Here is a 288,358-nt window from a genome sequence, read left to right as displayed (position 1 = left end):
TTAATATAGAAAAGAGATGAATTAATGAAAGTTGATCAAAATAACTCTTAATAAATATGTTCTAATGTCAAGTAGTATTTTGATATGAAGGTTTCAGCTCTGCCCCCAGGGACTAGAGGTGAAGTACATATTGGCTGAACAGTATAAATGGAGATAATTGCACCATAACTCATGAATTGCATCTTTCACCAAGTTGAATGGTATATTTACCCTTTCTTAAAATGATATTTATTATATCTTAACTCCAGCATCTTAAGTGGCTACAGTGTTTCGGGATGTTTCCTGTCAGTAAGTCTTATGGATAGAAACATAGCCCGAGAACTATATTTAAAGGTCAATCAATGTTTCCATTACCAGTTTCTGATCGTTTTACTTTGTCATGTTAAATTACATGGTAATATAATGTGCTTTCTTTCCATTTAGATTTCAGCTTAGTAAAAATAAGACAATGGCAAGCTGATGATTTGACACATTGTAACATTCTCCAGGCACATTAAGTGTTTGTTACTGCTGTTTCTTTTGAAGGCAAGGAGTAATAAGAGAAAAGATAGAGAAATACATCAATTCCACTCTGTGCCAAGATTTTGGCAAATAGAGGTAGAGAAATTAATGAGCAATGGGCTAATGTAGATATATTCTTATTTTTCCCAGAAAATACGAAATGAAGAGACATAATCTTGAAACTCTCTTGAGGGTTATTATGAAAAAGTCCAGGGATATTTCATGGTGGAGAAAAATTAAACTTTGATTTGTTTGCATTTATCCCCATAAGCCTACAATGTTGGGAGTAATTGTAGACATTGCAAAATTTATTCTGTGTAGAATAACCTGAGAAGGAGCTAATAAGGCTACTCTCTTAAAAACATATCTCAAATCCCTTTGATGTTGGATAAAGCTTTTTAGTTCTCTATTCGAGAGCACAAAAAGCTTTGCAAGGGGCGCCTGGGTGGCACAGCAGTTAAGCGTCTGCCTTCAGCATAGGGCGTGATCCCAGCGTTCTGGGATCGAGCCCCACATCAGGATCCTCCGCTATGAGCCTGCTTCTTCCTCTCCCACTCCCCCTGCTTGTGTTCCCTCTCTCGCTGGCTGTCTCTATCTCTGTCAAATAAATAAATAAAATCTTAAAAAAAAAAAAAAAAGCTTTGCAAGACGTAGTGTTATTTTGTACACTCACCCTAATTAAAAACTATAGCTAGAAGGCCACTAAAATTAATTTTCTTTGTCTATCTTAACATTAGTTATTTAACCTAATGTAAAGAGGAACTAAATAAAGATAAATATTTACAAATATTTATCGGATTAATACGATTAAATTTTGGTTACTTATTCTTGTACTATGCACAGCATATCATACCAGATTCTCTATATAGAGAAATCAAATTTAAACTGAAAATAATCCAATCAAATCATTTTAAAATTGTATTAATCTTACATCCTAATACTACTGACGCATTCTTTTTTTAAAAAATCATGTATGTACACGCATGAACTCCCACATACAGGCACACACAAACACACACGGGGCATCAAATCTACCTCATTAAATTACTAGAATGGTAGCCAGTCTTGCTTCTGCCTTCCCAAGTCAAGTGAGCTCTTCCCAAATGGCACACAACAGATCGCATTAAAGTATTTTCAAATGCATGTTTCTGTGGGGTTTTTTTGTTACAGCTTCATTGATGCATAATTGATAAATAAAAATTGTGGCTATTTAAAGTATACAACATGGTGCTTTGATGTATGCTGTGATTTATTTCTTACAATCAAGTTAATTAAAGCATCTGTCACCTCACATAGTGACCTTTTATTAATTAATTAATTTTGTGGTGAGAACACTTAAGATCCTTTCCGTGGTAAATTAGCTACGCTTTCTTTTCCCAGTGTCCACTATGATATTTTTCTTCTATATTTTTCTTCTTCATATCCAATAACACTATTGATTTCATTAATTTTAAATTTTAATGGTGATCATGGACTTAGTCAATTCTATTATTTCTTATAGTTTGAGTGTTTGCTTGGGTTTTCTATGTGGACAATATTTTTTCCAAACACAATTTTCTTATGAAATCCCGTTTTAATTTGAAAACTCTAAAATCTTTAATTGCATTGATTATTGCTTTGGATATGATGGCAGGTATAGATAATTGGTGTGGGCAGATGATGTTTGCTCATGGATTTAAGAGGAATGATATGAAATATTCATCAAGATGGATGGCATTTGCTGAGGGTTGTACACAGAGAATGGGGATTGGATTAAGAGTCTTTCCTGTTTTCAAATTAAAACTTGAATAGGAGTTAATATTTACTCTCCACATTTCTTTACATGTAAAGTGAGACAAGAACGACAGTGTTTTTTCTTATTTAAACTATTTTTAGTAAACATTCTTGCATTTCTCACATAAAAATCTAGTTTGCAGTGATGAGTTCCTTTTAATTAGTAGACTTAAGTTTCAGAGAAGGTGTAGGGTTATAGAAATATTGCTCAGAAGAGTTCCTACACACAATTCTACCCCCACACAGTATCTCTGTGGTTAACACCTTGCATTAATGTGGTACATTTATTAAAACTGATGAACCAATATTTATGCATTACTAAAGTCCATAGTTTACATCTCACACTTTGTGTTGTACAGTTCTGTGGGTTTCAACAAAGTTTTCGAAAAGATAATGCCAAGTGTCCACCAATGCGGCATCTTAGGAAATCACTGCACTGCTTGTGCAAAAATGCCTTGTATTCCACGTTTTCATCCCACCCCATCCACCTGAAGCCATAACCACTGATCTTTTTACTATGGCTCTAGTTTTACCTTTTCCAAAATACCGTATAGTTGGAATTATACTGTATCTAGCTTTTTTAGACTTACTTCTTTCACTTAGCAATTGTATGGACTAAAGGTTATCTCCCAAAATACATATAAAGATTTTATTTACTTAGAGAGAGAGTTTGAGTGGGGGGAGGGGCAAAGAGAGAGGGAGAGAGAAAATCTCAAGCAGACTTCCTGCTGAGCGTGGAGTCCGCTGCAGCTCGATCTCAGGGCCCCGAGATCCTGACCTGAGCCAAAATCAAGAGTCGGACACTCATCCGACTGAGCCACCCAGGTGCCCCATGACTGGTGTCCTTTTAGAAGAGGAAAAGACACCAGAGGTGTGCAAGCAGAGAGGAAAGGTTAGGATTCAGAGAGAAGTAGTCATCTGCAAGCCAAGGAGAGCAGCATCAGGAGAAACCAAACCTGCTGACTTGATACCGGATTTCTGGCCTTCAGTATTGTGAAAAATAAATGTCTGCTGTTTAAACCATCCAGTCTGTGGTATTTTGTTATGCCATCCCTACAAATTAATATAGCAACATACATTGAAGGTTCTTCTGCAATGCCTTTGCATAGCTTGATAACACATTTCATTTTTTTAATCCATTCACTTATTAAAGAACATCTTGGTTGCTTCTAGGTTTTTACTATTATGAGTAAAGCTGCCATTAACTTTCATGTGCAGGTTTTTGTGTGGATATGTTTTCAAATCATTTGGGTCAATATCTAGGAAAATGATTGCAGGAATGTATGAAACCTGATTTAGCTTGGCAAGAAACTGGCTGTCATCCAAAGTGGCAAAGTGCAATGTGGGTACCATTTTGCACTCTCACCAGCAATGAATATAATTGTTCCTATTGCTCCATACCCTCACCAGCATTTAGTGTTGTAAGTGCTTTGGATTTTAGCCATTCTAATGGATGAGGAGCCTGAATAGACATATTTACAAAAAGATATTCAAATGGCCAACGGGTACATGAAAAAGTAGTCAACGTCATCAATCATTAGGGAAGTGCAAACCAAAACTACAAGGAGATATCAATTCATGCCTGTTAGGAACACTACCATTGATATACTCTTCAACCATAAAAAAAGGAGGAAATCCTACCATTTGTGACAATATGGATAGACCTTGAGGGCATTATGCTAAGTGAAGTAAGTCAGGCTGGGAAAAACATAAATTATATGATCTCACTTATATGCAGAACTAAAAAAAAACCAATTTCATAGAAAAAAAGAAATCAGACTCGTGGCTGGCAAAGGCTGGGATGGAGGATGGCAGAATTAGGTGAAGGTGGTCAAGAGGTACAAAATTCCAGGTATAAATAAATAAGCATTGGGGATACATTGGACGACATGATGACTATAGCTGACAATGCTACGTGGTATATTTGAAAGTTGCTAAGTTTTCGACTTCAGTGAGAGAGTTCAGTTGTTGCGAAAGTCATACATGAAATTAAATAAATAAAATAAATATAAGACAATGATGAAAAAAACACCAAAAATTATACAGTAAAAGAAATATAAATGTTCTACAATGTGTGGTTTACATGAAAACACTGCTTACATAATTCTAATACAAACATTAAATAATAATTTAGATAACTGTATCGCTATTATCATCTATCTATCTATATATCATCCAACTATTTATACAGAGAGAGAGGGGGAAGGAGATAGAGAGGGAATTACATAACACACAATTAGCTTAAGAAAAAGGAGCATCTGTAATGGAAATTTGGGTCTAAGATCTAAATCCCAACGTTGTTTAGTCCAGATACTGTGTAAATTTGAAAGCTAATATATAATATTGTTATAAACATCCTATTTGTATAATTTTACATATATATTATATTTACACATATATATATTCATAAATAAAACCACAGTCTCTGGTAATTTGGGAGGTGGGGGATAAGGAGTATTATTTTTAATGATAAGCTTGTCAGATGACTTGCTTCTTTTTTTTAAGATTTCATTTATTTATTTGTCAGAGAGCAATTGAGAGCACAAGCAGGGGCAGCAGCAGGCAGAGGGAGAAGCATGCTCCCCGCTGAGCAAGGAGCCCGAGGTGGGACTCATTCCCAGGACCCCAGGATCATGACCTGAGCTGAAGGCAGACGCTTAACTGACTGAGCCACCCAGGCGTCCCAGATGACTTGCATTTTACTATGTACAAAATAATTGCAATAAATTAAATGTTAAATAAGAGAATTATGTAAGCTCTACTTTAAAAGAAAGTTGCATGAATAATTAAAATGATAGTCATTTATATGAAACAATGCTTACTTTTTCAAAATTATCATTAAGACAATGATAATTTTGCCTCATATTTGCTTTTGCTCTTGATTCCTATAGTGACTTATAGTGTAATTTAGTGTTGTCTGTATAATAAAATTTGTTAATCATAAAAATAATGTAAAGCCAAAATTTGAAAAACCTGAAGGCTCAGACTCAGCTGTGGAAAAAGGATTTGAAAAACCTCTTTCAGGAAATGATTGTCTGCAGATATAGGAAGAGTAGCTACACAAAAGGGAAAAAAATGTACAAATTCCCTTAGAAAAGAAAACCCAACCACATTTAGGAGTAAAACCCAATGAGCCTGAGAACAAACAGGCAGAAGGCAGAACTCTATGGCAGCCAAGCCGGATGTGCAACCCATAGGGGAAATCACAAAGAGGCACACTAGCTCTGGAGAAATCCAAACTGAGGTCCAGAGCACAGACAGAACCTAAAGGCACAGCCCAGCTGTCAGAAACTACCGTGAGAGAGCAGCTGTGGGGGGGAACGGGTATTTAACTAACAAATACACACAGGAAGGAAAAAAAATCTAAATAGAGTGGTGAATTTGACACATACAAGTAAAAAGCCACAAAAAGCAGTAGGAACAGCAAATGCTAAAACAAAGAGAACATAAAAGTACAATACATTAAATTTGAATAGGAGAAAATTGCCTCAGAGAACAGAATGAAGCAGCCGCAGCAGGAAATCTACAGATTACAAAATAATAATGTTCTTCACCACATTTAGTAGAAAAGGATGAAACCCAATAAATGGACAAAGTTAAAAGTGCTTAGAGAAGATAAACAAATACCACTGGGCGAGCTGACTATTATTTTTTTAAGCGTGTGTAAAAAAATACTCTTAAATTTACCGTGAACAGGTGAACTATTGCATACATTCGTCTTCAGACTCATTTAAAGTTCAATGTTGACTATAGCACTATAATTTTTCAATTCTAAAGAATGGCATCAACCAAGGAGCCAGCAACACTGGATTGACACAGAACAAATTAAGCCCCCTATTTTTCCTATAGGATCATGTCTCTATCACCCCATGAATCTATGGCAAACAATGTGCTATATGGGTACAGATCACATGTATTTTATTTTATTTTATTTTATTTTATTTTATTTTATTTTATTCTTTTTTTAGATTATTTGTTTATTTATTTGTGAGAGCACAAGCAGGGGGAGCAGCAGGCAGAGGGAGATGCAGACTCCATGCTGAGCAGGGAGCCCGATGCGTGCCCCTGGGATCCCAGGACCCTGGGATTGTGACTTGAGCTGAAGGCAGACTTAACCGACTGAGCCACCCAGGCGTCCTAGATCACATGTATTTTAGAGCAGAGTCAAATAAGGATAAGAGAAAGACTACTTGGTGGTATATAAACGAATTACAAATCCTTAGTGCACAGCTACTCACACAAGCCGCATTCCAACCATTTGTTGTCCATGCGTCCCACGGCTGGTGGATAGAGGCAGTTTGTATTCTGTTAAACACATTCCATTACAACCCAGGTGTTGTAACTCAGCACAATTTCCAGACGCTTGGTCCACTGCATGAAAGGACAGAAATTTTGGTTGACTGTTGCACATATTCCTTTAAAACCTCACTCTTTCAAAATATGAAGTTACATGAATTTATGTTAATACTGAACAGAGAGAAAAAGAGAGACAGAAACACAGAGAGACTAAAGTCTCTACAACAAAAGTGGGAAATTATTAAGGTTAAGCATAAAATAACAAAAAGTAAATATCTGCTTATGAAAATTAAATATCTATATATTATGACAAAGTCATTCCATTTCTGAATCTGTATCTGTTTAGGGAAAGGCTCACACAGAGCTGCAGTCCCATGTACAAGGCTAATCACCTCCTGACTGATTGTGCTGTCAGTTGGCTTTAACACAGGGACCAATACAGGGGAGTAAATAAGTAAAACAGCTTCGATCACCATACACTAGGCACCATACACTAGGCACCAGACAGAAGCCAAAGTCTATATAACCCTGACTATATTTTAAAAACATACCATTCAGTGAAGAATGTGACATAGAAAAGCTTTGTGTAACAATACTTCTTCAGATTAAATTGTATACATGAAATACATACGTTTTTATATTGTTCATGTAGACATATATTTGCAAGGACATGTTCACCAAATATTAAGAATGAGTACTTTTTACTGAAATGGGAAGTAGGTGTCCAGAGCCCCTGTAGGAACTGGATTAACAACCCTGAAAATTTGATATATGAAATACTTTGTCAGATGGTCAAACCAAGGTGTCGAAGCTTATACCTATTTACTTGTTAGAAAATTTCACATTTTAAAAATATGAATTAGGTGTTTCTTCTCAGAAGGAAAGCAAAACAAAACAAAAAACCCAAAGAAATTTTAATCATGGTCTTAAAGATGGAGAATCTATAAATGGGAAATGAGGGTAACTAATCACAGTGCCCCATTTGGGGGCTATTCCTCTCCTGTCATTGAGGGAACATCTACATTTATGGGCTTCCTAACAAAGTTGGCATAACTTTGCTACTAAAGTAATTTATGATATTCCGCAGAAGAAAAAAACGTATTTTTCATTTTCCAAATATAAAGATCCCAGACATTTTGGAGATTTTTGTTTTGTTTTGTTTGTTTTAAAGATTACCCATCAGAGTAAGATTCCTTGGGATACATTTGGCAAATCATGATCTATAAAAATATATTTGAATGAATCTGGGTGGTTTAGACTTGGGAATTTTAAGTGAAGTGTTTATAATTTATGAGGAAAAAAATTAGCAACCTGGAAAGGATCTTATTTATCAAAATAGCCTACACACTGAAATGGAGATGATGCAGGTCGGGTCCGAGGGCCAGAAGAGTCCCGCGTGATCAGCCAAGAGGGTCATTGCCATCACACAGGATGGAAATCAAAGGTGAGCCAGCAAGAGGTGAAAGCAGTTTATTGATGAGAGAGAGAGTGAGCAGATACAGATGGGCCCGGCCCATCTGGGACACCCGGGAAAGAAAAGAGCATGAGTCTCAGCTTTCTTCAGGAACTAGAGGTTTCTACTGAGGTAGGTGGTCTGGTATACCTGTCTTCTCAGGCCTCCAGGAACAGATTAGAACAAAGACAAGGGCCCAGGTGTTATTCAGCGGAGTCGGGAGTCTTGGCATGGAGAGATCTAGCTCCAGCGGTCTGGAAAGCACACATGATAGCTCCCTCTGGTCACTCTCCCCTGGTCCTTCCTTACACGTTATCTCTTCTAGAGAATCATTAACTCCTTGTCCCTTACAGGGAGGACAATGCTATTTGCATTACAAGGCATTCGTAGGGTAGGGTGGGAGCACGGGTCCTAGCAGGAACGAAAGCCCGAAAAGAAGCAAAGGGAAAAAAGAGCTTTTTCTCTCATGGGGTCCCTTTCGTTTCCCTGTCTCAGAGTGACCATTGCTCCACTCCACATTCACTGGCTTTTTTCAGTGATTGTTTTTATAAGTCACTATTACACCAACTTTTCAGTTCACTCGCTGTCTTCTACTTCTGTGATCACTCAGATACATGCAGTTGTTTTTCGCTTTTATTGAGTATAAAATAGATCACAAAATCCCAGCATACCTCTCTTTTTTGATGTGAGAAACAAAGGCAAAAGAAACAAATTAAATTTCCTTACTGCCTATAGCCCACTGACAAGTCCTTGAAACAGGCAGAGTGACCTTCCTCTGGGGGCTCAGCTACCTCCATGCTGACACCTTGCTAAGGGCAAAAGGCAATCTTGGCCCGACATCCCCCCCGCCCCGCACCCCACCCTGCCCCCGCCGCCCCTGCCCAGGATCCTGGGAGTCTACTTTAAACATATAGAAATTCCTTTTGGAAACTTCCTTTATCTCTAACCTCCCCCCCAAGATGTATGTTAGCAGTCATCCTCCAAGCATATGACCCACTGATATTTATCCGAAGGGTCTCATGACTGTGTTTTTACTAAACAGTAATAAACGACTTTTCCCAACAATGGCTAGCTCCCTCAGGGTCCTGGAAACCAGGCTTCCAAAATTCCTTAGAGACTTACGCTCTCCCTAACCCCCTCCCAATGTGAAAGTATATAATGGGCCACTCCTCATGACCCCAGTTCAGCTCCTTCTGCCCATGGGTCCTGTCCCTGTGCTTTAATGAAACCACCTTTTTGCACTGACGATGTCTCCAGAATGATTTCTTGGCTGCCGGCTCCAAACCTCATCAGGGTCTACACCATGTATTACAGCATGAGCCATTATCATTCACTGCATTGCCTTACCTAATGTAATAGATTGTTAGTAAAATTAATAAACATTTTAATTTAAATCTAAATAAAATATAACAAAATAACATGTGAATGAATTCAAAATGTATTAAAAGAAGATACAAATAACTTTGTATGCTACACTATGTTTCACTTCATTGACATAGAATATTTATTTTTCTATCTACCTGCATTGTTCTTCCCTTGAATAAGTACTGAAAATCATTCTCTTTTTAATCACATTTTTGAATCTGCAACAATTTCTATTTTTCACTATGTGGAGCTGCTTTATAAAAATTGCTTATCTAGAAAGTTAATTTAATCTGTAATGGAAGTGATAAGATGACACTGTTTTTACATGATTACATTTGAATATTATTATATTTTAAACAATATTCTTACATAAATGATACTTGTAGATTCTTTCAAAGCCCTAAGAACACTTGAATATTCAGCAGTTACCATAAACAAAATTGGAGTCTTTGAAAGTGTTCTATGTTTTAACAAGCAACCAAATTACTTTTTTTTTCCATTTCAAAAGCTTGTTTTGTTTCTGCAGCAAAAAAAAAAAGAATATATTTAACAACATGATCCAAATCAGAGATTATTGTTTAATCATTACCATTTTACAGGGTGGTAAGTGATGTGGTGGGAAGCCAACAGGTTTCCCTACATGTATGCTAAGCTTGCCAGCTGATGGGCTGGGATACTGCGGCATGAATGAAAGCTTTGCCCCCTGTGAGCTCTAGTTGTATGAACAAATCAGTTAACCTTTGTGACTTAGCAGTAAAATGGTAAAATAGCAATGCATATGTCATAGTGTGGTATAAGGATTGAAACGACACAATGCAAAACAGTACTTTCCACTGAGATTGGCCTAATGAAAGTCTTTCATAGGTAGATGCTCTCACAAATAGTCATCTATTAACTTACACTTAATAAATCAAGATTATCTATGGATGATGTATAACCTTTATATTAGAAAATAATTTTATTGTATCTGGTAATTCTCTTTTCAATAAAGGGAAAATAGGAAAATAAAAAAGGGCATGGAAAATAAATATATCATTGTTTCTAATTTCCTTTTTGATTTCTTCTTTGATCCACTTGGTTTTTCTAAGTGTGGCATTTAATTTTCACATCTTTTGTGAGTTTTCCAACTTTCCTTCTGTTTGATTTCTAGTTTCCTTCCACTGTGATCAGAAAAGGTATTCAGTATGAGTTCCATCTCCTTGACTGTGTTGGGATTGGTTTTGTGTTAGGTCTATTTGGTGTATAGTGTCATCAAGTCTGTGTTCGCTTACTGATTTCCTGTCTGGATGTTCTGTTATTGAAAGTGGGGTGCTGAAGTCCCCCACTGCTATCGTATTACTGTTTATTCCTTCAGAAGACGTTGTTGTATCTTCCTGATCCTTTTATAATTATATAATGACCTTCTTTGTCTCTTGCGATCATTTTTTTACTTAAAATCTAGTTTGTCTGATATAAGGACAGGCACCCAAGTCTCTTGTGGTTACCATTTGCCTGGAATATCTTTGTCTATCCCTTCACTTTCAGCTTATAAATGCATGTTGAACATAGACATTTAAAAGTGTATCTTAGAACAATGCTAGTCAGTGTTTGAGGGGCTTGCATATTTCTGTCAGAAACAACCTAGCACCCATGTCCTCTGGGAGTCTGGCAGGAGACTGTCATATTCCATCACACATCTGGGAAGAGAGATAAGATTCAATAGGAGGGACACACCAACCAATGGCGTGTCAAAACCATCACCAAACACAATCACATCTGAAGGCAGTAGTTTATCTTTTTTGTCAACTGCTTTATAATATATTTAATGATAGATTTCATTCTTTTTGTTAAAAAAAAAATACTTGTTAAGCCTACCTGAGCTTTGGGAATATAAGGCTCAGTCAATAGGGCCCGGTGTCCATGTGGGGCCAACTGAGCAGAAGGCAGGACACCCCCAGGGAATTTAGGCAGTTTGGAAACCAGAATTAGGCCAACCCAGTTTTGGCTTCGTCAAAAATTCACGTAAAGCCTTGGATAGAGAAGACCGATGAATCAGAAGTTATCCAACAAATATCTATTGAGCTATGATTATGTTTAAGGCATGTGAGTGATAAAAATGTGAACAATTGGAGATAAACCTTTTATGAGATAAAATGGGGCAACAATACAGAAATTATCAAAGACCTGGGAACGGAGACAAAATTACCAGATGCTTTCACCTGCAACACAGTTTGATGGTCTTTTAAGGAAAAATTCCATATTCGATTTATTTTATTCTCAGTTTTTGTATTAATCTAAAATAATTTCATTTTGTATTTCCTTTCACTTATAGTTTCTTTCATTAATATTTACAGGTCTCTTGAGTCACTAAAGTAGGAACATTGCTTTGTTGAAAAACAAATATATTCCAAACTGTGGCTTTTATTTAATAAATAAAGTTATACCTTGAATGCCAAAGGAAGGACTTGTCACTTACTTGAAGCAAACACACACAGAGCTGAATTTATGGCTTCTTAAGTATGGAACAGCAGAGCTTGCAAAATTTAGACTTTTGGAAAAAAGCATGAGCTGTACTTATGGGATCTGGGGGAATATGGAATTCAAAAATCGGGGGACTTCACAAGTTGGAGTGTTTATAAATTGGTTGACTTTTAGCTGTGGAAGCATGTGACTGGGGTGTGACTCTGGCCGATTGACTTTGAGAAGCGAGTCACCAGCCTGAGGCTGAGAAGTTAGGCCCTCACTAACTGGCTGACGCAGAGACACTGAGATGAACCTTCTTCACTAATTGACTAGGACAAATTTAATACTAGGTTTGTAGCTACTTGTTCATGGATCAGGATGAGGACCAAGGAATATTTGATCTGTTTTTGTGTTTGGAGAGCACAAATATTTTATTCTCACATATTCAGGTTAATAAGTAAGAGATCATTTCCAGCCCATGAACTGGATAGTGAATTGAATAGGTTTGCGCTTCTCAAAATTATTCATGTTGGCTGCCAGCAGATTTCTTTTAAATTCCTAGATTAAAAGTGCTTAATAATGTTATATACCTTTATCTGACACAAATGAAAAGTTCTAAAGAGTGTAGAAATTGACTTGACATACTATAATTAATAGTTTTTGTGAGGAATCCATATGTTAAAACCAGACCAGGTTATTAGCCTTTTAAGAGAAAAAAATACATATTTTCAAACTTGAAATCCTAATATTCACTTACTATTTTAGTATGTATTCTTTTATAGAAAACTAAAATAATATATGTATAAAAAGGGAAGAAAAATAACAACTAATAAGACAATATGATTTATTAAATTATGAAACAAAGCTTTATTCACTACTTTCTTGTCTTTTCTATGACACACTATGGACTCTGGGAAACAAACTGAGGGCTTCAGAGGGGAGGGGGGTGGGGGGTTGGGATAGGCTGGTGATTAAGGAGGGCACGTATTGCATGGTGCACTGGGTGTTATACGCAAGTAATGAATCATGGAACATTACATCAAAAACTAGGGATGTACTGTATGGTGACTAACATAACATAATAAAAAATTATTATAAAAAAATTTAAAAATTTAAATAAAATAAATAAATTTAAAAAATAATGTACTGAAAAGAAACAAAGTGCATTTGAAATTATATTCGTATGAAACTGAGGACTACATATAATCATTGTGTACTTTAAATGAAATTGTAAATGCTCCTATCGTGTTATTTGCATTATACATTTATAATAATATGCCATGTTAGAAAACATTGTTAAATAGGTATTTTGCTTATCTGTAATTTGTCAACCCTATCTTGTGCTTATAGAATTCACAGTTTTGTGGGGCTCTATCTTAGCAACACCTGGTGGAACTGAATTACTATAGAATTTATCAAACTAATAGAAAGATTAATTGCTAACTCGATTTCCTGAAGCCAATCCTCTAAAATATAGTTTGTTGAGGAAAGTAGAATTAAATCAAGTGAGTTTTCTGATATAAATTGGCAGTTCCCTTGTAATGTAGGAACTGGGGGAGAGCTTTACCATGCACAATGTGTAATACATTCTGTACAAACATGGACAATATGACAGTTTCTCGGTCTTCTTTGGGCCTGGATAATTCTTTGGGAGATCTAATAGCATCTCTAGTCTCTACCCGCTAGGTCACAGTAGCAGCCCTCCCAAAAAGAAATGTGATCCAGATATTGCTAAATGTTTTTTGGGGGGAGTGGGGAACAGAAAACAGCCCGCAGTTGAGAAACTGGTCAACTATGAAGTACATATTTATTTTGTTTAATGTTTCATCCTGATGTGGCCTTGAACTCTGATTATATGAATATCTACATGGGAAAACCGCCAAAACTAAAAGGCAGTTTACCCATGTTTCAAGTTTTCCAAAGTCAAAAATAATGTAAAAAGAACATCTCACTGCTCTTGGACCCTCATAACCACTAGAAAAGACAACGTAAAAAAAAAAAAAAATTCCAATAGTGTTAAAAACTATAAAGCATATGGGAATTATTCTATACACAAAGCACTCACAGAGCAAGCATACAGGAGAAAATGTGAATCAATTGAGTAGGATACCACATACCTGGATGGGCTTATCTAATAGTAAAAATGAGACTGGTCTGTGGCTTTCTTTCCTTGTGTGGTCTCTATTAGGTTTAGGTATTAATGTTTTTCTTGTGTTGTGAAAAGAATTTGAGCCTTTTTCTCCATTTTATATGCTCTAGAACAACTTATTGAACAATGAGCCCGTGTGGTCTTTGAAGACAAAACTCTCTGGGATTGGTGCTTTTAAGAAGTGTAGTTTTTAAGTACCTATTTCTTTTTTATCTACAGAAATTGGCCTCTTTGAGCTTTTCTTCGTTACTGGGTCAAATTTAGTAAATTACATTGTAGTCTTTGGTTTTTGTTGTTAAATTCATCTCCATAAAGATTTCACATGTTCTTTTATTTTTAGTATATTTTATTTCAATAGTTAACCTCTCTAATTTATTTAGCTAGTGGACTGGTTATTTTATTATTTTTATCAAAAAGAAGACAGATTTATTAATTAGATTGGGTTTTCCTATCTCCTGTTTCATTACTTTCTGGCTGTATATTTATGATTTCCATCCTTGTATTTTGTTTCATGGTTGTTGAGACTGGATTTGAATTCATTTTTTAATCATTTCCTATTTTTGTTTATTTGTGCTTCAGACTTAAAATGTTTCCACTGCTCTAAATATATCCCATAAACAGTGATGTTTTGTTTTCACTGTTATTTATAACACTCTGTAATTTTAGATTATATATCCCATTTTGAGCATGAGATGTTTAATAAAGGATTATTCATTTCATTTCTAGTTAAAATGGGTTTTTTTTGCCTTATAATTCTAATTTTTAATGCAGTTGTATGTGACATTTAAGAATATTTCTACTCTATGGAATTTATTGACGGTCTCTTTATATTCTTATATATATAATCATTTTTTGTGATTGTTCAAAATGCAAATGAAGAGAAGGTATATTCTGTATTACTTGGGTGTGTAGTTTCACATACATAACTTTAATCTGCTTTACCAGTACATGATTAGGTCTTCTATTTTTTAAAAATTTTGTGAATTATATCTGCTTTATGCTGACACTGGTGGCTTAGTATCTTGTATTTCTAAAGTATTTTTATTAGTATATTTCATTTTGTAGCTTCTTGACTCTACTGCCATTTCTGATTTTTAAAGAAGTGGTGTTATCTAGTGGTTGTATATTCCTGTTTATGACTTTATTGTAAATTGTGGCTTCAACATTAGAACATATCTTTCCTTGGCTTCTTCAGTGATTTCGGCCCTGCATTTCATTTTGTGTGATATTAATATCACAAGCCCTGCTTTGCTTTGCTTTTGATTTATTTGGCATGGCTTTCTTTGATCATGCTTTATTTTTAGCCATTTGAATTATCTTGTGCTAAACGTGTTCGCCTCCTATGCAACGTACAACCAGGTCTTTCTTTGTAACTCAAACTGAAAATGCTTTTTAAACAAGTGGGTTAATATCATTTGCATTTATTGATAAGATAGCTTGATGTCTGCTCTCTTATCATTCTGTGGGTGTCATGTTTGCTGTGTTTCTCTATGTCATGTATTGTCTTTGTTCTTTATAAATTGTGTTAGAATTTAAAAATGTTCATAGTTCTTTTATACCAGATACCTGTGCGCTTGTACCTTTTTGGTGTCCTTACCACCCTGTTTCCTTATTTAATCTTTTATTACCACTGTGTCGGTGGTAAAAGTTTCTTTGACTCCCACCCACAGCCTATGCAATTACTAGGTTTATTCTTTCCCGTAACCCACTTTGGTCCCCTATGATTGTTTCAGTGGCATTATTTATCGTAAAAATATGTAAAACATTTAGATGTAATTTTCTGATGTTTATCCCTGCTTCATTTGAGTCTTAGATTGCATTTAAGTTTAAGTACACTTCATGTCTACCCTACAGGCTTTGCCCACATCTTGTCTTTCGAGATCGCGAACTTCTCTGTCTTGTTTCCTTGTCTTTCATCTTCCCCAAAATTCACCTGGAGCTTCCTCTATGCTTGCTTCTCTATCAGAAGCTTTGCCTCCCAAGACTGTCGCGTCGGTATCTGTGCACCCATTTACTCCCTGGTGCTTTCTCTCTTCCAAGCAGCTTTTTGTTTGTTTGTTTGCTTACTTGTCTGCTGATATTGCTTTTGTTTTGTTTTGTTTTGTTTTGATTCTCTAGTTCTCCATAAAGACTTGCAGCATGACCACAAGCGTTTTCTTGTTAGAGATAAATTTTATTTTTCGACTAAGTTTCCATTCCTTCCAGTTGTGATGAAGGCATGGCTTTTTGTATAATTCAATGTGATGTATACAGTACGTTAGAAGATTTAGTAGAGATTTATGGAGATCTTCATAATTAGAAGATCATAATGGCCACCACTAATTTATCCCAAAATAGCCATTTTATAAATTTTTGAAGTATTTGATACTAATGGCAATGAATAGCACTCTATTATAATTTAAGTGAACTGATTTTATTTAAAATCTTTTTCCAGTTTTATTGAAATATAATTGACATAGAACTATATATTAGTTTAAGGTATATAATATACTGATTTGATATATGGATATATTGCAAGATGATCACCACAATAAGTTTAGTTAATATCCATCATCTCATATAGTTACAACCTTTATTTCTTCTGATGAAAACTTTTAAGATCTACTTTCTAACAACTTTCAAATATGCAGCATTGTGAACTATAGTGACCATGCTATACTTTACATTTCCAGAACTTATTTATCTCATAACTGCAAGTTTGTATCTTCTTGACCACATTCACCCATTTTCCCCACCCACCCCCATCCCCACTTCTGACAACCACCGATCAGTTCTCTGTATCTATGAGTCAGGCTTTTTTTCAGTTCCACATTTAAGTGAGATCATACAGTATTTGTCTTTCTCCATTATAATATTTTATATTTAAATTTCCTATAATAATAGTAACTCGTAAGTGGAGCACATGGGTTGCTTGCATCAAATGCATTATTCTAACAAACTGACATTTTTGGTGTATACTCGTGTAAGTTGTTTTTTGCTTCCCCAAAATTAACTCTTTCCCTTCCCCCTTCTTCCCTGCAAATTAGGGCATTAGTAATGCGCTAATTGGCTGTTTTTAATATCTCTAGGCCTCAGTAACTGCATTATGAAGTGAGCACAAATGTGGCATCCAAATCAGTCACCTCTTGAACATAATAGTTCATGATGCAGTTGCAACAATAAGGGCTTGTAGATGTCAATATTTTGTATCACCCTTTCTGAGAAGAGTTAGTTTAGGTGACTTTTAATATTAGGTCATCACTTAAGCTTTCAAATAAAAATAGAGAAAGTTCCATTTTAGTTTCTATTGTACTTTCAAAATAATTCAGGATGGTGACACAAATACCGGGGTTTAATAAACACTATTTAACATCTCAGATCAGATGCAAACAGAACCTTGGTTTATCCAGATATCCACTCTTTTTCTATGTATCGCATGGGTTTTAAGATAACATGGCTTCAGGACCATGTCTAGGACTAAAGTGTGCTAAATTGCACCAGGATAGTTTCCTAACCCTTGTTTCAATATTTACTCAAAAAGACATGTGATCCACTTGGGCCAATGAGATGTGAAGAGAAGCACATTTTCATCTTCTGGGGAAAAAAAGTTTCCTTTTTTTTTTTTTTTTTTTCTGGGAGAACTTCAAGAAATATCATTACAATGTGTCAGGTCTTTCAGGAGGGAGCATGACATTCTGCATATCTTTGCAGCAATCCGATACCACAAAGACACCAACCACAGCACGAAAACAATACGGTGCTTGGAAAAGCAGAGTCAGAGAGGCCCTTGGATCACTCTGTAACCTTTCCGACACCTACTTCATATAAAAATTTAATCTATGAGCCAAGAATTACCCTAGCCTTTCATAAGAATATGAGTTAGATTTTTTTAATTGCTTAATTCCAAAATCACATTAACTAATCTGCTTATATTGTTTAGCTGTTTGTAAAATCATACTTTTTAAAGCATGATTATTTGTTAAATCCAAATTAAACATATAATCTATAGTGAAAAGTCATTGGTCTAGGCATAAAAACACAAAAGTATATTATTAAATGAGAGGTTAGGAATTTTCAAGACTTATTTCCACAACATCAAAAATAAATAGGAATTTGCCTAAGTACTTACAGGGATTATGAGTTTGCTAGTTTATAAGGTGTATCTTCCATTCTCGGAGAAGCCTATTTTTTTTTTTTTAAAGATTTTATTTATTTATTTGACAGAGATAGAGACAGCCAGTGAGAGAGGGAACACAAGCAGGGGGAGTGGGAGAGGAAGAAGCAGGCTCATAGCGGAGGAGCCTGATGTGGGGCTTGATCCCATAACGCCGGGATCACGCCCTGAGCCGCTGTGTTAAGTGTCCCGAGAAGCCTATTTTTTAACCAGTTACAATGTATCTGAAGGATATGGAACAATCCCAAACTTGTTGCACTTTACCCCCATTTTCAAATATAGGAAATTCACAGACACTACCTCATTCTTATGCAGAAAAACTGTATCTGTCAGATAAAAGTCATTGTTTTCATTATTGCATAATATATTTTCTTATCAAAGTGAAATTTTCATCTCCATTTTAGCACGGCATCTCCAGAATCACAATGATGTCATACATCACGTATAATACTTTTCAACATCCCGTACAAATAACAGAGGACTTTATAAGTTCTTGGGTTGCTTTTGTTGTTGCTGTTGAATTTAAACATTCCCTACAGATCTGCCTAATCCAATAACGGTATAATTATTCTAAATGCCTTGTAAGCCCTGAATCTGCTGTTTTAAAATTATTTTTACAAATATAGTTCATGCGTTTTTTTCATTTTACATTATTTAACAAGTTGAGCACACGTTGTTTTCAAAATTTGATTTCTTTTCTTTAATGTATCTTTCTTTGTCTATTTAAAAAATATCCTTTCAGTGGTGGCAAAATTCCACCCCTGCATCTCTGGATTATCTTTCTAAGTAAGTGAAATAAAAAGTTGGAATAATTTTAATGTCCTTTTGATCTGAGATGTTAAATAGTATATTTTGTGTCACCGTCCTGAATTATTTTGAAAGTACAATAGAAACTAAAATGGAACTTTCTCTATTTTTATTTGAAAGCTTAAGTGATGACCTAATATTAAAAGTCACCTAAACTAACTCTTCTCAGAAAGGGTGATACAAAATATTGACATCTACAAGCCCTTATTGTTGCAACTGCATCATGAACTATTATGTTCAAGAGGTGACTGATTTGGATGCCACATTTGTGCTCACTTCATAATGCAGTTACTGAGGCCTAGAGATATTAAAAACAGCCAATTAGCACATTATTAAGACCCGAATGTAGCTCTTAATTTGCTCCTCCAGTCCAGATTCTAAACCAATGTGATATTCTATCTCAAATAAAGGAGGATTTTCTAAAGATGTGTTCATTCTCTTTTATAAGCCAAATTAAAAAAAAACCAAGTTCTTTACATGAAAATGATTATTCCCCCTAAAGAAAATGGAAAGCCAAATAAATTATGTAATACAACATATTAATAGATAATGAAAATGTCAGGTGGATTTTATGGAATCTGGGATAAAAATATCACCAATAGCCAAACTGATTTTGAAAAAAAATGTGTCTATACTTGCCTGATGAGGTGTTACAATGTTTGAACATATATAAATGTGTACATATGGCATAAAAATAGAAAAATTATTGTATGCCATATGGATGGCTATAATAACTATTATTTTTAATATACAGCTCTGAACAGACTGACATTTTCCACTTCAGCTAACTGTTCCTAAGCATTACTAATCTTTCAACTTACTCTATTTTCCTTCTGAGATTCAAAAGCCACTATTGATAACGCTTCCACTGTGGGTCAATATTTCTTTGTCTGTTGTATTGAAACTTAAAGAAAGCCCTCTATATAATTCTTTTGTATATTTACCTCTATGAAATAAGTTCTGAATTTTTTTAAATCTCCTTGAAGGAGAAAAATAGACAATCTTTACATAGGCAAATAAAATTGCTGCTACGTTAGTCTTTTCCTATGATAAAGCAGATAAAAGTTAAAATATTTTGACGTGGGGAAGGGTAATATTGGAGTTAAGGCAGGATTTAGGAAAATGAGAGGTAAACATACAATAAATGGATCTTGAAAACTCTTGGAGGGACTTAGGTCAGAAGCCAAAAAGACAAATGATTCCTGCTCAAAATGAAGACACAATTTAAAAAACACCCACTCCTATTCATTACTGCTCAAAATGTGATAAATTATTGGAAATATTTTAACATAAATCAATGACAAAATATTGCCTTTGGGACTCTCAAGGTTTCTCTCTTCATGACCAGTTATTAGAGGCTGAGAACTCATTAAATAAATGAATTATTTTTATCTTTTTTATTTTTTTCATAATAATATTTTTATTATATTATGTTATTCACCATACAGTACATCCCTGGTTTTTTATGTAAAGTTCGATGATTCATTAGTTGCATAGAACACCCAGCGCACCATGCAATACGTGCCCTCCTTACTACCCATCACCAGCCTATCCCATTCCCCCACCCCCCTCCCCTCTGAAGCCCTCAGTTTGTTTCTCAGAGTCCATAGTCTCTCATGCTTCATTATTTTTTAAATAAATCTAAAGTAAAAATCTCAATCATCTGTAACTGAAAGAAAAGGAAATATTAGCTTTAACTAAAGAGGCATGTATTAAAATAGAGTAGGCTGTAAGTTTCAGCTATCTTCAATGCTGTGCACTTTGAAGAGATATCATGCCATGCAGCCTTTAAACAACAACCAAAACCTTATCCCTATGCTTTTGAAGCTCATGAAAGTTCACAAGCATCATGTTGCTAGATGTTTTAAGATTAAATCATAATTGCATTATTAAAAATCTACAAGTGATATTTTAAATCTGGCTTACTGAGATGAAATATTGGTCCTTTTGTCCTTTTGAATTTTGAACATATTTTAAACTTACTAAACATTAAATAAAAATATATGCTCGCTTTCTTACATATAGGAGTAGATTTTTCCAGACCATACTATTAAGGACACGTTTCAAAATGTCTAACTTTGGATAAATAGATCATCAATCACCAGGTATGTTTGCATTATTCATTGGAAACAGTGTGCATTAAATTGTGAACGTCTTTCCTCCAGTTCCATGCTACTGAGAAGAATCAATAGATGGCACTGAAATTAACTGTAAAAAAGGCTGTTGAATTTGTCTAAAATGATCTACTCATCAATCAAGTTAAAAATCATTTGGGTTCTGATGCAGCTTTGTGGATGTCCAAATGATAGCAGGATTATGCTAAAGAGGAATTAGTAACACTAGGTCAATCTGAGGTAGAAACTACAAATATAATACCTCTTTGGCATTTTTATCAATACCTTGATAATGAGATTGAAATTTTATTCAATAAGGAAATGGCTATCACTAGCTTTGGAGAGTTCCATAACATTGCAGGTCTCTGGGAAAATTATTGGAGGCATGCTCAGTAGCCCCTCAACTACCATAAGAGGTAGTGGGACTTTGCACAGGAAGAATGGCCTCCCGCCCACGTTCCAATTCTGATCCCAGGTGAGACATTGCAGTGGAGCAAGTGATCTCAGTAACTGGGCGGTATGGGGACATACCTGGCATTAAAGGCAATGTGGGATTGGCCACATCCCGTTTCTGTTCCCCTTTGCTGTGGGTAAATGGAAGTTTGACGAAAAGCCTGCAAAAGCCTGGGTCCCCGGTTGCCTACGGTGAGCAGCGCCCCCTCCTGCCCCATGTTCGAAAGGCAGCTTGAGCTTAAAAGCACCAGTTTGTTAAACCCTGAGATTGGAAAGTCACACCCTAGAGCGGTGTGATGCAGCCCGTCACAACTGGCACGAGACTCTTGGTCTTACACATACCCACAGCCCACAGGAAGCCACTGGAGAGGACGCACCACTAAAAAGAGGGAGCAAATCAAACGCAAGGAAAATTTGTGACCCAACAAACAGGATTCAGCTGAAGAGCGGGGTGGTGAACGCGCAGTCCAGAGAGCATGTCATATTAAAAAAGGTGACACCCGTGATGAGGGAGTGCTGTCCATGAGAAACAAAACAAAACAACACTGCCAGAGGATTTAAACTCGTTAAATATTTGGACAGTAATTTCTAGGTGATTGACAGTTATCTCAGAGTATTTTAGCAGCAGCTGTATGTTAAAGTAAGGGGAAAAAATCCAAGCAGTCATTGTTAATTAAAAGAAAAACAAACACTGCGCAATAAATGAAACAATCATTGGAGATCACTTGGCCCAGCACAGAACATGATATTGAAAATGATAATAAAGTAAAATGATACTAATGTAAAATCAAATAACGTGATAGACAGGAGATGAATTTTAAGTGGATGAGAAAAATAGAAGCGAAAATGGTTGTGGAGACAAGAGAAATCTTTTAACCAAGAGACCAAAGGCCAATAGATATACACTGTCTAAAATTGATAATGTAAGAAAAAGTCATAAGCATAGTCCTTAAAAAGAGGGGTCGAAGTAAAGAACTGAAAGTGATTAATTCTGCAGAACAATCTGGACCCTGGAAATGTGGTCACAAAAACCTGACCAGTGTCTTTGATGTCGTACTTTTAGTACTCTGTGATTTTTAAAAAAAAAATACAATGTATATATTACGATAGAATTCCAAGTTTGACATTTAAATTGTTAGTCATGTTTCTGCACCTTGCACAGCCTGTGAATATGTTCCCTGCAAAACTTTGGCATAACCAAAAACACATCTGAAACTTACATTTCTTGATAAGCTAAAAATAGGACATGGGGTTCACCTGAAGTTTCCTAGTTCTCTGAGCAGGATGGATTAAAGTGCTCCTAGGCACGACTGAAGTGTTTACAGTTCAAGCACCCAAGGCACCTCTTCATAAATCTGCCCTCCTGTCGCTCTGGAGAACCCCCAGGTCCTTGTGTGTCACCCAGATTGAGGATTATCCACTCACAGTTTCTAATGCGCACCGTGTGAAATGCCTTTGGAAGAACGCTAAAGTCATTTATGAGATATTCGAATATTTAGTAAAATGTCAGGGCAAAGACTTTTTACTGCCCGCCACATGTCACCGCAGTCTACCGTAGACAATGAAAATTATATCTTAAAGTCATTTATTTTCCTCCTCCAACACCATGTTTCTCATTGTTGAATTGTTTACAATGCCAGCTGTAGGACTGTCAATATTTAAAGGGTAAAAATATGTCTTATAAATGAGCCCGCTGAAACCATTTCTAAAGGCTGGCCAGGATTTACTCAGTTCCATAAATAAATTGCTGCGTTAATGCCATGCCATGTTTTCAGAAATTACTCACCGTTCTAAACACATGCAATGCTTTTATGGGTGTTGAAAATATACAAATAACAAGTTCCATAAAACCACTGTACTAGCATTGTTCAAGTAAAGGACTTTAGGACTCCAGAGGCGCGGGTGGTCAAGGGGAAATCTGAAGGTGAGAAATCTGAGGGGCAGACAACCATGAGAGACTATGGACCCCGAGAAACAAACTGAGGGTTTCAGAGGGGAGGGGGTTGGGGGATGAGGTAATAGGGTGATGGGTGTTAAGGAGGGCACGTGTTGTATGAACACTGGGTGTTATACCCAACTAATGAATTATTGAACATTACATTAAAAACGAATGATGTACTATACAGTGGCTAACTGAACATAATCAAAATAAATTAAAAAACTGGAAAAAAAATAAAAGGGCCAAGGGGGAACAAAAACACTTGAAGCAGAGGGAAAAGCATGGAGTGGTCCAACGGGATGCCTGGAATTACATTCAGATAATTGTAAGAGGCTCTCCATGGCTGGAATCCATGACACAGAAGGTGAAGTGTCAGGGGATACAGTTACTCAAGGGACTAATGTGTGTGGAACGCCTATTTTATGCAGATGATGCCCAAAGTGCTTTGCAGATGACAACTCATTGAACTAAACCGAGATTGTAATACTTTCTTAGGATATGGGAATCGACAAAACTTTTGAGGAAAGAAGTGATTTGATAAAATTTGTTTTGGCAGAAAAGTGCTGAGGACAATAGTAAGGAAAGACTAAGTGTGTGGGATATGGGGGATGTGGGATGTCTCGAAGGAAAAAAAAATTACGAATCACTGTTCATATAGTTTAATTATGAAACTTACAGCACAATCAGTAAAGGAAAGAATGCCTCTCAATATGGTAGAGATAAAGAAGTAGACAGAAATTACAAAGTTAAACATAGCTACGGATGTATTTTCTTGGTTAATTGAGTTACACTTCTGAGTAGTAACACATTTATCAAATATTTATGAAAATCATATTTAAAATTTTAACTTTCAGAATCATTTCAGAGTGTATATAGTGCTTATTACTGATGGCAACACAGATTAGTATTTTGACATTCCAATCTTTAAGCATCCTTATTTGTAAGGAAACATTTAAAGATAGCTTTAAAAAATTTCTATTTAAAGGGATTTTTTGCATTTACTTGCAAAGTATAATATTTACTTAATGATATTTTCATGTGAATAACAACTGTGCTAAGTTGTATTTCTGTAACTTAAAATTTGTAGGTCCTGCTTACCTAAGGCTGTAATGAATATGATTAGCAAATAAATAACACAAGCTATTGTTTTTGTTTAAAGAAAGAAGTTGACTTTTAAAGATATTAAATAACTGGAAATATTTAAAATATTAAATGTTAAAATGTATAAGTATATGTATCCATGTTGTTCCCTTTCCTGCACTCCCGGTTCTTTCTGAAAATCCATATTTATCTGGTGTCATTTTCCTTTTAGCAGAAGAACCTCCTTCAACAAGGACGAGTTTCCCTGCACTGCAGGTCTGCTGGTGGGGAATCCTTGAGGTTTGGTTAAGTCTGAGAAAGTCTTTATTTGTCCTTATTTGAAAAGATCTTTTTTTTTTTTTTTTTTTTTTTTTTTTTTTTTTTTTTTTTTGCTGGCTATGTAAATCTGGGATGAAAGATTTTTTTTTCTCTTTCAGTGAGTTAAAGATATTGCTAGATTTTCTTTTTCACTTGCATAGTTTTTGATGAATGAATAATCTGCTGACCTCTTCAGTTTTGTTTCTCAGGATATTATGTGCCTTTTATAATTGGCTTCTTTTAAGCTTTTGTTTTGAGCACTAGTTTTGAAAAATCTTATTATTATGCCACTTGGTGTAATTTTCTTCCTCCTCCTCGTCCTCCTCCCCCTCCTCCTCCTCCCTCTCTTCTTCCTCCTCTTCATCTTCCTTCCCCTCATATTTCATTGAACTGCTTGCATCTAAGGGTTTATAATTTTCATCAGATTTGGTAATTTTTCAGCTGTTATTTCTCCAAATATCTTTCTTTCCCTTCCCCATGGGTATATCCCATGGGTATACTTCCTTACATTTAATGAATTTTTCCCCCACACACTGATTCTCTGTTTTTTTTTTTATTTCTTGTTTTATGGGTTCTTGCTGCGTCTTCATATTCACGAATCTTTTCTTCTGCAATGTTAAATCTTCCATTGGTCCCATCCAGTTTATTTTTCATCTCCAACATTGTGATTTTAATTTCTAGAAGTTTGATTCTGGTTTATTTATAATGAACATATCTATATTTAACATTTGAGCATATGGAAAGCAGTTATAATAACTTTTTATTTTCCTCGTTTCCTGATTCTAACATCTGTGTTATTTTGGGGACTGTTTCAACAGATTGATTTTTTTCCCATCATCACGGGTCATATTTTTCTTTGCATGCCTTGTAAAGCTTGGCTGGTTGTCACATATTATTAATTTCATTTTGTTGAGTGCTAGTAGGTTTCTCTATAGAGAATATATATATATATATATATATATATATATATATATATATATTAATAGTATGCATATATATGATTTAGCTTTTCCCTGGGATTAATTTCAGTGATATGATCACATTTCACATTGCTTTTAAAATCTGTTGGGTGATATGTGAATAGTGTTTGGTTTAGGGCTTAGTTGATTACTAAGGTCAGGACCTTCTAAATACTCTACCAAATGGTCCACTATTAAACAAATTTCCCAGTCTGGATGGTAACAAGAAATATTCCAGACCCTGTGTATTCCTGGAGATGCTGTTCCCTTCCATTCTTTCAGGTACGTTCCTTACATGAATGTATCAATCAGTAATCGGTTGAATACCCATGGAGGAGGAGACTCTACATATCCAGAAGGTTCTCCGGTACTCCATCCTGTATCTAGCTGCCTTGATTTTCCTGGACTCTCAGCTCCATCTCCTCAACTCAGGAGTCTGCAGGGCTCCATCTCTGTTATCCCTCCCATGCTGCAGTTTGGAAACTCTCAAGGCAGTAAGCTGAGGCACTTTCCAATGACATCATCTGCTCGCCATCTCTCAGGGGTCATTGCCCTTCATTGACTGATATCTTGAGGACATAGAAAACTGTTCACATTTATTTTGTCCAGGCTTTTGCATTTGTTTGTTTGTTATTTCAATTGGAAAGGGAATTCTGGTCCTTGTTACTTCATTTTTGCCAGCCATGGGAGTCCCAAAATTCATTTGTGAATTTACTTATAAGACAACATAATGTATAAAATAACAACATTTTACTCTGGGTATTAAATCACACACACGTAACATTATAAGAAAATACTATCACAAATGATGAAGTTCTGGCAGATGAAATCATATGACTACAAGATTATTACATGTTGCATAAAGTGCTATCTATATATTAGCTCAAGTGGACAATGATAAGTTCAGGTGATTTTTTATATTCCCAGAGAAATCACTAAAATATAAACAAACAAGCAAACAAACCAAGAAAGTTTAGTTAAAAACTAGTAAAGAAAATTTAATGGAAGACTAAGAATATTAATCATTCCAAAATTAGACAAGACACTTATAACAAAGAGTTAAAAATAAGTTAGAAGGGGAGAAAAATAGCAAAATTGGGTATTAAGTCCCAAAATAACAGTAACTAAATTAAATATAGATCAAACATACCAATTACTAGGCAGAGACTATCATTAGATTTAAAACAGAACGAGACCAACTATAAGCTATCCACAGGAGATGTGTTTTAAAAATAAAGATGCAGGGGCGCCTGGGTGGCTTAGTTGGTTAAGTGTCTGCCTTCTGCTCAGGTCAGGATCTCAGGGTTGTGGGATTGAGCCTGTCATTGGGCTCCCTGCTCAGCGGGGAGTCTGCTTCTCCCTCTCCCTCTGCCCCTCCCCTGTGCTCGTGCTCGCTCTCTCTCTCAAAATACATAAATAAAATCTTTTGAAAAATAAATAAAATAAATAAAGATGCCATACGTTAAAACTAAAACAATGGACAAAAATTAAGCATAAGAAGGCATCAGTGGCTACCTTAAAATCAGTCAAAACAGATATTCAGAGATAAGAGACATTAGCATAAAGACAAATATTTCAAAATGACAAAAGGATCAACTCCTAAGACATAGCCATAAATATATTTCCTACCTCCCTCTTACTTATATTAAAACATTTCAAATTTATGCCCCAAATATAAAAGGATCCTTTTCTTTCTTTCTCCTTTTGTCCTTTCTCCAGCTCTTTTCAGAAAATTTAAAATTCCTTAAATAGAAGTATCTATCTATAATGAAACTAGTTAGGTAGGACAGGACGTAGGTAGGGTACAAAGTTACACTGACATTCAGACATCATCGGATAGAACTGTGTGTCACCCGTAAGAGAGATTGCTAGTTTGATGCTATAAATTGTACCACACGCCCACTGTAAAATAGTAAGTTAAATAACCGTATGTATTATTTGTATGTTGTATAAAGTGTTATACTTTCAACTCCTGATTACATGAGTTTGTTTTAATAGAAGAAAGTATCATTCTTCTGCATGTAGATGTCCAATTTTCCCCACACCATTTGTTGAGGAGACTGCCTTTTTTCCATTGGATATTCTTTCCTGCTTTGTTGAAGATGAGTTGACCATATAGTGTGGGTCCATTTCTGGGTTTTCTGTTCTGTTCCACTGATCTATGTGTCTGTTTTGTGCCGGTACCACACTGTTTTGATGATTATAGCTTTATAATAGAGCTTGAAGTCAAGAATTGTGATGCCTCCTCCTTTGGTTTTCTTTTTCAACATTCCTTCGACTACTTGGGGTCTTTTCTGGTTCCGTACAAATTTTAGAATTGTTTGTTCTAGCTCTGTGAAAAATGCTGGCATGATTTTGACAGGGATTGCATTGAATACGTAGATTGCCTTGGGTCGTAGACTTCCCTTTTGAATTTCACAAAGCACTGGGGGAGGGGAAACATTTTAGTGTCTTGTAATGTTTATAAGTGAACATAGACAGTTTTGAAAATCAACGGTCAATATGAAGAGTAAAAATTTTCAGATTTGAATGTAATATCTTCCAAAATTTGCAGGAAAATATATCAAAAACATTTTAAAAACTTTAACTACAAACTTCACCGAACTAAAAAATCCAAAAGTTGTGTGGATTGCCTGACATGAAGCTCTGGAGAACTAAATGTTATTTATATGAAATTTGGCTGGTTTTGCTGTTTAGATTGCGCCTGAACGAAAGCCAAGTGCTTTAGAATTTTACTTCGGGAAATGAAAGCTTCACACAACTCCACAGTCACAGGTGTGTACTGTTCTCTCTTTTTGCCAAATTTCCCTAGATTTGTGTATTTTAAACTACACTTGTTCCATTGTTCCATTTCAGTGAACAAGGTATTTTTTGGGGGGAGATTAATTCCCCAATTAATTCCCCCCTATTTTAGTGAAAACATTTGCCTAAAATGAACTGCATTGGATTTATATTATTTTTATTTGTTATATGAAGTAAAATAAAGCATAATTTTACTGAGTTAATAAATGTACTCAATTGAATTTGTCCAGTGCTAGAAATGATGTATATCTTGATATGTGTCCTGTATTTAAGAATATTTTCACCTTATGAATGTTGAACTTCAATAAAAACTTCCACAGTGTAAATGTAATCAATCGTATTTTATTTAGCTTTTCTTTTTTATGTTTAACACTTTTTACTTATAATAAATATATTCTGATATTTTGTTTCTGTGTCATCTTGTTGTCCTATTCATTACTACCTTTTCCCTACTTTGTTTCGTTTTGCAGATGGCTGATACTCTCCCCACCCCCACCAACCAATTTTCCGGCTTCTGGTCCAGCCTGATTTCTTCATAAAGAAGAAGTTTGGGCAATGGGTGGTGATGTCTCTGGTAGCTGCTTGCCCAATTCCCTCAGGTGGTGGTTCCCTCCTTGGACATAGTTCTTGATGTGGAAATGTTGGGGTTCAGAGCAAACTGTCAAGAAAGAATTCTTGAGATGTCTTGCATGCAAAAAGGTGGTTTTATTAAAGCCTGGGGACAGGACCCTAGGGCATAAAGATCTGCACTGGGGTTGTGAGGAATGACTGATTATATACTTTCAAGTTGGGAGGGGATTTGGGAAAGCACAAGCCCCCAGGGAATTTTAAAAGCAAGGTTTCCAGGACCCTGAGGGGGTAACTATTGTTGGGAAAGGTCATTTATTACTGTTCAGCAAAGACTCAGTCATGAGACCCTTCAGATGTATATCAGTGGGCCAAATGCTTGGGGGATGACTGCTAACATATATCTTGGGGAGGTAGAGATAAAGGGTGTTTCCAAAGGAATTACACGTTTTAAAGTCGACTCATAGGATCCTGGGGGGGTTGTTGGGCTAAGATTGCCTTTTGCCCTTAGCAGTGTCAATATCAAGGCAGCTGAGCTCCCCGAGGAAGGTCGCTCCGCCTGTTTCAAGGACCTGTCAAAGGGCTGTAAGTAGTAAGGAAATTTAATTTTTTCTTTTGTCCATATTTCCCACAATCACTTCCCACTCGGGAGACCCACTGTAGTGCCACATCCTCACATCTGGGATCACCAACTCCCCTGTTCTCTCTTCCAATCCTGTTTTGCTGTTACTCACTTCTGGGTTGTCTCATTCTCCCCTGAATGCCCTTTAAATTTTTCTATCAATGTTGTAACCAGTTGTTATATTAAATCCCACCGATTAAGCTACCTGGCATGGATTTTGTTTTCTTGAATGGACTCTGATTTGTATAAACTAAAAAAAAAAAAAATTAAAATTAAAATATAATTAAAAATTTAAACTTTCTATTTAGTGTATAGGATAAGGGAGGTGTTTTATGTCTTTTTTTCCTCCATATGATAAACAGTTGCCTGCACACATGTGTTTGGAAGTCCGTCTAGACACTGTGTCTCCTGATGTCATTGTAATAATGTATCGTGTTTCTATATAAGTCTCTTCAAGTTCTGTTTCTCTGATCTCCGTATTCTGGCCTATTTTTCTCTACTTTCACTAGCACTATATCCCTCTCTTAACATAGCATTATGTTTAATTTTATGCTTCTTTATAACAGATATCTCACAAAATACTTTCCTTAAAGTTGTATTGACATTTATTTATTCTTTACTTTTCTATGTGAATTTTAGTAACAGCATTATCAGGTTTTGTGTGAAATTCTCCCGGTATAGCAAAACATTACAGATTAATTTGGGGGCAATTGATATCCTTCTTCTACTTCATGTCCCTATACATGAATATCGTAATATATTTATTCAAGAATTCTATGTAATTTAAAATGTTTTATTTTTACTCAAGTAAACACACCACACATCTATTTACATGGTTTCACGTATCCCTTCTATATTTTCCGGTATTATGAGTAGATTGGATACTCAGTCATATTTCACATCTGTATTTAAGAATCATAGGTGTTTTCTATATTGATCTGGAATGGAATAACCATATTCAATATGAATTACTAGTTGACCCATACAGTCTCTATTTTTTCTTCAGTATACAATCCTATTATCTCTGAATAAAAATGATGATACTACTTTTCTCCAATCCTTATGATTTTATTTTATTTCTCTAAGTTATGGCACTAAAATTAATCCACATGTTTTGTGTGAACTGAAACAATTATAAAGGCGTACTTGTTTTGATCCTAACCTTATTGGGAAATTTCTACGTGGGGAAAAGGTGATTATAAGTTTAATAAATATATTTTGCAAGTTTACGCATGTTCAGCTCTCTTCTTAGCTTTCCGGAAAAGCATTTTTTTGTGGTTATTCATTCATGAATGCTGAATTTAATTATTTTTACTTGTTAATTTAGTCTTGATAAATATTTGCTAATTTAGTCTTGATAAATATTATGCTATAGTTTTTAATGATCATTTTGTTGGTTTTAAGGTCATGATTTTATGTTATTTTATATATTTATTGTAAAGGTTTAAAACTTTTTAACCATTTAAAACAATAAAATGAATTTCGAAACCTGTCGGTATCTGTGGTTATAATACATTTTATTGTCACCTAGAAATAAATTTAATTTCAGAAACTAAACACAAACTTAACATATCACTTTAAAATTAATAGGTACAATGAACTCACTTAAATCAATATGTAGATACATGTGTATAAACAAACATATTCACTCCTTAGACTGTAACTTTTTATCCAGCCTTTCCCAGTGTGCATGTGTGTGATTTTTGATTAAATAAAGCTATGGATAACATTTTAATGAGGATGGTAAGATTTTTAACTCTTAGTTTTTCTTGTACTAAAATACATCTGTGTTTACCTGTCAATATTAAATGATTGCTGGGGCACCTGGGTGGCTCAGTCAGTTAAGTGTCTGCCTTCCACTCAGGTCATGATCCTGGAGTCCTGAGATGGAGTCCCGCATCAGGCTCCCTGCTCAGTGGGAAGTCTGCTTCTTCCTCTGCCCCTCACTCTGCTCGCACTCTCTCTCTCAAATAAATAAATAAAATCTTTAAATGATTGCTTAGCTGAGCAGGAAAAGGGAGTGTGGCAGAGTTTCTCCTCAGCACTTTGGAGATAACCCTAACATTCATTCTGCCCTCAGTTCTCATTGTTACTCTTTTTGTTTGTTTTGACAATCTGGTATTTTTCTCTGGTATCTTTAACAAATGTCTTTATTCTTAATGTCCTGCAATTTTACTTCTTCAGCTAGATATGGAGGTTTGAAAGTTTTTCTTTGTATTCAGATATCATTTTTTTAGGATTCATGATTTTTCTGTACACCTGAATAATTCTGCATAATTATCCCTTCAAATTTTGCTGCTTCACTATTTTCCCTTGTCTCCTTCTAGGAATCCTATTAGATGTTTTCTCAAGCTGTTAAATGTGTCTTCCGTTCACTTAATATTTTTACATATTTCAAATTTTCTGATATCTGAGCCATGTTCTTTGAGAATTCTCAGAACAATTTTAATATTCTTTTTTGTTTTTTTCCAGATCAGAATTTATTTCATCTATTCATAAATTGTAATAAATGTGTTTTCATTTATGTGATTTATTTTAGCCTTTTTCTATCTACCTGCTTTTCAAAAACTTCTACCTATATGCCTTTATGTTTTCTTATTGTTTCAGCTAAAGACATCCCTTAATTTTCTTTTGATATATTTGAAACATGCACTAATTTTCTGTTTGATTTTCTTGACAATCTTTTTTTTTTTTTTTGTACTGAGAATTTTGTTTGCAGACTAATTAAATACGTGACTTTCTAGCTCCTGTGAGTGATTCAGGTTCCTAATCCTATAACTATATTAAGGGCATAAAAAATTCCATTTCTAGGGGCTTCTGGGTGGCACAGCGGTTAAGCATCTGCCTTCAGCTCAGGGCGTGATCCCGGCGTGATGGGATCGAGCCCCACATCAGGCTCCTCCGCTATGAGCCTGCTTCTTCCTCTCCCACTCCCCCTGCTTGTGTTCCCTCTCTCGCTGGCTGTCTCTATCTCTGTCAAATAAATAAATAAAATCTTTAAAAAGAAAAATTCAATTTCTAGGCCAACAGGCAGCCAAGCCCTAATTCCAAATAAAGTCATCTAGAAAGTAAACATGGGAGTGCTTTAAAAATATCATAGAAGGACTGTGGGTAGCTGAAGATAGTTTTTGAAGCCTGGGTCTGTGCCATCCTCAACATTAAAGACAAAATATATGACCAAAGTCTAGTATAATATTTCAAAATCTAAGAATGAGTGGAAGTGTGAAAACTAAATTTAATTTGTTATTTCTGATTATTTATTTCAGTAAAACGTTGTAACTATGTAATAGTGCCAAACATTTAGCTGTGTGCTCTTAATAGAGTGGTTTTAAGTCATTTCCTGTTTTGATTCATGTGTTTATTGTTTAAACATGTTGTGTTTGAGTGCCTGAAAGGATGCTATTATGTGTGATGGATGATGCCACTTTATGAAGGCTGGAAAAGTTATTGAGACTCTACATTTTACATTCTATTGGGTGGACTTAAACAGATGATCTATGCAAAGCCTGGTATATGGCTGTGGGGGAAAACAGACTAACAGCAAGAAATGTCTTGTGTCAGCAGAACATGGAAATCATAGGGTGGTAGTCAACTGCGTGAAAAGGGTAAAGCAACCTCAAATCTATCAGCAGTTCTTAGTCAGTCATCTAGAAAATTGTTAACAATAAACTGAATCCAGGGCAGACTATGTAAGCAGGAATGATGGAAAAATACAGAAATAACATGAAAGCAATAAATAGCTTTAGAAGAGGAATCCGGCTATTTAAACAAGATACAAATGGGTTCATTGAACATGTATCAATATAAAGGAGATGCTTATCACTGAATTTTAACTGGATTTAAACACTTGTCGGTAAAGTTAGTCTTTTTCTTCTTTGTTTTGTGTTTGTTTTTAAGCAGACACTATGACTAAATTTCAGTCGAACAAAATTGATACAATTAATAAGGGAAAATGACAATGTCAGTGTTATCGATAAAGATAAACCAAAGTGGAGTTTGGATGGGACTCAGTATTGTAAGAGAAAGGAGAAATTTGATGCCAGAAAATATGAAATCAAGTCCAAATTATGTGCAAAATAAAATGCTTAAATACATTATGTAGGGAAGTTTTATACCTGTGTAGGAGTAGTTAAGAGTCATGAAGTAATAAGGAGGATTAGATTGAAAGCACTGATAAAACTAAAGGTCTAGGAAATATAATGTAATCGTAATTAATTATTTATTCTGTAACTAACTAAAGATGGCATGTATTTAAAAGGATTTACTGTATAATGCAATACAATTTGGTCTGGACACAATTTCCCTAGAAATATTGATTTCCCTTGCTTATATGTAGAGGTAATCTAGATAAGTGATCTTTTTATCCTGGAAAAAATAAATCATTTAACCTCTCAGTCTAGGATCAAAAGAAAGCAGTATTGAGTCAAAGCCTTCTTTAGAAGTCCATTTTTTTTCCTTCTTTTAAGGAATGTGATCTCAGAGGCAGGAGTAAGGGATGGAGGAGAAGGGCAAGGAAGGATGTGGGTACCATAAAGGAAGCGTTATCAAATTGACAGCTGCTCTGGGAGACTACTGGCTAGGTTCAGCTCTGGGAGATAGAATTGGATAAGTATTTATCCATCAGCTCTTGCTCCTTATTGTCTAAGAGTTCACCCAATAAGGCATTAACTCTATTGATCTCTAGCTGCTGAATAGGCTTTGTCAGAAGTCCCCGCCACAGTGATAACACAGAAGTCCTGAGCATAGAAGCAAAGGCACAACACCATCCAGTATCGAAGTGCTGTCAGAATCCACTCCAGTGAAGGTGCAAGTGTGTGATTCTAATTAGTGCCCAGTGGCAGAGGGGTTCCTTTACCCCATTGCTGTCCTATTTGAGTCTCAGTTCTATCCCAGGAAAGGATTAGTGTTGTGAGGATGTGGAAAATAATTCTTTTGCTGGGAATGTGAAATGGCACAGCCACTACAGAAAACTGTTTAAAGATTCCTACCAAAATTGAAAATACAACTATAATCTGATCCAGCAGTCCCACTTTTGGATATATATTCAAAATAATTAAAATCATGATCTCGAAGAGATACGTACACTCCCACGTTCATTGTAGCATTATTCAAGTAGCCACCATATGGAAACAACCTAAATGCCCATCAATGGATGGATGGATTTTAAAAACGTGGTATGTACTTGTACCGGAATATTATTCAGTCTTAAGAAAGAAAGAAATCTTGTATATGTTGTAGCATAGAAGAATCTTCATGACATTATGCTAAGTTAAATAATCCAGTCACAGAAAGATAAGAACATGATTCTATGTAGATACTCAAAATAGTTAAGCTCATAGAAACAGAGAGTAGAATGGTGGGTTGCTAGGCACTGGGGAGAAGGAAAAGTAGGGGGTTGTTCAAGATAAATAAGTTCCATAGATTCCTTGCACAACATAGTGACTTATGCTTACTTCACCGACCTCAGTTACACTTGCTTCCTGTGCTGAAAGGTCTATGCTTATTACATTACAATCACACAATGTGTTGAAAACTTAATTACAGAAGAGCCTAGGACAAGGCGCCTCCCTCGCATCTGGGTATTTCTCCTACCAGGATTTCCCTGGCACCTCATAGAACTCTCCAGATCTGTAGGAAGGGGCTTCCTCTCAGAAGAGTGGGCAGGCCAGCAATGCCTGGGACCCAATTCCACATTCTGAGATGTCCGTGATGTTCAGCACATCCTTGTTCTGCCATCAGGACCTACCCTCATTCCCCACATGTGCCCCAAGCCACATAGCACAGTCTATGGGCTCCAACTGTGCCCTGTTTGCCTTCCTGGGAAACCCCACACTTCACCCACCCTGTCCAGGCCCTCAGGCATCACCCATGGTGTGCAAAAGAGGAAAACATTAAAAAAAAAAGAAAGAAAACTTTTGGGAAAATCAAAGTTTCTGCTATTTAGTCTAGAAGGTGTTTAATCCTTAAAAGCATGAATCCTTTTACCCACAAATTTTCATCATCTGGACAATGCTTTCATATCCCCCTTTTAGAGTGTGTTTTTAGACATATCATAAAATTTTCAGGTTCAGGTCTCCTAGTTTTTCCTGCTGGAATTCATATGTTTTATAATCTACTGACTGCAGAAAAATCATCAATGACTCTAACTTTTATGATAAGGATCTCTGAAAACAAAAAAAGCCACAGCACAAAGTATCATAATCTTAAAAGAAAAGAACACATGCCCTCTGACCAAAATGCAGAGTTTACTTAGCTGTTCATTAAACACTCTCTGACAGGTCTCCATGCTTTTATTGTGAACATGGACTGGTATTGCCTTAAGGGCTTTAAAAAGAGTTTTTGCTCAATCATAGATATTTGCTTTTCTTAAGAACTTTGGGGACCATTACATCTCCTAACTCACAAAGAACTGCCTAAGAAAAGATATTTTATTTCTATTGAACTCCTGTCATATCCTGTTGAGTAGGTTAACAGAGCTATCAGACTATGATTACTACATATCAAGGGAATCACTCCAGAAAGGATTCACTCCAGGTTACCATTAAAGTATTTTGTTCTATTTCCAAAGAAATTACTGTATCTATGGGTTTAAATAAACCAATCAGATCATTTCCTATGTCAAAGAAAAAAAAACCCTTAGTATTTAGAATCCCAGCCTATACATTAAGTATATTTGTTTATTTTCATAAAGAATCAATATAGAAAATGAATAAAAGCTAAGCCTTTTATATATGGATGAAATTCTTTATATTACATGACCTATTAAAGATATTTTCATGTTCATTGTAGAAAAATCATATAATTTTGGAAACATTCTTAGAGAAAGTTTGTTCCCAAAATGTCATGTTTGCCCCAAATGTAATTATTGCCATTATGGAGTGGCGATAAATGAATTTACTTCCCTTGTCCTCAAATGATTTATATGAATATGTAAAATCACTTCCATTACTTCAATATATCCTGCAAACCTATTGGAACTAACCTTAAAAATAAAACTGATGCCTCATCTTAAGGTAGGAATAGGAAGCTGTATTAGAGCTGTAGGAGATATTTAGTGATTCCATATGATTTGATTATTTTTTACCAATATTCGAAAAGAATAGAATTCAGGCTTGTGTCATTCAAGTTAAAACTTATGTTATGGGTTATGAAAAGTTTTTACTTCCTTTTTTTAAATTCAATAACTTGATTTTCTTTATTGTTGCCTATAAATCACTCCCTATAGCTACTAAAAATATGAACAAGAACTAATTATTTCAATTAAAATATTAACAGTTGATGAAAAATGAAACATAAATCATGGAATTTCCAGGCACCTCCATAAACACATTTTTATCCCCTCTCTACATATTCTCATGTTGCCACATCACAGATCTGTATTAAGAGTAAGATCATTATTTCAACTTGACCTAATGGTCAAGACTGAAGCAGTATATTGACTGCATTGGTTTTGATAATAAAAGTGGTGGAAATGATTTGGTTGTGTTGCCTTGGGGTCTGGTTAGATAGCAATGGATCAGTGCATCAAATCTGAGGATCTAACAAGGCAATTAGTGCACTGACCAGAGAGAGCAAAAGAAGGAGCGGAGGAAGGGAGATACACACACACACACACACACACACGCATGTGCAGAGAAAAGGAGAAATTTAATGAATCTATAACTTTTATATTATATTTTTTTTAAATTTAGGAACATAGCATGTTGGTCTTCTAAATGTACTGTACTGATGATAGTTTTTCTTCATTATGGGCATTTCCTATGGATCTTTTATACCAAGTTCTTTACACCAAGTCCTTTGAAGAATTAATGCACTCCTATTCATAGCTATCATTTATAGAAGTTGTGAATGAATGCTAATTATAATTTGATATAATTGATAAAAATGTTTCAAACAGATAGGTTTGAAGTTTAAAAAAAAAAGCAATGATGTGTCACTTACAAGATGGATACTTGGCAGATAGAAAGCTACACTAAGATGCCCCTTCTCCTTATTTCCTTCCCTGTATTTATTTCCAAGCCCAGCCTGGTACTTGTAGTAACAGGATTGTTGTTGTTTTTTTTTTTCTTAATTTGTTTCAGAGTTGCAGAGAGGGCTTAGTAGGTCATTTGGACCTACTTAGTTGGTCATTTGGACCCCACTTTCTCCCAAAGTGATATGAATTTAAAGTCCAAGCCTCAAAAGAATATCAGAGAAAACCTGATCACAAATTGCCTCAACATCTAGAAATTTGGGAAATTGTTTCTCATAAGACATCTAAGGGGAGGGTGACTTTTTTGAGGTATATTCTAACTTAGAAGCAAGAAATAATGAACTCAAAGCATAGTCATTGTGTGTCGGTCAGAATATATAGGCTAGGTTATATTGCACTAATACACTAAACCAACAACAAAATAGCTTAAAACAACTAAAGTTTATTACTCATTGATACCATATCCTTCAAAGACAGTTTGAGGGCTTGTCCCCCATGTTGTTGTTGACCTCACTCCAAGACCCAGGTTGATGGACTGGCCAATAATCTGGGACATTGTTATAAAATGGGGAAGAGGTAAAGAGCCCTCTAGAGGTCTTGCATCAGCACAAAATACAACAGCCCAGAGGTGACACGTTTCGCTTTCACTCCCAGCTCATCAGGCAGAACTAAAAACACAGCCCAACCCAACCACAAGGATAGCCAGAAAGGACAATCATATCATTTAACTGGGAAGAGATGGGAATATCAGAATATTGGCAAAATCCCTCACTGTATTTTGCCCTCTGTGCCATCCCTCCCCACCCTCACAGTAAAGAAAGAAAATATCTCATGAAATGATAATGATGTTAGAAAAGTAGAAGCACAGAATATTCCTCAACAGAATACATAAAGGCATATTGAGGAGATGAACTGTCTGTGGCCAGAAAAATCCACGGAGGATTGTTCTCTGTAGGTGACACCTCAATGATACCACTTTCAAATATTTCCTTGCAAAATGAATGGATAAACCAAACTGAATTTAGACATGTACATTTGGAACATATTCCCTCCCCTACTACTAACTGTATAAAAAGACAAAAAACTGGTAAAGGGCAAATAAGACATTAGTGTATTTTCAGACTCACATGCTTGAAAAATAAAGACGTCAGTAAATAATTCTCTGGCAAAATTGGAGGACATGCATTGGATCTCTGATAAAATACACACCTTGGCTCTCTCTTGTAGAGATTCATATCTTCAAAGCAAACCCTGAGAAATGTTTTCTGTATACAGCATGTAAGAATGCAGCCAGCCTCACTGACCTAGTTGTTGTAAGAAGGGGAAGCACAAAAGATGAAGGAGGGAAGGAAAGTCATCTCTGATAAATGTGGAGTCATGGCCATCGAGGTCATTTCCCAGAACGAGAAGCAGGTAAGGAAGTCGTGGGCAGTGGGGGAGGGGGGTAGGAAGTGGGAAGCAAGACTGGGAGTTTTCTGCAAAACATTTTGAGGGAAAAACAGCAAGGAAGCCACTCTATATAACATTCTTGCAAACTATTGTATGATACAGATGAACAATTAAGGTGTTTTTATTTTTTCTTTAGGGAAACGGTGTTGGGCATTCATCCCTGTGCAGACCACTTGTATTTACGTGCACATCTTTCTCTTTGGTATTTACCAAGAAGTGGAAGTACGAGGATATAAAGCACGCAGATTTCTGTTTTACTACAAACCCTCCATTTCTCTTCAACATGGCTATACGAAGTTGCACTCCAGTCAAAATGCATGAGTTTTCCTAATTTGTTCACACAAATGATACTTTGTTTAGATAAATCTGCAATTCTCCAATTAGTGAGTTAGAATATTTTTCCAGATATTCACTCATTGTCACTTTCATGTTAATATAGTTTTCAGTATTTTAAATTGGGTTGCTCGAATCTAATTAACTAGAAGGGCTTCTTCATGTGCTTTGATAACTGATCCTTTGCCATATCTATTTGAAAATATATTCTTTAGGATTCATATATAAAATTGTACCTTATGATGAGGATATTTTAATGTACTGAAGTTTGTTGTTGCTTGTGCCCTAATTTTTGTTCCAAGGGAGGCATGTGAAAATTGGAATTAACTAGCTGTCTATACTATTGATGTACGATCATATGAATATTGCTTTGCAACAGCAGTGGCACTGAAAATCAGTGGAGGAGAAGTGGGCTAGTCAACGTGTGGTTCTTAAATAAGTTCTCTCTATTGAGGAAAAGTGTGTGTGTGTGTGTGTGTGTGTGTGTGTGTGTGTGTGATATAGTTGAAAGAGTTATAATTATAAAGATGCTATTTCTATACACATCATGCCCAAAATGTATTTCAGATGGAAAGAAGGGCCAAAATACAAAGAACATAAATTTAGGATGAATAATCTAGTTATCATGTTGCAGTTGAATAATAACACAGTTAAAAACAACTCAAGCCACAAAAATGGAAAATCACAATAGATTTGAATAAAAAGTGTGCTTTCTAAAACTGTGTGTTATAAAACAATATTGTACAAGGTTAAAAGATAAGTTAGAGAAACTATATTTGCAAGCAATTAATGACCAAGGATTGGCATCCCTGTTATAGAAAAAACACTCTGAACCCATAAGTAAATTTACCCAAAACAGTAAAAGAGAAATGGACGGCTAACTCAAAGACAAGGAAACCGAAATATGCAGTAAACGTAAGAAAGATGTTCAATGTCACAATGTAAATGGAGCAAAAGAAAATTATAGAACAAACATACATATATGAGGGTATGTATACATTTAAAGGTTATGATTGCCTCCTTGGAGAGAAAGAGAGAATGGAAGAAAATAATGCTCCATTAAATCCATAAACTTTTCATTAAAAACGTTCAAACACAAAACATGTTAATATTTAGTCTGTGGTAAGAGAGATTTTTAAAAAATTTTATTCTCTGCCCTTTTCTGCTATTGAAAATATGCTGTCATTATTATTTTAACTCAGAATTAAATCAGTCCATTTACCATACTACTGCTTTTAAAATTTTTACAAAATTCCTAGATGGTTAATAAGAAGGTGAAAAAATCTATATATATTCACACAATTTTTTCTCAGTATGCCTGGAGGGCATCTGTATAGTACAGGTGATATCGTAATATCCTGGGTGTGTCAGAAAAAGAATTTTTTTTTTTTTTAAAGTCCAGATTCTGCACTTCTTTTTCTTTTTTTTTTTTTAAGATTTTATTCATTTATTCGACAGAGATAGCCAGCGAGAGAGGGAACATAAGCAGGGGGAGTGGGAGAGGAAGAAGCAGGCTCACAGCGGAGGAGCCTGATGTGGGGCTCGATCCCATAACGCCGGGATCACGCCCTGAGCCGAAGGCAGACGCTTAACTGCTGTGCCACCCAGGCGCCCCAGAAAAAGAATTTTTAAGCAATAATCTAACATGCGATGTCAGCATGTTGATGCTATCTGGGTTATAGCCTCCTATCTAGACCTGTTTATGTTAGGTTCACTGTCCTAGTCAGGCCATGATCATTGGTTCCTGAACCATATTATTAATCATAAACAGTTGAAAAAAAGACCAGGTGGAAGAGATTCACATTCCAGAAAAATATTTAATTCACTCCAAACCTAGTGGTGACTGATTCAAACAACTGAGAGCTCTACTTGGCCCAGCTAATGTATCTCGTGTTGTTCCTTAGTGAGCAGAGCAGAACATAGAGCCCAAATTATACTTTTTGAAAGAAGACATTTGGTACTTGCTTGGTGCAACAAGTTGTGCTCGATTTGTGAAGATCAGATTTTGATATTCCTAAAGAATTTATAAGACATGTAAAGGCTGATCTTTAACATCAATTTTTATTTATGCTTCAGCTCTACCTTAATGATGATATCTAATATCCTTCTGCACCTTCTGTGTGGAGCAAACTTAATGCTTTCAATTATCTGCCAGTGACAGTGTAATATGTGAGGTTTATTGTAAATAGTTACCATATATCTAGAATTTCATCTACACTTTTCTGAGTTTCTGCTAAACCCACACGTGATATCAACTAAATACCATTAAGTTCTTCCTTGTATAGTTTCATGCTAAAATATTCATATAGTCACAGATTTTCTGTTAAATATATTGGCTCATGATGTCTCAATAAATGGCTTAAAATATGTGGACCAGAAAAAGTTAAAACTATGAAAAAAATATGAGTAACCCACTGAACTAGAATAGATACACTTTACATAGAAAAAAGTGGCAGTCCACTCTTACTATGGACCTTCATTCATCAGAACATGAGAGGTAAATGGGAAGTTGGACCAACAGTAACTGGACTTAAAACCAGACACAAAATGTCCTAGGCATGTAACTTTGGACAAATTTCTGAGCTTCTCTGCATCTCATTATTTTTGTTTAAAAGATTGGGAATTTTAAAGATTACATCTGTGAACTGATTATAACAGTGACTGGAACATATTAAATATTATATAGTAATTGTCATTATCATCTCAGAGCTTTAAGACATGTGTTCTTATCAAAACAATTACAAGTAGCCGTCACATACGTATATCTGATAAGGTTCATTGATTTGTTCAAGACTTCTCAATGCTGTGATTTAATCACTTACTAGTGGTTCTCAGGCTTCTGATAAAGATGGTACTTGGTGCTTCTTTCCTCCCTAAAATACTCTTCTCAAACATTTTCCTAGGATGGGTTGTAAATGCAAAGACTGTAATATATATATATATATATATATATATTATATAAATATATATATTTATATTATATTATATAAATACATTATATAAATATAATATATTTATATAATATATATAATATATATTATAATATAAATATAATATATAAATATATTATATAAATATAAATATATAAATAAATATATATATAATATATATATATTTCACTCTCACAGAAGCAATATCATCAGCACAATTTCCAATTTGACCTTTCACGTAAATTCTCCCCTGTAAAACCTACAGTGCATTGTCATAAGATACAAGGAGATAATCACGAAATCAAAGTCAAATTGAAAAACCTCCACCTTGCACTTTTTTTTTTTTTGGTCTATTGGTTTAATTTTGTCAGAATGTATATTTCAATACTGAGTGCAACTCCAATCAAATGGTAATCCTTATAAAGGGTAGAGAGATGATATTCAAGATTCTGATTGAATTACATATTTAAAAATATAACTTAAACTTTCAAAGGTACCATCCCAATATACAGTTTCTTATTTTCACAAACACCCAGGGAATAAAATAAAAGTTCAAATTTAAAACATTGGTAAGATATTTAACTGCAAACTATACCTGCCTCAAAACTTCCCCACTGGGTCAAACTAACTCACATTCATTACTATGAAGTAAAATAGTATTTTTCAGAAGTTACTGCTTTCTCACTATTTCTAACTCTAAGTCCAACTAATGTTGAGGGGGGAAAAAAGGATTGAAAAGGGAATCATCAGGAGTAACATGTTAAGAACAGCACAATATATTACAGCAAAGATCTATTTTCATAATAATGATCATGATAGGTTTGTAGAAGATGAAAAGTCTACATCACAAGCAATATAAAACCTTGATTCCAGCTTGTTTCTAAGAAAAGCACATTTAAAAAATTTAAACCCCATGTTTACTGAACAGATAGATGTGTCATAATTCTGCTTATGTCCCTATTTCATACAGCTACATTTGTAAAGAGATTATTTGGTTCACGTTGTCCTCTGAAGTCATTTGAAGGTTAGCATGGCAGCCTGATAGCAAGGATATTAGCTGATACTCATAGATATTTACTATTGGGCATTTCATTTTTTTATCCTTTATTTTTCTACTTCTCTTTCTATTTATCGTCTTCCTATTTTTTTAAAAAAATTTTTATGTGAGTATACTTGACAAACAATGTTACATTATTTTCAGGTTTACAACTCCATGATTTGACAAATTTATACATTTTGCTATGTTCACCGCAAGTATAGCTACCATCTGTCCTATTATATAGTTATTACAATATCAGCGAATATTCTTTATGCTCTGCTTTTTATTCCCATGACTTACTCATTCCATAACTGGAGGACTGTATCTCCCTCTCCCCTTCATCCATGGTGCAGACAAGAAAAAGAAATAAGAGCCGTTCATACTGGTAAAGAAGTTAAATTGTCACTATTCACAGATAGCATGAAACTAAACATAGAAAATCCTGAAGATTTCACACACACACACACACACACACAAAACCCCTAGAAGTAATAAACAAATTCAGTAAAATAGAATGATATAAAATACCCAGAAATCAGTAGTGCATACCAGCAATGAAGTCACAGAAAGGTAAATTAAATTAAAAAAAAACACACACCATTTACAATTGCACCAAAAATGATACAATACCTAGGAATAAACTTAACCAAAGAAGTGAAAGACCTTGCACTCTGAAAACTATAAAACACAGATGGAAGAAATTGGAAACGATGTGAGCAAATGGAAAGATACGCCATGCTCATGGATTGGAAGAATGAATATCGTCAAATGTCCATACTACCCAACGTAATCTCCAAAGTCAATGCAATGCCTATCAAAATACCAGCAGCATTTTTCACAAGACTAGAACAAAGAATACTAAAATTTATGTGGAACCACAGAAGACTCCGAATAACCAAAGCAGTCTTGAGGAAGATCAGAGCTGGAGGTATCACAATGCCAGATTTCAAGACATACTACAAAGCTGTAGTAATCAAAACAGTATGATACACATCATTTGAGTAGACACATCATTCTCTTCTTCTTGACCTTCAACCCCAAGCCCATCATTTTTGTGTTACCTTGATTTCTCTGATATCTAATTATCTACTCTTTCATATCTGTCTTCTATGACCTGTAAGTGTAGGGGGGATGGTGTTCCAGATATAAGGGAAGGGATTGGATGGATGCAGTCCTAATGACTGATGCTAGTAGCACTGCCTTTATGGAAAGCCTCTTGCAATGATCAAACTGCCACAAGGTGATGTCCTCTGGCCAAAGTCTAAATATTGTGTACCCTTATAAGCCTGAAGAAATTTTTTAAGGTTTGAATGGTAACTGGGCAACTTAGAAAAAAAAAAAAAAAAGTAAGGCAACTTCGATAAGGTAAGAACTTCCTGACTTAGCGTAATTCTTTATAAACTACCAAAGTCTAAACCCTTGACTACACATCAAAGACCGAGACATATACATGTTGGCTCTGTGAAAAGATTCTCTATATGGTCATGCAGTGTGCAAATTCTACTTCCTATGTTATGGCTCAGTGTGAGCATAGCTGTCGCCACTGGTCTTCTGAACAAATTAAGAAATAAGACATAGAGGTGATAGATGGAAACCATATAATAATAATAATTAATAATAACAATAACTTTTATGAATGAGGAGGGTATAGCTGAGTGTGAAAACAAAATGCATATGATAATGGGCTGTGGATTAGTTAGGGTTCTCTGGAAAAACAGATATAAGAGAGATTTTTCCATAAACTGCCAGTAAATCATCCCAAAAGGTAGTGGGCAACATCCCTGAGACTGTCTTTCCCTAGATATTGCAGCCCTTCCCAGCTACTTGGCAGCTTCAAACTCCAACCTTTGTCTCCTTAGACCCATACAATTGCCAGCAAAGAATTGGCAAATGCGTCAAGGGGAGAAACAGAAGGCTGATGTGGGTACAACCACTGCTTGCTTCTCTTCTTTCTGAAATTTTGACATTTATTGATCTTTGATTTCCAATGCTTTCAAATGTTTTTTTTTTCTGTTTCATCAAGCTTTTAAATTGTATTTGGTAGAGAGAAGCAGACATTCCATAGCTCTCCATTAAAATCATACAATACCAATAACATTTGCATATTTTCAAAATTTTCTTAATTATTCACACACTTTACATATTTTCCAAATTAATACTTAATAAAATTAGTTAGCCTGTGTTTTCAGTTAAGCCTTAGTAAATATTTATTTTCTGGAAATGTGTGTCTACCTATCCATTTTCTTCTGTTAAGCTCAATCCATATAAAGATGTGTTCATAAACAATAAATGTATCTTTATTAATTTAGTGACAACAAAGAAATCTCTAGCTAGAAATTTTTTCCATGTATTTGAAAAAAAACTTCATGTCTTACAAACTCTTTTCACCAGAAGTTTACATTGACATTTTCTTTGTATTTCTGTACTACACCATTGTTATTTATTGGAGTTCAGCATGTTATTTTTTTTATATCTTGTAAATAAAACCACAGATAATTTTCCTCTCTTTCAGTTTCTCTTATGCCTAATTTGTTATATTCCCTCTTTCTGATGTTTCAAGTAAATGCTGTATTTCCCAGTTTCTGTCAATCATGAATGATTTCTCTTTGCTGTCATAGTATCAAATAAAACCAATTACAGCAAATGAGAAATGATGCCTTTATCTAATATGTGCCTAAATTCTCTACAATGACTATAACTTTGTACAAAGTTTAGACTATGAAATAGCTAGCCATATGTCACTATATTACTTAGAGTTAGTTTACCAGAATTGGGTCCCACTTATATGATACTTTGAATAAAAATATACAGAAAGTTTGAATTCTTATTTTCTGAGTTTTTTTTTAAGGAATAAAATCGAGGGGCTTCTAGGTGGCTTAGTCGGTTAAGTGTCTGCCTTCAGCTCAGATCATGATCTCAGGGTCCTGGGATCCAGCAGAGACCCGTGTCATGTCAGGCTCCCTGCTCAGTGGGGCGTCTGCTTCTTCCTCTGCCTCTGCACCCCCCCTTCGTGCTCTCTCCTTCTCTTTCAGATAAAGAAATAAAATCTTTAAAAAAGAAAAGGAAAAAAATCCAAATGTTAAACAACAACAGTAACTCCAAGCTCACCACTGCTAATATCATCTTACACTACAGTTAATTTTATTGGTATGTAAAAATACATAAAATTAATTATATATCTTATTTATAAGGAATACATGTCATAAAATATGTTACTCTTTTAGATATAAAATTAACATCTGCTATTTCTATATTATCCCTTATAATTTTAGTTGAACCCATACCCCATCTTTGACGGAAAACAACATTTTATAAAGTAGTACACCTCAATATCTGCTATGAATGTTTATTGCTGCAAATATTTTTTACAAAGCAATTAATAGCAACTTGAATAAGCGATAACTTGTTTTATGTAAATATATAAAGATAGGTAGTAAAAGCTGTTGACTCACCAATTTAACAATGTTCCATGTAGAACTGTTAAGTGGTCTTTCCCTCATACTTGTTAAAGGACAGAACTAACAGCTTTAAACAAGTCCACATGTGTGATATTTGTATTTATAATAAGAAATATATATTTGGTCTTCCTCCCCTTTCTGGCATAGAGTTCCTAAAACCCTTGGAATTTCCTAAGTGATGAGAGCGATAAAACTGCCTTTTGTTATGTTAATGGGGTAAATTTTGGACTCTGTCTAAGGATGGGGGCTGGATGCCAGGTGATCCAACCATAACCATATGATTAGAGAGTTGGAACTTTCAGTCAGCCACTTGGCACCCTGGGAGGAGTGAGGAACTGGAGGTTGAATCAATTGCAATGGCCAATGATTTAATTAATCATGTCTGTGTAATGGAGTCTCCATAAAAACCCAAAACGATGGGGTTCAGAGAGCTTCCAGGTTGGTGAACACACACAGAGATTCCGCAAGAGTGGTGCACTCAGAAAGGGCAGGAAATCACCAAGCTCTTTCGCTATACCTTGCTCCATGCATCTCTTCCATTTGGCTGTTCCTGAGTTATATCCTTTTATTAAAAAGAAAAAAAATAGTGATCTAGTAAGTAAAATGTTTCTCTGAATTCTATGAGCCCCTCTAACAAATTGATCAGACCTAAGGACAGGGTCATAGGAATCTTGAATTTATATAGCCAAGTGGTCAGAAACACAAGAGACAATCTGGACTTGCAACTGGCATCTGAGGGGTGGAGGTATGTTGGGCAGTCTTGCAGGACTGAGCCCTCAACCTATGGTATCTGACAATGTCAGAATTGAATTGAATTCTTGGACTGTCAGTTAGTGTCTGAGAATTGCTTGTTGTATGTGAGGGTACTCTCCACATATACACAGGAACTCACAAGAACATACAAGACCAGAAACAGATGGAAAATGGAAAAAGAGATGACCATACTTCTACATGTGTCTTATAGTCTAGAACTGCATTACCTGATCACCCAAAGATAGAAAGGAGACTAAGAATGTCAATGTCCATTTTGTACATCAACATCAGCAATGGGTATCTATAACGTTTTCTACACAGACAGTATTCAACTTTTTTTCCCATTTAGAGTATAAATAGAATTCAGTGAGTGGAGTGTTTTGAAGGATACCCAGTGAAAAAGAATGCACAATTCCTGACTCAAATGACTGACAAGATATAGTTGCATTCATACTTAAAACAAAATATTCAAATGAAAAACTACCATCCAAATAGGTAGTGGTTTGTAGCTATCACTTGAGGGGATATATGTGGTTCCAGACTCCAGGTAAAGTCATCAGTCACACTCCTGCCCTTCTATTCAATAGCTTTATACTTACAAGAATGGATTTATTACTTTTTAAATTTCTTTCAAAGCTTGAACATTACCCAAGTACAGCTCAACTAAACAATGAATGTTTTGATTCTCAATTACATGAAATAGACCACTAACTTTATTAATTTCTAAGAGCAAGAAGGAGCTAAAACACAAGGTATATGGTTGGGATTAAAGGGCAGTTCCCAAGACATAGAGTGGGCAGAAAAAATGCACACATTTTGTCCATTTAACAATTACAGCCAACATTTACGAAACTTTTTTCATCTCTAAACATCAGCTAAACAAAGTAGGAAGGCTATCTCCTTGGTAACTGTTTTAGACTGGATGTTTGTGTACTCCCCAAACTCATATGTTGAAACTTTATTCCCCAATGTGTAGTGGTAGGAATTAGGAGTAGGTAAAGTCACGAAGGTGGAGCCCTCATGAATGTAATTTTAGTGCCTTTATTAGTCATGAGAGCTTGTCTCCCCTCCCTGCTCTCTGCTCGGCGAGGATACAGTGAGAAGCTGGCAGTCTGAAATCCAGAAGACAGCCCTCAGGAGCGTGCAATCATGCCGGCAGTTCCAATCCTGAACTTCTATTTCCCGTATCTGTGAGAAATAACTTCCTGTTGTTCTTAAGCCAATCACTTCAAAGTAACAGGGATTATCACAAAAGAAATATGTTTAAGTCCATTCAAGTTTTTTAAAAAATACTGTTTTTTATAAATTTGTCACAGATCTTATAAATTGCCTCTAGGGTTTTCCAATATTCGTGATATCAAGCTTTCACAGAATTATGATCTTCTTTAACAACACAAAATCAGCATTTAATTTAGAAGTGAGTTTTGAGTTGTTTAATTTCAATTGGACAGAAAGTCCCATGTTGTGTCTTTAACTAAGGCTATTATTGTTAGCTAATTTATAGTATATTTCATTTTCATCTCTTAGCTCAGCAAGAATTTTAAATGTATACTTTAAAAACAATATGAGTAAATTTAATTCACGTATCTCATGTTCAAGATACTGAACATTTTCCAAATCACAGAGAAAAGACAACAACAAAAAACAGACTGTCTTGAGAATGAAAATCTTTTGTAGTCATTGTGCTTTTTTTTCTGAGTAAAAGGAATGAAGCTTATTTGTTCGAGCTGTTGGAAAATAATCATCACTGTAAGAGTCAAATTTTTATAGCTATTAGTAGATCATTACGTACATACACAAATGTACACACACAGAAAAACTAGGGTAAGAATGTTAAGAACACCAGAGAAAAGGAAAACCTAATTGCTCGTTTTCTCCATATGTACTCTATCATTTACATTCAGTATTATATTCAGAGTAAAATGAGTAATATATGTGAAAATAATTTGAACATAAATATTAATCAATGTTAATGTTAGAACATGACATCGGGTTTAACAGTTACTGACGACATATGAGTAAATAATTTCAGTAACTGGAGGGGATCAATTTCAGACTTTAACGAGTTAAGGAATAGATGGAATGAAAGAAATTTTATCGTGAAGAGAATAAGAAAGATCTTATGGTAGGATAAAAAATATACAATGCCAAGCAAAGAGAGTTTTAAGAACATAGAAAATGGACCAGTTCTGTATTTACTAATTTTTTTATTCCCCGTGTACTATGTATGAATATTTGTTCAAAAAAGAAAATAGCTTAGTCATGAATTGCAAAGATTACATCTATCCCACTGATCCCTCCAGAGAGTGCAGATCAGGGTTCAATTGCTAGTTTGAAGGAGAAACTATCAGGAAAGTTTCTTGTGGAAACACTGTTAGGTGTAAGGAAAATCTTAATAAAATGTTGGCACATTTAATGACATGCCAAAATGCAATAAATACTGATATATATATATTGATATATATATATATTTACCTAAAGACTGGCAAATTTTGAAATTTCACATGACCACACAGGGAAAAAAAAATGTAAAAGTGGACATTTGGTTAACCTCTTCTAGAGGATTGTTATCAACTTTCAGATGAATGAAGGAGTCCCAAGAATTCCTGAGGAACTGGAAAATTGGCAGACGTCTGAGAATATAAGTTATCAACTGACATCAAGCACAGAAGATATCAAGCATTGTAAAACAATTCTGGAAGGCTTTGGTGGTGGGGACTTAGAAATCTAAATGCACAAAAGCATCTGCCAATAATATGTTTCATGAAATTTCTTTGCAAGGGTAAAGAAAAGGGCAAGGGGCCTTTAGAAGGATAATGGAAGACGCAGGTGCAAGGTGATGAGGGCCCTACATTGGACTAGCCTCATAAAGGATGGAAGGACTCCATAGTAGAAATGTGAAAGTAAGAATAAGAAGTGGAAGGAGTCAAGAATGGCCAGAAAAATTTAAACTGGAGAGATGGGAAAATAATCACTTCAAAACTGAAAATTGAAAAGTCCAGAGGAATAGCAGATTTGGGGACAAAGATGGATTCAAATTGACAGAAGGGTATCCAAATGAAGACATCCCACAGACTGAGCTAATGGAACTCGGGAGAGAGGCCAGGTGTAGACATATACATCTGAAGTAGTAAGACAAAGCCATCAGAGTGAATGAGGTTTTGAATTACAGGATACAAAGAGTAGGACCTGGGTTCAGAACTAAAACTTTCTATAATATATTTTGGGTCAGAAAGAGAAAATTGGAATAGAAAAGAATGGTAAGGAAAAAAAGAAACAATGAGAACTCAGAGAGTGTAGGACCACAAAGAGCAAGAAATATTAGTAGTTTAAGAAGTGATCATTGAAACTTTCAATTAAAGAAGAATTAACGCCATCATCTATTATTATGCATATATCTTAAAATGAATACTTGAAACTTTGTGTTACATTACTATCATCTAACAAACTCATTTTAGGGAAATAATAGAGAAATGGGTGCACAGATGAGGCAAAATATCCTAAGGAGTATATTAGTATGCATATATTGGTATTTATATATATTGATGTTATATAAAATTATAAATAAATCATAAAATAGAGTCAATGTGTAAACATTCTAAATCTAATTTTGAGTTGATATGGATAAATTCACATATGCCATAATACTTACAACCAGATGTTATTTCAAAGGTGCAAATTCTAAAATGAGAAAGAAATATACCTAAAATCACATAACATGGAAATAGATAAAATGTCTATGTCATGTGCTGCATTTGGAACCCAGTCTTTATTACAGCCAGTGAGACACTGATGTAGAAACAGTAGTTGTTCTAAAGACTTTTCTCACGCGCAGAACCTCACAATCACTTGCTCCATTGAGATATTCAAATGGCATTTTGGACCTCAAACAGAATCTCTAAGATGATGAAAGATCACCTCCTCACGATGTCCCCACTCTGCTGAGGACTCCATGGTTTGATTCCAGCCATTTTATCCCTTAAGCATGCTCACCATGATTCCCTAGGGAGCAAGAACGTTTCAAAATCCAATGTAATTGTTTCGTACTTGAAAGAAAATGATACTGGCACTAAAATCAAATGAGGGATGAGGATGTTTTTTATTTGCTATGATGGAATAGGCTTTCCAAGTAAGACACTAATGAGCCCTTAAAAATGGGAATTAAAATGGCCTTGCTTTTGTTCTTTTTAAATTAGAAATCAACAATTTCAGATTAATTATCTGTTTTCTGAGACATATGCAAAAGTAGTAAAGAAACCCAGATTTTTCAGGTCCACCAGAGTCTGTTTTGAAAAAACTTTCTTTATGCTCTTTATATATTTTTTTCAACTTGAAATCTTTAGTATTTTTTGCCCCATTCACATATATGCTCAATCATAAAAGATCCCTCTCAGACTTGGCCACACAACAGCTACCTAATGCTTTATCAGTAGTCCATCAGGTTACTTAAAAGCAGTCTCACATGTGAAACGTTTCCTATTTCCAACTGTGAACAAGAAAGCAATACTGAAAAAATAAAAACAAATGAACAGAAAAACAAAAGGAGGCATGTCTGTGCAGTGATCCATTCCTAGGGTTGATTTATTCCATTTCATGTAATAATATATGCATTTGAAGATCATCAAGAGAATTTAAGATTTTCCTGTTTGAAATGTGTACATTTATTTAACCAGAAACTCTTACCTTTTGGCCTTTGCAGCATTTTTTAAAGGGACTTGACAACTACTTGGTAATTATTATTTTGGTAACCATTTGGTAACATTCCCCTCTCCTTTCAAGCAAGGTCCAACCATAGACGAAGGAAGTGGTAGATGTGATAGGAATCAAGGATTAAGTTCCATTAGGAGAAAATCTACACCTCATAAACTACACATCTCAGTTGTCCAGCCAGCCTGGAGAACACAGATAGATTAGATGCCAAAGCAATGGATTCAGAGGACAGCCTTTCCTGTACCCTCACTTCCAAACTCAACCTTAGAATTCCACTGGCCACATAGTATCTCATGGCCACCATGTAAACCCATCTGATATCTCAATAGAAACTAATAAGAAATAGCCCATGGCATTTGTATACTTTTCTTCTTTCTATGTGGTCTAAGTGGCAGAGCCATCCGTCAAGTGGAAATGTGTTTTGAGGTTGGAGAAAAGTTAGTGAAGTTTTAAAGTGAAAATTTCGGGTGGCTGTCAGAAGAGAAATAGTAAGACCGTTGGCAGTGTGCAATTTCCCACTCTGGTCCATGGCCATGAATCTATCAGACTGAGAGCAATTCTCAAACATAGAAAAGGCCAACGCAATTGTATCAAACCAGAGTTGATATTTCCAGTGTTGAGCAAGGCCATTAAGCTGAAAGTCTATAATGCATGATTGAGCCATTACTTGTAATGGTACCTCATGGGTTCTACAGTGTCCAGTTAAGGAACATAAAATACTCCTTAGAACCATGAAAAATGCACCGAAGTTGATATTTTTAACCTCAGAACGTAGTCATAAGATGAAAATACAGAGGTACTTGAAGAAATTTAATTACTTTATCTGCTAATCCAGAACATCTAACAAAAGGAACAAAATATAAAAGTCTTCTCACACTTGTTCCTTAAAACAAACAAAAATTGTTAAAAGTCTATATTTTCCATTGCCTTTGAAAGCCTTCAGTTTTTTATGAAGACATTGAATATCTTTTTAAAAAATAAGTGGTTTGGGTGACACAATATCGTGGTTGATGTCTAGTTGTGTGATGTGCCCATACTCTTTGCGGGGAAAATCAGGATGCTGTATGATTTTATTTTTGAGCAATCGCATCATTTTTAAGCCCAGCACACTCACATGCTGACCACTTAATGTTTAAAAAAGGACCAGTGGTGTTTAGTATATATTAAAGATGTACCCATAAACTGGATATAATCAGAAATGTAAGTGGATAAGTATACAGCACTAGTTGGTTCAAATAAATAGGGAAAAAATCCTATGTTTCTTTGATTCATTCTTTACTTATAGACTCATCACACAATTTAATATCTATCATGTGCCGGGCACTAGATGATCTTACATGGAGAATGAAAAGAATACAAATTTTCCACATAGAATGTAATACAGTCATTTTATTTCTTCTTCTAAACCTTGATCTTATAGACTTACATATGTTTGCAAGACTACTCAAAATAGAATCACAAGAAATGATTAGGAAATGAAAAACAGAGCAAGTATTGTTAGAGCCTCCCATGTTCTATTTAATATCTGCACTACCACAAACATTTGCAAACACAACACAAAGCAAAATTGTTTGTGTCTTCCTGATTCAATTTTGGCAATTTAGGAATAAAGACTAAGCAGCAGCTCAGTGGAATGCTCAATTATTGATACAGACAACAACATAGTGTATTGTTTTTAAAATAATTTTAAATTGCAGACAGATTTTGATGAGAATGAGTCAGACTGTGAATTGATCTTTTTCAAAATGTCACTGTTAATTTGCTTATCCCTTACTTTGAACAATATCCAACGGTATTTCACCTGATATTGTATTATAAAGTTAAGAGGCTGGTTAAAAACTAAAGATACAACAAATGAACTGTGTATATCCCGTTATATTCACATTCAATTCAATATTCACATTATGTGATACAGTATATTTTCTATAGAAGTAATTAATGTTTTATAATGAGGCAGCGGTTTCCTTAATATTCTATAGAAATTGATATTAAAAATCTGTTCTGATTAAAGAGCTTATAGACAAAGGATTCAAGTTAGAAAATTAGATTCCTGGATTGATCACGTCGTTTTTGATGGTCCAAAAATACCCTACTAAGTGATCTTCTCAGTGATAATGAGATATCTACCCAGAATCTCTTACCGTGCCTCTGCTGAAGGACAGAAACGAGATCTAGATCACCCGCTGGTTTATTTAAAGAATTTTCTTTACCCATAGCTTGGTCATTCCTTTGAAAACTCTCATTGTTCTTGAAAATGAATTGCTATTTAATTCAAGTTTGGTTTAGGCTTTAAGTAAACTGAGGTTCCACAAACTGAAAGAGCTACATAAATCATTTCCTTTTAAGTTAAAAATAACAAGCATATATAGCCACTACTTTACAATAGTTGAGAATTAAAGTGATCACATCAGGGTTATAACTTAAATTCTTTACCTTTGCAATATTAAGGAATACAGAGTCTTTAGCTAAACATTGGTTTCTAAGATTTTAATGAATATTGCAGAGATTAATAAGCAGCCCTTGGATAGTTAGGAACACACTCTAACTGTACAATGGGGAGACTAGGTTGTGTTATATATCAACATATTTTCAGATGTAAACATAAATATCATATACCTGGATTCAAATAAACATCGTATATATTCTAAGGAAGCTTGTAGTAAAGAGATCGGTTGAATTGGAGTCACTCACCAAATTAATAGACTTATTAAGTTAGAGAACACTAGAGACAACTCAAGGAATCCATGCTGTAAACAAGTTTTTTCTAAAATATCAATATTATAATAACAAAATATCGATTATAAAAGCAAACACTCATTTTGTGTTTCCTGCATGTTGGGAATGCAACATTACAGAAGCAAACTCATTTCATCTGTACCCTATGGTGTTTTCATTTTCCTTTATTTGGTCAATGAAAGAGTGTCCTCAATGCAACCACCAGACATATAGGCTTATTATTGAGATTCTATATTTGTGGGGTTTAAATTTTTTTTAACTTTTAATTTTTAGTTTTTTTAGAGAGGGAGGGTGGAGGGGCAGAGGCAGAGAGAGAATATTAAGCAGGCTCCATGCCCAGCACAGAGCCCCATGCGGAGCTCAGTCTCAGGACCCTGATCGTGACCTGAGCCAAAATCAAGGGTCAGACACTCAACCTATTGAGCCACCCAGGTGCCCCCATATTTGTGGGCTTTAAAGTGAAAAGTTTGCTAACATGAGGTGATGTTTCTTAGATTGGTAACTAATACAAAGTATTTATCTCACACCCATATATATTTTATATTATTTTCCCCTAGAGCATTTTAGAACATCTTGGGAAAAAAACAACTCATTTGTCAATGGTTATTTAATTCAAAGCCTCCCTAACATTCTAATGTAGAGTTTTTCTTTTTCAAAGTAAACAATTATGTAACATTGAAACCTAGAATCATTTAAGTATTTTTACATGAATAGATTCTTCTGTCAATTTGATGTAACTAACTGTGTTTCATATAATCTATAAATCTCAGAGTTTTTAAAAAAATCAACTGTATCTAATTCATTATTTACTATAAGACCATATAATTTCTTTCAGTCCCTGTGGTCCGCCTTCAGTTAGCACTATTACATATTAGTTTCATTAAAAGATTAAGCTGACTCTTAGTGTAGTAAGTGCATGTTCTTATGTCTTTAATGGGACTTTGAAAATTATTTCATAATTCTTATATCCCTGAGTTTCTTTATATTTCCTAATAAAGCTCTTTTGAAATATTTACATATGGCTTTTTTCTTTTTTCTTTTTTTCTCCTTTGTCCTACTTTTTGTTAATAATTTTGCTCTGCTTGACAGAACTTTCTCTTCAGACTTAGTAGCACTCTTTTCCTGGAGGAATTTAGATTAAAATACACACACATTATTACTGTCTAGTTCAGATATAAAGAAGCTGCAAATTCCTTGCAAAAACATTGTCCCAAAACATCCCTGTGGTTGTGAGTTGGAAATGAATATAAATGAAGATACTCTCTCCCATTCAGTAATTAAAACTTTGTTTTCCTGGAGGGAGCAGTTATTGATAGATCTTATTGTGACATGCTTTCTCACTTATACTTATGATCCTGGCAAGGTCTCCTATTTAATCATTCCATTTTCATAGCTCATTTTTTACTCACTAGACTTTTATCACTTCTGCTGTATATTGAAAACCATGGCATACTCAAGATATCCATTGTTTTATTTACATATTACTCAAAATAAATAAAATTGAAATTATGAGCATATGTCATTTTAAGCATTGGTTCAATCTCCAGATGAAGACGTTATGGATATTACCTCTTGAATTTTTCCCTTCAAGTTCTCCAGTGTATTTTACCAGAAAATCTCAATTATTGAATTGTTACACTGCCCGTCATGACCTGTATGGTTTTGTAGATAATGATACCTCACCTCACTTTCTACTTAATATCAGGAAAGTTACATTCTAGTGTCATTTTATCAACTCGAGTTGTCAATTGGAGAATGACTTTCTATGATTCTATGATTTCTTACTCCACTGTCCATAAAATGGGCTATCCATTATATTCAATTTGATATATGACCTCATCATTGTCCATTTTGTAAAAAAATTATACTTTTGTTATACATATTAAAGGTAAACTGCGTCACTTTAAAATATTTTAAGCATCTGAACTATAATGTAAGTTGAATCATAATTTTATTATGATATTTTGAAAGACATGGGGGAGCTGGTGATTCTTTTATTTGTGTGTGATAATCTGTACATAAATTTTGACATAGTATTCCAAGTCCCATAAGGAATTTATATTAATTTTTCTCTTATTGATTTTCGTGTCACAAACTACTATGTATGATATATTGCCCAGAGGAATTACTTTTTGGGGGGGGGGGCACCTCTTTAGTATGGAAGAGCTCTAGTTTACTTTTCATTGCTTCTTGAAGCTTCTTGTGAGGAACATTTTTTTCCTTTACCCAAAATAATTAAATTATTTCTATTCTAGTACTTTTACTTTCCAGACAATTCATCTTAAAATAGTTGCCCAATCTAACAATAATTGTAGTTTTCATATACATGTTACTCCTAGAAAAACTGACTGTAAGAGCAATGCTGAATTCTAGTTAGATTATCTGTATTCCAGTTAGTAAGAATCTGGCAAACATTTAATTTTTATACAGTGATTCTCAGTCTCTCTCTTTCTTGAGAGATAAAGAGAAAGAAAGAGCAATTGACAGAGAGAGAAGAAGGAGGAGGAGGAGAAGGAGGGAGGAAAGAAACAAAAGATGATATATGGTCTCTGGAAGATGACTTGACAAATTATATGAATTATAAAATAGTGCTCTAGCAATTCTCTATGAGTTTTTAAAAGGAAATAATAGGGAATATTTACACATGTCAAAATATAAGTGGTTGCCTATTGAAACATTATTCACAATATTGTAAAACTGAAAACACCTTAAAATAATCAATATTAGGAATTAATACTGAATATAATATGCTCACTACATACTTCATTGAAATTGAAAAAACTTCACGATATAATTTATAGTGAGAAAAGTGAATGCCAAATAAATTTGTGAATTAATATGGTATTTTACTAAATAAATAAATTTTCCATATTATTCATTTTGTATTTAGCATTAGAAAAGTTTCAATGATATTAATAGAAAAAAATCTAACATAATATAATGAAAATATTATTAAAAATAAATAAATAAAATTCCCAATCTACCAAAAAAAAATCAGTCATTAGTTTAACTTTTTTTTTTTTTAGAGGGACAGAGAGAGAGAGAGAACACAAGCAGAGAGAGTGGGAGAGGAAGAAGCAGACCCCCAGCTGAGGAGCCTGATGCGGGGCTCGATCCCACAATGCCGGGATCATGCCCTGAGCCGAAGGCAGACGCTTAAGGACTAAGCCACCCGGGCGCCCCTTAGTTTAACTTTTAAAACCCAAACCAAAATAAACACTCCCAAATGTTTGTCAGTGTCACAGATTATGAAAGTTATATTATTATTACTGTAACTATTGTAACTAACAGAACATTTATGATCAGCCACACAGTCTTCTAAGCACTTTTCATATATTAACTCATTAAACATCACAAGAACCCTATTAGACTATCATTATTATCAACCCCATTTAAAGATGAGAAAACTGGGGCACCTGGATGAAACAGTAGGCTAGGTATAAGACTCTTGGTGTTGGCTCAGGTCATGATCTCAGGGCCCTGATCTCAGGGCGGTGATCTCAGGGTCATGAGACTGAGCCCTGTGACAGGCTCCAATATGAGCATGGAGTCTGCTTGAGATTCTCTCTCCCTTTCCCTTGGGCCTCCTCACTGCTCTCTCTATATACAAAATACATAAATAAATCTTTAAAAAAATTAAAAAATGAGGATAAGAAAACTGTGATACAGAGAGGTTAGGTGATTCACCTAAAGTCACACAGGCAGTATATAGTAAAGTTTAGCTTTGAACTCAGCAGTCTAGCGCTATAAATCCCTACATTAGTATGCAGTTATTTTTAATATGGAAATAAGTAAAGTTAATAAATGTGTTTCTTATTATTCCCAATCTTCTTTAAGTAAGATTGGGGAGCCTGGGTGGAGAAGCCAGTTAACCAACCGGCTCTTGGTTTCGACTCAGATTGTGATCTCAGGGTAGTGAGATCGGCCCCTATGTCCGGCTCTGTGCTCAGTGCTGAGTCTGCTTAAGACTCTCTCTCCCTCTGCCTCTGCCCATACCTCCCAAATAAATAAATAAATCTTTTTTAAAAAATAAGATTATTGACACTAATTATTGCCCCTGGAAGCATTTTTGCAAGCTCCACACTTAAGAGTGGAAGAGCGATTAGCAATCGCAATTCCGATGTTGTTTCTCTTTATCCTTGTTTTAAAAGCTCTGTTTGGTTAAGCATTACTTAAATTTCTAGAAATTTTACACACTATTTGACAGGGTTGTTAAAGATCACGTAAAAAATAAAATACAAAACCAATTTTAAAAGCCAAGAATTTGGAATTGCTTTCTATTCCTCTGTAAATGGTTTTAATAATCCAAAAATATGTCTTAATTTAATAATGACTTATAAAGGGGGTGCCTGGGTGGCTCACTCGGTTAAGCGTCTGCCTTCAGCTCAGATCATGATCCTAGGGTCCTGGAACCCAGCCCGGAGTAGGATTCCCTGCTCAGCAGGGAGTCTGTTTCTCCCTCTCCCTCTGCCCCCCCCCATGTTCTCTCTCACTTTGCTCTCTCAAATAAATAAATAAATAATCTTTTAAAAAAATATCATTTAAAAGAAAAAAAATGTATAGTAGCCTCTTCCTTATTTAGAACTCTGTAGCACTTAAAGTCACATGTTATTTTGATAAGTTATATGTATAAACCGATAACATTACAGTTGTTGCCTCTGTAAAGACATACATTGTCTTTCTCTCTAGGAAGTGAGCACTTGAAGGAAGGGCTGAATGTTCTATTTTGAATCACTTACAGTTACAAGCGAAATAACATATGTTAAATAAATGTTGATTTATCAATATCATCTTTCAACTGAATACATTATCCTTACCCTTATTTTTAAATCAAACTATTGTTCTCTATAAATTCAGAAGCAAATATATTGCAAATATCATATATCCAAGCAAACATCTCTCAGTAATTTACTTGTTTAGACTCAGTATGTCTCTGTCCATTGCAAATGAAGACAAATGAGGATTAATAGGGACACAAATCAGGTCTAGAAGAAATCTCTGGTTGTCAATATAGATCATAGAGAGCTTAGGCAGACTTTTAGAAACTTAGAAGAAGATGTTGAACAGAATGGGAGACTGACAAAAGCTTGATTGGGAGAGCGTCAAGGGAGAGAAGTACTGAGATCGGGGGAGAATTGGAGTGTCGGGATTGAGGCAGAGAGAAATCCAAAATTTGTGTCTCTCGTCTGCACTTCAGCATATACTGCTTATCTTTGTAAGGGTTGTTTAAAGTTTGTCCTCATTAATTACAGATTTCTCTTGCAGCCACAAAGCAGGATGTCTACTAGACTGTCATTATCATTTAGGTAATCACAGTTGATTAATTTGTATTGAGTGACTCAAGAGTACTGAAAAGAATCTTCTCCAAGTTAAAATGTCTTAACAACCTCTGAATAAAATGGATTCAAGATAAAAAGTCACTAAGCATAGAGACATAACAATATATTTTTTGGAGGTGCTCATGTCGCTTTTACGTATTCACACAACACAGGCATTGGTGGACTATTTTTGGACCTAGACATACAAGCATAACATTACAAGGTAAAGACATTTACAATAATAGCATGGTTATTCCAAAGAAATATTTTATCCACAGCATGGTAATATTGTTTCTAAACTTAACAAAGTCTTTTTGGCAAACCGTTTGGCATTTTATGTTCATTTTTATGTTCAAAGACTTCATAAATTCATTGTGTTTATGATATTGACTACTCTTAAGAAATCAAATTTAGAAAAAAAGGAATTCAAGAGCACAAACAGCCTTATAACAATTAAAACTGGAAAAATTGATACAAATTAAATTTAAAGCAAAGACTTATACCATTAGAATAAGGGTGGAAATATCAATCATCAACTATTAAATTGTATTAACGTTGTCATGTTCTTGCTGGGGAAATAACTCTCCCAAGTAATGTTTATGAAAGAAGATGATTATTTAATTAAATATTTTTCCTAATTAACTTAACTCAACTTCTTAGAAAAACAGAAGAAAATGCAAAAAAATGGGATTTTTTTTTAGCCATAGGAAGATAACTGCAACTTTTCATTTCTTCTGCAATTTAAATTCTTTTTGCAATTTTTAATTTTTCTGTAATTTTTGATAAGGTGTTGGAAAACATAACTTTTTACAATGACAGAGATAAATGACAACATATGGTGACTGAGGATTTATTTTCATTTAATACAATATTTCCTTGAAAATTAAAATCTGATTTTTCTTTCACCTTGGTAAATGAAAATTAGATGTTTAAAACGTTATAACTATACCTAGAATGTGCTTTATTTAAAAGAAATGTATATATTCAATGGAGAAAATCTGAAAGAAAAGTATAAACTTCTCCCCCACTCAGCTTTATTAAGATATACTTGACATACAACATTGTGTAAGTCCACAGTATACGATGTGATGATTTGATACGTGCATATATTGTGAAATGATTCAAACAACAGAGTTAGTTAACACCTCCATCACCACACACAATTACCTTTGTGTGTGTATGTGGTGAAAACATTTACGACCCACAGTTTTAGTAACTTTCAAGCATTAATTATATAGGACTGTTAACTATGGTCACCATACTTTACATTAGATCCTCAGAATATGTTGATCTCCTAGTAGCAAGTTTCTTTTTTTTAAAGATTTTATTTATTTATTTGACAGAGATAGAGACAGCCAGCGAGAGAGGGAACACAAGCAGGGGGAGTGGGAGAGGAAGAAGCAGGCTCATAGCGGAGGAGCCTGATGTGGGGCTCGATCCCAGAACGCCGGGATCACGCCCTGAGCCGAAGGCAGACGCTTAACCGCTGTGCCACCCAGGCGCCCCCTAATAGCAAGTTTTTTAACCTTTAACCAACACCTTTACATTTCCCCCTTCTACCAGCCCCCAGTAACTGTCATTCTACTCTATTTCTATTAGTTCAACTTTCATTTTAGGTTCCACATCTAAGTGATATTATATAATATTTGTCTTTTTCTGTCTGACTCTCTTAACATAATGCTTTCAAGATTGTCACAAACATCACAATATTCTATATATAGAATATATATATTCTACTATATATATAAAATGCAGTATATATATATACCACATTGTGTATATATGCACACACACATTCATATATACACACGCATGCACCCTATGTACAATATATAAAATATATATATCACATTTTCTTTATTCATTCATCCCACAATGAACACTTAGATTGTTTCTATATTTAGTTACTATCAACAATGCTGCCATGAACATGGGAACACAAGTATTTCATTGAGACAGTGATTTTACTTCCTTTTGATATATATCCAGAAGTGGGATTGCTAGATCTTATGTTAGTTCTATTTTTAATTTTTTTGGAGAAACTCCATCCTTTTTTTCATAGTAGCTGTTTAAATTCCCACCAACAGTGCGTGAAGGTTCCCTTTTCTCTACATCTTCGCCAATGCCTGTTATCTCTTGTCTTTTTGATCATGGCCATTCTAACAGGTGTGAGATGATATCTCATTGTAGTTTTGATTTGCATTTCCCAGATGATTAGTGATGTTGAGCATCTTTTCATAGTTGTTGGTCATTGTATGTCCTCTTTTAAAACATGTGTATTCAGGTACTCTGTCCATTTTTAATTAGATTTTGGACTGTTTTTTTGTTGTTGCAAGGTTATATGAATGCCCTATATATTTTGGATTTTAACCCCTTATTAGATGGATGCTTTTCAAATATTTTCTTCCATTCCAAAGGTTGTTTTTTCATTTTATTCATTGTTTTCTTTTGCTGTGCAGAAACTTTTTAGTTTGATGAAATCTCACTTGTTAATTTTTGCCTTTTTTTCTTGTGCTTTTGGGGTCACATGCAAAAAATCTTTGCCAAGATCAATATCAAAGAGATTTTTCCCTATATTTCATTCCAGGAGTTTTATAGTTTAAGTTCTTACATTAAGCTTTTAATCCATTTAGAGTTAACTATTGTGAGTGGAATAAGAGAGAGGTCCAATTTCATTTTCTGCATATGGTTATCCAGTTTTCCCAGTATCATCATATACTTTCCACATTGGATGTTCTTGGCTATTACTTGACCATGTATGTGGGGGTTTACTTCTGGGTTCTTCATAGTTCTATGTGTCTATTTTTATGCCTGCACCATATTGTTATGATTACTGTAGTTTTGTCAATATAATTTGAAATCAGGATGTATGATACCTCCAATATGTCTTTTCTCAGGATTGTTTTGTTTTGTTTTGGAATTTATCCTGCTTTGTGTTGTCAATTTTGGATCATTGTTTTACTCTCTAGTTTTAATTTTGGATCAACTTCTTGTTCCATAATAACTAAAATATTTTTTATTGTATTACGTTAGTCACCATACAGTACATCATTAGTTTTCGATGTAGTGTTCCATGATTCATTGTTTGCATATAACACCCAGTGCTCCATGCAATACGTGCCCTCCTTAATACCCATCACTGGGCTAACCCATCCCCCCACCCCATCCCCTCTGAAACCCTCAGTTTGTTTCCCATAATCGATAGTTGCTCAAGGTTTAACTAAAATATTTTTAATGCCCTGTTCTCTTTCTCTCTTCTCCTTCTTGAATTTAAATTACCATATGTATACATTAGAGTGCTTAAAATTGTTGCACAACTCTTGGATGTTTTTTTTTTTTTTCTTTCAATTTTCACTCTCTTTTTGCTTCATGTTACATTTGGATAATTTCTAAGCTTATCTTCAAGTTCATATATTCACTATAGTTGTGTCAAATCTAATAATGAGCAGGCAGAAGGTATTTATTTCTGTTCTTTTGCTCTATGTTTCTAGCATTTCCATTAGATACTTTCTTATAGTTTGCATTGCTATTACAATGTTAAACCATTTTTAATTACTTTTATTAAAACTAAGACTATGCTATCCCATACTTATAACCTGCACACCACTTTCTCAAGTAAATGACACCACCAATCATCCAATTATCTAAACCAGAAATCTGGAAGTTCCTTGGATTTACATGCTTTTCTATTCATCTTGTAGCTAATCACTAGGTCTTGTCACATTTTTCTCTGGAATACCCTTAGTATCTCCTGATCTTTTTAAATCTGTACCCAAGTTCCATGGGAAAAATATGAGACTTGGAGTCCTGTGGCAGCTTTCTAACTTGTTTAACTTGTCTCTTCATTCATACCATACTCTGGTTTCATAACTATAGCTCTAAAGATATGCATAACTAATTATTTTAAGAAAATTTAACATCACCTATGTCTCACTCATATTTCTCATAAGAAAAATTTGCATAATAGTGACTAAAACTATTCACATAGATTTTTTAAATATAAAAAATATGCTTGTAGTATATTAAAAGCAAATGTTTTGTAGTGTATTATGTTACTATTGCTCTACATATTCAGTGCATTGTTATTTAGTATAGACTTTCATTTTAATACAGACTTTGATTAGGATTTTGCTTTAAATACTAAATAAAATCAAACATTGAAAGTTTAGTTCTACTTGGTGCTTCTTTAAGAGAAAATATTCCATAATCTCTCAATTTAATCTTCCCTGTAAGAGACATTTACTAGAAGAAATAATTCCTTTCCAGTAGGTCTTAGGACCAACACAGAATAGGTACAGTACCATTTTTGTGTTTTTTTCTTAAGAAATCCTGTTTCAATATCTTAATTAGCTGGTATTTACAGTGTTCTGTCAAATTAATAAAATTTGGAAAATACTACTATCACAGGCAAAGGTAATGTATTAATTCTTTTTTGTTATTTGCTTATTTTTTTATTTGTTCTCTATTTTCAAGTCATTTAAGGGTTGGCAGACATTCTTACATTTTCAAGTTGCAAAAAAAGATCAGCATAATTGCTGCCCTAATTAGCTGAAATCATCAGATTACATTAAATTATTAAAATTTTCAATATATATAAAATATCTATTGAAATATATATAATATATATTTATTGTATTTTATATATATATATATATATAAAATATATATAAATCATCATTATAGCATTCCCCATATCTGGCTCCAATATTTTATCTTATTTTTGGTGGGGGGGCTTCAATATTTTAAAATTATGTCAAGATAATATTCAATAATTACAAAACAATCTATAGATCTACTGTCCAGTTCATTGCCTCTATATACCAAAAAGATAAATGTATGAAGACATAACCAAATACAGAAATTATCTATTTCATAGGAGAGTGGAATACAAAGTTATATTTGATTTACATTTTTTATTTTAAAATATTTACTAAATATTTTTAAAGTAACTATCAGAAACCTATTTCATGCTAACATACATAACATTTTTAATGGAAGAACAAAAAGCAGTGAAAAGGTTAGCAATGATTTTCATTTCTGCAAGTCTTCTTAATGTCTGGCTTAATAAAAGATAACTGGGATTTCATATCTGTTTTTGAAATCTATCTGTTGTGATATGTTCTTTTGATTGAAGCATATAAAGAAGAGCTAGCTTTTATATTGACCTATAGTTGGAAGAGGAAGAGGTTTTTTTTGGGGGGGGGCAGTTAGAGAGAGAGCATGTGCACAAGTGACTGTGCATGTGATGGGAGGGCAGAAGGGAGGGGCAGAGGGAGAGGAAGAATCTCATGCCCAGCATGAAGCCCAGCACTGGGCTCTGATCTCCTGACCCTGAGATCACAACCTGAGCCAAAATCAAGCCTTGGGAGCTTAACCCACTGAGGTACCCCAGGTGTTTTAATAGAATAGTGGATATTCTTCTTTGACATTACACTAAAATTCAACAAACGGTAGTTTTTAACAGAGTAATTGAAAGTAGACTCTTATATCATATTAGTAAACTCTGTTACATTAAAGTTATTTCTTATATCTTGTAGGTTGAATGGATGTTTTAGCCATGCACGATTTTATAAAAATCATTCATTGGCCATTTGTAAAATGTTAGCTTACTAAATTATGTAGATCTTCCAAATGTTGACATGATTTTTTAAAAAATATGATGTATTTTATTATATTTGAAGGTCACAAAATAAATACCTTCAGGAAAAAAGAGTGAAGCCTGTGAACAATCTTAGAACATTGTGTTTAAAATATTCTCATATTCCTCAGCCATCAGAAAGGATGAATACCCACCGTTTGCATCAACATGGACGGCACTGGAGGAGCTTATGCTAAGTGAAATAAGTCAAGCAGAGAAAAACAATTATCATATGGTTTCACTTACATGTGGAACATAAGGAAAACGATGGAGGACATTAGGAGAAGGAAGGGAAAAATGAAGTGGGGGAAATCAGGCGCAGCGGCAAAGCATGAGAGATTATGGACTCTGGGAAACAAACTGGAGGGTTTCAAAGGGGAAGGGGATGGGAGGATGGGTTAGCCCGGTGATGGGTATTAAGGAGGGCATGTATTGCAAGGAGCACTGGGTGTTATATGCAAACAATGAGTCATGGAACACTACATCAAAAACTAATGATGAACTGTATGGTGGCTAACATAACATAATTTTTTAAAAAAGGAAAAAATAATTTAAAATATTTTTTAAAAATAAGATATTCTCATAAATTTGATCTTGTAGAAGATAGCAGAATTTTTTCAGCTATTCTGGTGGCTAACACCTCCAACACAACTGACCCTCCGGTTGTTATCACTTGTTGCCACTTGCCTCGTCATGTAAATTTTTACTATGCAACTTACTAGAAATCTCCTTAAAACTTTATTTATACTTGCTTGCTCTCTGCCACATAACATTGCTAAATGATAACATAAATTGGTAATTTTTGTATTAAACCATTCATATTTGACTTGCATGCATAGTCAATGACATAACCATGAAGTGCTTGTAAAACAGATAGTGTTAAAAAGGTAATTTGGACATAATTACTTTTAAAATGCACTAACATATCAGGTTAAAGAAGTAATTGATGTGTGATAACTCCACATTTATTTTCTTTATGATTAAAAATGCACATAACATTAACATATTTCTTTAAAAGGTATCTTAAATGCACTTTTCTCAAAATTTAGGCAACTGAGACTCATTTTATAAAAGGTATTTAGTGATATTTAAATTTCTTAAAAATCAGCTTTAGTTGAATATATTTTAATATCAATTAAAATATTTATGTGAACACTGCCTTTTATGAAAACACATATAAAATAATTTTAATTTTTGATGTTTTTTTCAATTTCTATTTTGGAGAAAAATAAATTATGTACACCTTTATAAAATTATATCTTTAATCACTTAGATTAATGCTGTAAATAGAAAAAAAATCTATGTGAAAATAGACTTGATTTAACAATCTGATTAGTGCTTATGCTAAAAGGAATAGAAAATAGGAAAAAATAATTCTTATAATAAATACAAAATGATCTATCAATTATATCCTCCACCACAATGTTGGCCAACAAGTAGAATGCCTAACAGGGGCACTAAAATTTAAATTCAATCATCCTTGACAGTGGCTGAGTAGCAGTCACATACACAAATTGCTTTACGTACATTTTTCAATTGGGATATTATAAATATTCATTTGTAAAGGTGGGAAGAAAGAATGTATTGTCTTGGACAATTTCTAACCTTGATTTACAACTTAAAAATTTTGACACGTGGTATGAACCTCTCCATTTGTGTCCCTGACCTAAGTCCTACAGATGTTGGGGGTGAATTTATGTCTGAAGTAAAACTGATTTAGAGTTATAGAAAATTTATTTTTATATTTAAATGTAGAAACTCATTGGCCCATTAACCTAGCTATATTATCTCAACAATAAATGGTTTCGATATGTAAATTTACATACATTTTTAATAAATTATTTTTATTTTCAATTCTTAATGAAATTATATGAGGTTGGATTGATTTTCCAAATACAGAGAAAAACACTTTTCAGTGCAAAAGCACCCCTAGCATTACTGGAGATGAACAATGCAATAGATCCTGATAAGAATGATGTATCTTCAACATTAAAATTATAAAGAATTTTAACAAAATAAGAGCCTAAGTCTAACTCATGGTTATATGCTCACAGTTGGAAAATTCTGTAATTATGACTGCCATAAGTGTTCATTGTTTTCTCTACATGAAACTCAGAACTCTGTTAAATCCTACAAGGATACAGGACAACTATCCTGGATGTTTCTTACATTTAAGAGTCATTGTGGATAAGGTAAAATTAGAGTCAATTCTTTGATCATCCATAAAATTCTTACACGTACTGCTCTTATATATAGTATTTATGCATATAAACTAATTGCTGGTAACAGCTTACTCCTCTTAGGATTGTTTTGAGACAGTTATTGATATTAATAAATTTTGACAAGATATAGAACTAAATGTCTCACTTTATATTCCTCTAAGATGCATCATTACCTATGAGAAGAAATTTACACATTAATTAATAGATTACAGGTAGCTGGTTTGTTCTTATGAATTGGGAATTGCACCATTGGATACAACAAGAGTTATTTTGGAAAGTTAGGTATATTTTGTATCAAAAATTATTTCCGATATATAAGTATATTAAACAAAAGGACTTCTGATTGCATGTTCTGTTCTATTGCTTACCACAGAGGAGTCTATTTATTACCCTTCCAAGTGCAATGTCCAACTGCAAAAAAATAAGGCCTGTGATGCATACATCTTCTATCAGTACACAAAAAATTAAAACAATTCTAACTATTCTATGCATCATAATTGATCAGTGGTCTTGATAACTGTTTTATCAGTGAATGCCAATGGGAAGAACATGAACCATTTCAAAAGAGTTCAGAAGTGTATTTTTTTTCATCAAATAAGTAAGTTCTGAGGAAATTCACTGAAGCAGAGAAAAATGCCCAATATGGACACCTACCTATTATTTGTAGCGAATTTGTATGAGCTATAAGGATTCCAATTGTAGATGTGCCTGGAAATGTACATCTAGATTCCAAACCACATCTAATAAAAATGGTTCTCATAGAAGTTACTGGGTAGAATTTTAACTGATTTTTTTCATGGACATTTGCAAATAATAAAAATTAGCATAAACCAATCTGAAATTTATAATCATTGCAGGGTATCACTGACTATATATGTATAGTCTTTTCACTTTGCAAAATAGAATTCACACTTAACCAATATTCATGGAATTTACATGTCGTCTGTGTCAGGATGATTTATTTTCTACAGAGTAATGTGGCAAATATGTTCTTAATTCAAAATGCTTCTGCCTCACCATTAATTGAATTAGAGTAAGCAGGGTATAACAACAAAGAGATTTCCATTTAAAAATTCAAACTGGACAAATCACAGTCTGTTTTTGATAAAGGAATTCAGAGGAGGATGGTAAACACTAGAAACATGAATAGTAGTTCATTCTATTGGACACAGGTGCTAGAAAGAGAAACAGAATATGAATCTTTTAGAATATGTCTCCTGCATGTAGGAATAAGTGTCCTGTGAGAATACATGGTCCGTCCATGTGGATCTCCTCGTTATTAAAAGAGGTCCTATAGTTGCTGCTCCAGCAATATCCAGTGAATTACTAGTTATATAAGCACAGCGTGTCACCATTCTCACTATTCTTTCTCTATCAGAGGAAAACTCAGAAATCACATAATTTACATACAACATGGTTAACTTCCTGTGCAGGGAAAAAAGTCCATTTATAAGAACTTTGCCAGACTCGTGAGTAAATTACCTTTTCTAACCAATGCATATTACTCAGAGACCTGGGTGTCTTTCAGCAATCACATCCATGCTGCATTTGTTAAATATGGATAACTTTAAACAATTAAGGGCTTTGTAGTTTTCTTCATTATTTTGTTTGGACATTGAAGCCACTGCATTAGTTGTTCCTATTTCTAGTTGGTGGTATAATGAAATGGCACAACCAATGTCTATTACATGTTAGTGGTGGTTGTCATTATGTGGTCTTTCAATTTTGAATTATTACTTTGGATGTCAGTGTACTGTTTGATTGCCCAAAAAGCAATCATCTAAACCTGTCAAACTTTATGGACAATAAATGACTTCTTCCCCTGCCTCTACCACCACCTTGCAATATAAAGAAAAAATAGTTACAGAATATAGATTGTGGGCCTTATTAATACCAAATGTTACTACATGGGAACATATGTATTTGTTATTTGTAAAGGCATGCGGATATATCAAAAGTTTGTTTTGTTGGTTTTCTTTTTTCTTACTCTTGGATCATAATTCTATCTCACAATTGTACCTCAATATTAGTGGTGAATGAAAACGTTTTCTCTTAAGGACATAAGAAATCATAATGTCCAATTTCTTTTCTGATTCTTTTTGATATTTCAGCTTTTGTGTTATCATTTTCATTTGGATAATCACATTTTCCACATAGATCAATTTTGCAAAACAGTAATTACCACATTTACCTAATTGGAAGCAGATTTCCCATTTTGGGACCTTGGCCATTTGGGAAAAAGATTAAGAGTTTGTATTAATACCAAGTACACATACCCAGGAGTTGTGTGACTCAAATCCCTCCCATCAATATAACTTCAGAATCCAGAATATGATTGTCATGGTGTATGTGTGTGTGTATGCACACACATGTGTGTAGGATGACGGTTTCCTGCCTCTAAGATATAAGTTCCCAATTGTCTTGAGACATCTCGTTTCATCTGATCCTGACAGGAATTAACATTTTGGAATTCTTAACCTGAAATTTGGTAACAAGGTTTTGCTTTTGTGTTCTTGAATTACATCTTGTATTAATAGGATTCTTTGCATTTTGAGGTTCAGAGATCCTTTGGAGCAACAAAATGCATAAAAACACATACATTTGATTTGCAAAAATATTCAAAGCATCACAAACTCCACTGGTTCAAGGATGCAGTCTCCTATTGGGTCCATTTAATCTTAGTTAATAAAATAGTACAATTCATCACCGCATTATTAGTTACAGACAGGCAAATTGACCAAAAGCTCTAATGCTCTCTACACTGTGATCACAAAGAGGAAGTCTTTTGAATCAGAGAAGATTTAACTACAGACCACTTTCTAAATAATAATTTAAAAAAACAGAACTTAACAGTTTCACCTAGTATGTAATTTAAATGATCATCCAAATTATTTAATGCCTAGAGCCAGGAGTATTTTGAGAAGTAAAAATTAAAAGACAAGAGAATCACCTATGAATTCTTCCAAGCCTCAGCATTATTTTTATGAATGGGCAAGGATTATATTGAGAATTTCTAAGCAAGAAAAAGGTACATGGGTTGACTCTGGATTCATTTTCTAATCAAAAGAATCAAGAATGGAAAAAGAAAGTTGTGGTATCAGTCAATTGTCACAGGCATTTCAATTACTTGAAGACAAAACAAGAATTAAGAGGTGTTCCTTTCATTCATAAGTATTCCACAGGGAAATCATATTCCAATTCTCCTATGGATAGAATAAGTGCCAGAGGTTTACATGTTCAATGGGTTAGAGTTCCCTGTGAGAAACAAAACCGTCCTCCAAAACAAATGGTTTCTTGGCGGAGGACAGTGAGTCAGAGTGCAAGATATTTTTAAAAATCTCAACATCAACAAAGGGAATGGGAATGAAGCAAAGTTGGATAGATTGCAGAGCAGAACCAAGAAAACCTCTGTCAACCCAAAGGACACTCTAGAGTAAAACTGCCCTTCATGTTTGCCCCCCATCAGACCAAATTCACCAGCTATCATAGCCTTGAGCGAGCTGTCTCTCTGCATCAGAGGCTGCCCAGAAGAAGTGACGCCAGAGGCTTTCCATGGACTCCCTGAAGTCTGACATAAAGTTCTTCCTTGAAGAGAGTTCTAGATGGAATATCTTCCTTCACCATACCAGAAGAAAGTACAGACATATTTATAATTTCCTGAACCTGGTAACAACTTAAAAGCTGACCCACTTTAGAATGAAAAAATATCATGCAGTATATTCATATAAGGCAATATTATATAACAATGAAAACTGACATATTTTTGCAAGAACATAGATACATTTAACAAATATTAATTACGGGGGGAAAAGTCACAAAAGAATGTGTATGGTTCCATTTAGGTAAAATTCAAAGCCACACACACGTATCTCTGATGTCACCTTAAGAGGAAAATCTATATGGTAAACACTTCTTTCTTAAAAAAAAAAAAAAAAAAAAAAAAGGTCTAAAGATGCCTACAGTGACTTTCCCTTCATCCAAGATGTATCCCCTACAACTTGTAACTAACGTCCAGTGCTCAGTTTATATAACCAACTACTCATTTACTTATAACCGGTGCTCAGTTTATATCACCAGTTTGGGTTTGGAGAAGCTGAGAGAGATAAATAAAAGAGAAAAACATTAGTAGTTATTTTATATGTAACTTTTGTTTGTGTTGTTTAAGTTTTTTGGTTTTTTTTACTATTCCTTTACTAATTTCCTTTGTCAAAATTATGTCAAAACAGCACAATTTAATAAGGTTGATAATTAACCACACATGACTTTTACCTCCCCCAAATTTTCATTCTAGTGGATAATGCCAATGATTTCAATTCAGTTCAATAAATGTTGGAATGGTAGTATGTACATGGCCTCCAATTAACATGTTAAAGAACAATTGGTTTTAGCCACTCTGACCGATACGAGGTGATATTTCATTGTGGTTTTGATTTGCATTTCCCTGATGTGAGCAGTGTTGAGCATTTTTTCATGTGTCTGTTGGCCATTTGTGTGTCTTCTTTGGAGAAACAGTTAGGAAATGACAGATGTTGGCAAGGATTTAGAGAAAGGGGAACTCTCTTACACTTTTGGTGGGAACGCAAACTGGTGCAACCACTCTGGAAAACAGTATGGAGGTTCCTTAAAAAGTTGAAAATAGAGCTACCCTATAAACCAGAAATTGCACTACTAGGTATCTACCCCAAAGATATAAATGTAGTTATCCGAAGGGGCAACTGCGCCCCAATGTTTATAGTAACAATGTCCTCAATAACCAAACTATGAAAAGAGCCCAGTTGCCTATCAACAGATGAATGGATAAAGAAGATGTAGTGTATACACACACACACACACACACATACACACACACACAATGGAATACTATTCAGCCACCAAAAAAAAGAAAAAGAAAAAAAAAGAAAGAAATCTTGCCATTTGCAATGACATGGATGGAACTAGAGGGTATTACACTAAGCAAATAAGTCAATCAGAGATTGACTTATATGATCTCACTCATATGTGGAATTTAAGAAATGAAACAGAGGATCATAGGGAAAGTGAGGGAAAAATCAAACAAGGTGAAATCAGAGAGGGAGACAAACCGTAGAGACTCGTAATCATAGGAAACAAACTGAGGGTTGCTGGAGGAGAGAGGGGGTGGGGGAATGGGATAACTGGGTAATGGACATTAAGGAGGGCACGCAATGTAATGAGCACTGGGTATTATATAAGACTGATGAATCACTGAACTCTACCTCTGAAACTAATAATGCACTCTATGTTACTTAATTGAATTTAAATTTTAAAAAGGGGAGGAAAAAGAAAAGGGATAGACTTTAGGATATCTTAAATAATGATAATAAAAAAAGAATAACTTGTTAAGCCTGGTGATACGGCAATTCAACAATGACAATGAAACTGTGACAACTGAGCTAAAATGGGAGACAAATATTTAAAAATAAATTGTAATGCTCAAGTCATTCTGAATTATTATTTGAGGTATAAATAATAGAGGAGGAGTTATATTATATTTTAAACATATAAAGGTTAGAAATAAGAATTTCTTTTGAAATATTTTTTTCTTACCAGGTTGAAAATACAACATAAAAATTGAAATTACATTTGGGAAGCTGAGAATAAAATGGGCATAGAAAGGGAAAGAAAAGTTTATTCCTATGAGAAATAGATCATTTCTCATAAGGAAATGTGCCTTTCACACAAGCAATCTGTTTGCCACACTGCTCTGATTCACCTAACAGCAGTGAATCAGTATCTTTTCTTCTTCTATCCCTAGAGACGGTACACATCATTGATCATAGCATTGCATCTACCCAAATGGAAACAAAAATTTAATTGGAATAATCCAATGAATACAAGTGTGCTTTAATGAGAAATACAATAGAATATTTACCCAGACAGCATGTCCTTCTTCATATATTTCAGATAAAATTTCTAAGAAGACCTTCACCTCCTCCTATCATACTGAGTCTCCTCTTTGACTCTGTAGAAAGTGACAGAGTAAAAAAAAGTTCTCTCCTCAAACAGTAAAATTGAATCTGTCTTACGTGTTTGATTTTTCACTTGCATCATATTTTTTTAAAAAAGAAAAGAAAATCACAAACATTTTTGATGAAACTACTCAAATGTAAGTTTTGTAAATTGTAAAACCCTGATACATTTTGAAAGACTTGAAGGTTGTTCATAAATACAATGGAAATCATGACTTTGCTTGGTATATAATTCCTTTCATTGTAGGACAAAATATGTGCACATCAAATTACATCAATATAATGTAAACATGTGAAATTCAAAAATCATCTGGATTTTTGGATGAATGCAGAAGAAATCTGAAGCACATTCAAATTCTATAGTCTCTTAAACAAAAAATATTCAAAATATTTGTTGTGTAATGTTTGGTATGACATTTTTAAACTTGTTGCTCTTCATTTGTTCATTTTTTGTTGTCATTATGATAAATCTTACTATTCATATTTTGGCCACCTGAGGTTCCTGACTGAAAAACTGTTCCCATTAAAAAATGATATTCAAGGGAGATCAAATTACTATTTAATTCATGGTTGGGAAAATACATGAGTCCCACCCCATTTTAGAGTTCTGGTAAGTGTTGCAATGGAGAAGGTAGCCTAGGTCTGTGAGTATTTGATATGTTCTTTTGCCTTTTCTTTTTCCAAAGTGAGCCGTTCTCCTGAGCAAATCTTGATGTGACTTATTTACTCAGTAGCAGCCTTAGATAAAATGGAATAGAAAAAGTGACCTTTCAAACTGTCCTTCGTGTTATATGAAATTACAGAAGAATTTCATGTTCCTTCATGTTATATGAAATTACAGAAGAATCTTTTATTAAAAGGAGTAATCATCACTAAAGACAGCCATGAAAAACCCACAGCTAACATCACACCTGGTGGTTATCTCAGGGTCCTGGGATCAAGCACCTCATTGAGCCCCGCACTGGGCTCCATGCTTGTATTGGGCTCCGTGCTCACCTGGGAGTCTGCTTGTCCCTCTGCCTCTGCCCATCCCACAGCTCATGTTCTTTGTCTTGCAAATAAATAAAAGATTAAAATAAATAAATTTATAGTATTCGTGAATACTGATTTGTAAGAATTTAAGTAGGAAATTAGGGTTTGTGAACTAGCTTCAAAAACCGCATTAGAGAATTTTAACCTCTACAGACGATTCTGTAAACCCAGATCTGTAGAAACACTTGTTTAAATTTAATAGATTGAATTGAAGTGTGAATATGTAAGCAATAATAACTGTTGTATTACATCTAATAAAAAGGAAGTAGATTAATTTGCATTTGTAGTTACAATTAATAAAAAAGAATGGAGTTTTCTTTCCCGCAAACCACACCCTCAATCATCATCAACACAATCACCTCCGAGTTAACAGGTTTATAGGAGCACAAATTTCTGAACTCAAAGGGATGGAAGTTATTACTTTTTATATAGCATATTTAGGTAACTAGACAATCAGACATGACATATGTGGCAATATAAACATTTACAGTCTCTTAATAAGAGTAAAATTGAAACAACATTCATAGTATTCTATGTACGTCCTGATCCACTCCCATCTGGTTTAATTTAAAATAACTTAAGTGAAACTTAAAGGCATAATAAGGAAGGAGTTGCTATTTTGACAACAAATCAGATGAATTAAGAATAAGCTAAATAGGGGCGCCTGGGTGGCACAGCGGTTAAGCGTCTGCCTTTGGCTCAGGGCGTGATCCCGGCATTCTGGGATCAAGCCCCCACATCAGGCTCCTCCGCTATGAGCCTGCTTCTTCCTCTCCCACTCCCCCTGCTTGTGTTCCCTCTCTCGCTGGCTGACTCTGTCTCTGTCAAATAAATAAATAAAAAATCTTTAAAAAAAAAAAAGAGTAAGCTAAATAGAGAAGAAAATAATATAAGTAAAATGCAAATCTCTGACTATGAAAATAAAGGAGAAATTGTATTATGCATTTTATGTAATAAAAATAATGTTATTGACATATTAGCTCATATATTAACATGTTATTATCCTGTAATATAAACAGTGGTCACAATCTTAGAGAAGAGAAAATGGTTGAAGTAGTCACCAGACATAACAGCAGCAACCTCAAATAAAGCTGTAGGATTTGGCAGACAATGCATACCAGGCTGTCCCTGAAGAATTGTCATCAATGCCTCATGGGACAATAAAATTTAATCATAGTTATTAAATGAAAACACACATAGTTCACTTAGTCTTCCAAATTAGAGTACATTAAATCAGGACAGATATAACTGCCCTCCTTATTTTTTTTTATATCATCCAACAATCCACATCTCATTGGCTGAAATACGTTGGAAATTTCAGCAATATTGAGAAGGAGTATTCTTGGTTGAGATAATTCTCTATTGTGTTACCTAATGCATCATTGAAATACCCCAAGGTCCTTGAGATTTGCAAACAGTATCCTCATAATGAATATTCATTTGAAATAAAACTCTTTTATATTGAGATTTCGTTTTACATATTAACTAAGACACAAGTGTCTGTGTAGACTTCTAAGAAATTTCAACAATCTATTTTAAATTCATAATGAAACAAAGACATTCAAATATACACTAGAAAGCAGAAGTTTAAATAGAAATTGTGTACTTAAATATAAAATATTAGCTACCTGTTAAATATTTTTATATAACTCTTCCATTACAAGAAGCATATTTCAGTTGGCATTAATAAATTGTTATTGTGTCCTTTACATTCATCTACAATATAATACATATATGAATAATTGAAATATTACCTACTGTTTAAAAGAATGTTAAAGCATTATGGTCTCTCAAGATCATGCCAAAATAGGTTTGGAAGAAAAAGTATTAATATTTAAGAACTCTCTCTTCTATATTATGACAAAACAAAGCCAAAAAAATGAAATTAGCATCTGTGTGAATTTTTCATTTCCAGTTTAAAGAGTGACACGTAGATCTTGCAAATGTATGTTACTGCACATCAACTACTTACTTGACAATTTCTCTCAATATTTGTAGCTGGAATAATTTGACAAACACCTAAAGTTTATATGACCCTCTGTTTGAAATAAGTTAGTGGTCATATGGAAACATCTTTGTTAGACATATACCCCTTTGTCTTATGTATGTTCACTCCACATATTGAATTTATTATCAGAGTAGGATTTGATGGTCATTGCATCATTGAAAGAACAAACTGGGTTTTCTTCAAAAGAATTTACATTAATTATTAAGTACCTATGGGTAGAGAAGAAGGAGTAGAGAGAATAACAAACTGTTGAGGACCCTTTATGTAGTCCTTGGCTTCCACTAACTTGGTTAGTATTGTAAGTCTAGGCAAATAACTTTTGAACTTAATGTCTAAGGTCAAATTAGAATTTAAGCAATAGTATGCTCAGAGAATGTATGGTCTACAGTGTACAAATACACAAATAAAAAAGTGGTGACATAGACTACAGAAGAAACAATTAGGCTGCTAATCCAAAAACGAATAGAAAGTGGATGCTTTATAAAACACTTTTAAGTTAAGACTGAGGAATAACAAGAAGCTGTCCTGCAAAGAGAAGAGACCCTAAGTGATAAATCAGGACTTAGTCATATTCAGAGAACATAAAGGAAACCACTGTGTCTACAACATTTAGCACAAGGTAAGTCAAAAAGAGGATGAGTTCAAATTCTGATCAATATTAGTGTACATAATTGAGTGGGGAAATAGAGAATTACTTAGATTTGAGATATTGAAGATATATAGTGAAATTGTAGAAAGAGAACTGAATCAGCATAGGACCAGTCTAAAGGCATCTGTAATTAGAGGTCAAATATAGAAGTGCAGGAGATTGAAGAGGAGAGCCTTTTGAGGCAGAAGGAATGTGTGGTATCAAGGAAGCCAAGAAGCAAGTGCTTGGTCAAATCACTCAAATGCTAGTGAGGAGGGATTGAGAAAAATGAGGGAAACAAGGGAAATGTGTCAATCATAATAATATTCCATCATATATATTTAAGTATTTATGCATACATATACACATATATATTTAAATATATATTTACCACATCTTCTTTATCCATTCATCAGTTGGTGTACATTTGGGCTCTTTCCATAATTTGGCTATTATTGATAATTCTGCTATAAACATTGGGGTGCATGTGCCCCTTTGAATGTGTGCTTTTGTATCCTTTGGGTAAATACCTAGTAGTGCGATTGCTGGATCATAGGTAGTTCTATTTTTAACTTTCTGAGGAACCTCCATACTGTTTTCCAGAGTGGCTACACCAGTTTGCATTCCCACCAACAGGGCAAGAGGGTTCCTTTTTCTCCACATCTTTGCCAACACTTGTTGTTTCCTGTATTGTTGATTTTAGCCATTCTGAGAAGTGTGAGGTGATACCTCATTGTAGTTTTGATTTGCATTTACCTAATGATGTTGAGCATCTTTCCATCTGTCTGTTGGCCATCTATATGTCTTCTTTGGAGAAATGTCTGTTCATATCTTCTGCCCATTTTGTAATTGGATATTTGTTTTGGGGGCATTTGGGGATATATATTCATCCGGCAGAAAGGGAGAGAATGATGGTCCAAAACAGGTAAAGTTACAAAAGGCTCAAACTCTTGGACAATAAGGGGTTGGAAAACATAGAAGGCAAAGTACATGAACAGTGGTTCCTTCATTACAAAAAAAGACAAGGAGAAAAGAGACAAATACAGAGGATTTGCAGATTTGTTGATGAGAAGAATAAGTATATGTTGCCTTTACTTTCTTTGTGAAATATGATGCAGCAACAGCAACAGCAGCATTAATGGTTGATGTAGATAGGCAGGCTATGGGTATTTTGAAAGAAGGCATCTATTCACAGTCTTCTTATGGAACAGGAAAGGAAGGTTATTAGTGCAACAGGGTTGGTGTGGTATTAAGTGTTCCTCTCTCTGTCTCTGTCAAATCACTTGTGCTGGTTATTTTCCCCTCCCCTGCCTATTTTCTATAGTCTCTTTACAATCTATGAGCTTTCTCTGGAAATTACACTTGTATCCATAGCTGGTGATTCTTAAATTATCCTCTTTAGTTGAGAACTGGCTTCTGAACTCCAAAGTCACAGTTCACAGTTTCTTCAATAGTTCTTCTTGGTGGGTTATAGAATAATGTCCAATTCCCTCTATCTAGAATTTGACTCTCCTTTTTTTCCTTCCTTCCTTCCCTCCCTCCCTCCCTCCCTCCCTCCCTCCCTCCCTTCCTCCCACCCTTCCTTCTTCCCCTCCTTCCTTTCTTTTCCCTTCACCAAACACTTTTGAGAGGGAGAAATTTCCTTTGTCACAAGAAACTCAAAATTAAGATGACTCAGTTTGGCAATATCCCCACAACTCATGCCAAAATCTCACAGCTGTGCTAGACAACCACCCATTTTTTACACATTTCCCAACAACTGTATCTCCTAAATATCTGCCAATTGTGTTTCATTCTTCCCAAACCCATTTAGGTGACATTATTCATGGCTACTTCCCTGCAGAAGCCTCCTAAGGAATTTTCCTGCTTCCAGGGCCAACACACCTTCCATTTATCTCCAAATAGCTTCAAGGATTTTCTTTCAGGTATGCAATTATGCTCATATAATTCACTTGTTTAAAATCTTTGGATCCTGGGGTGCCTGGGTGGCTCAATCGGTTAAGCATTGGATTTGGTTTCCATTCAGGTCATGATCTTCAGGTGGTGAGATGGAGCCCCATGTTGGGCTCAGTGAGGAGTCTGTTTGAAGATTCTCTCCCTCTGCCCCTCCCCCCACTAATTCTCTCTCTCTCTCTCTCTCTCTCTCAAATAAATGAATCTTTTAAAAAAAATATAATCTTTGGATTTATCTTAGAAATAAGATAAGATAAAAACAGAGAGGGAGGCCAACCATAAGAGACTCTTAAATATAGCAAACAAACTGAAAGTTGCTAGAGGGGAGGTGGGTGGAGGGATGGGCTAAATGGGTGATGGCATTAAGAAGGGCACTTGCTGGGATGAGCACTGGTGTTATATGTAAGCGGTGAATCACTCAACTCTACTCCTGAAACCAATACTACACCATATGTTAACTAACTTGAATTTAAATAAAAAATAAAAATAAAGTAAAAAATTCTTTGAAGATTCTGCACAAGACACAATAAGTTGAAGTATATAAAGTGAATTGGCATTTTAAATTACTTTATGACAATGATAATACCACTATTCTTTTCCTTCTGGAGGCTTCATGAGAATACAAATTATTATTCTAATTTTGCTCAGAGAGCATAGATATAGCATGTCTAAAATGATTGAGAGACGGCTTGGTACAGCTTTATTGGACCCAGAGAGGTAATCTGATTTTCCAATTCTATTTCTGTTTTTGATTTCTTTTGCCTGACATTCAAATTGTTAACAGACAGTCAGATAAAGTTATTGGGGTATTTAGAATTCAAGAAAATGTCATTAAATTTTTTTAACATTGAAAAATATATTAAATTCTCATGTAATAAAGAATCTGAGTAAGTTGTAAAATTAGTTATCTGCAACAGTGTGTGTGCAAATTTGTATCTATTCTAATCAGATGAACACATTACATATGGAAGTAATTTGAACTGGAAAATGAATGTTTAAAATCAATCTCAATGTCGTGATGGAAGTTTTAGCAATGGAGATGCCTTGTATCATCAATGACAAAAATCCCTCAGTATGTTCATGTATAGTAGGAAATGATTCAACCTAAGAAATGCAGCCATCCGGCCCTTACTGCAACCTGTATTTGCCAAAACTTAACTATCATATGGTCCTAAGTAGTTGACCTGATAACTCCCAACTACTTGATGTGGAAAATCTGATCACCCAAAGGGATACATGAGTATCCAAGTTTGTTTAAACAGGGAAATAAATAGAGAGGTGAATAAGTAGATTAAATATATCACACTAACAATTTTTGTTAAATTAGGAATAATCTGGTTATTATTTGAAGTACTTATTAATTTTGAAAGATTTTACCTTATTAAAAAAAAAAGCAATAGGTCAGACCTATGATCTCAATCTGAGAATATGAAATTGATCTTAGATTTATGACTTTAATTGGAAAGATATGACATTTTTAAATTAATACATAAAGAATGAATGGTTTAGCAAATTTCTTACTATATTTATAGCTTTAATTTACTAGATGTACATATGTTGTTTAAGTAGGCAAGAATTCTTTTTAAAAATTCACAAATTTGTTCAATCAGGAAGGAACTCATTGTTTAAAGTAAAATCAAGCCTTGTAAATTAATATAGTTTAAAATGCTTTAAAGAAGATCATGAATTAAGTATAAAAGTAGAACTAATTTATTTATGAGAAATGTATACATGTGAACATTAATCAAAGACTTCATATAAAATTTATACAAAATTACTTGATTTTTAGCTTGAAGTTAAAAGTTAAAGGAAAAAGAGTTCCCTAAATCCATAATCTTCATAAATTATGATTCCCTTAAACCCAAGTATATCTTTTAGCCTAAAATCGCTGCTTTTTGGTATGAAATATCTCACATTGATACCTAAATGGATAAAAATTGTTTCAGAGTAAATGAAACTACCATCTATGTATTACAAATTTATATTGTTGATTTTATGGACATTTCCCCATCATATTTCCATATAGTAACACAATATTTCCCGTCTGCTAATTCATGGGGAAAATTGGTTCTTTTCTCAGTCTTCTCTCACACTTAAATCCCAAAGCTATAGCTACATTTTGAGCACAGAGTCAAAATAAAAAGAGTTAGAAAATGATCCAATGTATCCATTTTAAGAATATGATTAAAACTATAACTGAGACTTGGTTTTCTGCTCCTGGGATTTGCTTCTGGGATTCTTTCTCTAAGTTTTCTTACTGAGTGAACTTCAATAGATTGCCCTTTCTTTGTGTATAATGCCTTGAATCTGACTATATTAAAATCTTGCTCCCCTGAGTATCATTAGATCATAAAATAATTTTGTGGAAAAAAATGTGTTGCCACTAATTTTCAACATTCTGAGACACTTTGCATAAACTTTCACTTTCTTTATTTCCAGTAGATGGTGGTGGTAGTGGTTGCAGGGTGGGGATGAGGGGTTTTTACCTTAAGTTACCTTAAGTTACCTACTTACATCACATTGTCTAAAGCCTCTATATATTTGTCTGCAAAGAGTGACTTTTATTTAGAAAGAAATAATATAGAAAGAAATTTTAATCATCTATGTCATGAAAACTACTATGCAATTAGAAAAAGAAATTAAAATACCTATGAGAATCCTCAGTCTTATAAACAGGGTCATCCTTACATCAAACAAGTAGAAGCTGAGCCTTATCTTTAGTGGTTCACTTGTTATCCCCTTCCCTTGCAAAACACTTCATTTCTTCTAATTGCTTCTTACTTGCCATCAGATCTTCCCTTTTCCTGCAAAATGGTGCTTTCCCTAGGAAATAAAAACCTTATTTCATTAGAACTTCCCTCCCAAGCAAAACTTGAATCCATGATGTAGGTGGAGGTATTTTACTGGGAAGACGATTGCAGGAAGGAGGGAGAGAGCAATAAGACAGACACAGAAAGTGGAAAAGCCATTGAGGAGAGAACTTTGCACAGATCATAACTGTAGGCAACTGCACTTGATTCTGCTGACACCTCCCAGGCAGTGCATAAACTGCCTTTCAGAATTTTTCTCCTGAAATACAGGGTAGCTGCAGCATTTATCCATGTAGCTAAAGAATGGCCCTTGATATAAGTGCTCTTACATTCCAAGGTCGCAATTGTAGGTATTAAAAAAGAACTTGGAAAGGCTCTGGAGGAGAAGGGCACAAGACTCATAGTGGAGTCATGAGACAAGATGCCATCAGCACCCGCTGATCTTGCACAGAATTGTCCTCTACAATAGTGGCTGACATCTGAGAAGATGGGACATACAGCCTGGTCTCATCTGCATCAACACTCCCTTACCCAAAACAATGGTATTTCTAACTATATATATATACACACACATATATGTACACACACACACACACACACACACACGCATTTATGACCCTGTTTCATACACCAATGTCAACTAAATTTTCCCAAGTCTACACTACCTTCCCCTCTACCCAATACATGAGATACCCACTCTAGAAAAGGAAGTCTATAGATACAAAAAAAAAAAAAAATCTAAATAAACACATAGCAATTTGGGTTAGTTTTTGTTACTTGGATTAGTTTTGTTATTTTTCTTTTCTCTAGATGAAGAAAAGGAAGTGGAACCATATGAACCTAAAAGAAGTGAAGGGAGACACCTTAATCCTTGAGAGAGAAAATAAACTTCTTCCATCGAGGGTGCAAAAAGGGACAGTCTGTCACTCATAAAACATCTGGTTTTGTGAGATGCAGGTGAATGTCTCAGAACATCTGCTAAGATCCTAACACCCTTCTCTCCAGGACATTTCTTTATGAGGTAACCCATTAGGTCTAATAGAGGTGTATACACTTAGTCTCCCAGAAAAGCAATGGGGTCCGTTTTGACTCCCTAGAGAGTTATGATGCCAATATGGAAAAGCATGTTCAATACACTAGTTGTGACTCTTGAATTTATATTTGTTACAATTTGTAAAGTTATCAAGGGCATTTTTCCCTGGGTTTCTCCAAAAGCAGATCCTTTGGCATATGCTTGTGTTCTACTGTATTTTAGGGAGTGCAACCCCAGGATGAAAAAGAGAAAAGGAGGGAATGATACAAAGAAAAATGGAAAACCAATGCAAATGGCCTTCACTTAGAATCAAGCATTATTGATTGCTTAATCTCGCAAGACCCACTTGCAAGAAGTCCTATAAATGATCGTCAGTATAGCCTGTTGGGAGGTGGATGGAAGAAAAGTGTATTCACCAGTTGGTATCTCTGATTTATCAAGGTTTTGCCTAATGCATTAGTACACCCAGAATTCATCATTGCAGAAAAATCAGTCAGTCCTCTAGCTTCTCCTCTTCTTCTGCTCAGGGTCAACAACAAAGTGCCAGTGCAGGGGATGAAGTGTGTGTGGCATGAGGATGTGTTGGCATACTCTTTTGCATTGCGATGCTTGAATTTGTCCAGAGTTAACAAAGACTGGCAGTAATGCGTGGCCATTCAAAACTGAAAGTAAATGCAAAGGCTTGTTTGCTCCATGGAACTGCTCTCTGCCTTCATTCCCCCAATCCCCCCTTTCCTCTGGGCCCCAACTTCAGCAGTTTAAACAATGATGATGTCCTGACCCCAAGGGATTCTGAAGGTCATACACACCTATCTGCCCAAATAATGCTTTACTTAGGTCACCATTGACAGCCTTGTTTAAAATTGCAACCTCAGGGTGCTTGGGTAGGTCAGCTGGTTAAGCGTCTGAGTCTGGCTCAGGTGGTGATCTCAGGGTTCTGGATCAAGCCCAGCCTTGTGTTCTGTGCTCAGCAGGGAGCCTGCTTGTCCCTCTCCCTCTGCCTCTCCCCTGTCTTATGCTCTCTTTCTTTTTCTCTATTTCTCTCTCAAATAAATAAATAAAATCTTTAAAATTTTTTTTTAAATTACAACCCCAATTTCATTCGTTGCTCCCTATGCCTCTTCTTTACTTTTTTCAATGCATTAATTGTTGACTAACATCTTATATATTTACCTAATTTAAAAAAATTATGCTCATCCCTAGAATGTTAGCTCTGTTAGGAAGAAATTCTTGGTTTTTTTCTCCACAGTATTCTCAGCATCTGGAGAAGTACCTGACATGTAGACATTCTATATATATATATACGTATATATATATACATATATATATATATATATACATATATATATATATTTTTTAATTCAAGAATGTTTGAATGAATATATGTTCACAATTCCTTAGTCATTTTTCTTGTCTAAACAAACTGGTAAAATATCTAGATACATTTTGAATCAGTGTATTAGTGTTAAATTATAATTCATATTAAGCATCTTTAAAGTATCTTTAAAAATTATAGCTTTTGCCTTCCATTTTATATTTGTGTTTTCCATGGATCTCTAGATATAATTCTGCTGAAATGGACATTATTCACCAGTATAATATTTAAAAGTGAGTAGGTAAATGCTTTACTTCCTGAAGCCTTGGGTTTGGCTAACTCATCTTTATTTTGTGTTGTACAGCGGATGACATTCCACCGGGTCACAGAACTGTTGAGTTACACTCATTTATTTTGCAGACATTGTCGAAATTCCTCTGTTGTGGTCACGTAAAGTGGCTGAGAAATCTAAAATCATCTTCTTATTTTCCTTGTAAAGTGACCTCCTATATCTTTTCCTTGAACAGTTGCAGGTTTCCTTCTTTAAACTTGAAGATCAATGAGTTTACCAGAAAATCTCTCAGTCTTTTTGATCTTTGTTAATGTTTCTCCAGTCACTGAAATACAGTGAATGTTGTGAACTGCTTTATTCTTTTTCTTTTAGGAAATGTTCTTGTATTTATTCCGCATGTTTTTGTATCCTTTTCTTGGCCTACACATCAATTTTCAAATACATCAATTACGTGCATTTTGTATCGATAGTGTATGGATCCAAAAGAATAATCTTCTTGAAATTCATCTTTATTTATTGCTTTCTGTCACTGCTCGGGAATAGTCTCGCGTTTGTCTCCATTGTTTCTCCCATTGCCGCATTATCTGCAGAATCTGTTTTGCAGGATTTATTGGTTTTTTTTCCCTCTGAATATATCAAATCCCTCCATTTTGTTGTGGTCTCCTTGCTTTCTTTTCTTCATTCTACCGGTATGCCTTCACCTTATTCTAAATGTCATTTTATTTCATGTTGTTCATATTTTGTTTAATATGTTTTAATGCCTCAAAACCTTGTACCATAAAATGTCTTCTTTTTCAGAGAGCAGATTTTTCAAAGAATCTGATCAGTAACTTTTTCCACAATAAAAAAGTTTTCCCAACAGTTTGTTCTCATAATCAGTTTTATATGGCTATTTATATTTGAGTCATCTAAGTCTGTCTATACCCTTTACTTTTGTCCTCCTAATCACTGCTAGAAATTCTTGATTACATTTTTTTAAATCATTAGAAGGTGCATATATTATTTTCAGGTTTTCAGTTGACGGATATTGACCAAGATATGCTGAAGTTATTTGGGAAAATTCTAAGGACCGTGAAATAATACCCTTCTTTTCCTCCCAGGTTTTAATTTTTTTTTTTGAGATTTTATTTATTTATTTGAGAGAGTTGAGGGTCCTGAGGCATGCCCAGGTCTATAACTTGGTTTGGGTCACAGAGCTTATAAGTGGCAGCACTTAGGTTTCAAACATAGACTCCAGTGCTGAATCTAAGATCTGAGATTGTTTCTCGCTAATTATAATAAATTATAAACTTTTTCTTACCTAAGAGTTCAAAGGTAGCTGAATTTTTTTCCCTCTTTCATCCATGTCTCCCACCCCCCACAACATGCCCCTCCACTAAATTGTTCTCTGTATCTATGAGCTTGGTTTTGTCTGTTTGTTGGTTTAAGATTCCACATATGTGAGAGATCATACAGTATTTGTCTTTCTCTAACTTATTTCACTGCATAATGCTCTGGAGGTCCATCCATGTTGTCACAAATGATAAGATTTTGTTCTTCTATTTTGAATGATATTTCATTGTGTGTGTGTGTGTGTGTGTGTGTGTGTGCACAACAATTTCTTTACCCATTCACCCATCAATAGACACTTAGGTTGTTTCCATCTCTTGACTATTATAAATAATGCTGCAGTTAACATGGGGGACACATATATCTTTTTGAGTTAATGTTTCATTTTCTTTGAATAAACACCCTAAAGTGGAATTGGTGGATCATATGCTAGTTCTATTTTTAATTTTTTAGGAAACTTTATACTGTTTTCTATCATGGTTTTTTACCTATTTATATTCTTACCAATAGTGCATAAGTGTTCTTTTCTCTCCACATCTTCATCAACTCTTGTTATTTCTTGTCTTTTTTTTTTTTTTAAGACTTTATTTGAGAGACAGAAAAAGAGAGAACAAGCAGTGGGGAGGGGCAGAGAGAGAGAGAGAGAAACAGACTCCCTACTGAGCAGGAAGCCTGATGTGAGCTCAATCCCAGGACCCAGGGATCATGACCTGAGCTGAAGGCAGATGCTTAACTGATTGAGCCACCCAGGTGACCCTTGTCTTTTTGATAATAGTCATTCTAATGAGTATGAGGTAATATCTCATTGTGGTTTTTATTTGCATTTCCCTGATGATTCATGATTTTAAGCATCTTTTCATATACCTATTGTCCACCTGCATGTCTTGTTTAGAAAAATGTCTATTAAGATATTTGGCCCAATTTTTTTAAAGGTGCTCAGTCTTTAATCAGGTAAATGTAAACCACAAGGACAACCACTATATTCACTAAGATTGATAAAGCCAAACAAACAAAAGTGTAATAACAACCATGGACAAATACGTAGAACAATGGAAATGCTTAAGTTTAGACCATTTGACATAACTGGGTCATATACTCATGTTAGTCATAGGGTATATACATCTTCAAATTTGTTAGACATTGCCAATTTTTCCAAAGTGATTGTACTAACTTATATACTTGCCAAAACTTCTGCCCATATTTTAATCAGATTTATTTTGTTATTGAGTTGTATAAGTTCTTTATATTGAGTTGTATAAGTTCTTTATAAGTTTGGGATATCAGCCCTTATTCCATACATAATTTGCAAATATATTCCGCCATTCTGTAGGTTGCCTTTTCATTTTGTAGATGGCTTCCTTTGTTGCACAAAAACATTTTTGTATGGTGTAGTCCCCCTTATTTATTTTTTTTTTTGTTGATTTTGCTTTTGGTGTTAGATTAAAAAATCATTGCCAAGGCCTATGTCAATGGCTTTACCACCTAGAATTTTATGATTTCAGGCTTACATTCAAGCCATTAATCCATTTTGAGTTATTTTGTGTGTGTGGTGTAAGATAGTCATCAAATTTCATTCTTTTCCATGTGGCTGTCCTGTTTTCCCAGCACCGTTTATTCTTGATGAAGGTAACATAGGAAGATCCCGAATACATTCCTCTTTTTTAAAATTCATCCTCTTTTTAAAAAAAAAAAAAATTTATTTAATTTATTTATTTTGAGAGAGAGAGAGAGTGCAAGCAGGGGGAGGGGAAGAGGGAAAGGGGGAGAGAATCTCAAGCACACTCCCTGCTGAGTGTGGATCCCACTCTGGGGCTGATCTCACAACCCTGAGCAGAAACCGATAATCCCATGCTTAATCGACTGAGTCACCCAGGCGCCCTCTCAACTCATTCCTCTTACACATGTTGAGCTTAGAGCTACATATGGAACAACTTTCTGTTAAAAACAAAATAAAACAAAACCTAAAGGCTGACTGAGTGAAAACGGCACAATCAGCCTATGAGAAGAAAACCATATCAAAGTGACTAGAAGAGACTAGGAAATGATCTTGCCATAAACCCCACCCCTGGGAGCACCAACCCACAACCAGGAGGGAACTCAAAACTTCTCCCTGAGAAGTGGAGGGTTCGAACCTGATATTGCCCACCTTCCCTTTTAGGACCTGCAACTGAGAGATGAGCCCCAAACCATCTACCTTTGAAATTCAATGGGGCCCCTGTCCTAAGACCCACAAAGTAACAATCTGGGGGATAGCCCATAAGGGACCCACACACTCAGACTTAACAAAAACAACTGGGTAACTAAATAGTTCATGTTCACTATAGAGTTTAGTGAATTCGAAGTAACTCCATGATAAAATTTCTAGTGAGAAGAGCAAATGGCAAATAAGTATACAAATTAACATGGCCTTTTAGTAATGAAAACTATATCCACATGCAATTCCATATGTAGTTAGCATTAGAAAACTTTCAACAATGTTAGTTCTTCCACACTGGTCATATATATTAACATGGCAAAATAAATTATCAATTGGTATAACTCTTAAACCTAGAATCAATAATAGGAACTATTATTAATGTGAACATAAAATGTTACATATAATTATTGTTCTTTTTTTTCACTGTATTTTGTTTTATTTTATTTTAAGATTTTATTTATTTGACAGAGAGAGAGAGCACAAGCAGTGGGAGCAGAAGAGGGAGAGGGAGAGGGAGAGGGAGAGGGAGAGGGAGAGGGAGAGGGAGAGGGAGAGGGAGAGGGAGAAGCAGGCTCTCCACTAAGTGGGGAGCCCAATGCGGGCACAGACGCTTAACCAACTGAGCCACCCAGCACCCCATTACTATATTTTAAGACCTAAGACTTAATATTTTATTTAGTTTTGCAATTCTGTTTATAGAACAATGCCTGGTATGTATTAGGTGCTCAGGAAATCTCTGAACAGCACTGATGGTGATGTGTAATCGTCATGCACCTTAGCCTCGTGTAAAGCAGATTAATCTGCTCTTGCTCCTTGCTTTCATCAGTGGCCTAAAAGTAATTTATAGGTTTTTGAATATGCTCTGGTTACTTAAGGCCATATATATATATATATACATATATATAATTATTGTTCTTATAGCTAACAGAACACTTACTCCAAGTAAGACAATCCTCTCAGTACTTGTATTAACACATTTCATCCCCATAAAAACCTGATGAGACAGACATTGCTATTAACCCCATTTCCGCAGATGAGAAAAGAGAGATTTGGTAAGTTACCCCACATAGGTAGTGCATGGCAAAACTCGTATTTGAACTCAGGAGTCTGGCTGCCCAACCACACTTTTTATCATTACACTAGTATGATTTTAGTGAGCGCACATATATGGAAATTAGTGGTGAATAAGTGTGGTCTGATACACCTTAAAATGTCTCATATTCAGGATTGTCATTTACATTTGTGTAATATACATGAAAATATATAAAGATGAATATGATTTATGAAAGTAAGTCACTGGTCAAAGAAATTTTATTATTTCAAAAATATTGTAGTAAGGAGTGAGAAATACTTCTTTAGTGACTTACTTGTCTGTTGCAAATCCCTGAATATGTTTTATTCTACAAACCATGAAGACATAGAAATATTAATATACATCTCTCTCTCTTAGACACACACACACAGAGCAAACATTAAGGAGATATGCATAAACTCATTGTACCAATATATGCTATTAGTGCATTCTTACATAATATATTCAAGGTAATATTGCATTAAGAGTAAATTAAAATGCTCAAGTCAACCTACAGCAAATGGTCTTTACCATTTTAATAAATTACATGTGGAGCTTGCATCTTTTATCACTCTCTGTTGACATAATATTTAAGATGTTTGAAGGAAAAAACCATAGCAACTAAGAAATATGCAATCAGTTGCTTAAGCAAATATATAAAAGCAGGATAGATGCATTGTACTAATATAAATTTGCCTGCAAATATGGTAATATACTTTTGTTAACGGATCATTTTTCTCTCTTGCATGTCCCCAAATCACACTATATTGACTGACAGACCACATGCTAGGTTGGATGGGGTGTTCTGACCATACCGACAAGCACAAAATGTATAAGCTGGCTTCAGGTCTAATGGTTTGAAATTGACAATTCCAGTCACCTAAATATCTGTCTTTCATCAGGATTTCCGTACCTTATATCTTCTCCGTTTGGAGCTGAAATAACTGAGATCTCCTCTTTTGTAAGGAATACAGTCTGTTTTTACAGCTTCCGATTTACCTCTTTGTATCCTTAACTAGGAATTGTACAGGAACTCCCGAGAAGATACATGGAATTGTGCCCGAGTAAGCCTGAGGATAAGCCTGATAAAGAACAAAATTGGAAAGTCGGTGAAATGGATTTCTCACTGTATTTTATATTTGATGGATACACTCCTATTACAGGGTCTTTATTTTGGTGTTCTGTCAAATTTCTAAAAATATTTTCGTTTCTGACATATCAGATGTTTTCCCTTTACCTTATCTGTTGAACGTGTCATTTCCACTCAATTTTGAGCTTGAGGAAAATAATGTTTTTCCATGTACCCATTCTGAATTGTAAGAATACTGAAGATATTTTAAATAACGAGAGAATATATTTACCTTCAATGTCCTTTTCAGCTTCTGTCTAATTAATGCCCCAGATAAGACAGAACAGTCTTTGGGGTTTTTGATTATCTTTCTGAATTGCATTTTTCTCTTTCCCGGGGACCTAAAATATCACCATTAGCTTTAGTCACATCAGAAGGATGGCTTTCTTTTTATCAAAGTGATTTGATCAATTTAAAACATTTGAACAACTACTGCAGCAAGAAATGGAAGAGATGGAGAAATTCTCAAGGATCCAAAAAGTTAGGGCAATTTGAGGCCATAAATTCTCCCATTCTTCTAAAGAAACACCTTATAAAACAACCTGTGATATGAAAACAGGAGAAAACTCCTTTTATCATTTATTTTTTGGCAGAGAATTTTAAATCTGTAGGCGTCAGTGATATTTACTTGTTCTTTGAACTTAGGGGGAATTTCTGAAACGGTACACATGACTTGCCAAGCTATAAGTGTTTTCTTTTCCCTTCAAAGGTTATTCATAATTGCCAAGCATGAAGAAATAAATCTCATAACAAACAGAACTGGTATGTCAGTGTCATTTGCAATGGGAACTGTTTTGCAATAGGTATAGCCCACAGAAAAGGGCCTAGAGTACTTGGTATTTTTTGTTCTTGGGACTAAATCTCTGGAGGCTATTTTAAAAGCAGAAAGGGCATGTTTACAGACGTACTTCCAGGCAAGCATTGGGATATTATTGATCCCAAATTTCTACTGTGTGTTCACATGTAAACTGCAAATAGCATCATGACCTGCAAAGTGGTATTTATTCTTTTTGACACAGTGACAGTTGGACGTATTAACAAAATTCATTCATCCAACAAAAATTTGGTAGGGAGAGGGTTCTTACTAAATTCAAGAATAGAAACTAGCTTCCATCAATTCAGTAAACAAGCATTCATGTAAGATTTTTAGAATATGTGCAATGCATAACTGCCTGAGCAATGAAGTGTAAATACAGGACTTGAGGGGAAATCACTACCTAATAAGAGAAGCACTAATACTGGGCAAAATAGACAAGCCCTGATGGTATTTTTCCAGAATCTTAAGGAAATCTTTATCTGGTAGGCATAGGCAGGGGACTCTTCACTGCGAGCAGGGAATGTTTGATTGGGACATTTAAATTACCATTCTACTTTTCATAACCAATGTATGTATGAATTTTTCAATCGACTTTTCAGTCAATTAGAGGGATTAAAAAGGGGGCAGCTCACACACACGTAGATCTGATGATTTTGCTTAACATGTGAAAAGGGTTGATACATACCAACTTTAGCTTGGTAGGATAAAGGAAGAGAAAGGAGTGATTTTCTATGTGATATGAATGCATGCGTAATGAATATGCCGTGTCTAAAGTGTATTCTTATGTATACATTTTATTAATAGGATAGCTTCTTTCTCATCACATCCTCTCATATGTTCATCATTAAACTTTCCAGGAAAATACAAGGATCACAGAACAGAAGATAAGGGAACACCTTCCCCTCTGCATCAATATGTTATGGGAATGCTAAGACTGGTGGAGGTATTGTCACAATCTCTCTACTCCAGGGCTCGAAGAATATGGTTCAAGAGTTGTTGCATTGGGGGTGGGGGGAAGAATAGCAAATCCAAAATAACTTTTATTTCCCTTTCATATTGGAGTATAAATGATGTCCTTAGTCCTTTCAGCTTGCTATAACAAACTACCATAGACTGAGTGGCCTAAAAAACAAACATTTGTTTTTCACAGTTCTGGAGGCTGGGAAGTTCAACATCAAGACACCTGTGGATCTGGTGTCTGGTGAGAGCCCAGTTCCTGGTTCATAAACAGTCATCCTCTTGCTGTGTCCTCATGTAAAAGAAGGGATGAAGGCTCTCTCTGGAATCACTTTTATAAAGGCACTAATCCCATTCATAAGGATTCTGCTCTCATGAACTAATCACCTCCCAAAGTCCCCACATCCTCATACCATCCCACTGGGAATTAGAATTTCAACATATGAATTGGGCCAGGGGAGACACAAACATTCTGTCTGTAACAGACGATGACAAGTGAGTGGTGACAAGGTGGCAGAAAGGCCAGGAGCCTAGTGTCACACAGAGGATATGGTTCAGAGGAACATTTAGTGCCAGCAGGCTACCAATTCCAGAAATCAGCACACTGTGGCAGTAGGATGTATAGGCGGCTACCCGCTAGTCATGACTCAGAGGACAGGAGGCAGTACACATCCCAGGACCAGCATGGTCCCTGGAGCCTCCCTCACTCCAGTGACAGATAAGTAACATTATTTTGATTTGTCTTTATTATCTTGATGAGGAGCAAGTAGAATAGGGAAATCTGAAAGACTAAGCAGTAAGGCAGAAAGACTGATAAAACGTGAAGGAAATAACGAACTCTATATAATGCTATGACAGATGTTTCTCTAAAATCTTTATGTGCATAATTTAGTTTTAAAAATCATGAAGCCCTAGGTGATAGTTACTATTCTTATTTCCTATTTTAAAAACAGCCATTGAGGCAGAAGAGGGGACATTCACTGGCCCTGGTAGTGCCAGATATTAGTTCCAAGCAGTCTGGCTCCAAAGCCCACGTGTCAATCCACTGTACCACACTGCCTTTTTTGGGCAGCTAGGTGAGAAAATAGTATGCTTTCAAATATCTTCTGAGCAACAGGTATAAATTTCTTAACTGAGATAAATACAGAATAATCAAAGTGCAGTTTAACTGTGACTCTATCAACAGCATTTGGTATACTTCAGACGTATTTCCAGTAAATCCTTTTGTGAATTAGACTTCCACATGAAGACTTGGTATTTTCAGTAGAACCTAAGATTTTTATTTAAATCCTACGATGAATTTTGATGTGACTGGGCTGATAGAATTAAGCTGTTCCATCCATAGTTTAGAATGTAATTTCTCTCAAAACTAAAAGAAGACATGGGTGAGGTGTGTAATTAAGCATAAAAACAATCCACGGTCTTAAAATAATTCCAAAAGTGCATAGAAAATAGAACCTTGAGAGAATTAGAACTGTGTTTGATTTTTTAAAAAATGAACATAAAAACACATTTATTTACCCTCAGACCATTTTAATTAATAGTGTTTACTTACTTAGTAATTATTTCAAAAACATATTTTTATATTAGGAAAGTTTAAAGGGAAAATTTGCCTGTCCACGATCTTAGTAATATTTCTCTGTGATCCTAGTGATATTTTTTGTTGCATTTCATCCCAATGTACTTTTCTATGTACTTCTGCAGTTTCAATGATATCATGGGTACGATATAGATAACATTATATGATACATATTTCATAATTTCTTTAAACACCTCACCATGTATAATATGTTTATGTATCTATGCCAAAAGTTTATTAAAAATATTTCATGTTCCAAAACATGTCATATCAATAATCTGCTATGGTAAATAATATTACAATGATTATTGTTTTTCAATAAATATTTGGCTACATTTCATATCAGTTCTTTAGGTTAGATTGCCAAATGAGGAGGAGATTTTTCATTGATTCATTTGACATAAATTTATTAAAAAATTAGTATGTGCCAGGGATTGTTGTAGGTATGTCCCGCAATGAAAACACACACACACACACACACACACACACACACACACACACACACACCTCTGTTCTTCTGAATTTTAAAGATGGAAGACAGACAATTAGTAAATTAATAAATAAATATAAATGTAGTATGTCAGATATGGGAACAGAGATTGATATGGGAAATTCTTTTATATTGGGTGGTTAAGGAAGTTATTTCTAATTAGAACTTCATGGGTGACCTGCATGAATTAAGTGAACAATCCACAGGGAAAGCTAATCTAATATAGTAACTTCTTAAGAAAATACAAAAGAACACATTTTACTCCTGTATGAGGCCAGAGTTACCTTGACCAAAATGAAACAAATACATTAAAAGAAAATAAAACTATGGACCAATATTTTTCATGAGCATCAATGTAAAAAAATTCTTAACAAAATATTGGCCAATAAAATCCAGTAACGTATATGAAATAAACATCATGGCCAATTAAAGATTATGCCAAGAGTTCAAAGTCATACATCAATGGCATGAAATAAAAGTCACAGTTTGTAGAGAAAGAAATAAACTCATTTTCCAAAGAGAATACGTGATATGCACTGATGTGCATACAAAATCTTAGAGAAGTTACAAAAGAGAAGTCTGCTAGAACAAAGAAGACTTTTAGAAGTAAGAATACAAGATCAATAAACAAAAAATGTATTTCTATAAACTGAAAGATAATAAAAAATGGAAAAATACTATTTCAAATAACATACAAATGTAAAATACTTTGAGCAAGACATGAACATTGAAAGTTTTAAAATTTGACTTTTAACACAAAATTCAGTTTCTGTTCCTTATATATAGCAATTCAGACTTCCTGGGATGTCTGGGTGGCTCAGTTGGTTAAGCACCTGCCTTCAGCTCAGGTCATGATCCCAGGGTCCTGGGATCGAGCCCCACATCAGGCTCCTTGCTCAGGGTGTAACCTGCTTCTCCCTCTGCCTGCTGTTTCCCACGCTTGTGCTCTCTTTCTCTCTCTCTCTGACATAATAAATAAATAAAATCTTTTAAAAAAATTCAAACTTCTATTTATTCTTGTGTCAGTTTTTGGAATTTGTCAATTTCATCTAAATTGTTGAATGTGTTTTTTAGAGTTTGGAAGATTGCAGTGGAGTAGGAAGACCCTCGGCTCACCTCGCCCCACAAATACAACTAGATAACTATCAAATCATCCTAAATTCCCCAGAAATTGACATGAAGACTGGCAGAACAAACTCCACAACTAAAGGTAGAGAAGAGACCACATTGAAGAAGGCAGGTAGTGCAGAAATGCCATTTGGGGAATAGATTGTGGCCACTGCAAGAGCCAAGGTTGCAGAGAAAGGCAAGAAATAGACTAGCACATAGGGGAGCACACTAGGGAAACAAATCCACATAACGACTGGCTTTGAAAGCAAGAAGGGATGAATTTTGTGAGTTCTACCAACTAGCAGGGCTTAAAGCTTGAAGTTTTAAATATCAGTGGGCATGGCTGAGATAGAGCCCAGAGGGCACTACACTGCTCTTGGAGAGAAGGCAGGCAAACAACCTGCAGACACACAGCATGGAAACAGGGAACTGAAGTACCTGGGGCACAGAGTGGGGAGGTTATTTGCTCATTTCAGAGTGCATCCCAGAGAGGCAGCATTCACAGAGAGACCCTTTGGGAACAAACGAACTGACTGGTGTCCTTTCCCTTTCCCACCCCTTGACATAAGCACAGGACCACCTGTGCGAATGGGTGCAGTGTCATTTCCAACTACCTAACTAGTTTACACCAAGCCTCACTCCCCTATGTTTAGTTGGAACCATCACTCCCAGTCACACTTGCCTCAGTCTCAGAGGGTCTTCCCCATTCCCCAAGAAGACCTGCCCAAACCCCTGCTCACACCATGTCTCCTGACATGGGAGTTTTGTGAAGCCCTAGTTCTGGCGGTGGTGACAACAGGTCTCATTTCATAAACATGAATGTGCCACATTCAGGCTAGGGACCAAATGCTGTCCACAACAGGCAAAGAGAGCCTCTACAGATGACTGGTCTGAAGGATAAAGCAGCCAGGACAAACAGCAGAGGACATGCATCACTCATTGGAGACACTACCAGATGTACCATGTCGTGGGGAATAGGGGACACTACCCACCAGACCACTATAGGACTCTTCTTTATAAGGCCATCACACTCAAGAATAGGAGATGTAGCTGACTTTCCTAACACAGAGGAACAGGCACAGAGACTTAGACAAAATGAGAAGACAGAGAAATTTATCCCAAATGAAAATCGGGACAAGGCTACGGCCAGAGATATAAACGAAACAGATATAACTAACATGCCTGATAGAGAATTTAATGATTATAAGGGTATTCACCAGACCTTAGAAAAGAGTGGAAGATGTGACTGAGACCCTTAATGCAGAGATAAGGAATAACATAGCAGAGATGAAGTGCTCAGTAAATGAAATGAGAAAAACACACTTGATGGAATAAACAGCCAGCCAAAAGAAGCAGAGGAATGAATTCATGACGTAGAAGACAGAGTAATGGAAAGTAATCAAGCTGAACAAAAGAGAGAAAAAAGAATTATGCAAAACGTGAACAGACTTAGGGAGATCAGTGACTCCATCAAACATAATAACATTTGCATTCTAGGAATCCCAGGAGAAGAAGTGAGAGAAAAGGGGGCAGAAAATTTATTTGAAGAAATAATAGCTGTAAACTTCCCTAATCTGGGGAAGAAAACAGGTATCCAGATCTAGGAGGACAGAGAAGCCCCATCAAAATCAACAAAGTAGTATGTTAACTAACTGGAATTAAAAAACAAACAAACAAACAAACAAACAAACAAACAAACAAAAGCAGATTCACACCGAGACCTATTGTAATAAAAATGGCAAAATATTGTGACACAGAAAAAAGTTTTTAAAGCAGCAAGATAAAAGAAGACAGCGACATACAATGGAAAACCTATAAGGTTAGCAGGGGATCTTTCAGTAGAAACTTTCCCAGAAGAGTACTGGCATGATACATCCAAACTACTGAATGGGAAAAATCTGCAGCCAAGAGTTCTCTACCCAGCAAGGCAGTCATGCAGAATAGAAGAAGAGATCGAGCTCCCAAATAAAAACGAGAGGAATTCATGACCACTAAACCAGCCCTGTAAGAAATATTAAAGGAAAATATTCAAGTGGAAAAAAGAAAGTGAAGTTAAGAAACACAAAAGCAGTAAAAAAGAATATTTCTGTGAAAATCAGTTCAGGAACTCACAAAATAAAAGGGTATAAAATATAACAACATATGCCTAAAACATGGGAAAGAGAGGAGTAAAGAATGGGTTCAAACTTAAATGTCATCAACTTAATATAGACTGTTATGTGCAGAAGAGATTATATACAAACTTAATGGTAAGTGTATATCAAAAGCCATTAATAAATATACAAATAACAAAGAGACAGAAATCCAAATATATCACTAAAGAAAATCAGCAAACCATGAAAGAGATAAAGATAAGAAAGGATCAGAGAAAATCTTCAGAAACAACCACAAAACAAATAATAAAATGACAGTAAATACTTATCTACTAATAATTACTTTGAAGGTAAATGGACTAAAGCTCCAACCAAAAGATGTAGGGTGACAGAGTGGATAAAAAGACAAGACCTATCTATATGCTGCCTACGAGAGACTCGTTTTAGACCTAAAGACACCTGCAGATTGAATGTGAGGAGATGGAGAAATACCTACCATGCAAATGGATGTCAAAAGAAAGTCAGAGTAACAATACATACATCAGACAAAATGGACTTTAAAACAAAGACTGTAACAAGAGACAAAGAAGGACAGCATATAATAATAAAGGGAACAATCCAAAAAAAAAAAAAGATATAACAATTGTAAATATTTATGCAACCAACATAGAAGCACCCAAATACCTAAAACAGTTAATAACAAACACAATGGAACATATCAATATTACAGTAATAGTAGGGGACTTTAATACTCTACTTACATCAATGGATAAATCATCTAAACAGAAAATCAACAACAACAAAAAAAAAACAACTGCTGTGAGTGGTACACTGGAATAGATGGATTTAACATATCTTTAGAATATTCCATCCTAAAACAGCAGAATACACATTCTTTTCAAGTGCACATGGAACATTCTCCATAATAGATCACATATTAACCCACAAAACAAGCCTAAATTCAAGAAGATTGAAAGCATACCATGCATCTTTTCTGGCCACAACACGATGAAATTAGATGTCAACTGGAAGAAAAAATCTGGAAAGACCATAAATACATGGAGGCTAAATAACATGATACTAAACAATAAATGAGTAAGCCAGGAAATAAAACAGGAAATAAAAAAGTACAAGGGAACAAAAGAAAATGAAAATACAATGATCCAAAACCTTTGGGATACAGCAAAAGCAGTTCTAAAAGGGAAGTTTATAGCAATACCGGCCTATCTCCGGAAGCAAGAAAAATATCAAATAAACAACCTAACCTTATACCTACAGAAGCTAGAAAAAGAACAACAAACAAAACCTAAAACCAGCAGAAGGAAGGAAATAATCAAGATTGGAGCAGAAATGATATACAAACTAAAAAAAATAATAGAACAGATCTAAGAAAAAAGGAGTTGGTTCTTTGGGGGAAAAATCAATAAAATTGATAAACCTCTACCTAGACTCATCAAGAAAAAAGAGAAAGGATTCAAATTAATAAAATCACCAATGAAAGAGGAGATATAATTAATACTATAGAAATACAAATAATTATTAAGAGAATATTATGAAAAATTATATGCCAACAAATGGGACAACTTTGTTGAAATGGATATATTCCCAGAAGCATATAACCTAACAAAACTGAAATAGGAAGGAGTACAAAATTTGAACAGACTGATAACCAGCCAAAAAACTGAATCAGTAATCAGAAAAACTCCCAACAAATAAAAGTCCAGGACCAGATGGCTTCACAGATGAATTCTACCAAACATTTCAAGAGGAGTTAATACCTATTCTTCTCAAACTATTCCAAAAAATAGAAGAGGAAAAACTTCCAAATTTATTTCATGAGGCCAGCATTACCCTGATACCAAAATCAGATAAAGACATCACTAAAAAAGAGAACTATAGGCCAATATTCCCAAAGAATATACATGCCAAAATCCTCAGCAAAACACTAGCAAACTGAATTTAACAATATATTAAAAACAGCACTCACCACAATCAAGTGGGATTTATTTCTGGGTCGAAGTGTGGTTCAGGGTCACAAACCAATCAATGTGAGATGTTGCATCAATAAGAGAAAGAATAAAAAGCATATGATAACTTCAATAGATGCAGAAAAAGCATTAGACAAAGTACAATATCCATTCATGATAAAAAACCCTCAACAGAGTTGCTTTAGAGGGAAGATACCTTCACACAATAAAGGTCATATATTAAAAACCCACAGCTAACAACATCCTTAATGGAGAAAAACTGAGAGCTTTCTCCCTCAGGTCAAGAACAAGACATGAATGTCTACTCTCACCACTGTTATTCAACATAGTACTGGAAGTCCTAGCCACAGCAGTCAGACAACAAAAAAAATAAGAGGTACCCAAATTGATAAGGAAGTAAAGCTTTCACTATTTGCAGGTGATATGATAATGTATATAGAAAACCTGAAAGACTCCATCAAAAAAAATTATCAGAATGGATAAACAAATTCAGTAAAGTTGCAGGATACAAAGTCAATCTAAAGAAATCTATTACATCTCTATATACCAATAATGAAGCAACAGAAAGAGAAATTAAGAAAACAATCCCATTTATAATTACACCAAAAGTAATAAGATACCTAGGAATAAATCCAACTAGAAGTAAAAGTCCTCCACTCTGAAAACTATAATGCACTGATGAAAGAAACTAAAAATGACACAAAGAGTTAGAAAGATTTCCATGGTCATGTATTTGAAGTACACATGTTATTAAAATGTCTATACTACCCAAAGCAACTTACACATTTAAGGCAATCCCTATCAAAATGTTGACAGAATTTTTCACAGAACTAGAACAAACAATCCTAAAATTTATATAGAACCACAAAAGACCCCGACTATCCAAAGCAGCCTTGAAAAAGAAAAGCAGAGCTGGACTTCATACATCCGGACTTCAATCTCTATTACAAAGCTGTAGTAATCAAAACAGTATGGAAGTGACACAAAAATAGACACATAGATCAAAAGAACAGAATAGAAAATCCAGAATTAAACCCACAACTATATGGTCAATTAATCTTCAACAAAGCATAAAACAATATTCAATGGGAAAAAGACTGTCTCTTCAACAAATGGTGTTGGGAAAGCTGGACAGCAACACTCAAAAGAAAGATGGTGGACTGCTTTCTTAAGCCATACACAAAAATAAATTCAAAATGGATGAAAGACCTAAATGTGAGATCTGAAACCGCAAAAGTCCTAGAAGAGAACATAGGCAGTTTTTTTCTAGATATAGAATTTTTATAGCAAATTTTTCTAGATATAGAAACTAGGCAAGGGAAATAAAAGGAAAAATGAACTATTGGGACTGCATCAAAATGAAAAGCTCTGCATGATGAAAGAAACAATCAATAAAAATAGAAGATAATCTACTGAATGGGAGAAGATATTTGCAAATGACATATCTGATAAAGGGTTAGTATCCAAGATATATAAAGAACTTATAAAAACACCCCAAAAAGCAAATGATCCAATTAAAATGGGCCATGACATGAACAGACATTTCTCCAAGGACATACGGATGGGTAACACACACACATGAAAAGATGTTCATCATCATTTACCATCAGGGAAATGCAAATCAAAACTACAATGAGATATCAACTCACACCGTCAGAATGGCTAAAATCAACAATACAAGAAACAAGTGTTGGTGAGGATGTGGAGAAAAAGGAACACTCTTGCACAGTGGGTGGGAACACAAACTGGTGCAGGCACTGTGGAAAACAGTATAGAGGATCCTTAAAAAGTTGAAAATAGAACTACCCTACAACAATCATGGCTTGATATTTACCCAAAGAATACAAAAACACTAAGTCAAAGGGATACATGCACCCCATGTTTATTGCAGCATTATTTACAACAGCCAAGATATGGAAGCAACCCAAGTGTCCATCAACTGATGAATGGATAAAGAAAATGTGACATGTATTTATACAATAAAATATTATTCAGCCATAAAAAAGTCAAACCTTGTCATTTGCAATGATATGGATAGAACTAAAGAGTATAATGCTAAGCAAAATAAGTCAGAGAAAGACAAATACCATATGATTTCACTCATACATGAAATTTAATAAGTGAAACAAATGAGTGAAGGGGAAAGAAAAAGAAAGAGAGAAAAACCAAGAAACAGACTCTTAACTCTAGAGAACAAACTAGTGGTCACCAGAGGAAAGTAGTGGGGTGATGGGTGAAATAGGTGATGGGGATTAAGGAGTGCACTTGTGATGAGCACTGGGTGTTGTATGGAATTGTTTAATCACTATATTGTACCCCTGAAACCAATATAACACTAACTGGAATTAAAATAAAAACGTAAAAAGCCAATAAATAAATAAATAGTTGAATGTACTGGTACACATTTGTTAATAATATCTCATTTTCCTTCTAATGCATACAAGATCTCCTGTTGGTATCTGATATTAATAATTTGTGTCTACTATCATTTTATTGATCAATCTAGCTAAAAGTTTTTTCAATACCATTTATTTCTCAAAAACTAAGTCTAACTTAATTGATTTTTTGTGTTCCTCCCTCCTGCTTATTTGGTTTGAGCTCATATTAAGACTCTATTTCCCAACAGCCCTTGATGTTAGTTTTGTGTTCATTTAATTGAATCTTAAATAAACTCTAAGCATATTGATGCACTCCACTTTGGGGCGGCCTAGATATACTTCAGGCTCATTTGCAATCTCTCCTCTCCTTTGGCAGGTACCCTGGGGTCACATGATACTAAATTTGTCATTGCATAATATGAAAGAAAACTGGATTACTGATATATGGCCTGGAAGGTGTTTCCTGGAGAGCCAATGAATTTCAATCAGGCTCTGACTTAATGAAGAATAAACTTTCACCATATCAAGTCCTGATATTTGAGGTTTCCTTTTTATAGAACTAGCATTCATTTACCATGATTACTATAGTACCAATACAAATGAGTACACAGTTATCTGAAAACATATAACACAGATGATAGCAGTGATTATCAACAGGAAGCAAAGTGTGATTTGATGGGAGGGATGAGCTAAATAAGGTTGCCACCAGTGGTTTGTTTTTTTTTTTTTTTATCTCAGAATGTTTTTAATTTAAAGTATGTTACTGAATTTTTCTTATCTTAACATTAAATCCAGGATAATTATGAGATAGAAACTTTGCATCTAGAAAAACCTAATGTGATAAAAAAATTTAAAATTGCGAGAAGTAGGAAGAGGAAAGTAGAGGGAAAATGAGCTAACGTTTTCATGGCTAATATAATAGATGACAAATTATTTTCTAAATTTGTTAAATCAAGGAATACAGGCTTTATTCATTCAACTGATAATACACGGGAAATTTCTTTGTACATTTTGCTATTGTAAGAAGAAGGAATATAACAGTGAACAAAAGGCAATATCCACGATGCCACATAATTTAAATTCTAGAGAGAGATACACATTAATCAAAAAATTCACAGTTGTAGAAGGTAATGATCATTCCCAAGAAGGGGACACAGGGAATTCCGTAGACTGAGTTGGATTGGGTGTGGTTCGTGCAGGACGATCAGGGAAAGTCTTACAGAAGAAGTAGTATTTGAGCAGACACCGGAAGACAGAATGCAACAGAGCCATGCACATATTTTGGCCAGAAACGTTTCATCAAGAAAAACAGAAACTGCCCAGGCCTGAGATGAGGGAGGCGGTCACGGCTCGAGCAGGGTGAATAAGGAAAATGGCAGCCGAAGTGAGTCTGCAACAGTCACCAAAGATCAGAGAACAGAGGATCGCATGGCAGCTGGGAGATGGAGTGCGCAAGTGCACGGTGGCCAGCCTGTCTACGAGGATAGAGCTCGGACCCACACCTGCAGCAAGCTGCCGGAGAAACCAGTCCCTCATTTACATCAACAACCAGGAAGTTAGCCTGCTGTTAGGTCAGACTCCCAGGAGCTAGAGTGCTAGCTCCAGCGACAATCCAGGAAGCCAAGCAGCATCTTCTGTAACACACGGCCAAGATGGCCAGGGCATGATTAATAACGGACACCTTCTCTATTTTTGTCCCCGCTTCGAATTTAGGATTGACCAGAGAAAGCCTAAATGGGCTCCCCTGATCAATTACATAGAGTGCCCTGCTTCCATTTGGCCAGCCTCCTGCTCCCGCGTACCCACAGCCTCCGATCAGGGCACACCGAATCCCCTGGTTTCCACTGTAAAGCTTCCCACTCCTCTGCCTGCCTTCCGGTGTCTGCCGAAACAAGAGTGACGATGGCTGACTCTCTTGCTCTAGCAAGTTCAGAATAGCCTTTACTCTCTCATTTGGTTAACCTTCATTTATTTGCACAAGGCACAAAGGCAAAGAGCACAATAACTAAAAACAGACATTATGGCTATTTTTTTTTATCAGAACTAAAACATTCACACACAAGGTAAGCCAATAGAACATGGCCCCTATAAACAAAAGGCAGAATAAAACGAATCATTGAAGACATAAAGCATAATATTAAACAAAAAAGGACCTTAAGAACACATCCTGTGATAATTTTCAATATCTGAAATCTTCAGTCTGCCTGGAAATTTACAGGGATTTATCACTATTGACTCCAAAGTGCCATTTAGGGTTTTGTTTGTTTGTCTTCCCCGCCCCCAGGAAAGTACCTGATGGTGCCTGCTGAGCCTTGAAATATTTTTTTCCCCTCATTTATGTAGCTAAAAATATCCAACAAGTAGGGAAGCCATGAATAAATCCTTCTGGTCAAATTGTTTTAAATAGTGTCTTCTCTTTTCTCTCTCTCAAAAACAAAACAAGAAGTATTTAAACCCCAAAGTATTATTTAAAGTTATGTTCAGCACTTAAAGTAATTGGCGTCCCTTCTCTGCCCCCAAATCTTGAGAAGTTAGCAACATGTTGATTTTTAAATGAATTACATTTTCCTCTCTTTAAGCTCAGTATTTTAGGAAACATAGCAGAGGCCAATTCATCCCTATATAGAAAGTCATGTCATGTTACCTGTGGATGTTCATTCTTAACAAAGCAAAGCCTAACATACAAGACTCAGAAGTGTTTCAGTGCTTACACAATAGAACAAGTTTTCCACTATAATCACGCTTTTGCTTGCTGCTGATTTTTTTTCTTTTTTTGACATCTGACATTTCCATAAGTTTCCAGATCTTTCATGAGAGGCAACACTGTTAATGATTGGTAGTAGATAACATGGTTTGACACAAATGATGCTTCAATAGTCCATTGACACTTACATTTTTTTAAAAAAACCTCTCTCTCATATGTTTGATTTTACCCATATTACCAGTCATTTATAAACTCATGTTCTTGTAGGGAAAAATAAAAACCACGTAACAAAAACAAACACAAAAAAAACACCATGCAACATACCTGAAGAAAGAACTTTCTCTTGACACAAAACCAAGGATCCTCCAGCCAGTCCTTCTCATGAAAATTATTTGTTCTGTCCACTATATTTTTCACCTGGAAATACAGAACATGCGTATTCACTATCTGGGGCTTCCTTCATTCATCAACAAAAACAAGGTTCCACATTTTGACATATTTTGTTCTCTCATGTTTGATATTAAAAGATGAAGAAAGTGTATACAATATTTTTTTGCATTTTATAACTTATGCCAATCCTTGTGAAAAACAGAAAAATGTTCCTATATAACCATGAGATGGTTTTTTTCCCCCTAATTAATGGAATCCACTCTAGTGATAATATGGACATCTATTGAAGTAACTCACCTGGTTCTTTTCTCGAACCTCTGCTTCTCACCTGACTGAAAAGCTGGGGAGAACCTGACATCACCTGGTCTTCATCAGAGGCTAGAACTATCACACTAAAAAGACCTTTATGACTTCTCCCTTGTTTATTTATTTGTTTCGCCATATATTCAAACATACCACACACACACCCCCACACACAACCACACACACGCACACGCACACACACACACTCACACAGAGCCCTCCCTTGTATCCATAAGACGTAAGCAGGCTATTAATATATACACCACAGACTATAGAAATGCTGTAGTTTGTTTTCAACGGGCCCTAAGTCTGGGTGGGACAGAGAGAACAGGAAAGGAAGAGCTGTCTGAGAGATTCAGCACTGGAATTCATCCTCCAAGACTGTTCACAGGAACCTGGAGCATGATGGACTGATTACCCTATCTCCTTACTAAATCAGATCACAGATTGTATTCTCTCCAAAATGGTTAAGATTCATAAGAGAAAAAAGGGGTGGATTTAATTTTCACCACTTTCACCATTTCTTATCGTAAAATGAGTAACCATGTATTTTTGAAAGTGTTATTCGTCATTCACAGTTGAGTTAATCACAGTTCTTTACCAAACACAACAATCATATTAACACATGAGAAATGACTAATAGATGTTATAAAATGAGGGGAAATTACTCCATGAAAGTTTCTATTAAAAAAAGCTTGTAGAAACTCCCAACATAATAAGGGTTTAAGTGGACCAGAGATGACGTGGAATAAGGCATTTGCTCCTTACTGAGATTATTTCTTCATGGTTTTCTGGGTTTTATCATCAATGTAAATTATATTTGGTTTGGATTCTTATACTTTTACAGGAACTAAGTTTTATACAATTAAATTATGCATAGCCTATCACTAAAGTCACAAAAGTGAATACAAACATGAGGAAAGTATGAACTACTTTCCTGTTACATCACACACGTAACAATCAAATGCTATTGTTGAAGATCAAAAAATAAACCTATCGATTTTACGATGCTTCGTATAGTGCCAAAACACTTTAAAAATTTAATTAGTTGTATTTTATAGGTTACATAACAAAAGTCCTGATAGTAAATGCATTGGTGGACTCACGAAAGCAAAAAGAGATAGATGCTCAGTACTTTGATGGTACTTCAAGGTCAGTCTTCCTATAGAGGCAGGGAGGAGGTTAAGGTTTTTTATCTCTAGATCCTGATCACCTGGATAGTTCTTTTGTTTTGCAGATTGAAAAATTGAGCCTCCCAGGTTTATAAAATTGTACTGTTTAACATTAACACTAATATTTATATTTTACAATATAAACAATATGTAGCATATCTTCCTACCTTCAGACTCTGGAGTCAGAAGACAGATATTAATAAAAAGGAATGGGAAGGAGGTAAAACCTCAATTAACAAATATTAACTGTGCATATATTATGATCAAAGGACTTTTAGAAATGTAGCCCTGGAACAGGGAAACAACAGCCAGACCCTCCCCAAATTCATATTCCAATGGACAAATGAATACATTAAGCCAAAACCAAACAAAGATTACCTAGTAGTTGGCGTTCTTGTGGAGTGGGGAAACAACATGAAAGAGAGAGAGAGAGAGAGTGCTTGGAAGCTTCAGGGTCAGGGGAAGACAACTTTCAGGCTGAGACCTAAACAAAAGAGACAAATCCTACGAAGATGTGAGAATAATAATATCAACTGCCTCTTCCTCAAGAAGAGCCAACTGCCAACAGCTGAGCCCAAGGTAACAAGGACCTTGGGTTAGATGTCAAGAGAAGGAGTGACCAAGAGACCCAACCGCAGAAGTACAGTCAACCCTGCATCATGGGGTCTTTTAGGCTATGGTAACGATCTTCAATTTTTTCTTCTGCATGTGAAAGAAAGGAAATGGGGTATCTTAAGAATTGATGTTATATTTTAATACCAGGAGCTTTTTTTGTGCACAAAATGACCACTATTTGTGGGCTGGGTTTAGAATTAACGTTAATTTATTGTAACAACAAATTTTAAAATCTATTTTCATTTGGCATACAAGTTATTTTATTCTATTTACAATTCTGGGACATTTTCTCAGGAAATTTGATTAATGTTCTATGTACTCTGCCTGAACAGACTCAATTCTTACTCACATTCAAGACTTAGTTAATATAATTTCATTAATTATTTTTAAAAGAATTTTTGAATATAATATATTTAATAGTCATTTAAAGTTCTTCAAAGCCTAACTGGGCAAGCTTTAAAGCTTATCAGCAAAATATTCCAAAGTACATTAAGTAGGACTTTCAAATTCAGTAAATTAAAATTATTAATATAAGCTCAGCTCACTTGAGCAATTTTTAATTTTTACAAATAAGACATATTTTTCTCATGTGGCTGAGGGCAAAATCACAAAGGTAAGGTAAATCACCCAATTTTAGTTTAAATTCCAATTATAATTCTCAAAGCTTGAATATGTCACATTTTAAGCATCAGAGATACACAAATCCTTCCAGCAATTACAAAACATACTCTAGCCCTCTTCACATAAGGTATTTGAAAAAGGAGAGATGGTCTGCAAGTAATTTACATGCAGTAGCTGCTACAATTCCTCTATATGCAGGTGTTAAGAAGGCTAGATTGGATAACATGCATTCCATTTTCCTTTGAACATTTTCTAGTAACTCAGCTATTTTATTTTCTTATCTTAATTTTTTTTAAGTCTGGTGTGATGAATCACACCAGCAATCTCAGCCATTAGCAGTGTTGTATCTGCACAGTTTCCCATTGGGTATCATTACTGAATAGGAGAAATGTAAGAAACACTCCTGGAAGTCTCCCAAACTACATCCATCCAGTAGCAGCAACCCAAATCCCCCTTGGTAATTGGGATTAATTACCATGGCTAATATGTTTACACCTTTCTTTGCTATTTCATGGATGCAATGAACAAAAAATAAAAAACAGGTGATTTCAGCAATCAGTTCAATAAAACAATGACTATGTCCATACATCCCTGGATTCTAGAATTTGTAAGCCTAGCATTTTTTAACGCTGACTTTTGCTTTTGAAATCTTGGTCACCCATCAAGGCCAATAGCCAAATTAGTCCTGATGACAAATAGCCCCAATGAAAGGGACGTTTGGATGCAGCCACATAAGTGACATCAAGCTAGACCAAAAGAAGAATCACAGGAAATGCACAGAAGCATGAAAAATATCAAATTATTTTTATTTAAGCTTATAAATTTGTGGGGGGTTTATAATGCACCAATACATTAACTGAAAAACAACCCCTTCCTGGGGCCCCAAATCCAATTGCTGGTTGATATGGGGATAACAAGCCTGGCTCCTTTTCTTCAATTCAGGACCTCTCTGAAAGATCATCTTAGCTTCCCAAAAGATCAGCTGAAATCTCTGTAGCAATGCACTGCAATTCAATTTCTCCCTATGCACATTCTGCTTCCTCAATCCCTTGTATGTATTGCTCCTGGGAGACCCTCCATTTCTTCTCAATCAGTGCCTTACTGATATTTATTTGGGTCGCAACTCTGTAACTTCTACAATTAATCCTTGTCATCACTCTTCAGCCGTGTATGCCCCAAGGCTATATCTACCATAAAGGTAGACTGATAGAGGTCAACCTGTGCCTTGAGACATGAATTCAGAACTGGTTATCACTCTTCATGTATACCCTCTAGTGCAATCAACAACAGGAATCAACATTGCTACCATAGGCACTGAGTGCCAGTTACACTGGTCTCCCAATGCCTTGCTCTTCACTTGCACTCCGTCCCTGGTACCATCCACTGATGTAACGACATACTGTGTCTCATGGTGACACACAACTCCATGCCACATTTTATTAGTTCCCAGTAATTTTCAGCATAGAGGTTTTCTGAGGATTCATAAAATGAATCTGTATCTCTTTCATTATTATTATTTTTAATTATGTTCAATTAGCCAACTCATAGTACATCATTAGTTTTTGATGTAGTGTTCAATGATTCGAAAAATAAAAATAAATCAAATAAAATAAAAACCATTACCTTTCGAAAAATAAAATAAAATAAAATAAATATCCCATATTAAAAAAATGAATCTGATCTCGTCATCTAATTTTGTGAGTTTTCTCCTTGGGGCCACTCTAGTACCAACTGCTACATTAATTTATATATGGATGTAGATATATCTATATATATAGATACAGATATAGATCTGGATCATTTAAAACAACATAACATCTAAAACGACATCTAAAAATACAATTCAAAAAATGCATAAAGGGACAGCTTACAAGTATGGGCAAGATTAAGGAAATTGAGAGGGAATGAAGAGTACAGTTTTAAGAAATTAGCAAAAATAGAGTCTCCTGGGTCTGTAGGTGCTTAGAGAGAGAGCAGTGTTCTTGGAAACCACTTATTGCTGTAATTCTGTGGCCTCGCAGAAACTGAGGCCATATGTGGAGAAACACAAGCACTGCCAAACCATAGACAGACAAAGGGGGAGGTAGGGAGTCATATATCCCAATGATTTTCCTTCCTGCCCTCTGTCTCCCGTTGTTGGCTCTTTGGCCCTACTGCACTGGACACCAGAGGTCAGTCATGAAAACTGCCAACCAGACAGGAGGGCAGAGAAAGACATATAAGCTGGAAAAGGGGTTTGGAGAGACAGTAGATAACTAAATCATACCCTTCGCCACATTCCCATCTTAATGTTTTTATCAACCACTTTTCCCTCAATCCCCGTCATCTTTGTTTTGTTTACTCTCAGACTTCAATTTGATTACCTTCTACTCTTCCTATGTTTCTGCTTCCATCCTTCCTTTCTAGTTTTGCCTTTTCATCTTTCCTTCCTATATCTCTTGTCCCGTGTCCTGTCAAAAACATACTAAATAAAAGAAATTATATCAATTTATATTGATATTTACAAATAATATCATTATATTGATACATAATTGATTACATATACTTTCTAAATAATTGGTTAAATACATACATATCTCCCTGATTATGATTCCTTAAAATAAGAATCTGATCACTTTGTTAATTCAAGTTCAGCACAATGCTGGCTCCCCACTAGGTAATTTCTAAATACTTTTTGGCTTTACTTGGATTTTTGATTGGTATTGGGTCATAGGAATCAGATTTTCATAAAATATTTGATTGTTTCTTTATGACCGTGTAGTTAGAAAATATGGTGATTCTGGCCTTAGACTGAGTTGGCATTCTACAAATCATCACTTAGGAATTTAAAGAAATAAAGGGTATTTATGACATATTCAAAGAACTGTTAGAAAATCCTCTTTATATCATAATTTTAGAACAATGTAAATCTGACAGGTTTTCTAAAGTTCATAGAAGAGATATAAATTACTTAGTAAGAAAAAAAGTGTGAGCATCAAATAGACTTAACTTTTTATTTTCTGAAAAGATTTTTTTACAACCTGCATTTCACTGAGTGTATAAGCTTTTTCAGAACAAAATAAATCAAAATAAATAAGAAGGTAGTTCTCAAAAGCAGATTTTTTTTCTTCAAAGACAACCATCATAGTAAAGACATCTAATTTTAACAAAACAGCTCTATAAATTAGAAATGCAAATGTGAAGCATCTGGGATATAATACATGAGTTTGAAAGAAATAATATTTTGATAATACAAAAAATAACTAGAAAATATTCCATTTCCACAGTAATCAGTGTACAGTATTATTTAAGCCTTTGATAACATTACGGTGAATGATCATTAAAATTATTTTAAATGATTTTTAGAAGAAAATACTTCATATACACAAAGGGAAGATGTTATTATAATTATCGTGATTGTTACTTCAAAATGAGCTTGCTGTAATTTGTCTGCGCTTCTCTTTTGTCTCAGCAAGTAGAAGGAAATTTGATGGGTTTGTGCTTTCCATACAGAACGGACTGGGCCCAAAAATATTTGGAAACTAGTACTTCTAGGTCTAAATTACTCTATCTTGCAGAGATTACTGAAATTCGGGAGTCAAATCTCTCAACAGACACAGAGTTGCAGTTTTCTACAAGAATAAATTAATATAAGTGCTAACAAAAACAGAATCATGAAAAGTCCCACCGTTCTTCAGAGCCTCTCTGAGGAATTTCATTATCAAAAAAAAAAAAAAAAAAAAGCATACAGCACAGTCATGCACAGCAGCTTGACTATGAGGTTTGTGGTAGCATGGTCAGGATAAGGAATACAGAAACATGAGAAATACATATGTATACACTAGAAAAGGATACATAAGATAATACATGAAGAGACAGAAAATCTTTTAAACTATGTTAGGTTGAAAATGTAGTATTAAATTTAATGCAATTACATGACAAACCACTGTGTCTTACAGAAACCGCTGTGTCTAAAAAGCAACTTAAGAAACTTTCTTAGGGTCAAAATCTTCTCTTCTTAAGGGAACAACTTCATAAGCCAAAGGGGTGAAATAACTGATAGCATATTCCTAACAAGTCACATCAGCAAAGAAAGAGCTGTAAGAACCAGAAAATAATGGAGACATGGCATCAAGGCTACTAAGGCAATGAAAATATCAGCCTCGAGGAATTTGTCAAATTTTGACAGCATGCATATTCTACAGAACACAAATATGCCAAAAATAGCTATACATTACGGAACAGATACGTCCCAACCGACATATGATTCACATTAATAATGGTGTAACCAACAAAACATATTGTCATAACCAACTACTTCTCCGATGTTTCCCTTCAAACTTTAGACATTTCATCTGCTAGACTAACGCTGAATTTAGCTAAGAGGAAAATTATATGAACTTGATATGAAAGAATGAAGGAATATTTGGAATACTAATGAAGGAATATTCTTCACTCTGATTTATCATTAAAAGAAATTCATTTTGAAAGTAGGATATAAGTGATATTAATAAATTTTAGTTGATACTTTCTTAGGGTTTCATTTCTGCATTATTACAGGTGACCTTGACCAATCAATAAATAATTTTTAGAGGGAATGGATTGCTACATATGTTTTAATGAATTATTTTTATATGGTAAATGAATTTTGTATGTTAAATGAAATTAGGCAGAAATATTTTCTATTATTCTATTTCTTGCTTTATGTGCACTGAACACACAACATAGATAAGAATTATATGAATAACCAAAATGTAATATGTACAAAATCAGTTCAGGGTTTTTATAGACATAAAAAACACTTTATTTTATATATGTGTGTATATATAAACATTTTCAATAACTCATTTTCAAAAAGAATAATAAATTTGCTTTTACCTATTTTCAAGATATCAAACATTAGAAAGGTCATGATTAAAAATATAATAACCAACCTTAACTGGTTTTCACTTTCTAGCATCAGGAGATGTTTGGCAACATCAAATATATTTGGCAATCAAATATAAACCTTATAAAAAATCAATTCTCTGTATTAATGCTTTCAGACCTGAGCTGTCTTTCTTTAAATTCTCTCCAGTACAGGATGCAAAATATAAAATACTTCATTTGGGTGTCTTGATCATAATGCCCTTCCTTGTAATGATGATGGCAACAAGATCTAACATTAACACATTCAACAAAAGATATTTATTAAAAACTATACTCAGGTTTACAAAAAATAAATAAATGCCAGTATTTTTGTCAAAGCCACTATTCTACCTAATTGAAATCTAGGAAACACAACAAAGAAAAGAATTGAAATCCTCCCCTTCATTAAGAAACCTGAAGGTAACCTTGGGGAAGGGTACCAACAAGGTATTTTTCATCCGTAAAAGTATGTCTTGCTATATATAACCAGCTCTGGAGTGTGAAGACTGAACTTGGTAAAATAAAAAGTCATTGCCTCACTAAGTAAAGAAAAATATGCCATAATGTTAGGAGTCACATATTTTGCGGAAAGAATTATTAAAAGTTCGTTGGATCCCTGACATTCTGAAAACATGCTCATATATAGTAAATGATATTAAAAATAAAGCCAAATGTTAGACGTTTTAGAGAAACCCAAGGCCCTTTATATTAGTTTGCTAGGGTTTCCATATCAAAATACCCCAGACTGGGTGGCTTTAAGAACAGAAATTAATTTTTTCATAATAATGGAATGTGAAGTCCAAGACATAGATGTCAGTAGGACCGGTTTCTCCTGAGACCTCTCCAACCTGCAGACTGCCATCTCCTATGTCCTTGCCCCTCCCTGGTGTCTCTTGCTCTTTAATAAGGACGCTAGTCATTTTGGATTAAGGCTTCACCCATGTGACCTCACTTAACCTTAATTACCACTTTAGAGACCCTATCCCCAAACAGAGTCACATTCTAAGATACTAGGAGTAAGGACTTCAACATATGAATTTTGGTGGAGGCATAATTTAGTCCATAACAATGCTGAAATTTCTAATAAAGTTATAGGATCCATTAAATTATCTACAAAATTTAAAATTTTTTCTCTTTATGCATTGCTATAAAAAGCTAAACTCTACTATATTATATCCCCGATCCCCCAGTGCTCTCTCCCCAAAGAATCTCAAATTATTTTTATGTTGAAACATTAAAAAAAATGTATAGTGCAAAATTTCACCGTTGCCTTGCCACAGTTTTACATTTCAGTATTGCTCAGACTTGGCTCAGCTGTGTCATCTGGCCCCCCTCAATCTCCCTTGATTCAGCGTGTTCTCTGCCAGGGGACATTTGAATACATGTTCGCAAATCAATCACTAATACTTTAAACACAGTCGATTAAACTCTATTGACCAAAATCATATTCAGAGGTCTGCTGCTCTGCAACGTGTCTTTGCCAAATAAACAGTTTCCTGAATCTCAGTCTGGCTGGTTCACAGAGAGGTCACTTGGTGCCAAGGATCTTAAAGTAGCAACAGCATGTATCTGGTCCCATTTCTATTCCAGTGCGTGACCAGCACATGGAGGCCGAACTGTGGAAAACCCCAGAGACCTATTAATAATTCCTTTTACCAAATTTGAGTGGAAATCAAGCTGATTATGACTCTGTCGATTATTATCCTCAAGTCCTTTAAATGTTTTATTACTGAAAATAACTTAAATGTTCATATTATTCATATAATTTATTTGATAAAAATCTTATTTGAGTTTAAAAATAATGGTAATAGGCAACGTTATTACTGATAAATTGCTTAAAAATAGGAAAGTCAAGCACATAGAACACAGGAATGCCTCTTGACAGCTTGGTTTCTGTTTGAGTACATAGGTTTGAGCTCTTGAGTTAACTAATACTGATGAATATTCCTCTGCAATTTGAGCTTTGATATATTTTTGAGAACAGCAGAATATACTGGTTTCACTGATTATGTTTCAATTGGCTAGTATAAAAAAAGTAAAGATTCCAAGTGTTGCTTATCAACCATCTTTTACAGCAATATAAAGCGATGAGGGTTACAGGTGAAGAGACTGAACATATTAGTTTCTGTGAGTGAGAAAGATAATGGGACAGCGTTTTCCCCAAGAGGTCCACATTACTAACTGATGACACATATTACCAAAGATGAAATATGCTGAGGTATTTTGAATTTTTAAAATTTAAATATGCACAGAGTAATCACAAGGGTATATGTATATGTAAACTTTTGTTTCTACAGTAAGCTGATAAATAGTTCACGAAAATCAATGCCTTTTGCAAAATATACAAGAAAAATTATCAGCATGTGAAAATATTCAGAGTGCCCTAACCAGGCATTCAAGAAATAGCAGCATCCAATCAGTACATAAAAGCAAAGCAATACCATCTATAAGCTTATTATATGCTTGGCAATTTAAACATCAACTGTTACAAAAACAGAAACTGAGTTATAATCAAAAGAAAAACAATTTATTTTTCCTGTGGGTCAGTTCCTCAAATAATAGTTTTAGGTTTAACTTTGAATTAATTATTTGAAATTTTAAATCTGTATTCATCAGAAAACTGAAATTCTGAATTTGTTATTGCATAAATGTCCAAATATATCCTAATAGCAAACATTGGTTTTCTAAAGGACCTTTAGTTTCACCTACCCTAGTCAATCACACAGTGACAAAAACTGTTTTATTATATCCTTAGAAGTTGTTCATTTGTTCTGTCCTAATGGATTAGCCATTATCAGACCTAACTTAAAAAGACGTACAAAATATGTAGTCTATAAGATATCAACTAAATTAGGGTCTTGCAAGAAGCCTTCGCTCCCAATAACTACAGATGGGATTTTTAAATATTTTGAGAGATAAAAAACCCAACAAAACATTTCATTTGATTGAAATTGAACAAAAAGTCAGATTAAAATGTGGTGTTCATCAGAACTTCCACAGTGAATAACTCAGAGTAAGAATCAGATTAAAGATATATCTTCTTCCCGTTTGTTGCTCAATACGGTTACAAAATAGCCAACACTAAGATATAGGGAAAGGAAAGGAACAACAGAACAAAGAAATAAACAGATATATTTATCTAAACATAAATTTTGATTTATTTACTAAACCAAATAGATAAGAAGTCTACTATTCATTTGAAAAAAAAAGTATTACCCATGAAATCTCAAAAGTTTTTGTTCAAGAATCAAAACAAAAATGTACCCCACCCTCACTCAGGTGAGAACAGGGCTTAGAAACTTATGTGTATTCACCGACACACACCACGATTTTGGCTAAGGAAAATAATGAGAGGAAAACAGAACCTTCAAGAGAGAACTAGCCTCCCAGATAGAAGAGAGAAAAACAAGAAAAAGGAATCCTGATGGCAAATTAGAATAGGGCCAACTGCCCTGAGGGTAGAAAGCCTTCTAATTATCTGTCCTGTGAGATTTCAAAATTGCCCAGTGCAAGCAATTTATGTGGGTTTTTTTTTTTAATTTCTTCTGTCCAAAAGAGAGAATTTCATTGGTTATCTGTCCCACGTAACAACATTCCTCTGTGTGTGTGTGTGTGTGTGTGTGTGTGTGTGTGTGTGTGTGTCTAAGGGACACATCTTGTCTCTTTACTTCATACGTATGAACATCAAGAATTGTTACATTCAGATTCAATGGAAGGCTACAGTAAGTGACCCAGGAACCTAGACTATGAGCTGGCACAGTGTATTAGATGAAGTTCTAAGATGTCTGCCTTGAAGAGGGCATGAGTAGGTGCTCTGCCCGTGTGTAGGGGGAAAAAGTGAGCCAAATAGTTGATGTTCAGAAAATAGTTGAGATTGTTATTGCCTTCACAATATCCAGCTCTTCTCATCATCATAGACACATAGAAAAATCACATTTCTCAGCCCCCTTAATTTAGAAAAGGTCACATGACTACCTGTGACCAATACCTACTGACATTAGTGCCACGTGATACTTTCTGACTTGAAGTATTTAAAGTCCTATGCCCATTCTTCCAGTTCTCTCTGACCCTGAATGCCAAATCTTTAAGTGACCAAGACACAATCAGCCTGATTCATCATTTGGAAGAGAACTTAGTACTCAGTAGGAAATTTGTATATGTGGTCAATGAACTTGTTGATGTTAAGTAACTAAGTGTCTGAGTTGGTTATAATAGCATATCAAGCCCTGACCTATCTAATGCAACACTCTAAAACATATTTTAACAAAGCTGGGCTACTAAATCCTCATTGACATTTCATGAAAACTAGTTTGGGAACTACAGTTAATTTTATGTATGAAGAAGAGTTTATTAGATGTGGAAGAGCTTGATTTCTTAGATGCTGCATGAAGGAAGGTATGAATGTATGGTAAGTCTGTTTTCTTTTGTTCTTTTTTGTTTGTTCCTCAAACACCTGAGGGTGCTACTGAACGTGAATTCTACACTAAGGAAATGATAGCTGATAGTTTCCAGGGGTGAAAGGAAATTCTGGCTAAATTTAATTTGAACATCTAATACTGGATTTGAGTTTTCATTGGCCTCTAATCTCTCACCAGCATCTCCAGTGAAAAGTTTGATATCCCAGGGATAAATAAGTATATTCTCTTGAGAAAGTATGTATTTCTCTTTCACAAAAGAGAGGAGGATACTGGTACTGATTGACTTTTTTTTGAAGCTGGCATCAGGTTCCCATGAAATGGGAGTCTCCCTTCCTCACTCCTAAATGAGCTTTCCTACCTGGATGAGAAGAAAATGACATGGGGGATGCCCTCTCCCATACATGAAACAGATGATTAGTAAAGACTACTTTGATTGGCATTAATTCAGCCTCAGCTTACCCAGTAATATCAGAGAATACAATCAATCTTGTGCCTTCTTGAGTCTTTTTCCGTATTTCAGGATTGTTAAAGCCAAGAGCTGTACTTAACAGGATACATACTTTTATAAGTTTCATTCTCCAAGTATTTTACCTCAATAGCTGTCTCTTCCCTTGAGTGAGTGGGTATTTCCTACATGCTGGTCTCTTGAGAAAGACTGGGCTCACCAGAAATGATTAAATCTGTTCTCCTCTAACACGGGCTTCAACAACTACAATATTAAATTCTGGCAATTTAGCAGTCCAGGTGCTACCCTGGCTGACTCTGAAATCAAAGTATCATACTTTTGTGCTTTTAAATAAAATCCCATTTTAGATGTTGACACACAGGAGCCAGCCTCTACTTTTCTGTTGAATAAATTTGTAAGATGTCAGTGTTCTACAGTATAGTAGATATAAAGGATGGTCGAGGATTATAATTGTAGATATAGGATTTATACAGAATATTCTGGGGCTAAAATAGTTATGGACATTTTACAAAAATATCTATAACCCCATACACATATTTTTGTCACTGTGGGAGATCATGGTCTCTACATGGAAAATATCCAGATTTTTTGAAACATTATTTGTAATATTTAAAAATTCAATAAAAAACTAAATGGATATATTAATTGTGTGTCTACATAAGTGAAATAATCTATAATTGAACAGCATGCAAATTAATGTGTGAATATAGTAAACATAATGTTTAGCAAAACTGTACATGAAGGCTACATTATACTGTGTTTTTATTTATATAAAATTGAAAGGATGCAAATCAATACTATGCATTATTAATGTTTACATTTTCATGTAGAAAACATATAAATGCATTTAGTACTCAATTCAGAAAACCAATTAAGACTGAGAGGTAATGAGGGATAAGAATTGGATTGTTGAGGAATACACAGAAAGCTGTAATTGTATTTTTTAACACCTTTTGAGATAATTAAGATTCACACAATGTTAAAAAATCAATGCAGAGCTCCCATATATCCTTCACCCAGTTTCCTCCAAAGGCAACTTCTTGAATAGCTATAGTACACTTTCCCAATCAGGAAATTCACATTGATAGAATCCATCAAACTTATTCAGATTCGATGGCCTTATGTACGTGTGTGTATTTAGTTCTATTCAATTTTAAGACATATTTAAAGTTGTGTGACCACAGCAACAATCAAGATGTGAAATAGTTCCAGCAGCACAAGGAATCTTCAGGTAGCCCTCTTATGACTACTTAGTTCTCTTTCACCCTCGCCCCTTTGTTAATCTCTGCTAACCACTAATATGTTGTCCACTTCTGTAAATTTTTACATAAATGATTCACAAAGGATGCAACATTTGGATTTGGATTCTTTTCCTTAGCAGAATTTCCCAGAATTTCATCCAAATTGTTGAGTGTGTCAGTTCTTTTTGTATTTTCAGTAGTACTCTACAGTGTGTATGCACCACTTGGTTTAATCACTCCCCTGTTGTCAGACATCTGAGTTGCCTTTTCACCTTTGCCCAAAATCAGTCTGGCATATTTATGTGAGTCTCTTTGTAAGATTTCTATTCCTTTCCTTTGATCTATAGGTCTAAATCTTAGCCAGTACTATTCTGTCTTAATTACTGTGTCATATAGTAAGACTTAATATTGGGTAGACTGATTTCTCTTACTTTACTATTTTTCAAGATTGCTCTAGCTATTTAAGGGCTTGTGCCTTTTTTCATAATTTTCAGAAAAACCATGACTAGATCTATAAAAAACTTGCTGGAATTTTGATAAGAATTGCATTAAAACTATGGATCAATTTGGGGAGTATTGACATCATTCCTATATTAAGTTTTCTAATCCATAAATACCATAAACCATTCCCTTTATATAGGTCTTTAATTTATTTTTTAGTATATTTTAATTTATAGCATACAATTTTAAGTATATACCTAAGAATTTTTCATTTTCTTTGAAGCAAATGTAAATGTTATTTTGTTCTTTTAAGTTGTACTTTTCACAAGGTTATTGTTAGTACATAGAATGAGATTGTTTTTTTTCTGGAGATTTTGTATTGTATGACCATACTGAACTCAATTATAGTTCCAAGAGACAGATTCCTTGGGATTTCCTATGTAAACAGAAGTGTTATCAACTTTACTATTTCCTTACCAATCTTTGTTTTTTTTTATTTCATTTTCTCATCCTATTCCACTAGTTAGACTTCCAATGCAATGTTAAATAGTTTAGAATAGTGAGACAGGACATCATTGCCTTGCTCCTGATTATAGAGGAAAGTATTTCATCTTTTCCTATATTAGCGGCAAATTTTTTGTTTGTTTTGTTTTTATGACCCAGGTAATGGCCTATCATGGTAAATGTACCATGTGTGCAGGAACAGAATGTATATATTCTGAAGTTTGGGGTGAAGTGGTCTGTATAAATCCATTATATTCTTTTTTTCTTTTTTTTTTATTTTTATTTTTTTTTTTTTTTTTAAAGATTTATTTATTTATTTGACAGAGACAGCCAGCGAGAGAGGGAACACAGCAGGGAGAGTGGGAGAGGAAGAAGCAGGCTCCCAGCGGAGGAGCCCGATGTGGGACTCGATCCCGGAACGCCAGGATCACGCCCTGAGTCAAAGGCAGACGCTTTAACGACTGCGCCACCCAGGCGCCCCTATTTTTATTTATTTTTTTTAAAGATTATTTAATTATTTATTTGACAGAGAGAGACAGCCAGCGAGAGAGGGAACACAAGCAGGGGGAGTGGGAGAGGAAGAAGCAGGCTCCTAGCGGAGAAGCCTGATGTGGGGCTCGATCCCAGAACTCCGGGATCACGCCCTGAGCCGAAGGCAGACGCTTAACGACTGCGCCACCCAGGTGCCCCTAAATCCATTACATTCTATTGGCAGATCCTTCAGTTGTGTTGGTCAGATCTTCTCTGTATTTGTTGATATTGTGTCCAATAGTTCAATCAGTTGCTAAGAGAAAGAGAAGTCCCCAATAATAAATGTGTTCTCTATTTTTACCTTCAGCTATATAGGTTTTCATTTTGGGTATTTGTATACTGTGTTGCTTTGTGCATACAAATTTAAAATTATTTTATCTTCTTGGAGGATTGAACATTATTTTACTCACATGGAATATTTTTTTTATGGTCTTTGAGTCATAAAACCCCGCATCTTAATATAGTTTTATCTCTTATTAGCTCTGTAATAGTCAAATAGTTAAATTATTTGATTGAGATGAAAAACACACATCAAATGATTTTGAAAATATGAAATAAAAATATTTTGCTTAATTAGTAGAACATGAGTCTATTATATGGAAGCATCCATTCAATAATTCAAAAAGAGGCACTTAAACAAATATTGCAAATCAAGTAATAAATCTATAAATTCTTAGAGTGGTGACTGTATTAGCACATTTAATTCTAATTACTTGGAGACACTACAGTGAAAAAATCTGGTTTTGTTTCCACCGTTCATGGCATTTACAGTCCATTGTATGGGGATTGGAGGGAAATTAACAGAATAAGTTGACAGGTTCATAATCCATAAAATTTATATCAGAATGTGTTCATTGCAATGAAAGCAAAGAAAGCAGCATCATAGGCCTAAAGACTTTCATGGTTTGGCATGAGTATTTTTTAAAAGGCTTGTTAGGAAAGGACTCTCTTATGATGATTTGGGGGCAGAGACCTCAATCCATTGAGGAATGATTCAATGCAGCTATCTGGGGAAGGCAATGTGAGGCAGATGGAACAGAAGGGAAAAGGCCCTGAGGTAGGGCTTTGGTCAAACGACAGCAAAGAGGCTAATGTGGCTATAGTGACATAAGATGGCGCAGTGATGGAGATGAGGCCAGGGCAAGAGGCTGTAGCTTTGTCAGCAGCAAGCATTCTGATTTTACTTGACTTGAGATGGGAAACCAGTGGGGTATTCTGAGCAGAGGAGTGACCTTAATAAAGATTATTTTGATTGTGTTTATGGGAGAATATATGTGTGCTGGAGGAGAATAGGAGGTGGGGTGGCCAAGCATGGAAAGCAAGAGAGTGGCTTGGAGGCCATTGTAGTCATTCAAGAATCAGTGTCATTGAAGCACGATGATACATATGGATGTGAAGATAAACAGATGTGTTTTGAGAATAAAACCTATAGGACTTACTTATTGAGTAGTTATGTCATATGAAAGAGACCAATCAAAAATGACTCTAAGACTTTTGGCCTGAGCAATGTGTAGAGTGCTCTGATGGTTAATTTTATGTCTCAACTTGTCTAGGCCAGGATCTCTAATTGTTCGGAAAAAACACCAGCCTAGATGTTACTGTGAGATATTTTGTAGATGGGATTAACATTTAAATCAGTAGACTTTGGGGTGCCTGGGTGACTCAGTCGGTTAAGTGTCTGCCTTAGCTCAGGTCATGATCCTGAGTCCTGGGATCAAGCCCCACATTGGGCTCCCTGCTCAGTAAGAGAGTCTGCTTCTCCTTCTCTTCCCTGCCCCTAGCCCCCTCATGCTCTCTCTCTTTTTAACTCTCTCTCATAAATAAATAAATAAATAAATAAATAAATAAAATCTTTAAAAAAAAATCAGTAGACACTAAGTAAAGCAGATTATCCTCCACAATGTGAGGATGGGCCTCATCCAATCAGTTGAAATCTATAAGTCAGGAATTCTGCTTTGAGACTGCAACAAAGAAACCCCGCCTCTGGAGAACCCTGGTACAAGTTAAGTTGCCACTACTGAGACAGGAATGACGCTGAGGGGCGATTTGGGGAGTAGGGATCAAGAGTTTGTTTTTGTATATGGTTAATAAAATACAAAGACTACTAAGTAAAATAAAGAGCATGTTAGAAAGGATATTGGAAAACGAACAATCCCAGACACTGCAATTAAAGTGTTATAATCTTTCCAGAATGAAGTCAGATTAAGTAACACTTATCAAAATTTAAAATGCACTTTCCTTTTGACCTTTAGAGTTATTAAGTTAAGCAAAAAGGCATATTTAAGAATGTTCACTGCAAAAGCACATATAGTAGCAACAGCTGGAAACTACTTATGTATACATTAATAAGGCACTTTCTTAAAGAAATTAGAGTTCATTCATATGATAGAACATTTATAAAGCACCTGAGAAATTGAAGTGGATTATCCATTGTTACATGAATATTGTGTGGCTTCACTTAAGCAAAGTAAAGAGATAAATGTTGCCTTTATGCATCTATAAAAGCTCCAAAAAAAATGTACTAAATAATTGTGATGGTATTTAACTCCAGGGATTAAAGTTAGAGTATAATTTAGGGGAGAACAATCACTCGCTATTAAAACATTATGTGACTCTTGGAATTCTCTGTAAATGTTTGTCAATTTCTAAATTAATTAACACATAAATAGATTCAGAAAATATTTACTGAATGACTTCTTTCTAGGTGGCTCAGGAGACAAAAGGATGAATATGAGTGACATAAGTGTTGTGTTAATGAAGCTAAGACATTTCTGGAAAAGATAGGTAAACTCAGAAATAAGAAAATGAAGGACATAGGAGAAAGCAGTGATTTCAGAACTTGTTGGCTTTAGAAGAAGCCATGCAGTTAGGATAGCAAAGTTTAGAATTTAGGAAAAATCTAGATTAACAGAGATCTATACTCGGTTTCATTTTGTTACATTTTGTGAAAATACACACAAAACACCAGAAAAGAGATTTGAGACTGTAGCGATATTTTAAGTCCACATGGAAATAAGACTAGATCCCAGGATGAGTGCATAAGAATTTGCATAAAGGAATTTCATGTGGATTCATTCTATTAATAAAACTGAAATATATGGAAGTGACTATTGCTCAGAGGAAGAATCTACACATTATGAAATAGTTTGTACCATCAATGTTCTCTATCTCAACACAGAAAAGTGCTGATGCACGAATTTGTGAATGATTTATTTTCACTTCAGCTCATCCCTCAGTTACACAGTTCTTTACATTTTCCAGATGAATGGCGTCAGTGTCTTATGATAGCTAGAATTTAGGACAAGAAATTATTTATAATGGAGCACATTTCAATAGCAGCAAAAGCGGCAAATTTTCCCTCATTTTAAATTTGAAAACATTGGGTTTCAGTATATTTGTAAATTGTTGAAGTCAAGGATTTATTTTACTTATACATGTTGATGGGCCAACGTAAGGGAGAATTTTCCTCTCATAAGAAGAGAAACATGGCTTTGAAAGTTGTTTACAGCAGTAAAGATCAGCCTGTGATGTGATGTGGAAAAACTAATCTAGACACTATTTTTCAATAACATTTTCGGAATCACTAAAAATGTGGTCCTTTATTTTCAGTCTCTTTCTGTCTCTGACATGGTCTCTGTCTCTCTTGCATTCCTTCTCTCGGTCTGTCTCTCTCTTTCTCTGTGTGTCTGGGTCTCTGTTTCTGTCTCACTGTCTCTGTCTCTCTCTGTCTCTCTATGTCCCTCCCTCTATATCTATCTCTAGCTCTCTCTTTCTAAATTTATCATTATCATTCTCCATCTGTCCCTCTCTCAATACATCCCTGGAATTTAAAATCCCAAATGAGAAAGTTTATCTAAAGAGCAGCTAGCTTTAGGAGTCTACGTATCTAGTCTAATCCAAACACTTCTGAAACTTCTATTTCAAAAATACTTCTGAGTGGTTTAGAAGATACTGAAGAATATTTATTTTTCACTGAAAAAATATACTTAACTTCAGGGGCTCCTGGGTGGCTCAGTTGGTGAACCATCAGCCTTCAACTCAGGTCATGATCCCAGGGTCCTGGGATCGAACCCCACGTTGGCTCCCTACTTAGTGGGGAGTCTGCTTCACCCTCTCCCTCTGCCCCTCACCCCCCACTCGTGCTCCCTCTCTCTCACTCTGCTCTTTCTCTCTGAAATAAATAAATAAAATAAAAAATATATACTTCCCTTTGAAACCAAGTTGTTTTCTCTAACATGACAGTAGCTCTTATTCCTTAGACTCGATACCAAATAAGATGTATTATCTCACGTCAAATAATAAAAATCATTTGCCCATACAAAACATCTTTGCAAGACTTACAAATAATCTCCCTTGTCTGACAGATAAAAAGGCAAAAGCAAGAAAAAGAGGCCCTTACAAGAGAGCTACAGGAGGTAGGGTTTATTTTCCTCACATATTTTCCTCACACATCTGAAGATGACTCCCGTTAGGCTCTTCCAGCTGCTCAGGTTGTCAGGACCGGCCCAGCTGCAATGCACCCAGCTCTTCCCTGAGGGCCTTCTGATGGTTGTCATATCTGTAATCGTTCTGTCCTTGCTTAACGTAAGATAGCTGAGAATCAATCTTGAGTTATCACTCAGCAAAGGGCTCGTGCAGACTTCAAAACACAATGTGGTATTATGTTTTAGGAGACCTGCAGAAAGTTTATGCTACGCGGCTTCTAAGCTTCCCTCATGGAAAATATACTAAGGAAATAAGAAATATATACAAAAATGAATGTTTGACTCTCTCTCTGTAAGTACATAAATAGTATCTTAAAACAAAATAAAAATTTAAAAAGGGGCACCTGGGCGGCTCAGTTGGTTAAGCATCTGCCTTCAGCTCAGGTCATGATCCCAGAGTTCTGGGATCGAGCCCCATGGCATGTTCTCTGCTCAGTGGCAAGCCTGCTTCTCCCTCTCCCTCTTCTTGCCGCTCCCCCTGCTTATGCTCTCTCTCTCTGTCAAATAAATAAATAAATAAATAAATAAATAAATAAATATTTAAGACTATGCACCCGATTTTTACACTAGAAAAATTTTGGAATCAACCAATGAGCCTAGTTATAAATGGCCTTATATTGGATTATGAAGTCATTTAAAAAATATTTAAAATATTAATATGAGCAGTATATATGTGTACTATGATCCATGTTTTATATACATATACTCACATATACACATGTATGCACATATACCGTCATGTATAACATAATGTATGTTCTTTTAATAGAAGTAGCGAGCAAAATATATTGGTAGGAAATATATATGTTGACAGATATCTCCTTCTATCAAAGCACATTTTGCAAGTAGTTTTCCATAGTTTTTATGGTTCTCTGGATGCTCTAAACTTTCTAAAATGAGGACTACTGTTTTAATCTGAAAATGTTGAATATGATGAGGAAAGTAAAAGTTTGGCTGCTGACTTCGACAACAATTGCATGCATAACTACAGAGGTGACTAAAGCAATACCACATACGGGAACGTATAGACCCTCTGACATGTATTTTATGGAACTTAACAGCACTCCTTTGTGCTTCTTTTGTTACATTAGTTTTAAAGCCACTTGCCGCTATTCTATCTCACCATTTTGGAAAAGCGAACTGTAACATTCATATTCTCCTTACATGAATAGTTGCATCAATAATCAACATAATACTTCATGGTTTTTTAAAAGATTTTATTTATTTATTTGAGAGAGAAAAACAGAAATAGCGACAGAGATAGCAAGAGAAAGCACGAGTGGGGAGGAGGGGAGAAGCAAACTCCCCGCTGAGCAGGGAGCCCAACGCAGGACTCGATCCCAGGACTCTGGGATCATGACCCGAGCCAAAGGCAGAAGCTTAACAGACTGAGCCACCCAGGCCCCCAGTACTTCATTTTTGGCAACTCAAAAAATTAAAGTACTTTTATAGAAAGCCAGTATGAATAATGTATTTATATTTTGCTGCTCTAATTGGCTTATTGGACTATTATCTCATATTAAAATCTTTACATGTAAAAAGTCCACCCCTATTTTCTATCCTGGTATTAAAATTAAAACTTTATAATCTGGAGGACTTCATTAGATATAGAGAAACATGTTTTCTCCTTTTAATGAATTTAAGTGGAAAAAAATTCACAAAAAAATATTATGGTTAAGAATTTTTATGGATCCAAGCACCAAATTTTAGAATTACAATTGCCATTAAAATGTCTTTAATAATAATTTATATATAGTTCTTTCATATACAGTTGGCTTCCTAAATCATAGACATTTGCTGTGTGTCCAGCATCACCAAGTTTACAATGATACTGGGGGCACTATTTTCAACGTCCTAACCTTAGTATGTCTGCATTATTAAACACCATTGCATGCCTTTAAATATGCAATGACCCAAAGTTAGAATGATTCCTTTTTTGTCCATATTTCAAAACAGTTTCTCCTAATATGGTTCTAAACCGTCCTGTATTAAATACTAAGAAATAGGCAAGGATGATATGAACTCAACACAAAGTTCAAACCAGTACAAATCATTACATGGCCCTATTAATAAGCTGTGAAACCCAAAGTCCCACTCTAAGATGGTTTCAGGAGTGAAATGAATGATCTTCTTTTCCTTGCGATTGCACTCATGAGAACAAATGTTATTAAAAAGGAGAAAAGATAAGGCTGGCATTCATTCTATATTTCCATATAGAATTTAACAGCAATTTTAACTTATTTGTATTCTTTCAATTCATTTATACAGTGGATATATTTCATATGCACCCTAATTTAGACGAATATGAGTAATTTTAGCTATAATAATCAGTACCACCTGATCCTAATTTTTCCAAGATTTATAAGTCCAAGACTGACATGAGTAGATGAGTTATCCTTTGTTATTTTCATCTTATTCTTTAAATGGAAGGGTTAATCATCCGGTTTTCCAAGACAAATCATAGGGATCCAAATTCCCCTCTTCTGTCCTATCCGTCACACACACACACACACACACACACACACACACACACACACACTGCCCATTTTATCACCAAGTGAAAGACACAGGGAAACATGAATTCTCTTGAAGCAGGTAATGACAGTAGATGATGAAAGGTCTTACAAAGAGCTACACAGGGTAAGAATGACCACAGCCTTTTCTCTAAGGGTAGCAAATTTCAGTGGGTGTCTGGTCCCCAGTTCATCAATTTCCTTTCATTATTCAAATTGGGTGGATTCTTTACTTTCTGAACACCCCCCTGACATGGTAGGAATGGCTATCTGCAAGCTGGTCCCTAGACTTAACACTTTCTTGCATGTTCAATAGGAAAGTGATTGAAAGTCAATTTGCAAGGACAGATTTTTTCCAACAGGCCCAGGCTCTAGCTGTGCCTAAAATCTTTTCTACAAAAGTCAATTCATTTCTTAAATCTCTCTCCTCTCCCTCTACCCTACCCTCTATCATCTCATGTCTGTCGCCCTCCTCCTCCACCATCTCTGTTTTGGAATATCACTAAAGATTCTTCTAACATTGTGATCTAGCTGATTTGAAATGGCTGTGTAACTATCTAGAGAAAAATCTAATTCTTTCAGAAGCTGCTATGGAATTCTCATACTCAGCACCTCTTCAGAGGAAGATAAACTTGCTAGATGGATATTCCCATAAGTTGATGTTTCAAGGTCTGATGGTCTACTTGTGTGGAACCAAGTGTGCACCAGAAGGAGAGAGAAAAGGAGGGAGAACCTGGTGCAAGGATAAGGAATTACTGGAGAGAGAGTTTATTAGAAGAATCTTAATGAATTTTATTAAATTGCATCCCATGTGGTTTGGGACTTGTATATCCTACTCTATTTGCCCTGAGAGATGATGCAGAGAATGTTACCTTGCAAACTGCAGCCCTTGCTTCATGGATAGCATGATGATATAGATGCACAAGTCTACTGGTTCAGTCATCAACACCACCCGGAGGGTATAATAAAACACAGATGTTGGGCCCCACCACTAGAGTCGGATTTGGTATGTTTAAAGTGGAGCTTAAGAATGTTCATTTCTAATAAACATCTAGCAGCTGGTGTTGCTGGTAGGAAACCATACTTATAGAACCCCTGGTTATCCCATATTAATTTGATACTGTTAAAGAACTTGTCTTATTTTAGTTCCAACCTCAAGTTCCTATGCAGAGCTACAGAGGGCAATTTTTTATCTCAGCAAGACAAAATCCAAGGAAAGCATCACATTAGTTATTGCTTCATATTACAGGTGACCTCAAGTGTAACATAGTCATAAATGTGGGTGCTTACTAGGAGATAGAGAATAATAGCCAAATTTAATAACTGCTGAGAAATAAAACCCTAAGTTTAACACACATTCACACACAGAGACCCATTCATATGACTTTTGTCTTCCTATGAGGAACAGCACAGTCACAAAATCACTTTACCTTCCTAACGTAGAAATTTTCTGTATTCACTTTGAATTAAATGTTCATTTTTGATATGATATTCTGAATAAAAGAAAGAAGATCATCTTCAAGGTTTTCATTTATGAAAGTAACTGTACCCTTCTAACTTCCTAACCAGACGTTGGGACACCATCATACGATATGATATCGATTCCTCCATTCCACAAGCTGAAAAGCTTCTTACCAATGCAACTTGATCAAATTGGGTGATCAGTTTCACTTGGCACTTAGAGATGCATTTTCCTCCCTTTGTCTTTCCGTCCCACCCTCATTCTCCTCCTTTTCTTCCTTCCATTCTTGAGTATACCTATCCAGCCCTCAATCACTCTGAGGGACTATGTTAGACTGTCAGGCTATATGACACTAAATGGACTCTCTGGCATACAGTCCAGAAATGAAATTTGACAACATCGTTAAGACATAGTGTGAACGAAATATCTGGTAGATTGCTGATGAAAATTATGTGAACGAGGACAAGAGAAAAACTTGGGAATGTAATCTGCCATTATCTTTGTCACTGAGGAGGTAGATTTATCATTAATTCAGAACAGAATTTGAGGCATGAGAAGTAATATCACTACTTTTATCAAAATGGCTTAACCACTTGATCCATGAAACTGTTGGCCATGTATATAAGAGGACAACCCATAAACAATTTCACTGTTTGTTGCATAACATTTCTGAAAATTAATTTCACTGTTTCATCTGAGCCAATAGCTCCCTTTTCTGAATAGATTTCCCACCTGGGCCAAGAGCTTGCTTATCAGGCAGTGGTCTATCAGAGTTTATTTTAAATATCCCCCCATCTCTATCCATCAATCCCAAACTATCACGTCATTAAAATTTATTCAATTTTGATCAGTTTCCCACCTTTCAGTCAATATCACTATCTTTTTCCAAACTGTCCATTTCAAAATTTTACTAAGATTCTGCCAAAGCAACGCTCTCTGTTACTGCATTAGGTGTAATCAACAGCTTTGCCTCGTCAAGAGGATTCCTGGCTGTTTGTTAGGTGAGAGGATTTGACAGTCAACGTGGAGAGAAGAGTATTAATGCTGAACCTGGTAAGTACAGGTTCGAACACATTGATTTTGAAGGACCTATACAATATTCCAACAAACATTCCCAAATATCATTTGGAGATCTTGAGCCTCCACAAAGATAATTTTAACTTTAGCACAAATTTGAATAATAGCTAATATTTACTGAGAAATTACTATCTGCCAGGGATGGCTCTTAGGTTTTTATACATATTAATATTCAGAACAACCCTCTGAGGCAAGCATGCCTACCCCTGTTTTACCATGGATGAGAAGATTGAAGCACGGAGGTTAAATACGTGGCCCAAGGACACGAAGCTAGTTTACCCTTCTAACAATTCCACTACGTTATCACTTTGTGAATGGTTTGTTCTCTTTTATTTCAAAACAGTCCACCTTCACACATGAATATATCATACTATTTACCTCACAGCATCCAAAATATTATCATCACAGCATAACTTTATTTGTGTGCACTTAGGGACATTTTAAAATTGGTTTTCATGATTGATGTCTATGACATTTTTTAAGCTTTATTTATTTATTTGAGAGAGAGAGAGAGAGAGATCATGAGCGGGGGGTGAGGGGGTATGGCCAGAGGGAGAAGGAGAGCCCCTAATGTGGGGCTAGATCCCAGGACCCCGGGATCATGACCTGAGCTGAAGGCAGATGCTCAACCGACTGAGCCACCCAGGTGTCCCTTCCTGACATTTCTAAATACCAAAAATGCTTACATTCATTTGCACTTGTACAATTTGAAAAGATGCATTTAACCATCTTTTTAAAAACTTACATGTAATCTGGGTTTTTTTTTTTCAATTTTCAGAAGGAAAAAAAAAAAGTTAAATTTATGTCTAGCATTGCCCAGCTTATCTTCGGCAGGTGTAGAATAGAAACCTCCTGTTTTTTCACACCTAAATACGTGCACTTTACAAGCAACAGAAAGCATCTGTTTCTTTGAAATTTTTGGACTGTGTTTATTTCTACCGGTGGCATTGTTTTCAAAAGATTTAGAAAAAAAAAAAAAGGTCAATTATCAGAACATGATAGCCAAAAACAGTAAAAAATGCAATCTGACCATTAAATGGATCACTTTTGTGAACTTTGATCTATAAGAACTACCACTGATTACTTTCTCATTTGCCTTCTAGAGTCATGAGTTCTCACTGCCACACTTTTAATGTCTTGGTGGTAACTCTTCCAGCAAAGACAGCTGCCTTTGATCCACCGTGGGGCCTTGCTACTCAAAAGTGTGAGCTGTGAATCAGCAGCAGGCATCTTGCCTGGGAGCTTGCTAGAACTGCAGAATTTTGGGGCCCAACCCAGGCTTACTGATTCAGAGACATGATCCCTCAGCTATTCCTACACACATGAAAGTTTCATAAATACAGCTATTGGCATAAATGTAGGTAAAAATCCTGTTCCTCCTTGAAATAGTTGCTGTGCTAGTATCTTTATACCTCACCTAGCAATAAGTAACAGTGGTCTCATGCAGCCACATCATTTTAGAGAAAAGATATTTGGATGGAACTAATTAAGAATAAGTTACATTTCTATGCTAAAAGCAGGATTTATTTTTCTGATCATTTTATACAAAATCATATTGCCCAAAGTCATCCCTGAGTTCTTGCATTTTATTAACCCACTGACCATAATCTGCTTTCAAAAGATCATCTATTCCATTCATTATGAAAACATTCTCTTGTATCACTATTAAGTTTGACATTTGAATTTAAAATGTCAATAAATGCAGGAACAAGAGCCTGTGAGCAATCAGAGCATGCCCTTCATTTTATTTAAAAGTAATGGGAATATTGTCACTTGGAGGTTCTGTTAACATTTTGTAAAACAACAAATAGAAACCTTTAAGGGCAATAATGCACTGAAAAATAACGTGAGCACTGACAGTTTTATCTTATGCCAACTCTTTGTATCATGACCACATGATGCTCATAGAAGTTGGTAGCGCAAATATTTTTGGTAATTTTAAGAAAACTAAATGGCAGACGTTAGCATATAGGTACCATGCTTAAAAATCAAAGAGATTAATACCAATATGTAATAATGATGAGGAGCATACTAAAGCAATTGTCTTTTTTTCCAAATATAGCATGTCAGTAATGATCTTCAAGAAAATCCATCTTCCTATGTCTCCAAAGAATTCAGTTTAATTATGTTGTCTTTTACCTGACAGACTTTGGTCATTTAATTCCATTTCCTTGGATCGATAAAGCTCCAAATTACCATCCTTATCTGTTTGCTTGCTTTGGGTCATTGCATAATTTCTTTCATGATTTTAAAAAAGAATTCGATTAACACAACTTCAAGTCAATGCCTTTTTACCAACCTTCCTAAAATGCTTCCCAAACTGAATGTGCTTGACAGTTTTGTATTCAAACTGCATATTCCCAGTTTCTGATGCCAGCAAACACCCTTGTGCTGAGACCACTTATAATTATAATGCTTATTAGTATTTTGTACTAATATCCCTTTCATCTGAAGAGTTTTAGGCACTTTATAATCACCACATAAGCCTCAAGTCAGAGACTCCCACTGAGATCAAGAGGGAGCTGAAGAATAGTATCTATCAGCAACTGAAGGAGGATTTAAGTTAGGAAAAATAAATTGCCAAGCTTTTGACAGTGTTAACACCTGCTCCCTCTATATCTGATTATTGATGTTCAAATCCACAGGTAGTCAGACTACATAGTGTTTTATCCTAGAACAACAAACTCTTAATGCTTAAGAAGCTAATGTTGCTCTAACTTAAGACACAGACCTCACCGAAATGGGGACTATGCTTCTGGCCTTAGGATATTGCTTGATCCCAATGTCGTATTTTATTCCAGATATTTTAAATAAATATCATTTGATTTCAAGAGGAGTCAAAAGGCGTCATAGATAACATAAGATAATGTAGGCTTTTTAAAAATTTAATTTTGTTTGTAATAAATATGGAGAAAATACTAACTAAATAAATATAAAATAAAAATTAACCAAACAACACCAACAAGAAATAATCACTATTAATATACTTGTGTGTTATATTATAGATGCATCTACATACAAATGTAATATGTATACATTTTTTAAACATAAATAAAATAGTCTGTATGGTTTTGCAAAAGCCTGGCTTCTAGCTCCTTTAATGTATTAATGATACTAGTAACAGTGTGCTTTTTCTCCATTTTTGAACTTCTTCCTTCTACCTCTTTCATCTACCTTGGGGTCCATCACATACTCATCATCTATACCAACTTTCTTTCCAGTGCCCTCTATAGGCCAATAATAGTTCCCAAAGTCATAAGGTCCAAATCCCTGGAAATGTTACCTTATTTGGGAAGGTTTTTGCCCATAAATTTAAGTTAATAATCTTGAGATGGGAACTTCGTTCTGGATTATCCAGGTGGGCCCTAAATGCACTGGCATGATTTTTATAAGAGAAAAGTAAAAGGGAGGGGGGCCTGAGTGGCTCAGTCAGTTAAGCGTCTGCCTTCAGCTCAGGTCATGGTCTTGGGGTCATGGGATCAAGTCCCATGTCAGGCTTCCTGCTCAGTGGGGAGTCTGCTTCTCTTTGACCCTCCCCCACTTTTCATGCCCTCTCTCTCTCTCTCTCAAATGAATAAATAAAATATTTTTTAAAAAGAGGAAAGTAAAAGGAAATCTGACACACACAGAGGAGAGAAAGAAGACAAAGAGGAGATGAGAGTGATGTAGCCACAAGCCAGGAATGTCTGATGCTATCAGAACCGGGAGTAAGCAAGTTTTTCCCTGGAGCCACCAAAGGAAGGGCAGACTTACCAACACCTTGATTTCAGCCCAAGTAAAATGATTTGGGATTTCTGGTCACTAGAACTATAAGATAATAAATCTGCTTTGTTTTAGGTCACCGAGTTTGTAGTAACTTGTGACAGCAATCACAGGAATCTACTGCAGACTTCCAACATCTTCCCCTCTCTTCTTCCATTACCTGCATATCCGAAACCCAGTCCAGTGACCCAACCACCTACACCCTACAAGCAGGCTCACGAGTAGCCGAATACTGCTGGAGAAAGACTTCTCTAGAGCTGAGGGTTGACACTGAAGTCCTTTCCCCTAGCCAGGGGGACGTGAAACATTCCCTGGCCAGGGAATCATTTTTCTACTGATCCCTTGCCCTCTAACTGCTCAAGAAGCCTCTATCTTTCACACAATTCTTGTTTCATTAGCATTCTTTCCTGTTTCAACACAGTCTACAATTCAAGTCCAAAACAAAAATATTTGCAAAGAAAAACTACCATGCAGTCTTCAATTCCTCACTTCCAATTCAGTCCTCTTCCTATGTCAATCTCACTTCTATTTCTTCTATTTCATTGAAATTTCTATTGAAAAATTTAACAATGGCATCTCTGTTAAATTTAAAGTGTTCTTCACAGTGATGTGGAAATAATTTCTCATAAGTCCCAAGTATCGTCGGTTTAATTTTAATTAGTAGTATAGTTGAGTCCAGAGAATACATGGTTTCTCTGATTGTATAGGTTTTCAGGAAATTTATGAAGATGGGAAAATATCATTGCAATTGCTTTTGGAAATGCTACATGCTGTATTCAATATTTTACATTATTTAGAGAGAAAAGATAAGGAATAAATCCTGCATCTATTATGTACCAGTTTTTTAAAAAGCAAACATTTAAGTATAATCTATATCTATTATATTGTATGTTGCCATGAAGGTAAGTTCCCGTTTAAGACTTTTAACTAAAAAAAGAACAAAAAAACCTTTCTGTAATGTTGAAATTTTTTTTAAGAAATTCAAAGGATTCTCACCTTAAACCTTAAATAACTCATGTTTGTTTTAAAGAATTTGTTCACTAGAATATTTATTTAACAGTGTTGTGGGTTTTTTTTTTTCCCAATTAATGTTATTACTACATTGGGCCAAAGCGGTGATTTTTTTTGCATACTCTCCTTGCAATAATTAACCTGCAATCAGGTTGATTGACTTGAAAGAACTAAGCACAGATGGTCAACTCATGTAAAAGACCTAATATACACTCTTACAATCAGAAATATATCTAAGGCTATTGTTTGGGAGAATTTATTATTTCACAGGCTAATAAATGAACCCAACAAATTATTTTAAAACATGATACACTCGCTTCAGGAGAAGTTCACACGTTCTTTCTTGGTTGCTCTTGTCAAAAAGGCTAAACCCACCTATAGAATTAATTTTAAAAAGTCCTCAATTCAGAATTCACTATAGTAAGGAAGTCAGCCACCGACAAATTCCTTCAGGTAGAGATTTGAAAGATTTAAAGAAGAGTGACTTTCCAAGGGTTAAAAAAGAAGATTTAAGACAAGCTTTGATTGGTTGTTCCTTTAGGGTAAAATTATCTATTAGGTTGGGTTCTCAGAAAAGAAGAAAGTTTCTGATTGTCTTTCAAAGCACTTTTGACATACATTAGTGGTCCCCTATACACTGGTACATTCACTGGGGTTTTCCAGGCTGCTGAGGATAATATGAGTTTTCCTGTTCCAACAGAAAAAAATATCTGGATCTAATATCTTGCATAAGCAACTCTGATATCAAATTCTTCTTAGTTTCTTCTTATTTCTCAAGTCAATAGTATTTATACTTTGCTTGCTTTTGCTCATTTTTCTAACTTCCAGATTTTGGAGTTACTTTAGGGACTGACTTTGTCTTTTTTTCTTTCATTTTGTAATCTCAACCTTGGGTTTTATTTACTGCCATTGGTCTAAGTAACCTGCAGGTATACATCTCTAACCTCCTTCTTCTGAAATCTGGCCACAACCACCTGTGCAACATCTGCGTATATACCCACAGTTCAGCTACTGACCGAAATGCCCATTGGCTCTTTCTCCAGCCTTTCTCAGATGAGTCAATGTCACCATCATGTTTTAGAACAGTTTTCAATTTACAGAAAAATTGAACAGATAGATAGTACAGAGATTTACCGTATATACCCCTTCACATATACAGAGACACTTATGACCCTGTTATTAACCCCTTGCATTAATGTGATACATATATAACAATTCATGAAACAATATTGATACATCATTGTTTACTAAAGTCCATTGTTTACATTCAGGTTCACTGTGTTGTACAGTTTTATGGGATATGTAATTGCAGTATCATACAGAATAGCTACCTCAACTACTAAAGAAAACCAAAGCTAAACAGTAACTAAAGAGATTTAAAACATCTTTTATTCATGGACTATTGCAATAGGGGAAAAGAGACCTGGTATATAAGTGGGCTCAATACAGAATGAAAAAATGGGGATTTATGGCCAACCAGCAGGGTGGTGATCAGTAGATGGAAAATTTCTAAGAGGAAATATCAGGAGCCAGCAGGGATTCTGGCTAAACCAATTTGGTAATATTCTTGGTGAAGGCAGGCCAGGGTGATCAGATATCAAGGGTGGGGTATTCTGCCTAAATTGGCTTAATAGGATTCTGGCTATAACTAGGCAATGGGGGTCCTATAAGAATGATCCCAAGGTTGAGGACTTAGAGGGCTTAGGGGAGCCTGACTGAAGTATGGTTAAGGAGAGAGTCTTTATTCAATTTAACAATCTCCTATGCTTTAGCTCTTCCTCTTTCATACCACAACTCCCTAGTCCATGGGAAACCACTGATCTTTTACTGTCTCTAGTGTTTTACCTTTTCCAGAATGTCATATAGTTGGAATCATAAAGTATGTGAGCTTTTTAGACTGTCATTTTTAGCTTAGTAATATGCATTTAGGTTTCACCATATCTATCATGGCTTAAGAGCTCATTTATTTTTTATCGCTAAATAATATTCCATTGTACGTATATACCATAGTTCATTTATCCATTTATTTATTGAGGGACTTCTTAGTTGCTTCCATTTTTTTTTTTTTTTGGTGATTATGAATAAAGTGCCTATAAACATTCTCTCTTGTGTAGACAAATTCTTCAAATCAATTGAGTAAATACTAGAAGCACAACGGCTGTATTGCATGAAAAGACTATGCTCACTTTTGTGAGAAACTGTCAAACTGTCTTCTGAAATGGCAATACCATTTTTGTATTTCTACCAGCAATGAAAAACTTCTATTGCTCCACATCCTTGTCAGCTTTTAACATTTTCATTTTGGGGCATCTTAGCCATTCTAAGAGATGTACATATCTTATTGTTTTAATTTTCAATTTCCTAATAATATATCATGTTGAACTCCCTCTTATATGCTTATCTGCCATCTGTATATTTTCCTAGTGGAGGCATCCATTCATATCTTTTGGCCATTTTTTTTTAATTGGATGTTTGGGTTTTTTTTAATTCCTTTACCAGACATGTGTTTTATAACTCTATTCTTTATATCCAGGATTGTCTTTTTATTCTAACAATGTCTTTAATGAAGGAAAAAATCTTAATTTTAATAAAGTCCAACTTATTTACATTTTCTTGCATTGGTTGTGCTTTCAGTGCTGTTTAAAAACTCAACACCAAAAGCAAGATCCAGATTTTCTCCTATCTTATCGTCTAGAAGTAGTAAAGTTTGCATTTTACATTTTAGGTCTACAATCAATCCTTTTTGAGTTAATTTTTGTGAAAGGTGTGAGATTAGTGTCTAAATTCACTTTTTTTGCGTATTGATATCCAATTTTTCAAGCACCATTTATTGAAAGACTGTCCTTTCTCCTTTGAATTGACTTTGCTCCTTTGTAAAAGATCACTTGACTATTTTGGGGGTCTCTGTTCTGTTCCATTGATCTATTTATCGATTCTTTTACCAATACCATGGTGTCTTGAAACTGCAGCTTTATGGTGAGTCTTGTAATCGAGTAGTGACAGTCCTCCAATTTTGTTTTTCTTCAATAATGTGCTGCTATTCTGGGTCTTTTGCCTTTCCTTGTAAGCTTTAGATTCAGTGTGTTGGTATGATAAAATAGCTTCCTGGGATTTTTATTGCAACTTGGTAGTATCTATATATCAACATGAGCATAACTGACACCTGAAAAATTGATTCTTCCAACCCATGAACAAGGAACAGCCCCATTTATTGAGATCATCTTTGACTTCTTTCAACAGAGTTTTGTGGTTTTCCTAACAAAGAACCTATATATTTTTGTTAAATTTATACCAAAGTATTTCAGTTTTGTTGTTGTTGCTATTGTAAATGGTATCGTATTTTAATTACAAATAACAATCATTCATTGCTGATAAATAAGAAAGCAATTGACTTTTATGTATTCGCCTTATACCCTGACATCTTGTGATAACTTTTTAGTTCCAGGAGTTTATTTTCGTCAATTCTTTTGGATGTTCTACATAAACAATCATATTATCTGTAAATACATACAATTTTATTTCTTGCTTTCCAACAGGTATACCTTTAACATCCATTTTCTTTTTTTATTGCATTAACAAGGACTTCCAGCATGATGTTGAATAGGAATGGTGAGAAGGGCCATCCTTGCCTTGTTCCTAATCTTAGGGGAAAAGCATCTAGCTTCACACCATTAAGCATAGTAGCCGCTGCTTTTATGTAGATTCTCTTTATCTAGTTGAGCAAGTTCCCTTCTGTTCCAAGCTTGCTGAAAGTTTTTATCATGATTGAGTGCTGAATATTGTCAAAGGCTTTTTCTGCTATTACCAAGTGGAGCTACATTTTAGAAATTTGGGTGGATATTACTTGCGTGAATGTTTTATCCGAAATTTTTGAAAATACAAGGACAACTCATGTTATTTTTAGGATGCTGTGTGAGATACCTTGTGAAAATACTTTCATGAAATATATTAAAAACTAAAACCATAAACGTATATTTTAATATGCAGGATTTGGCCTGCTATGATTATACAATAAATTTTAAATTATAAAATATGAACCAACTGTGAATCCTTTTGGGGTAAAGTAAAAATATATATGATATTTGATCAAGAAAGGGATGTTTTTGTTTTTTAGTGTGGGGCACTGATCCTTGGAAAGTTGTGAAGCTAAAAGGAATTCATTTCTTCAGAGTAAACTACTTCACATGGAAAAAATGTAATTTATCAAATATTTGTTTAGGTCATTTTTATTGTTATAATTCACATACAAGAAAATGTACCTATTTTAATTACATAATTCAATGACTTTAAAAAAAAAAGTAAGCTGTTGTATAACAACCACCACGATCATGATGCAGAACATTTCCATCATCCAGAAAGCCCATCTCTGACAGTTTGTAGTCAGTCTCCTCCCTCACACAGAACCCCTCTCAACTACTGATCTGCTTGCTGTCACTACCATTTTGCTTTTTCTAGAATTGTATGTAAATGCAATCGTACTCTATGTACTCTTTTGTGTCTGGTTTGGTTTTTTTTTTTTTTTTTTTTTGGCTCAACATAATTCTTTTGAGATTCATCCATGTCATAAACAGAGAAAATATTTTTCTTCATAGATTAAACTAAACTTCAGGAAGGTGAAAGAAATCTAACTGGATGGTCAGAGGTGGCCAAGCCTTGTTTGTGCCTCAGCATCAATTTTCCTTACAAACTGGCCATTTTGTTGAAAGATGGGCACATGAAGTCAAGATCTGAAGTTAGTCAGTCTGGAGCATATCAAATTGCAATTGGTCAAGCAGACACTGAGATGACTATAATACCATTTTTCTTCCTTTGTAAATTTTTTGAGGCTCCTTATTCATTATAATTGAGAAAATCATACATTTTTACTAACCAGGTCACTCCCCTTCATCTTGACTTAAACCTTGGGTATCTTGCAAGCAAAATGTAAGAGTTTGATGTGATGCAAGCAGAGAGCAGTCTCAGGAAAGACACAAGTGATGGAAAGTTAGAGGTACACGTCATGTTTCCTTTGAATGTAACTGGAGTTTTTCCACTTGGATCTGTTAAAATGTCAAGCTGGTATGATCTAGCACGGGGAAGACAGGAATTATTAAAATATATAACGGTGAGTATGTTTTCAGAATTAGAAAATAACAGCAATCTATGCTGATTGAAATGATCCTGTAGAGAAGGGGGAAAATGATGATGCAGGGAGAGCAGGGGGAGCCATTGGTGCCACGTACATTACTGGGTGAGGGTGGTCGAGTACAAGAGCAGAGGTGCTGGCCTATGTCGGTACCTTCTGAGCAGTGTTTCTATGTTATCACATAAGCTATAAGTGAGCTAAAGCACAAATGTGGATGACAGAAAGGCATAGTGGTAGAACTTTATTTAAGTTCTTTCTGGCTACTTCTTAATGGGGGCATGCAGTTATTAATAATGACCTTGGCAATGAAGGGCAGAGGTACCGTGGAAGCTAGGGCATTAGAGAAGATCTAGATAGTGAAAGAACATCTAGATACTGAGAGAGTTGGGGGTCACTTGGGTGGCTCAGTTGGTTAAAACATCCAAGTCTTGATGTCAGCTCAGGTCATGATCTCAGGGCTGTGCGATTGAGCCCTGTGTCAGGCTCCATGCTCAGCATAGAACCTGCTTAAGATTCTCTCTCTCCCTCTGCCCCTCCCCTCCCATTCTATCTCTCTCTAAAAATAAATAATAAAATAGAGGCTGAGAGGATTGGGATGTTGAAATCCCTGAGTATGGTGGCAAGCACAGTTCTAATGTGACCGTGAGTTAGGAGCTAAAATGTTCAAGAAGTGTAGGGAAGCAATAAGGATGTGGAACATGACTATAAGAAGTGGGATTATGTGATATAATTTTATATTATTAAATTCAAACTGGGGGTTAGAGGAAAGTGAGATGTGAGCTGTCTGGAAGTGGACATGAGGAACAAGAAAGACACCTCCTCATCTCCAGGCCAAAATCATAAGATATAGGAGAAAGAAAGGGTTCTCCACTTGAGTGGGTTGCCAGAGTTAGAAGTTTTCTCCCTGAAATTTCAGTTAATTGGTAGATCTAGAAAGAAAAGGGGACATGGAAAGAAGAGATGAATCTTTTGGAGATTTGCTGCTGATACACCAGGAGTTCCCAAGAGCAATAAGGAGGATTTGAGGGGTTGGAGGAAGGATTGGAAATGGGAGATCTCTACAGGGACTGATTGAGTAGCACGTGGATCAGGTTCAGGATGACCCAGAAGTCATGGGCTTCCGTGGAGACTAAGATAAGAAGTGTTAAGGGTCATAAAGAGACTAACACTAGTAGCCTCAAGGCAGAGGACTGTGGTGAAGGCTAAGTGTTTGGGGGGGAAAGTAGGGTTGTGGTCTTTCCAGAAACAACTAACATTCAGCAATACTGCTCATTCTCCCAATGAAGCAATGGAAGTCAAGTACAAAAGGCTCTTTTCCACAAATCTTTGAGGATCCCTTTTCTAAGAAAGACTCTCTGTCTTAGAATGCCCTAATTTGAAGGAAGAAATTAGATAGATGATAAATAGATGGTTGGTAGATAATAGATGATAGATAGGTAGATGATGATAGATAGATAGATAGATAGATAGATAGATAGATAGATAGATAATAGATAGATATGTAGTTGGCTCCTTTATCTACCCAGTTGAGGGCTTTAGTGGGAAGTAGTAGCTCTTCTATGCATTTAAGATTTGAAGGACACACTTTCTTGGAAGAGGATGCTGGAAAAGATCTCTGATGAGTTTTAATGCAATGTTTAGTACTGAAGTTCTGACCTATTTCAGATTTGGAAAAATTTTGATCACGTTCATCCTCAAACCAGAATAATGAACCCATTACATACAATCAAAGTAACACTAGTATTCTAAATATATTTTATGTGGAAGATTTTTCATTCATATAATCAACCACAACAAAATTTAATATAAAATTTAGAAATATTGGGTTTATTTCTGATAAGTTATTTTGCCTTGTTATTTTTACTTAAACATTAGATTTTAATCTATATGTATCTGTATACCATATTATGTATCTAAAAATAAATTATCACAGAGAGACAATCATGTATGTTCTGTACACTAAAGGATGAACAGAAGTAGTCTGAAAAATTTTCAATCTATTATTGCCCCAGAGTTAAATTTGGTTTATATATCCATCCAATTCTGTGCTGTTTTTTAAGCTTTTATTGTTAACTTTACATTCAATTATTTGTGTAGTCTCAATATTCTATAATCCGTTATGTCCCAAATAAAACCTTTCAGCTCTGTCAAACTTCACTTTCACAGGAAGAGATGGCATTATGACTCAAGGCAGCACAGGAACAGTAGCAGCCAGGAGTGATTTTCTTCAAATATTGACACTTATTTTAGAGTTGGTGCATTTTGGGTTTTTTTTGTTTGTTTGTTTGGTTTGGTTTGGTTTTTTTTTTTTGAGAGAGAGAAAGAGAGAGAGTGCGCGCGCGCAAGGTGGGGGGGCAGAGGGAGAGAGAGAGAGAGAGAACCTCAAGCAGTTTCCACACCCAGTGCAGAACCCAACTGGGGGCTCAGTCTCACAACCCTGAGATCAGGACCTGAGCTGAAATCAAGAGTCAGCACTTAACCGGCTGAGTCACCTAGTGCCCCAAGTTGTGCATTTTTATGTCTGGAGATCTGAATTCCCACTGTTTCACTGTGTACAGGTATCAGACATTGCAAAGGCTTTAAAACTGCGACTTCAAGCTTGGGCATGAGCTGGTATCTATGTTCAGAAAAGGTCTTCTAGCCCGTGGCTTTCTGCCGTTGGCCTAGTCTCTTTAAGGCAGTGATTATTTTGTATGTCTCAGAAGGATAAACTTTATGCATCTTATAACATTTTGCTAACAAGTTATGAAGAGAAAACATAAAGTCCTTTTTGAGTAAACCTACAGACATTTGGCCATTTGCAATTGATTTATTTTCACGATGAGAAACCTTATCTTCAGCTCAATTACTATAGTTTAATTAATGAGAGTCTGTAAGCTGTAATTAATTTATCTAGTAACTAAATTTTAAAGAACCTTTGTGTTTCTTTAATGGTTTTATCCACTACAACACAAATATTTAAAATATAACATTAAATGTAATAATCAATAATAATGTTTAAAAATGAACATTAAACTTTACCTAGTAATTTCAAGGTGCTTTTATCTGAAATTTTAGTTTTTAGTAGGAATCAGAGGGTGTCTCTGATACTTAACTTCTTGTAATAATTTAAAATGTTTAAACTCAAAATAACTTCATAGTTTTAACATTAGTAACACAGCTTTTGGATGTACAATAGGGCTTCAAAGCAGTGTTCCTTATAAAAGAACGTGGATTTCATAGAAGAAGATACTTTCACTTCTGGGTATTTTCAGTGTGATGTGATTGAGCTGCCAGAATTTAATTTTGAAACTCATCATGGTTCTTGGTGGCCTGACTCGCTACCCTGAATAAACAAGTAAAACAGAACAGAGAGAGCCAGAAGACCCAGACTAAGCACAAACTATTTCTGAGACCTAATAGAGGATTTTTAGAAAAAGTATCTCATGTTTTCTTATTTTCCTTTCTCTTTTTATTTTCCCCACCCCCACCCCCCAACACTGATTTCCGCTTCTGGAGATTTCCAGAGAAATGCTCAGCTCCTGCAGCTGGCTGTGGAAGGTCTTAGTGGCTAGTGTCATGTACCGTGAACTGTTGTGGGAGAGGAAACAGCTGCTTTGTACTAATACTTTTCAAACAACTGAGCCACTATTGTAGTAATACAGGGATATCTTTTCCATAACAATTGATGGAAATAACTCTGATGCCTCCTGATGAGCCACAATATGTTTATCTAAAGGAGACACATTTAAATTTTGTTACATCCCTTAAGATTTAGTTGAGTCACATGGAAGAGTCCCATGCCTTCGTCTCTGGCATTAGGGAAACAAGTATTTTTTGATTGACTGGCCATCTAAGACCAATTTTTGGTCTGTTAGCAGTAAACTAGTATAAGTAGCTTCATGAGAATAAGGAGAAATAAAACATATTTTGAACTGACTTCTACATATCCAGCCAGTTGGGCTATTTTTGATAAACTACCTTGAGTGGGAAAGGGAGTCAACCAACAGCTCTCTTTCTCCAAAAGCAGTTTAAAAGTTAGAATTATTTCTAAGCATTTTGTTTCCTTGTTTCCAAATTTTCTACCTATAACTGAACTATGTGGTTTCACATCCTGGGATATTAGCATAACATATTAAGAACCCGACCCCTAGATTCAAACACCCTTGTGTAGAATCCTGATTCCACCTTCTATTAAAAGGGTAGTCCTGGGGCACCTGAGTGGCTCAGGTGGTTGAGAGTCTGCCTTCAGCTCAGGTCATGATCTCAGGGTCCTGGGATTGAGCCCCACTTCAGGCTCCCTGCTTAGTGGGGAGTTTGCTTCTCCCTCTCTCCCTTCCCAGTTGTTCTCTCTCTCTCTCTCTCTCTCAAATAAATAAAATAAAATAAAAATCTTTTTTAAAAATTAAAAAAAAGGGTGGTCTTCATCAATTTATCTAAATCCTCTTCTCTTCAGTTTCCTTATTTGTGAAGAATAAGGAAATTTGAAGAGATAACATATATATTCTGAATAGTCCAAAGCACACAGTAAATGATAAAATAAATGTGAGCTATTATTTCCCCAAGAGCATTTGCAGATATGAACACAGAACCAGTATCATTGTATATATGCAAGGCTGAAGCTGATAAAAAGCAAACTTCTAGATATCATGTAACAAAGAGTTGCATAGTTAATCTGCGCAACAGAGATGTTTGAAAAATTGGAGCTACTCTATTTTATCTCTGTCTAGTCTGGTCTTTTGTCTGAGCTGACTCCTACAGATTAGGAAAAAATAAATAAATAAATATCCAAGTTGGTTTGAAGTTAGTCTTACATGATTCTTTAAATATAATCTTTAGGAAAGCATCAATTTTTATGGAAATAAACTAAATCTTCCAGCCTCTTCCTCCCTCTCCCCAAAACAGACTTGATATATGTGGTGAGACCTAAACTTGACTTTGTTCTCATCCTTATCTGTGCCTTATAGGCGTCTGTTGTCTGCAGACCCACACCCCTCTGCCCCCTGAGCACTGATTGCCCTCCTGGGCGTATGAGCTGAAGGGTTATCTGCTCTAATGCACGACCTGATCTTGTTTCAACCTGGGGCATGTCTACTTGGGCACCGGCCACATCCTCCACCCTTCAATCTTCGAGAACTCTGCTGTCTCACCTCTGCTATGGACCAACCCCTGCCCACTAAATCCCCCACTCTAACCTCAAGGACATTTCAGCAAAGCTAATTGGCAGGTGCCCCTTCTCCTGGCCCCATCACGTTGTCCTATGGCAGCTCTCCATGTGGGTAGAGAGATTGCATCCCCATTTTGCAACATGAATCACTTATCCAATACACATCTCCCCTCCCTCCAAGCCTCTGACTGTTTAGGCACAGGGTATTGGGAGACACCCTTCTGAAGTTCTGTTCCCACAAAACCAAGGGGCGTGTGAGAAACTGGCTATTCTTATCCTTCCCTCTGCTGTGTCCTCTCCCTCCCAAATCTGTCCTGTCTAGGAAGGGTCAGATTCTTTCCAACAGAGAGTATATGTATTTTGCTTTTGCCTTGAGGATTTAGACTTCAGCCAATGAGATTCTGGGGGGATTATTTCCCATAAACTAATGAAGTAAATCTGTAGATGCCACAGTGTTTGGACAAATTCATTATAAGACTATTTGATATCAACTAATTGAAAGAAGATCTCATTTAGTGGCTAATGGATATAACTCTAAAATAATTTTTTAGTGTTAGACTGCTATGTGATTTGGGGCACATAACTTTTAGAGAAGTTCAGAAAATTGAGAACATTGCAAAACAAAAATTTTCTATTTCAATATATTAATTTGTATTTCACATATTTTCATAATGTATTTTATAATCAAATCCAAAATGAACACACAAAGACAATAGAATAGATGCTAAATTTAGTCTGATTTTAGAAATAAGTAAATTAAAATAACAAATGGGTATATGAATTGATTTTTAAAAGCTCTATCTACCTCAATTAATGATGCATTTCAGTAACTCATTAATTCTTATGTTCAATACTTTTCAAATCATGAAATACATTGTGTTATGAGTTGTTTACAAAATATGCATTTTTTTCTTTTTTAAAAAATGATTTTATTTATTTATTTATTTGAGAGAAAGAGATTGGGTGGGAGGGAGGAGTAAAGGGGGAGGGAGAGGGACAAGCAGACTCCTGCTGAGCATGGAGCCTGATTCAGGTTGATCCCACAGCCCTGAGATCACAACCCAAGCCAAAACCAAGAGTTGGACACCCAACTGACTAAGGCACCCAGGTGCCCCCCCAAAATTGTGCTATTAATTAAATTTAAATTTAATTTAAAAAAATAAAAACAAATCCTGACGTTGTTGCTTTTAATGAATTATTTTTGGATAAGTCATTTAAACACTTAGTATCTTAGTTCTTTCCCATCTAAAAGGTGACTAACAATAAACTAAGTCATACAGTATATATGCATAATGAGTCAATAAAAGCATTGTACTTATACCCATACTGGGATATATTATGTGCTCATTAAAAACACCGAACCATATTATAGTTACTACAATTATATTATTATCATTAATACAGTTTGGTTTTTTACTGCTGCTGTAACAAATTATCAGGTTGTGCTTTAACAACACTAATTGATCATCAATACCTCCATAGTTCAAAATTTTGATGTAAATCTCAACAGATTAGAATCAAAGTGTTGACACCACTTTCTTCCTTTCTAAAGGCTGTAAGGGAGAATTCATTTCCTTACTTAAGTTGTTAACGTAGTTTAATTTCTTATGGTTGTAGGACTGAGGTTTTTGTTTCTTCCTGGATATCAGCTGAGGGCCATTCCCGTTCCCAGAGACCATTAAATTCCTTGGTTTATGTCCCCTTCCTCCATCTTAGGGCCAGCAATGGCAGTTGAATCACACCAACACTTTGAATCTCTCTCCTCTTATTTTTCCTTCTGTTGCCTCTCTCTCACCGAAGCTGCTGCCTTCATCTTTCACTTTTAAGGATTAAATTGGACCCACCTGGATACTCCAGAATACTCTTCCATTTCAACCTTATCTTTCATCTCTTCTGCAAAGTTCCTTTTTACCATGTAAGGTAACATAGTCACAGGTTCCAGGAATTAGGGAGTGACACCTCTGGAGTCATTATTTTGCCTATGACATACAGAATCTAAGTATTTTCGTTAGTGTATTGGTGAGCCAGTAATTGGGAGTTTGTATTAAAACTTTAAGGTTTATTATTCATGCCATGGTGTGGGTCTATTTTTGTCTTTAAAGGCTTGTATTGTTTTCATAAAGTCCTGAGTAGTTAAGTGCGACTCCAGGAATTGTTGCAGATAAACCCTCTCTATATTTAGCCTAAGACTTTGTCACATATAAGATACCATAATATAAACGAACCTTTTAAATAATATTGCAAAACTGATAACAACCCAAATATAAAAATACTAGCCAGGTCAATTCAATTATGGAATACAATTTATCATATGTGATACATTAAATTCTGTTTATGAAGATTAGCTAATGGATAGAGAATGCTTATTATATGATATTAAATTTGAAGGAATCAAGATACCAAATAAGTATCCAGTAATGTGCCAACATCTATAATGGAAGTATGAGTGGATTACCTTTTAAAATTTTAGTACATATCAGCATTACTATCTTTTCTACAACTAGCTTAAAATTTTTAATACAGAGATTATTTCTTTTTATAAGCACCAAAAAAGAAAAAAAAAAAAGATGCCTCTTGGCTTTACCTCTTTTCCCCAGGAATCACATGAGAACACATCTCTGTGTCTCTTCTATGGTGTAGTGTAAGAAGGATTGTTCAAATCCAGAAAAGTTTGATTAGGTTAATGTGCAAATAGTGCCAGTTCTTATTAGTCAGGAGGGCAGTTGCCAAAACATTCTTATCATCTAATGAAAGTACCTGCACAAGTGTCACAGTGGAAGACTTTGCTATTGAAAGTACTTAAGATCCATATATTATAGGCACATTTTCATGTAAAGTATTTGCTTTCATTAATATCAGCATTTTTCCTACTTCATATAGAATAGTCTAGCATCTTAGAGAAACTAAGTGGATATACTTCCAAAATTATGTAAGTATGAAGTATGAGCTCAAGAATTCAAGTAGGGGCACCTGGGTGGCTTAGTCTGGTTAAGCATCAGACTCTTGGTTTCACTCAGGTCATGATCTCAGGGTCCTAAGATGGAACCCCACATAGGGCTCCATGCTCAGCTCCGAGTCTGCTTGTCCCTCTCCCTCTGCTCCTACCCTTGCATTCTCTCTCTATCTCTCTCAAATAAAAATAAATAAAAAATCTTAAAAAAAAAAGAATTCAAGTAATTGCTTATTCTAGGGGCATGGAATTGATTTCATAGCTACCATAAATGAATAGAAGTTTACATATCAGAGAAACTAAAGGGAAAAAAAGAATATATGGTGGTGAGAAAAGGACAGGAAATAGAGGGAAAACTGAAAATGGCTGTAAGATTTCTGGTCAAACAGATTTAAAGGATGTCAAGGCTTTGAGGAAAAGACAATATAAAAACTTTGAATTGCAGGTGACCTTGTGACCTTCAAACAGTGATGATCTAGGCAGATAAATAGCCTACTGAAGAACAAAGCTGTGTGCACACTGGAGGAACACATTAGTAACCAAGAATAGCCAGAGGGAAATCTGTGGTCCTAGGCAACCAATGCTAGACGGGCATAAACAGCAGAGAGGTCTTGAGCATTGGAGAATCAAGAGCAGCAAGACAAGAGTCCGCAAAAACATGTTTTCTTGGCTCCAGAATGATCAGATAATAAATCAAAGACTGCCAAGACAAACACCGATTAATTGGATATATGCTCCTCTATCTTGAGACTTAATTCAATACTTTCCTTTGTCACTTTATCAACAGGAAAATATTCATTATTGGAACACCTTGTTTTGTGGCATAGATAAGGAAAGAAAATAAAAAGCGTACTTCCTTTCAAATTTGTGTTTTGTTACCCTATTTGTGTTTTGTTACCATATAATGTGATAAAGAACACAAAATAGGCTGTTAAATCATGGAGCTCTCTCTAGTGTGAAGTCATTGGCTTTAATAGTCATATAATTATGTTTTGGGTTTTTTTTTTATCACCTGTTGATCTTTTTTTATCCTCACTAATATTTTTGATATAATATATATATATTTACCTTACTCACTGGTCATTTAGTGATCTATTACTCTAATGCATTAAAATTATTTTATTTAAAATCTAAGAGGCTTTTGTTAGCCTGACCCAAACTGCTGTTGAAGTCAATAGCAGATAACATTCCTTTACCATAATCTGTCACAAACATAAACTATGGTCCATCTAGGGGTAAGCTAGATATGGATTCTCCGGTCCATATTCTCCTCATTACTTTATAGCTCCATTTTGCAATAGACTGTTCAACAATGATCCCAAAGAGGTTTTATAACATTTTTTTCAAGTATTATATCAAGAAAATATCAAGTGTACAGAAAAGTTTTGAAATTTTATAATAAAAACGTATTCATTGTTTCTATTCTAGAAATAATGATAGAAATTCATTATTTCTATTCTAGAAGTAATATTCTACTATAATTGTTTTGTTGCACGTCTCTCCCTCCACCTGTTATTCTGTCAATCTATCAACTCACACTAATTTTCAATGAATGATGGTTAAATAGCAGAAATAAATTTACTTCCCCTTCAATTCTCTAACATGTCTATTATTAACTAGAGTTCAATATTCATTGTGAATTTTTGTCTTATATGTATATTTATACTTATTATTATTTCAGTAACATCGCTGGTACACAGACACATGTATGTCTGGAGTTGGATGAACTGCTGGCAAATAGCAAAAAGAATTCTATTGGTGATTGTGATGGTTAATTTTATGTGAAATTTGTCTAGGCCTATGGTACCCAGGTATTGATCACACACCATTCTAGATGTCTCTATGAAGATATTTTTTAGATAAAATTAACACTCAAATCAGTAGATTTTAAGTAGAGCTGATTACCTCCCATTAAGTGGGTGGACCTCATCCACCCAGTTGGAGGCCTTTAGAGAAAAAGATTGAGGCCCCCAGAGGAGGAAGGAATTATGCCTCCAGACTGTCTTTGGACCCAAGCTGAAACATCAACACTTCCTTGGGTCTCCAGAGGGTGGTGATATCCCCTGGCTTGCTGTAGCATGCAATGAGAATAATTATCACCCATGGTGATGTAGGGTGGAGTACAGGTATGAGAGGGTATGCTGGTTTATGCAGTATCTCCATAAAGACAATGTAATTATAAGGGCTGTTATTTGGATTTGTTGTTGCTAAGTGCCCGCAAATGTTAATGGAAGAAAATAATCATGTTGGTCCAACAAGTATGAACTCAGGCCACGGTACAAAAGCCAGTAAGCTTCTGTATTACTTTCCTAAGCATCATTTCCAAAGTAGCATAAACAGGAGGGCTTAAAACAATAGAAATTAATTATTTCGCTGTCTTAGATGCTTTAAGTTTGAAATCAGGTGTCATTAGGACCATACTGTCTTTGAAAACTAGAGATAAGGATCTTGCCTTGCCTTTTCCTAGTTTTTCTGATTTTCTCTTCATATAAGGATACAGGTCGTTGGAATTGGACTCACTTTAATCCAGAATGACCACATCTTAACTAATTACATCTACAAAGACCTTTTTTTCCAAGTTAGTTCACATTCTGAAATTCCAGGTTGGTATGAATTTTGGGAAGACACTATTCAACCTTGCATAGTTTCTATGGATAGTATTAAAGAAGACACATCTCATATTTAGAAGAGTGACTGCAGTAGAAATCATTCTAAGACTGCATTTGAAGGGAAGTAAATTATTTAAAAAAAGCTAAATTCACAGCCCTGGCTGGTTTCTTTGTGGTAGACAGATTCTGAGATAGCCCTCAAAATTCCCACTCCTGGTGTGCACGCACTTCCTCCTGGAAGTCAATCAAGCACTAATGTAATCTGAAGATGTGTTTAATGTTCTAAATAAATTGACTTGAAAAAAGGGACTTATTCTGGGTGATCCTGATCTTATCAGGTGATCACCCAATAAGACTGAATTCTTCCTAGAAAAAGAGATTCAAACTGTAAGTCGTCTTCAACACAAAGGCAGTTCTTTGTTGTGTTTTTAAAGCTATCTGTCCACATGGCAAAGAATGTGGTCAGTCTCTGAGCTGAGTTCTTCTATCAACTCCATCCACAAACAAAGCAGTATCTCAGGCCTACAGTGGCAAAGAACTGAATTCTGCTACAACCGCATGAACTTGAAAAGAGGAAGCTGATCTTCAGATGATAACACAGCCTAGTCAACACCTTGATTTTAACCATGTTAGAACCTGAGCAGAGAATGCTGCCAGGCCATGCCCACATTTCAGAACTACAGAGTTAACAAATGGATATTATTTTAAGTTGATAAATCCCTAGCGTCTTTGCAGCAATAAAAAAATAATACACTCCTACACTAAATTTTGGCTTTGATAAGGAAGTAGTGGGCCCCAGAACCCTGGAGCAGGGGCATCCTATTGGATGTGCTTTAACCCCAGATATGCTTGAAATCTCAGAGCCCCTAACTTCTGAAATTGTCCCCTCCACTTTGCTGGTAGATATCAGCCTGGTCTTCTGTGAAGACCATGCAAAGGCCTATTCTCAAGTAGATGCTTTGAAAGATAATAAACCATGATATTTTTAAGAATGAGATAGATGGGCAGACTACATAGATGTTGTTTGGCTCATATTACCCAAAATGATTAAGATCAGAGAGCTGAAGTCATATCTGTTACATGCACTGAAAAATTCCAAACCGTTGCATTATCAATAAGCTGCCATTCTTATAAAGCATTTAAAGAGCATTTTAAAAGCTTAGTTAAGGAGCCAGCTTGGGAGATTATTCTAAGGATTATGGTGTTGTCTTTTGAGTAATGGTATATACTTTCCCAATGGCAATTATGTAATGTTATGTCCCAATAGTTAGAATATATGAGTGTGGGAACCAAGGTGTGAAAGTAGAAATGCTTTCTCTCACCATTAATTTCAACAGCCCCCTAGGGGAATTTACACTTCCAGTCCCTACAGTTCTAAGCTCTCAGGAAATTCTGTCTTTAGGTGAGAAATGCTTCCACAAGGAGACTCAGCAATGACTCTTCTCAATTTAAAGCTACAATTACTGCCTGCTAATTTTTGGTTCCTCATGCATGTAAACCATGCAAAGAAAGGATTAACTGTCCTTGCAGGGGTAACAGACTCTGATTATCGGAAGGTAATAGAAGTGCTGCTTGTAATGAGGCCAAGGAGGAGTATGTGTGGAGCTCAAGGATTTCTTGGATATTGCATTTCTGATAATAATTGTAAATGAGGAATCGCAACAGCTACAAAGTGACAAGGGGAATGTAAACAGAATTCAGATGAAGATCGGGAGAATTCCACCGGGCAAAGTGGGTATCTAAAATGGACAGTAGAGGAAGAAGATGAAAAATAACTATTGCGGCTGCAGGAACAAGTGCAGCATGGTGGACCAGGGCCTGTTCCCTTGCTCTTATTATAAGTCTTTTTAGTTTTACTCATGTATAAAATGTGACCAGTCATCACTTGAAGAATCTTGACCGGATCTGACAAACAATATGGTACATGAGGATCCAAGCATTGCAAGAGATATCTGGTAGCAGATACAGGACTTACTACCCATGAGTAAGAATAAAAATCATAAAACATTGTCATAAAAATCACTGCATAAAAGAAAAAACCAACATCAGTAGCAACATCAATACTGAAGAAAACTATAGTAATTAAGGGAACAGAAACAAACTTTCAAAGTAGTTTAATTTATATTCACAGAGATAGGTGAAAAAATACCATATTCTTAAAAATAATAGTTTAAAGCTTTGCTCAGCAAAAGAAACAATCAAGAAAATAAAAAGGCAACCTATGAAATAGGTGGCAATATTTGCAAACCATATACTTCAAGGGTTTAATATCCAAAATATATAAAGAATTCATACAACTCAACAGTAAGGAAACAACCCAATTAAAACATGGACAGAGGAACCGAATAGACATTTTTCTAAAGAAGACCCAAAGATGGCCAACAGGCACATGGAAATATATTCAACATCACCAGTCATGAGGAAAATGCAAATCAAAACCACAAGGTATCACCTCATACCTGTTAGAATGGCTCTCATCGAAAAGACAGGTGACAACAAGTGTTGGGGAGGATGTGGAGAGAGGGAATCCTTGTGCACAGTTGGTAGGAATGCAAATTGGTGCAGCTACTAGGAAAACAGTGTGGAGGTGCCTTGAAAAATTAAAAATAGACCTACCACATGATCCAGCAGTCCCACTTCTGGGTACATAGTCAAAGGAAATGAAAACAGGATATCAAAGTGATATCCATACTCCCATGGTTACTATAGTATTATTCATGATATTCAAGATATGGAAACAATCCATGTGTCCATCAACAGATGTATGGATAAAGAAGACATGATACACACACACACACACACACACACACACACACACACACACACATTATTCAGCCATGAGGGAAAAAAAAAAGGAAATCTCACCATTTGCAAAAATATGGATGGACCTTCAGGGTATTAGGCTAAACGAGATAAGTCAGACAGAGAAAGACAAAAACTGTATGATATCAGTTATATGTGAATTCTAAAGTAGCTGAACTCTAAGAAGCAAAGAGTAGAATGGTAGTTACCAGATGCTGGGGGGTGGGGTGGTGGTGGAGGAATTGGAGAGATGTTGGTCAAAGGGTATAAACTTAAAGTTAGAAGACGAATAAGTTCTGGGGATCTAATGAATAACACTGTGATTATAGTTAATAATACTGTATTATACACATTAAAGTCACTGAGACACTAGATATTAAATGTTTTCACCACAAGAAAGAAATTATAATTATGTGATATGATAGATGTGTTAGTTAACACTACAGTGGTAATCACATTGCAATAAATAAATGTTTCAAATCAATACTTTGTACACCTTCAACGTATACAATGTTATATGTCACATATCTCAAAAAAATACTTGGCACTTAATAAGCTCTCAATAAATATTTTTAAAAAATAACAAGATCATATAAATAAGTCCCTTGAAAATAAGGGCAAATGTTTTAAAAACCCTGAAATTTTTATTACAAACAAAAATGTTAAAATGAAAAGAATCTTCCATAATGCAGAGCAAAACAAAAGACAAGAATGAAAACAATGTACAAAATATTAAGAAAGATATGAGATTAAATCAGGATAACAAAATCTATTTATTAGAAAGAGGGAACAGAAAACACAAAGAATAAAATCAAAGAATTAATGAAAAAAATTCCCAAAGCTTAAAAACTAGATAAAAGTATTTGTAATTAAAGGCCCTGCCAGATAATAAACAGTGGAAATAAAAAGCACTATCACCGTGGAATATCATGTTAAAATTTCAAAGAGTAGAAGTTAAAAAGAAGATACTAAGAGCTTTCAAAAGAAGGATTATATTATTGGCAAAGAAGTAAAAACGAGACTGTCAGCACTGAACCCATCAGCAACACTGGATTCAAAGTTCAATAAAATGATATCTTCAAAGCTCTGAGGAAAAATCATTTTGAATCCAAAAATTCTTTAACCCAAATTATGATTTAGGTCTATCAAAAATTAAACATATTTTGATCTTGCCAGAACATCTACATTTATTTCCACAAACTCATTTTGAAGACCAATTTGCTTGAGCATGTATTTTCACGAGCCTGAAAGAAAAATAGAAGAAACCATGGGCTCCCAGAATGAATGCACTTAATTAATGCAGAAGACAGTACAAGAAATCCCTATATGACAGCTCCATAGCAGGCAGGAATAACAATCACTTTAATTTAAAACAAGAACCCTTTTAAAAATTATTTATTTAAAAATAAAGAGAATTAATAACAAGTATAATGTTGTACCATTTCTTATTTATAACGATATACATCAAAATCCTCATAAAATAGATATTTTTTAACTAATCTGTTGGCAGAGTCTGAAGTGATGAGAAGCAACATATTATAAACTGTGTGATAGTTTTTGTGTATATTCGCATTTTATTTAAGGGATGTTAAAATTTTTGAGTATAGAGTTTTACGTTTAACTCTCCTGTTTCTGTTCTAAAATTTATAATACCTGCCTCATATCCCCTTTCTAAAATCTGAAAAATATCTGCGTTCCATGTAACACCTTGCCCCAAGGTTTTCAGATGAGGGATTGAGGAACTGAAATTATAACAATAGCTCAGAAGACTGCATTCAGATTTGCAGATTTATACTTTAAAAACCACCTCTAATAGTTATAAATTTTGGAAGCATGGCTGGAAAGGTCACCTCTTCATTAGCACCGCGGTGCTTCTCGGGAATGACTGATTTGTTTCATCACCATCCACCAGAGCACACACTCATCAGGGTAGGAATTAGTGTTCGTACACCACTGAGATAACACAATGCAGAGGCTATCCAATCAGACTAACAAATTGGAGGCTGTACCTGGAATCAAGACCTACTCATCGTTTCAAAGACACAAGAATCAAGAAACACAGGCAAAGCATAGAGAAGTCTGACACATGCCAAGTCATAGAACGTGACTCTCCAGGGTTTTTTTCTGTTGGACATGTGCTCTCCGTCCCACGGCATGGTCACCTATACAGTTCAGGCAGCATTTTAGTTTTAAAACACCTCCATCTTACACCTACATACTTAGAACTTACAGGAAATTTCTCAGGGATCCATGCTTTATGTTCTATGTGCTTGCTGTAGCAGTGCTAAACCAGAAACAAGTTATCAAAAATGTTTTTACATAAAGATGCTCCTCCTAGCAAATACTGTTGTCTATTAACCAGAAGACTAATTATCAGCATGTTGATAATGACATTAGAACGCCAGCTGCCTTCTCTCGGAGCATCCTCATGGCAAAGAGAAATAAATAGATTGCAGGCCAGCTGCTTGACTCCTTCTTTTCCACCTGCTCCTTCCCTTGTGCCTACAGCAGTGTCTGGCACGTAGTAATCTTCAAATAATCATTTCCTTAGTGATGAAATTAAATGAATCTTACCAATAGCTATTGGCAGCGTGGAATGCTGTGTTCAGAAGGAATCTGGGGACAATGTCTGGACTCCAGTAAAATGATACAACATTTAGTGTCCTAATGTCAACACCTAAACTTTAAAGATTTTGAAAGTGAAAAAAAAAAGATGATGGCTTTTGAAGCTCATTCATCAAAATGCTATAAATTTCTTAGTTTCATTCAGATTTCCCTTTCTTCATTTATAAGAATACTTCACTGTTCCTATTCCTTGGTTTGTTCTTAATTACCTTCATGAAATTAATGGGGCTGATGATTGTTTCCAGTGGGCTTAGATGGACCTCATTTGTACGCTGTATTGTAATCCAAAACTAGCTATCTGTAATTATCTATATTAGTTACTAAGGGGGCCGTAGCAAATTACCACAGACTTGGTGGGTTAAACAATAGAATTTATTTCCTCTCAGTTCTGGGATGCTAGAAGTCTAGGATCAAGATGTAAGCAAAGTTGGTTTATTCTGGGGACTCTCTCCATGGCTTGTAGATGGCTATCTTTTCCCTCTGTCTTCAGATGATCATTTCACTGTATGTGTGTACTAATCTCTTTTTATAAGGAGACGAGTCTTACTGGATTAGGGGCCACCCTAATGACCTCATATAACCTTAATTACATTTTTAAAGGTCTGAACTCTAAATACACTCACATTGTGAGGTATTAGGGATGAGTACTTCAACATATGAATTGAAGGAGACACAATTTGGCCCATAATATCACCCAAAACAGAGTTCTCAAGCCATTTATCACCCAGTAAGCTTGGCTTTTCAGCACTATTTTATTCTACTTGACTTTAAAGAAATTAAATACTATTTGTTTTTCCTCCTGGAAAAGTATTATGTTTCCTTCTCTAATAAGATTCATTTGTGAGTGCATGTGATGTGCTCTTTTCAGTAATCTGTCTTTTGGCAGGGGCACATTACTGACACAACAAATGATATTAATAAAATTAAAGAGGCCAAGAATTCACCATTTGAACTTATGAATCTCTGAGAAAAGAGTTGTTGGGGCATACTCATCTAGAGCATACTCTAGAAATGCTTTCTAGTTGGAAAATCTAAATCTATGTGAACAAAATATAGTAGTAGTTTCTGGAATCATGAAGAATTTGATCATAATCAAAATACACAAAAATAGTACAGTGAAAATTAAGGAGTTGTCAATGGCTTTTGAGAAATTGTCAAAGCTTCTAAAGAAAATATTGTTTAGAAAAACGCTGATTACTGCTAAAAAAATAATAAGGTTGTCTGTATTGTCATCAACAATCTAATTTTTTCTTCAAGAATTCTTAACTTAGCTATAATTTTTGTTTTAGAACTTTGTATCTAAGAATTCATGTCTGTAAAGATTCATATCTATCTTCTATTATTCAAATTTTTTGACTCCAAAATATTCCATTACTATTTGAAAGGCAAAAAAAGAAAAAAACATGCACACACATTGTCTAAGACCTTTAATATATACGTGATATGTTTGTATACAAGGGTCTCTTAATTTCTTTAATCTACTTTTTGTTTTTCCCTAAGCTGTATGAAGACATAGATCATGTCTATTTTATGAATTAAGAAAATAACATATCAAGTTACCTGAAAAGTGAGATTATAAATTAAGAAATAAAAATACCTTTCAGACTTCCAGTTTCAGCTCAGATATATAGAGTCAAGAAGAAATCATTCCCACCATTGCAATAAGAAAAAGATGGACAAACTGAAAATCAATGACCTTGTCATGAACCCTGAGGTCTCAGAACCAACCACCATCACTCAGGCACCTCCAGGGAGATACAGGATCCAACAATTTGCTTTTCTGGGCAGAAGCCACTGGACTCCACATAAGCCAATGAGAAGATTAAATAAGAAATCAAGACAAATTTCTGGGGGATGAATATAGGCTGTCATGAGAACGAGAAGCAACTGGAGACAACAATACGAGGATGTCACCACACCTGCATTGTTCCTGTAGGAACCCCAGCGACTTGTGAGCATATGGATCTGCAGAAAGTGCCCACTGTCCATGGTGCAGAAAGTGCCCATAGCCCATGGAGACGATGGGTAAAATATACAGAAACCCTTTTCCTTATAGAACAGAATCTCAATCTACAAGGGAAAGAAAATCAACAGATCCTGGTGGTAAAAATTCCATTACAGTTGGAGGAAGTGAACTCAGTACAGGTACAACCTCTCAGTCTCACTGAAGGACACAAAAAACCCTAATCTGCAGGAAAGATGGCCTAAAGGCCATGGACTAGAACTACAAGAGGTATTCCCAGGAACGGGATTAGGGCAGCAGACGGAAAAATCTTTAGCTCTGAAAACAAACAAAAACACTTGTGAAAGTGACACCCCCATGACACAGGTCTACCATGTGTTCCAAAGACTAAGACTGAAAAGATTTGAAATGCCCTTCCCACATCCTATCACCATGATACTAAGTCTCCATTAATAACAGTAGATTATATCCAGGAGAGATGAAAGAGGTAGACTCTTTGAGAAAATAGAAACCCCAAAGCCAGAAGGAGATTAGAAATAAGGTTGCTAGGGGAGTTTGAAGGCTGTGGTTCCTATACTAACAACAGACCTCAAACACAGCCCAAGGGCTGGATAGATTAACAAAAACTCCCACAGTAAAGTCTTCTCTACTAAGGTATCTACTTCCTTATGCTGCATTCTCAGCTTTCAAAACATTTACCAACATGCCTAAAGTCAAGACATGTATAATATGAGGAGACAAAGTAATGGCCAAAACCATACTCAGATATGACACAGGCATTGAAATTATCAGACAGGAAATTTTAAAATAATTAAAAGGAAACAACTTGCAAGACTGGAAGAGAAATACCATCAGAGAAATCCAAACCATCAGAAATAATCAATGGGAAATGGTAGAAACCAAACACAGTGGCAAAAATTAAAAATATCTTCAACAAGCTCATATGTATACTCAAAGTAGTCAAGGGAAGAATCAGTGAAACGGAAGATTGGTCAATGGAAATCATTCACACTGAAATGCAAGGAGAAAAAAATAAAAAGGCAAACACATAGAATAAAATATCCAAGAACTGGGGGATAGTAAGCAAAGTAACATTCACATCTTCATAATCTCCAAAGGAGAAGAAAGAGATTAGAGCATGAGAACTATTTAAAGAGATAATTACCAAAAACTTTGCAAATTTTTTTTTACAGCCAACAAACCACAGATCCAAGTAGCATAGACCATATAAAATAGAATTTAAAAACAAAACAAATAAACAGAAAAAAATTCTACATCAGGTATATTATATTCAAGCCAAAGAAAACAAAGATACATAGATCAGCCGGAGATGGGGGATGAAGAGGACCTTAAGTTAAGATGAACAAGAACAAAAATTACAACAGACTTCTCATTAAAAATCAAAGGAAGAAGATACTGGAGTGAAATCTTTAAGCGTTGGGAAAAAAAACCTGACAACAGATTTTATATCTAGAGAAAATATTCTTCAGGAGAAATAAAAACTTTATCAGATAAGTACAAGTTGAAGGAATTTATTAACAAAGACTTGCCTTACAAGATATGTTCAAGGAAGTTCTTCAGGCAGAAAGGATATGAAGGTCAGACAACTGGATCTATGCCAATAAAAGAAAAATGTCAGAAAAGGAATATATTAAGATAAAATATAATTTGATATTTTTCTCATTGTTCAATATTTTAAGAGAATATGCAATATGAAAAATTCAGAGAAATATATGTATATTTTAATGATACAGATTGCTCACCAGAAATCATGGTATTTTCAACATAAGAGTTGGAATGACTGCTAGCCATGTCCAAAAAAAAACCTCTACACAACCTACACAAACTTACATTCCGTAAATATACACACACACACACACACACACACACACCTCAAATCAGGTCATAGATCCAAATGTAAAAAACTAAAACTAAAAAACTTTTAGAGATTTTATTTATTTATTTGACAGAGATAGCCAGCGAGAGAGGGAACACAGCAGGGGGAGTGGGAGAGGAAGAAGCAGGCTCATAGCGGAGGAGCCTGATGTGGGGCTCGATCCCAGAACGCCGGGATCACGCCCTGAGCCAAAGGCAGGCGCTTAACCGCTGTGCCACCCAGGTGCCCCCTAAAAAACTTTTAGAAGACTATAAAATATGAGAAAATCTTCCTGACCTGTGATTAGACAAAAAAATTATTAGACCTGACCCTAAAAGCATAATCCATAAAGAGAAAAATTGATAAATTGGATTTCATCAAGATTTTTTATTTCTCTACAAAAGACACTGTCCACAGATGAAAAGAAAAATTTTAGATTTGAATAAATGTTTGCAAATCATGTATCTCTAAAGGGCTTGAATCCATAATATATAAAGAATACTCAAAATTCAAATAAAAGGAAACTAACAATCCAAGTAAAAATGGACAAAATATCTGAAGAGACACTTTATCAAATAGGATATATAGATAACAAATAGTCACATGAGAAGATGAACAACATGATTTAGGGAACTTCAAATTAAAACTTCAGTGGGATGCCACTACACACTTATTAGAATGGCTAAAATAAAAATTCTCATAACATAAACCTGGTGAGGCTGTAGAGCAAATGAAAACCTCACACAACATTCATGGAAATCCAAAATGGTACAACCCTTTTGGAAAACACTAGAAAATTTTTGTAATATTCTATATACACTTACCATATAGGTATGGCAACTCACTTCTAGGTATTTACCATAAAGAAATAAAGTTACATTCAAAAAATTCCTATACCTGAATGTATATAGTAGGTCTACTCATCATGGCCCATATTTGGAAACAACCAAATACTATTCAACTGGTACATGGATACATAGTGGAATATTAATCAGCAACAAAATGGACCAACTATTGATAGACTGAGTAAGTTGGATGGATCTCAAAGGCATTGTGCTGAGTGAAAGAACCCAGTCTCAGTGTGTTTCTAGTGTTTGCCAGAGGTTCATGGTTGGGCATGCAGGTGGTTAGGGGATTGTGTAACTGTGAAGAAGTTTTCTTGAGACATAAAAATATCCTGTTTCCTAATTAGTGGTAGTTATACAAATCTGTACCTGTCGTAAAATTCCTAAGCTGTACACCAAAGCAAATCAATTTTAATCTATTATGTTATGTATTTATCTTCAAAATGAAAAAAATATATAATTAAAAGAATTGTGAATGGGGCAAAGATGACAAGTAGGCTTGATTTATCACGTACTATGTTTCCCAGAACCCCACCCCTGTAAGACCCAAGGTTGGAGCTGGTGAAAAGAGGATTTGCACGAGATTTAGAATGAGAATGTGAAACTACGGCTGTCACTATCCCAATGCCATTGAAGTTGGGTGTGATGGCAGATACAAAGTTGCCAGCAGGTTCCAGCCTGGGCTTGCTTTCCTCCGCATCCTTCCCATTTCGTATTCCCAACTCTGCCCATGCTAACCAACAATGACAGCAGACCAATCACCAGTAGCTTGGGAGTAGACCCACAGAGATAAGCATGACAACTACCCACAAACCTTCCAACCAGTGATCTTTACTCAGTCCTACTTTGGTGCTGCTACATCAACAGCTTCTCGTTTGTCTGTTTTATGACTTCTTTCACTCTCTAATCCTGCTGTCACTCTTTCTTTCCCCAGCCTTTCCAATAATTGCATAAGATTCAATTAATATAATAAATCCATTGGCCCATTTCCAAATATATATACATATATATAATGAATCTTTAATGTGTTCAAAAATAGTCCTGGTCTTAAAGTTGAAAAACACCTGTGATGATCTTCCCTGTTTCTTAAATATACTCGGATGTATATTGGAATACTAGAACTAAATAACTGTGGTGGAACAAGAAAAGCTGGGTGACAAGTAATCTAAGAAAGTGGAATCAGGGGTGCCTGAGTGACTTAGTCAGTTAAGTGTCTGACTCTTGGTTTCAGCTCAGGTCATGATCTCAGGGTCATGGAATCGAGCCCCATGTTGGGCTCCATGCTCAGAGCAGTCTGCCTGAGATTCTCTCCATTTCCGTCTGCCGCTCTCCCGCTCATGCTTTCTCTGTCTCTCTCTCTCTCAAATAAATAAATAAAATCTTTAAAAAAAGAAAAGAGAAGAAAAGAGAAGAAAAGAAAAGAAAGCTAAATCATAGCCAGCCCTGCAATTTGTCTTTTGGAATTGAACCAGAAGAACAGATAGATTATTGAAAGAAACTACTAAGTAATTCTAACTTAAAGTTGTTTTTCTACTGTCCATGTTGATGTTACTTGTAAAGACTATCAGATTATGATTTAAACATAAAAATATCCATGAAAATGTATTTTATCTCATAAAGAATTTTCTTTTCATTATTTTATTCTTTTTATCATCCTATTTCATCTATTTTAGAGTAATGTCTGTGATATGGAATATTTGTATACAGAAACCAGTTTATTCTCAGCATCTTTATTAAAAAGTGTCTATCTTCCAATAAAACACTGGTAGATTATAACTTAATATTCAAATGGTGAAAGACTGATTGCATCAATGACTCAAATTAATGGTTTCTTTGTACCTCTTTGTCCTTTCACTATGATTTTGCAACTTCTCACAATCATAGGTGGTATCCATTTTTTTCCACCATTTAAACTGGAAGGTCTTTGTCTTCCTTTGGCTGAAAGAATGAGATGGAAATAATTGTGTAACCGTCTGTTACCTGAGACCAGGAAGCCTTATGCACGTCATCCCAGAATAGAGATTAGAATTCAGACCTCTCCCACGAGAACAAGAGAGGACTAGCCTGCTCATAGGAAATCCTGTGGAGGAAAATCTAAGTCTTCCCACATGAGACTGTTCTAACTTGTTGGTCCAGTGGACCTACCAGCCAGTCATAGACAATAAACAAGACCAAGGAGGTTGACCCAGGTCAGCAGAACCCTAGACTCATGGTCGTTTGAAGCCCTTATGTTTTGTGGTTTGTTATGTAGCATTCTTGGGGCAAAATACAACTAATACACTTATTAACGGTCTGTATTGTCAATAATAGTAGTAACTATCCTCTGCTAAGAAGCATCTATCTATATACCAGGCTCTAGACTAGGTAGTATATATGGTTTGTCATACTTAACCTAGAGTTAAGAGGAGTGAATTTTAGAGAGTCTAAGTTGTCCTAGACTACCTACATATTAAGTGCTATACCTGAAATTCAAACTCAAGACTCCAGTGTCTATTTTCTTTCTTCTGCATTCTTTTATCTCTTCACAGCTAGAAAATAATTTAGGGTCTAGAATAAAATTTTAATGGACAATATGTTATCCCTTCTCCTGAAATGGAAACGATGTTATCTCTTCTCCTGATGATACTTCCCTCTGCTTAAAAACACAAACCCACACATCCTTTTTACTGACAAGATATTAATAGACACTTAAGGAAGAAAATAAGTCAGAATGATGTCACTTTGTCAGAAAATCCTCAAAGGAAGCTGGCAGAATCTACGCATGAACTAGCTTCATTGCGCTTACAATGCTCCACTTTCTAAGGAAGATAAACAACACCCTGAAAGCTAAGAATCATCCCTCAGCAAAATCCTTGTACGTTTCCTACTCCACCACACGAAGCCCACTTAAATTAATATATTTTTAAAATTTTCATTGCTCTATTTCTTGTTACTTGAAGCTATATGTGGCATAATACTTTTATAAATATATTTTAGAAAGTGAAAATGTACCATAGCAAACAACCTTTGACGATTCTCATTTCTTTGTATATAATTTCTTTTGCTTACCTTGGGAACTTGGGAAGGCAATTAAGAAAAGAAATAAAACATCTCCTGGGCTGTTTTTATAGTTTTACAAAGGCAGAAGAAACTATCTGGCTTTCTCTAGCTTAGGGATCATTAAAAAGTTGCCATTTTGATGTGTGTGCAGAAAAAAAAAAAAAAGTTTCTCTAAGAATTGCTCACAGGTTCCTGGATATGCCAAAAGAGAACAAACAGAAGGAAATGAAGATGCTAGAAGTCTCGAGTGGCTGCTGAGAGACTTAGAAAATAGAATTCTCAATAATGCATAGTTCACGATTCTTTTCATCAAGCACGATGACACTGTAATATTTTCCTTTATTGTTTCAATAATAAAATCACAAGAAAGACACAATTTTTTTCCCCAGACTAAGTGAAGGTCATGGAGATATGAGCAAAGAATGGATTATGTGTTGATCTATACAAAGTAAAAGTATAAATAATTTGTTATATCTGCTCACATAAATTTTGTATTTTGAGCTAAAATCCTAGTTTCTATTTATTTCATTTTGCTCTGCGTACATTGTATTCTGGGAAGCACAGCAGTTGCTTTCCTTTTATTTATTATAATAAGAACTGCACTTTCTTTTTCAGATTTCGCTGCGGATTGAAGTACAAAGAACATTTACCTTTCTCATTATTTAAAATGTCCTTAGCCGCTGTCGCCCCGGCACAAAAGCTAGTTAAATTTAGACTGTTTTCACTTCTCCCAGCTAATTTGGGACTCATTTTTTTAGATACACTGCTTGGAATATGAATGCAGGCCAAACCTCACAACTTCCACATCCTCTTGATAGAAATGAGGATGGGCCATTATTTTTTCTGTATTTTAGCAAACTGTGAACCTTTCTATGAAATAAAACACACACATCATTACAACTTCTCACTTAAATACGTACTAGGGAGATAATTCTACTGCTGAATAGCTAGAGTTATTACTATTTCAACAATTAAACATTTCTCTTCTAGTCATTGTAAGACTTCATTTTTTTTTTCTTTCTCTGATTATATGAGTAGTTAATTTCGACAAAAACGCTAGTGCTTTCTTCCCTGCAAGCGAGGATTGGCAAACTGGTTAAAAGTGCAGTTGACCTATCAATCTTTTGCAAATATTATTAAAATTAAAAAATGGCTTTTGTATTATAGATAAGTTACTCCTATTTTATTTCATTTAAATACTGTAAAATATTCATAGTGAAATTTTTAAAAATTTACTTTAGTAGAAAAGTAAAACCAATAAGAATTTAGCTGGGAATGTACTAGTAGAACTTAATGATTTATCAAAGATTGAGAAAAATGTTATAGCTTTATAACTAATAGCACACACACATAGGACATTTCAATTGCATGTAATGTTTATGGTAATTATTTTATTTTCCTTAAACATCATAAATTGCTAATTCATTATGGAAACAAACGTAACACTAACGTTTTATGTTACCTAAAATAATGAGAATAGTGGAAAAGTGCTGGTAGAACTGAGAGATGCAGAAAATAATTTCTGGAAACTTACAGATTTATAGGTAATATTTAATATATATTATGCTTCAAGTGCTCATTCATGCTTGATACAACAATTTTCAAGTTTAATTGTGTATAAGTACACTAGATCGACCATAATGGACCAACTTAGTCTAAAAGTTTTTTTTAATTATTACTAGTTTTTGAAGTTACATGAACAAAAATGGCATTTCAGTCATTATACCTATGAATTCAGAGCCTGCAGCATTATTTCCAATGTCTCCAATGTATTCGTAAAGATGGTCCAACGTACTCAGTTGATTAAAGAAGCTATTGTGGTATAACAAAAAGAACCCTTTTGAGAGAGGAAAGAAAGAGTTTTATTCTAAATTCATCCACTAACAACCTGTGGGACCTTGAGCAAACGAATGGAACTCACTCTGTAACTTTTTCCTTTTCAATAAGAGAGGAAATTTGACTAATGTATCTCTAAGGCCTATTTATATGTAAAAGTTGAAATTCCCTCTCTGATGACTCTTTACTACTCATGAAAATGAAATACACATTTCACCACATGCCAGATTTTAAACCATCTAAGAAACAAGGGTAATATCACTCTTGCTACCTGCTAAATCCCAATGCCGGGCTTAATGCCTAATGTGGCATAGGTGACTCACTCAATAAATGTGCTGAGTAAATGAACAAGTGAATGAATGAATGAATGTTTTTCTCCCAACAATTATATTTTCCTTGTCATGAAACACTCTGGACTGATTGTTTCTTTTCATATTTTCACATTGCTCTCATTTTTGTCATTATTGTTAGAATGCTTACTGGGCAAGTCTAATGAATTAAAAGTTGAATAGTAGTTTCGTTTCTTTGGCTGATTTGATATGGGTGACCCTGACTTGCCAGACCCTTATTCACAAGCTTTGAAGTTCCAAGAAAAAAGTATTCCTCCTAGGAACTAAAAAATTATTTAAAAGCATAGAAAATGTGGAACATTGGTCCCATGTAGAGTGAACAAGAAAATTCAGAACAACCCTCCTGCTAAGCATCAGAGGCAAAGTGTAAAAACAGCCTGGAACCTGGACCAAGATCTGGAAGGGATGGAAATCCAAAGAGAATCGCTCTTCAATTCTAAAATAGGTAGCTAAGAGCAGATGAGCACAACCAGCATGTCTGAGTCTCCTGTAGTATCAGGAAGATAAAAGTTGATATTCAGAGCCATGCAAAATGGGGCTCTGCTGAACAGTCTGTAATTTAAGTGGGAGCCCCAAAAAACTGTACCCCAGAAATAAGGATGAACTAGCTGTCCTTCCAAACTCAAATCTCGGTCCCTGAAATTCGTGTTAGATGACCACACACTGCTAGTTTCCCCGAGAAGTGCATGACAGAAGCAAATGAAAATTGCCTCAAGATGTTAAAGTTCTTTCAGGCTTCCAAATAATTCTCAAAACAATTTCATCAAATGCAATCCTTGGCACACAGTAAAGCCAGCAGTAATTTTGTATTTGTTTTTGCGGGCAAGGTCACTCTTTAAATTTCTAACAATAGATTTTACTTCCATATAAATTCTTCACTGAGTATAAATTCCAAAGTCTTGATTTGTTCCCTATTCCTTCATATGTATTTTAATCAGGACATAAAAGAATCATATAAATTCTCAGCTTGACAACTAGAAAATTTTCAAGAAATGTGTTGGAGCTATTCTTCGGTATATGAAAGTACTACCATCTTTCTGATATGACCGCATTTTTGTTACTGTTAAAGTAAAATAACATTGTCAAGGGAGTTTATTTTTACTCTAATGAATACTGACATAATTACAATAGATATACTTGGAGACATTCTGATCTATAGTTGCCACTTACTTTTGCTGACAACTTTTTAAAATTATGTATTGATACTGGAAGAGGGAGATCATATGAACTCCAAGAGAATATATGTAACTCTAATATTTTAATGTGTCCCTAATATTTTACTTGGGAAACTATGGTGTAGCTAGTAGGTCATACACAATATGGCCAATATGGTCTTCTTAAGCAAAAATGTATAGAACAGCAGATATCAAAACACATCTTTTCTTGTCTTTCCAAAGAATTTCTAAAATATTAAATGACCAAACATCTTTCTCCAGATGTGGTGGATATTACAGAATATGGTGATGTTACAGAAAAACGTTGCAGACACATTAGCTTAGGATCCAATCAATCTCTTGAATACTAATCATGCCCAATGCTTGGTGCTGAGCTGGATCAGGAGGGAAACGAAGAGAAAGAAAGTGAAAGGAAGGGAAATGAAAAAAGAAAAGAGATGAGGAGAAGGAAGGAGAAAAATGAAGGGGGGAATTTGGGAGTGCAGGAATGGATGAGGACAAGAGGACTTGCCTCCCAGGGATATGAAGAAGCAAGAGGAATTTGTCCAGGAAAAAGGCTGAGGGTATTGAAAAACTTTTGCTCCTTGAATAGGGAAGAGGCATCATTACTTGTTGGTAAGTCAAAAGTGCTAAAAAGCTCCTTTACCTAAAAGTGACCTTCACACAGGGTTATAAGTACCTAAGTGGCAAAGAGCTGGCACTTCCTCTGTGCTGAACACTGTTCAAAGCCCAAGGCCTGCTTGCTAGGTTGTGTGGGCTGGACCCAAGAGACAGTGGCTGTGGAGTAGTGACTGGTCACTGTAATCCAGCTACCTCTTTGTCAGCCACACCATGCACCTGGTGGCCCAACTAAGACAGAGACCTTCCTCTAGTTCACCTGAGATGGGCATCTTCCAGTGCTTTGTACAAAGAAGCTGTATAGCAGCAGTGACCCTTCCTAAGCATTGGATACCTGTGAACTCATTTAATCCTTCCAACAGCAAAGATATGGAGAATAACACCACTTTTAGTAAAAACATCTGCATAGCAGTGAAATCTCACAACTATGTAATATTAATTAACTATTGATATTCCCATTTTACAGGTACATAGAAATTAAGTTACTACGTCAAGGTCTCACAGAGGTGGTAACCAGGCTGGTGTATGAGGTGAGGAAGTCTAGTCCCCAGATCCTTGCTCTTAGCATGGGCTCCTCTTACTCCTTCCCACCTGTTTTTCTTTCCCCCTTTCTTGTCTGCCTTCCATTCTCTCCCTTTCTCTCCTTCTCTTCTTTATTTCTCTTCAATTTTGCTATCCCTTGTTGTCTCTATCTTTCCAAATCAGCCTCAAAGTAGGCTAACATGTTAATTGAATCTTTCTGGATACTGGTTCTTGATTCATAAACAGATTGCTCTCCTTCTAGAATCACAAATGTACAGATTTGAATCTTCTATCAAGTTCCGTGTACTATTTCTTTTTCTGTTATTGCTAGCAAATGTTTATGCACATACACACACAAGTAAATTAGTTTACTAACACAAAAAAAATGAACTAAGGGTTTTATTAATTTTCTTCCAAGGATTGAAAAACCGTGAGCATTTCATAAGTATAATCTCTCAATAAGAACCCACACCATCTGGTTTAATGACTTTTCACATGTTCATCTCATAAAAATGAATATAAATTTTAACTTTAAAGTGGTATTTTTAAAAAATATTTATTTTGCAGGCTCTGAATTCATAGATATTATGACTAAAATATCATTTTTGTTCATGTAACTTCAAAAATTAGTAATAATTAAAAAAAGACTTTTAGACTAAGTTGGTCCATTATGGTCGATCTAGCGTACTTACATACAATTAAACTTGAAAATCAAGCATGAATGAGCACTTGAAGCGTAATATATATTAAATATTACCTACAAATCTGTAAGTTTTCAGAAATTATTTTCTGCATCTCTCAGTTCTACTAGCACTTGTCCACTATTCTCATTATTTTAGGAAACATAAAATGTTTTTTCTTTTAGACTAAGTTGGTCCATTATGGTTGACCTAAGGTACAATATTTGAAAAGAGACTTGACCTAAAATGTCAAGTATTTAATCTTTCTTTGAAATAGCTGGAGCTTCACTCACTTTTTCTGCTCCACCAGGAGCTGACTAATCTAGGGGTAATATGTTAGTAAACTAGTAATGCTGGAAAGATCTATTTTATGGCAGTACAGATATAGACAGGTGCTAGAGACTTGATGCTGCATGACAAGGTTGAAGCTATTTCTGGTTATCATCTTCAGTGAATGCAAGGAGTCAACAAACGGAATAACAGATTTGCTGTCCTATTAGTGCTAATTAGGCGCTCACTTGATTCACTCTCTGCTGCAGCCTTGTCTTATAATCTGTCTCATCTTGGAAGATAAAACATAGTTATCCAATGTGTTATTTTTTAATCTAGAAAATAATCTTGAAGTGCCTTAAAATGAATGATGCACAGATCTTTTCTAAGTAAACCCACCCACCTAGCTACTTAGAGTTTGTGGAATGTCTTCTAGTAGAACTTTCATAAGGAAAACAATTTTCTCTTTTGTAGCATACTGACATCACATCAAATCGATCCATATTCAAGATCAGAAAGGCAGCAAACAGAGTCAACATAAAGCTACGTTTTAATGGTCTTAAAAAGAGGCCAAATAGCTTGTAAATGAAGAGTATAATCCTAGGAATTAAGCAGGAGGAGAAAGCCTTGCAGTTGGTGCACACATTACAAGAAGATAAGCATGGTGTAAGAGACAGCTGAACTGAAACTGACCAGAGCTCCAAGGCCATGTCCGTGTTAGTTACGTGGTCAAATATTTCCACAGCAACATGCACAGCTGATCTGACTGAATAGAATTAAAACAACAACCAAAATATACAACCCCAAAGATATGTTTTCTATAATGGACATTTTCACACACACACACACACACACACACACACACACACACATTTATATGATGCCAAATAAAAACATGCCAAAATCTTCTCAGGAAGTTAGACTGCACATAGATACATGGTTTAAACATTTAAAAATGTAGACTGTTATGACATCATTGTATTTTCAATATCATATCATAAATATAAAGTACGTGTATTCCAGGTATCCCTATTGTCTCTTCCAGTTCTGAAGTGGACATCATGATCTCACAGCCCGCCCACAACAGGGAGTGACTGTGGTGACTCCATGCAGGGCTTCCAGAAACAACATATTCAGCCTTCAAGCACACTCAAAGTCTGAATTTTCTAAAAATAAAATGATATTTTGTGTGGATGAGTTTATTAAGTTTTAGAAATGGAGTGCCAGATGTTTTGCATGGAATTGGTTTCCTTGGTACAGACTCAAGATTTATTAAAGTGAAGACTGAGAGGAAGAGTGAAAAAATACTCACGCCCACCTCCCTCACCCACAAATAAGAGCATTTCATATTTTTACTTAATCTGTCTTTTATAAGTTAGTGTCCTTTGAAAGAAGTACAACGTGGACAGAAATATATATTTAGACAAACTTAAATAAATTTATGTATTTAAAAATTCTGAGCTAAAATATCTACATAGGAATACATATTTAATAATGAATTATCCAGATCAGTTCATAGTGTAAGTGCATAAATGAAAGCATACATTTTAAATTAATAGGTGTAAACAGTGAGAAATAAGAACTTAAATAGTTTGAAAGATTATGGGCACAGCAATGCAACAGATTATTAAATTTCAAGAGCATCTGATTGCTGGTTTGGTTTTTTTTTTTTTCTCATTTCTGTTTTATCGAATTAGAGGCACTCAATCTCTTTGAAAATTCTCTTATCCTATATTGGTCTTGTGTAATAAATTAAACACACACATAAACACATTTTGAAATTATTTCCTTATAGGTTTATACCAAAGGAGATGAAATATTCAGTAACTCATAGAATAAAACAAAAAGATTAATCACCCAACTCTATTCCCTAAATTTATTAATTACCGTTGATATAATTGTCTATAATCTTGATTTTTTAAATTATTGTCTTAACTCTTTAATCCCACAGGTACTCAGAATTCCTAATTGACAGTATATATAAATAAATTAGTGATGAAAATTTTGCCTCTGAAATACTTTGCTCTCTAATTTGCAAATATACTTATTGTAAATTAGTTTATAATGATATTTCAAATATATTAAATTATATTTTTAAAATGTAATTAATTATATTTTATCCACTAAACCCAAAATTTTCATTCTTTTGTATTCCCTTGCCCCTTAAAAATTGGAATAATTGCAAATTATCAATTTAGACCTTTTTCTCTTCTCCCAGTGAGTATTTTCAAACAGCAAAGAGTTCAGATTTCCACTAAAAAGTGGGATATCCATTAGTTACCATAACAAAGTTCCAGACTACATAGACAAATAGAAAGATTTTTATCCCAACTCTTAGGAGGTGAATATCTATTTGTACCCCCATGCTCAGCTTTGAGACATTTATTGTATAAAATGCAATATACGAAGACTGTACTGAATCTTATCATAAGATTCTTTCTTATAAGATTCTTCATTGTGAAAGAAGAAAGAATCAACCATCTTCTGCTGACCCTCTTAAGACTCCCAGGTAAGACCCTCTGTTGAGACAGTCTACAACTCTTCCTCTCTACCCATCTGGCCAAACCCAACCTGTCCACGGAATCCCTATCTTAAGGCTGTACTCATTTTGCAATGTTTCCATAAAGGCTTGTACTAATGGTTTTAAGTAGATTGTTCTCTTTCCACATTTATAACACTATGTTCTTTGATTTAGTGCTATTGTCCTCTAAGATAATACACATTTAAATTGTATAGCTATAGCTAGTCAATATTTCTTTTAAAAGTGGAAATGCTAATGGAGAATGGATCTACTACATTTCTTTCTTTCCTTTTTTTTTTTTTTTTTTTTAGAGAGAGAGAGCATACGTATGCAAGTGGGTGAGGCGGGGGGACGGGAAGGCGCAGAGGGAGAGAGAGAGAGAATCTTAAGCAGGCTCCAAACTGAGCGAGAAGCCCCATGTGGGGCTCAATCTCATGACCCTGAGATCATGACCTGGGCAGTCAGACACTTAACCAACTGAGCCACCCAGGTGCCCCTCTAAGAAAACCACTGTAAAAGGAAATTGACCAGGTCACAATGCTAATTTATCTGGGAATGACAGCTTTGTTGCTCTGGTTTTTCTTTAGAATCTAAAAGTTGATGAAGAAGACTCTAAATAAACAAGAAGATAAAAAAGAGACAAATTTTGTAACCCAATATAATAGACAATTCTAGGGTTTACTATATCACATATTACATGATTCATGAGTTTCTTTACATATATATGCAAATTATATTATGGTCTTTGGTTGAAAAAAGAAAACTAACTGAAAAATGATAAGGTTAATATTTATATTTTAATATATGTATGAATGTATATAAAATAAAATTATATTTAATATATCATTTGCATTTGTGATAAATACATATTTTGTTTATGTATGTAAATATGAATATAATAATATAAAAGGTATATAATATAATGTATAGCATAAATATTATATGTAATAAGATTTTATATATAATATATATTATCTTTTATATATATAGAACACATATGTTATAGGGATGCCTGGGTGGCTCAGCCGTTAAGTGTCTGCCTTTGGCTCAGGTGATGGTCCCGGGGTTCTGGGATTGAGCCCCGCATTGGGCTCCCTGCTCGGCGGGAAGCCTGCTTCTCCCTCTCACACTCCCCTTGCTTGTGTTCCCTCTCTTGCTGTCTCTCTCTGTCCAATAAATAAATAAAATCTTTAAAAAGAAAAAGAAAAAGAACATATATGTTATATAACCAATTGTATATAGTATATTATATATGCCATATAGTGCTTTATATGTTCCTATAGTTTTTGGTTATTATATATTTTATATACCTTATCTATTATGTATTATGTATTACCTATGATATATAATTATATAAATTATAAACCTCTTTATGGTATGGTGTAACTGTAAATAAATTAAGGGAAACCATCGAAGGCAAAAGAAGGAGAGAGAGAGAGAAGGAAGAAGAAGGAGCAGGAGAATGTGAATCAAGAAAAAGAAACAAGATAACCTAACTGTTGCCCTGGAAGAATTTGCTAAATCTGTTCTTTTTAATCACATCAGAAATTAAAGACACTTCTAGAACATTCTCAATCAGAAATGCCAGATCAAAATCTCCTTATCATGTCAGAACCCAGCACTCAGCTATAGGTGAAGTATAAATATCCCAATACTCTCACATACCCAATCTCTATCTCAGAACACACACACAACAGACACTCAAAACCCACAGGACAGTCTGTTCGATCTGGCTTTGGTAAGTGATGGAGAGGGTGTCTCTTCTGCGTATTGATGACCACAAGCCAACTTTCATGTAGACTTGGGCCTAAATGATACACTAAGCATAAAATTTGAAACAAAAACAGAAAACTAGAACGTTTTTAAATGAAACCCAGGGAAATAAAACTCTTCTTTGGAGAAAAATGCCTGAAATCACCGCTCAAATAATTTAAATATAAAGTTCAAGGGAATACACTATACAAAAACACACAGAGAATTTTAACACATTCACAAGAGTCCACCAAAAAAAAAAAAAAAAGCAAAAAGAATGTTAGAAATAGGAAGTCTTATTGAGATTATTGTGTGGAATATAAAATAAATAGCATCTGTAACAGTTAAGGACATAAAGTGGGAACTGAAAGTGTAAGTATGGGATGAAGTATAAACACGAACAAACATATCTGAATAAAAGAATCTGCATAAAAATATAGACAGGCAATTTATAGTACCTGAAATTTTAAAACTCAGTGGATGAGATGTGGTTTATTAGGAATTTACTGTCAGAGAAAGAACTAAATAAAATATCCAGAAAATAGCACAAAGTGTGAAAGAAATGGAAAATATGTAATTGAGTTTAAGAATGATAGACGAAGAACTTCTGAGAGAGCAAGAGATGACAGACAAACTTGAAAGAATACCTGAGAAATTTCTAGACCTAGATAATTTGGAATCCAGAGTTTGAAAGTACAATAAAGCCCTAAAATAATTAATTAATTTCATTCAAATAAATGGCACCCAAATAAATTTAGTTGATGCTTCAAAAAAGCAACAGTAAAAAGAAACCTAATACTTGATAGTCTGAAAATACAAAACAAAACGGAATTTCAATTAAACATCTGAGTTCTAAATGGTAACTCTGATATTTGGACAAGAATTGAACATTATTTTCAAACTTTTGAGAAGATATTATTCTCTGTTGAGAACTATGTTTTTAAGACATAATAACACAATTCTTAGGAGAATATTAAAAGAAATAGAGAGCAAAGGTAGACTTGTCTAAGTTGAAATTTAAATTAAATTTAAGTCAAAATTTAAATTCAAGTTTAAATTTTAAGTTAAATTTCATGTTGAAATTTGGGGCAAATACTAAAAGAAGAATTACAGATTTCAAGTTTTCTTTTTTTTTTTTTTAAGATTTTATTTATTTATTTGACAGAGAGACAGCCAGCGAGAGAGGGAACACAAGCAGGGGGAGTGGGAGAGGAAGAAGCAGGCTCCCAGCAGGAAGCCCGATGCGGAACTCGATCCCAGGACCCTGGGATCATGCCCTGAGCTGAAGGCAGATGCATAATGACTGAGCCACCCAAGCACCTAGATTTCAAATTTTCAAATCAGTTAAAAAGAAAGTAAAAGAAGCTCTAGATCACATCATGTGTGTTTCTTTATATGTCCATTTTTACTTTTAATGATTTGTTCACTTTTCAATGCAAAGCTCAAAGTACAGTATATCCTCCTACACTGTAATGTAATTTATATTAAACCACTTAGACAGTTTTGTGTTGTTACCTTTGAAGTAAAGTTTGGGATTATAGGGTTGTTTTTTTTTTTAAGGATTGAGTTTTTTTAAAGAGTGAGAAATCTTGGGGTGCCTGAGTGGCTCGGTGGTTAAGCATCTGCCTTCAGCTCAGGGCATGATCCAGGGTCCTGGGATTGAGCCCTGCATCAGGCTCCTCTGCTGGGAGGCTGCTTCTTCCTCTCCCACTCCCCCTGCTTGTGTTCCCCCTCTTGTTGGCTATCTCTCTCTCTATCAAATAAATAAATAAAATCTTAAAAAAAAAAGTGAGAAATCTTACTTTGTTAATAAGAGCTTTTGTTCATCAACATCAAAAGACCATAAAGAAAATAAAAACCATATACCGGAGGCAGGTATATGTTATAAATATTACCAGAAGAATAATATGTAGGATTCTGGCAAACCAATGAATGACTAACAAACACTGAAACAGAAATAAAATGGGTAACATACATGAACAGGTCTTTTACAAGGGGTTAATAAATGGCTAATAAAATGTGAAATGATTCTCAATTATATTAATATTCAAGAAAGTGGAAATTAAGAGCACGTAAGATACTTTAAACTCAGTGACTGACAAAACTTTAAAAGTTGGTCAATACTATTATGAGCAGTGGGAGTTCTCAAATACGTGGCAATGGTTTTGAAAATTAGTGTTGTCACTTTGAAAACAGTAAAAATGAAGATTGGCAATTCTACTACAAGACACATAATCTAGACTTTGGAGCCTAGAGAAATCTCTGTAAGGGCCTCAGATGAAAGGTACAAGAATATTCAGAGAAAAAATATTTATAATAACAAAATAACAACAGGAAAAACTAGAAACCACTCGAATACTAATCAGGAAAAAACTGTGGGTAAATTGTGGCATGTGCTCACAGACAAATACTGTACAGCATTGAAAATTAAGGAACTACACTAAACTGATCTCAAAATCATAATATTAAATGAAAAAAATCAAGTGGCAGAGAACATGAAAAATTGACACCATTTATAAAAAAGTTCCTATGGTTTAAGAATTTAGAGATTTTTTTTTTAGAACTGTAAAGAAAGCAAGGAAATGATTAACTACAAATTTCATGAAGGTGAGTACCCCTGGCTACGATGGGATGGAGGAAATTGTAAGTGGATTAGAAAAAAAGACAAGAGAACCTTATTTTTATTATTACTGGTGTTTTAGATCTCAACTTCTGTTTCTCAGTTCTATTTTTCAGATTCTCATTGGCAGTCATTTTGTTATTATGCTCAAGAACTTACATAAATGCCATATATATTTATTACTTTAAAAAAAAGTTAGGCTTTCAAAGAAGTTGCAAGAACTCTACAATATTCTTGAATGCCATCTCTGCAGGCTCCCCTAATGTTCACGTCTTGTGTAACTATAATTCAGTGATCAAAAGTAAGAAATTAAAAATGATACACTATCACATAAACTACAGACTTTATTTGTGTGACAGGCAGAATTCGAAGCATGGCTTCTCCAAATAATCCCATCCCCTGAGGATATAATCAAACACTAATCTAGGTATTGTTGTGAAGGATTCTGCAGATACAATTCAAGTCCAACGCAGCTGAGAAACAGAAATTACCTGACTCAATCAGATAGCCCTTAAAAGTAGAGAGACTTCTTCAGCTGGCAATACAAGACTGAGAAAGACAGAAAAGTGAGAGGATTTTGAAATGTGAGGACTACACTGCATGGCTTCTTTGAAGATGCATCAGAGGATGAGGGGGCGCATGAAAAGGAGCACAGACAGACTCTGGGCGCTGAGATGGCCCCTGGCTGACAGCCATCAAGAGGATTATACTTCTAAACTCATTTGGTTATTGGATTAAAACCTAACACCTTAGAAATGTAAGGAGAGCCTTATAGTTAAACAAAGAATAGATAGAACTGATTGGATTTAGCTTAAGAAGGCGTCTGCTGAGGCTTTTATAAACTTTCCTTACTTAAGTAGAATTACCTAATATATTTACTAAATTATATTATTTATATTTTCATAGTATATATACATTCATATGTTTAACCAATCAGTGGAAGATTCTTAAAGATTTTATTTATTTATTTATTTATTTACTTAATTATTTAGACAGAGAGAGAGAGAGAGAAAGAGAACGTGAGCAGGGCGAGGGCCAGAGGGAGAGGGAAGATTCTATTAAAGAACTACCTAGTAAGGAAAAGGAAGGTACACAAGTTTCTCTTTGAGGATATTTAAGACCAAAAACAGGCCTGATCCGGGTCAGAATGAGAGTAATTATTTTGCACAGGTGTTGTCCATTGGAACCAACACCCTAGAGCAAAAATAGAAAAAGGCCGCTGACAAATTAACACCACTTGTCTAAACTTACTATTTGAATAAATTATTACAAGTAAAGAAATATATTTGGAATTATAATTATCTTCTCACAGCACTTGACTTAGGTTTTAAGTACTTCTAGAAAGTACTAATTTAGCTTTAAAAACAGAGCATTGAAAGATAAGCATCAACAAAATAAAATGTAACCAATTAATTCTTCAATTTTTCAGCTCACCCCACACAAAAGAGCTAAGCTTGACTTTGACGTCTAGATTATCCTGGAGACTTAATTGAAGTTTTTCTGTTAGCATTCTGTCAACTCAAAATGTTTTCACCCTACAATACAATCAGTCTATCGCCACTGATGAAGTCATGAAAACAACTTTGAAATCTCAGCTTCCCAGGAAGAGATTTTTTTTGTCCCACCCGGAGAGATTTCTTATAACTTCAACCGATAATATTGTGTGGAGAATCCTAACAGGCTAACTTTGATTCATGACATTATCCAATCACCTTGGTAGTGATGAATTTAACTGGTCATCATAATTAGGTAACTTTCAGCAGTAAATTATTTACATGCAAGTTAATGCCTGGTTCTTGCATTAAGCTTGGCAAGTCAAGGTTTTTATTCTTGGGGTTCTTAATCTGAACACATCTGGAACCAGATGACACTTCCTAAAAACGCTTAGTTAACCTTACAAAGAGAAAACATAAACCTTTCTTACATATGGTATTTATAGATTTTACTTCTTTCTACGGTTCTAACCAGGTCTGATTATTAAGCTGTGAGTTTAATTACTGAAAATTGAGCTAGCTTGTGTAAATAAATGATACATAACTTGCCTTTAACTGAGACAGATACTCATCAGTTATGTCCAGTAGGAAAGAAATGCATAATATCCACCTTAAATTAATATGCAACAATAAAACATCCAATGGTTTTCAGCAGAGTTATGTCAAAAGTCTGAAGATGTTTTGTTTTATAGGAGGTGGTTGAGGAACCTCATGATAAATCACTTGTGTTACTTTTTTCCCCCCAAGTACTACCTGTTTGTCACTACTAGCGTTACTAGTGGCTTTACAAATAGTATTTTATAAGATTTGGAGTTGTTTGCTTTGTTCTGCTTCATGTATTCATGACTGAAATTTACTTGGGTTTAACCACTTACAAATGTCATTGGAACAATCGATGATATTGGAACCAATTAAGGTTCCGAAAGATGGGTAAGATGCCCAAGAGAAAGGAAAGTGCTGGGCAGTGCTTAGGTTTTAGATGGTCTCAAATGTGAAAACTTCATTGTCTCTAACATTGAGGAATTATTTCTTTTAAAAAACATGAAATATTGGTGAGTCCACATTTTTAAACATGACCTGGAACCTCTTTAAGATATACTGTCTGTTTTCAGTGTTACAGATTCTTAATGGCACATTAACTGAGTTAGCAAAACTCTCTCCTCACATCTGAGGGATTCTCCTAGCTGTTTCTGACATTAACTGTTCAACAGGCAGTAATCTGAGTGGTCAGTCTTCTGCCAAGGGCTGGAAAATGGCTAAGAACACATTAGCATCCTGGCCATCTCTGTTAGTTTAGCTGCCTGACATTGCTTTAAATTGAGCTCTCCTTTTATGGTATCCAGATGGGACTTGGCAGCTAACAATCGGAGAGGCTTTTCAATGTTCAGGGATGGCCACATGCCTGACAGCTACTTGAAGGACAAGAAGCCCCTCCCCTTTGAAGTCTCCTGACTCTCAGAGAGCCTGACCAGGTACTTACCTCTTGTCAACCAGCTGGGTCTGACTCCCACTGTCAAGCTGGAGGCCACTTCTGATCTCAGGTTGTCATTCTGAACACACAAAACAAATAAAACAAGGAAAAGCATAATTTATGTAATGCTACTCAAAAAGTAATTATAGATCATGCCAAGAGTAAAACACCATGTAAACCATGGAGTTTGGGTGATCATGGCATGTCATTGTAGGCTCATCAATTTTAACAAATGTACCACTCTGGTGATTGTTGATATGGTGTGATAATGACATGTGTTGATAATCACATGTGTGTGATGGGGCAGGGAGGGGGGTATATGGGAAATCTCCATACTCTCTCCTCAATTTTGCTGTGAACCTAAAATTTCTCCAAAACTGTAAAATTTTTACTTTCAAAATGGAGCAACTTAAAAAAGGAATTACAGTAACTTGGACTACATCCTGGACTACAGACATTCCATCTCTAAGGTTCCAACTGGAACATTTTTAAGAAAGATGTTTCCTTCCTACCTTTTCTTTTTTTCTTTTTTTTTTCTTTTCCTTTCTTTCTTTCTTTCTTTCTTTCTTTTTTTTTTTTTTTTTTTTTTTTTTTTTTTTTTTTTTTTTTTTTTTTTTTTTGCTGTTCATCTGGAATATCAGGGAAAGGGTTCCCAGGGTCTGGGCAAAGCAATCCTTAGATTCTGAGTCTTAGCGGCAATACTAGAAGTAGAATAGGAAAATCACTATTCCACAGTGTTGGCTGGACTGAGAGGGAGGCTTCATTGCTATAGAATTTGGGGAGAACCTGTCAGACAGCAGTTAATAAAGAAATCTCTAAAGTGAATCAATAAGGTACAGATTTTATTTCAGATGAACAAGTACTATTAAGTTGCACAATGTCATGACTCACTTGATGAGTTACTAATGTCCACATTTTATCCATATGTATGTGGGAGTAAAAATGTACATACTAGCTTTGTCAAGTTAACTGGAGAAGTTTACAGCTTTAAAAATGAGCACTTGGTATTATACTGAACTGATGAATTATTGAACATTATATCAAAAACTAACGATGTACTATACATTGGTTAATTGAATTTAAACAAATAAATTACACAAACAAATAAAAATTAGGTAAATAAAAATCCACAATCACATATTTCATTAAATAAATAAATAAATAAACAAATGGACTAGGATAGGTTTTCAAAAGACACAGAAATATGTATGTGTGTATTCTGCATAGATCGCTTAGTTAAAAAAGTGATCTTTATTCTCTTTTTAATTTGAAGAGTGAAAGCAATTAGCAACTAGAATGCCTGCTAGATTTGGCAGCAATCGCAACCACCCAAAACTTTGTTTGGGAAGGTAAGACATAACCTCAGATATTTTCCTAAAACTACCCAAAAATAAAAATTAGTACAAGAACATTTGATACGAGATGATACTGTTGAAAGAAATACATTAAAGCAATTATCGGGCTCTGAACACAAAGTGTTACAAATTCTTTAATTCAATTTATACTTCTCATAAATTAAAGCCAATGTGGCAAATATATCCTGAAGAAACTGTAAAGATTAAAGTCTTGCTAAGTGAAAATGAGAAGTCCCTGTGAAGTATTTTTAAAAATTCTCATTAGTCATATGTAAAACTCATACCATCATTTTCAATAAATAACAACTACAATACGATCCAGTGCTTCTGGTGAAAGGTGGAAACAAAGCTTTCCATCTGGGAGGAAAGGTATGAAATCTTCTTGGACACAGTGTCCAGAGCTAATGCAGAGCAAATGTCCTCTACTACTGAAGGAGTGTCTGGAAGCTCTCCCTGTCCGACCCAAGAGCTCTTGTAGGCACAAGACATAATCTATATGCCGTACAGGGGATTGGGAAGGGAATGATGAGAAAAACCCCACTCCGGAGACCCAGGTACAAAGTTGCATGGGTCCACACAGTAGAACTGGATCCCACGTCACCACTCAGTGATCTATTCCAGAATGCGATTGAACACGGACAAGATCTCCACTTCGGAACAGGTGTTCAGGGACAAATGAATGTTGGGGAAGAAGCAGGGACTCCGAAAAAAGAAAAATCTAAGCATCTCAGACTTTATAGGAACCCCAAGGAAATAGCAGCCCATCCCAGAGGGAATTAGAAACCTGAGTGGTCACTGTAGGTCCTGTGACAAAAACAAAATCCACACCCAGCTCAGTTACTGACAAGATCGACTCAGGCCCTCACACTAACTGCTTGATGGATGAGAAGGTGGGCCCATTTCTGGGTGTACTTGCTATTTCCTGCCGTAGTCTACAAATAACGTCTAGCTTTCAATAAAAAATCATAAAATATGCAAAAAAACAAGAGAAAAACGACCTGTTTCCAAAAGGTAAAGTGAGCAACATAACCAGATCCAGAGATATAACTATACATTAGGAACATTGAAATAGTTGTGATTTGTATGTATGTTAATATTTGTATATTTCATTGTATGTGATTTTTGCATAAAATCTATACTCATATATGGAGATCTAATTAATAATATGCATATGAAAGTATTCAGAATATTCAGAGTATCAAAGTATTTATTGATGTTTGCAATATACTTTGAAATTCATTTAAAAATAAAATATGTTAATGGATAGATCGATAAATTAAGAGTGTCTCATGGAATTTTACATCAAAAACCAGGGATGTACTGTATGGTGATTAATATAATAAAAAAAATTATTATTAAAAAAAAGAGTGTCTGACAAAATAATTTACTAAAAAGTTACTTGTAGAATTAAGTGGTATATAAATTCTTTTAATTTTTTAATTTGAAAAATTTTACAGTATTGGATAACATGAATTAGATGACACATATTAAAAAAATCCATATTGGCCAACATACAAAAAAATGAACTCAAAATTTACTAAAGGATGAAAGGCTGGAGGGTAAATTTTAAAACTATAGGAGAAAATAAGAAAATGTCCATGAACTCCCAATCACAAAGGATTTGGTAAACAAGGCAAAACCTAGACTGGAAACTATAATAAATGAGATAGTAATGTTATAGAAACATATAAATTACCCCCATAACCCATATTTACATAAAATGCCATAATAAAGTACACTACACTGTCAAAAAAGTGAAATATGAATGAAAAAATTAATGAAGCTTAAATTTTACACCCCTCTATAATTTCTAAATTACACTAAATTATTAATTTTATAATTTCAGAAAACATCTTATAAAAAGACATAACTGTCTAGAATAGATTTTTGTCATTAAAGTGATTTAATTTCTTATTAAATAACTATCCAGAATGCAGCTGTGTACAAAATCTGTATTAATCCATGACATATGCAAGGAGATATTTTAAGGGATATGAGGCGCTTAGAGTTACTTCATATGAACCCAGGATCTATGTAAACAGCTAAGACTCTTTCCTACATACACAATTTTCTTTCATTTTGTCTTGTTATAACTGTCTATTCTTAGTCACATTGTACCTGCATCTTGTTAACAGAACAATTGTAATAAAAGCACAGAATAATATATGCCTTTTTTTTTTAATCATACAGGAAAGTTCTATTTATTCTAAGGACTTGGGAAAACATAGGCAAATTATCCCCTTGTTCTATCCAATAATAAACATCTCCATTTGGACTGAAATAAATGTAATTAAAGAAATTATTTTTGGTTTCATGCTTCAAAGAAACTCCTAATGTAGAATGTTAGTTTAAAAGAAAATTGTTTTCAGACTACAATTAATTTTAATTATAATTATCTGTAGCAGAAGCACTGTGATGGAGATTTAGAGACAGTCCATGCTAAAACTACTACAGCTGTTTCCTGAAATAAACACAGTCATACAAATTATTATGGAAACGCCCTACTCCATTTAGCAATCCAAGAAAGACACATACTGGCCAGAGTGTATCTGAAATCTTATTGTCTGCATTCATATTGGTCCCTAAAACAAATTTTAAAAACACAGAAAATATATCCAGAATATACAGATGAGGTCGAAAGCGGTGAAGGCCTTTCCTGAAAAAGGTCAGATCACCAACATTGACTTGAATGATCAAATTAGGTAGAATAAGCTAACTACCATTTTATGGTCTTAAATAATTATTGTAGTATAGGAAGAGCTGATATAATAAACTTTTAAAAATAATAAGTAATTCCTCAAAAAGTCAGTTTACTGTATTTAGATTTAGAGAATTTTGAGAATTTGCTTTTTTAGTCAATCTTTGATATGATCAAATGTTGTGGATCTCTGAAGATCCCAGTATGACTAATACAATTGAATTGAAAGGAATTCCACAGAAGTTACTCTTACCTTGGCATTGGTTCAAGAAAATCACTGCATGATTCCTAATTCACTTTAACTATAGACTTAGAAGGAGATAGAATATGGACTTTAAAAACAAAAGAACAACAACAAAAACAACACAACCAACAGCACCAACAATCCTCAAACAACAATATGAGCTGTAAGAGATAAGAAAGTTTTAATTAAAACCGAAAGGATACAAAGAACAGGGGCGGGGTGGAGTAGAAAGCGAGATGCGAGTGTATTTACAGGTTCTGCACATCTCCACTAATGAAACACAAGACGTTCTAAAGGTTACTTTTGCTCATCAAAAACGAAGTGAACAATGAGTCCTGATTCAGGTTTTATTTTCTTCTCTCTCTCCCCCCTCCCTCTTTCACGTGAGTGCCATCGTTAACCTACAGGGAATAAAACTGACTTTACTAAAAAGTAGCAAAAGGCTATACTATTAGAGATACTGTGTATTCAACAAACACCCACTTTCTTTTTAAAGTAGCAGTAAAATAAAAAACCTTGCTGATTTCCACCAGGGTGTGTGTGCAAGCGGCCTGCAACTCTGTCGAGTATCATCTACCAGGGAAACACAGACTTTGCCTCTGGCATCTCAGGCAACAGAGAAAATGCAAAATCCGATAGAAGCCTCTTTATAGCGTAATCCATCTTCATTCTCTCTTCACATGCCATTATCAATGAAATCCCCAACTTTTCTTTCGCCTTTTCTCCTACCCCTCAGGTTGTTGTTTTGCTTTTGTTTTGTTTTTTTTTTTCCTGAAAAGTTCAAAGAAACCCCATGAGTAAAAATATTCATTATTTATTCTAGCTACCTGGGAGAAGGTTGGCAGTCAAGCAAAAAGAACTCTTGTCACTGATGGCAGATAGTGGGGAATGAACTAATAATTGCTTAATCTAAATGCTTTAATGTACATATTTGGATTTTGAAAGATCAGGCTGTCCATATCTTACTGAGAGAGCAGTTTATTAGAAAGTGTGGGACAAAGGCATGGGGAATGGCAAGAGGGTCCTTATTAATTGCCCAGTGGTCTCATCAGTAAGTTGGCACGTGAACAAAAACTTGAGGTGGGTAAAACATTGCCTTGCATTATGAGCGGAGGACACACTTTTCAGGCAGAGCAAATGACCAGTGTCAACTTACAAAGCAGAGATGTGGCTGATTTTTTCCCCAGAAACAGGACACCTGTGTGGTTTCAGCATATTTAGGAAAGAGAAGAGTTATTAGAAAATGCGTTCAAGAGAAAACAGTGGGAGAGGGTTGAGGGGGAAAGAAGATTAGGTAGGGTTTTTTAGGTATAACATGGTGGGCCTATTGAATTTTATTCCAATGTAATGGAGAATCATTTCAGGCTTCAGGTACAAGAGCAATGTGATCTAGTTTGTGTTCAAAAAGAATTAGTCTTTTTTCTCTGTTGAGAACATACTGCAGTGAGCAAGAGTAAAAGAAAAGAATACAGCTGAGAGGCTATTTGAGGACCAGGGAAGAGAGAATAAAGGTTCATTCCCAGGGACAGCGGTGGTGGTGGGAAGTGGCTGTAATTGTTACTGTGCTTCAAAACTGGAGACAATGGATTTTTTGCCTGATAGCATGAGTGCAGAGAAGGATGAGAAAGATACACTTAAAAATGATTCCTTGTAGGTCTTTAGTCTGAACAATAGGAAAAGCATTGCCATCCACGGAGAAGAGTAAACCACAGCTGGAGCAGATTTGGAGTCGAGGGTGGCAGAATACCAGTCTTGAAAACACCAAATGTGGTGAACGATTTAGAACATGAAGAGAGAAAGGCGCTAGGCATTCACAATATTGGTCTGGAACACTTACAGAGAGGTATGTCTGAAGATAAAGGTGAGAAGTTCCTGGGGCTACATAAAATCACCAAGAAAATAAGTGTAAAGAGAAGACTAAGGCAGAACACATCAAAAGTAAGTGCTTCCAGGGAAAGAATATTCCAGAAACAGAGGGTGAAAAGGAGTAATGGGAAAGGTTGGTGGGATGTGCTATGAATGGGGTGTTCTGGAAGCTCCCTGAAGGAACTGTGTCAAGAAAAAGGATAATCAACTGTGCACATGATGATGCCAGGTCAAATAAGATGAGAACTTAGGATTGACCACTGGATTGTTACCCCGTAAAAGTCAACCATGAAAAACCAAGACGTTTTCATTGTTGGGGGAGGACAGTGGTACTAGAGTTTTCCAATAGAGAAGGCAAAACTGAGAATATAGGATACTATTTTAAAAGTTTTGCTGAAAAGGAGACCAGAGACCAATACCTACAGCCATACCTCCCTGAACAAGCCTGATCTTGAAAAGGAGACCAGAGAAAGGGGACGCTGACTGACAAGGAAAGAGGAGTTCTCGGAACACCTTTGTAAAGATAGGAAAATAACAACCTATGTACATGCTATGGGAAATGCAGGAGGGAGGGCCAATAAAGTGGCCATATAGGGAAGAGACGGGAGATATGCTGGCGCAAAGTGCTTACGCATCCGCTATAGCAGAGGAGAGATCAGCTTAACATAGAAGTCCAGCGTCCTTGTAGGCAGCCCTGCCTAACAGAATTATAATGTAAGCATCAGAGGGCATTTTAAATTTTCTAATAGCCACATTTCAAGAAAGATAAAAAGAAGCAGGGGAAATTCATTTTAATAATAGGCTATTTAACCAAATAGATCCAAAATATTATTTCAACATTTAACCAATCCAAACAAATTAAATGAGATATTTTGCATTCAGTTTTTCATATTGTCTTTGAACTCCAGGATGGATTTTGTACTTTCAGGATATCTCAATTTGGACTAGCCTCATTTCAGAGGCTCCCTAGCCACATGTGGCTGGTGGCTACCATACTGGAAGCCCAGATTTGGGGTATCAAGAAGGAAGGTACTATATGTTGATGCAAATGCTCTGGGAGGGGGATTGTGGGAGACTATGGATTTAATTCTCTGATAACTTCAAGTGACTTGGTGAAGAAGGAACGGTAGGGGGACAGCTAAAGGTGAGGATGGGGAAAAAGATGTCGGACGTTTGTGAAAAGAGAATGTATGAACAATCATAGAGTAGGGAAACATAAAAAATATGAACAATCATAGAGTAGGGAAACATAAAAACACATTTTCTGAGTAGCATGAGGGGTCAGCTTGAGGTTCATGACTATGAATTTAAGGAGTCCGGGTAGCATAGCTAAGCTCATTCCTGTGCAAATTGTAGCATGCCCTTTCTACCCTTCTCCTTCTGTTATCTGCCCTTGCTATATTGGAATGGACATACCACTCTGTTACCACTAAGTGTTTTGGGGAACTAGGATTGTTGATTCGATAATGTGTGTGCGTGTGTGTGTGCACGCGCGCATGCTGTCTCCCCACACCAGAATGTAACTTTCATAAGCTTCATTTAGGCAGGTATTTTTATCTGTTTTGTTCCCTCCTTATCCTCTGTGTCTAGCATTCATAATAAGTGCTCACTTAATAAATAAATATCTATTAAATGAAGTCATTAAATAATATTGTTCTAGGAGTAAAGTTTCTAAATTGTTTTAATGATACTATTAAGGATTTAAAAAATACAAATGGAAAAACCTGGTTCTGTGTAAATTGAGTAGCTTTTAAAATTGTTCTATGCACTCGCTGGAGTGCATTTGTTTGTTTGTTTGTTTTTCTTATTACCAATGCTGCTGCAGTAATTCAATTGGATTTTTATTAAACCTAAACCATTCTTTACTGCATAGTTAACTGTAGCTTTATAAATTATTCTTATTGTATTCCGGAGCACCTCTCTACAGGTGATAATATTTAGATACACAGGTACTTATTACTGACAAATAACCTAAATAAACTTTCATTGTTTAAATGACAAAACAGAAATACGTATATTTTAGCATTAATATATCATCATCAATCATCAGTTTGTTTATTTTGTCTCTCTTCGGTTTTATATTAATAAGTGTTAGGTCACATGCAGGAGCAGCCGCAGTTTATGTTCACGTGCAGTGTGGATATCTATGTCACACCCTGTGTGTTTCTTCCTCTATCCTAACATTCTCCTTAGACACCCATCTAGGTGTAACTGCATATCAATTCTCCTACAGATGCTCAGCTTGCTCAGCTCAAGGTTCCTCAATGGTTCCAGAGGCTCATTTGGGACATATAAGGGCCCTGGTGAATTGAGGAATGGTTTTCACAAAAAGCCACTTCTTCCAGAACAATCGATTGCTAAGACTCTAGGTCAGAAAGAGCAGGTATTTCTCCTAGCACACAGGGACTGCTGGCATGTTGACACCTGTAGCCGACGCGAGATTCTCATTTTCTTTCTCTTTTTGTTTTAAGGTTTTATTTATTTATTTATTTGACAGAGAAATGGAACGAGCCAGAGAGCACAAGAGAGTGGAATGGCAGAGGCGAGAAAGAGAAGTAGGCTCCCCACAGAGCAGGGAGCCTGATGCAGGGCTCAACCCCAGCCCCAGGTATCATGACCTGAGCCGAAGGCAGACGCTTAACCAACTGAGCCACCCAGGCGCCCCGAGAGATTATCATTTTCTAGAAAACTGCAATGCAAGCTGTCAGGGATTCTGATTTAACATCACTACCGAGTGCTTGAATAATGCCTTTTTTTCTTCTTCTGCCTTCAGCTCATTTCCAGGCACTTGCAGAAAAAAAAAAAGCCCATCTTCTGTTGTGGACAACCATCTTAGTAATTTAGGCCACATATCTCTGTGCATCATCCAATAATCTTCACAGGACCAGTCCCCCCACCCTCCACCAAAAGCTGCTCCTGATGTCAGTTCTGTACTTTACTTCTTGCTGCAAAAGCTGCAGTCAGTGTACGGTGGTCCTCCCGTATCTGCAGGGGATACAGTCCAAAACCCTCAGTAGATGCCTGAAACCGCAGATAGTACCAAACCCTCTAATACGATATTTTTTTTCTATCCATATATAACTATGACACAGTTTAATTTATAAATTAGGCACAGGAAGAGATTAAACCAGAGCTAATAATAAAATAGAACAATTATAATAATATATTGTAATAAAAGCTATGTGAATGAGGTCTTTCTCTAAAAATATCTTATGTACTGTACTTAACCTTCTTATGATGTGAAGTGATAAAGAGATGAAGGGAGGTGAATGACATAGGCCTTGTGACATAGCCTTAGGTTACTACTGACCTTCCGACAATTCGTTAGAAGGAGGCTCATCTTCTGGACCAGAGCTGACCATGGAGAGCAAAAACCATGGAACGCGAAACTGCAGGTAAGTGGGGGCTCCTGCCCATGGATGACCAGTTAACTGGAGTCCCCATTATTAACAAGAGAAAAACCAAAGTTCCTATCACAAAGTGTAGTTTTTAACCTAAAATCTTCACAAATTTTACCTAGCCATAGAGTATATTTATAGAAATAGACTTTTATTTCATACCACATAGACTTATTTCCCAGTTTAACATAATTAAGTAATAAGATTTGTGAAATCACAAGATGGATAAGAAAGCAGACTCTTTTTTTCTCTCTCACAGACATGGCATCCAAAAATTTGTTGCATCATTTTGGAAACTCTGTCCTGAGACAAAGAGAACACAGCCTCTGCTCAATCCATTAATGTGAAAGAAAATAGCTTGACTTCAGTAAGCAGAACGGCATGGAGGACAGCATAGATAAAATATCACAAAACTTATTATCAATTCTCTTAACTTTATCACAATTCAGACATACCGGGTTCACTAGAGCTTAGATCATCATAAGCAAGGTCATCTTCCTAGATAAGCAGACCAGTTTATTTCAAACTAAACTAAACTTTCAAGAGAGAAGCAGAAAAGGAGAACAAAATTTATACACATACACATGCATGTGCGCACACACACACACACACACACACACAGTCACATCTGTTTGAAGGCATTAGTGAGCTTTCCAGTTGCAAAGGATCTGAGAGAGGAGAGGAATCCAGCAAGGTAGCCCTAGTATTCGATAGCAATTTTTCTACTGTTTCACAGGGATAGAGAGATAGCTTTGGAACTGTGAGCTAATACACAGTTCGGAGTATTTAAGAATAGCAAAAGGCTATCTACTGAGAGCAAAAAGGAAGTAAAAATAAATTAGTCCTCCTGCACCAGCTCAATCTCTGATTGGATTAGGGGATCTACCTCTACGTAATTGCCTTACCCAGAGCAAAAGGAAATCCTCTCTGCAAAATGGAAACATCATACAGAGCAGCATATCACTTCTAAAATTTTTCATCACAATGGCCAATACACAGGGAGGGGATAAGAGGCATGAGAAAGACGTGGCAGGTTGAGAAATGAGAGAAAAAAAGAGTCAAGGACACAGAGTAACAAACAGGAAGCCCAGATACTGGAGTTATCAGAAAAGGACTTTAAAATAACAGAACTAATACTTTCAAGAAATTAAATGACAAGAAGAATTTCAGTGGAAAACGTGATGCTATAGAGAATAAGATGGGAACTCTGGAAGCGCAGTGACTAATATTAGGCACTGAAAAAATAGACAGGCTTAAACGTAGAGTAGAAAAACTGAGGAGAATAAACTAGAAGGCAAGGGAAAAGGAAATTTTAGCCAATATCTCGAAGAGTAAAAAGGATGCCTCACGCAAAGAAGAAAATAGAGTTGTATGGAACCGGGTGAAAATAAGGTGCTGGTTCACTGTCAATCAAAGCAAAGTTCCATTTTCAATATGTTTAAAAATCCTAATGCTTTACAGATTTCTCACTCTTTTTCTCATGGTAAAATAATAAAAATCCAACTTTAAGTCTTTGGAATATCATTCTATTTTATTATCCTGAATAGTCTCCTCAAAGTCAGTATCTCACTTCATCAGCACATCAGAGGGAAATTACAACCATTCTTTGAATAGATAAATTTATTGTCATATACACACACAAACATTATTTCGATATAATTGAAACTTGTCTTAGTTCTCAAGACATAAACCCAGAGACACTACCTCTTGCTCAGATAAGTGCTCAGAAGGAGATACTTTCAAACATTGAATCATATAATCAGAGTAGGACACATACTTGAATGACTTCTCTCTGATCTCTTTTCGTTATTAAATATAGGTTATTGTCCCCACCACCATAGCTGGTTTCTGATAGGACACTGTTGGTGGGACATCTACTTGTAGAAGAAACTAAAAGCTCTTGCCCCACTCCTATTCTATTCTCCAAAAGTGAAAGCAAAACCAGTCTTTCTCAAGGGAAGGAATGTAATTGAGTCACCTTAGGAAAAGGAACATTCTGACGTTCGAAGCCTGCATTGGGTCTACCCTGCCCTCCTATATGTTTTTGTCATTGATCTGTAAATTTGTGTCATCTTCCCCTTTAAGATTGCTGAGCTAGGCCCATGGTTGCATAGCAAGCTGAGGGAAGGAGTCACATACAAGGTATAGTTCTTCCTGAACCAGATAATCCACAACTGTTTGAACGAATGGATCCACTCCTTGTGCTTTGTAAAAGTAAGAGGCATTTCTCTTACAAAGGAGATATGACTGCCTTCGAGTGAAACTGTAGATAATGAACTTCGTACCTAAAATTTGATTTAGGCAGTAAAGAGAAAGTTAAGACAAAGATATAAAACAGAAAACTCATGATGGAAAGAAATGTTCTGAACTAGAAGGCAGAGGACATGCATCTCAATATCCAGTTGTGAATAAAAATTCAGTCTTATTTCATGTTCAGTATTGTGATCTCAATGGCTTTCTCTCATTAACCTGCTGCCATTAGAAAATACAAATCTCAGAGGAAAATAATATAACGGAACACAGGTATCGCCATAAACTTCTTTGTTCAAAAAGGGAGAGATCTTATTATAGTCCTAAGGGACAACAAATCCTAACACTCTGTCACTTGTTCCTTTGTTTACATGGCAAGTCATAACAGGATATGGACTATCGAGCTAATTCAATACAATTTAAAATATCTTAAAATATTTCCAGGACTAAATAGAATGATAAAAGCTTATTCTCTATATTTCAAATTATGGTATTGTTTTTGCCAGTCCTCCTAAAGAGGTACGCTGTTACTGATAATTTCAATATTCTTTTCCTTTCCCATATATTTATAGTTTAAACACTGTGTAGAAATATAGCAACAAAGTATCACAAGAATAAGATAAGGAGATAAAGCATATGAGTGCATAAAATGATAATCCCTCAAAGGCAAGTTGTATCGATTTGTAAGTATATTATCTATCATAGCTAATGACATGAATGTCTATAACATATATGAAAACTACATGGATACAAATACAGATATTGATATAGATATAAATATAGAATAAAAAGATATACACTTAGAAAAAAATAAAGATTAAAAAATAGCCTACAATTTAAAACATCTTATTAGCAGCATAAATCTAATAGGTAGTCATTAGACTACTGTTTAAAGTCTTTTAAATCAAAAAATTATAATAATAGATCAAGTCCTTTATATTTCTTCACAAGATTGCAGCAGCACTTTATTATTAAAAACACAAAAAGCGTAGATATACATACATGCAATCAGAAATAAATGCAATTTCACCAAAAATTGCTCTTAGCGTGTGTAATTATTAGATTACTTTATAAAATGACACAAAAGAGATAAGATTGTAAATAACAATTTGCATACAGAAGTCATTCCATAAGTGATGTTGGAATTCTCGTGGGACTGGAAGAAATCTTTTAAAACAGACTGGGCAAACATTAATATTAAATCATTTCTATAGAATATTTTGAAGAAATTTTTAAAAATATTTTTCTGTGTATTTGTGGTTACTTGTCAAACACTCTGAATTGCTGGATTTTTTTGTTGTGCTTGCTTTTACGAGTGTGGGTGAATGGCCCATAGGTTTTAATGGGATGTAGACATTGCATAAGAGAATAAGTACCATAGTACCAAAAATGGATCAATAATCTTTGGCCTATTCATTAAAAGTAAAGTTTCAAAATGTCATCATTTTGCTCTGATTTTATGATGTAGTAGTTTCAACAGCGGTGCCTTGCTGATGATCACCTATTTAGACATGCAGAGGGAAATACTGTATAGTCGAATCTCATGTTTTGTACTCTATCAATTTAAGGCTACAATATCTAAAACCAATACAAATATAAATAACTTAATCAATCTCATGTCAATAGTATGAATTAAAACTACAAGCTGAGATTATTTTCATCCATGAGTCTAAAGTTACAAAAAAGATTTGCTGTAATTAATGTCTACAGAACCAATTGTTATATTGGAGACTTTTAAAAGCCTATTAGATGCATTTGAGAAGAGTGTCGAAATCTAAATTTATTACATGTCCTTGTCCTTACTAGCACATTGGATCTTACTGTATTAGTTAATACATGTAACAAATTGTAAATGTATGATACTATCCTTTATGTTCAGTTTTAAAGAACAGTGTCTCTTATTTGTCCTTATATGTCATTGCAAGAGAAAAACTCATTATGCTGATTAAAATGAATATGAGTTACTATCTTATATGGACAACTGAGAACTGAAGTTAGACCAGCAAACCTATTTTATGTATATATAGAGAGATCTTTGGGCTTTCATAGTGCTGACAGCTGTCATCTTAGAGCTCTACAGCACTTTGCCTTCATGAAAATTATTCTTCTGCTGACCCATTATGCTAGCACTTACATCTAAAGCTCTGTCTTTCAAAATATTTTTATACATAAACTGATTTTATTGAAACTATTAACCATATAACAGATAAAATCAGGAATCCTGATATGTTCTTTCCTGTCTCCCAGTACTTACTGCCTTTGTCTGTATTATTGTCATTAACTATAAAAAAATGAACCTCTTTTTGCATATATTTTTCATAACCAGCTTATTTTATGCAGATTTAAAATAAGAGTAGTATATTTAAAAATTTAAATGTGGTACACTTAGACTTAAAACCCTTATATGTTTCTGTCATTACAATGTTTTATTTAATTTTTCTGACCCAAAGCACAATATGTAAACCTGAATACACTGAAAATAAAACAATACCATAGAGCAATGCATTAGGATTCTCAAAAGTATCTAATTAGTCCAGTGCTTAATTCCAACTGAATAAATTGTGTGTGTGTGCATGTGTGTGTGTGTTGAGTTAAAGATAGGACAGAGAGATAAAAGAGGCATAGGAAAATCACCATAACGACATAGGTCCTACAAGCCTTGATTAATTTAAAGTGTGTAACTTAATAATTCAGTTCACTTTCACACCACATTAAAATAGTGTCTTCAATGGCAGAAATAAGATGTTCTGGTACATAGGAAATAATTGATTTATTATGAATGTAATGGCTTCAGGTATCTAATAAGAGAAACAATTTATTTATAGATGGTCCCTGGCTTACCAGAGTTCAACATATGATTTTTCGACTTTATGATGTTGCAGACTTGATACGCATTCAGTAGAAACCATACTTTGAATTTTGAATTTAGATCCTCTCTGGAGCCAGCAATATACAGCCTCATCCTCTCATGGTGCTGGCGGGTCCCAGTCAGCCATGTGATCACAAGGGTAAACAACCCCTACACTGACAACCATCTGTGCCCACACAGCCATCCTGCTTTTCACTTTCAGTAGAGTATTCAATAAATTACATGAAATAGTCAACACTTGGGGCACCTGGGTGGCTCAGTCATTAAATGTCTGCCTTTGGCTCAGGGCGTGATCCCAGGGTTCTGGGATCGATCCCCACATCAGGCTCCTCCGCTGGGAGCCTGATTCTTCCTCTCCCACTCCCCCTGCTTGTGTTCCCTCTCTCGCTGGCTGTCTCTGTCAAATCAATAAATAAAATCTTAAAAAAAAAAAAAAAAAGAAATAGTCAACACTTGATGATAAAGTGTTAGGTGATCTTGCCCAACTGGAGGCTCATGGAAGTGTTCTGAGCATGTTCAAGGTAGGTGAGGCTAAGCTAAGTATGATGTTTGGTAGGTTAGGTGTGTTAAATGTATTTTCGACTTAATGATATTTTCAACCTATGATCAGTTTTTCAGGATGAGGAAGATCTGTACTTGTAACATTCCTTAACACTTGCTGGACAAATTGAAAGTAAGTTGTTTCAAATACTAAGAAGTATTAAGCTTTTTTGATACTTTTGAATTGAGATTGTAAATTCAATTAGTTTTATTTCAGTTTTATTTTATTATTATGTAATAAGCCTGATCCTGACCCTCCATAGGAGACAAAAAAATAATACGTTAGAATAACCTTTTACATTATGATTTTAATGCCCAGAATAAAACTGGAAATAAAAATACTTAGCGTAATTTTATTTTACTGTCTCTTAGACTCGTGTTTTGTAAAACGTAGCTATTTCTGTCCATTGGTGCTGTTTTTCTCCAGCAATTGTTCACATTCCCACTCTTCCTCTCTCCAAAAACAGACTTATTCCATTACATCACCTTCCTTAACATCGTTGTTATTCTAAATTACAAATTCTAGAGGTAATTTATGAATTTTTTATTTAATTTGAAAAATGATCAATTGGTTTTGAGTGATGATGTGAAGACAAAGCCTTTTGTTCCTGTTTGGATTGTAAAATTTTCCCTCTTGAATATTCATAAAGAAAAAAGAGGACTCTAGAGTTGATGTGGAAAAGGGGCAGAGAGACACCTAATACCCAAAATTATTAAAGTATGTAGACAATAAAATTATATTGTTTCTGAGGTTAAACACATATTTTAGGGTTTTTAAATTTATATATATATATATATATTTGTTATTTATGTATTATTTTATTGTTTATTTAATTAATTTTAATTGTCATGACAATTAGGGCATTTATCTTAAGTCAAATTTAACTAATGAGAGTGTCAGTATTGGGGTGCCTGGGTGGCTCAGTCCGTTAAGCATCTGCCTTCAGCTCAGGTCCTGATCTCAGGGTCCTGGGATCAAGCCCCACCCTGTGGGGGCTCCTTGCTCAGCAGGGAAGCAGGGAGTCTGCTTCTCCCTCTCCTTCCACCCCTCCCCCTGCCTGTGATCTCTCTCTCTCCCTCTCAAACAAATAAATAAAATCTTTTTTAAAAAGAAGAGTGTCAGTTATATGCAAATAATGAATCATGGAACATTGCATCAAAAACTGGGGATGTACTGTATGGTGACTAATATAACAAAATAAAAATTATTTTAAAAATTTAAAAAATAAAAAGAAGAGTGTCAATATTATTTTTTGGCTTTTTAAATTTCATTGATTTTGCTTTTGGCTATAAATTCTTCAAAGATTTTACTTACAGGATTTAAGGGTTTATATCAGGGACGACCTAAAGGGACAGAACCTCAAAGATGGGCAGTAAGGGGTAGGAGATGATGCAGTTCAGGTCAAGCAATGTACGCCCAGAAAGCCTAAGGGCCTGGGAGTCCACTGAGGCAGCATCACATACCAGGGTGCCTCTCTCCGTGGGGGCAGAGGCTCTCCTCTTTGTCCTTTCTGCAGTGAGACCCTGTGAGGTTGGAGATTTGCAGGGGAATGCCGGCCCATCTGGCCAGAAGATAGAGAAGCTACAATTATTTCACAGTTGTTTTGTAATCTGCCCAATGACAGAAGAAAGTAACATTTATGCCACACTGTGCTCTTGCATAGAGTTGTGATAAGTGGGTATTAGAAAACAAAGAAAGAAAACTGGTTTGTAATCCTCTTATGAAATAAATACAACTAAGTTATCTTAATAAGCCTTGCTGGTTTCAAGTATAAAGAACATGTTTACTATAGATATGTAAAAAATAGACAAAGTGAAAAATGACAATAAAATAAAACCTTGCCATCCCTGAAACAACAAACGTTAATAATTTAGTATGTATCTTTGTCTTTCAATTTTGAAAAATAACATGCATAGATATTTTTGAATGATCATTTTTTTTTTTTTAGTTGGCATGTCAAAATTAGTTGTAAATATCAGTTTGGCACCTGTATAACATGTCTTTAACTTTATAGAGAATAAATTAATTTATATATGCAGCAGCATTGTTTTGCTTTGTTTTTACTATTGCTTTGTTTTTTGGCATAATTTTAGGGCACGGGTTTGTTTTTGCTATAATACAAAAAAGCTGTCATAAATATATGTGAGCAAAATTATCAGTCCTGGTTTTACCTCATTTCCTTATTGTATAATAGAATTAAATTATTGTTATTGCAGCTCTTTTTATATATATTGCTAACTGGTTTTCAGAGAAGAAAAAACCTGACCTATTTATCCATGAACAGCAAGTAGGGTTTTGACTACAACTTTTATGCTACATCCATTCCAGTATTATGCTGATTATAGTATTTACCAAAAGGAAACTTATTATTCTTGATTTTTAAAAATATATTGAGATATGTCTATAGCTATACCTGTATCTGTATTTCTGTATGTTGGAAATATGCCTAATAAAATATATGTGTTCATTCATATGTTAATACTCATTTTTATATTTTCATGGCTAAAATGAAATGCATTTCATCAGTAAAATATTAAGTGGTCAATTTCCACTCAACAACAAGTACATTTCTTGGTTGGCAATGTAGTTGGAAACAGAGGCATAATGTAGAAACGAATAAGTAAAATGATTGTCATTCTTATATTCACTATATGGTCCACATGAATGGACCATATACCTCGGTCCTAATGTGTTCTTTGCATGGAACTTCATAGGGTGGGAGGAATCCCTAAAATAGGTAGGGTTGGTCACCAGATTAAAGCCAACCACAAAAAGGAAAATAATCTTCACAGAGTCCTAACAATGTGGATGGAGACTAGCTTATTCTGAGAGTCAAGACTGAACGAAAGAATGCCAAAAATGAACGGTCCTTCAGATTTGAATTCTTTCATAATACACGGGATTGTATGTATATTTTTTAAGCACCACATTTAAGAGTGCAGTCTTGGGGGTGCCTGGATGGCTCAGATGGTTAAACATCTGCCTTCGGTCCAGGTCATGATCTCAGGGTCCTGGGATCAAGCCCCATGACTGGCTCCCAGCTCAGCAGGGAGTCTGCTTCTCCCTCTGCCCCTCCCCCTGAGCATGCTTTCTCTCTCTCTCTGTATCTCTCTGTCTCAAATGAATACATAAAATCTTTAAAAAATAAAAAAGAGTGCAGTCTTGGAGGGTATTGCTAGAAGTCAAACAGTGTTATCTCTAGAACAGGGGAAATCTGGATTAACTAGACACCAATGTAGCTCTACCCTAGCAGATTTTGTTGATGATGACGATGTCGATAATAAAAATGAGTTGAATGGGGTGATGACACCTGTGGCAGGTTACCTTGGGGAGGTCTCTATCTAATCTCTATCTAATTTATCTTGGCAAAAGACCAAGGCTCTGGGACTGAAGGGACACCAGCACATTCTGACATGCATGACTAGAGCAGAGTTTTGATTTCTCTCTCAGCCTTCCAAGGGACACTGCCTATAAACAATTCTCAAACTTCAAGCATTGGAAGATAAATCACCTTTCACTAAGTTGTTTTCAGTCACCATTGACACAGGAATAAATCAGGTATACAGAAAAGGAGAAGGCAAACCGTATTTTTAAAGGGAAACTTTCAAAACTGAAAATATAATGAAATTTCTAACAAATCTCCTGGTTCCTACTTAAGAGTCTTTACCAAGTTACATCTGGAGAATAATTTAAAAGATACTGGTGGATGGAAATATGGGTAATCCTGTTAGGCAGTAGCACAAAAATATTTAGCAAAATAACTACCTACAGAAGGCACAGCCCTGAGTCTAAATCTAGGTGAAAAGACTATACAGATTCAGAGTAATAATGTGTTTTGCCTTGTACTCTCCGCCTTTAACAAGGAGACATAAGAAAAAAATTAAATGCAAAAAAGAATCAGTCTATTTGTATGAAGAAACGAAAGTGAATAGAGATAGTAATTTAGGGCTTTAAAGTGTTAGAAAAATTGATTGCCTCTATACTTCAAAAGTATGGGATAAGACACAAGCAGCTTTGAATGATAAAGTCTTATTAAAATTCACATCGTGACATATATATGAGTATGCCCTTCTCACCTAACGCCATTATTTCTAATAGCCTCAAGGTAGCTGCCATTAAGTTGAAGGAAAAAAAAAAAAAAACTACTGGACCAGGGAACACAAGAAATAAAAGTTTTTAGTTCAATTACCCTGCCCCTGGTTTACTATCCTATATTGGGTTTATATGGATAAAGGTGGGGGGGGGGACATATAACTTAACTCATTAGCTTATAGGTCACTAGACTTGGAAGCTTCCTATCTGGGACTGATGGAATTGACCTGCATCCTTTAAAATCTTTGATTTGTGATTGGATGCAGGAATTAGGTATAGCCCCTGGGAGTGGGAAGGAAGATGAAACGGCATTTGTTACCAGAATGTGATTCTTACTGACATCTGGTCAATCAAACCTGTTTATCCTTCCTGAACAAAGACCCAGACTACATTTCCCAGCCTTCTCTGCAGTTATAATTGGGTAGGTGATTGATTTCAGGCTAATAAGCAAAGGTAGAAATTATGTGAGCTACTGGCAGGCTTATCACATGAAAATCCCTCATGTGTAATTCTCCATGTTTGCCATCCTTGGGAATAGATATGACTTCCAGGGTTGCCAGAGTAGATGCAATGGTACTGACAATTGTTTGACCTACCAAATAGGAATTTCGTATGGCTAAATCACATAATATAGAGAAGGACAAAGATAGATGAGATTCAACTTCAAACCAACATTTGGAAGATCTGACCTAACCAAAAGCCCATTAGACAGTTTTAAGGCCAAAAAAAACTGACTCGGGTTTCTTTACCCTCATTCTACTATACATATAAAAAAAAAAAAAAAATTAAGCTCTATCTTATAGCATCAGTTTGGGTCTGAAAAGATTTTTTGAAAATTAAAGGTGCAAGAGATTTATTAGAGGACACAGTATGAGCAGAGAGCCTTCAGTCTGTAATGCAAGTTAACATCTGCGGGAAAAGAAAGGGACGGGAGGAGACATGAGTGGGAAGACTGTATCAGTGTAGAACAATACCAAGAAACGTTTAGCCAGGTTAATGCAGAGACCTTGAGCCAGTGTTGTCCAAAACAGAAGACTACACCTCACCCTGATGGGCCTCGTTAGTACCAATACAATGCTCAGGCATGACCTGGGCAGCTGCCCACCGGAAGTGTGGCATCAGCCTCAATGCCGTGGTTGATTCAGAGAAGCAGCAGCTGGGAATATTAGCAAATCCTGCTGCCCACAGTGGGAAATTCAAGCAACTTATTTTCTTGGCTGCTACAGTCCATCCCCTGGGAATCATTAGAATTTGGCTGGTGAGCGGAGGACAACAGGGCAGGGAGTGTAATGAAAAAGCTAACACAACATGCATCTCCACCCCTCCTGCCGTCTACATGCTAACCTTACATTTACTCAGAGACAAAAGTACAAGGTCTCATATTTCTTTTTGCAGATTATCCTAGCTTTTAGGAAGGAACATTGGCTTTCTAGAAGAGGTTTTCCTGAGACAGACAGAGTCCTGCAGGAAACAACAGATGAGACATTGACTAATAGTTGGCTCCTACAGGCCCAAAGTAGGATTACAAGGCTAATGACAGTTACCTGCTGGAAAATAAGAAACTGAGTTATCATATCTAGATACCTTTTAAAAATACTTCTTAGAACAAAACAAAACAAAACTTTCTTGCTGTATTAGTTGAGACTGAGTTAGCAAAAAATTATATACCCCAACCAAATAGCAATATGAATGAGACTGTTGAATACAGCTATCTCCAAAGCTGAAAAGGAAACAGTAATGATGACCTTCCTGCCAGATGCAGAGTTCTGGGTGGGCTAACTGAATGCTCCTGCATTCTAGCTACGGCCCCCAGGGGTCATTCAAATCTGAATGTGTTTGCTTCCTGATGCAACCCTTGATCCATTTTTTGCAGAATTAATGCCTTTTTGAAGGCCTGCCTTTCTCTTCTGCCTTGAATTGTTTGAAAGTAAGGTGACCAGGAGAAATCCTGACTATACAAGACAAAGCAAACTATGTTACTACTCCTGCACGTAACTCTCAAACACAATCTAAAGCTTAAACTGTAACCAAGATAATAATCAATATTGTTTAAAGCTCTATAGGGAACATAACGCAACTGACACCAAACGAAAAGCACGTGACAGTCAAATGATCCCAACCAGGGACTTGTTCACAACAGACAGACACCCACGACTAGAGTCTAGAAGTTCCTCTGAAGAGTTATAATTAAGCTTTGAGTTTATCTGCTTCACATTTGAGATGTATCTCCCCCTCCTTTCCCCTTTAAAATTTCCTGCCTAGGCTGAGGTTGTAAGAAGGTTATTTTGGACATTAGTCGGCTACCATACATCTTCTAATGTTCACAACTGACAGGCCTGGAAAGGAAGTCCTATCCCACAATTAAGATTAAAATAGTTGTCTTATGTCACCCCGCTAATTAGTGCAACAGTCAAGATCATTTGGATATCAAAAGGTAGAATACCTAAAATATCTTTTACTCTGTCAGATCACAAATGTCATCACCTTCCCCATCACGTAGAAAGTAAGCATGTGTTTTGTATATATGACACTTGGGATAGTAAAGCAATTGAAAATGAAACAAACTTTGATATTTTCCATCTTCTAACCTCCTCTGCAATATTCTGCATAATTGAGTTTAGGTAAGAATTCTAACACTAATGTTACTTGACTTTTCTCAAGAGGAATTATCTTGCCTCAAACACTAAAAATCAGGAGGACAAATTCAAAGCTTTGTTTAAATACAGACTGTTCCTTGTGGGATTCAGCAACACCCTAGTAAATAATTATCGAAGTGGTAGTATTTTCTGAAGATCCATTTGGTTCACTCACCTTTTGTGAAGAATTCTATATTAAATACCTTTGCATGAAAAAACCCCATCAGGTGATGGCCATTTTCAGGTGCTGGACGTTGTTTTATTATCATTAAAATCTATCAAAACAACTCTTCTAATTCTATACCAAATTTTATCCTTTAACCAGTGTTTCTATTTTCCACATCAGTCATGTGAGGGATATTCCTTCACCAAAAATGTGACTCAAAAATTAATTTTCAGAATTACTTAACCATTTTTATATTTTTGATAACTCACCATCATCAGAACTTTAGAAGTACAAATATATATGTCTATACAATATATCATATAAATGATATGGCTATAATTAACTGATTAAGAAATATTAATTGACTATGTGTGGCTCAGTTGGTTAAGTACCCGACTCTTCCTTCCAGCTCAGGTCTTGATCTCAGGGTCCTGGGATACAAGCTGCCTGGGGCTCCACACTCAGTGGCGAGTCTGCTTAAGGTTTTCTTTTTTCTCTTTTTTCTCCTTCTGCCCCTCCCTGCTGTTTGAATGCTCTCTCTCTCTTTCTCTCTCTCAAATAAATAAATAAATATCTTTTAAAAAAATGACTTTAGTAGTGAAACCATATGGTATTGTGATTTGTAATAAGATACATATTTGGTCTTACTTCTGTTTCTGGTGGAGCTCCCAAAACCCTTGGAATTTCCTGAGAGGAAGAGCAACAAAGGTGTTTTTGTTGTGTTAATGAGGTGGCTTTGAAACTCGGTGGAAGGATGGAGGCCAAGAGAGCTAACTTCTTGATTAGAGGGCGGAAACTTTCAGTCCCACCCACCTGACCTCCAGGGAATTGAGAGGGGCTGGAGGTTGAATCTATCCGCAGTGGCCACTGAAGTAATCAATCCTAGCTATGTAATGAGGCCTCCATGTACTGAACCAAAAGGACTGTGTTCAGAGAGCTTCCAGGTTGGTGAACATGTAGAGATCTGGGGGCAGCAGCGTGCTTGGAATTCTGTAAATACAGTTCCGAAACTCCATGCCTTTTCCCTATACCTTCTGCTAGGCACCCTTCCATCTGGATGTTCATCTGTATACTTTATCACATCCTTTTATCAGAAGCCAATAATTCAGTAAGTAAAATGTTTTGGAGTTCTGTGAGCCTCTGAAGCAAAGTAATTGAACCCAAGGAGGTCATGGAAACCTCTGCACTCGGGACTGGAACCTGAAGTCCAAGGAGAGTGTTCTTGGACCTTCCAGTTTGTAGCCAGCCAGTCAGAAGCATGGAGAACAGCATGGGCTTGCCACTGGTGTCCGAAGGGCTTAGGGCCGTCTTGTAGGACTGAGCCCTCAACCTGTGGAATCACATACTTTCTCAGGGTAGAGAGGGTGAGAATGGAGTTGAATCGGAGGACACCCAGCAGGTGTCTAAGTATTGCTTTTTGGTGGTGTGAGGAAGCACCCTTACAATGTACATACCACACACACATTAGAATCGGGTCCACAAATTTAAAAGAGACTATAATCAGAAACAAGTGAATTTTTTTTTTGGTATGATTTAGAGTGATTTCTTACAAAAATACATTCCTGGTATTTCAAGTAGGTTTATAAACAAGCCACTTTGACTAATCCTTCGGCTCCCCATACACACTTCCCATAACCTCTAGTAAATCTTACCTAGTTTAATCTAATTCCAGCAAGAGGATCTCCTATCACTAATTCCTGTCCTCTTTCCTTTTTTCAGTGCCAGTTCGTGATGGCAGTTTTCTGGGGCCCAAAATAGCTGTACTGACCTTTCTTTTCTGTGAGCCTACGCCTAAACAAAGCAAGTGCTCGGTAAATGTTAAGGCCTTTTCTCACCTGACAAAGCCCCATATATATAACTTGGGTTTTAGCCGGAAGACCAGCTTTTCATTTCTCATTCTAACACACTGCTAAAACTAAACCTTTCCTTCAAAAAATTGATCCTCCCCCTCCTTGCTTCTTCTGCCTGAGGACAGAGGTTCTTCCTTGACTCTCAGCCCGTGGCAGAAAGGCAGGCGCCTTGTGTGCGAGCCCATGTTCAGACATCACCTACCTGGTGGTTGGGATTCAGAAAATCTGCATTCTGTATTCAGTATTGCTCATGTCCTAACACTTTCACTACTATTAGGAAACATTACATTAATCATTTTCCTAAACTGTGGAGATATATACAATGTATATACTTTCTAGACATGCCCTCTTCCACTTTCTTTACATAGTGTTTTCAGGTTTTCTGTGACACAACAACCATGTGCTCTATATTATTCCAAGATATGCTTAACCTCATCGGATTATATATCTCAATATTTAAATTTATTTCTGAAGAAACTACTTTTTTTAAAGTGTTGTTGAGATACAACTCATCCATTGGAAGTTACGATTAATTTTTTAAAAGCTTTTATTTATCTATTTGAGACAGAAAGCACAAGTGGGGGGTGGGCAGCAGAAAGTGGGGGAGAAGCAGACTCCCTGAGGAGCAGGGAGCCCAACATGGGGCTCGATCCCAGGACCCGGGATCATGACCTGAGCTGAAGGTAGCCACTTAACTGACTGAGCTACCTAGACAACCCATGGAGTTACAATTAATTTTTTTAAGTATATTCACCAACGTGTGCAATTACCACAGTCACTATTAGAATATTTTCATCACCTCAAAAAGAAACCTGGTATGCTTTAGTTATCAATTCCCTCAGACACCCTCTAGCCCCTCGCACCACTAATCTACTTTCTAAGGACCATGATTAAAACTAAGAAAAGCTGGGTAATGGGAAACAGAAAATCTCTTTAATATCTTTGCCACTTTTATGTAAATCTTAAATTATTCTAAAGTAAAAACAATTTAAGAAATACTTCAATATTTATGGTACAAAACAATACATCATATTGTTACACCAATATATATATATATATATATATATATACACACACACACACACACACACATATACACACACCACACACACATATACTGCTTGTACAAAACCAGACTGTTCCAAGTACTCATGTGTGTTAACTTACTGTATCCTCACAACAGTCCAGTAGAGTTGATAATCTCTTACAGGTGAAATTCAGGCCCAAAGAGTCAGTGAATTTCCCAAGGTGTTCAGCCTAAGAACATCAGGACTTTACACCCTGGCTTCTGGCTCCACAGCCCACTCTTTCAACCACTGTTCTACCAACTCTTCTAAATGACGGACTTGAGCAATTCAATATATGATGGAACAGAAAATGTTGAAGTATGAGATAAAAAAACTTGAGCTGTTCTGCCAAGCCTGAGTTTTAAAGAATTACAAATATTAGTCCAGAAGTGATTTTTCTCACTTAAGTGTAACATGCAATTAGAAAGGTCTAATCATGGATGAAAGTAGATTAAGTTGGGCCTGCATGCCCACTGACATTGGCCACAAAAGATGGATGCATTGTAAAACTCTGTAAAAGGGCCCAGATCCTTGCTCCACTATCGAATGTGTCATGTTGGGACATTCACTGAATCTCTCTATTTGTCGATATCTTCACTTACGGATAGCACCTACCTCCAATGACTGCACAACTATGTAGCAGAAAGTAAGTGATTGATCAGTGCTATGAAATTAGTGGAGGGCGTAATGGCCAGAGAGTGAGTTGGGTCAGGACAGGGCAGCTATTTCATGGAGGGTGGTCTGGGAAGGGCTATACACAAGGGACACACGAATAGAGATGTGAATAATTCAAGGAAGCGTGTCATAGAGCCTTCTTAAGAAAGAGTATTTTAGGCAGAGGGAAGCTGTTCTAGGCAAGAGTAATCCTGAGAGAAGGAGCATGGAGAAGCAGACTGGTAGGAAGTAAGTAATAGACAGGCCTAAACTGATTCGCAAACCTAAACCACTCTATTATTCACAGATTCCTATAACACCGTCTGAGACACTCTTCTATCCATAGAAATGTCCTCTTCCTTGCAGTCTCATAGCACATACAGTCTGGATATGCACAAAAATTAACAATTTAAATATACAGGACTCTGCACAGACTCTTCATGAGTGTTCATCTTCCACCTGGAACTACACTGTAAATTGCTTCATGGCAGTTTATCACGTGTGTGTGTGTGTGTGTGTGTGTGCGTGTGCATGCGTGCACATGTGCATGAATGTGTATTTATTTAATCACCTAAGGCATGTAGAAAATTATCAAGATTATATTCTATGATTAATAAATTCTAACAAGCACATTGCTATACAGTAGAAACTATGGCTTTGATTATAATTGTTTTTCATGGGTCCTGTACACTTCATATATGTACTCACTGGAACTAAAATTATCTTAAATTTGCAATATATCCTACAGGTTTGAGCAGAATTGTGCATGCATTATCATAAACTGTGATTCAGTTTACAGTCATGAGAGATAGTCAAAGGTCATTTTAATCTCATTTGATAAACAGGTCAACATTCTCTTTGAGAAACCAAATGACTTTCCTTATACAATTAATAAGTAGCAGAGACCAGAGTTGAACCAAGGTCATCGGGCCCTTGTTTATTTTCACCTAACTTTGTTATAAGCCAAAATGACTCTAAAATATTGCAAAATAAGATTAAGGCTATAAACATTAAAAGAAATATTATTATGGTTCCTAAAAAAGCAAGAACCACAATTCTGTTAATTGAATTGGAGTCATGCCCCTGACAAATAAATGCTCTGGAGCCTGGCAGTAAAGAAGACTACTTTTAAAAGGTTGTATTTCTAAAATATTAGCACAACACAAAATGATAGCTTTCAGGGGAACTAAATTTCTAACAGCAGAAATTGCATGAACTGCTCTTTGGAGAAATGAAAGATTCACTCTGATACCTTGCCCACAAGTGAGTAGAATTCCAATGTGACCATTCTCAAAACTTAATATTAAATATTAAAATGATTGAATTATTTTCAGGGAGAAAAATCAAGAAGGATGCAAGGCTGAGGACTGGATGAGATTTCAAAGAGAAATCTTGGCTTTTCTATGAAACTAGAAGACGACTCTCTGGCAGATCGTGTATTATATTAATGTACAGATAGAGTAAATCCTCATTTTAATTACTCATATATGCATTTCCCCCTTCCCATTATCCGCAGCAAAATTTGAATCCAAGTTTGGCTTCTTTTAGCCTCTTGGAACTCTACATAGAGACTTCCTTGGCTTCATCAAGTGAATAAATAAAGAGGAAATGTAAAAAATGGTAACCATTACCCAAAATTATGTGGTAGCCAAATCTGCTGCCAAAAGCCATATAATGATTTCCCAAGACAAAAGTTTGTGTCTTCTCCATGCACTTATCTTCATTAGCTTGATTACTGGAATATTTACAACATAGAATTTACAATATAGGATCTATGGGTGGTGCACAGTATTAGATTTATTATTAGATTCTGTTGCCTATCAGAGTTGCAAGCTGGGAAGATAGAACTTCAGCTTTGTAGAAACATGTGGCCTGAAGCCATTCAAAATGTAGGCATTTTCAAGCAGGCATTTAATAGTCAGCAGATGACACATGATCAAATCCACACATGCTACATTTCTTCTAACAACAATATATCTCCTGCAGAACAACGCATCAATAGAACCCAAGGCAAAATTACATGCTGAATTCTTTAATAATTAAGCAAAATATGATACAAGATATATAAAAGTATTAAGCATATTGAAAATTACTAGTTTTAACATTTAGACAGGAGCTATATGGCATTATCTTCTAGAAATTTACAGTTAGAGGAAATATAGGAAGTAACTAAGCCCATGCTAAATGAGATGATTTTCAAGGTAGGAAATTGAACTGTAATTTGTAAGGTTAGAGCAAATAACAGCTCATTTTGGTGAAAGTACCAACACTATATAGTTCAGGAGATTTGGTCAGTTCATTGAATTTGACTTAATAAGACCAAAACGAGAGACCTATAGCGGTAGTGCTATTTTTCAAATAACATGCATGTGCGTGTCTCAATATATTCCACTCATTTAAAAATTGGCAATTTTGTTATCTGGTTTTATTTTGGGGAAGATTTCAAACAAATATTCTTACATGTTCATATATTTTTAAATCTAACATAAAAACATGAGATCTGGGGGCTTAATTTTTAAGCATGTAAGTAGATATTGTAAGCCATATTCATCTGGATAGTATTTTTTGTATAATTTGTGAGCAAGATTGTTGAGTAACACTCTTCCACTGACTTTAAAATCACAGAAGTTCTGCCAATCCTGTTTATCAAACGTAAAAATGCATATTAAGTTATTGAGTAATTTTTCCTTTTAGATGAGGAAGATTGTATGGCATTATTCTAGATGAAATATATATTCCTAATTGGTGGCCTAAGATCTAATGACAGATATTAATAGGTTTTCTAGCATCTGTTTTCCACAGAGCATTATTTGTCAGTAAAACTGGGATTCTCGGGGTCAGAAAAATACAGGAGAGAATTTCTCTTTGTTCAAAGATGTTCCTGTCAGCCTTTTCTTTAAAAATTTCCCTCAAACCCAGAATAACATTCCTATGGACTCTGTCACTATGTCAACATATTGTGTCAAAAATTCTTAGCATTTTGCAAAAGGATTAAAAAGTTCCTCTCAGGGTCTATGGCAATTTGTGCAACCAGACTGACCACCTTTCAAAATATGTAACATTATAAACTGAATAGCTCATAGATAATGGCCATATTTACTCATTACAACCAAGATCTGATATAGGAAAATGTTTTCACTTAAAAGGAAATGTTAAAATCTTATTGCTACCTTTAATTTTTAATTAAGAAAGAAATCCCTTTAGGGCAATAAAAAGCACTACACTGATTATGTATTTCATCATTGTTCCTGACACACAAAGCAAGAGTAGGATTCATTTTCAAAATAATATGAAGAGGGACATCTGGGTGCTCAGTCAGTTAAGCCTCTGCCTTCAGTTCAGGTCATGATCTCGGGGTCCTGGGATGGAGCCCCACATCAGGCTCCCTGCTCAACAGGAGTCTGCATCTCTCTCTGCCTCTGTCCTTGCTCATGCTCGCTCTCTTTCTCTCTCTCTCAATTAAATAAATTTTTAAAATATTGAAAAAAAGAAATGTTGTCAAACCACAAACGCCCTTACTGAAATAATAAATAAATAAATAAATAAATAAATAAATAAATAAATCCAATTTGTGTGTTATCACTGAAGCTTAAATATGCAGTCACCATGTACATGAATTTAAGGAGTGTAAAGAAAATTTTTATTATTTGGTAAGAAATGTAAGAACAGAACATGAAAATACAGCCTAACCTGAGTTTTTGGAACAAAGAGAGATTGAATTGTAAGGAAATTTACTGATTTTATGAGCCTGTCTCCAATACACTTTGGGAATTCCCATTTGACCTGTCGTCATCTGGTTTTTCCCTATTTTCAAAAATAGGACACTCAAAGTTGTTAACACTACCATAGGTCATAACAGAATATGAGTCACAATTGAATAGCTAGCTTATATAAATGTATTAAACCAATAAACTAGCCATTTTTAATATAGTCTAACTTAATATCATAGTTAGATGATACACTTTAAAATATTTTTGGTGAAATACTGTTTCTTTTCTTTAACCTTATCTGTCCAGCAAGAAACTTTTGTAAAATAAAATAAATTATGATGGTAATATCAAATTACCATACAATTGCTAAAATCATACTCCTAATTTCTGAAACTAGAAGCTGGGTCTTTGAAAGAATTAATAAGATTGACAAACTCCTAATCAGACTTATCAAAAAGAAAAGAGAAAGGGCCCAAATAAACAAAATCATGAATGAAAGAGGAGAGATAACAACCGACACTGAAGAAATACAAACAATTCTAAGAAAATGTTATGAGCAATATGCCAACAAATTAGGCAATCTGGAAGAAACGGATGCATTCCTAAAAACATATAAACTACCAAAACTGAAACAGGAAGAAACAGAAAACCTGAACAAATCCATAACCAGCAAAGAAATTGAATCAGTAATAAAAAATCTCCCAACAAACAAAAGTCCAGGGCTGGACGGCCTCTGAGCGAAATTCTACCAAACATTTAAAGAAGAATTAATACCTATACTTCTGAAACTGTTTCAAAAAATAGAAATGGAAGGAAAACTTCCAAACTCATTCTATGAGGCCAGCATTACCTTGATCCCAAAGCCAGACAAAGACCCCACCACAAAGAAGAATTACAGACCAATTTCCCTGATGAACATGAATGCAATAATTCTCACCAAGATTGTAGCTAATAAGATCCAACAATACATTAAAAGAATTATTCACCACAACTAAGTAGGATTTATTCCTGGGCTGCAAGGGTGGCTCAACATCAGCAAATCAATCAATGCGATATACCATATTAATTAAAGAAAGAACAGGAATCATATGATCTTTTCAATAGATGCAGAAAAAGCATTTGACAAAATACAACATCCTTTCTTGATAAAAACTCTCCACAGTGTAGGAACAGAAGGAACATACCTCAATATCATAAAAACCATATACAAAAAACCCACAGTGAATATCATCCTCAACGGGGAAAAACTGAGAGGCTTTCTACTAAGGTCAGGAACACAACAGGGATGTCCACTCTCACCACTGTTGTTCAACACAGTACTGGAAGCCCTAGCCTCAGCGATCAGACAACAAAAAGAAATAAAAGGCATCCAAATTTGCAAAGAAGAAACCAAACTTTCACTCTTCACAGACAACATAAGACTCTATGTAGAAAACCCAAAAGACTCCACCTCAAAATTGCTAGAACTCATAGAGGAATTCAGCAAAGCTGCAGGATATAAAATCAATGCACAGAAGTCAGTAGCATTTCTTTTTTTTTTTTTTTAAGATTTTATTTATTTATTTGACAGGGATAGAGACAGCCAGTGAGAGAGGGAACACAAGCAAGGGGAGTGGGAGAGGAAGAAGCAGGCTCATAGTGGAGGAGCCTGATGTGGGGCTCGATCCCACAATGCCAGGACCACGCCCTGAACCGAAGGCAGATGCTTAACCACTGTGCCACTCAGGCGCCCCGTCAGTAGCATTTCTATACACTAACAACAAGGCTGAAGAAAGAGACATCAAAGAATCGATCCCATTTACAAATGCATCAAAAACCATAAGATACCTAGGAATAAACTTAACCAAAGAGGTAAAGGATCTGTACTCTGAAAACTGAAGAACACTTTTGAAAGAAATTGAGGAAGATGCAAAGAAATGGAAAAACATTACATGTTCATGGGTTGGAAGAACAAATATTGTTAAAATGTCTATGCTACCCAAAGCAATCTACACTTTCAAAGCAATCCCTATCAAAATACCATCAGCATTTTTCATAGAGCTATAAGAAACAATCCTAAAATTTGTATGGAACCAGAAAAGACTCTGAATAGCCAAGATAATGTTGAAAACAAAAACCAACGTGGGAGGCATCACAATTCTGGACTTCAAGATGTGTTAGAAAACTGTAATCATCAAGACAGTATGGTACAGGCACAAAAACAGACACATAGATCAATGGAACAGAATAGAAAACCCATAAATGGATCCTCAACTCTATGGTCAACTAATCTTTGACAAAGCAGGAAAGAATATCCAATGGAAAAATATCTCTTCAACAATTGGTGTTGGGAAAACTGGGCAGCAACATGCAGAAGAATGAAACTGGGCCACTTTCTTACACCATACAAAAAAATAACCTCAAAATGGGTGAAAGACCTAAATATGAGACAGGAATCTGTCAAAATCCTAAAGGAGAACACAGGCAGCAACCTATTTAACCTGGCCACAGCAACTTATTGCCAGATAGGTCTCCAAAGGCAAGGGAAACAAAAGCAAACATAAGCTATTGGGACTTCATCAAGATAAAAAGCTTTTGCACAGCAAGGGAAACAGTCGACAAAACTAAAAGGCAACCTACAGAATGGAAAAAGATGTTTTCAAATGACATATCAGATAAAGGGCTAGTATCCAAAATCTATAAAGAACTTACTAAATACCCCAAAAAGCAAAAAATCCAGTCAAGAAATGGGCAGAAGCCATGAACAGACATTTTCCAAAGAAGACATACAAATGGCCAATAGACACATGAAAAAATGCTTAACATCACTCACCATCAGGGAAATACAAATCAAAACCACAGTGAGATATCACCTCTCACATGGCAGAATGGCTAAAATTAACAACTCAGGAACTAACAGATACTGGAGAGGATGCAGAGAAAGGGGACCCTCTTACACTGTTGGTGGGAATGCAAACTGGTGTAGCCACTCTGGAAAACAGTTTGGAGGTTCCTGATATAGTTAAAAATAGAGCTACACTACAACCCAGCAATTACAGTATTAGGTATTTATCCAGAAGATACAAATATAGTGATTTGAAGAGGCATATGCACCCCAATGCTTTTAGCAGCAATATCCACAATAGCCAAAATATGGAAAGAGATGTCCATCAATAGATGAATGGATAAAGAAGAGGTGGTATATACATACAATGGAATATTACTCAGCCATCAGAAAGAATGAAATCTTGCCATTTGCAATGACATGGTTAGAAATAGAGGGTATTATGCTAAGTGAAATAACCAGTCAGAGAGAGACAAATACCGTATGATTTCACTCGTATGTGGAATTTAAGAAACAAAACAAATGAACATAGGGGAAGGGAAGGAAAAATAAGATAAGATGAAAATTGAGAGGGAGGCAAAACATAAGAGACTCTTATTCATAGGAAACAAACTGAGGGTTACTGGAGGGGACTGGGGTGAAGGGAAGGGATAATTGGGTGATGGGCATTAAAGAGGGTACTTGATGTAATGAGCACTGGGTGTTATATGCAACTGAAGAATCACTAAATTCTACCTCTGAAACTAATAAAACATTTTTAAAAAGTAAAGAAAAATAGTCTTACTGCTAATACCTATCTGGTTTGGCCATTAATAAACATTTTTTGAGGACTGGAAATAATTCATGGTCTACACCTTGAGTAGCATGAGGTAGATACATTATGAGAAAACTGTGTTTTAATTTATTATTAAACTATACATTTTTATCATATTGATATGTTCTGGGTTGGTTTGTTTGTTTTCTCTGCTGCTTTTGTTTTGCTGTGGTTTGTTTTTTAGTAAACTAATAGTATGAGAAATTTACTTTTCAAAAAGCCTTCCAATGGTTCTGTGTTCAGCTGTTTGAGAAAACCCAATCGTTTGTCCTTCCTGGAGTTGACAGTCTTCCAGAAGGATGGTAGAGAAGCAAAAATATATGGAAGTGTGGAGAGGGAGAGTAATCATCAAGGATAATGGAGGGGGAGATGTCAAACACGATTCATAGTATCAACACTCTTTGTCGGTGATTTTACCAATTTCTTTGATATGAAGCACTGGAAGTAAAATTGTTAGGACACATGGAGACATTAAGTGGTTTACAGATCGCTTTGCAGTCTTAACCAAGCTGGCAGTCTTTCCCTGGAGGCTCATATGGACAGTGTTCCTAGATGAGCACCTACTGTTAACCACTACATTGATAGTAAGTGCCTGGTACAGAATGAGTGTTTAATAAATACTCATAGCATGAAATAAGGGATGATAAAACATCCACATACAATGGGTCCATTTTCATTAAAGATGTTAAATGAAATTTGTCAACTGAAATCATCACTTGTTTCAAAACGTTACACTTGAGCTATCCCATTATTAAAAATTACTGTTCACAGGGGCGCCTGGGTGGCACAGCGGTTAAGCGTCTGCCTTCGGCTCAGGGCGTGATCCCGGCGATCCGGGATCGAGCCCCACATCAGGCTCTTCCGCTATTAGCCTGCTTCTTCCTCTCCCACTCCCCCTGCTTGTGTTCCCTCTCTCGCTGGCTGTCTCTATCTCTGTTGAATAAATAAATAAAATCTTTAAAAAAAAAATTACTGTTCACAGATGAAACCTCATGGTGGTGGCTGGCATATTGTGAAGGCATTAAATATCCATTGAATTAGTATGTTGTTTTGTGCATGCCAGGAGGATACTAAGAACAATGTATTGCAGAATGAACACTTCCATATCCCTTTTTCCAGTTTTTTATTTCTGTTTATTTTTTTTATAAATGTTTCTTTATAAATGAACGGAATGGCAAACTTATGGCTTAATCTTATATAATAAAATTGGTGAAGGTAGTGAGCATACATTATTCCTTACCTTAATAAAAATATCTCTAACATTTTTACTTTAAGTGCTGATGAAGTCTAATTTTAAAAATTAAAAACACAGCTCTCATAAAAAAATAAATGAATATGAGAGACTATGGACTCCTAGAAACAAACTGAGTGTCAGAGAGGACGAGGGGGGTGGGAATGGGTTAGCCCAGTGATGGGTATTAAGGAGGGCACATATTGCATGGAGCACTGGGTGTTATACGCAAACAATGAATCATGGAACACTACATCAAAAACTAATGATGTACTGTATGGTGACTAACATAATAAAAACAATAAATAATTTTTAAAAAATAAAATAAATTAATTAAATTGATAAATGTGTGCTAAAATTTTTCAATTCATTAGAGAAAACCTGTCAAATGGTAAGTCAGGATCCTAGGTAAATAGACCAAGGAAGGCTAAAATGAATTTACAAATGGAGACAAAAGTGGTTAACGTCCTACATGCAAAACATGTAACCTTTGGGATTATCTTTTTTATAGATAGTAATGTACAACTGAACATGTAATTTTATAGTGTCTGGGCTCTAATTAATTGGTAAGTTATGAAGTCAAATATAGATCCATTCTTCTTTTTTTTATAATAATTTTTTATCATGTTATGTTAGTCACCATACGGTATATCCTTAGTTTTTGATGTAATGCTTCTTGATATTAAAATAATCCTAGGGTGAGCCAATGAAATTGCAAGGACTTGTAGCCATTCTCTCACTTTATTTCCAAGATTTGGTTAATTTTTATGATACGTATATAAGGTACATTGTTTGCTGTCAGATTTTCAGAGATATCATTTACCAATTCAATGAAGTTTCATTCTATTCCTAGTTAACTAAGATTTTTAAAAAATTCATGAAATGACCTCTTTTTTAAAAAATGGATCTACAGAAATGATCATTTGTTTTTGTTCCTTTAGCCTCACAATGTTGTGATAATCTAACATTAAAGCATACATGCAAGGCTAACATAAACCATAATAATCATGATCTTTTGTTTTAGAAATACCTTATTTGGTTTCCTTGTATATTGTTTAGAATTTTGATACAAGCAGAAATTATGTCTTATAATTTTTATTTTAATTGAATTTTAATTACATAGTTTTGATACTGATATTATACTAGTTTTGAAAATGATTTAGGGAGAATTACTGCTTTTTCTAAGTTCTTGAAGAGATTTTTTTGATGATATGTTATCCATATGTTTTTTGAGGTTTTGGTTAAACATGCTCCTAAATTGTCTAGATCTTGTGCCTTGAAAGTGATGTGACTTGAGTGGCCATCAAATTTGTGTAATGTGTAGTGGTCTGATAATGTTCAGTCTTTAATCTGAATAGAATAATGTAAAATAAATCTGTCTACCCAATGTCAACACATTATATGGCTACACTAATCAGGAGCAAGTGGTACTGGCAGAGGGATAGACACACAGCTCAATGAGACAGAATAGAAAACTCAGAAATAGACCCCACACTAATATGCTCAACTTTCTGACAAATACTTAAGTGCAACTCAATAGTAGAAAGACTATTGTTTCAATAAATAAGCAAATGGACATCCATAAGCAGTAGCTAGTGATGGATGGATGGATGGATGGATGGATGGATGGATGGATAAAATAAAAAATCTCAGCCTAAGTTTTACACCTTACACAAAAGTTTAGCTCAAAATGGATCACAGATTTAAATGTAAAATATAAATATCTTAGAAAAAAATCAGAGAAAAACTTTGGGACTGGGATTAGGCAAGATTTCTTACACTTGACATCAAAAGCATGATCCATAAAAGAAAAAAAATAAATTGAACTTCACCAAAATTCAAAACTTTTGCTCTCTTAAGAGAATGAAAGGAAAGGTAGAGAGTACAAGAAAGTATTTGCAAACAAGATCTCTGTCAAAGGACATGTATCTAGAATATAGAAAGAACTCTCAAAACTCAACAGTTAAAAAAAAAAGTCTCGGGTGCCTGGGTGGCTCAGTTGGTTAAGTGTCTGCCTTCAGCTCAGGTCATGATCCCAAGGTCCTGGGATCAAGTCCCACACTGGGCTCCCTGGTCAGCGGGAAGCCTGCTTCCCCCTCTCCCACTCCTCCTGCTTGTGCTCTTTCTGTCAAATAAATAATAAAATCTTTTTAAAAAATCCAATTCAGAAATGGACAAAAAAGATGAATAGACCTTTACTGAAGAATATGTACAAAAAGAAAATAAGCACATGTAAAGAAGCTTAACAGCATTAGTCATTAAGGAAATGCAAACTAAAATCACAACGAGATCACATAAATGGCAGAACATCTATAATAAAAAATGATAACACCAAATGCTGGGAAGGATATGGATAACTGGATCATTCATACATTTCTTGTGGGAATGTAAAATGACATAACCCCACTGGGAAATAGTTTGCCAGTTTCCTAACTAACTCAACATGCAACTCTCATATAATCTAGCAATTAGATAACTCTTGGGCATTTTACCAGATAATTTAAAACTTATGTTAACACAAAATTCTGTACAGGAATGCATATAGCTGTTTTGTTCATAATAGCCAAAATCTAGAAACAAACTAAATATCCCTCAATGTGTGAATGGCTGTACAAACAGTGGTACATCCATAGCTTGAAATAATACCACGCAATAAAAACGAACAAAATACTGATACACACAACAATTTGCATGAATCTCCAGGGAATCATGCCAAGTGAAAAAAGTCAATCCCAAAAGGTACCTACTGTATGATTTCATTTATATAACATTTGGGGAAGGATAAAATTACAGAAATGGAAAACTGAATAGTGGTTTTGGGGGTTAGCTGCAGGTAGAACAGGAAGAACATGTTATGGATATTACAGAGCACATAAGAGATCCTTCTGGTGATGGAAATGATGTGATTGTGATATTTTAGTGTAGTTTTGCAAGACGCTATCTTTGGAAAAACTGAGTAAAGAGTACATGGGATCTCTTTTATTTCTTAACAACAGAACATAAATCTAAAAATACCTCAAAATAAAACATGAATTAAAAAGACAAAAGTCATGGGTAATATTAAAATTCTCTAAAATGGAATTACTTTTCTTCTGGCAGGCAATTAATGCTGTGCTAGGGTGATTAGATCAGAGATTGAGCTGACTGGTAGCTGGGATTCAGTATTTGTGAAGGTTGTTCTTTTTTTGGTTCTCATTTTTTCTCTTTATATTTTAATGTTTCATTGAGTGATTTCTTCGCATTAGTCTTCCAATTCACTGATTGTCTATTCAACTGTGTTTATTCTTTATGATTTAACCCACATATTTCCAATATTACATTTCCACATCCAAGATTTCTGTGTGACTATTTTTCAAGTTTACCTGCTTTTACTATTCATATTTTATTTTACAAATAGATGTTTAAACTATTTCAAAATCTTTCCCATTTTACTCTATTATATCTTATTTTGAGAGGCATAAAATACCCAATGTTTTTGTCTTCTACGTCACATGGCTATGGACTTTTTAATATGTTTTATACTTTTATAAGTGACCACACATTCAGCTAGAATTACCTTCCACGGTAATTACACTTACTCCTGACTTTGTGTCATCCCTATGGAGTGGATTTTCTATGATCTCTGAGACCAACTCTACAACCTTATGAAGACAAATTATTTTTTTAAATAATTGTTACATAATGTGCTACATAGCAATAGGGATTCAATTGTCGGTAATTTCAATAATTTAAAGAAATATTTCAGTATACAATGACTTAAGAGTAGGCACTTATTTCTTACTTCAAATATTACATCTCCATTTCCAGGGTTCTATATGATTATTTTTCAAGTTTGCCTGCTTTTGCCTTTTAATAATTTCTTCTTATAGGGGTGCCTGGGTGGCATAGCGGTTAAGCGTCTGCCTTCGGCTCAGGGCGTGATCCCGGTGATCTGGGATCGAGCCCCACATCAGGCTCTTCTGCTATGAGCCTGCTTCTTCCTCTCCCATTCCCCCTGCTTGTGTTCCCTCTCTCTCTGGCTGTCTCTCTCTCTGTCGAATAAATAAATAAAATCTTAAAATAATAATAATAATAATTTCTTCTTATATAATGGCTTAATTATTTTATATTGCTTTATTATATCTTGTTTTTTGAGTATGAAATTCCCTATATTTTTGTTGCATAAAAGGCTACCTAGCAAATGCAATTGTATTGTCAATAAATAATTCAATGATTTAGTAGTAGTATTTCAATAAATAATAAAAAAAATACAGTGGCCAAGCAATAAACTGTATATACACATCTACTTATTTTTTAACATATATACAATAAAACATATCGTTTCTAGTGTATATTTTATAGCTCTTGACAAATTTATAGTATGTATTCACTATCACAATCGGAATACAGGACAGTTTTATTATCCACAAAATTCTTTCTCTCTCCATTTACATCCCCCGAAAACTAGATCTGTATTTTATCACAATAATTTTGCATTTTTTACAACATCATATAATTAACATTTATAATTTATAATGAAAGAAAAGGTGACTTCTTGAAAATAAATTTATACCTTATGTTAATTCTTGGTCAAAGATAAAAAAATTCCCTCCCCCAAGTCATCAAAACAATTAAAATTTTTTTTTAAATAACAAATGAAACTCCATAATTCCAAATGATACAACCATTCAGAAGAGTACTTTTGATTTTTTCAAACTTTTTAAAAAGTTTTTAACACCAGATAACATCAAATAATAATTCAACTAAACCCTATCAAAACAGATTTCTTAGCCATCTGCTGGTGAAATCGCTTCGCTCGAATTGTTTCAAAAGTCTGTCTAGCGATGGATAACACCACCTTACTGCCCCCTAGTGTTGGAAGTCTATTGATACCCGAGCAGAGTGAAGAAAACGTGGTTGCTGTTTTTGCCTCTGGGAAGTGTTCCTGCTTTCCTGCTTTCTTATCTTATGTCCAGGATAATTGGTAGTGATGACATGCATAATATCACATGACCTAAGTCTCAAGGAATAAAATATACGATCTCTACCTCATTGGAAGAATTCCCAGGTCATGTGGAAATATGCTCTGCTAATTCCAGTTTATTTCCCTAATGGAGAAATCGTTATCGCTGGGGAAAAAGATAAAAAACACAACTAGCTTTGAAGACAAGATTGTATTGCCAAGATTTCCAGGGCTTAGGTATACAGTCATAATAAATTCATGAGAAGAATCATTATCATCAAATCTGTCACCAGCAACATTCTGGACTACTTGTACCAGTAGACTTTCAGTGTTTGTTTGGATCACTTGAGAAGTAGAAACCAAAATAAGACTAGCTGTGCAAGAAATTTATCAGAGAAATTTGGAAAGTACTTGGAATGGCGCCTGGAATGTATTGTGTTATATAATTATTGCATTGATGAATATTTAAGTTACTTCTAAAGTTTCTTTATCATAGAGCTGTCAGATTTAGCAAATAAGATTATAGGATGCCCAGATAAATTAGAACTTCAGATGCACAAAGAAGAATTTTTTGGTATATCTTAAGCAATATTTTTTTCTGAAATTATAGGAACTTGTGAATGTGCTAAGGATATTATACTGGTCATGAATAAATGCTTTTAGATACAGGAACAAGATTCTTCTAGAACAGTTTGGTTTCCAAAACATAATCAGAGATTATTTTTTTGAGCCCACTCTCTCTTTTTAGTTTCGACTTTAATATATATGTAGTCCTCTTATATATATATCCAGGTAAGAATGCTGCAAGTAATAAATGCAGACATGTTATTTTGTATAAAATTCACAATAATATTTATGTATCAGAGAAACAAAACAAGATCATTTTTGTCTTTAATAGTTAACATAAGGTTCTAATTTCATTCTTTTCATACTTATACAAAAATGAAAATTCAGAGTTATCTGTTATAATTTCAATAACTTGCAAAAAATGTTTTAAAAAGGCTGAAACATTGACAGATGCCTATAATTTAACATGGTAATTTGCCTACAGTTTCTTAGGCATTTCATTTTATATTGAAAATCAAAGTGCTATCAAACTGGGTTTTGATATCATTTGAAATTAAGTTTCTAACTTTAGCTTTGAATCTTGAAAGAAACGTGTAGGTCTCAATGCACAAGGATAGCTAATTAGACATCTTGAGAGGTGAGAACCTTCACAAATGCTTCACTTTTGAAAATCCAGAAATATTTTAAGAAAGGCCATGGGAATTTCTTTCAAAATTTATGTGATAATTAGTCTACATAGTGTTGAAAAAGAAAGGTTTACCAGAAGGTGAAGTTTTATCTATATCCTATTGCCTGAACCTATTGTCAAGACACACAGTCCAGTTCTAAATATTTATTTTCATTTGTATATTTGTTTGCATGAAGAGTACTTAGTAAAATTAAATCCTAAACTGGAGATCCATGCACTTCCCTTAAATAATTACTCTCAAACTCAACACAGTAAATATTTTCACTGAGTCTGATTATAGTTCAGTAGATACAGACATGGTCCATAAAATCAGTAAGAATTGTATGTATCTCTTGTGCATAGCATTATATGAAGTCACACTTCACATGTTCAAGAAATTGAGAATTGAGATTTTTTTTGCTTGATATGTAACAATAACAGTATATTTTATTGAGGGCCTATTGTACTTGCACAAAATAAGTTTATATACTTCATGCTTTGAATTCATAAAAGCAATGTCTGCATTTGGTTCATCAGTGTGGCTCCAAGATACATGTACCTTATCTTATAATAACTAAAGAAATGGAATAAATTCAATGAATTTATATATGTAAATCCCTATGTATTTATTTCATGATTTCAATCACCTCATGAATGCATTTGAATATATGGCTTAGTATGCATTCAATATATAATTTTAATTATAATTTGTATGTATCATAAGCAAATATATAATATATAATTATAATACTATAAATATCAAATTCTTATTTGGAGTGTGTTTAAAGTTGTCCAAGACTCTTATTATTTTGAGGAAAATTAAACATTTGAAACTTTCTATAAAAGTTAATAATTTGTGTTCTTATATATGCATACATGTACATTTTTATAAATACATATGTACATATATATCATACACATTTAGGAGACCACAAACATGCATGACAATCAACTGTTGATTATACATATGAAGATGGCACCATTTTTTCTTGGTAGAATGCATGAAATAGTGACAATTTGTCTTCTTCCTAACTGACTTGGATGACTTTTATTTCTTTTTCTTGTCTGATCGCTGTAGTTAGAATTTCCAGTACTATGTTGAATAAAAGTGGTAAGAGTGAACATCCTTGTCTTATTCCTGAGCTCAGAGGAAAAGCTCTGTTTTTCACCATTGATTATGATGTTAGCTGTGGGTTTTTCATATGTAGCCTTTATTACATTGAGGTATGTTCCCTCTAATCTGACTTTGTTGAGGGTTTTTAGGATGAATGGATGTTGTACTTTGTCAAATTCTCTTTCTGCATCTATTGAGACGATCATATGGTGTTTATCCTTTCTCTTGATGTGATGTATCATGTTGATTGATTTACAAATACCCTTGCATCCCAGGAATAAATCCCACTTGATTATGGTAAAAGATTTTTAAAATGTATTGTTGGATTTTATTTGCTGATATTTTCTTGGGGATTTTTGCATCTATGTTCATTAGCGATATTGCCCTGTAGTTCTATCTCTTCTTTTGTAGTGTTTTTATCTGGTTTTGGTGTCAAGGTAATGCTGGCCTCATAGAATGAATTTGGAAGCTCTCCTTCCTCTTCTATTTTTTTGAAATAGTTTGAGAATAGCCATTAATTCTTCTTCAAATGTTTGGTAGAATTCTCCTGTAAAGCTGTCTGGTCCTGAACTTTAGTTTGGGGAGTTTTTTGATCACTGATTCTATTTCATTGCTGGTAATCAGTCTGTTCAAATTTTCTATTTCTTCCTGATTCAGTTTTGTGAAGTTATATATTTCTAGGAATATCCCTTTCTTCTAGGTTGTCCAATTTGTTGCCATATCAGTTTTCTTAATATTCTCTTATAATCCTTTGTATTTCTGTGGTGCCAGTTGTTATTTCTCCTCTTTCAATTCTAATTGTGTTTATTTGAGTCCTCTCTCTTTTTTGTTCATGAGTCTGGCTAAAGGTTTATCAGTTTTGTTGATCTTTCAAAGAACCAGCTCCTGGTTTCATTGATCTGTTCTATTTTTTTTTTTTTTTTAGTTTTTGTTTCATTTATTTCTGTTCTAATCTTTATTATTTCCTAAACTTCTATGGGTTTAGGTTTTGTTTGTTCTTTTCTAGCTCCTTTAGGTTTAAGGTTAGGTTGTTTATTTGAGATTTTTCTTGCTTCATCAGGTAGCCCTGTATTGCTATAAACTTCCCTCTTAGAACAGTTTTTGCTGTATTTCAAAGATTTTGGACCATTGTGTTTTCAGTTTCATTTGTCTCTACATATTTTTTTCTAATTTCCTCTTTGTTTTTTTTTTGGTTAACCCATTCATTATATCTGTGACTATTGTTGGTTAATATAATTCAATAAATATTGCTAACCCTTTAACTATTGTGGGATTCCAAAATACCTCTAGGTCTGTGATCCAACACATATAATTTAATTCTCTTACTCATATAATCAAAAACAGTAATGAGGGCTAGTGTTAAACTTTAGGTTATCACTGGAGGATATGCTAGTGTTACATATAGAGGATATGACCACCCAGTTCTGTAAAGTTCAGCATACGCTTGTCTGCTAGCTGACAAATAAGAGGTAATTCTCTTCTCTCAAAAAGATAGAACTAGTCTTTCAACTATTCGTATTAATGCAAAGCAGAGGGAAAAAAATATCCCAACCAGTCACAGCAAGAATTTTGTAGAACATACATTGGAAGGTGGTCACCCTTATTGGGCTCTGATATTACACAGAACAGTAGGAAAAAAGTAGCCCCATAGTACAGATTTGTAATTAATTAATAGTGCTGATACAATTATTTTGTGCAGAACAATATAGAAAGGGAATTAGCTTTGGAAGCAGAGAAATAGGGGCAACCTTTTATTGAATCATAAATGTGAAAGTACAGGATAATCGAGAGGCTTATATTAGAAACTATTGTCATAGCCAAACTTACCCAGAGGTTCCAACAAATCTCTGTATTCATGAAACCATATAGAATATGGTCTGTCATGTATGCTATGTGTGTGTGTTTATTAACTAGGAAAATTTATATAGTGCATTCTATTGTGTGATTAGTAATTCTTGTCTCAAATTGCTGTCTTTGCAAAAAAGCTTTGGTGTAGTTACTGATAAGCATCTTAATGTGCTGGCCACTTACAGAGAAATGCTGTCAGAAGTATGATATTGTTGAGGTGATCAGAACAAAAGCATTGACAGAGTGTCAATCACATCCAAGATTACATCAAGTTGTAGAGTGCTGTGATCTGTGTTATTCCTCTGAGTTATTTCCCAGGCTTTATTTTTTTGTGTGTCTGACTTTACCATCTATAAAAGGACTCAATCGAATGACATTATATCTCTGTAGATTAATTTTTTTCTTCTCTTGATCCTGCTGCCCATGTATTGTGCCAGTAAACTAGCCAAAATATCTGATAGATCGTTGCATTGAAATCTCCAAATATCTCAGTAGGCAATGCCTTATCATTTGTGGTGAGGGATTGTGTTTTCCTGAGAAACTGTCATGATAGTCATTTTCAACTTTGGCTGTACTTTTGGAATCATTTGAGGAGCTTCTGATGCCCATCTGCAGTTGTCCCCAGACCAATCAATTACTCCAGAATTGAATTTCCCTTGGTGATTGCTTGTATTTTAACATGAAGGAATTATATAAAAAATAGTTTCAAAATATTTACTTAAATTATTTTCGCATTCCAATTGATCTGTACATTCACACATATGTGTTGTAAACCTACTTACTATGAACTAGGGACTGAAAGAGACACTAGATATCCAATAATGAGCAAAGCAACAAAAGCTCCTATCCTCCTCTGTCTTGTAGTGAGTCTGTTGGAGATGGCACATATCTGGCAAGCAAATAAACAAACTAATAATTATAAAATATGGAAGAAGTAAACAGAGCTCAGAAATCTTTTAAAAAAGGGGGTAGGAAAGTATTCATAAGGTTTAGGACCAAAGTCTATAACAGAAACCCCTCAGGTAACAATGGTTTTATAAAAAAAAAAAAATACATATTTTTTTCAAATAGCAGTCTAGGAGAAGGTAGATGCCAGCCACACATTTTTCGCTGACCAAATCCCCCTATCTTGTTATACCACCATCCCTAGGGGATTCACTTCATCTACAATGATACATGACCATATCCTAATTCCAGGCTGAAGAAAAGAAGACTCACCTTTCTTTTGTAGATACCACCCAGAAGCCTCAAACCTCCTTCTACCTAGATCCCAAGAGATACAGACTTTGGAAGTTCTCAGCTTTCCTTTCTCTGCCTTATATGAGAGGACACTAAGGAAGGTTGAAAAAGATGCTAACTGTCAATCTACCATACATCCACTGAGAGCTACTTCATTTGGTTATAGAAGAGATCGCTAAGGAAATATTTATGATAAAACCAAAAGAATGGGAAAAACTCATGAAGTTGGCGAAGTAAGGGACAGAGGACCAATGTTGGAAGGAGCTTGTTGTATTAAGACCCAAGTAACTGAGGAATACTGATTATGTAAATAAGTGATATAAAATAATGTCCCAGAGGAAAACAGGAACCAAGTAATACATGTTTGTGTGTGTCATCTAATATTTCCTGAGTGAGAGCAGTTGTGTAATCTAACTTACATTTTCCAAATATTACTCTTGTAACTGGGGGATGTTAGAGTTGAGAGGAGCAACAGAAAAAGAATAAAAATAGGAAGCTCCCACAATATTAAAGGCAAGAGAGAACACTGGTTTGTTTGTACTCAAGTTGTAACAGCAGAGGAGGGGAGACAACTGTCCTGTTTGGCTGGTGGTCGTGTTATGCCTACTAATAGAAACAGAAGAAATAAGAAAGGGGAAAAGTTTCTGGACCAAGCCAGTTGGTAATTGGCAGTGTCATCTACTGAATTGGGGATGCATGAGGGAAAACCTGATCAGGGAGGAAGTAGAGAGGCTTCTGAAAATATAACTCTGAGCTCCCTGTGATTTACCTGGGTCCAAATGTCAAATAGAGTATTGGTTATATAGTACCTGGTTTTGAAAGAAAATTCTGCAGTATGAGTAGAAATTTAGAGCCTATTAATATTTCCAGGCTAATTAAAGCCTTGTGAATGCAAAACCTTAGTGAGGGCACAGAGCGAGAAGAGCCAGGGAGTAGGGATCATCTCTGAGGAGCACAACATCTAATAGAGAAGAGTAGGATGAACCAGCAGGGACTCAGAGCAAGAATCCATGACCATAGGAACAATACGAGGAGATTTATCTGTTCTTTTTGTACATCACACATAAGCTTCATGAGGACTAGAGTTCTTTCTCATAAATTCTCACACCCTCAGACAGTGTCTAAAGCACATTTTGAACAAAATAAGAAGGAAGGAAACATAGTTTATATTTCGTAGGACAGTTCACACGTGCTACCATAATTAATCCTCAGAGAGATAATTACTGTGCAATCACTTTACATAAAAATAAAATGAAGCTTAGAAATGACATATTGTCTTAAATTATACAAGCTAGTCAGTGAAGGGCTAAGTTTGAAGAGAGGTTGTTTTTATTCCAAAACCCTTAAATATCTACAGCATGAAGGCTGAATAAGCACTCCTTCTATAGAACCAGGAACCTATTGAGAATACCTGGAAGACCAAGTAGAGTACAACATTCAAACCCATCCGGGACAGTGGAGGCTAACAGGAAATTGAATCAACTCATAACTTCTGGAGGAACTTACTAATCCGAGCGGAGAGAAAGCAGGAAAATGGCATATGCATGGATGAAATTATTTATTATTAATTTTTTATCCAAGACATAAAAATCACATCTGTAGCTTTAAATGTTTCATATTTATGAGAAGTTTTTCACTCACCTAACATAGAATATGGTAATCATATTGTAAATGTATCATTTCTTCCAACAGCAATTTAGGGATCAAATTTGGAATTGGCCAGCATGAAGCTACCAAAGGGGCTATTTATTTCTGCAGTTAATTTACTACTACATATGGAATTTCATTTGATTTAGCAGAACTGGGAATGAAGAATCCTAGATTATTCATTCATTTATGATTTACTTTTTATGGTATTGAAGGGAAGGCTTATATTTGTGTAATTCAGGTCATGTTTTGTTTTTAATATATATGGATAAAAAGTCTTCATTGACAACTTTTCAGAACTATAGATTTTCTTTTCTGCTACAGCATTTAGATATATCACTTAGTATATTTTTGGAAGCCTACGAACATTGTTATACTGAGCATACTTTTTATAGAAAAAATGTTTGCAGCTGGCATCATCTTTCTTGTTACATAAACAAATCTAGCCTCAAAGAACTGATACTCATACTTTTTACCATAGAAAATCTTTATAAGGCTTATATTTTAGGTGTTAAAGATAGGCTTTTCTCATTGTTTCTGCTTGTAAAATTTCTTTACTGGCTAAATAGTTAATATATAAGATATCCATTGACATTAATCGCTTATATAAGGATGAATTATCACCTACTTTAAATAAACTTGCCAGGTTAAGCAATGACAGGTGTCAAATATATTTCTTTATAAACCAACTCTACTTTCCCTTCCTTCCACAATCCCATGTTAAATCAATATCTTCAATCAATAATTTCACAAATGTGTGGTTTTTTCAATGAATGCATCTTGAAGTACCAAAATCTATCAATGGCATAAAAATTCATAACAGTGACCAACTTTGTTTTATAGTAGCCACATTATTTTACATCAAAAATTATCATGCCTAAAATAACTTAGCACTTCCTATTTGTACCATCATTACTTGTGTATATTAGGCTTCATCTTCCTCATCCATGTAGCACCACTATGGGTTGTGTGGATGGGAAAACGGATTCCCGGAGCATTTAAGCAACTTGTCATATTTCACACAATGAGTGGTAGCCAGCCAGGAATTCGAACTAGGCTCTCTGGCTTCAGGGTCCAGCTTCCTTCCAATATCTTCCACAGCTAGATCTGAGAAAAATAGCCCATGTTGGCTTTTCTAGAAAATTGTTTAATTCCCCTTATGTGATATGTAAAACAAATTCTTTTAAATGAATATTTTCTGCTTTCACTGCCAGTTAGGCATGATTATATTTAATATTTGACAAATAGTACTTCTCAAGGCTCCTTAGCAATAATAAATTTTGAACCATTTCTTTTTTTAGTACAGAAGGCTAGCACATTTTCAGTGCCACCAAAGTAAAAGAAAATGAAATATAATGATTTTCGGTCTAGGAGTAAAAGCAATTGATTTTCAAGCATTTCTACAAAATTTTCTTAAGATCTTAATTTTTCCATGAGTGTTGGACACAGGAGCTCTGAAAGTAAGTTTGGGCCAGAGTGGGGGAGGCTAAGGGTTGGGGGGCCAAGTGGTAGAGGAGTCACCACAGCAAGAGAACTGGATAAAATCCATAGCGAGGGATTTGTAATCTAAACTGAATCTAGTCAGTTCCAATCCTGGTCATTTGTACTGGTTCTTTCCACTGCTGGGTCATGAGTCTAGCACTCTTCTTATTGGAGAAATTGCTACGGCAAATGAGAATCTAAATCTCTTCTTCAGTGAGCAGAGCATAATATATAGACTTGTCTAAACCCTATGTTGTACACCTGAAACTAAGATAACATTGTGTGTCAACTATACTAAATAAATAAATAAATAAATAAATAAATAAATAAATAAATCTCTTTCACTGACAGGGAAATAAAAATATTTCTCTGAAAACTTGCCTCAATTTACTGGTGAGATGAGGAGACTTCAAAGGTAAAAAGGGGCCCCTGTCTGCTATCATTTTAGTCTTTTTAGTGCTCCTTACTCTACTCATTCAGGAATCTTTTCTCTCCCCATGAGGTAATTATTGTTTCTATGGTTTCAATGATAGATTTAAAGCAATTACTCCAGAAATCTGTGCAATGGCCAATGGCTAAACCACCTATTTAGATTTTAATTAAACTACCCTTGCACTCCCTGTTATTCTCTATTAAAACAGTTATTGTTAGGATTTATAGTAACACAAACTATAGCAACATACATAAATAATTCCAAATATATATATAAATAATTTCTAGTAGCATATAGTAGCATAGCTAACCCACTCTGTAAATGCCAGCTTATCTTATTCACTTAGTAATTGTTCAACAAATATTTTGAATATTGTGAGTGAATGCATGACTGAATTAACAAACATCATCAAATCTTGCTTATTTTGGGGGGGTAAATATTGCTGGGCTTCACTTATGATTGCTTTTCTCACTTCAGTATCCAAAGCCCAAGCTCTCATCATCTCTTTCCTGAACCACTGTCATGTTTTCCGTATTAGTCTCAGAAGGCTTGTGGTCAGTTTACCACCTGTAGTGAAAGAATTCCCTTAAAGATCTATGTCTGGTTATAACTTTATTTTTTTCTATGCTTTACTCTTTTGAGAATAATATCCAAAACTTTGACAGTTTTCAAAGAGCTGTACAATCTGGTTTCTGCGAACTACACCAACTGAGCCTCTAGGAAATTTTGCTCTTCCACTCTCTCAAGGGACTTTAGCCATAGCTGTATTACTTCAACTTCCCAGTGTATTATACTCTCTTACCTTCTTGCATTCAAACATGGTTTTCCCTCTGCCTAGGACCTTCGTCCTCACTCCATTTTCCTAACTTTTTCTTACCTAACCTGTGGATGTAACTGTAAGGTTCACTTCCTCAGAGAGATGGCAAGAGAGGAGATAGGCTAATTACCCAGTCCAGATTCAGCTTCCCTGATAGAAAGCCACAAAATACTGCACCTCTCTTTCCTAACAATCCATTACTCTAATAACCATTTGTTTAATTTCCCTAGTCCTTGTATTGTCTAGCACCTACCATGGTAGTATTTGTCATTGTATGGTGTTGAGTGAATTTTTCCTGAATGAATGTGGTATATCTAAAATATTAACAAATATAATATTTAAATGCCTTTGTGTCTTTTGCCTTCAGACTGATTCCTCACACTTTGCTTATATTGCCCTATAAAACAGGTACCTAACTGCTGAAAGGGCTTATTTCCCTGGTCTTTTATCAAGTCTTCCACTGTAGTTGGTCTATTGGAACACTGGAGAGTAGGCAGAGGAAGAAGCCAGTATATCTCTTCCCCTTGTTCTCCACCCCAAACCTTTTCTCCATCAGTGGCACCATTTGGAACTCCTGCTTGACAAGCTGCTGGAGTTCTAAGTTCTATCCTCAGCTAATTGTTTCCTGATGTCCCTCCAGCCAGGTGGTCCCATAGGCTCCCTGTGCTTTGTGTTTGTTGAAATCACAAAACCTCATTTGGCTTCTAGGTCTTCCATTACTTCTGATAAAATGATTTGCTTTATATTCACTTTGTTTCAAATAAATAAGTGGTTCCTATTTTTCTGGTTATATCCTGTCTAATCTCTAGGTCGATGATGGATTGAAACAGGGAATTTACCATCAGTAGATGTCCCTTGCAAGAAGTGTTGAAAGAAGTTATTCAACAAAAAGTAAAATGATACAGTCAGAAACTGAAATCTACATAAAGAAAGAACACCAGAAGAGGGACAAATCAGATAAAATAAAACATTTTATTTCTTATCTCAACTGACCTATAGATAAATAATTAAAATGAATGGCAGTTGTATTAGGAGGGACAGGAAGGAGGAAATGGGAATATTCTGTTCTAAGTCACCCACACTACTCATGAAGTGATGTAGTATTCTTTAAAAGTGGACCTAGGCTAATTGTGCTTGTATTTTCAAGCACTAGGGCAACCACTAAAAAGAAATTTAAAAGAAGTAAAATTGATATGCTAAGAGAGGAAAAATATGGAATCACATAAAATGTTCAATTAATACCAGAAAAATGAATATATTTTAAAAGAAAAAAGAATAAATTCAATGAATAGAAAGAGTTATTAATATGGAGATATTAAATCCAATGATATTATAATTACTTTAACTGAATGGCTTAAATACACTAATTAAAAGACAGAGACTACAAGAGTGCATATAAGAACAAGACTCAAAAAAAAACCAAACAAACCCAAGAAACAAAAACAAAAAAACAAGACTCATCTCTACCTTGTGTACAAGAAACCCATTTTAAATATAAAGAAACATAGATTTAAAAGTAAAGTGGTGGAGAAAGACATACCATGCCAACATTATCTGATTTCAAAACAAGGAAAATTATCAGGGTCAATGGGGGACATTATAATGATAAAGTGGTCAGTTCTCCAAGAAGACAATACTATTATTAATATATATGCAGCTAACAACAGAAGACCTAAGTAAATGAGGCAAAATTGATAGAAATAAAAGAGAAATAGCCAAATTTACTATTATAATTGGAGAGTCGAAGACTCTTCTATCAGTAATGGACAGATCCAGTAGGTAGAAAAATCAGTAAGGATATAGTTGAACTGAAGAGCATCACCAATCAATTGTATCTAATTGGCATTTATAGAATACTTAATTCAATAATAATAAAGTACATATTCTTTTCAAGCTCACTTGGAATACTCACCAGAACAGACCATATTCTGGGATATAACACCCACTCAGACACATTTAAAACAAGAAATCATACCAAATATGTTTTCAGACTATAGTGGAGTTAAACTAGAAATCAATAACAAAAATAAATGGGAAATCCCCAAATATTTGGAAATTAGACAACAAACTTCTGAAAAACAAAGAGTCAAGCAGACATCTCAGGATAAATTAAGTCATTTTTGACCAAAGTGTAAACAAAAATAAATAACACTTATCAATATTTGTGAGATGTAGTGAAAGCAGTCTTCAAAAGAAAGTTTATAGATTGAATGTGTATCTTAGAAAAGAACTTCCTAAAATCAATAATCAAGGCTTTACCTTAGAATATTGGAGAAATAAGAGCAAAGTAAGCCCACAGCAAGAAGAAGAAAAGAAAAAATAAATTTAGAGAATAAATAAAATGGAAAACGAGAAATTGATTTTTTAAGCAAGTGAACAAAACCAAAACCTGGTTCTTTGAGGATATCAGTAAAATTGGTAAACCAGTAGCCAGATTAGCCAAGAAAAAAGAGAAAAAAGCACAAAATACAATATCAGAAATAAAAAAAGAGATCATTTCTGATCCCGGGGACATTAAAAAGATAATAAAGGAGTATTACAAACTCTGTATCCACAAATTTGATAATTTGTCTTAATGGGACCAATTTCATGAAAGACACAAACTCCCAAAATTTAGGGAGGAAAAATAGATAATCTGAAAAAATAAAATAGATGATCTGAAAAAATATACCTATTTTAAAAATGAATCAATAGTTATTCACATTCCAAAAGGTAAAGCACCAAGCTCAGACGGGAATATTTTAGGCATAAATGACACCAATTTCCTACAATCTCTTCAAGAAATCAGAAGTAGAAGGATTACTTCTCAACTTGTTCTGTGATACCAACATAACCGTAATACCAGATAAAGACATTAAAATAAAGGAAAACTACAGCACAATATCTTTTGTGAATGTAGATGTAAAAAATTCCTTAACAAAGTATTAGCAAATTGAATCCGAGAATGTATAAAAAGAGTTATATACCACCACCCAGTAGAATTTATTTCTGGTATGCAAGCTTAGTTCAACAGTTGCAGTATACTAGTACACTATCTGTACTATGTAACAGCATACTATAGTATACTAGCTGTAATATACAAGGTTAATATACAAAAGTCAATTGCTTTTTTTACATACCAGTGATGAACTTATGGAATGTGAAACTAAAAAAAAAAATTATATCATTTGCATTAGTACAAATAAAATAAAATATTTAGGTATAAGTGTGATAAAATACGTATGTGGTCTATATAAGGAAAACCACAAAAATCTGATAAAAGAAATCAAAGAAGATCTAAGTAAATAAAAAGATATTCAATGTTCATGGACTGGAAGACTTAACATTGTTAAGATGACAATCCATGCAATTTGATCTATAAATTCAATGCATCCCAGTCAAAATCCCTGCAAGTTATTTTGTAGATATCCATACATTGATACTAAGTTTTAATATAAAAAGGTAAAAGACTTAACAAAATAACCAACATGATATTGAAGAAGCAAACAAATCTAGAGGACTCACCCTAACTAAACTGAAGACTTACTATAAAGCTGTATTAATCAAGAAAGCATAATATTGGCAATAGACTAATAGATCAATGGAACAAAATATAATGCTCAGAAAGAGACCCACATGAATATAGTCAACAGCTCTTTGTAATAGGAGTAAAATCAATTCATCTACTGGAATTTCTAGTCAGTGCAATAAGAAATAGTTAAATGGAAGAGTCAAAAACTCAAGGTCCAGATGATTTTACTTTAGTGAATCCAACCAAACATTTCAGAAATAAGTCAATCTTAGACATCTCTTCAAGCAATACAAAAATAATGGGACTACTCAACAAGTACATTTGTTTTCTAGCATAGACTTGTTAACAAATTCCTGATAAAAGCATTAGAGGTAAAGAAAGTACGTGCATGTGCACACATACACACACTTTGAAGTAACCTGGGGGAATAAGTTTAAGAGTCTGGTAAAGAAAAAGATTTAAAGCATAAAGAACACTAACACTCAAAGAAAAATATTGGTAAATTGGACTACCTAAAATAGAAACTTTGCTTCATCAAAAAATATTTTTAACAAACTGAAAAGGCAAGTCAGAGTGAGAGAAGATATTCACAGGACACACACTGAAAAGCAACTCATGTCTAGAATAATCAAAACAATGACAGAAATACCCTTTTAAGTTTTATTTAGGTAATCTCTACACCCAACATAGGGCCTGAACTCCCAAACTCAAGATCAAGAGCCACATGTTCTTCCAACTGAGCCAGCCAGGGTCCCCCCCACCAGAAAATTTTGAAAAGACAGCCCAAGCAGACAATGCACCAAAGTTTATTAACTGTAATGATTAAGCAAAAAGGTTCAAAGATAATAAATTCAATAGGAATGATTATTGCACATCCCCCAAATGATTAAAGATAAAAGCCATTCACTATGCCCAGAGTTGGCAAGGCTATAAGACCAGGAAACTTTCCCACACTGGGGGTGTGAGCGCACGCTGGTCCAGCCTCTTTGGATGACTGTGTGGTAGTTGGGATACCCTAAAGTTGAACGTGAACACAGTTGTGACTCAGCAATTTCATTCTTCAGAATATTTTCAACAGAAATGTATGCATGTGGGTATCAAGACACAGGTAGAAGAAAGTTCAGAGCTGAATTACTCCCAGCCAATACTGGAAACAACTCAAATGCTAATCAGCAATGGATTGCCTCCTACTGAGCGTGTGAAGAACATACAACAGCACCATGAAACAATTTAAATAGTCTGAAAATCTGGTGTGAAAGATATGAGACACACATACAAAAAACCCGATTTTATGGTATTTCAAGTCATAACAGGTAAAACTCTATTTTAAGAATTAATGATAGTTATTTTCTTTTGTAGATGTGATGGATTAATGTCTGGGTGGAGACAAAAAAGGCCCCTCAGAGCTCTACAATGCTCAGTGTGATGACCTGCTCTAGATTATAAACGAGTTCACTCTGTGGTAATTCATTGAGCTGTTCAGTTAGGATTTTCCTCTTTTTTCTATGTTTGCTACACTTCAAATAAAACTTAAAAAATAAAGAAAAAAGTCTTTGCTCTTTGCTTCAGAATAGGTTATCTGTACCCTGCATTGAAAAATATCTCACAATTTAGCTATTGTGGACAATGCTGCTATGAACATTGGGGTGCATATGGCCCTTCTCTTCACTATGTCTGTATCTTTGGGGTAAATACCCAGTAGCACAATTGCGATCATAGGGTAGCTCAATTTTTAACTTTTTAAGGGACCTCCACACTGTTTTCCAAAGTGGCTGTACCAACTTGCATTCCCACCAACAGTGTAAGAGGGATCCCCTTTCTCCACATTTCTCAACATTTGCTACAATATGGATGGGACTGGAGGAGATAATGCTAAGCGAAATAAGTCAAGCAGAGAAAGACAATTATCATATGGTTTCGCTCATTTATGGAACATAAGAAGTAGGAAGATCAGTAGGAGAAGAAAGGGAAGAAGGAAAGGGGGTAAACAGAAGGGGGAATGAACCATGAGAGACTGTGGACTCTGGTAAATACACTGAAGACTTCAGAGGGGAGGGGGGGTGGGGGATTGGGATAGGCCGGTGATGGGTAATAAAGAGGGCACATTTTGCATGGTGCACTGGGTGTTATATGCAAATAATGAATCATGGAACATTGCATCAAAAACTGGGGATGTACTGTACGGTGACTAATATAACAAAATAAAAATTATTTTAAAAAAAGGAAGGCAAAAAATACCTCACAGCATTCATTTACTCCCTTCTCTAGTAAGAAAAAAAAAGGGTGCAATATTCTATAAGGAAGTCCTGTATATATAAAGAGAAAGCAGAGAGTAGGGATAAACAGAGAGGAAGAGGGGTAAGGGAAGGAAAAAGAGACGGGAAATGGTAATTGGTATTCATCATCCCAGGAAACAAGTGAAGAAGGTAATGCACCTGATAGAAAAATAACTGTATTATATTTACCTCTAGTAAGAAAAACAACTCTGACTATTCAGTAGCACCTTTATAAGCAAAATATTTAAAACACTGCTTGCCAAACTAGACTTTTTAAAGATTGGATTTTTTCGGAATAAACGTGAAATTTTTCAGACATGGATTTGTTCTGGAAGCTTTATTGTTATTAGCAGTAGGAGTAGTCAGACAAGCATATTAGAGGGTATATAAAATACTAATCTATTTTAATATCTGACAAGAGGTGATATTATAAATAAATGTGTTCCTCTGGTGAAGAACTTTCCATAAGACTATATATGCTAACTATGCCTAACAGATACATTTATATATAGATCTACCTGTCTTCCCATCTGCCCTTATTTATTTACTGATTTATTTATTTATTTACCGTTTGTTTAACGGGAGTCCCTATTAAAATTTCACTATTTTGCCGGGTTTCACATTTTGGATATATGTTTATTTGTTCTTTCCTCTTCTGGCAAGTAACCAAGTAGGGGAAAAGAAGAATAATTATAATAATAACAGCTTTGAACATTCAGTGAGCCAGATGTAAGGCTAGGCACATTACTTAGACTGATTGATTTAATTCTCCCAATAGCCCTATGAATTAAATACAGTTATCATGCTATTTTTGCATACAAGTATTACAAAACCAGTAAATGGTAGATCCAGGATTCCCACCATGCAGAGTCCATGATACTAGACGAGAAAATACTAGGATGCACTCCAGGGGAAGTCCTTCTCTCCCAACCCCCTTTTTCCCACCTCCATGTATGCAGCCACGTTTGTTTCTAGCCATCTCCGAACTCTCCGGGGATATGGTACGCATATTTTCAAGGTTTATCTACATGTATGAGTGTGTGTAAGTGTATATGGGTGCATGGATTCATCCACATCTATTTCCAAAAGGAACGAGTTTCCTTCAACTTCTTGTATTTTAATTTCTATTATTTGAACATTTACTTCACCAAAGACTGATGTTTACTAGTAGAATCTCATAGTTCTTTTCTCTTATATTTCCTTGCCTTCCCACAGGGAAAAGATGCTGATACAAACTAGTTTCAAGAACAGTTGGTGAAGCAAATGTCTTGATGGACCAGCCTTAGTGAGAGAAGCTTGGTCTGACTAAACACCACTCTGGCCCTCCTTTTGAGAAAGCCTGCCACCAAACAGAATGTCAACTCAGTACCTTAAGAGAGGGTTACTTTGTCTTCATAGCTCTCCCTACAGGCCTTCTCCACTTCTATGGCTGATGCTTGGCCACTTGGAGGGTGAGGAGAGCCTGGATCTTATTACAGCTGTGGGACCTCTTCTACAGCACAGCTGTCTCTGAGGCCAGCATGCCTCAGGGTTTGCAAACCCTCAGATGAACCCATCTCCTCAGGACCAGTGCCCCTTTCTACTTTACACTTCTTTACCCCCAGTTTCTTCCCACATTCCAGAATGGTTTCCTCCAGAACTGTCCCTTACCTGATAATCTGCAAACTCACCTCCATCATCATGACATTTTTTAAAGATTTTATGTATGTATGTATGTATGTATGTATGTATGTATGTATGTATGTATTCGAAAGAGAGAAGAGACAGAGAGAGAGCACAAGGGGGGTGGGAGAGGGAGGGAAGAAGAGAACCTCCAGCAGGCTTTGTGCTGAGTGCCAGCCCGACCTGAGACCATGACCTGAGCTGCAATCAAGAGTTGGAGGCTTAACCGACTGAGCCATCCAGGTACCCCTCACCATGACATTTTAAAATATTTGTTCCACTCCATACCTAACTGAAATGGGACTCTTCCCTGCAGATACAGTCTCCAGATTCCTTTAAGTTGAAAGCTGCTTGTTCTACTACGCACAAGAGAGGACTGGGTCCATCTTGTTTTCAGCCCCTTTCTTATCATAGTAACAGTATTCCCAAAACCTCTGTCCCTAAGGCTTTCCAGCCTTTTCCCCTTTGGCATCACTCTTATTCACCGATCTAGTGAAGGCTCCCCATTTAGCACAGACTTTGACACTTTGCTCAGAGGTATTCTCTTAACTCTTGCAAAATGTTTTGCTTTGTGTTTCGCCTGACATCAGTAGTACAACATGTGGTTTATTTTTCTTTGTACAACCAGTCTTTCCATTCCAGTATTTTCAAACACTCTAATTTTTCCACCTTAAATTAACATCCCTTGCAAATAGTTCATTGCACAGGTTGCTTTCTTGGTTGTTTGAAGCACTGAGATTATCTCCAATTCATCCTTACCATTATATTGATTTGCCTGATAGTGTTCCCACCATCTTAGTTCATGTTTTCTAGATATGCTTTTTATTTTGCCTTTTCCTCATTTTTTTCTTTTGATGATTTGAAGAAATTTTCCTTGTTTCATTCATCTCACATTTAAAAATATATTTTGCCAGTACAGTCTGGAATTAAACAGTATCTGTATTTTATCTCTGAACAAGAAAATAATCTTAGCATTATTTCCACTTTTCTCACCTACCACCATCACTATGAAATGTTTTCATTTGTCCTTCCCCACAAATTGTAGAATGGCTGGGTAGAAGAATCTAGTTTAAAATTCATTTTCCCTGAGAATATTTACAACATTGCTTTTTGTCATCCCACATTCAGTGTATTTAACAAAAAATTCATTATGAATGCAGTTCATATTCCCTTGTAGATAACCTCAGTCTCTTCATTCTGTTTTTCATCCTTTATATTAGGTTGTTTTCATTCTTAATTCATTGACAATAATATTTTAAATTCAACATACGGTTTATTTTTCCTACTTTCTAACACTATTCTTTGTGGGAATTAAGTCATGTCCTTTGTCTCCAAATACATTTATTTTAAATCTCTAAATGCTTTGGGATTGCTCCTGAGCACTCCTGTGTTAATTATTCTGCTGGTTAAGGTTGATGGCTCTTTCAGGTTACTGCTTTTCTTCAAGTAATTAGTGAGGTTTGATTTTTCTACTTTTCTTTTAATTTGATAATCCGTGTTCATTTGTCTTTGAATACAGATGTGATTGATTACAAGACCTTGTGTCTCGTAATTGTGCTGGTTGGGGAAGGCCATGCTGCCCTACTGGGATGACTTAGCATCTTGATCTCTGCTTCTTGAAGCTCCCTGTTTCTTCAAGGTGCTACTGTCTTCCTGGAACACACTCCTTGCAGCCCCAACCACTGCTAGCTCCGTCGCTTCTTACTCATACACACTTGCTAACCTCTGCTTCTTCACGCAGTTTTGGGGTACTGCCAAGGAGAAAGCAGCCTGCTTCCCCAAATCCTCTGTCTGATTAGTGACCCTATTATGTGTTCCCTGGCTTCTCATTTGTTCGTCCATCAGCTCTAAGCATTTAGCAAGCCAGAACTTCTTCCACCTCCACAGCTTTCCTTTGCATGTTTTGTATTGATTAGGGTTTGATCAGAGAAACAAAACTACTATGTATGACATGAAATAGGGCATTCACTGTAGTGATTAATCCGTACACTGCAGGAACTCAAAAAGAAGCCTTTGGAAAACCTCTAGCTAGGGTGATAGCCTGGGGCCAATGTCATGAGTACAGAAAAAAAACAGCTGGATATGCAGCAGAGAACAGCAAAGGCAAATTCAAACCCATGAAGATAAACTGAAACCCTCAAGGACAAAGGGAGACCTGTGTAGGTATCTTACTGTCTCCAAACTTGGCTGTGCAAGTGTCTGCAGAAGGAGATGGTGACCTGCCCACAGGTGCCTGGCCCAGGGTGTGGAGACCCTGAAGGAAGAGCACCTGCTGGGCTAGCCAGCTGGTAGATCAGAGAGGATGTGCATGAATGACAACACCTCTGTGTTCCATGGGGATCTTAAGGGCACAATGCTTGCTTGTCCCATTTTGCATTCACATCTTTCACACCTTCTCTGATCCAGTATGTACAATAAAGAGAATTCTGGGAAACGTAGCTAAGTTGACTTAGTTCAACACTACCACAGTCAACCTCTTGTCTTGGCATCCATGTACACCTCTTTTAACCATACTTAATTTTCAAGTACATAAAACCATGCTGTCACCTGTAATGTCTCTGATTTTTCTCATAACAGAACATTCTAACTTTCCCCAAAGATGATACACAGTTTCATTATCTACCTTTGGGTGACCATCTCTCCTCTTTTAGCTGAGTCACACTTCCTTGAATATGGTGTAGCCTGAATACTAATATTTAATCCTAATATTTACTTACTACTCACACTCCTATGGGAATTGATAGGTATATGGGAGAAGGGGAAAACTGGTTAATCATATTTTAATACATTCACATCAAAATAAGGCAGAAATACTCAGAACTATTACAATCTTCATTTCCACAATTGTTCATGTGGTCATAGCTCTTACTTTGTTCTTTCATTACTCATGCCTTCTTTTCTTCACCATCTACGAGTATCTTGGTGTGGTTCCTTGACAGGGGACCTGAATCATCTTCACTTCTGCCAGTTCTGAGCCATTAGCAGTCCAGTCCTGGCTCTTTGATGTTTCTGTCTTTCTCCATTGATTTTTATCCAGGACATGGGACTACTGAGAGGTGTCCCAGACAGCATCTTATATTCAGATCTGCACCTCCTTACTCTCACTGTGTATTATCAATGCAATGTTTCTTTGATATGATAGGATTAATTTCTGCAGCCAGTACAGTAACCCCTTCATTAGTATGAGGAGCCCAATGTTGCCAAACGTCAGTTTCATCTTCCACTTTTCTTTAAAGTAAACTTTTTAAAAAGTTTTTATTTAAATATCAGTTAATTAACATATAGTAGTTTCAGGTGTACAATATAGTGATTTGACACTTCCATACAACACCTAGTGTTCAACAAAACAAGTGCCCTCATTAATCCCCATCACCTATTTATTTATTTATTTATTGAGAGAGAGAGAGCATGCATGCTTGAGCGGTGGGAGGGGCGTGCAGAGGGCGAGGGAGAGAGAGAATCTCAAACAGGCTTCATACCGAGCACAGAGTCTGATGTGGGGCTCGATCTCAAGACCCTGAGATCATGACCTGAGCCAAAATCAAGAGTCAGACGCTTAACCATCTGAGTCACCCAGGCACACCCCCCATCACCTATTTAAAGTAAATTTTTTATCTTAGAATATGTTTACACTTGTGGAAAAGGTGTGTGGATAGTATAGGGATTTCCTGCGTACTGCTGTTTCCCTATTGTTCACAGCTTACATTGGTATGATGTATTTGTCAGAACTAATAAAACAATGTTGGTATATTATTAGCAAAATTATTCAAATGCCCTTAGTTTTTCCCTCATGTCCTTTTTCTGTTTCAGGGCCCTTTACAGGACACTACATTGCATTTAGCTGTCATGGGTCCTTCGCCTCCTCTTGGCTGTGACAGTTTCTAAGACTCTGTTTTAATGACTTTGAGGAGTCCTGTAATGGTTTTGAGGAGTACTGGTCAGATATATTGTAGAATGTTCCTCAATATGTAGCTGTCTGATGTTTTCCTCACGATTAGACTAACGTTGTATGTTTCTATGAGGAAGACCATTTTGGAGGAAAGTCTTTCCATTCTAATGGAAAGAATGCAATGCCCTGTCCCCTGCTGGCATCATTCCTCCCTCAGGAGTAAGACCTGTAGACAACAAATGTTGTCCTTTCAACACCCTTTTTGAGAAGTTTATAGTAGAGTACATTAACATGGTGTCAGTGTTCCCCTAGGGAACTGACTCTCTTCAATTTGTTATGAAAATTTAAGCATAAAAATGTTCCTTTCTTAAGAAGTATGCATAATTTGATCTGCTGAACTAATCATCAAAAATATAATCTGAAATATATTTTGTGTTCAACTTATATTTTAAAGCGGAATCTAATGATAGCAAAACTATAACCTATTTTAAAAGAAAAGTGAGTGAGGTTATGTTTTCGAGATTTTGGCCCATTCGAAATTTTGAAACTATTTTTCTAACATTATTCTATCTATATATACATTTATAATTTATAGCATATATTTTCTCGGCTAATCATAATTTTAAAAACCATCAAGATGTAAGTGGTAATTCATAATTCAAAATAAATCCAAAGTAGTTCTGTGGCAGTCAAAAACACAAATTTGTTATACCGAGATTAAAATTAAAACTTTCCCATATGATTTTAAGTAATTTTGCATTAATATGATCAAGTGTCTTGAATATTCATAATAGGCATGAAAAAATAGTATATATTTGTTTCAATATGCTTAGTTCTAAAACCCTTTAAACTATGTATGCTGCAACTTATTTTATATGAAAATAATTTAAAAAATAATATTCGAAGCAGATAAACATTGATACATTCTCCAGAAAGTTATAGCTAGATTATTCCACAAATATATTTGTTTCAATTTTGTGTAGCTATGTACCAAAAACTATTCAATGAAGTGAAAAATCAAAAAAATACTATAACTTTGCTGCAAATTGTGGAGTTTCACAAGGATAGTGTTGTAAGTAGAACACCCAAGAACTGTGTCTAATTGGGTTTTATGCCCAAAAAACATGTAAAATTTCAAATGCAGACTAAAAAAAAAAAAAAAAGAAATCATTGTATTCCATAATATTATACTATATGGTAACTAATTGGAATTTAAATAAAAACTTCAAAAAGAAAAAAAATCAGTGTATTCCAGATTATGGAAGGATTTCATACAATATTCCTCATGATTTTTTTTTTCATTTGTCAATTAAATCAACACAAATTAGGACCTTTTCACCAGTCTCTCTCCCAGGAGTTAGGAGCGTAATATGAAAGGAAAAAAAAAAAAAATACAAAGACGTGTACAATTGTTTGAGCAAGTTTCTACCTTGACAATCTTGTTGCATAATCAAGAATGATTTGTGAAACCATTGAAAAGATACACTTGCTTACCTGGGAGAGGGTGCCAGTCAGGGGTTTTCAACTTGGTATTTCATAATTTTATTTTCCCTCATGTAGGAAAAAATGTCTTAGTAGTGGGTAAAAAACAAACAAACAAAGCAACCACACATAATGAGTCCATTGTTCATCAAAATAATAAATGACTAATTTAGAGGGCCCATTTCAAGGCTAAACTCGGTTAATCAGTAATTAAAGTTAATACGATGGGTTTATTATGAAATAAACTGCACTAGTTGATTAATCCTCAATGTTCCCCACTGAGTTACTATTTCTTAACAATCTTCCAATGAGGAAATTGAAGTACAGGGATTGAGCACATTTCCAAAACTTACATGGCATGCAAGTTTGCGTGCATCCAGAATTCACTCTCTGTATCACCTGCCATGAGCTTAACATAGCAGTGAAACAATGCTATAGTCAACAGGTGCAAAGAACTTGTTTTTGTTACACATGGGAACATTAGTGAATAAAAATGAAGTTTCAGAGTTGTAGTTACTTGTTTTGTTTCGTTTTTCTTGCCATTATGGTTGCCTAGGTTTTCTATCCAATTATTCTGGTTTTATTTCATAGATGCTGTCCCATTTTAGACACTATTCCTTCCATTATATGTCTGTGAATTATAAATATACTTATTTCAAGTTTTCCCTGATACTTTCAGTTTTCACATTCCTTTCTGAACTAAACTTGTATGCTTATTTCTATGTTGCATATTGTTAGTTTTCCATATGCCATATGACTGAGTTATTTTCTACACAAATATTGAGGAGGAAGTTCTGTACTTGAAGATAACCTTGAGAATGTGATTTCTCCTCCGGTTGTTTTATAATTTTACTCTCCACATCACTGAGTCCCACAGTTCTGCGTAGGCACTAAATTGGCAGCTCAGGGCTACAAATTCCACAGGACTGGTGGAGACGTGTCCCCAAGACAATGAGTACCTGGATCCAATTCCCAGCAAAGGGCAGTCTCTGCTCCTGCAACTCCATCTTTTACAAGGGGGGCTTCTATGGCAGCCCCTTACTTCTCACGCAGGCCCACTCCTGGGGTAGTTTCATTGCCTTCCCTTCTTCTCTGTCCACAAAAGTACCTTGGTCAATGTAGAACATTATCTTGCTGTCGTTTCATTTAGACAAGAGTTTGTTATATATGTATTTTATATATTTTATAGGTATAAATATATATTATATATACTTAATATGTATTTATAATTTATATATACATAAAATATATTTAAAAAACACAGTGCTTATTAAACAGTCACATAACAGACATACAATGTTGCTAATGCTTCAGACACTTTTTTTTCTTTAAAGATTTTATTTATTTATTTGACAGAGACAGAGACAGCCAGCGAGAGAGGGAACACAAGCAGGGGGAGTGGGAGAGGAAGAAGCAGGCTCATAGCGGAGGAGCCTGATGTGGGGCTCGATCCCACAACGCCGGGATCACGCCCTGAGCCGAAGGCAGACGCTTAACCACTGTGCCACCCAGGCGCCCCTGCTTCAGACACTTTTTATCGCTCACAAAAAACTTGTTTACGGATGAAAAAATTGAAGTTTTGGAAGTTAAATAAATTATCCAGTAACACACTTTTAATAGGTGGCAGTGCTAGAATACTATGCTTATTCTCCAAGCCCCTCTTGGCTTGGCTCAAATTAAATTTTATAGACCAAGAATTACTTGATCATTGCTTATTTACCTGTAATTAAAATTCAATTATTGCTTGTAGAATAAACATATCATAAAGTCAACTAGCAATTATAACAATCACATGACAAGTATTTCTGAGGTAGTAAATTGATTGATTAGCCTGGATCACAGACCCTGATGATCTGACATATGACTGAGCAATTCAATCTATCAGCAAGAAGATAAACCAATAAAAATGTCTAACAGCATTTCAACAGCCAGAAATACTATACTTTATATTCAGCTATTTTTTGCAGTTTTCTGAAAATTGTTCTGCAGTGATTTTCCAGATATAGAACAGTGAAAACAAATTGTGTGTAAATGCATACATATATATATATATATATACATATATACATACATATACATACACACACACACACATATATATATATTTCACTTCTTAAAAATATTATGAAGCAAAAAAAAGGTAAAGAAATTGCCTGGACATCAAACTATATATGCAGGATCTCATCTCTGCAATTGGTAGATAATGCAACAAAATCTTATAAGAAAAATGGCAAGACATTTTTCGGTATTGTTATCCTTGGATAGAAAGCAATTTTTCAAAGAATAATGATATTTTTGCAAATTTGATAAATGTCTATTACAAAATTTTCAAGGAAAGGACAAAAGAACAAAGAAAACAGTACATGTGTAAATACACATGTGTATTAAATACAATCACAGGAATAAACATGAATTTACTATGTGATGCACAAAATCACGTACATTTTTCTACTCAGAGATATGTGAAGACAGTTGGACAGATGACTGAATAGATAGAAGGGGGAGAGAAAGAATGTAAGTATATATTTCACATGTAGGAGCACAGGAATAAATGTAAATGACGTTATGTAATGTTATTTTTAAATAAAAATCTTAGCGTTACTCAAATATGTAGATATTAAGGTGAAACCAAAGGAATTTTTGAACTTCAGATAAATGCTTCTTCACCAAAAGACATATGGTGCTGCATCAATTAAGGATTCTTGAGTTTCCACATTCTAAGCTCTTTGAAATCAGAATGGCTCTTACAGTCAAGGACATCTTATTAATGTGTCATAGTTTATTTGTAGCCTTTATTTCTCTTCATTAGTGCTGCATAAAATAGTGGTGCACCTCATAATTAATGGTTTCTTTTTTTAATGACTTCTTAATGTTAATGAAATATAATATTAGTTACTAGGAGATGTCTTTAGATTAAGAAAAAAATAATTATGAAAAACATCAAGAGGTCAGAAACTTTTTTAATGTTAATTTTAGGCACTAAAATTAGTGACCAGCCCCCTGCTATGATCAATGGTGAAATGTTTGCATTTATACTCCTTTTGAGCTTTCCCTATTTCAGACTTTGTATAATTATTTTATTGTCATTCTTTATAGCACTTACATTTTATTATTTAAAAATATGTCTTACAATTATTTAACCTTAGGTCTCTATGAAAGATGTACTGTTTTCCACCACTCATCTTATCATTCTATCTCTACTTCAATATTCACTATCAAGTGTCCTCTAAAATCTTAAAAAATAGAGGGTATATTTTTTACTATATTTGAAAGATAATTCAGATGATATGAAACTCTTTAGACGTACTTTCCTCAGAAATTTGTACCTGCTTCTCTACTCTTTTAGTCTTGAAAGCTATTTTTGAAAAATCTGAGGTCATACTAATATTTTTCTCAATATTTGGATTCCTTATAATCCAACCAGGATATGGCTTCTCCTTGACAGGTCTATTTCAGAATCCTGTTTCTCATTCCTCATTCACCAACCCATATTCCATATGACTTTTGATCTTTAGATTCAAGTCTGTCTTTACTTCAGAAAAGTTCCCTTCCACTATAGATTTGATAGTTTATTTGATGGCGTTTTTTAATGCTTGGGAGTCCAGTATCAACATTGGATCACTTCTGTTCTGCTCCTAGCCATTACGTGCTCTACAACTTCTCCATATCCTTGTTCTGTCTATGTCACTGGGATTTGATTTCCTTTGTTATCATATCTGACTCTGTCATCTGTCATGATTACTCTGTTATGTTGTTTCTAAAGTGCTTCACTCTGTGAAGGTTTTAGTACTCTTTTCAAGTCGGTCTTCAATCTTTATCTCCTTTTGTTGTCCTATAATAACATTTTTGAACTCTTACATCTGAATCAGATCTCTTGTTTGTTTTAAGAATAAATATGCTGTCATTTCACTGAGATTATAAAGCAACATTTCTCTCAAGTCTCATGCCATGTCTTAGTAAAATCCCCTCTTGGGATGTTTTCATCCACCTTTTATTCATCCTGCTTTCCTCACTTTTCATTTTCTTTGGTTTGGGATTTTTTTTTTCAGAGCATTTATGAATAACATTATGCTATTTCTTTTCTGATCCATATTCAACTTTGATTGGAACAAAAAACAACACAGGGATGTTGATGGGAAGTGAATTTATTCCATCAATTTAAGTTCTGCTTTGCTCTTCTGAAAACCCCTTACAGAAACTACATCATTTAGATTAGTTCCTTAACGTTTAGTTTGGGTTAGTAAGCAATCTGTGTTGCGCATTGAAAAATCCATTGTTGTAAGTTCTTTGTACCAGGATATGTTGATCTCTTCTGCCAGTCTCCACAGACGTGGGGGGTAGGGTTTCCAAAACGGAAACAGGAGTCAGACTGACATCTCCTTCTATTCACTACTTACCCTACCAAACCTCATCCAGTTTTGGAAAAAGCTAAAACTTTTATTTACATTTTAAGATTTAGGGAACTGAAAAAATGTGCTTTTAAAAGTTGTTTACAGTTTTGGGGTGTTTTTTTTTTGCCAGATTTATTGAAGTATGATTGATACACAAAAAACTGTACACAATTATGGTATACAATTTGATAAGCTTGCACATCCAAAACTTTGTGTCCCTTTGGTTTTGGGGTATGTGTGTGTGTGTATGGTAAGAACATTTAACGTAAGATCTGACCTCTTAACTATGTTTAAGTACATAATACCATATTGTTATCTACAGACACCAAGTTGTACAGCAGATCTCTCGAAGGTATTCATCTTGTATAATGGTAACTTCATACTCATTGAACAACTCCCCATTTACCCTTGTCCCCATTCCCTGGTAACCACCATTCTATTTTCTGCTTCTACAAATTTGAGTAACTTAGATTCCTCATATAAACAGAATCATGCATTATCTGTCCTCTGTGCCTGACCTATTTCATGTAGCGTGTCTTCCAGGTCCATTCACGTCAAAACAAAAGGTAGAATCTCCTTCTGTGTTAAGGCTGAATCATATTCCATTAAATTCTTCTGTCAGTGGACATTTGGGTTGTTTCCATATTTTGACTTTTTTTGAATAATGCTGCTCTGAACATGGGGTACAAATATTTCTTTGAGATAATGATTTTATTTTCTTTGAACATATATCCAGTAGTGGGATTGATTAATTTTATGGTAATTCTATTTTTAATTTTTTGAGAAACTTCCACCTGTTGTCCATAAGTGGCTGCACCATTTTACATTTCCGTCAACAGTGTATAAAGGGTCCAGTTTCTCCACAACCTCGTCAAACCTTGTTATCCTTTGGGTTTTGGTGATGGTCATCCTAATAAGCAGAAAGTGATATCTCTTCATGGTCTTGATTTGTATTTCCCTGATGAGTAGTGATATTAGGCACCTTTTCATATATCCATTGGCCATTTGTATGTCTTCTTTGGACATCTTTTAACTGGGTTACTTATTTTTTATTCTTTGCTATTTAGTTGTAGGAGTGCCTTATATATTTTGGAAATTAACCCTTTATCAGATACATGGTTTCCAAATACTTTCTCCCATTCCACAGGTTGCCTTTTGACTCTACTGATTGTTTCTTTTGCTGTGCAGAAGCTTTTTAGTTTGACATGGTCCTGCTTGTCTGTTTTTGCTTCTGTTGCCTGTGCTTTTTGTGTCGTATGCATGGAAACATAGCCAAGACCAATGTCAAGAAGTTTTTCCTCTAAGTTTTCTTCTGGATGTTTTGCAGTTTCAGGTCTTACATTTAAGTCTTTATTGCATTTTGAGTTGATTTTTGTGTATGGTGTGAGAGAGGGTCCAATTTCATTTTTTTGCCTGTGGATGTCCAGTTTTCCCAACACCATTTGTTAAAGAGAATCGTTGAACACTACATAAAAAACTAATGGTGTACTATACGTTGGCTAAATGAACATAATAATAATAAAAAAAAGAGAGTCCTTTCCCCATTGTGTATACTTGGCATGTCTAACAAGGATGTTGGTATCTCTTTAATTGTCAAATTCATCTCTCAGGTGCATACTCCGTCCCTTGAGGGAGGAGATTCTATTCCTAGAATCTCAATGGTCAAATTCATCTCTCAGGTGCATACTCCGTCCCTTGAGGGAGGAGATTCTATTCCTAGAATCTCAATGGTCAAATTCATCTCTCAGGTGCATACTCCGTCCCTTGAGGGGCACAGTCGTATTCCTAGAATCTCAATGGTCTAATGCAGGATCACAGGGGAGGACTCTTAGGGTTCATACACTTAATTTTGGAGAAGTATGCATCCTCCTTAAGATATAAGTGTCGGTGTCAGTTTTCAGCTTCCTTTTTTATTTTGATCCACATTCCACAGTATTTGGGATGTTCACTTTGTATTTTTATTCTAGATTTTCACCATTTCCTATTCCCACTAAAGATGTTTTCTTTGATGTTTGTTATCATTTTGCTGATTTGGGTAGGTTTGAGGGAGTGTATGCGATTAATTAGCCTTTATTCCAGTATGATTAACCAATGTTTCTCCTAATGAAAAATATTTAAAATATTATTTTCTATTAATCGTACATGGATATACATTGTTGGAGCATGTGTAAAATACAGTTGAAATTATAAGAACTTATGAGGTTTCAAAGAAATTTCCCATTTAGAACTATCATTTACACACTTTTCCAGTGGTGTTAGCTCAGAAGAAATTATGAAGTGCTGCACTACCATAATAGATTCAGAAATTGACCCTTTCTGGAAATAAATCCTATAAAATTCCGTAATTTGGGGGGCACCTGGGTGGCTCAGTTCGTTCAGCATCTGCCTTCAGCTCAGGTCATGATCCCAGGGTCCTGGAATCGAGTCCCATATCAGGCTCCTTGTTTAGTGGGGAGTCTGCTTCTCCCTCTCACTCTGCTCACCCACTCTGCTCATTCTTTCTCTCTCACTCTATCTCTCTCTCAAATAAATACATGAAATCATTTTTAAAAAGAATTCCATAATTTTAATTTTCTCCATAGCTCTTATTCCTTTTCATCCCCTCCCAAAAAAGAAGTTCTTTTAAATGTTTTGCCTCCAAGTTTTTGTTCCTTCCACCTCAAATGCTGTGCCTACTCTTTTGCTGGGCTACTGTTTAACATAAGGTACAACTTTTTGTTTTCCTCTTCTGGATAAACTTCACTTATGCCCCCAAATCCATGATTGCAACTAGCTATAAAGTCCTTGAAAACAGGATCTCACCTCTTTTTTCAATTTGTCTGCAGTGCCTAACAAGATAATAACAATTAGACATCTCTGTGTAATAATTTTAAGATGTTCAATAAATGAATGAATGAGTAGATGAATGAATTCTGTACTTATGATGTATGGTAGATTGTTATGCAATGCCTGGATTCCCCCACTAGAAAGAAAGGACTTATATTTCAGCTATTGGGAATGTTCACAGAATATAGCCCCCAGCTGCAAGTTCTCTTCTTGGATTACCTATCTGAAAACAACCTTCCCACCAAAGTCACATATCCTTCCAAGAACAGCCTGCATACAGTGACTAATCAAAATGAGAAGTTCAATGATTTATGGCATCAAAAGGTATAACCCCTTGAGTAATTGGAGTAACAGAAAGAGAGGTAAAAGATGGGTGACATAAAGAACATTTGAATAAATATTCTTTGGAATTTTCCAAATTTCATAATAACTATAAAAATACAAATTTAAGGAATCGATAACTTGAAGCAAGATAAACACACCACCCCACTCACAAACTTAAAAAAAAAGAAATCAGTATTCAAGCACTTCATAAATGAATACCTTAAAAAAAAGTAAGAGAGAAAACCTTAAAATCATGCCAAAAAAAAAAAAAACAGGTAAACATACAACAAACCAAAGACAATAATTATTATAGACTTCTGACCAGAAAATGCTTAAGCCATAGGGAAAATTTAACCACGTCTTTAAAGTGCTAGGGAAGAAAGTGAAAAGAAAAGTTAACCTAGAATTATACATGCAGAGAATATCTCCTTCAATAATCAAAGCAAATTAAAAGCATTTTAAAATGGAGGAAAATTCAGGGAATTCACTGCTAACAGACTTATTCTACAAGTAATACCAAAGGAAGCTTTTCAGGCAGAAGGAAAATTACATCAGACGAAAATCTGAATCTACACAAAGGAATGAAGAGTGTCAATATGGATAAATACGTGGGACTATATAAAAGATTTTTTTTCTCATTTTATAATATCTTTAAAAGAAAACTTTTACCTTAAATAAGGGGCAAATCACTTGACCATGAGAGTCCAAGTGACCCAGCAGCCACTGCTGCCCATCATGAACTGTTTGTTTGACTCACTAAGTCAGAAGGTTGTGTGGACCCTGCAATAATACATCATTTAAGTGGCATGTTGTATCAGTGATTGAACGTAAGTAGAACCAAAAATCACAAGAAAACTGCATCAGGTTACTAAGATTGTGGGCTCTTTGTATCTTGTAACTAGCAAGCAAGGAAAAGAAACATTATCCTCGTAGGGGTGATTGACACTGATAATCAGGAGGAAATACTGCTGCTTTTAAACATGGAGAGCAAAGAGACATAAGTGTGGTGACAAGTGACCCACCTCGTCTCTCTTACCAGTATGACGATAAAGGAGCTAATGCAGTAACCATGGTATGGTGACAAGAGACTCCGCTCCCTCAGACTGTTTCCCCCGCTTCTGTGGGTACCCCCTGACAAATATTCACCACATAACTGTGTTCTTTGGAAATTACCTTGGCTAAAGAAAGTGGCTTCCTTCAACTTTATTTCCAACGGAAGCCCAAGATTTTCCTTAGCTGATCAACGACTGAGTAATGCTGGATTATAAGGGCCTGAACTCCATCTCCCAAATTAGGAAAATGCTGAAAGGCCATCCCAGCTCCAGAGATCCCAGCACAGTCAGCTGAGGCCTTTATTACGATTGCATCACTGCTCAAATTCTCCTTAAGCCCTCGCCTGCCCCCTACCACAGGTGTTGCATAAGATAATTTCCCTATAAAACTTCCGTGCATGTTATTCTCTAATTTAGAGTCTGTCGCCCAGGAAACCACCTTGCAACACTGATCATGCTTCTTATCTTTGCTTTAAATTTGCATGTGTTGTTATTCCTGGCAACGATCTGCAGTTACTCAAAATTGTGTCGTTTGTGTGGTTTGCAATAATAACTTTGATTTTTCATTCATCCTCTTTTTCCTGATATCTGTCCACAATGTCAAGTTTATCACTTCCACGGTAACTTTTTAAAAGGAAAAATTAAAATGTTGTAAAATTCTAGAATTGGCTGAAATACCTGAGAGGCCCGAGGGTAACTTAACCCAAAGGTTTGGCAGTTGATAACATAATTTTGAGCAAGTGGGTAAGTTATTCAGCATTCTGAAGAAACGTTTTCTCATCTTTAAGGAGCGTAAGTGAATTTCCTTATCTTGCAGGTTTGTTTTGAGGATTAAATGAGATAGTGCAGAGAAATTACATTTGCTGGCATCTAATAGGAACTATAAAATTGTACCTATCATTTTTCTACAATCTGAGAGGTAGGTAGCCCCTGTCAGCCCAGAAGAGCAGAGACTCTGGCGTGGGGTAGCCTGGGTTCGCATCACATTCTAGCTACTTCCCTTAGGGATGTAAATGTCCTTCTCTACCTCAGTTTCGTAATCTCTAATGTGGTGACCGCCATAGTCTGTCTCTCACAAGGCTAAGTGAGAGTTCAAAGAGTAATTTCATCTTATCCAGGATCATCCCTGATACAGAGTAACCAAAACCAAACAAATAGAAAATCACTACAGAATTATGGGTCAAATTGAAATATGTTTTTGTTATTAAGTTCAGTGTTCACAACTCTGAATAAAGCACTTCGTCTATGTAACCCTAGTTAAAATGCAAGTCGTATATATAACACTCATATTTACTACTATTTTAAGTCTAAATCAATATCATTTGAAAAGACAACTCTCAACTCAAGATGAAGAAGGGCATTGCTTCAAAGATGTTACAATATGCCTCTGAAATTCATGCCACTTCTTTCTAAAACATTTTGCTCTGTTTCATATTTTTACTTGAGATATTAAAGCAAAAATTGTGAAAAGAGTAAAATCAGTCATTATTTGGTGGACTTATTTTACCCAAGAAGATTAAAAAGATATTTTATGGGGGTCGCCTGGGTGGCTCAGTCATTAAGCGTCTGCCTTCGGCTCAGGGCATGATCCCAGGGTCCTGGGATCGAGCCCCACATCAGGCTCCCTGCTCTGCTGGGAGCCTGCTTCTTCCTCTCCCACTCCCCCTGCTTGTGTTCCCTCTCTCGCTGGCCGTCTCTCTTTCTGTCAAATAAATAAATAAATAAAATCTTTTTTTCAAACAAAGATTTTTATGATATTAAAAACAAAGCCATTGAACATAATTTTTCTCTGTTTGTTTTGTAGTTTCTATTCTAATTTAAGTTAGATAAAATGAAACCATAACATTCTGAAATATCATTTGTTTGACTTGTTAATCACTTTGTAAGATCAAATTTGAACATTTCCTCCAACTTTACATCTCATGACAGCCCTGATTGGTATAATCCTTGAGCTTGCAGCTCTTAAAGAAGTTGTTGATCGACTTGATTAAGAGACAAAGAGACCACTGTTCTCCAATATTCCTTAAGCACAAACAAGTTACTTTCTCATACACAGAACCTCAGGCTAAAATAAAAGCAGCAGGAAACTTTTCAGATTATTGGATTATTCAATACCTTTTAGAATCATTTTTTTAAGTCATTGTTGTCTAAAAGTTTGAAATTTAAAAATTAATCCAAGAAGTTATTTACACAGAATTTATACACAAACTGATTAGCATATTTCCTAAGAGTTATAATTATTTATAAGAAAATATAAAACAGTTTAAGGAAAACAGCTTGTGTGAAAACAAATATCAATTTACACTCTGGCACACTAATTACTCTTTGGAGAGAAGAGTAGGATTTTAAATATAATTTTTTATTTTAGGTCAGTTCCTCCAGGGATAGATGGCTGGTTCTGTCTGATGTTACCTGGCAACAGTGAATTAATAGTTTTCAAATATCTCGTGTTAAAGATCTCCAGGAGTTCTACAAGGTCAGTGAGTCAATACAGTTTCCTTCTCAATTCTAAGCCATTAGCAAGTAAGTTAGATGTCTGGTATATTTATTGCCAATTATTTCGAAATAGTCTAATGGTGAGTATAAGGAATTCCGTATGGATGTTGGTGCTGTATGATTGCTTCCAGAGAGTGAGAAAGGCAAAAACCAATAGGACCATTAGTTCATCCATTGAGAGAATTAAAAAGGTATAGGGACAGGTGGATCCAGGAAAGGAAGAAAGGGATGAACAAATCCCTCCCTGCTCTACAGATCATTTTTAGTTTTATGATAATTTATTAAGTACCAGAGATAAACATTATAACAACCCCTATTTTTCATGTCTTAAATATCAGCACACCCATTTCCTCAAAATTTAATCATCACTCATAACAATCCCCTTAACCTGGTTAATTTCTCCCAAGACCATGTGTTTCCATCAAAGGCAAGAGACCTTGTCAGTTCATGCAGGTTGCTTATTACAGGAGTAGGCAATTCAATATAGGGACAACAACGGAAGTTTAAGTAACACATTTTATGAACAAATTAACTACACTATAAAATCTAGGCTCTAATCCTATCATTTCAGGTTGAAATGGATCATTACAAAATCAAACAGATTTGAACTTTGCTTGTATCTGAAGAGCAATTCAAGTGACTTGCAATAAAAAGAAGTATGTTTGAATTAATGGGAGAAATTGTTCCAGCCCAGCAAAAAATATTAATAATCTCACTTAATCCTTAGGTATATAAATGTTCTCCCACTAAAAGACATAGAGGCCGTTAAAAAAGCAATGCACATTTAAAGGAGGACACAGAATTGAACCAAAGTAATACCTGTACTGCCAAGATATGCGTGATATTGCTCTTTCAATAAGATAAATTAAAAAGAAAGAAGCAATAAAATATATTCTATTAATGCTTTTTAGTTGGGGGGAAAAAGAGTAGACTTGCAGTAGAAATGAAAATCTTCCTTAGCATATCAGCTAAGGTAAATAAATGGCCAGTCCACTTAGTACCACTGAGGCAGAATGGCCTCTCCATAGACTCTGCCCGGACGCAAGAGCAGCAGGACACTGCACAGGGAGGAGAGTCTATATGAGCCCCGCTGCTAACAGGTCACAGTGTAGGGAGGACCTGCCACACACTCCTCCTCTTTGAATTTAAAGGCGGTGACCCTTGGGAGAATAGGTGAGGTCCACAGTTAAATATCATTAGCAATTCAAAATACAACACTGTCCTGGGGAGTGGAGAAAGAGTAAGTATCTGAGTGAGATTGTAACAAATGGAAATATTCGATCTATAGCTAAAGAAATGCAACCTTATTGCTTCCAGGTTCATACTCCAGGTGGCACCAGAAAATCATCATTGAAGAGGGAACAATTTATAACAGTAATGCGCTATCAATGGCTTCAGGGGGATCGGTCTCCATGTGATGTTGGCAAAGTATGTATTTAAAACAGCAAGAAAAGTGGGTATTTAAACGCACATAATGTCAAGAATAACTCAATAAAACCAGAAAAATAAAAATAAAATGCTTTTTATACGCCACTACTAAAAAAATTAAATAACACATATAAGTTTCTCTTATAAGTATCTATGATCGTTTGCTGCTCAAGTCCATTTTACATAGATAAATGAAAAAAAAATTAAAGTTGAGATCCAAGGGATCACAATAATTTTATAGTTTAAACATGTATTTCAGAATTTAAAAATGCACACATAAAACATAACTGTGACCAGAGAAACACAATACGCTCCTTGAGAAGAAGGTGAAAGGATATTCGCAAGAGACATTTGGCTATTTGTGTGGCAATACTTGCTGAATTGACCACTTGTGTAATTATCTTATATTCCAAAGTGACATAAACACACTGTCCCTTCTCTCAAAGGACAAGGGTATGGCCTTTATGCTCAGCCTCGTATATATTTAAGTTGAATAAATAGATTTAAATTATATCATCTGCCCTGGACCTTATATAATTTCAAAAAATCATATTATTTATTAGATTCCCTCTATTTTACTCCCAAAGCCAATAATTAAAAACTATGACCTTGGAAATCCTCGATAAATATGTATTAAATGAATAGAAGGAAAAAAAGACTTTAGGCAAGTACCGTAACCCAAATCGCACAGTGAAATATTTTTGAATCCCTTGAAGGGTTTATAATAGGAATTCATCATCGAATCACATTATTAAGCACCCAGGTGTGCAAGGCAGTGTGTCAGGTGCTGTGAGGAGCATAATGAAATCAGTGTGAAATCAGTTCAGCACTGTCCTGAAAAGAAAAATTATAATTTTAAGTAACATTCACAGAAATAAAATTCTTACAGGCCCCCGGGCATTTTCCTTAAAGAAATAACAACTTGTACTGTTGGGAACATAAAGGTTTGTAACTTCCAACTACATGCTTTTAAAACATATAGACTTCTAGATGCCCACCCGGGGAGAACTTGATTTTGTGCTCAGGTTGAACATAAAGCCAGTATCAGATTGTCTGTGACAAGTGCCACTTTTATTTCCTTATTTAAAGCTCAATCCAAATGGGGGGAGGAAGGGCTTATTTCCTTTTACTTGCACATGTTATGTTTCCTGCCACCCAGGTGGCGTCTCGTCGCTACAGTGTAACTGCAAAAGATATGACGTTCTGTGACTTCTGCAGATGGGTCTCAAGGTTGGCATAGCTTCTGCTTGGCTTTCCTGGGACGTGCACACTTGTAACCAAGTCACCAGGCTGTGAAGAAGCCCAAGCAAACAGGGAGATGCTCCCACGGAGAGGCCCATGTGGAGAGGTGCTAGACCCCAACTTCCAGCCACAGTTGACCAAGCTGTCCCACTTCAACACTCAACTGCCCGCCATCCAGAAAGTGACTCTCGCATTCCCAGTAGACCCATCCCAGCCAATGTTCTGCAGAGCAGAGATAAGCCATCCCTCTGAGCCCTGGCCAAATGGAAGATTCATAAACAAAATTAATAATGACTTGTGTTTAAGAAGAAATTGCAGAGTCAACCATCTACCTTAACTCTTGCTGGTTTGCTAGGCATCAGTAAGTATCTGGGCCACCAAGTTTTATAGAAATAACGTGTGGGTGCTTGTATATGTATACACATATATGTGCGGAATTTTTCTCTTGTTGAGGGTTATGAGAATTACTGTTTATTATCTCATGGAGAACAAAGAACAGTCCATACAGAACATAAAAAGGGGGGAGACAGATACATAATTGGAGTGTGGGAAATCGTCTCTGAATTTCCATTAGTGATTTCAAATCCCAGTGTCTTTTCTACGTTTAACTCAGAGTTCATTGCTATCTTTGAAATGTTTGATATTCCAAGAATGTATGCAGATCAAAATTTCAATTTGGTATAAAATTTAAACAGCTCATGTTGGGGAGGGTTGAGATAAATTGGCTCAGACTGATCTGAACTATAGTTTTAGCTATTCCATAAACTAGCTGTGCAAAATTGCAAATGAGTTAATTTTACCAAATCTCCCTTCATTCATCTGTAAGTGGGCATAATGATTAAATGAAACAATACGCCAGAGACTTAAATCAAACTTATTAAATCGTGGCCACTATTATATTGGGGGGATTATCCACTATCCTATATATTTGCATGCTTTAATTAGCTCCTATATTAATGAAATACATTTGAAAATGAAAACTGAACTAAGAATACATGAATCTCATATGGGTGAGAGAGGAGGAAGCATGTAACACTTTAATGTAAAAGGTGTCATCCACCAGCCCATATTTAATGTAATAGCGGGGTAGATAGGAAGAGCCAGCCAACCACACAATTGCTGTAAATCATGGTCTATCGTTTCCTCCCCAATTTGGAAACTTCCTCCACAGCCTTTACTAAAATCTCAAGTAGGGTCCTCAAGGGACTTAAATGCCACCACTACTTAGTTGAGGAAATTTTATTCTCAGAAACTCCTCCATGAATATGAATTGATGAAAGCAAAGATTTATATAAGCATAGACTTAGGGGGAAAATGACATCATTTGTCTTCTCAGAAATGGATTCCTACTGTATCAATTAAAAAGCGTTCATGTGTCTTAAAACAAAACAAAACAAAACAATGACTTGCTATTTTTCAGAAGAAAAATACAGGGACACAATGTCACTGAGAAAAAGTAAAAGATAATTTCATGCCCAATAAAACAAGTGTTTTCTTCTAAAGCTGGGATTTTATCCTCACTTGTAAAAAATGTTGGGTCCATAGAGGATAAAGACTAGATGAATTTAATTAAAACAAAGAAGAAAACCAAAGGCATTATCCTTGTATCGACAGTAATTCATACCCCATGGGCAATGGGACTTGTATCCCACTTTATCTTGTTTCCTAATTTCACTTCCCTTCCCACAAGAGAAGTTAAGTAATTCTATAGACAATAAGGTCCTAAAATATTCCATGTTCTTGATTATCATTGAAAACACTTGACTCCACATAACACACCACAGCCATACGTAGGTCAGCACTCTGTGCCATCATTTCTCTCCAACAGTGGAGCACTCAAGGCAAAGATAGGAAGGTGTTTGCTAACTATTGCTTTCCCCAGAGTATGTCTTGTATGGTGGCTACTGGCTATTCCTCAGCATCACAGATTGGCTTATATGATTGCATGTGAGGGCAGGAAGGGTACAGGGGCATGTGAGCAGCACTGGGCCTGATGAGGATAATTAAGAAAAAAAACAAGGGAAAAGACTACTACTTCCATGCAATGGTTTGGCTGTTGACACTAATGCCACTTTGCCATTAGAGAGTGACCATGGCTTCCTCTCTTGGAAAACACTAGATCAGAAGATAAAAAACACGGGAGAACTGGTTCTCTTCACTGGTATTGTTTCTGTTATACTTTCCTCTGATCTAATGAATGTGCATAGTGAAAATATTAGAAAATACATATTAAAAGTAAAATACAGTAAAAAGAAAGTGTGATCTTCCCATACAGAGATCAGTACTGCTCGTCCTTTGGGGCATATCTTTTTTTCATGTTATATGTGAATGGACACATGGTACAAAAATGAAACAAAACGAAACACACTTCACATTCTCTCTGGTCTGGTTTCTAAGGTCTTCCATACCATAATAATTTACACTCACTTTCCACATACTGTCATTATTAAGTAAATGGGTTCTACCACGTGATTATGAACAGTTACATAGTATTGTTTGAATGAAAGCACCGTAATTATTTTTTTAACGATACTGATCCTCCAATGTTTCCATTGTGCCCTGATAGTACTGAAGCTGATTTAAAGCTCTATAGAAACGCTTGAAAGAATTTCGAGTCCTGTGCTTTGAACGTGTGGGTCAAGTCCAAATCAACTCAATCAGAGCTTAGCGCATTGTCTGTGGCCATGTTCAACTGTTACGCAAAGCTACATAACACTTTCTAATACAGTGCTCCAAACTAAAACTGTATACGATTCTACTCCTGTCCCCATGATACCTACAGACTCTCAAATCTTTACTTTCTCCTGAGCAATGACCTTCTCTCCTCTCTCATGGCTTTCGGTAACTACATGTTATTTTTTCTCCATTACATAGCATGTCTTCACTTTCTTCTCATGATTTCACTGTGATGAGGAGGTACTTCTGATGATTCTCTGCAGACTTTACTACAATGAGCTATTCTACTCAACACATACCAAATAATGCAGATTGAGTGATATGATGGTCTCTCTTTGGGTCAAATTTGAGTGAAACCGGGTTCTGAATCCTCTCTTATATTAACAGTGTGTGGCTGTTAGAGTCACGTTAATGGTATTGGTTACCTAAACACTTGTGCTCTGTTTTCTTTACAACCATGTTCTTTTCAAGATTTATCTCTGGATATTAACACTAGCTGAAAGAGTCTGTGCTGGCTGGGGTTAGAATTTTCGAGAATGCCCCCCTTGGCAAGACCTTCCCCCAAAACATAGTTCCTCCAGGCACCATTATGTAAGACCCGAGTGTGTTCCTTTTCTAATGGGTTGTTTTTATGTGGTCCTAAATAACTGTAAGTCAAACACACTCAACTTAAAACAGACATTATCATGACTGTTTGCTTTTATAAATGCCTCATTAATGATTCCCTTTGTAAATGATGCCATTTTAGCGCCTACTGCCCAAACATACAGTATCTGAAGAAAACAAGTTCGTTTATTTATTGATAAATTTCCCCAGTAATATTATAGAAAGCACTGGTCTAACTAAGCTTTCCTGCTGTGATGCAACTGGTGTTTTGCCAAGACAAACAAGAGAAGCAAGATTTTAGTGCAAATCTGCTCCCAGGTGACAAATATTCAGAATGAATGTGTTCCCTTTTCTCACCAGCTCAATTTGAAGTTTTCATGTTCTTTCGATTTACGCAGAGCTTTTCACAACTTTCCAGTTGAATCTAGATGACAGAATGCATCTATTTGGAACGAGGGTAGATGAGTGGAACCAACACATGCAAGAAAGGCAGTTGGACTCGCTTTGCTCTCCCTAAATCCCTCAAAAAGAGCAGGTGTTCTGACACCTTTTCTTTTTCCAATAGAGAAGCGGACTTGAATGCCAAAGCCAGTACTAGTTCATGTCTACATACATCATCTCTTCTGATTCTTGGGGCAACTCATTAGAATGTGAGCTGTGCAAGGACGAGGCACTCAGATTTGTGCTCATTGAATGAACTTCAGGAGCAGGGCAGGGAAGGTTTCATTAGCAGAGTGCAGAAGAGCAATTAGACTCAATTAACCACTTAAGGACTGCCTACTCTTTGAAATTACTTAATTCCTTCATCCCTAGTTATCTCATCAGCAAAGGTATTATTGCCCACAGATGTTAGTGAAAGTAAATAGGATAACACCGATGAAGTGCTGAACACACAAAGCCTACAATTCATTGAGTATACAGTACATGTTTAGTTGTTGTTATTTCATTATTGTTTCTAATTATTAAAGATGTTGTCCTATATGACAGGACCCAAGCAATGGAGGTTAAATTATACCAGGGATAAAATATGATTGACTATCTTGGGAGATTAAGGAACCATAACTGGGGATACCTGCATGGCATATTTGGGAAGATAATCTTTGGGATGTTTCAAGAAATTTAAAATGGACCCATGATCTTTAAGAAAAGGTTTTCCTGAAGTCACAGGAAGTAAGGAAATTGTTTTCTCTTAGGATCAGAGAATAGGTGCCTTTTCCCAAAACATAACTGCACAGGGAATTGTCATTAGGAAAAATGAGTCATTTTCCAGTTGATAAAATGTATTATTTTTAACTAAAGGGGAAAATATACATACCAGTACTTTGCAGCTCTAGAGTTCTACACCAAAGGCATAAATTATATTTATTTACGTCAGTGGAGAACTCGTAATCACAGAAGCTCAAAGCAAACTAGAAATCTGACACAGGAGCAGAATAAGCTATAAACCATAGAGGAGATACCGGCAGGGAATTCCAAAAGCAAACAGAGTGAGGCCACTAGGCCTATTTAAAAAAAAACGAAAAACTTGCAGAAGTGTTGGATGAGTTTAGAAGGGGAGTCTGAGCTGACTGGCGAGATTTTCCTGAATGACACAGTGAAACCTCAATGGACACACGATAGAAGTGGTTTCAAAGCAGGAGGACATTATCAAGGAAATGAAAAGATGACTCTGGTCACTGTAGAGCCACAGAAGTAAGAGCCTGAGGCAGCTCATGGACAGAGTCGCATGAAGACTGCCGCTGGGAGCAATGTGGGGAATGCCTCAGGGAAATAGAAAACATGCTGTTAATTTAGCAAAATTGAATTATACATGGTCCTCCAGGAGAACGAAGGTTGCTGTCTGGGTGAGAGGAAAACTGTATCTTCCCTTCAACCACAGATGAATTCATTCATTCAACTAATACTTATGACCAGCATCCTGTGGTGGTTGGGATGGACCTGAACCAAAAACATGACTCTCTTAGTACTTACCATCCAGTGTGGAAAGACCATGATGACTGAATAAGCAAATTCATACATCACGTGCAAGGTGTTTCTGTGCTGGTGTGAAAAATAAAGCAGAGTAAAGAGATGGGTTTAGAGAGAATTATCATAGATGTTCATCCTGCTAAAATAATTTTAAGCAGACACCTGAATGAAATGAGTTAACTTGGAAGGAAAGGCTAGACCCAAGGATTGGTGCTGATGAGTTGTAAACTGAAGATATGAAGGTTGCCAGGTCTTGCTTGGACAGTGGTAACCAAGACTGTGACTACTCAGTGGTGAAACAGAATTCTAGAAAATAGCAGGTGGGATGTGCTCTGGGTTACGTTCTACGACATATTTCATTCTTATTTAAACCTGCATTACATACAAATATACACAATCTTACACTCTAATTTTTCATCTGGATAGAGTATGTTATTATTCAGATTTTAACTCTATATTTTATTGGTGAGCTTAAATATGTCTCCTTCTTAGGACTTAAAAATCCTGCTAAAATAGTTACCGGCCTTGCAAATGTATTTTTTATTATCTATGACCTAAAATAAACATAAATAATTTGTGTGTAGGTTATTCTTAACTAGAAATTTCTGATTGTATTAACAGTTAAAGCTGAAATTTTCAAAGAATTCTAATAATCTTCTGTTTATCACTACGCATAGAGTGTTTCTCAGTGAGATTCAAATTGTACCTTATCTGTATGTGAGATACATGTACTAGCTACCTTTTTTTAAATCATTTATAACGGGGAAAATACACTTTATAGAATGTTATGATAAGCTAAGATTCAGATGAAACATTAAATAAATAACAAATTTATCCATAGCAAGCTTTTGTTCCTCTAAATCATAAGGAGTCTATTCCAGTAGTATAGACATGCAAATTCAATGACAACACTAAAAACCATTTCAGAAAAAAATCGTGATGCTATTCAAAGAATAGAATGTTCTGCCAGAATGTGGTTTTAATTTATGGCGTCTGATAATCTTTTTCCTCTGTAATACATACAGAGCTCTACTCGGAGAGGAAAATTCCATTTTACAGACATTAGAGTGACTAAATTACTTTCATCGTCTAAATTCAAGGTATGCTTTGAATTATATTATGTGGTCCAATGTGAATATAAAATGGGCACCTTATTTTACCTTTAAACAAGAAAACAAAATTTCCAAAAAGCTTCAGTATATATACAACTAAATGCTGATGGGAAATAAAAATATACTTTGTAAAACTGAAATTCAAAGATAAAATAAAGAAAACAACTCTTCAAACATGTCACAAATATCTTAATCTCAGGGAAGAAGGCAGACATGGTTCACTATTTATTCCTTTTACCTTATTTCTGTGCTCTTTCTGATGAATGTGTTGTAGTTACAGAAAAGGCAAGAGGACAAGGGCAACCGAGGGATTAACCCATACCGGATATTTTTCATTTGACCCTCATATCTTGAATTTATATTTTCAGGACTTTAACAGAAGTCTTAAACACACTGTTTTTTTCTGATAAAAAATCATAAATTACACATATTAAAAGAGTTTTTAAGTAAAAATTGTTTAGTTTCAGTGGTAAAATTTAAATAGACATGCACTGGGAACCCAACTGAGGCTTATAGAGGAGGGGTAGGTGGATCTGGTAACCAGGTGATGGGTATTTAGAAGGGCACGTGTTGTGATGAGCACTGGGTGTTATATGCAGATGATGAATAGTTCAACACTACATCAAAAACTAATAATGTACTATATGTTGGCTAATTGAACATAATAAACAAATAAATAAATAGACACGGACCAAGCAAAAATATTCTCCGATACGTCTTCCACGACTTCTGAACAAAATCTCAATATCCACTTTAACAACAACAGAAAAAAACTATTATCTGGAGTTGTCACTGCTGATAACCTATTCTTACTGAAAGCTGCAAAAAGGAATATAGAAGAAACATTTATGGAACACTGCACCTCCCAAAAGTAAAATACACTTTCTTTTCATATTTGCATAACTTGTTCACAAAGACAAACCACACCATGTGCCATAAAATAAGAATTAAAAAAAAAAAAAACATGACTGAAACAGTGCATTCTCTGAACAAAAACATCAAAGATATTTTTTAAAAACCTCAAATATTTGAAAATTCAGAAACACGGTTCTAAATAATGCATTGTTCTGTGGACATCTAACAAAGATGAGAATACAAATTAAAAGGAAGTTCAAATACGATATACAGAAAGATGTTGAATTTAGCTAAAACCATGATTATTACGAAATTTATCACTTTAAATACTTACATTAGAATTGAAGGGCTAAAAAAGTGACCTAAGGTGCTATCTTAAGAAAGTACAAAAAGAAAGCAAAATAAATCCAAATTAAGTAGAAAAAAAGGAAATAATAATTAGATCAATAAAATACAGAACAAAAAATAGAGAAAATTAAAAAGACAAAACAGATTCTTTGAAAAAAACCAACAAAATCTATTTTTAAAAAAGATCTAAGGGTGCCTGTGTGGCTCAGTCAATTGAGCGTCTGCCTTTGGCTCAGGTCATGATCTCAGGGTCCTGGGATCAAGCCCCGTGTCAGGCTCCTTGCTCAGCAGGGAGTCTGCTCCTCCCTCTCCCTCTGCCTGCCGCTCTGCCTACTTGTGATCTCTCTCTCTCTGTCAAATAAATGAATAAAATCTTTTAAAAAATTAAAATAAAATAAATAAAAAAGACCTAGCTAGACTAATTTAAAAAGAAATAAAGAGAGAACAAATTATAAATATTGGAAATGAAAGTGGCAGTGGATATTACTATAGATCACTTAAACATGGAAAGGATAATAGTAAACAACTTTATGATAACAAATTGAGGAAGCTGGATGAAATGCACAAACATGTTTAAAAACACAGCATACCAGGTAATCAGAAGGGGGAATGAAACATGAGAGACTACGGACTATGAGAAACAAACTGAGGACCTCAGAGGGGAGGGGGGTGGGGGAATGGGATAGACCGGTGATGGGTAGTAAGGAGGGCACGTATTGCATGGTGCACTGGGTGTTATAAACAACTAATGAATCATCGAGCCTTACATCGGAAACCGGGGATGTACTGTATGGTGACTAACATAATAAAAAATCATTAAAAAAAAACAAAAAACACAGCATACCAAAGCAGAAGATGGAACAGAAAATCGAAATGACCTTATATTTAAAAAAATATTAATTATATTTGTTTTTAAAAGAATCTTCCTATAAATGAAATTTTAATTGAGTTCTGTCAACCATTTAAGGAAGAAATAAGACAAATTTTAACAAACTTGTTAGAAAAGAAAGGAAACCTTCCCAAATCATTTTATGAAGCCAAAATATTTCTAATACTAGACATTCCCAAAATTAAAAAATGAATAAATTATAGACCAATTATCAACCAATATCCTTTATGAAATAAATTGAAAAACACTTAACAATATTAATATATCAAAAAGAGTGATGTTTAAGAAGAATACTTCATGACCTAATAAATTATTCCCAAGAATTCAAGGTTGTTTTCACTTTCAAAAACCAATCCCCACCACAGAGCATGACCATACCCCACATGAATTCTATATCCACCTGGATGACCTACCAGAATGCTAACTTCTGAATTGCATATCTCTCTTATGACTTTCTACTTCACTCAACTCAGCGCCTACATTATAGTTACTTCCTAGAAGTTGTCATCATCTGAAACTACTGTGGATCTGAAATTTTTAAGACCACCATCTAAGTAATCAACTGAATTTTTCCAAATCTATCAATCTTCCTCTTTTTTCCAGCCTCTAACTCAGATTCCAAAGCTGTCATTTCAGTCAGTCTGTTCAGGATAATTGAAATTTCATTCATCTGCCTTCATGAATGTTTTCTGGCTATATTCTCATTCTAAAAAAGCTAGTAATCTAGTCAATGGTTGCACCTAATCAGTTTTGTACAATATGGAAGGAAATTACACGATCGCAGAATGTGTAGTAATACCTAAATTCTCTCCTGAGCAGGACCCTCACCACAAATAAACAGAATGCATAAGCAAGTAAACAAAATTCTTGGCATTCTACTTTAAAGAAAACGTAAATTATTAGACTGTAATCTCCTCAACCTTCCATCACTGAATATAAAACATTTGAAATCATCAGCCTTATCATTTCTTTTTTGACTCCCTATGACAATGGAATGAGATTCCATCCATCTACCACAAAAAGCCAACTCTGCCTACAGTATGCTGATTTCCATATCCTGACTTCCCAGGAAACTCTGTTTTCTCATATTCTGACTTCACACCATTTAAATCTGCCCTAGTCTCTCATGTCTCATGTTAAAAAATATCTCCAAGAATCCCACACACTTCTGTAGGTACTTCTATTTCCAACTTGCTTTTCAATAGTTGTCTATATTAGTTGCTGTCTCCATTTTGTCATCATCCATTTATTTATCTATTGTATTAATTATGCCTCTTCTCACTTGCCATTTTGCTAAAGTAGCTCTAAGTATAAACATAAATATCATAATAAGGAAGTCAATGGACACTGTTCAAAACTCATCATAATACACTGTTTTGCCAAAAGTGTCCACTTCATTTGTGTTGAAGTTGACTACCTTCTCTGTTTCTTTTGTAGTATTGATAGAACTAGCATCTTTATTTTCCTTTTGAAACTGTGGTCATGATTTCTCTTTTTCACTTAACAATGAAACTTGGCTTTCATCGGGAATTTATCATAGACTATTTTACCTCTCTCTAAATTCTTTTCTTGGCACTTCATATTAATCCTCATGAATCCAATTTCCACCCCCTCCAAATATAACATCCATATTTATAGCTCCATCTTAACCCACTCATGTATCCACCTTCCTACCCCCAATTTTCATATAGCTGTCTCAAAAATCAATACATCCCAAATCAACCTAATAGTCTTTACCTACTATAATGTATTTTTGTTCTATTACTTGAGAAAATTAAAAAAGAAACACAGGATAGATATGACTCATCAGAAGTCTTAGCCTTTGAGAGTAAATGAGTAGCCTTTGAGATATAAGCAAACTCATAAGGTGTTAGGTAGAGATGGTGAGTAAGCAAGTAAACATCTCATAAGACATTGGCCGAATTTATAAGATACATTAAGTTTGCATAGTAAGTTAGCTATCTGTAAGACAGTTAAAGATGCATATGATAAATGGGATATATAATTAAAAAAAAAAGATGAGGTAAACAAGAGTGTTACTTATCTTTTTTTAAAGATTTTATTTATTTATTTGCCAGAGAGAGAGAGAGAGAGACAAGCAGGGGGAGAGGCAGGCAGAGGGAGAAACAGACTCCCCGATGAGCAAGGAACCAGAGGCAGGACTTGATCCCAGGACCCTGGGATCATGACCTGAGCCGAAGGCAGATGCTTAATGGACTGAGACACACAGACATTCCAAGAGTGTCACTTATAAACAGAACAATTGGAGAGATCAAACTATAAATTCTGGGTCATGCCACTTACAGAGAAACAGCTATGTCATCCCCAAATCAGCCATCATTTGGTGACACCCATTATCATCCTATTCTGGCCCCATGTTCTGCCAAGAAACTCAGATGATACTAAGAGCCATTCACAGGTTCGTTGGAAAGTGACAACTGGTAAACATACTTGACCAATACAGCATGGGTTGGCTCCAGGTGCAATTTGACTGCTAAAGCACCTTCTTTAACCTTGATTCTCCCCCTTATAATCACGTCAGTGGTGGAAACTGGTGCATCTGAAGGAGGTAGAACGTATAAGCATTGCATAACACAGGATGCAGGTAGCACGGTCTTTCCATCCTTTTCACCCTATTCTAAGGTTGCTAACTCACCCCATCTCTTCCTTCTTGCTTTGCTTTGTGTGTTAAAAATGAATTAAGTAAAGCACATAATGTTAACATCTTAATCTAGTCTGTGAACATTTCTGGAATAGCTTGCTTAACAGTACAGGAAGCTACTGAGATAATTTTTCCATACAACACTCCCCACCTCAATTCCCTCTCATATTTTCTGTCTCTCTAAATGGAACCAACATTTATATAAACAACTCTTCTTTTAGAAGTATTCCCAACAATGGATGTCATTATGGCGGTCAGGGATTTGTCATGCTTATATTCCTCAATTCCTTCCTGACATTTTTGACTGAGTCAAGTCACCTTTTATTTTATGTTATTTCATTTTTTATATTTAAGTTAAAATGCTTTTTTAATTTAAATTCAATTAGCCAACTTACAGTCTATCTTTAGTTTCGGATGTATTGTTCAATAAATTATCTGTTGCATATAACACCCAGTGCTCATCTTTTACTTCTCATAGCATTTAATTTGTTAGGAGTTATTTGAAAAATGTTTGTCTACCAAAGTACACTGTAGCAGAGGTCATGTCTTCATTTCCAACGTTGTATTGCTAACATCCATCAGAGTGCTTGGTACTGATAGATGCTGTCTATATTCCCCTTCGCTAAAGAAATGCTGACTTGTCTTCCACATAGTAGGAATTTATAATGTGTGCAGAGCTGACTGGACCAGAAATAGTCTCTGAAGGGAAACTGGAGTACAGTGGCATTTTTGCCTTGAAAGGAAAGCACTGCTGCTGTGACAGGACATGTTGATAATAGTAATAGAGGTTGAAGTACAGCTTATCTTTTGTTAAAAAAAGAAGTCACTTCATGCTGGGAAACTCGACATGCAAATGAATGTACCAAATTCACTGAAGGTTCAACTTTAATCTATTTTGAATGTTAACCCGGATGGATGAGGGAGATTTTTAAAAATCTTCCCTTTTTTGTCTCCACTATTAGAAGCAGTTCTCAAATTATTAACAATTGATATTCCCTGTTTCAGTTTTTCCATTATAGAAGTGATTAAAATAGTCAAGTAATTTATGTTAATTAAGAATTAGAAAAATCAACTGTGTGAGGAAGTTTTGGTGAGACCACCATGTCTCTTTACACTTTGAATTTTAAAACAATTTTTCTTTCCACACACCCCATTGATACTTATACATTGGAAACCTGTGACAAAATAATAATTTGAGGCAAATACTTGATATTTTCCAATGTTCCATAGGAAACTGACCACTAAAAAAATTAGACAAAATGTTGGTAATTAACGTAATGATTAGGACTCTTGTTAAAGATAAGCAGTGTTATTTCTTCTGTGTGTGTGTCCACATAGGCATTTAATTTTGAGTTAAATTTAACCACAGACTATAAACGTTAATTCATTATGATGTGTGAATGTGTGTGAATTTTTCAACTACCTTTAATGCTGTAAAATCTCAACTTCTTCCTTACATTTTTTCCCCATAGAAATATGACTTTATGGCTCATTTTGTTCCTCAAATGAGAGTTTCCACAAGTGTAATTCCTTGATATCTCCTTTTTTTTTTTTTTTTCATGTTTCCAGTGATCATATCTATTTGAAAATCTTCATCCGGGAGTCAACTAACTTTCTACTGAGTTCCACCTTCATGTTCCCATATGACTGCTCCCATCGCAACTCCTGCACAACAACAAAACCCCAAATTCAAGCCAACTGAACTTGATCTTACTCTACAGCTCTGTACCACTAGAGTAATGGTCCTGATTCACAGTTCTGACTGTTCTATTACGCTGCTCAGAAATCACATATTGCCTATCATTTCCTATTAAATAAAGCTTCCTATTTTCAAGGAATTTCATAAGTCATTCCTAAAAATCTCTTATTTTCTCTTACCCTTACTTTCCACTACATGCCCTCGAGAATTCTACCTTCTAGCCAGAGAGCAGATGTGCCATCTTCCTGGGAACATCTTAACAGTTTTCCACAGATCCATGGCTTGAATCACCTATTCCATATGTTTGAAATGGCTTTCTAAATGCACCTAAAATTATGATATTTTATCTAAAGTTTGGCTTCAAACTAAATGTGCTCTCCTTTATTCTGAACATATCAGAAAGGAGACAGAACTTTCTCTAAGAACCCACAAACCCCATGTGTTTCATTTAGGTTTCTGTCCACATACTGCCTTGTTAGTTTTTTCTTCTTTCACTTCCTTTGCTAGATTATAAAGTATTGAGACTAGGGACATTATCTTATTCATATATAAATTCTTCACAGAACCTAAAGCTGTAGTAAGTAGCAGAACATCTTGCAAGCACTCAAATATTTATTTGTTGAGGAAATGAATAACGCAGAAAGTACATAAAAAGTGAAGGAAACAACATCAAGACTGTTTCGCAAATGCATTAACCCTCAAAGAGTTGACTACCCCAGTAATCATACCTTCTGGAAATTATTAGTTCTCTATAGTTTCTTGAAGTTTAGTGAGATAACTTCATTATTTTTAAAATCTGTTTCTAGTTCATATCATTTAAAAGCAACAACATATTTAAAAATGAAATACATACACATAATTGAAATCCAAAAGATACAAAATAAAGTAGATGCTAACATAGTTTTTCAAACCATTCCTCTAGTCCCACATGCCATTCCAAAGAGGTGACAGTATCACCAATTCCATGTATTTTTCCAAAAATAGTCTATGTATATATGAGTTTAGCTCTGTGCATTCTTTTGTCTTTTTATAACAGTAGCATAGTTATATATAATATTCTGCATCCTATTTTTCCCCTGAAGAATCATTTTGGAGATATATTTAACATACATACTATCTTCATTGCTTATGTTGTTCTTTAGTGACTATACCATAATCTCCAATACTACTTGATTAAATATTTATTAATAAGCATGTAGAGTTTTTCCATTCTACTGCTATTACAGAAATTTACTACAGTTGGGTTATTTTTGTACATATCTATAGTCAAACTGTAAAATAAATTCCTTGAATAGGAATTACTGATCAAATTGTTTATTAATATTATTTTTATAAATATCACCAAATTTTTGTGCATAGATGCTGTATTATTTATCTATTGCTACATATCAAAATACAAAATACAAACTAATGGGCTTAAAACAATGTGTATTTATTTTCTCACAGTTTCCATAGGACTGAAGTACAGGCACAGCTTAGCTGAGCTATCTGTCAGACTGCAATCAAAGTATCGTCTGGGCTAGGCTCTCATCTGAATGCTCAGCTGGGGAAGAATTCTCTTCTAAGATCACTCAAGTTATTGGCAGAATTCATTTTCTTGCACTTAAGAATTGAGGGCCTCACTTTCTTGCAGACTGTTGGCTGAAGGCCACGCTCAGCCCCTAAAGGTCAATCCCAGTTCTTTACATCGTGGGGCCCCTCACATGGCCATTTGTATCATCAAAACCAGTCAGCCAAGAATCTCTCAGCAAGATAGGCATTACAAACTGTCCCTTTGGCTGTATTCTTTTGCTTAGAAGGAAGTTGCAGGTCACACCAGCACTCAATGGGATTACTCATGGCCCTGATCACCTCAAGGCAGGGATGATGAGTGACACCTCAGACTCTGCCAGCCACCAATGACACATCAATTTAGAATCCTATCAAATATGTGAGAGTGTCAGTTACTCCACACCCTCATCAACAAGTATTATTCATGGTTTTTTTTTTATTGCAGCCAGTCTCATAGCTAAAATCAGATGCTATCTCATTGTAGTTTCAATTGACATTTCTCTTATACCATGTGAGTTATAGCATCTTTTCACATATTTAAATGAAATAAACATTTCTCTCTTTGCAGGCTGTCTGTTCTTAAGAGGCTCACTTTTCTGATGTTAATTGGTTTCCTTTGTATTCTTTTTGTATTAATCTGCAGGAATCATCTACATGGATTTAAAAAGCCATTTATCTCTAAGAACATTGCAATATTCATCCTTATTTGGTCATTTATTTTTAGATTTCAAAGATTTTCTTTCCTATGCAGAGATTTTTTTCCTTTATTTTATTATAATAAAGAAAAGTACATAGGTTGAGTTTTGTTTTATTATAGTGAACTGATTCAGGGTGGTTGAAAGACTTAAATGTAAAAAATTAGATAGATAGATAGATAGATAGATAGATAGATAGATGATAGATAGATGATAGATAGATGATAATATTTTTAAAAATTACTAAGGAACAACAACAAAAAAAGCATCACATGGGAGAATTCTTAACTTACATTCTACCAGGAATGGAGTTTATAAATAAACCCATTTTCCAGAGTTCCGTGCCAAGTAAGGTAGGAAAGTGAGCTCAAGTTACATACATGGGTTACACAGTGAGCCGAAGGGACATGCCTTCAGGCAGATCAATTATTGGGATCCCCCAAGAGAAAACCAGGCCTGTTTTCCCAGACAGGACAGTCCCGCACAGTTGAAACCTCTCACTACTGGTGGCAGCCATTTGCAGCCCTCCTGTTGTTGCCCAGAGGTAAAAAGCTTAGACTGCAAAGTCACATCCTCAACAATGTCAACTTTCTTGTCTAAAATTCCAACGTCCACTACACCCTTGATCTCATTTCCTTCATTTCCTTTCCGTTGTTTTTTTTTCACTAAGATACAATCTATTTAACTGTCTTTTTGTCTCCCCAGTAAACAGTAAGTTCCACCGTAACAAGGATTTTGTCCATTTCTGTCAGTGTGGATTCTCCAGAATCATGCACAGTGTGGGACACACAGAGTGCCAGGAGCACTCAATTCCATTCTCTTTAATGACCAGTCGAATGGATGCATAAAAGAGAAACAAAATAAAGATAAGATGCGAAAGCTTCTAAATGGAATTTACTCACATTATCTCAGAACAAATAGGTCTAGAATGAGCTGCCCAAATTAAGCATGATCAAGATAAAAAGAAATGGTGGTAATTAACCATATAAATTTATAATAAATACATCTACATACAAACATGCATATAGTTATATATATGTATATATATATATATGAACACAGAATACAAATGTCTGATAAGTAACCCAGAGTGAAAGAAGTTACCCCAAGAAAGCAGAAGAAAACTCCCTTGAGTGTTTTATAAATAAAACTTGACAAAAATGTGAACAAATAAATCAGTAAATTGAGAGATTAAAATTATGATAAGACAATGGAATGTGAACAAAAGGAAATTGATTGCCAAGAGAGGTACTTAATGATTCACATTTAAAATCCATAAAATACATCAGGAGCAGCAAAGAACAAAACATACAAATTTGAAAGGAACTTTAACCGACATAGTATTACAATTACTCTAAAGTCATTTTACGGGTCTCCAAAGGGTTGTCAACAGAGGGGGAGTAATTTCTGTCTGAGACTGACAGATATTTAGAACTTGATATATTCCACTAGAGAATACAATTCCTCCATGAGAAAATACGAATGATCTTACCTGCATTGGGCCCTTGCCCCCTTTCATCTTATGTTGTTGTCTTACATAAGCCTTATGTCAAATATCAAAGATAGCCCATGTATGCAAATTGCAAGTAATTTTCCTTGGATATTCAATGTAATCTTTACTTAGGTATACTTAACTTAATTCTTTAAATTCATCTTGTAAAAATCAGAATCTTTATTAGAGAATTCTCAAATAGCCTCCCGTTTTTCTTTTTTTGCTACCTAGACACTTTAAGAATTCTTTTTATCTAACTTTTTTTATTCTATGATTTTTAATGTAATTTCAATCATAGGGAAAATCATAATGTGAACTAAAAACAGTACATTTAAAATAAATTTTAAAAGTTTAAAATAAAAATAAAACTCCAACAAACCAAGGCAATTCCAAGTGCATGGATAAGCAGAGCAATGATGTCTTTGAACCTGGTACTTAATGGAAAAATTCCCTGGCCTGAGTCAGCCAATGCTTGGCTTACAAACCTTAGGATGCCAGTACCCAACCCCCACCTACCTATCATCAGTGTCCACTGATAGAAGAGAAGATGAACATTCCAGGATATTTTTTAGATGGAAAGAGAAAGTGATGGAGATGTGCCTTATTATTCTACTTAAGGAAGAGCAACAGAGTCCAAATGTTAACAAGAAATTGCTTCGGACTGAGAAGTTACATAATTATAAATATGTGCTGTCTTTTATTTGCCAAAATATATTTAACAATTTACCTGAATTAAAGCAGTGATCTTGAAATTTTTTTAGAAAATTTGTTAGAACCTTATTTTATTACCACAGTGTCCCCAACACTTAGAATAGGATCCTGAACAAATATGCACTCAATAAATATTTATCAAACACTACCTATTTGATAGATACATGTAAGACATTTGTTTTTAGTATTACAACAGGTGGAAGAAAGCTCTCATGAAATAATTGGTGATTATTTCTGGTGGTAGGAGTAAAGAAAAATTTAATTTTTTTTAGGTAGCAGATGGGGATTTTCACATCACAATTTTAATCATCCGAAATATAACTTTTCCATAACAATTTAATTTTGACTTTGAATTTCATTCTGCTTGCTAGCAGAAAAATGATATATTCGATTCCAGGAAAACTCAGAAAACTATTTTTTTCCAAACTTATTTTAAGGTTGAAACTCTTTACATTGAAAATTAAAATTCAATCAATTCATTACACTCTTCATCTTCATCTTCCTCTGTCAGGCCAGTCCACATTTATCAGTCTCTTAGCTACAATCACCAGACTCCGGGCACTGTGATTCTGCCTTCAGTTTCACTCATCCACCTGGACCCACTAAGCCTTTGCCGCCATGCTGTTCACTTGGTCATAGTTCCTCTGTTCTCTGCTGCAGGGTGGGAATGGCAGCTTTGGGAAGAGGTCCAAAATTGCCTGTTGGCTACACCTTTAAAAGCACTATTGGGTTGTGTCAAAATTATCTGGTGTTTCTTCCCTCACCCCACACGATTAAAGTTCTGTCTTGAGGAATATAAATCACTTTTTGGAAACTTCCATCTGTAATTAAATCTACTGATGCTTCTTCCAATTCTCCACCCTTTTGCCAGACATTTAGCTTCTCCTCATTTGGAGTTGTAAACCAATGTCCTTCATCATCGCTTGGTGTTCCCAAAGCTAGCATTTGAGGTCCTGGTGTCTAAAGCATGAAGCATACTGCCCCCTGGGCAGGGGCGGGGGGGGCACTTGAAATGATCCACATTTGAACTTCTATTTCTATTTATCTTTTTATCTTCCTTTGTATTTTTGTGTGAAATTTCCAATGTACGTGATAGATTACTACAGAAGTTTATGAATGTGATTTATATATAAACACAGAGCTATATTAGCATTGCTGCTCCTGTAAAGTTGGACAATCCAAAATATGACGCCTGAGCTTTTGGGCAGAGCATTTATGTGTCAAGTCCTACAGCAAAACACAAAGCCAAGTTTTCTGAAATCAAAACATTCTCTCCAGTGAGAGAAATGCCTTTTTAAGACCACTGTGTCCTCTGTGAATTCTAATAGCCTAGTTTGCAACTCAAAGACTATAATTTCATTTTTTGTTATTTCTGTGTCTTACCAAACCTAGAATAACGGTCTCTGCATAAACTTTTGTCATTTTACTTTAAAAAATAGTTGTTTCAGCAGTTTTGTCTATAATGCACTGTCTAGCTTATTTTGGGGTGGGGCTAATTCTCCTCTACTTAGATTTTTGGAAAATTTCAAACATACAAAAGAGTTGAAAGAACAGCACGATGAATAGCATTTGCCTAGATTTACCTAATTATAAGCATTATTAGTATTGCCAAATTTATGTGTTCTCTCTGTCATCCATAATTCTGAAAATTTGAGACTATATTGCAGACATCGTGTGATTTCACAAATAAATATTTCAAGGTGTAGCTAAAAACAAGAACATCTGAAATACAATCAAGTGTACAAAATTTAACACAGATACATTATCTGAACTTCCCCACTTTTGCCAAAAACAACCTTGAAAACTGCCTCCCTCACCCCAGGGTTCAATTACATCCCCAGCTACACACACTTTGCATTTAGTTACAACTTGCTAGTCTTAAAATGAACACAGATTTTTATTAAAATCACTGCTTCCATAACATAATAACATAACATAACATAGCATACATAACATAACGCAACATTATCAATAACAAACTAGGAAAAATTCAAAATTACTTCGCAATTGTTTTCATGCTTAGAATATACCACACCAAGAATGGACAATCAGAATACTACATTCAAAGGTTTCTTGGATCATGGTTTACTGTCTTTATCCTAATGAATTTGATTAGATCTGAGCAATGAAGAAGAGCTAAGAAGCCTAACTTCCCCTCCCTCAAATAAACTTAGATTTCTTCCTTATTCTAGGCTTGACCTCCCCTTTCTAGTACTTATGTTAGAAAAGTTGTAATCATAAATTCTTTCTCTTCCCCTTTGAGATATAAATCTTCTGTATGCCAGGAATGCCTCTGTTAAGGACCTGGGAGCCATCTCTTTGAAATGCAATCATCAGGGAAGATGGCACTCCTAACTGCCAGTCTCTCTGGGAGCAGGTAGGGGTTCACCTTTCCAAGTTGCAAAGCTACCTCCGGTGAAGAAGAGACAAAGTTGACTTTTACTTCGGTAAGACCAACGAGCAAACACAAATCACCTCTGATCCTTGTCACATTTAATGCTTGTCAGCCAGAATCCTGAGCTTTCTCTTCACATGAGGGTTACAATCCCTGCTTTCTTGTTATTCCCATTTTTGGGGTTTTGGAGGGGGTCGTTTGTTTATTTCAAGCTTTGAAACTTTCTGAAATCTCTTCATTTTAGGTTTGTCTCTTGTACATAGCATTTTGGGAGCTAATTTGAAGTTTCCCTTTTTAAATATTTAAGTGAAGCCCATAGGCATTTAGTTGTTACATAATTGATTTGATTGTTCTTTATTAAAATATTTTTTTATTCATGTGTTTTTTTTCTCCATTCAAACTCTAATTTACTTAGTAATTTTGCTTCATTTTGAGTCTTTAGGATGCCTGTATTTAGTTCTTGAGGATTTTACGTATTTACTAATATAGTTACAATGTCTTCGTTCAACCGCCTTTTTCTTCACTTAGGCATCTAATATTGGGGTTCAGTTTTATGTGATTTATTTGACTCCCACATATTAACAATGTGACAACAGTTGTATCACTTTCTCCTTTTTTTTACATTACTCATAACAGTTTCACATTACTCATACATTTTTTTACATTACTCACAGCAGTATTTCTATGTTATTATGTATTGTTTCCCACACATGAATCCATATTTGTTCTAGTATGATCTATACAATTAGATATATTTACTTCCCTTCATCAGTTCTTTTGGAAATTTTTCCCTTTAATTTTTGATTAGATAAACAGATCTCTCCTTGGTATTTTTCATGAATACCATATTCCCTGAATTTTTGCTTATTGAAATTTTTTCTGCAGCCTTGAACTTTTAATTATAGCTTGGATGGATATAAAATCTTTCTTCATACTTTCTTTTCTTTATTTTACTGAAAATGCTGAAGTTTCTCTTGATTTGTAGATTTCATTTAAGTCCAATGCCAACTTGTTTTTCTTTCCTTTGTAGCTGATTTAGTCTCTTTGCCTAAGGCCTTGAGAATTTACTTTCATTTATTATTAATATCATTTTATCAGAATATGTCTTGGTTTTGAAAACTCTAGGTCTATTTTACCAGGTACATGGAAAATGATTTAAAAATAAATTCAGGTCTCCCATCTCTGGAAACAAATTTTGGATTAGAGTATTAAATATTTTCATGTAGCATTATTTTTCTTCTCCAAAGTTCCACTAAAAATACAATTGATTTTGTTTCCTATTTTCTAGATAGATCATTTCTTTTCAGATCCATTTTAAATTAATAAAAAATTTAATTCCTTCATTATTTTGTTCAATGCCTTTATTATGTTTTTGGTCAAATCTTATTCTTCTTTGGTGATTTTGTATTTCAGTCCAAAATAATGATTTTTTTCTTTTTCTTCAATTTTTTCGTCAAGTATTAAAAAAATGTTTTCAATTATTTTCTTGGTTTGTTTAATTCTCATTTAATATCTTTCTGATTTTTGTTTGTTTGTTTTAGTTTTGTTCATTTATTTTCCAAGGTTTTTTTGACATTTCTGAATAAACATTTTCATCATGCCTGCAATTGCTTATTTAAGGATATATAATTCTGGTTCAGAGAATGTGCTAAAGTTTTATTCTTTGTAATTGGTGTCGATGGAGAATTTTTATGACCTGACAAGTTTTAATTCTCATATCCTATAGTCTTCTTATTATAGATACTATTTGCTATTTTCTCTTTCTTTTGTAATATCTTACTTTCCTAGATCAGACACAATGGCCATATGTAGGTGGGTGGAGATGGTAGGAAGTGGTTATTTGCAAAGTACGTGACCATTGACAGTATCCACTGGTCCTTCATGGGAATTTTTTTTTTTTTTTTAGAGACAGAGAGAGAGAGAGAGCAAGCAGGGGAGAGGCAGAGGGAGAGAGAATCTTAAGCAGGCTTCATGCTCATGGTGGAACCCAAGACCTTGAAATCATGACTTGAGCCAAATCAAGAGTCTGACACCTAACCAAGCCACCCAGCAGCACCTTGGTTTGAAATTATTAAAAGGTTTATGTGATACATATGTTACAGATATCATTTTTTCTTTTTTTTAAAGATTTATTTATTTATTTTGGAGAGAGAAAGAAAACAAGTAGAGGGAGGGGCAGAGGGAGAGGGAGAGAGAATCTCCAGCAGCCTCCCCGCTGAGCACAGAGCTCAACTTGGGGCTTGAGCTTATGACCCTGCGATCACGACCGGAACCAAAACTAAGAGCCAGACACCCAACTGACTGAGCCACCAAGAAGCCCCCAGATATCATTTTATTTAACAGTAAAAGAGGCAAAGCAGACATAAAAGCACACACGCTCATGAAAAATATCAGGTTTAAGTTCTAGACCACACCATCCCACCAAACGCAACCACCATAAGAAGCATTCTTGGTCACAAGAGATGGTTTTGCCTCATTATATAGCTACCAACCTATGCATTAAGTCTCCCAGCTAGCAGTTCTTACATCTAGATACAATTTCCTTGGTACCCCATGAACCCGTTAACATAATTCAGCTATCTTGACGAAATATATTCAGAAGGCAGTACTGCAAGTAAGTAAACCTAAACTCATTTACATGCTGTGCCACAAATTTGGTACAGGATTTAGGTAGCCAGCATTTTCCTAGAGAAACCTACAACCTATAAATTAATTATGATGGTAGAGGTTTTGTGGGCAAAACTTTATTACTGAGAATGCAAAACTATTGAATATCATTTCAGAATATTACCTAGCAACCCTTATATCCCTCTATTGCAACTTTTAGAAATGGATACATATCCATTTATAATAAAAATTAATTTTTAACAAAAGATAAATTTATTCTCAAATATGGATGGCCACAAATCTGTCACATTGTGTTAATACTAAGTCATGTCATTCCTTGATATCTTACATAATCTTTATGAGTCTGATTGGGTTATTTTTTAAATTTTTTTTAAAGATTTTATTTATTTATTCGACAGAGATAGAGACAGCCAGTGAGAGAGGGAACACAAGCAGGGGGAGTGGGAAAGGAAGAAGCAGGCTCATAGCGGAGGAGCCTGATGTGGGGCTCGATCCCACAACGCCAGGATCACACCCTGAGCCGAAGGCAGATGCTTAACCGCTGTGCCACCCAGGCGCCCCTGATTAGGTTATTTTTAAGTTTCCCTCCAGAATTTTAGTTCAATAACTTCTTAATATTTGCTTTTGGTCAGAGAAGGCATATTACAAACCATCTAATACAGTCCCTTTACCTGTAGAAAAGCCAATTCTCACGTCATAAAACTCTACGAAATCCAACATTTTCATCTCCTGTGTTTCCTGTTCAATCCTGATCCTCCTAGACAGGTGACTGAGGCATAGAATTTGCTCACTGATTATTTTTTTAATGTTAAACAAATATTTGAATCTAATCACAGGATATATAGTCAAAATTGATTTTTTGAAATTCTGTTGGAAAGAAAAGACTCTAGATGGTGCCTACATCAATATACAGCATCCAAGTTGGCTTAATAACCATATAAGCTTTGTAAAATCCTTCCGTGATAGCCTGCAGAAAGTTTTTAACAACACAGCTGCATTGAGCATTGGAGAGAAACTCAGGGGAAGTTTAACTAGGTAATACTCATGTAAGTAATACCTAACCCTTGAATGTAGGTAACCTCTCCACCGCCAAGTAAGAGTATGATATTAGGAAGAATAAGTTAATAGGAGAGTAAACACAGCCATGAATTGATGCAGGGCATGGTGCCTATAACATTGCATTTCTAGTACCTTAAAGTTACATAATAAATAAAGAAAAACAACACAGGGTACAAACGACCTGAATGAATCATTAGAGAAAAGAAATCTAAAATGCAATCTATGGTAACATTCCTGAGGGCCCTGCAGTTTAGGAATCAAAATCCTTCCAGCTGAAAATTATATGGGGAATAAAATGAAATCCTGTGACCTTACTGGTATCAGGGGGCTGCTGAAAATGTCGTAGGAGCAAGTCACCTGTTATGGGCTTGTCCCCAGAGAGGGGAGGATTATATCTCCAATCAAGCATGCCATCCATGTACTGTGATCTTTGTTATGGCTTTGGATGACTTACACTTGGTGACACAAATCAGTTAGATACTTTTAACAGCCAAGAAAAGTGACAGTTCCTAAGAACAACTATTGCAGCCAAGAAATTTATTCTTCTCTCAGAACAAGCCGAAACACTCTCACAGCCAGGAAGGCAGTCTTGGAATGCCCTTTTGTGAATTGTCAAGTTTGAGAGAGTAGCTTTTGTTATACTGAACGAGCTCGGCATGCAGAAGGAAGCCATGAAATTCCCTCGCTAATCTGCTGGAGGAACGGAGTATGAGTTACAAGATGTGCAATTGAATAACAAAACTCAATTTTTCATGGTACAGTATTTTTGGGCCTGATAATTACCGAGTACTTAAAAAATTGTTTTTAATTACTAAATATACATTATATGTCAGTTTAGTCAGTAAGCTACCAAGTAATCTAAAATGAGGAAGGAGAATCTACAATACCTATCTGATTTTATTTTTGGTATTTTACCATTTTGTCTTTCTAGAAGTGTCTTTTCATTAGGAAACTTTCAAGCCAGGAGAAGTTACTTGTCTTTTATGGGAAGTAGGAGCAACTTGTTTCTGGAACGTTCCCCAGAGGTCGAGTTACCCTTCAACCCTTTCTGTCTATTGTATCTTCTCCCACCACTTTGCACAGCTGGAAGCCTAAAGTCGTCGTGCCACTGCTCACAGCGTGGGTCACAGGGAACACAGTGCTCCCGGCACACACCTCTTTCCTCGAAAATCTCAGCAAATGTATCGTGGTAGCCATCGTGGGGGATGCATCCCAGCATCCCTTGCTTGCACTGGTGACAACTGCATCCAAATATTCATGGGACATTAGGGTTCACAGGATGGGGAGAAAACACAAAGGAAAAAAGAATTGAAGACTATATGCTACAACTATAAGATGTGGGGAGAAGTGGTGTGAGAAAGCAGGAAGGAGAAACTGGCTGACATCAGGCTCCAGGGGCCAGTTTCTGGAATCAGAGCAACCAGGATTGGAGCTGATATTGGTGCTTGCTAACCATGTATGTCGTCTTAAGAAATGTACATATTGCTCTGAGACTCAGTTTACTCCTCTATCAAATGGGGAATCTTAACAGCACCAAAACCATGATGATCATAGAGTTGTGGTAAGGATTAAATAACCTAAAACATTGTAACTGTTTATAGCAAAATCTGGCACAAATGCAGTGATCAATAAATCTTAGCAACTACTAATGTAATTACAGTGGCCCAAGGGGAAACATTCTGAGGTGCCTCATCTTCAAGGCAGTGCCTCCTGCCAGCCCCCACAGTAAGTACCCTCTACCTCTTAGTTTGAGTGAATTTCACCTCCTAATAGAAGTTCTTCTTGTCCTGCTCTCTACTTAGAAGAAGGACTTTCTAAACTGGTTGTTAAATCTAGACCAAGTCTCCCACACAGTTGTATCAGGAAGGTCTAGGTGTTTTGCTCCATGAATCCTGCACCGACTTGTAACAATTCAAACTTGATACATGTTTGAGGTCTCTTGCCAGAGTGAGAAAGCTCTCCCAACTCCAATTCCCACAAAATGACGGAGTTGGTGCTCCACAGTCCTTGGTTGGTGATAATCTCTGCCTTCACCTGGTTTGCCCCTCTCTGCTTTGAAATCTGTCCCCTTCTCTCCCCAATGACAGGCTCATTATTCAAATATATTGCTCTTATTGGTTGTTCCCTCCCGTACACAAAAACAGAGGCTGAAAATGGCCCTTCAGAAGGGACTGACTTGTTTCTTGGAAAAAGTGCCCTCACCTCCCTGGAGGTGGCCTGAGGCTTATGCGGAAGCATCAAGCAGTGGTAAAGGATTGTGTTTTCTTTCTTCTAGCTTCAAAGTTTGTTCTCTAGGTAACAGAAGAACAAAAAAATCACAAATTCATCTAACTTTTTGAAATAAACTGTAAAGGAGAACAAAATTATAATAATCCATTAAAAGTGTATTTCTTAGGTGTATTTTCCTTTGTGTCCCCATCATCCACTCTCAACAGTCCTGTGAGGAAACAAGGGTTTTATTATCATGAATCTACTGAAGAGGAAAATAAGCTCTGGAAAGTTAAGTAGCTTTTCCAATAGCAGGGACACTCGATTCTGGCTGTAATTATTTGGTCATATAAATACAATTCTTTACTTTGGAGGTGTTAACCTAATTACTAACAAATTACTTATGTATTATTTATATATTTTATTTATATATATGTATGCATAAGCCTTCTTATGGTATGAATATGAAATCGGATAAAATACCAACATGAGAAGCAAATAGTCTCAATTTCTGATTCCCACTGACAATTTTAAAAAACGGTATTTATGGTTTTTTATGACACATTTTTGTAGAATTTAACTTTTACTCCTAAGTATTATGTTGAACTGTATGAAATCACCATTTGTGATCATCCATGACCTACAAAAACAAGTTTGTTAGGATTCAAACTAATATGTAATGTCAAGATTATATGAAGGGCCCTCAAATTGGACATCTTAGTTTAAAAAAAAACGATATAGATGAGACTATCCAAGAGGTGGAATGGACAAGAAGAGATAATTTTTCATCATCTTTTCTACCTTCCCTCCTTACTCACCCCAACCCTTTGTATTATGTGCTGATCAACTTTGAAATTTAGGGATAACAGACATCCCTCCAACATATAATTACTGATGACCAAAATATGTTCTATCACAAAATATTCACCAAAGAGCAATAATGAGGTCTATTCTTTGCTAATTTACTTTTATGAAAATGAAACTCTCTTTAGCCTCTTAGGAAGTTCTGTGAAACATAGTTTCTGGACTGATGTGTTGATTTCTTCAAGAAATAAGAATCAAATGCTAAAACCAGAAATGTGTTCCCAATAGTTTTGGATAGAATTCAGCAAGTCAAAACCATTTTTATGATTTACATAGAACTAAATGCCGGGGGGAGGTATTAATAATTACAAGCTGACCACACTGCTTCTGGACGTAGGTACAGAGTAGGAAAAACATTTCCCAGAGAGCTGTTGCCAGTTGTGCAGATCATGTGGGAAGTGCAAACTCCACGGGCCAACATAAGGAGAAAAATCATGAGACTCTTTTAAATAGAGAAGAAAAATTGGCAGCACGATTTCAGAATGCCTTCAATATACCCCAAAATGTGAAATTTGATCCCTTGCAGCTTTAAGTACGAACTGCAGAAAAAGATTGACATAGTTGAAGAAGTCAGCAAGAATAGATTGTGATCCTCCTCACTGTTACAATTACCAAAACGGACTGGGTGAATCCAGAACAGCAAATAGGAAGGATTGTGATTAGGTTTCCCATTTTGCCCCTATTTTTCATTCCATGAATGCTGTTTGCAGACAGTCCTCAACTTGCTTAATGACCTCAATATAGAAAATCGAGCGGTTCTCATTCCCAGATGGAAAGCCCACATTTCTTTCCGAGACAACAGCCCACACTGATCCTGGCGGGAGGAGGGTCCAGAAATGGACAAAGCAAGGAAAAGCATGAACAACTTAAAAGACCAGAAGGCAATACCGTAATTCATTGAGTTTAAGGTGCCCTATATTTTATGGAGCACCATAATTTTATATAGCATTAAGAAGAAAAAAACAATGATGGCAAAGTATGACTTAGTGTTTCCTAATAATTATGAGTTTTAATTTTATTTATCCTAAAAGAGTTTTTAAGATTTAGACAAAGATTTTTACCAATAATCTCTCTGATTCAGAAGCAGCAATTAAAACATAAACAAAATAAATTAGACATTAGCCCCAAAAGACAATTACAGATATTCCTCCCATGATGAATATTTGTGTTGCTAAAATATATTTGTCCACCACTCTATTTCTGAGCCATTTTCTATACATAGTAACTTTTCTTTAGCACCAAATCTTAGCAGAATTTTTTTAACATATTTCAAAAGACAATTAAACTCACTGCATGTAGTTTAACTGCACCTGTAGGGATGTCAGTACGAACTGCCAGGATGGGGTTTATCACTGCACATAAGATAGGACAACCACAAAATCACAGCCACCTCACTGAAAACAGCAGTAAGTATCCTCAGTCATGAGAAAAATCCCAAGAACACAAATGTTAAAATATAGAAGGGAAAAAAAAAAAACAGAATAGATGAAAAGAAAGGAATAATAATAATAACCTCAAAATATATGTGTATAAAGCATTAAAGAATTGAGGACCCCTGAGAGATCTTTTATTTTGCAATATTGAAGTAAACTACTGTTTTTATGTGCAATCTCATGCAAACCAGCACATTTTCACTACACCAAACAAAGTAGCTAAAATGATTAACGATGTCAAGTTGTGGTGAGTCTGTAGAGCAGTAAAAACTCCCTTACATATCTAATTGGGGTGTAAAGCAGGACTGCTAAGTTTGAAACAGTTTGGGTGAAACATACCCTATTCTATGACCTAGCGACTGCACCTCTAAGTGAGTGTATCAGTGTATGCAAGCATGTGTTCATGAATGAGTGTATCTATCTACACAAGGACTTGTACTCATAGCACCAGTACCATTTCAGTCCAAAGCAGACCACTCAAGCATCTATCAAGAAGAAAATGGAAGGGAACTTAAGTGGCTCTGTTGGTTGGACGTCTGACTCTTGATTTCTGCTGTCTGGCTCTTGATTTCTGCTCAGGTCATGATCTCGGGTTGTGAGATCAAGCCATGCACCAGGATTGCTTTCCCACAGCGGCAAGCTGTGGCCAACAAATTAGCTATTGTTCTAGGGTCAACACAAGGGCAAATAAATTTTGAGAGCATGGAACTGGATGTAAGCTTTAGGATATTAGAAGAGAAAAAACAGAACCCCCCCCCCAAAGTGTACAGAAAGAAATCCAAGAAGTTGTCCATTTAAAATACATGTTATGAGGATGAACAATAGAAAAATTGAGAGATTTTTCTATTCACTTTTCAGAAGTGCTGTCCAATATAATAAATACACTGCTTTAGATATGTTAATAAATTAGATTTTATAGGTTGATATGAAAACATAAGCAGCACATAAAATATGGACAATTTGGTTAACCAGATTTTATGGGAAAATTTGTTAGGGATTATACCCCTTCCTCCCAAAACAGCATCTTACAGTGACCTTTTTAAAAATACTGTGGTAAATTAGGGAAAACTTGTCCTGTATTTAAATTCAGTTATTTCAAAGATAACATTAAATGTTAAAAAGGAAATTTTGTCTGCATTTGTTATACTGGTTGCTTTTCTCTTTGATGCAAAGTGCAGTATTTGCAGGTCTGAATTTCATGTGGTCTTCCTTGGAGGAATGGGTGCTCTCCTCCTCCTCAGGCTGATGTGTGAAAGGCAAAAGCTAGCTAGAGAGTGACCAGGAGAAGGTGTGCAATTTTGAAATGTGCAGATGTGTCAATTTCACAATATAATTTTCAGCATATTTTCCTAAAGGCAAGTACATTTAAGGATATATGATGCAATAGAATTTTTTTAAGTGAAAAAAATTAAATATCTAAGCATTCAATATCTGGCAGCTGGTTAGGAATTTAGTGCCTCCCTTCCGTGAAATACTTAGTAGCCATTGAAACTACAGGGTAGAGGTGCTTGAGTGGCGCAGTTGAGTGACCAACTGTTGCTTTCCACTCAGGTCATGATCTCCGGGTCATGAGATCGAGCCCCACATTGGGCTCTGCACTCAGCATGGAGTCTGCTTAAGTTTCTCTCTCCCTCTGTCTCTGTCCCTCCCCTCCACATGCACATGCTCTCTCTCTTTCTCTCTCCTCCCCCTAAAATAAATAAATAAATAAATCTTGGGGGAAAAAAAGAACCTATAGGGTGAAAATATTTGTGTTGATAGTGAAAACTGCTTTTTATTAAAGGAAACATGAAAAAGACTGAAGAATTTATAGAATTAGACCATAAGCTTTATATACGTGATTAGCAAAATCTGAGAGTTGTACATCAGATGATAGCAGTTATCTAGGAGGATAAACAATAGAAAAACTTCTAGTGCATTTTTAAATTTTTACAGTATGCAACAATTGTATATACTCAGCAAAAACATAGATCATGATTCTTGAAAACTGAAGGAGCACGAAGAAAAATCAGAAAATTATGTTCTCGTCCAATCATAAAACAGCAGGTTTTGTCAATAATTCTCAACCTGCCACTTCATAAATTAACAGTGAAAATGGTCCTGCTATACCATTTTCCCAACTTTCTCATGAAAGGATCTAATTTCCTCATAAAATGATAGGGCATTATTTAAAACATCTTTGTAAAATGTATTAATTGTGGGAACAATCACACACTTTTCATAATTCTGTTTCTCAAAGAATTCTATATTCAATTAGTAACCACAGGGGGAAATCAATGAAGATGAAAAGTGATTTTACAATTGGCCACATTCATTGAGAAATTAATAGCTCAATAATAGAGGCTTCCCTTGCTTGGGTACATATTTCAAGCCAGCAAATAAATTTCTTTTTTAAGAATTTTATATTCTATTCTCTGACACCCATCTGGGGTATTCATTCTGCCCCAAATATTTATTCCCTATTTATCTATTTATGTAGCTGTGCTACATATTTAACTAGAAGTGAATTTCTGTCTGAAATTGAATAAAGTACTATATATGTCTGATGTTGGAAAAAAAATACCCATTTTAGAGTAGATGCACTTAAGTAGGAAGGTCTGTAGTTTAGACTGAAGAAAAGGCAAATGGCATTTGGGAAAGAGGTTTTTAACTGATGTTATCAGTTGCCCATTTTTTCAGCACTTGCTGAGACCCCAGTTGCTAGGGTTAGCCATTCAGATTGATACATCACACAGCCTCTGACCTTAAGGGGACAGCCTTTAGGAAGCCAAGCGATTACCAACTGGAGCAAAGCATCCTCTAATGGCAAGGAGCAGAGTACAATGGAACTCTTAGGAAAAGTTCCCAGAAATGGCTGGGTTGCATGAATGAGAGAGTCACAGAAATCACTTTCTAAAGATATTCAAACTGCTCAAAATACCACCTCATTCATAATCATAATCACAATCATTCAAACAAAAATGAGTTATCACTTCTGTTTATAAAATCTTTTTTAAAAAATAAGAATAGAATGACCTAAAATGCCCATTAGGGCATGCAAATTCATATGCTTATTCAAAGCAGGTTAATAGTCTTCAGAGTAGGAACTAAACTAAAACTATGTCTATTCGATCATATGAAAAAGCCAGAAAAGGCTTATTGAATGAGCTTGGAATTACTGGCAGCAAAACAGACATAAGAAGCAAATCCAGGGCAGGGGGAATCTACATCCAGGCACAGTGAATTGATCTCAAATCCTTTCTCTTGTTTTATTTGTGGGCAGGGGGAGAGCAATCCCATTGAATCTCATTCGAGATTACTTCAGGACCTAAGATTTTCTGAGCCTGTTGCCAAATAGGAGGGAACCTTAAAGAAGACAGGGAAAGTAATTGAGACTAACAGCAGCAGAATTAATATAAATTAAGTACCCATCGTCTACTTCTATCCTTTTTGTTTGATTCTTATAGAAATATTCTTATGCATATGAGAAAATAACATTATAATCCTAAGAAGAAATTCTTTTTTACTAAAAACGAGGAAAGAGGCTGAAGCCAAAAGAGGTAGAAGGTTGGCAGTTGTAAATGAATATGGATCTGACAAAATTCTTCATGTAAAAAACGTTTGTGAAAGCACAAGTTAGGAAATTATATAGAAAGTTACCCTAAGTCCTAATGTTTGGGTGCAAGACATAATTTAATAGAAATAAAATGTAAGCCAAGATTGAATCGATCACTGTCTGCAAAGGTTTTTATGATACTCTACTGACAATAATGTACAGAAGAGAAAATCTAAGAACACATCAAATCCCTGGAATTTGTGCATGCTTTCAGGTTTCATAAGTGTACAAAATAGAGTTTAAATTCGTATTTCCTGCTTGGAAGCAGCAGTTCTTATAGGGCATCTCGGTCAAAGCCCAGTGGGGTGTTCCATTAAATACAGTCATTTTTCAAACGTTGAAATTTTATGTTGAATCAATTTAACTTTTCTGTTAATATCCCATGATGTGAACCATTTGTCTTCTCTTCAGTCAAAATTACAGACCTTGCTACTCAAGTGCATCTGTCCTCTAAAATCACTCCACTCCTTTAAACGTTCACTCCTCTGGGGGACCAGGAGGCCTGCCCAATTCCCTAATTTGTATCTAAATTCAAAGAGCAGTGACGAGGACAATAAACCATCTCCCCAATCTAATGTTTCCATCCGTATTGAGTGATGCAGGGATGGTGATTAAATGCATTGATGTAAATGGGTGCAATGGGGAAATTATTTTGAGAGAATTAAACTATTTTTACAGATGTGTATTCTCATCCTCTCAGCGATCCATGTTCTTTTGGAGGTATTCCAGCCTTTTGGTCCTTATAAGAAAGGGATGAGTGTTACCAGCTATGGAAGAAATAACATACAATAGGGCAGTGCCAGGTATGAAGGAACGAGATGTAACTAAATTTCCTCTGACTCCTTGAGTCAGGGGAAAGAGAAGAGGAGGGGAAGGGAAGTTGTCCAGCCTGTGTTCTGACTTCCCTGTTGAGGATGAAAGTAGGCAGACTGATGAGGAAGCTCACAGCAAAATTGTCTTGTGCTCTGGCTGCCCACCATAAGCCAACTTCACAATGGGGGAGAGGTGGTGGCCTGGGGTTCGGCCAAGAGGAGACCTGACTGAACACCTCAGGACCTCCTCCAATTCCGTCATGTTAGGGAGAGGGTGCTGTATCTAGTGTCGTGTGCAGAGGGGCTACTCATGAGATTCTACAGCACAAACAACAGGGAAAAGAGGGCCTGGTCAGCAAGGAAGCACAGTCCAGCTGCAAGGAGCAGAATGCACTGTGAGCAGAGCGCTCAGAGACACGCCTGACCCGTCACCTGAGTCAGTGACCTACGGTGCCCTGACGGCAGCCTGAGCACCTGCCCTTGGCACGGTGACCTCCTTCCTTTCCCCGGGCAGTCGAATGACCTTTCTCACACACCTCTTCAACTTGAGAAAGAGGGACGAAAACACTGAAACCGGGAGCTTTGACACATCTACTTAGACATTTCTTTAGCATCCAAAACAATGGGGAAAAAACCCATAATTTTGATTTCCCTCACCAAACATCTTTGCTGTCCCCTCATTTAGTAAATAATCCAATCAAGGCAGAAGTTGGAGAGCCATTCCTGATATCGTCTTCTTCCCCATTACTTTTATCTAAGCTACTGGCAATTCTCTTTGATTTTACCTAGAGGCCGTCTCAGACCCATCCAGTTCACTCTATCACAGCCCAAATCACTATCATCTTTTGTCTAAATTGATGTATTAGCCTCCAAGGAATGGGCCAGCATTCAGGGCAATGACTGGTAGATAAATGCAGACCGTGGAATCAGACTGCCGCAGCTCTCCTTTTAACAATGAAGTGACACTGGGCAAGTTTCCCACCTTCGGAGGCAGTTTTTCTAACCATACATTGGAAAACAGTAACAGTACACACATATCCAGTTGAGGCAAGAATTAAAATT

Source organism: Ursus arctos, unplaced genomic scaffold, assembly GCF_023065955.2.
Source record: "Ursus arctos isolate Adak ecotype North America unplaced genomic scaffold, UrsArc2.0 scaffold_15, whole genome shotgun sequence".
In the NCBI taxonomy this organism is placed as follows: domain Eukaryota; kingdom Metazoa; phylum Chordata; class Mammalia; order Carnivora; family Ursidae; genus Ursus; species Ursus arctos.
This window is presented reverse-complemented; position numbering follows the sequence as displayed.